Here is a 288,358-nt window from a genome sequence, read left to right as displayed (position 1 = left end):
GCAGGAATATAAACACAACATCACACCGAGAATGAATTAGCAGAATGAGCGAGGACGGAGGAAGCCAGGCGGGCAAGAGAGCGTTGGTATTTCAGGGGATGGAGGAAGTCAGGCGGGCAGGAGAGCGTTGGTATTTCAGGTTTTCATTAGAGAAAATATGCGATGAATTTATAAAATGAAATTGCAGAAGAAACCGTCAAAGTCCGGAAGCCACCGAGTAGAAACGGGTCGTTGAGATTGAAAAGTCGGGAAGGGTCGACCTCGCAAAATTGAACCCGACATGAATCGAACACGCAACCTTCCGATCTGAAGTCAGACGCGCTACCAATGCGCCAGGGGTCACTGTTTTGTTAATCTTTCGTTGTTTTGTTTATCTTTGGAAGTTCACGGAGCGGCGGCGCTGGGCGGAGCTCGAGGAGGGTGGCGGAGCTGGCGGAGGAATTGGCGGCGGCCGGAGCAGGAGGTTTTTCCGGGCGGCGCCGGAAACCGGGCCATTCCTCCGCCCAGGTAGACTACTCCGAAGTTAATGTCTTTTACATCCAATTTCCTCAACAAGTTTGGAGCATCTAGGGCTTCTTTCTTTTCTTTTCTTTTTGTCATTTCGAGTTTTCAATGAATGTAAACTAGATGAATATTAAGAGTATTCTAGATGAATATTAAGAGTGTTCAAGATTAATATTGACAGCAATGACAATACTATTCAACAAAATATTGTTTAATCAATTTTTTGTTTTTTTTATGATAATATTTATTCTTATATCACTAAAAAATAAATTTAAATCAAATTATTCATTTACAATTTACCTATCCTTAGAGAAATTGTCTAATATATTGATATAAAATAATTAAAAAATAAATAAAAAGAGGATCTCTACACTACTAAAATAAAACAAATAGAGGCAAAGGCAATGTTCATGATAAGCTAGTTATAGAATATTATAGTATCAAGAATTAACTCTTAAGATAAAGTTTCACTCCACATATTTCAGAATTTCCATCTCCTTCAAACTAAATTTTAAATATAATTAATGTTATTTTTTAACATGATTGCGAACAAAAACCAAAAAATATATATAATTCTTAATTTTCATAATTTTCATTAAAGTTTATAATAATTATTTTATATATTGTTTTAATGTTAAAGTTAAAAAATCTTAGTTGGTTTGGTGAATAATTTGTTTTCCTATTAGATCCATGTTTTTGGAGACATATTGTAACGAGCTTACTAATTACATTTATAAATAGTTGTATCAAAATTACCAATTCTCTAAATATTCTGGTTACTATTAAAAATATATATGTTATAATTTTAAACTCCACTAACTCATTAAAAAAGAAAAAAACACCTTTTTAACCATTATTTATATTTAACAAAAGTAAGTTTAGTCTCAAAATAAACCTCGTTATATATTTTAAAGTCCATTTTCAAAATATAACTATATGTTGCTTTGTAAAAGTGTAGTTGATTTATATCAAAGAAGTCCAATGACATTCTTGGTTAATAGGCACACATCAAGTTGGACCTCATACTAAAGTTTAATTTGATTAAACTAATAAGAAAAGTATGAGATGAATGTGGGTGTCAAACCAAACTGATCTCAAAGTTACTTAGTGATTGATTGCATTACTAAAATTGCCCATTAAAAAGCACAACTAAATTTTATGTGTGAAGTTAATTTGATGTGTAACATCTACATATATAAGTGTGAATTTAATTTGATGTGTACTATCTACATATATAAGTGTGAATTTGATTTGATTTGTAATATATATATATATATATATATATTGTTAGGGTCCTATAAATATAGTAGTCTAGTATGGTTATTTAGTTATTTATCCCAAAGGGATATTGTAAAAAGTTGTTTTCAGTTTAAATTGTTTAGCCTATAAAAAGAAAAATATAAAAGAAATAAAAATAGAAAAAGAAATAAACTAAAAATAGCAATAAAACCCCTAAGGGCACGCTAGTTCAATTGTCATTGATAATCAAGAGGTAATTAACATCAAGGTGAATAATCCTCCAACGATGAGGGATTCTTGGAGCTCTGCAACCCTAATGGTCACACGACCATGAGGTAGGCGGCACGGAAAACCTCGAAAACAAGCAGACAGGCACGAAAAATGAAGGAGACAAGCGGCACAGAAATGACAAAGGAAGTCAGGAGGGGAGAGATACCCTCCTACAAAGATGCAATGGCAGGTGAGGGAACAAGCAACAGCAACTGGAGGAAGAGAAGTGGACACCAGTACCAGTCCTAGGAGCAAGATGGCCAACAAGAAGCAAAGGAAAATGCTTACCATGTGCAACAGAAAAACCAAGATTTGTTATTCCTATGAACAAACTCGAGCGTTACAGAAGTTACATGAAGGACCATGCATTAATATGCAAGTTCATCGGTGTTTGGCCATCAAAGAAAGACCTGACAAGATGGATACAACAGAAACGGCAACCTCGTGGCCACATAGAGATGAAGCTAGGCACACATGACTTCTTTACGGTAATCTTCTCAAACCTGCAAGATAAAGAAAAAGTGTTTGAAAATGGTCCATATTTTCATAATAATGCAGGTTTATTTATGAGGTACTGGGAGGAATGCTATAACCCGGACAAAGAAAAATTCCTAGCAGCGCCCATGTGGGTAAGATTGTTTCGATTACCCAGGATTTTTGGGACCAAAAGATCCTGGAAGGAATAGGGAAGACCATAGGTAGCTTTGTAAAAATAGTTTAATCAACAAAGAAAGGAAGATATACATCCTATGCAAGAATCTGCGTATATATGAATATCGCGAACCCTATACCAAGAGTAGTAGAACTAGAATACCACGAAGAGGTGTGGCAGCAGGCACTAGACTACGAACACATCCCTTTTAGATGCAGAAAATGCCATGAATATGGGAACCTCTACAAGGAATGCCCCCTTAATGCCGAGGAGGAAGAACGAAAGACTAAGCAACAAAAGAAAAGCACAGAAGATAATGAAGGGTTCCAAGAGATAAAAAACAAGAAAAGACCTGCAAAGGAAACCCCTAAGGACGGAGGAAAAGAACAACCAATCAAAACAAATAAGGCAAATAGGTTTGAAATCCTATAGGTAGAAGAAGAAGAATCAGAAATCCGAGTAATGGATTATCAAGAGGAAAAAGAACAGGAAAGCAGACTAAATCAGGACACGAACAGCAATAAACAGAGAACCCAAAGAGAAACAAGGGAAAAGGTAGGAAAAGAAAAGGAAGATAAACAGGAAAATGAAGTAATGGAAATACATATCAGCAAAGGGGAAGACCCAACAACAGAAGAAGAAATTCTGAGGAAACTTCTGGACAAATGGAGACATTTGGATGAGAGGTTTATCCCAGAAGAGGATAAAAAATTATACAAGGAAATTTTCCAAAAATATAAAGAAAAATAGGAGAGCAAGGAAATACAGGCATGAATGAACAACTAGGAATACAACCTAAAAATAACCGAGAACAACAAAGTAAAGGGAAAGGAGGGAAAAAAAGAGGAATAAAGAATCTTCGGGAGTCAATACAAGTAATGGGAGAAATGCTAGTTAATACGGGAAGAGTAGTACCGCTCTCAGTGGTCTTCCACTAAATCACCCCACCTGCCCAATGATAATTACATCCAGGAATATTAGGGGTCTTAACAGCAAGGGTAAGCAGAGATACCTAGCAGAAAGGATTAAAAGAGAAAAACCCCAAATCATGATGCTTCAAGAAACAAAAATAACAAGGGAGGAAATGGAGGAGATTGTAAAAAAAGTAAAGCCTACTTATGAGTGCATGACATTGGATGCAAAAGGTAGCACAAGGGGAATCGCCATTTTGTGGAACCCTGCAGAAGTCATGGCAGATTACTGGATAGGAATGAACAGGATCCTCTCAGGGAGATTCAGACTGATAGGCCACAGAGACTGGTTCTTAGTCTCAATGGTTTACAGACTTCACATAACGATGGAAAGAGAGGCATTCCTCACACATCTGCAAAGGTTGGGAAACATGCACATAGAAAAACTATGGGTGATAGCAGGAGATTTTAATATAATCACTTCAAAAGAGGAAAAGAAGGGAGGGCTGCAACGAGAGGACACAGACATGGAAAGATTTAGGGAAACCCATGTATCCCTAAAAATGATTGATATAAACACAATTAATGGAAAATACATCTGGAATAACAGAAGAGGAGGCAGCAAGCAGATAGCCTTAAGATTGGATAGGTTCCTAGCAACAGAACACTTTCTTGGGAAAGACATATTTTATGAAGCAACTATCCTACCTTGCCAAGGATCAGACCACTGGCCTATCAAACTAGAAATCGCCATGAACAATAAAAACCAAAACAGACCGTTCAGGTTTGAAGCCTTCTGGCTACGAGACCCAACCTTCATAGAAAAATGGAGAACTGATGGCAGAGTAGTGAGGATGAAATAAAAGGAACGAACAAGATGCACACACTCCAATTGAGATTAAAGGAGTTAAAAGGCAAAATCAAGGAATGGAATAGAGAAGAATTTGGAAACATTCAAAAGGACCAAGAAAAGCTGCAAATAGACATGAAAAGGATACAACAGAAAATAATAGAAGGGAGAACAAAGGAACTAGCGCAGGAAGAAGGAGGGGTTTTAAAAAAATTGGAGGAAAGAAGAAAACAAGAGGAAATTTTAAGGAGACAAAAGTCAAGAGTACAATGGCTGAAAGAGGGGGAAAGAAACACAAAATTCTTCCATAGAGCCATGCAGCAACATAGGTAGCAGAATAGAATTTTTTCCCTAAGAGATATCCAAGGCAACAAGGTAACCCAGAAAGAGGAAATGGAAAGATTATTGATACAACATTTCAAAGGCATATTGACGGATACACAAAGCAATAGAGAAGAGGAGATAGCAAAAATAAGCCAATACATTCCTAAAAAGGTGAGCAGAGAGCAAAATATGGCCCTCCTAAGGGTAATCACTGAAAAAGAGGTAGAGGAGACAGTGAAGACAATGGCCAACAACAAAGCCCCAGGACCGGATGGATTTACAGAAAAATTCTTCCAAGCAACCTAGAGTTTCATGAAGCAAGACATTGTAAATGCAGTGGAAGAATCAAGATGCAATAAAAGAATGCACCCAGCATGGAATGCAACCTTCCTAACATTAATATCAAAGCTAGAAAAGGCAGATGAATCCCAAGGTTTCAGACTAATAGCATTATGCAATGTCATATAAAAAATTCTAGCCACCATAATGGTGAAAAGATTAAAATCAATACTCCCATATTTGATAGCAGAAGACAAAACAAGTTTTGTGAAAGGCAGACAGGTAGTGGATGGAATCATAGTCACACAAGAGGCGATTCACTCACTGAATAATTCGCGAAATAAAGGAATGATGATTAAACTCGACCTAGCAAAATCTTATGACAAACTCAGCTGGGAATACCTCCAGAGAATTCTAAAAGCTTATGGGTTCGATGATAGATGGATAGAATGGATAATGTCTATGATATCCACTCCAAGTATGTCTATACTGCTGAATGGAAGACCTATAGAAACCTTCAAGCCATCCCGAGGGCTCAGACAGGGGGACCCACTGTCACCGTTCATGTTCATTATAGCAGTTGATGGTTTGGGCAGATTAATAAAAGCAAGAGTAAGCAGTGGAAACCTTAAGGGCCTTAGATTATGTGGAGAAGAATTAACTATTACACATCAACAATTTGTAGATGATGTAATGATGTATAGTCAAGCTAATCTTAAGGAAGCAAAGAAACTATTGGAATTCCTTGAAGAGTTTACAAAAGCTTCAGGAATAGAGATCAACAAGAATAAAACATAGATATTCTTCTTCAATACCCCAATGGTGTCACAAGCATTCCTAGACAGAACAATGGGGTTCATAATTGGGAAGTTCCCGACAAAATATCTGGGAGTACAGCTCAGCGACAAGCAGAATAGAATAGCAAACTGGGGAAGCCTGATAGGGAAAATTCAAAAAAGAATGGATAATTGGACGTTCAGAACACTAAATATACTGATTCGACTCATCCTTCTAAATTCGGTCCTCCATGCTATGCCAATATACCAAATGGTTAGTCAAGCTATCCCAAAAACTATATGTCAAAAAATGATGGAAATTTTCAAAAAATTCCTATGGCAAGGAACAAGCAAAACTAAAAAGTGTGCGCTGCTTTCATGGAAATGGCTAAGCAAATCTTTAACAGAAGGGTGTTTAGGGTTGAGGGATCCTTACATATTAAACCAAGTTATGGGTGAAAAGCTATGGTGGAGGTGAATTCGAGGAGAATATCTTTGGAAAACGTTATGGGAAAAGAAATATGAGATGGCAAGGTCACCTAAAGGCAAATTGCAAAGCCAATTAGAAAAGAAAGGCCCAGCCATCTGGAACCTATCAAGGTTAAATTGGGACCTGATAAGAGAACACAGTTTTTGGGAAATTAGGGAGGGCGACAAAGAAAACTTCTGGCAGGAGGCGTGGTAGTAGCGAGAAACCCTCATTCAGCAAGCTCAACTCCAAGACATTCAACAGTTCACCACCCAAATGGAGGAAGATGCAGTCAAAAACTATTGGTTGCCTGAACAGGACGGTTACTAGAGAAAATGAAAAATGAAAAACAATTGGCAAGAAGCACCAGAAACATATCAATGGGCAAATTACCAAAAGGAAATGGAGACAAGGAAAATTGCAGCCAAAGACGGTTCCGACATGATAAGATGGGGAAAACGCATCAAAGGAATGTTTACGATTACAAAAGGATATCATATAAAGGCCGGAAGAATAAGCAACCTAGGCACCAAAAAATGGGATAGAATCTGACAATTAAAAACTTGGCCAAAAGTGGCGTTATTTACATGGATATTGCTTCATGAGCAAGCCTTAACCTGGGACCAGCTGCGAAGGAAGGGGACACATGGACCTTCGCGTTGTGCCCTTTGCCAGGAAAATGAAGAAACCATGGAGCACGTGGCAAACTCCTGCAATATCAGCAACAACATGTGGCAAAACCACCACCAACTCTTTGAGATTAGTGATAGGAAAACAGGCAGCATAACTAAAATAGTAGAGAAATGGAGGAGCAAGCCTTACCACAACATAATCTTGAACCAAGCCTGGAATCTCTCCATAGGATTCCTCCTATGGAACCTATGGAAGGCAAGAAATCAGGTGATATTTAAGGAAGACGAAAAATCTAAAGAGGAAATATGGAGTCAAACCATAAAGAACATAAGAGAAACAATAATCCTTGAAAAATGGAACGAGGAAGATTGGAAGACTGACTTAACAGAGACACGCAATATGAACCTGCGAATCAAAGGAAACACTACATGCATGATAGGAAGAGAACATAAGGTAGGTAATGAAAGAGATGAAGACTGCTATAGGAACCCGCCACAGGGATTCACCAAGCTAAATTTCGATGGCACGACAAAAGGCAACCCAGGGCAGGCCGGAATAGGAGGGATATTCAGAGATGATGGAGGGAAAATCCGTCGGGTCTATGTGATGGATTGTGGAAATGCCTCCAATAATGAGGTATAATTCCATGCGCTGCATAGGGGGTTACAAATAGCGATCAGGGAAGTGTACTAAAGCTTGCAGATAGAAGGCGACTCGTTGCTCGTGATAGAAACAATCAAACAACTACAGCAGGGAGCTCTAGCAGAAAAACTAAGTAAAAGTTGGCGGACAACATGGATAGTAACAAAAATAAGCCATTAATTGAGGAAGATAGTCTATACCATACCTTCCCATGTGAGGCGCAAAGGAAATTCTCCAGCAGATTACCTTGCGAATTGGGGATGCTAGAAAGGAGAGCAGCAATTGGACGTGAACGTGGAAGAGCTTCATTAGAAAGAGGAAATGGGACAATTGTTTTAGATAATAGAACAAGACAGGCGCCAAAGTGAGCATCTAGAGAATTCGCCCGGAATTGACGGGAGTGGAGAAGGACAAGGGCAGATGTAAGAGGGAGAAAACAGGACAGAAGCGGAATAGCACAGGACAGACGCAAGACCAGAGCCGGGTAGGATGACGGAGGGGGGCAAAGGAAGGACAAGCCACGAGGGCACAGGGGTAGAGATGGAAAGGAATTGAAGAGGAGAGGGCAGGACAACAAATCCGAGGATGGGCAGCGAATTAATGCCAAGTGGCAAAGCAGAGTCAGCGACCCGATGACAAGAGCAACCGGGAGAGGAAAGAAGTAAATGAAGGATGGCAGATAGGACTGGAGGCCTAAGGTAGGCGGGAAGGGAGGCATGCCAAGGCAGGCAGGAAGGGAGGCGTGCCAAGGCAGGAGGGAAGGGAGGACAACTGGCGGTAAATTCACGAAGGGGTAACGAAGAAGAAATAAAGCCTAAGGAAAAGGGAAAACAGGCATTTTGCATGCATATGAGCAAGGAGAAAGGTGGTGAGCACGAAAGAGAAGACAACAAGCGGGAGAAGAAGGTGGTAGCGAAGTGCAGAATGGTAAAAGGGTATGTGACTTTTCTCACCCCAATCTGTGAAAGAGTAATCAGTTTGAAACATAGAGTAGGAATGAAGAATGTTATGCAGATTTGGGTTGATAATAGCAATTGTCACAGAAATCTTAGAGACATGAAAGGAAATTATAGTGAAGAGCTTTTGGGTGCTAAGGATGGAGAGAAAGTCAAGTGTAAGGGTGATGAGTATGAGAGTAATGGCTTACAGGACCCAATTTCTCCCGACCCCCACCATAGAATAAAGGCTCTGGTAAATCATAAGCCAGGGAAAGGAAGAACGCATGCTGCGTTGAACAACGACGGAGGGGATAGGAAAACCAAAAACCCCAGGGGGATGGAGTTGCACCTCATGGTGAGGGGCGAAATTGTAGCTAGCCAAAACCTGGCTGGCCATGTTGAAAGACCCATAATAAAGCAAGGTGCCTGCTAACCAATTCGCATAAGGAGAGAACTTTCGAGAATGAAAAAACACTCGAACCAGGAATGGGCTTTGGGTATGAATTGGGCAAATCTAAGAAAACAAGGGTACCCCAAAACCAAAAAGACTATCACGACCACAACTACTCCAAACAGGGAAGGAAACCAGAGGTTAGAAACTCAGAGGGTGGGTAACCAAAGGTGTGGAAAGAAGAGGAAGGGGGCAGAAAACCCTGGCTAAAAATGCAAACTTAATTGATAGGACTAACAATTGTGTTTTGACTGCCTAACTACGCCGAGGTTACAAAGGGTTTTACAAGGTTGTTGAAACAGAACGCTCAATTCTCTTGGGATGAGATAGCTCAGAAATCTTTTGATGCACTCAAACACGCGTTGACCCATGCACCGTTGTTACATCCTCCCAACTACAACCAAGATTACTTATTGTATCTCGCCGCCTCCCATTCCACCATTGGAATGGTCTTAGTTCAAGATGATGAATTCGGAACGGAGCATGTGATATATTACCTTAGTCGGACGCTAAATCCAACTGAGCTAAAATACTCACATGTGGAGAAATTGGCATTGGCAGCCGTTCAAGCTGTCCAACGTTTTCGTCACTACATTTTACTCCGTAAAACTACAGTCATTTCGAATTGCAACCCTATGATCTACATTTTGACCAAACAATTGCTAGGGGGAAAGTACTCCAAATGGATTGTTATCCTGCAGGAGTTCGACTTGGAGTTTGAGAAATCTAAGTCTAAGAAATCTTTAGTTTTTGCAGAGTTAATGTGTGACTTCCCGCGTGCTGACACGGGAACTCTGGCAGAGGAGCCCATTGCGGACGAATCTTTGTTTCTAATCAGCACTTTAGATCCGTGGTATGGGGATATCATCATCTATCTCCAGACCCAATCCTTTCAGCCCGAAGCTTCAAAGTCGGAACGTCGGAAAATTCGATTCCAGTCCCAACAATACAAAATTATTGGAGATACTCTTTATCGCCATGGGGCGGACTCTATTTTTCGACGTTGCTTAACTCACGAAGAGGCTGAAAGGGTTCTAAATGACTGTCACTCTAGAGCGTGTGGCGGTCATATGTCTGGGTATGCCACAACCCAAAAGATATTGCGCGCTGGCTACTTCTGGCCGTCCTTGTTTAAAGATTGTATTACTGCGGTCCGAAAATGCCACAACTGTCAAGTGTTTGATCGAAAGATGCGCGCTCCACCTGCTCCTCTCCACCCTATAATTGCCGTTGGTCCTTTTTCCAAATGGGGTATCGATTTTATTACATGTAACCCTCACTCGGCCGGGGGGCATGCGTATATCATCCTTGCGGTAGATTATTTTACTAAGTGGGCCGAGGCGATGCCTACATTCGAGGCAGACGGCAAGACAGCTGCAATTTTCGTGTTCAATCATATAATTGCTAGGTTTGGTGTCCCACAAGCAATAATCACTGACCATGGGCGCCATTTTCGAAACGTTATGATGACAGAACTTACAGGCCAGCTTGGTTTGCGTCACGATAGTTCAACTCCTTATTATCCACAAGCAAATGGTCTGGTTGAGTCCATCAACAAAGTTTTAGTTATCATGATCCGACGAATCATTGGTATTCATCGGTCGAATTGGCACAACATGTTATTTTCCGTGCTTTGGGCGTACCAAACCTCAGTGAAAACATCAACAGGGTTCACTCCTTTCCAACTAGTTTATGGTTTGGAAGTTGTGCTACCCATTGAATGCGAAATCCCGTCACTGCAAATGGCCATCGAGTTACTTCCAGCTACTTCCGAAGAGGAGAAGCATTTATTATACTTAGCTCAATTAGATGAGAATCGACGTGATGCTGCATTGGCGATCGAGACTCACGCGAAATGTATGAAAGCTCAGTATGATCGAAATGTGACCCCTCGAAATTTTTCGGAAGGAGACCTAGTGTTATTATATGATCAAGCTAATGATAAATTAGGTGCTGGAAAATTCGTTCCTATGTGGCATGGGCCCTATATTGTCAAGCGAAAGCTAGCAAAAGGGGCCTATGAGCTGGTAGACTTTGACGGGGACTCTTTGGGTAAACCCATAAATGGACTTTACCTAAAGAGGTATTATGCTTAAAAGATGGGTATGGAGATTTTTAGTTAGGTTAGTTTTTCTTTCTAGCTGGTGTGTTTGTTAGTTTAGACAGTGTGCTTAGCTTAGAAAGTGTGTTTTCGTCGTTATTCTGGCTTATCTTGGTTTTACTCTTGATGATGCAGATGTCGATGCCTCTCCAAACATACATTGGTTTCGTTGATGGTGCTTGTCGTAGTACATGGAATATCTCTTCCACAGCTTGGGTTATCTATTCGCTCTCTGAAGAGTTAGTTTCTATGCATGGGGTGAGCCTCGGTCAAACAACAAAAAACATTGCAGAATACAGTGCAGTGATTGAGTTATTGTTTGAATCTATTTCATTTGGGATTCGGAGTTTGATAGTGAGGTTAGATTCTGAACTCGTTGTATTACAACTTAATAGAGTGTATGCCATTAGAAATCCAGTGTTATTAAGGTTATTTTTGAAAGTGCGTCTCTTGGAACGTGAGTTTGATTACATTGAATATCAACATATTCCAAGGTCTTTAAATACATTAGCAGATGCAATTGTTTCTCGAATGTTAAATAGACATTTGCAATAATCATACATGCAAATTTAGAACCATTCCATAACATGATTTACAAGATAGGCCGGTAATAATGATATATATAGATAGGAGTGTGTCAAAAAATACATCGTCTTCGATCATAGGTTGAAAAAACACCTTATGATCGGCAAAAATGATAAGTACAAAAAACCAAAATGTCACATGTGTCTACAAAAACGACCATCCAATCACTGGTGATGATCTCTATATGACACCACTGCACGGGCTACCTTACACAAGAACCTCCTAAAAGGTCCTGGGACCCCGACTACATAGCGCTGAAGCCTGATAGGAATATCATCTATGGTAGTCTCCGGTATATCTGCTGTAAGACGCTCTAGGTCATGTTCCAACTCAGCTAAAGTCTCTGTGGCCTCATCCTGTGGGGCCGGTGCCGCTGCAACTGGTAGTCTCCTCTCGAAAGGCCGGAGATTGGTTGGACGACGTGGGCCTACGTCTGCATTTTGAAAATTATTACTATCAGTTTTGAGACGATATAAAAACAAACAAAAAAATAGTTAGTTTAAAAACTTGTGGAAAATGAAGTTACTTGTATCATCCCATTGTTCTCCCGGTGGAAGAACCATGTCCGGATCTCCACGAAAATAAACTCCGGTATAAGGAAAATCCTGTATAGAAAAGACCTGGTCCTCTAACCAGTGAAAGTACTCCGGAGTAAATCGAACAACCTCCGTTCCCTCATCAAGATGACGGGCCATAACCGCAACCCATCGCATCAATTTGGGCTCTCGAGGAAGCCCAACACCAACAGTGAGCTGCTGTGGGATCAGCATCAGAACCCTCTCTAAGCCAAAACTCACAACTAAAGGCCCATAACCAAAAGTCTTTAGCTGTCCGTTTTTGGCTCTAGTTAGTTGGCATTTTACATTGGCCAACACAGCATCACACCAGTTGAAAATGGTACCTCGATAGCAATTAATCGCCATCCGCATCTGGGATCCAGTGGCAATGTGTAAAGCGGCAGCCCCGTAAAGTCTGGTAACTGTAAAGGCAATCACCATAAGTTCAGGTCGGGATATAGTTTTGATCTCTATCCCCTTCTCCTGAGTCTGAGTGTTACACCACTCTAGTCAGAGACTAGCGATGGACTGGCCACCCGGCCTAGTCCCGAACAGAGTCAAGTGTTCGCCTCTCTTGGGCAAACCAGTAAGAAAGTAAATATCTGTGGGCTCTATCTCGAGCTGGTGCCCTCCAATATAAAAATATTGGTCCTGAACGTTCCATCTTTCTACCAGCCACTCTAGAAATCTCACTTGGGCCCTCATGCCACGTATGGCCCAGTATTTATAAAGGTCGCATGCCTTCAAAGCATCAATTGACGGTTGATGATTAATGGCGGCCAAATCAACATCTTCGTGCTCTCTCTCGCACCAATCAAGCATGGTGAGCAATGTACATGCCAAAAAACATCCATTAGATTCCATAAAATCAAAAGTTTTTGGTCCATTTTGGAGAAATTGGGGTTTGAAAACTCGTTTTGCGGGGTACGCACCCCGCCTTTAGGAACAGAGCGTGGGTACGCTGGTTCCCTTAAGGCAAGATGCGTACGCCCAACATTTTCCCAACTGAGAAAATGTCGGGGTACGCGAGTCCCTAGTGTGGCACCTGCGTACCCCGAGAGGCGGTTCTTGAAACCCCAAAGTCTCCAAAAAATGAAATCCAGGGCCTAAAAAAGAATTCTAAATGGATGAAAATGAAGAGGAGGATGTTGTAGAATACCTGAAAGAGACGGCGTTCGATTTCGACGGTCGGATTCTCCGCAATGTCCACAGGAAGTTTCTTGCCAAAAGCCCTTTTTCTCTCCTCAACAATAAAATGGTAAAAATGAATTGGTAAAAGCCCTTTTTATAGGTTTTTTGGGTAAATAAATGGTAAATTTGTTTATTTTTCACCATGAAAAGGTATTTTTCAAAGTATTTTTATCTATCTTCAACAGGTATGAGTAATGTGTTGGTTTTTGTGCAGGATAAAGGATTTTCAGGGAAAATTGTCATTTTTTACAAACAAAAACATCAGAGTCATCTTTAAGCCCTTTTCTGACTCCTAAAATATGAAAATATTGCCGAGCGTTTCTTTTACACTCGTTAAAACGGAATTAAAAGACAGTCCTCTTATAGTCCTTTTTTGACCGTAAAAACATGAAAAGATTGCCGGATTTTTGTCGTTTCAAATTCGATATTGGAAATAAAACGACGTGTCCTTGGTCGCTTTTTACTTTTCAGATCAGAGACACTAATCATGAAAGTACTCCTTGGTCGTAAAGATCAAGCGGTTCTCTCAAGTATTATTTTATACTTTTTCCGGCTTGGGAGACACAAATTTACGAAAAAGGTCAACCTTGGAGTCTTCTTAAGTTTTTCAGACTCTCTAAAATTGAAAAACGCCGAGTTTCTCCTATACTGGACTCGTTAAAATTTCACAGTAAAGGACCTGTTCGATTACAAACAGGAACGGACCACTCCTTCTTAGGGTTCGAATCTAAACTAAGTTGGACTCATCCGAAGGATGAGCTTATAATCAAGCAAATGTTATCCTCCTCAAGCTTGTAAAAAAATAAAGAGGTACTTGCCAGAAATGGTGGGGGAAAAGAGAGAAAAATGAACCTATTTGTTATCCTTTGTCTCAGGAAAAACCTTATCACCACTCTTGAACACGACACTTTTCATTCACCTAGGTTGAGAAATCCTTTGCCTAACAGTTGATCAAACCACATTGAAAATCTTCAGCCGGTTTCTGGGTATTAACTTTGCGTCAATTGTCACCAAGCCATCTGTTGTGTCGTTATGTGTTCAAGAGGTCACTGCAAATAAACCATTCATCTGCAAAATACCTGTCATCCATCTTGACCATCCCTGAGTCAGTCCTTACAGCTACATTTCTTCAACTTGATCTATGGTTTCGTGTTGTGGGCTTGCCTATGACGGATCGCTTTCTATCGACATCAACATATTATCTAGAAAGATGATCTAGAAATCGTCAGTACCTTGAAATCTGCATGCATCAATGGCAGGTTTCTCGCCTTCGACGACAGTTTACATCATTGACTTTCGATCAAAGGATTCCGTGACTTGTTCAACACCAACACGTCTACTCACATCTCATGGATTGTACTGGGTACTTTGAGAACCATTGACATCACTGGTGGTCTCTCTCACACTTGTTAACAGTTTACATCATTGACTGGTAATCAAGTGGTTTCTACCATGTTCGACATCAACTCATTTATTCGCATGGATAGAATCGTACTATTTCGGGAAGTAGAAATGAATACCCTGGATCTAGTTTCCGCCATCCAGGCTGCGAGGAGTTTTGTATTCATTACATAGTAGACTAATTATAAACAGATGGTTGCGTCCATACTGTGTCTACATGAGTCTATGATTATGATGTACTGCGAAATCATTCCTGTATCAGAGCAGTAGTTAGTTTGTTAGTTAAGTTTTTGATCTGAGTATGGGAATGCCTACCTCAGCGATGATATGATCTCATATATGTATTTTGTGTTGAATATTTGCAGGTTTCGACTGGGCTCTCCACAAGATAATCCTTGAAATGATAAAGTGCTTCACCCTTCCTAGATGATATGAAACCCTAATCTACTATAGGCTTCGCACTTTAGGGGGCAATCTGTTACACTAAAATTTGTCACCATGACTATTTGCAGTCAGTATGGCCCCATCAATAGTCATACTGTCCTCCTTGGCAAGTCTTATACCTCTGCTCCTCATGTCAAACTCCAAAAAAGAGAGAAAGTCTTTAAAAGTCAATATAACTCTAGTTACGTAGTTTCTCTTACCCTTACCTATGTGTACGCACCTCAAGTTCATAATACCTGCGTACTTGTACGCTTTGTCTGTAAAGGGGTGGGTGCGTACTCCTGTAAAGGTCAAAAGGCACAAGTTTTACTTCAAAAAAGTTACTTGTGGTCGATTCTAGAGCATTCTAGAAGATGGTTTGACGTGGATTGAGCGCCTCCTGATGGTTCATGCATCCCAATGAAAGAGGAACTTCTCCCATCAAGAGGGGAGCTATCCCATTGAAAGAGGGGCTTATCCCATTGATGGTGGACCTGATTAACTTCCTCCAAAGCACTATAAATACAGGCATTGGGCCAGAGGGAGGGGAGGTTGAAAGCTGAACATTCCTAAGGGTAGATGCTGCTGAAATTAGGACTCCCTTATAGAGCTTGAGAGGAGAGATTCCAATCCTTTCTTAGCTTCATTTGGAAGTGGGTGAGCTGATCAAAGTAAAGGAGAACTCTTGCTGGACCCTGGGAGGGACCTGCACAACACCAAGGCACTGGTTGTAATGGTTTCTTTTGTTTCCAATTAATGCAATTAAGTTCATTTTTCTCAACAAGTTGTTATATATAATTTGTTTCATAAAATCCTTGGTCTTTATGATGAATATGTTTTATTATATGAGTTATTCAGGTGCTATGTAATCGTTTGCTTGTTAGTGAATGCAGGCTTCAAGGAGAAGGAGCTCATCTGGATCAGAGAGGCTGGACTGCTACAAACAGCGTTGGACTAGAGGTAAGCCTTAAACACCTGGTTGCTTTTATTTTAAATGCATATTTAGGGAAAGATAGTGCTTGATTGTTTTGTTTGTCACTAGAAAACCTTTGGTTTCTAGGGAGGTCGGTTTTGTTCGCAAAATTGACTCTTTTCGCATGACAAGGATCATTAAGGAAGACCACGATAGTATTTCAACTTGCATACTTATCCACAGTAACCCCTGAGGGGATTATTGAGGATGTGATGGTCTCCATTGATTCTTGGGAATACCCTTCGAACTTCTTATTTCTCTAGCCTAAGACTAAATCCAACGGTTATCCTCTCATCCTTGAGAAGCCTTGATTAGCCATTGTCGATACCTACTTAAGTTGTAGGGATGGAAATATGACTATCAAAAATGGGCATCTATCCAAGCAGTTGGTCTTTTACCCTCCTTCTCAACCATCTCTAGAATATGACTTACCTTTATGGCTAGAAGAGGAGGAATAAGATGAAGTCTACTCCTCCCAACTCTATACCCTAGAAATTGCCATAAGAGGAGGACAACCTGGTGAAGATGATTTGATTGAACACATCCTCTAAAATCAAACCCCCAAAACCATGTCAGTGGAGGTTGTAGTGAAGAAAACCAAGTACAACCATCGGATTAATCTATGCTTAGTTGACTCAAACCCTACTCATGTCAAGACAATAGAATTCGACCCTGAAAGAGCATTGAAAATCAACCCCTCTCTCTCTGTACACCAAGAAGAAGAGTTATGTAACATGCTAAGAGAGCATTTGGATGCCTTTGCTTGGAATTACAAATAAATTAAGGGAGTGCACCCCTCAGTGTGTACTCACCACATTTACATCAAGGAAGGTTGCAAACCAGTCCGACAACCCCAAAGGAGAATGAATCCAACTCTCAAGGATATAGTCAAAGAAGAGTTGCAGAAGTTGTTGGATGCAGGATTCATTTACCCTATCTCGAACAGTGAGTGGGTGTCTCCTCTGGTGTTGGTTCCAAAGAAAAATGGAAAGTGGAGGATTTGTGTTGATTACTGAGAGCTAAACAAAGCCACAAAGAAGGACCATTTTCCTCTACCTTTCATTGACCAAGTGTTAGATGGTCTGGCAGGAAAGAAGTTCTTCTCTTTCCTGGATGGATTCAGTAGGTACAATCAAATCCAGATCAGCCCAGAGGACCAAGATAAAACCACCTTCACCTGTCCTTGGGGTACTTTCACTTATAGGGTCCTTCCTTTTGGTCTATGCAATGCCCCTACCACTTTCCAGAGAGCGGTCCTAAGTATCTTTGCAGAGCTAGTCCATGATGCAATAGAAATTTATATGGATGATTTCACACCCTATGGGTGTGATTTCCATGAGGGTCTCTCTAACCTAGGAAAGGTGTTAAAAAAATGCATTGAAATGAACTTATCCCTTAGTCCCGAAAATTGTGAATTTTTTATGACTGCAGGGATTGTTCTTAGTCACTCAATATACTAGGAAGGACTGCAATTAGACCCAAAAAATATATCCATCATCAAAAGGGTCCTAATTCCATAGAAATAGAGGGATGTCAGAAGTTTCTTAGGGTTATCTGAATACTATAGGATATTTATAAAATATTTCAGCATGTTAGCTTCTCCCTTATCTGGATTATTGGCTAAAGACTCCGAATTTTTATGATCAGAAAGCTGTCAAGAAGCCCTAGACACCCTAAAGGACAAGTTGACTACTACACCTATTCTTCGATGCCCAAATTGGGCTCTTCCTTTTCATATTCATGCTGATGCCTCTCACAAAGCTATAGGAGCAGCTCTAGGCCAGATAGATGACAAGTTACCTTATGCCATTTACTTCATCAGTAAGAATCTATCAAAATTCAAGTTAAACTACACAGTAACTGAAAAAGAGCTCCTAGCTATTGTACATTCATTGAATAAATTTATACATTACATTACTGGTTACCAAACATTTGTACATACCGACCATGCTGCAATTAAATACTTGATGAAAAAACCTAATGTAAATGCCTGAATTATTAGATGGTTACTTTTATTGCAACAATTTGATTTAACTATTATTGATAAGCCTAGCAAGGAGAATGTAGTTGTAGATTTTGTATCCAGATTGAATTTGCCTGCATGGGAGGAAGGAATGGTTGATAATCAGCTACAAGATGAACATTTATTCGCCATTTCAGTTCTCTCTCTATGGTTTTGTTGATATATAAACTACTTGGTATCTGCACAGTTGCCTCCAAATTTGTCCTCCAAGGAAAAGAGCAGAATCATAATAAAAAACGCTCGATTCACTTGGATTGGGGGAACCGTCTTCAAGCTAGGGCCAGATCAAATTTTGAGAAGATGTGTCAAGGATGAGGAAGGCTTTGACATTCTTCTGGCATGTCATGATGGGCCTTGTGGAGATCACTTGATAGCCAAAAGAACAACATTCAAGGTACTACAAGCTGGATATTACTAGCCCACTCTTCACTAAGATGTAAAAAGGTATACCAGCCAGTATGATTGGTGCCAAAGGATGGGGAAGCCTACCCCCAAGGATGAAATGACTCTACAACCACAAGTGACTTTCGAGCCATTTGACAAGTGGGGCATGGATTTCATCGGTACCATTGAACCTCCATCTAGACAGAAGAAGTACATCATTGTGTGCACCGACTACTTACCAAAATGGGTTGAAGCCAAAGCCATCAAGGTAGCAACAGAAGAAAATGTGGTTTAATTCTTAAGGGAAAATGTATTTTATAAGTTTGTATACCCTCGAGAGTTGGTCACTGATCAAGGCAGTCAATTTACATCTCACATGATTGAAAATCTGTTAAGCCAGCATAAGATCAAGCACAGAAAATCCACCCCTTACCACCCACAGGCTAATGGGCAAGTGGAAGTAACCAACCGAGCATTAGAAGGTATTATGACCAAGGTGATTAGCAGCAGCAGAAAAGATTGGGCAGACAGACTGGTGGAGGCCACTTGGGCCTACAATACTACCTAGAAGACCACCACTGGCTTCACTCCTTATGAGTTGGCCTATGGGAAGAAAGCCTTGTTGTCCATTGAATTTGAATACAACACCTTAAGGATGGCAGCACAACTGGATCTAGATATCACAAGGGCACAACAAGAAAGATTGCTCCAGCTGAATGGGTTAGATGAATTTAGGATGCAGGCCCTCCTGCACACAGAAGTGACTCAAGTACAAAGGAAAATATGGCATGACAAAAATATCAAGGACAAATTGTTTCAAGAAGGTGATTGGGCCTTGATGTATGACTCCCAGCACAAATATTTCAAAGGCAAGTTAATGACCAGATGGTTGGGACCATATGTGATAGAAAATTTCCATGAAAATGGTGTTGTTCAGATAAGAACCATCGATGTAGAAGGTATCCCTTTGCTTGTCAATGGGTACAGGTTAAAGGTCTACAAGAATCCTTTATAAAAGAAGGAATTTATTAGTAGCATCGGCAAGGCAGTGATGGTGATTGGAGAAGTCTCAAATTCCACCTCACCAAGTTCTTATAAAAAAGAAAAGAAAAGAAAATAAAATAAAAATAAAGGGACCTAGGTGAAAACCTCCATGAGGCACCTGAGTCCAACTTTTGGGTTGAAAACCTCTTGAGGCAACCCAAGAGTATTAAAAAAAAAGATCTCTTGGTGAAAACCACTTTTGAGGCACCCAGGGTAGGAAACAAGGATGAAAACCTCTTTCGAGGTAGCCTAGTTGTCTTTCAAAAAAAAAAAGAGAAAAAACAAGAAGAAAAGAAAAAAATGAAAAAAGAGAAAAACATACAAAAGAATAACAATTTTGTTTTTGCAAGTTTGTAAGAGGATGGTGTGCACAGGCTACAGAGGACAGCAGGCCCTACCACAAGCCATGTTTTCCTTCATCCATCTCATCTCCTCCATACTCCCCATGTTCTTCCATCCATACTCCACTCCAGATGCCAATTCCAAGCAACTCTGTGTTTTCTACAGGATTCCCTGTAATACTACAGGAGTTTCCTATAGGATTTACAAGAGGCCTTGAAAAAGTTTAGGAAAGGAAGTCCAGTGGAAAAATGGGGACACAAGCCTATTTTGGGTTATAAAAAAATCCATTGACCTCACCATACCTCAGCCAACACCCTCCATGACCATGTCACCACTACATCCATCAAAGAAATCAAGTCACAAAATAAAAATCAAAAATAAAAATAAAAAAAGTAAAAAAGATACATGCCACAACAACATACCTCATCTTCCACTCATTAACACATCCTCCACTCATTCCAATGCCCATTCAACCTCATAAGTAGAGAAGAGATGCAAAATTTTAAGAAAAAGGCAGCTACAGGACATCCTGTAGACATCCTGTAGGAATTCTTGTAGCAGCCTATTCCAAAAAAAAAAAAAAAAAAGACTGCAACAACTCCAATCCACCTTCCGCACAAGGATCACAGTGATGAGGAAACTCCTCTAGAGATCAACAACAACAAAATCTAGCACCTGTACATCATCAAGGGAGCAACTCATCAATAAAATAAGAATGAAGAAAAAACACAATGAAGAATATGCAACAAGGTCAAAGAACAATGAATCAACACCATTCTCCAGCATGCATCAGTGAATCAAAGGACCAACGGGTATGTCATCTCACCAATACTCCCTCAAGAGTACGGATATGATTAAAATGCAGGAATGAGGCAGGAAGTTGATTTTATAAGTGAAGGTGGCCAGTTAACTTGGCCACCCTCAGCCAGATAACGAGAAGAAAAAGGGTTAGTCAACTCCACACGTGGCAAGGTCACATAAAAACAAGGGGAATTAATCAAAAAGTGGTTAACTTACAGAAAATGAAAGCGGGAGATGATTATGAGGAAAGGTGATATGATGAATCGGTAGTGGGACCAACAATCAGAAAGTAGGTATTTGTACTAGACAAGCCAACACATCACCCAATGATATCATCCACAAATAGAGATAACCATTGACTCCCATGCGAAGTGGTAGTATTTCGAAAAGATGAAGGCAAAGGCAACTTCGAGGACTCATTGAAAAAATTTGCTCTCGGCATCCCTACAGTGGCAACTTACAGGAAATTGTCAGCATCTACAGTAAACCAGAGCAACTATAGGAAGGCTACATGATACAGAGAGAATTACCACACAGAGTTGCAAGAGGACACCGAGGAGCATCGATTCAAGAGTTCTCATCACCAGAGCATAGGAAAGGGAGGTAGGTTCCATACCTTCTATGTTTTTCATCTAAAACAAAGAAATCCTCCTTTCTTCTAAGTATTTTCTATATGCATAAAGTTAGAGAGAATTTTGTGAAGGTTAGTGAAGGATAAAGTCTGAAACCTCATCACCTACCAGAGTTCTTAACCTATAGCCACACAAACCTCCCTCAAACAAGAATTGCCAAAAAATATGACAGGAGGTTTCAACAAAAGAGAGCCCACCAACACAGCCAGAATACACCAGCATCCTACTGTGGTAGAAATCTTTACAAGGCATCAATGGATGGGATTCTTTGAGCTACTAAGGGGATACGATGATGATGTGGCTAGAGAATTTGCAATGTCACTCATACCTCTCACTAGAGCCAGTGCCACTGTTGTAGTGAAGGGTTTGTCAGTAGAAATTACCCCTGAGAGTATTAGTAGGATAACTACACTCCCCCTAGGATTGCAATGGAGAAAAGAGGACAAAACCAGCATCACTCTTGCAAATAAAAGTTTTTTCTTGGAGGGAGAAGAACCAATTGAAGACAAAAATGGGGTTAGAAGGGAAAGCATTCCATATCCCTGGAATGAGGTGAGTTACCACATCATTAAGTATATTTCCTATGAAGGTAGATACAGTGTAGTGTATGGATACCACTTTAGACTCCTCCATGAGCTAAGATTTGGAGAAGAGACACCTCCTCATAACAGACTTAGTATACCTTATTTTCTGTTACAATCAATGATATACATGAGCATCAATGTACAAGAGGGAAAACATCAGCAACTAGAACATCATGGGTTGATCAAACTCATCCTCAAAGATGCTCTACACAATTTAAGAATCCCTATTGCATGGACAACATTTACAGACATGCAAGAAGAAGGAGAAATTTGAGCCATTGAGTATGACAGAAGCCCTACTGCTAGTGAGGGAGAAGAAGAAACAAAGGATGACAAGGAAGAAGAAAGCGAAGATGAAAAAGTGGAAGAAACAAAGAATGGAAAGGAAGAAGACAAAGAGGATGGAGAAGAAGATGAAAAAGAAGATGAAGTACAGAAGGATGAACAAAATTATGAAACACAGAGCAGGGAAGAAGAAGAATCACCAAGGGTGTCTCCAGAGCCTACAGAGAAGGAGGCAGCAGCTTCTCTAACTGCCCTAAGTACACCTGTCAAATCAAAGGGGAAGAGACAAAGGAAAACTCCACTTTACTTCAGGACAAGGAAGAGCACCAGGATTAGACAAGGGAGACCTCAAACCCCTACCAAAACTCCAATTGTCATAGAGGACTCACCAAAACAACAAGATAAAATAGTACCTCTAGGGAATACGGAAGGAGAAGGAACATCAAAAAAAACTTCTCCCAAGTCTCCAATCACCTATGTTAGGAGACCTGTCACCAAGTTAGACTCAACAAAAGGAAAAGGTATCCTACAGGAGTCACAGTCAAACCTACAAGAAGCATAAACAATCCTACAGGAAACCCTGTCAAACCTACAAGAAACACAGAAAAGAGATCATGAAAGGTTGCAAGGGCAAAGGGAAGGAAATATGAAGGAATTACTCTAGAAAAAATAGAGGAAGAGGCCCAAAAAATTAAGGAGCCTAGCCCACATCCAAATCTTAGCTCCTATTACAGATTCATTGAAGGAGGTAGGGTGATACCACAAAATTTTTCCATTCCTCTATTCTTTGAACTTGAAAAAGAGAGAGCAAGAACACATAGGTGGATGCAAATTGCTAAATCAAAAGGGGTAGAGGATGTAGGCCACATGGAAGAGAAGCTGCAAGAAATGTTCTCTAGATGTTCTCGTTACTATTAAAAATATATATGTTATAATTTTAAACTCCACTAACTCATTAAAAAAGAAAAAAACACATTTTAAACCATTATTTGTATTTAACAAAAGTAAGTTATCTAGTCTCAAAATAAACCTTGTTATATATTTTAAAGTCCATTTTCAAAATATAACTATATGTTGCTTTGTAAAAGTGAAGTAGTTGATTTATATCAAAGAAGTCCAATGACATTCTTGGTTACCCTGACTTTTAGTGATCTAGAAATTTTCAAAATATAACTATATGTTGCTTTGTAAAAGTGAAGTCGTTGATTTATATCAAAGAAGTCCAACAACATTCTTGGTTACCCTGACTTTTAATGATCTTAATGAGGAACTAAAGTTAAATATTATATTAATTTTTTAAAACCATAAATATCTACATTTGATAAAACAATCTATATTGTTAAATGCAATCTATATTATATATAGACTCATAAAACCCTTACAATGGTAATATCAATAAAATGAATTTTCACACCTATTAAAATATACAAACAAAAAACACTTGGAACCAAATATAATGTGTATATGATGATACAACACATACGCACACATCAAGTTGGACCTCATACTAAAGTTTAATTTGATTAAACTAATAAGAAAAGTATGAGATGAATGTGGGTGTCAAACCAAACTGATCTCAAAGTTACTTAGTAATTGATTGCATTACTAAAATTGCCCATTAAAAAGCATAGCTAAATTTTATGTGTGAAGTTAATTTGATGTGTAACATCTACATATATATGTGTGAATTTAATTTGATGTGTAATATCTACATATATAAGTGTGAATTTGATTTGATTTGTAACATATATATATTGTTAGGGTCCTATAAATATAGTACTCCAGTATGGTTATTTAGTAATTTATCCCAAAGGGATATTGTAAAAAGTTATTTTTCAGTTTAAATTGTTAGCCTATAAAAAGAAAAATAGAAAAGAAAGAAAATAGAAAAAGAAAGAAACTAAAAATAGCAATAAAACCCCTAAGGGCACGCTAGTTCAATTGTCGTTGATAATCAAGAGGTAATTAACATCAAGGTGAATAATCCTCCAACAATGAGGGATTCTTGGAGCTCTGCAACCCTAATGGTCATGTGACCATGAGGTAGGTGGCGTGGAAAACCTCGAAAACAAGCAGACAGACACGGAAAACGAAGCGGACAGGCGGCACATAAATGATAGAGGAAGCCAGGAGGGGAGAGATCCCCTCCTACAGAGATGCAACAACAGGCGAGGGAACAAGCAACAACAAACTAGAGGAAGAGAAGAGGACACCAGGACCAGTCCTAGGAGCAAGATGGCAGGCAAGAAGCAAAGGAAAATGCTTACCATGTGCAACAGAAAAACCGAGATTTGTTATTCCTATGAACAAACTCGAGGGTTACAGAAGTTACATGAAGGACCATGCATTAATATGCAAATTCATCGGTGTTTGGTCGTCAGAGAAAGACCTGACAAGATGGATACAACAAAAATGGAAACCTTGTGGCCACATAGAACTGAAGTTAGGCACACACAGCTTCTTTACGATAATCTTCTCAAACCTGCAAGATAAAGAAAAAGTGTTTGAAAATGGTCCATATTTTCATAATAATGCAGGTTTATTTATGAGGTATTGGGAGGAATGCTATAACCCGGACAAAGAAAAATTCCTAGCAGCACCCATGTGGGTAAGATTGTTTGGATTACCCATGGATTTTTGGGACCCAGAGATCTTGGAAGGAATAGGGAATTCCATAGGCTGCTTTGTTAAAATAGCTGAATCAACAAAAAAATAGCTGAAGATATACATCCTATGCAAGAATCTGCGTATATATGAATATTGCGAACCCTATACCAAGAGTAGTAGAACTAGAATACCACAAAGAGGTGTGGTAGCAGGCACTGGACTACAAACACATCCCTTTCAGATGCATAAATTGCCATTAATATGGGCACCTCTACAAGGAATTCCCCCTTAATGCGGAGGAGGAAGAATGAAAGACTAAGTAACAGAGGAAAAGCACAGAAGATAATGAAGGGTTCCAAGAGATAAAAAAAAGGAAAAGACCTACAAAGGAAACCCTAAGGACGGAAGAAAAGAACAACCAGTCAAAACAAATAAGGCAAATAGGTTTGAAATCCTACATGTAGAAGAAGAAGAATCAAAGATCTGAGTAATGGACTATCAAGAGGAAAAAGAACAGGAAAGTGGACTAAATCAAGACACGAACAGCCATAAATAGAGAACCCAAAGAGAAACAGGGGAAAAGGTAGGAAAAGAAAAGGAAGATATACAGGAAAATGAAGTAAAGGGGAAGACCCAACAACAAAAGAAGAAATTCTAAGGAAACTTCTGGACAAATGGAGACATTTGGATGAGAGGTTTATCCCAGAAAAGGATAAAAAATTATACAAGGAAATCTTCCAAAAATATAAAGAAAAACAGGAGCAAGGAAATACATGCATGAATGAAAAACTAGGAATAAAACTTGAAAATAACCAAGAACAACAAAGTAAAGGGAAAGGAGGGAAAAAAAAGAGGAAGAAAGAATCTTCAGGAGTCAATACAAGTAATGGGAGAAATGCTAGTTAATACGGGAAGAGTAGTACCGCTCTCAGCGGTCTTCCACCAAACCACCCCACCTGCCCAATGATAATTACATCCTGGAATATTAGGGGTCTTAATAGCAAGGGTAAGCAGAGATACCTAGCAGAAAGGATTAAAAGAGAAAAACCCCAAATCATGATGCTTCAAGAAACAAAAATAACAGGGGGGGAAATGGAGGAGATTCTAAAAAAAATAAAGCCTACTTATGAGTGCATGACATTGGATGCAAAAGGTAGCGCAGGGGGAATCACCATTTTGTGGAACCCTGTAGAAGTCATGGCAGACTACTGGATAGGAATGAACAAGATCCTCTCAGGGAGATTCAGACTGATAGGCCACAGAGACTGGTTCTTAGTCTCGGCGGTTTACGAACCTCACATAACTGTGGAAAGGGAGGCCTTTCTCACACATCTGCAAAGGTTGGGAAACATGCACACAGAACAACTATGGGTGATAGCGGGATATTTTAATAGGTATTTGTACTCGGCCAGCCAACACATCACCCAATGATATCATCCACAAATAGAGATAACCATTGACTCCCATGTGAAGTGGTAGTATTTTAAAAAGATGAAGGCAAAGGCAACTTCGAGGACTCATTGAAAAAAGTTGCTCTCGGCATCCCTACAGTGGCAACTTACAAGAAATTGTCAGCATCTACAGCAAACCAGAGCAACTATAGGAAGGCTACATGATACAGAGAGAATTACCACACAAAGTTGCAAGAGGACACCGAGGAGCATCGATTCAAGAGTTCTCATCACCAGAGCGTAGGAAAGGGAGGTAGGTTCCATACCTTCTATGTTTTTCATCTAAAACGAAGAAATCCTCCTTTCTTCTAAGTATTTTCTATATGCATAAAGGTAGAGAGAATTTTGTGAAGGTTAGTGAAGGATAAAGTCTGAAACCTCATCACCTACCAGAGTTCTTAACCTATATCCACACAAACCTCCCTCAAACAAGAATTGCCAAAAAATATGGCAGGAGGTTTCAACAAAAGAGAGCCCACCAACACAACCAAAATACACCAGCATCCTATTGTGGTAGAAATATTTATAAGGCATCAATGGATGGGATTCTTTGAGCTACTAAGGGGATACGATGATGATGTGGCTAGAGAATTTGCAATGTCACTCATACCTCTCACTAGAGCCAGTGCCACTGTTGTAGTGAAGGGTTTTTCAGTAGAAATTACCCCTGAGAGTATTAGTAGGATAACTACACTCCCCCTAGGATTGCAATTGTGAAAAGAGGACAAAACCAACGTCACTATTGCAAATAAAAGTTTTTCTTGGAGGGAGAAGAACCAATTGAAGACAGAAATGGGTTTAGAAGGGAAAGCATTCCATATCCCTGGAATGAGGTGAGTTACCACATCATTAAGTATATTTCCTATGAAGGTAGATACAGTGTAGTGTATGGATACCACTTTAGACTCCTCCATGGGCTAAGATTTGGAGAAGAGACACCTCCTCATAACAGACTTAGTATACCTTATTTTCTGTTACAATCAATGATAAACATGAGCATCAATGTACAAGAGGGAAAACATCAAAAACTAGAACATCATGGGTTGATCAAACTCATACTCGAAGATGCTCTACACAATTTAAGAATCCCTATTACATGGAAAACCTTTACAGACATGTAGGAAGAAGGATAAATTCAAGCCATTGAGTATGACAGAAGCCCTACAACTAGTGAGGGAGAAGAAGAAACCAAGGATGACAAAGAAGAAGAAACAAAGGATGACAAGGAAGAAGTAATTAGAGACGACAAAGAGGAAGAAACAAAGAATTGAAAGGAAGAAGACAAAGAGGATGGAGAAGAAGATGAAGTACAGAAGGATGAACAAAATTCTGAAACACAGAGCAGGGAAGAAGAAGAATCACCAAGGGTGTCTCCAAAGCCTACAAAGAAGGAGGCAACAGCTTCTCTAACTACCCTAAGTACACCTGTCAAATCAAATGGGAAGAGACAAAAGCAAACTCCACTTTACTTTGGACAAGGAAGAGCACCAGAATTAGACAAGGGAGACCTCAAATCCCTACCAAAACTCCAATTGTCATAAGGACTCACCAAAACAACAAGAGAAAGCAGTCCCTCTAGGGAAGAAGGAAGGAGAAGGAACATCAAAACAGGCTTCTCCCAAGTCTCCAATCACCTATGTTAGGAGACCTGTCACCAAGTTAGCCTCAACAAAAGGAAAAGGTCTCCTACAGGAGACACGGTCAGACCTATAGGAAGCAAAAAGAATCCTACAATAAACCCTGTCAAACCTAAAGGAAACATAGAAAAGAGATCATGAAAGGATGCAAGGCAAAGGGAAGGAAAAGATGAAGGAATTACTCAAGAAAAAATAGTGGAAGAGGCCCAAAAAATGAAGGAGCCTATCCCACATCCAAATCTCAGCTCCTACTACAAATTCATTGAAGGAGGTAGGGTGATACCACAAAAATTTTCCATTCCTCTATTCTTTGAACTTGAAAAAGAGAGAGCAAGAACACAGAGGTGGATGCAGATTGCTAAATCAAAAGGGGTAGAGGATGTAGGCCACATGGAAGAGAAGTTGCAGAGAATTAAGTAGCATAAGAGACATGGAAAGAATAATGAAATCTTAGTCAGAGGCTGAGAACACATGGCTAAGAAAGTAGCTACAGGAAAAGGAAGGCCAATTGGAAACTATGGCAAGTTTATCCATGAAGGCACTTCAATGCATAATTCCATCAAAGTCATATGCCTTATACCTCAAAGAACAATGGTTGTAGTTTTAGATAAAAACCCTAGCACAAAGAGGAACTATGCCTTTCCAAGACTACAGGAAATTCATTGACCTCTGTGATCAAAGCACCCTGGAGGATAGAGCAAAGATATCTAAGTTCTACCTACACAATTTAGCTCTAACATATTTAAATGTGTGGGACCCAAATCCAAAGCTAGGGGACTTACAACTAATGGCCTTGGCATCTTGGATGAGTCATGAGGAATCCAGAGCTACAGAAATGAAAAGGGTATTGGCAAGAGAAGAAGCAGAACCCCTTTTCATCAGAGCAGAACAGTCTAACCCAATGGTTGTCATCAACACTCACAACCTCATTACAAATGATCCAAAGATTGCACCAAGATACCTTGTTGTAAAAGAATAGGCAGTGACTCATTTTGAAGACATGCTAAGATTACTAGGAGATGACAACCAGAAAGCATGCCAAAGGAGATGGAACACCTTACACTATAACCTAAAGATCAAATAATATCATTCTCCTGATAGAATGAGGGATGAACTAGAGAGAGTCCCAATGTATAAGCAAACATTACAGAGACTCAAGGTCAACTAGATTGGATTGAAACTCAGCCCACCATTTCTTTTAGGTATGTTAGAGGGGAGAAAGGAATAAGAAGAAAGAAAGCAATGGGAAGAAGTAGAGAGGAATGCAGGGTTTTATCCATAAGAGAAGGAGACTACAGCAAAAGCCTAGAATGTCAGGGAGGCCACCAAAGCAATGAAATACATGGACATAGATTGATTTTCTCAAAGGATGAGCAACATTTTCAGTAGGGGGGTGGTGGTGAGGCTCCTCAATGGGTAAATTATATGGACCTTAATACACCTCCAGCTTAATAAAATCAACTTTTGTCATCATTCTTTGCATGTTTTAATTATGTTTTGCTCAATGAGGAGAGTAAAGATGAGATGTCATGTCTAGTGGTCTAATGTTCATTGATTGCAGGTTTTGGAGCAAAATTTGCCTAATTAAAGTGTAAGAATTTGAATGGAGACAAGCAAGAGGGATTCTAGGAGACAGAGTCTCCCTCCTTAACTCCTCACTCACTTGAAAATTCCTCAATCGAATCTCATCAGCTCAGAGTTTCAAGCAGCTAAGTCATGAAGTTCATTGGCAGCCAAGCCAGTGACAATTAAAGACCAGTTGATCTTGAGATTAGAGCCAAGCCTCCCTAAATTTAAGGAAGTTATTGGTAACTTCAGTTGTGTTCGATTTTTTTGTTCATGATAGCTAAGAAGTTTTCGAGTTGAAGCATTGTAACCAAGCACTCTTATATATTGCTTATTTCTTTAATGAAAATGAGAAGCATTCCCTTAATCCAGCACTGATTGAATCAAATGGTTGAAGCTCTTGGGTTAGGACCCAACCATAGCAGGAGAGGTTCATCTTATTGTATACACATGCTTAGGTTATCTCATAGTTATTTGTTAAACTGATTTTGGTATTGTTAATTTGCAAGTATTGGTAGATTTGATTAGTTTACTTCCATTTGTGAATAGTTCTGATAGTAGCATTGTAGTGATAAGAATATATTACAAAAATGCTGACAGTAAGTGAGTTTCACCTCATTTCTCCCTTTCAGGGATCATGGTTTGAGGAACACTTCTCATGCAACCCAAAAAGACAGAATTCCTTCTTTTTGTGTAATTTAGGGTTTTCTTGCTAATTAGGTCATTATCTTAGAGTTCCATAGATAAGTTGCAATTGGTATTTTTATGATCTCTTAAGTGTTGCACTAATCTCATCTTGTTTTCATATTGGTTCCAAGCATTTCCATGCATGAGCTTAGCAAGTAAATGGTGATAACCTTGTTTTCTTTTACTTGAATGCACCTTTCTTATTTTTGATGAGTTTATATGTGAATGCCAATCATGATGTTTGTTATTGCAGGAGTTTCTAAATTGCAGGGAGACCTCATCTCATTAGCCTTAGCCAAGCCATATCCACCCATGATTGCCAAGAGTCACTAAGATCTCAATTCAGATTCTTGTCTTATGAGGAAAACTTGTCATCTCCATTGAGCAAATCCAACCATCTTAAAGCTTTGGCTTGAGTTCTAAGTGCCTATCACTCCCATGCCTTATTGCCTCTTTATTCACCTTTTCCAAGCTCCACCCCACCTTCTAGACCACTCCCTAAGCTTTCGGCATGTTCCTGCATTAAAACAAGGGATATTGTAGGTGAACTAGTACTTCCTGTAGACATCATGTAAGAAAAATTGTAGTAGCCTGTTTTGAGCCCGAATTGAGAAAAAACATCACTAAAAGCCTGGATTAGGTCCCAAGTACTATGGCCCTTACAAGGTCTTGCAAAATATTGGTACTATGGCATACAAATTGGAGTTGTCTACATCTTCATAAGTACACACAGTTTTTCATGTTTCATTCTTAAAAAAAGTTATAGGTGACAAACTTCTAGTTCAAACTATATTTCTAGAACTTGACAAAGAAGGAAAAATCATGTTTGAGCTTGAAGCAATCACAAAAAAATGAAAATGGCAACTATAGAACAGATCAATTTCAGAGTATCTCATTAAGTGGAAGAACTTACTTGTTGAACACTCCACATGGGAGGATGAGTATTTTATTCAAAAACATCCAAAACTACTCAAGCATTGAGGATAACACCTTTTTGAAGGAAAGGGGCATGTTAGGTCCCAATGGTAATAGTTTAACCCTCATATTGCTATTATTGTGCCCCATAAAAGTCCACTATTGTTACTATGGTGCCCTTACATTATTATTGTTATGTAGGCCCTGATTATATTTTGACCCCTTAGGCTCCTATATATACCAAAGAGGTCTTTTCATTTGAATCATCCAAGAATTGTTCATTTATGTGATGTAAAAGGAGGTTGTCCCCTCAAAAATGTTTATTTTCAAGTCGGTGATCTATCTGTTTTTTGGTTTTGTGATATGGTTATATAAAACCTAGCAAGTCCAAGTTATATCATTCCTACTCATTTATGTACCCAAATTTTCATCATTAATAAAATGGCTCAAATGTTCTATTGGACTTTTTGGTGTTATGATTTGAACACATGATTTTTAATTTATCTTATTGTTCCTAGTTCATTGTTCTAGTATTTATTGTTATTTTGCATTTAAGAATATTACATTATCCTATAGTTACAAAATCAAAATCAATTATATTCATGCTAATAACACTGGCACAATACTACCAATCTACAAACTTTGTAATCATTTTCACTCATACCAAACCAATTCTCTATAATCACTTCAACAAAGTTTGTCTCTTAGTTCATATCTTAGTGCTTCTTCCGGTTTTCAATTTGGACTAAAAAAATCTCAAAATATTCAAACGAATATAGTACATTAAGAATTCTACAAATTGTGACTTCCCCGTGCATTCTACAAATTGGCAACTTGTTAGTACTGGTTATACAAAATGGACTCCCCTAGCCCTTTAATTATGAGAAAAATATAAACTTACAAAAGGTTAAGAGGAATTTTGACCTTAAAAGGCAATCGGGTTCGATCTAAGATTTAGCCTATCTCACATAAAATTTTAACCATATGAGCTATACGTTAGTGCAAACCAAATCTTCCTCACAAAACATTTTATCAGTGTAGAACTTGGCTAAAACGTGGGCACGAGATCCGATCAAGTTTCCAGCGGTCATCCAACGTAATTTATCATGTGTTGATAGATGGAAATCCTCTCTGTCAATATGGTTGGCAAAGTTCTTTCGCTTGGCAATATAAGTTTTGCATCAACTATTTAATTCAGTGACCAACGTTTCAACAGAAGCCTTCAACGTTTCAATGGTGGCTCGATGTGTGGGTGTGACCAGTGTGTCAATAGAAGCCTTCGTGGCTGGGAGTTTTCTGTTATACATACCCAAACTTCTGAAATATGCAATCTGAATGCACATCCATTCCCATAACAACGATGGGCTCATAATGATAAGTATAACCGGTGAGCTTAAGTCGATTGTAGATTTCTCGAATATTTGGGAATCCAATGGGCATGGGTGCTGTCAATTTTTTGACCCCAGACATGAGATTCTGCAATCGACTTAAAGATACCCGTATCAATCTCAAATGCTGAGAATTGATATCCATGCACGAGTTTATTCATGACCCATGGTGTTGAACCCATCAAACCACATTAATCTCCAAGTATTTGCACGTGGGTATTACCTGAGACCAGAACTATCAACGAACCAGATCAAGGCGGATCGATGAATTCAGTGCATAACAGAATAGCAGAACATGAGTTGAGAGATCACGAATTTTAGTTGTTGGACAACATCAATGATAGACTGTGAACAGAAGCACTGACTCGGACAGGTCTCGATCTTATTCAAACTTGCCTCAGTTCTTTGTTCCAATCTTTCGCAAATAATATAGAACCATATTTCTTGAAACCTATGCCAAACAATTTAGAATGAAGGAACAAAATCGCTTAGTCGATATATACCTGTGCAAACTCAGACTTTTGTGAGTCTGCACTGTTTTGTTTACTCGTATCAACAAACACCCCATGCCAAAACAGAGAGATAAAGAGAGATGCCTCTTAAAGTATTTTTAGTCCGTTTGTTTTATATCTGAGCAATCAATCCTTCAATCAAAAAAAGCAAAAACAAATAATCCCAAGATATCCCTAATGTAACATTATTTACTGACCTAAGATCAGCGTGAGAGAATGATATCTGATGGAGAGAATTCGAGCTTAATATATAGTGACTGAAGGGGCTTTCTAGAGGGGCCAACATGCCCAAATTATTATGAAGCCAACTCATATATATATATAATTGAATTTGAATTTTCAAAACAAATATTTTGTGCCAAAATTTGAATTTTATTTGAGGCCATCTTGAAATGCATTTTCCTTTTCCTTTCCAGAAAGGGGACAAACCTCATAAATATTTGTAATATTAATGCCATCTTTAATCGCAAATCTAACCAATCATTAAGTTGTTGTTAGCATTTTAATTTGGGGACTATAACTACACATTTCGGCACACTAATTCTGTTTGGGAATTTTTCCTCAATCGTGAGGAGTTGTGAGGCGTGCTACTTACTGTTCGAATCGTCACGACATGGAGAATTAATTGATGATGGTCTCACTATGGAAGTCAATGTCTTTTACATCCAATTTCCTAGGGCTTCTTTCTTTCTTTGTCATTTGGAGCTTCCAATCAATGTAAATTAGATGAATATTAAGAGTGTTCAAAATTGATGTTGACACCAATTACAACATTCAACAAAATATTGTTTAATCAATTTTTTTATATAATAATATTTATTTTTATATCACTAAAAAATAAATTTAAATAAAATTATTCATTTACACTTTACCTATCCTTAGAGAAATTGTCTAATGTATTGATACAAAATAATTAAAAAATAAATAAAAAGAGGATCTCTACCCTAAATAAGAACTACTAAAATAAAACAAATAGAGACAAAGGCAATGTTCATGATAAGCTAGTTATAGAATATTATAGTATCAAGAATTAACTCTTAAGATAAGGTTTCACTCCACATATTTCGGAATTTCCAGCTTCAAACTAAATTTTAAATATAATTAATGTTATTTTTTCAAAGACAAGCAACATAATTACGAACAAAAACCAAAAATATATATATAATTCTTAATTTTTATAATTTTCATTAAAGTTTATAATAATTATTTTATATATTGTTTTAATTTTAAAGTTAAAAAATCTTAGTTGGTTTGGTGAATAATTTGTTTTCCTATTAGATCCATGTTTTTGGAAACATGTTGTAACGAGCTTACTAATTACATTTATAAATAGTTGTATCAAAATTACCAATTCTCTAGATATTCTCGTTACTATTAAAAATATATATGTTATAATTTTAAACTCCACTAACTCATTAAAAAAGAAAAAAACACCTTTTGAACCATTATTTATATTTAACAAAAGTAAGTTTAGTCTCAAAATAAACCTCGTTATATATTTTAAAGTCCATTTTCAAAATATAACTATATGTTGCTTTGTAGAAGTGAAGTAGTTGATTTATATCAAAGAAGTCCAATGACATTCTTGGTTACCCTGACTTTTAGTGATCTAGAAATTTTCAAAACATAACTATATGTTGCTCTGTAAAAGTGAAGTCTTTTATTTATATCAAAGAAGTCCAACGACATTCTTGGTTACCCTGACTTTTAATGATCTTAATGAGGAACTAAAGTTAAATATTATATTAACTTTTTAAAACCATAAATATCTACATTTAATAAAAACAGTCTATATTGTTAGATGCAATCTATATTATATAGACTCATAAAACCCTTACAATGGTAATATCAATAAAATGAATTTTCACACCTATTAAAATATACAAACGGAAAACACTTGGAACCAATATAATATGTGTATATGATGATACAACACATAGGCACACATCAAGTTGGACCTTATACTAAAGTTTAATTTGATTAAACTAATAAGAAAAGTATGAGATGAATGTGGGTGTCAAACCAAACTGATCTCAAAGTTACTTAGTGATTGATTGCATTACTAAAATTGCCCATTAAAAAGCACAACTAAATTTTATGTGTGAAGTTAATTTGATGTGTAACATCTACATATATAAGTGTGAATTTAATTTGATGTGTATTATCTACATATATAAGTGTGAATTTGGTTTGATTTGTAACATATATATATTGTTAGGGTCCTATAAATATAGTAGTCTAGTATGGTTATTTAGCTATTTATCCCAAAGGGATATTGTAAAAAGTTATTTTTCAGTTTAAATTGTTTAGCCTATAAAAAGAAAAATATAAAAGAAATAAAAATAGAAAAAGAAATAAACTAAAAATAGCAATAAAACCCCTAAGGGCACGCTAGTTCAATTGTCGTTGATAATCAAGAGGTAATTAACATCAAGGTGAATAATCCTCCAACGATGAGGGATTCTTGGAGCTCTGCAACCCTAATGGTCACACGACCATGAGGTAGGCGGCACGGGAAACCTCGAAAACAAGCAGACAGGCACGAAAAACGAAGCAGACAGGCGGCACAGAAATGACAAAGGAAGTTAGGAGGGGAGAGATACCCTCCTACAAAGATGCATTGGCAGGTGAGGGAACAAGCAACAGCAACTGGAGGAAGAGAAGTGGACACCAGTACCAGTCCTAGGAGCAAGATGGCCAACAAGAAGCAAAGGAAAATGCTTACCATGTGCAACAGAAAAACCAAGATTTGTTATCCCTATGAACAAACTCGAGCGTTACAGAAGTTACATGAAGGACCATGCATTAATATGCAAGTTCATCGGTGTCTGGCCATCTAAGAAAGACCTGACAAGATGGATACAGTAGAAATGGCAACCCCGTGGCCACATAGAGATGAAGCTAGGCGCACACGGCTTCTTTACGGTAATATTCTCAAACCTGCAAGATAAAGAAAAAGTGTTTGAAAATGGTCCATATTTTCATAATAATGCAGGTTTATTTATGAGGTACTGGGAGGAATGCTATAACCCGGACAAAGAAAAATTCCTAGCAGCGCCCATGTGGGTAAGATTGTTTGGATTACCCATGGATTTTTGGGACCCAGAGATCCTGGAAGGAATAGGGAATATCATAGGTAGCTTTGTTAAAATAGTTGAATCAACAAAGAAAGGAAGATATACATCTTATGCAAGGATCTGCATATATATGAATATCGCGAACCCTATACCAGGAGTAGTAGAACTAGAATACCACGAAGAGGTGTGGCAGCAGGCACTAGACTACGAACACATCCCTTTTAGATGCAGAAAATGCCATGAATATGGGCACCTCTACAAGGAATGCCCCCTTAATGCCGAGGAGGAAGAACGAAAGACCAAGCAACAAAGGAAAAGCACAGAAGATAATGAAGGGTTCCAAGAGATAAAAAACAAGAAAAGACCTGCAAAGGAAACCCCTAAGGACGGAAGAAAAGAACAACCAATCAAAACAAATAAGGCAAATAGGTTTGAAATCCTACAGGTAGAAGAAGAAGATTCAGAGATCCGAGTAATGGACTATCAAGAGGAAAAAGAACAGGAAAGCAGACTAAATCAGGACACAAACAACAATAAACAGAGAACCCAAAGAGAAACAGGGGAAAAGGTAGGAAAAGAAAAGGAAGATAAACAGGAAAATGAAGTAATGGAAATACATATCAGCAAAGGGGAAGACCCAACAACAGAAGAAGAAATTCTGAGGAAACTTCTGGACAAATGGAGACATTTGGATGAGAGGTTTATCCCAGAAGAGGATAAAAAATTATACAAGGAAATATTCCAAAAATATAAAGAAAAATAGGAGCAAGGAAATACAGGCATGAATGAACAACTAGGAATACAACCTAAAAATAACCAAGAACAACAAAGTAAAGGGAAAGGAGGGAAAAAAAGAGGAAAAAAGAATCTTCGGGAGTCAATACAAGTAATGGAAGAAATGCTAGTTAATACGGGAAGAGTAGTACCGCTCTCAGCGGTCTTCCACTAAATCACCCCACCTGCCCAATGATAATTACATCCAGGAATATTAGGGGTCTTAACAGCAAGGGTAAGCAGAGATACCTAGCAGAAAGGATTAAAAGAGAAAAACCCCAAATCATGATGCTTCAAGAAACAAAAATAACAAGGGAGGAAATGGAGGAGATTGTAAAAAAAGTAAAGCCTACTTATGAGTGCATGACATTGGATGCAAAAGGTAGCACAAGGGGAATCGCCATTTTGTGGAACCCTGCAGAAGTCATGGCAGACTACTGGATAGGAATGAACAGGATCCTCTCAGGGAGATTCAGACTGATAGGCCACAGAGACTGGTTCTTAGTCTCAGCGGTTTACAGACCTCACATAACGATGGAAAGAGAGGCATTCCTCACACATCTGCAAAGGTTGGGAAACATGCACATAGAACAACTATGGGTGATAGCAGGAGATTTTAATATAATCACTTTAAAAGAGGAAAAGAAGGGAGGACTGCAACAAGAGGACACAGACATGGAAAGATTTAGGGAAACCCATGTATCCCTAAAAATGATTGATATAAACACAATTAATGGAAAATACATCTGGAATAACAGAAGAGGAGGCAGCAAGCAGATAGCATTAAGATTGGATAGGTTCCTAGCAACAGAACACTTTCTTGGGAAAGACATATTTTATGAAGCAACTATCCTACCTTGCCAAGGATCATACCACTGGCCTATCAAACTAGAAATCGCCATGAACAATAAAAACCAAAACAGACCGTTCAAGTTTGAAGCCTTCTGGCTACGAGACCCAACCTTCATAGAAAAAATGGAGAACTGATGGCAGAGTAGTGAGGATGAAATAAAAGGAACAAACAAGATGCACACACTCCAATTGAGATTAAACGAGTTAAAAGGCAAAATCAAGGAATGGAATAGAGAAGAATTTGGAAACATTCAAAAGGACCAAGAAAAGTTGCAAATAGACATGAAAAGGATACAACAGAAAATAATAGAAGGGAGAACAAAGGAACTAGCGTAGGAAGAAGGAGGGGTTTTAAACAAACTGGAGGAAAGAAGAAAACAGGAGGAAATTCTATGGAGACAAAAGTCAAGAGTACAATGGCTGAAAGAGGGGGAAAGAAACACAAAATTCTTCCACAGAGCCATGCAGCAACATAGGTAGCATAATAGAATTTTTTCCCTAAGAGATATCCAAGGCAACAAGGTAACCCAGAAAGAGGAAATGGAAAGATTATTGATACAGCATTTCAAAGGCATATTGACGGATACACAAAGCAATAGAGAAGAGGAGATAGAAAAAATAAGCCAATACATTCCTAAAAAGGTGAGCAGGGAGCAAAATATGGCCCTCCTAAGGGTAATCACTGAAAAAGAGGTAGAGGAGATAGTGAAGACAATGGCCAACAACAAAGCCCCAGGACCGGATGGATTTACAGCAAAATTCTTCCAAGCAACCTAGAGTTTCATGAAGCAAGACATTGTAAATGCAGTGGAAGAATCAAGATGCAATAAAAGAATGCACCCAGCATGGAACGCAACCTTCCTAACATTAATATCAAAGCTAGAAAAGGCAGATGAATCCCAAGGTTTCAGACCAATAGCATTATGCAATGTCATATACAAAATTCTAGCCACCATAATGGTGAAAAGATTAAAATCAATACTCCCAGATTTGATAGCAGAAGACAAAACAGGTTTTGTGAAAGGCAGACAGGTAGTGGATGGAATCATAGTCACACAAGAGGCGCTTCACTCACTGAATAATTCACAAAATAAAGGAATGATGATTAAACTCGACCTAGAAAAATCTTATGACAAACTCAGCTGGGAATACCTCCAGAGAATTCTAAAAGCTTATGGGTTCGATGATAGATGGATAGAATGGATAATGTCTATGATATCCACTCCAAGTATGTCTATACTGCTGAATGGAAGACCTATAGAAACCTTCAAGCCATCCTGAGGGCTCAGACAGGGGGACCCACTGTCACCGTTCATGTTCATTATAGCAGTTGATGGTTTGGGCAGATTAATAAAAGCAAGAGTAAGCAGTGGAAACCTTAAGGGCCTTAGATTATGTGGAGAAGAATTAACTATTACACATCAACAATTTGTAGATGATGTAATGATGTATAGTCAAGCTAATCTTAAGGAAGCGAAGAAACAACTGGAATTCCTTGAAGAGTTTACAAAAGCTTCAGGAATAGAGATCAACAAGAATAAAACATAGATCTTCTTCTTCAATACCCCAATGGTGTCACAAGCATTCCTGGACAGAACAATGGGGTTCATAATTGGGAAGTTCCCGACAAAATATCTGGGAGTACAGCTGAGCGACAAGCAGAATAGAATAGCAAATTGGGGAAGCCTGATAGGGAAAATTCAAAAAAGAATGGATAATTGGACATTCAGAACACTAAATATACCGATTCGACTCATCCTTCTAAAGTCGGTCCTCCATGCTATGCCAATATACCAAATGGTCAGTCAAGCTATCCCACAAACTATATGTCAGAAAATGGTGGAAATTTTCAAAAAATTCCTATGGCAAGGAACAAGCAAAACTAAAAAGTGTGCGCTGCTTTCATGGAAATGGCTAAGCAAATCTTTAACAAAAGGGTGTTTAGGGTTGAGGGATCCTTACATATTAAACCAAGTTATGGGTGAAAAGCTATGGTAGAGGTGAATTCAAGGAGGAGAAGATCTTTGGAAAACGTTATGGGAAAAGAAATATGAGATGGCAAGGTCACCTAAAGGAAAATTGCGAAGCCAATTAGAAAAGAAATGCCCAGCCATCTAGAACCTAGCAAGGCTAAATAGGGACCTGATAATAGAACACAGTTTTTGGGAAATTAGGGAGGGCGACAAAGAAAAATTCTGGCAGGAGGCGTGGTAGCAGCGAGAAACCCTCATTCAGCAACCTCAACTCCAAGATATTCAACAGTTCACCACCCAAATGGAGGAAGATGCAATCATAAACTATTGGTTGCCTGAACAGGACGGTTACTAGAGAAAATGAAAAATGAAAAACAATTGGCAAGAAGCACTAGAAACATATCAATGGGCAAATTACCAAAAGGAAATGGAGACAAGGAAAATTGCAGCCAAAGACGGTTCCGACATGATAAGATGGGGAAAACGCATCAAAGGAATGTTTACGATTACAAAAGGATATCATATAAAGGCCGGAAGAACAAGCAACCTAGGCACCAAAAAATGGGATAGAATCTGACAATTAAAAACTTGGCCAAAAGTGGCGTTATTTACCTGGATATTGCTTCATGAGTGAGCCTTAACCTGGGACCAGCTGCAAAGGAAGGGGACACATGGACCTTCGCGCTGTGCCCTTTGCCAGGAAAATGAAGAAACCATGGAGCACGTGGCAAACTCCTGCAATATCAGCAACAACCTGTGGCAAAACCACCACCAACTCTTTGAGATTAGTGATAGGAAAACAGGCAGCATAACTAAAACAATAGAGAAATGGAGGAGCAAGCCTTACCACAACATAATCTTGAACCGAGCCTGGAATCTCTCCATAGGATTCCTCCTATGGAACCTATGGAAGGCAAGAAATCGGGTGATATTTAAGGAAGACGAAAAATCTAAAGAGGAAATATGGAGTCAAACCATAAAGAACATAAGAGAAACAATAATCCTTGAAAAATGGAACGAGGAAGATTGGAAGACTGACTCAACAGAGACACGCATTATGAACCACCTGCAAATCAAAGTAAACACTACATGCATGATAGGAAGAGAACATAAGGTAGGTAATGCAAGAGCTGAAGACTGCTATAGGAACCCGCCACAGGGATTCACCAAGCTAAATTTCGATGGCACGACAAAAGGCAACCCAGGGCAGGCCAGAATAGGAGGGATATTTAGAGATGATGGAGGGAAAATCCATCGGGTCTATGCGATGGATTATGGAAATGCCTCCAATAATGAGGTATAATTCCATGCACTGCATAGGGGGTTAGAAATAGCGATCAGGGAAGGGTACCAAAGCTTGCAGATAGAAGGCGACTCGTTGCTCGTGATAGAAACAATCAAACAACTACAACAGGGAGCTCTAGCAGAAAAACTAAGTAAAAGTTGGCGGACAACATGGATAGTAACAGAAATAAGCCATTAATTGAGGAAGATAGCCTATACCATACCTTCCCATGTGAGGCGCAAAAGAAATTCTCTAGCAGATTACCTTGCGAATTGGGGATGCCAGAAAGGAGAGCAGCAATTGGACGTGAACGCGGAAGAGCTTCATCAGAAAGAGGAAATGGGACAATTGTTTTAGATAATAGAGCAAGACAAGCGCCAAAGTGAGCATCTAGAGAATTCGCCCAGAATTGACGGGAGTGGAGAAGGACAAGGGCAGATGCAAGAGGGACGAAACAGGACAGAAGCAGAATAGCACATGACAGACGCAAGACCAGAGCCGGGTGGGATGACGGAGGGGGGCAGAGGAAGGACAAGCCACGAGGGCACAGGGGTAGAGATGGAAAGGAATGGAAGAGGAGAGGGCAGGACAACAAATCCGAGGATGGGCAGCGAATTAATGCCAAGTGGCAGAGCAGAGTCAGCGACCCGACGGCAAGAGCAGCCGGGAGAGGAAAGAAGTAAATGAAGGATGGCAGATAGGACTGGAGGCCTAAGGCACGCGGGAAGGGAGGCGTGCCAAGGCAGGCGGGAAGGGAGGCGTGCCAAGGCAGGAGGGAAGGGAGGACAACTGGCGGTAAATTCACGAAGGGGTAACGAAGAAGAAATAAAGCCTAAGGAAAAGGGAAAATAGGCATTTTGCATGCAGATGAGCAAGGAGAAAGGTGGTGAGCACGAAAGAGAAGACAACAAGCGGGAGAAGAAGGTGGTAGCGAAGTGCAGAATGGTAAAAGGGTATGTGACATTTCTCACCCCAATCTGTGAAAGAGTAATTAGTCTGAAACATAGAGTAGGAATGAAGAATGTTATGCAGATCTGGGTTGATAATAGCAATTGTCACAGAAATCTTAGAGACATGAAAGGAAATTATAGTGAAGAGCTTCTGGGTGCTAGGGATGGAGAGAAAGTCAAGTGTAAGGGTGAGGAGTATGAGAGTAATGGCTTACAGGACCCGATTTCGCCCGACCCCCACCATAGAATAAAGGCTCTAGTAAATCATAAGCCAGGGAAAGGAAGAACGCATGCTGCGTTGAACAACGACGGAGGGGATAGGAAAACCAAAAACCCCAGGGGTATGGAGTTGCACCTCATGGTGAGGGGCGAAATTGTAGCTAACCAAAACCTGGCTGGCCATGTTAAAAGACCCATAATAAAGAAAGGTGCCTGCTAACCAATTTGCATAAGGAGCGAACTTTCGAGAATGAAAAAACACTCGAACCAGGAATGGGCTTTGGGTATGAATTGGGCAAATCTAAGAAAACAAGGGTACCCCAAAACCAAAAATACTATCACGACCACAACTACTCCAAACAGGGAAGGAAACCAGAGGTTAGAAACTCAGAGGGTGGGTAACCGAAGGTGTGGAAAGAAGAGGAAGGGGGCAGAAAACCCTGGCTAAAAATGCAAACTTAATTGATAGGACTAACAATTGTGTTTATTCTGTGATAGGTCTCGCCTCAGCACAGGGCAAGACTGTGAATTAGAATGAAAAGAAATAGGAAAAGAGAGCTAAGGGCCAAGAGGAAAGAAGAATGGCTCCTAGGAGAAGTAAGAGGACTATTAAAAAAGAAGAAGCAACCAACAGCAAAGGAAAGAAAAGGGGCAAGAAGCTTGACGAAGAGAAAATGAAGAAGATCATAGACTCCTACATGGAAGGAAACCCGAAGGAGGTCAGAGACCAAATTTGGAGCTAGGAGAGAGATTTAAGAAACAACCTCAGGTGCAGAGACTTACCCATGGAAGAATGGGAAGGAATGCTGCAAGACCCGAGGACATCAAACGGTAGGAAATCACTGTTCAAAAAGACCTTGCAGCAATACTGGATCATGAAACATGTCGTAGCACGAGCTATGACTCTTCACCAAGAACACATGGAAGGAAAAGTTCTAGACAAACAGGAAAGGAGTAAGGAGACAAACCCAGTCCGAGCAGAAATTCTTAAATATCTCGCGACTATACGGATCCAGACCTACAAGAATAATCTTGCACTGGGCCGGATTGAGCAGACTCTGTCAGAGATCAAATGGACACTGACAAAGGGATGCGTGCTGCCAAGCCCTGGAGTAAAGGCTTCAAGCGCTGGTACAAAGGATTCAGTTCAAATAGCATCCTCGGATGCAGAATAGTTTAGTCTTGAGTCTGAGTTTTGTCTTTGAACTTTGTTTTAGATGCATAAAATAAGTAATTATGTTATGATCTATAGAGACAATAGTAGAGACAAGCATTCTAGAATTCGATGGTTACTTATGAACTTATTCAAATTTTGGAATGGTTATAATGCTAACCGGTGGTCACTTGGTTTCCTTCGGGCAGGTAACCAATTGGAGGATATGGATGTAAAATACTTTTTCTAAAATAGTAAATACAGAGAGCTCTATAATGTTTACAAAAAAAAATTGTCTTTGATAATCATTTTATTAGAAATTGTTTTAAATATTTTAAATAAAGTTGATACAACAATTTGTCATTTTTTTATAAAGTAATTGCATTTATCAATGCATTTGATCGTCCCCGCCCAGATCAACGACAGGGGACAAGGTTCCCCCCCGCAACCCTTCGAGACTTAATGAGGGGGAGGTTTCGAAAAGTTGTGAGCATTAAACCGCTTGAGGCAATGTGGCGATTCCATGTTTGTGTCGGGGGGTCCCTTCCCTTTCCCGCTTACCACTCCTACCCCCCCGAAAAACCACCTTTCGACATTTCCTCCCCCCTATTGGCTCACGCTCCATCCTCGACACCTGTTATCCATTGATCTGTCCACGTCACCTATCCTCCATGACATGTAATTGTTGGTATTTAAATCTCCCTCCAATAGTTATATAGTCGTTTCCCGTTAAATTGCCTCTACCATCTCATTAATGTTACACTCCAATATGGTAATAATCTCATTGGTCGCCCTCCAATCCCTTTATATAATCTTGTATCCATATGTATTAATCCCTTTTTCTTGTCATTACATCCATGCTGGTTCATATTGAAAGATCTCCAAGCTCACCACTGCCTTCTGCAATTCTCAGTCAACTACAACCCGGTAACTTTGTTTCCCTAATATTCCCCATTAAAATTAAGATGTCTTCGCATAAAGGGAAAGAAAAGATGTCAAATGAAAATCCTTTGGTACCCCTTGTCCCTAATTTAGATAGGACTCCCTTGATTGATACTCAGTACAAGATAACTAGAACCCAGTGCGAATTTGATTTGTATGAGCTCCATAATTGGAAAAATAGAAATATTTAGACGAGAGTGATGATTTAAGTATCTGGGAATCATTTCTCTCCTAATTTACCTTTCCTCAAACTCACATTTTCCCTAAATTCGCTACCTAGTGTCATCTTAGGTACCTCCCCAGCCAGAAAGCAGTAATTGCCCAAAACAATGAAGTCATGTTTTCCATTTCCCCATAAAGTATTTGTCAAGATCTCCAGATAAATCCTCAGGCCTCTATGCACCCATTTTTCACTGATGCACTCACGGAGATATATAAAAAGTTTACCTTTCCCCAGCGAGCCCACATTTTCGAATGTTTTCTACTTGAGAATTCTGAATTAACCGAAACAAATCCCCCATACTCTACTTCTATTTTCCTTGAGATGTCAAGACAAGTCATCTCCATGGTTACTTGTATATCAAGTTATCACTCAGACCAATGGGTTGATGAGGTAGTGCTAGGATTTTTATCAGTATTTGAAGTTCATCATAAGCCTTCAATTCTTTTTAATTACAGTCATTTCTTATCATATGTCATACATGAGTAGTTTCTCAAGTTTAAAGTTGAAGGTGTGTTCAAACACCAATCCATTTTAGTATATATCATACTATTTGCCAAGTAGACAAGTTCAAGTTCCAATTACAGAAGATGGATGATCAGGGTATCCCATTATCAGTCATTCATTGGACTTCTTTAATCAGAAGAGATTCAAAGGATTATTCATTCACTGATTTTGTGGATAAGTTTCTACATACATCCTTGTGTCTACTCAGCAGTGATGCTATACCAAGGATTTCACCAGAGATCAAGAAGGTTTTGCATCTTTCAGAGCAGTCAAAAGTTGGAGACTGGTATTTATACCAGAATTATACAGAAATTAGAATCTATGGGTGTGAGCTTCCTCCCTATAAATTTCCAGTATTTGTGCTAATGAGAATCTTTGCCCTTGAATATTCTAGATATATGTTAAATGTCAATGAATTGCACCTTGTGTCAAATAAAAAGAAGGCACAATTTAAATTGAAGGCAAATGGTGGGCCATATATTGTAAATACTAGAGCAACAACAAAGGACATGGAAGAAATATTAAAACAGATGAAATTTAAACCAAGCTTCACTTGGTCTTATGATCCATTAGAGATAATTTCAAAGTTGAGAGTTGAGCAGAAGTCTACTCCATATGCACATACACCTAGGCCAGAGATAGAGCAGTATGCTAATCAGGAGGAGTAGACAGAGAACACATTACAAGAGGTTGAAAAGCATATAGTCAGTCAATCCTCTCTACAAACTCCTATTCCAAAAGACAAATTAATCAAGAGGTCGAGGGAGAGTATGTCCCCTACTAATTCAGAATCCCAGGTTGCAGACTTATGTTCCTACAAGAGGAGGAAGAAGGATTCAAAGACCACTAGTAAGATTGATCCTCAAGTAATAAATATTCAAGAATAATCCTTAGAAGAAAAGGATTCACAGGAGAAAAGTACAATGGTTTTGACAGGTACTCCTACCACTTCGTTTCCATATATAGAGGATAATACTCAGTCCCCTATCTCTTCTAGCTCTCAGATTCTAACACAACAGATCATTTTTGCAAGATACGAGGAAATCAAGTTAAAGGTTGAAGCTTTGAAGGCTTCAACATATTCAAACTTTTAGAAGTAAACTATCACCACCCAACATAAATTTCTATCTGCATTTGACTCAGAAAATGGACAGTTTCAAATGGCCTTTTTGTAACCTACAATGTTAGCTCCTAGAAGTGCAGAAGATTACAAGGCTTCCATATTTTCCGTTGATACCAAAAAGGTTCATGCAATCGATCAAATCAATTTGCATAAGCAAGCAGGTGAAATGATCTACTCAACACTGACCAGTTCAGCCATGGCTACCTCTAAGTTACAAACATCTCTGAATAATATGCACTCACAATTGAAGATTGAAATAATGTCTTCTCTGGCCAAAGACACCAGAATAAAAATTTTAGAATATTTAATTATCAAACTAGGATATGATACTAGTGATGTCAAGGAAGCCGGCGAAATTATTAAAAACAAAAATGCAGATTCAAGCCCTCATGAATCAACTTAAGCTTCAAACAATAGAGCACCCTCAAGCCAAATAAGTAACCAATCTGGAGATGGAAAAAGAAAAATTGTTCAAAATAGTAGTTGAACAGAATGTCCAAAATAGTAGTTGAACAGAATGTTCAAATCCAGAAGATGGAACAAGACATGGAAGCACTGTTGAAGGAAAAGTAACAACTGGAAGCAGTAAATACATCAACAGAACAGGAAATACAACAAATAGCACAAGCATCAACTTCAGATTCTTCTAAGAAGTTATCCCAAGATTTAGGAGAAATATATTTCACAAATAAGGAAAAGGAGAAGTTAACAGAAGCACCCATAAAGATGGAAGAAAGCAAGATCAGAGTAGACAATGCATACATTATATAGGTACGAAAGAATTTTAAATTAATTCAGCAAATTCAAAAATATGAAGATCAATCCCTTACAACTCAAATGTTAGCAGAAGCCAAGCGCAACATTTGGCACAATATTAATGCAAATATTACATAATTGTGGCCATCTATTCAGATCATTTTTGAACAAGAAGAGTTGGTGCAGAATGTTAAGGCAGTAATTGAGCAGACAAAAGTTGAAATTGAGCACAGACCAGCAGAAGCACACAGGATTATAAAAATGTTGAATTCCAAAACTAAAGATGATCTTGAAGAACTCAACATTCATGATAGAACAGATGCAGTGATGGAAGTCAAAAGAGTGTTGACAAAGAAAAATCTTATGGTGCAATTAGAAAATAAGTGCAAAGAATTAGAGTTATAGGTAAAAATATTCAACAGAAAATTCAATGTATTATAGGAGAAAGAGCTCCCAGCCTTAAGAGTTTATAATGGAAAATTGATTCCATTAGAAAAATATCAAGATCAATTGTGTAATATCGTTGAAGATGCATCTAAATTTGCTAAAGTCAGGGGAACTATAAGTGGATAATATTTCATGGAGGGCCTTGATCCGGATTTAAACAAGAATGCAACAAGTTACAAAGATAACCATAAACACGGAGATGCAGCGGAAATAATACTTCACTTCATTAATGTAAAATATTGAAATATGCTTACAAACAGAAATGGAAATAAACCAGCTAGGGCGGTGGTAACTTATCTCTGAGAAGAGATGTGGTGGCTACATGCCTCTGAACTGCCTTACAATGAGGCTCAAGGGCCTTTTTATTATTGAACAATAAGAGCAAACCCTAAATAACCAAAACCCTAACTCGAGGAGATTTAACACCAAAAGTTTATGGGCCCCATTTGGGTGAGTTGGACAGCCAACTTTCCGGGGTCGTGACTTGGTCATATTATCTCCATTTGACGCACATGATAACCTGTTGGAAAGATCTCTCCTTGGACTATGACAAAAAAGATGATTTTAGACAGAAAATCACTAGTAGTAGATTTCCCAAAAAATGTCATTTAGGGCCTCAAATCGGCTCCGGAAGTTTAGGACCCGAAAAACTACTAAAAATAGTAAATTGTGCTACAATTAAGGAAACTAAAAAACTGAAAGAAGCAATGGTGTGGGTCCAAGTGGAATTAGTAGGTGGCCACCAATATCCACCTAGATCATTCCTCCCCCCTTAGGAAGCAATGGTCCCCATTGCGTTGAGTTCCTCCATGAGATGAGGAAACTTCTGTTGAACTTGGTCCCTAATGAGCCACTTGCCTTGGTGAAGGAGTTGACCTACTTTGACAACTCGATACAGTTGGATATTCTGCTGGTGAGTGTGCTTGATCTATGTGTCTATGATCTGATCAATTGCAGCTTGTTCCATGCAATCTGGATTCAATTCTATGGGTGTGAGTTGTTCTGCAATGTCGGATGTGTCTAGTAATGGTGGAAAGTATGGCCGAAGGCGGTCCACATTGAACACTGGGTGCAGGCAAAGGAATGGGGGAATGTTGAGCTCAAATGTATTGTCTCCCACAACCTTGGTAATGGTGTGAGGACCATATCGGAGTGGTCTGAGTTTCCGATAGGCTCCGGTAAGGTGTTCCTTTTGCAAATGCAACTAGACTTTGTCACCCACCTGAAACTTGTGTGGCACCTGATGTTGATCATGTCGCTGCTTGTACTTGGCATTTGATTTATGCATAATTGCATGGACCTGTTGGCGAATATGTTGGATGTGCTCAATGAAGTTGTTTTCCTTATCTGTTTCAGATTAGACATGAGCCAAATCTACATGAGTAGCTGCAAATGGCATGGCCACATCAATGGGACATACTGGCTAGAATCCCAAGCCCACCTGAAAATGGATGTGGCTAGTCGAGCTGTGGAGAGCCCGATTGTAGTTGTGCTAAACATAGGGGAGGCTCTCATCCCATGTGCATGGATGATTTGAGTTGTACATGCGTAGAATGTGTACGATCATCCTGTTGACAACCTCTGTCTAGCCATCAGTTTGAGGATGGAAGGCTATGGACTTAGTGAGTTTTGTGTCCAGCATTGACCAAAGACTTGACCAAAATGTACTGAGGAACCTGCTGTCCCGATCTGAGATGATAGACTGTGGGATCCTAAAGTGTACCCACACTCATTCAAAGAAGAGTTTAGCAGTGGCTTCTGTTATGATATTCTTCTTGCAGGCCGCCATAATGGCCATCTTCGAGAACCTGTCAATGACCACAAAAACACAGTCGTTTCCATGCTTAGTGGAAGGAAGGCCTAACATGTAATCCCTAGAGATGGATTCCCAAGGCCGACTAGGGGTAGGTAGCAAGGTATAGAGGCCTTGCTTCTTGATGGTTAGTTTGGAAATGGTGCAGGCAGTGCATGATCTGATGTACTTCCCGACATCCTCTCGAAGATTTGGCCAATAGAAATACTTATGCAGTATTGCTACCTTTTTCTCGACCCCGAAATTCCCAGCAACTCGACTATAGTGTGCTTCCCAAATCATCTTGGCACGCTCACTTGAAGGAACACAAAGGTGACCCAGGTGGCATAACAGGGCATCCTGGAGGTGAAAATCTGGAACATGTTGACCCTCCAAGAGTGTCTGGTATGTGTGGCCGAATTCTAGGTCGCTTTTGTAGAGAAGTGGCCAATCAAAAGTCTTGTGCCCACAAGAGTTGAGCACGGTGGTTAACACCATGATCGGTGGTCGACTAAGGCAATCTACAACATTATTGGTGCTGCCCTTCTTATACTTGATATTCAAATGGAATTGTTGCAGGTATGTGGACCACTTCTGATGGCGATCATTCCACAATTTCCCTTGGTTCTGTATGAACTACAGGGGTAAGTGGTCTATGTGGATGACTATTTCCTTCCCCAAAATGTAATGCTTCCATTGTCGGCAGGCCTGCACAATGGAATACATCTCTTTGTCATAAGTGGGATACTTTCGGACTGTGTCTAAAAGTTATTTCACCATGATATGCCATTGGATGCCCGTGTTGAGTAAGGACTACCCCAATAGCATAGTTAGAGGCATCTGTCTTGACCTCAAATGGTTGTTGCAAGTCTGGTAGTGTGAGAACTCGTGCCGAGCAGAGGCAACCTTTCAACTCTATGAATGCCTTTTGTTGAGATTCAGACCAAAATAATTTTGCTTTCGCTCCTCCCTTGGTGACTTGACTCAAGGTCCAAGTGATATGAGAAAATCCCAACACGAACCTGTGGTAGAAGTTGGCAAGACCTAGAAAGCTGCGGAGCTCTGTCAGAGTGGTTGGAGATGGCCAATCCTGAATGACTTGGATCTTGGCTGGATCCACATGCACCCCCTATTCATCAATAATGTATCCCAGATACTGAACCTGGGTCATGCCAAAAGTGCATTTCTCCAAATTAGCACATAACTTGTGTTGCCGCAATGTTTGGAGAACCTATCAGATGTGGTGGAGGTGCTCTTCCCAACTCTGGCTGAAGATCAGGATGTCATCCAAGTATACCACTACAAATGAGTTGGTGAATGGCCATCAAGATGTCATCCATTAGCCTCATGAAGGTTGCAGGTGAATTCATCAATCCGAAAGGCATAACCAACCGTTCGAAAAGGCCCTCCTTGGCTTTGAAGGCAGTCTTCCACACATCGGAGGGTTCAATTGGTACCTGGTGATATCCTAACTTCAAATCGATCTTGCTGAAATATTTTTCCCCCTTCAGTTGGACCAAGAGATCATCAATCCGTGGGATCGGGTACCTATTACGGACAGTGATTTTGTTCAGCGCCCAATAGTCAATACAAAGTCTCCAAGTCCCATTCTTCTTCTGTACCAACACGATCAGGCTCCCACAGGGCGATGAACTCAGACAGATGTGACCTTTCTGCAACAACTCCTGAATCCACCTCTTGATTTCATCATTCTCCAAAACGAAGCGCCGATAGATTAGTCCATTGGGCAGCGACGCACCTGGGGTCAGATCGATGGAGTGCTTAACCTGACAGTGCAGAGGAACCCCTGCGGGGGAGGTGAAGATGTCCTCGTACTACTCCACGACCTTGTCCATCTATGCTTGTGGTGTGGAGGGTCCCTGTCTAGAGGTCATCGCCACCGTCTTCTTCTTTCCTTGAGGGCGTATCATCAGGAAAACAAATTTCCCAGTTTTGGAAATGAGCTTACTGCATTGTTTTTCAGTAACCAAACAGATGGTAATAGGCGGTGCTACCTCCGGTATCTTGTACAAATTATTTCCCAAAGTAACAATAATAGCACGGGGCCTTGATTCATACACAGCATGTCGCTTCCACAAGTATGGTTGTCCTAATAATACATCACAAACTTCAAGGGGAGCAATGCCACACAATACCTCATCCATGAAGGGCTTGACGTTGTATGGAAGGCGACACTGCTGGCTCACGCGAAGATCTCGTCCTTGGTGAAGCCACCCGATGGTGTACAATTGTGGATGTGTTGTGGTCGGTAAGCCCAGCCGCTTCACGACCTCTGTCGAAATGAGGTTCTTTTGGCTCCCGCTGTCAACAATGAACTGTAGCAGGGATCCCTTTACCCACGTCTGGGAGTGGAATAGATGCTCCTCCTCCACTGGATCGTCGGGTTCCTCCTTCTGGATCTTCGTGGTGGAAATGGTGGCGTTGGGCTCCACATTGATAATCTACTTCCCTTTGTCATTCCCCTTGTCAGGTTCTGACTCAGGGTTGGAACATGCGTCTGATTCTAAAACCTTTAGCTTGGCCACCAGTGACTGCTTGGCTTGACACTCACTTGTGTTGCGAGTGGAGCTCTTATGGAACTCACACCACTTTCCCGTGTCCTTTTTCAGCTTCACGGCATTGTTCTTTGCTTGCAGATTTGGCGGGTTTTCTTGGGCTGCCTCGCCTTGCCTTTGTCCTTTGTTCTGTGGTTTGGGGGCACCTTTCCCTTGTTTCAGATTTGCAAATCCAAAGTCTTGCTTCTTCTGTTTAAACTTTTTCTCGACCTTGACGGCATATCGGTATGTCGTGCCGAGCGAGGAGATGTTTAAGAATTCTATTTCTTCCTAGATGTACTTGTGCAAGCAGTTGTAGTATTTGAGTATCAAATGCTGCTCTGAATCCTTAATACCCAACTTTGTGCGAAGGGTATGGAAAATATTGGTAAACTCCGACACGTCTTGGTCCCTTCCCTGCCACAGCGTGGTCCACTTTATGTATTGATCCTCATAGCTTCCGACAGGGTAGTACTGATCCTTGATGGCATCCTAGAATGAATTCCAAGTGGGTACGGCTGAAAATAGTGAACATGTACTTTCATTCTTCTACTCGCAGTAGGTTTCCCACCAGTCCTTGACGTGGGGGGCTGCTTTGAGAAGAGCGAAAATAATATTTTCCCAATTGGAAAAATCATGAATAGAAAAATAACCCTCTAGTATATTTAACCATTTATCGACAACATATGCATCTATCTGACCCTCGAATATGGGGATTTCAAAATTAACTTGTACCTTAAACGGTGTGACGTTTCCAAAGTAGCTGTTGGAAGTCGATGCGTCACCCCTAGGTAGCTGTTGAAGGATATGGGCAAAGTTGTCCATTATCGCGTTCATTTGTCGCTCGAGGGCTTCTTCGAGCAAGATTTTGATAGGATCTCCTACCCCCTCGTTTTTCTTTTCATCCGCCATGGGAGGTCGTCGGGATTTGCGAGGCTGGTCTTGCAAAGGTTCGACCAGTTCAAGCACTAACTCCTTATATCCTGACCTCGTTGGAGACATGCAAAGAAAAACAAAGAAGAAAAGCAGACCACTCTAATACCACTGATTCGGATTTAAAGAGGAACACAACAAATTACAAAGATAACCATAAACACAGAGATGCAGCAGAAATAATACTTCACTTCATTAATGTAAAATACTGAAATATGCTTACAAACAGAAATGGAAATAAACCAGCTAGGGTGATGGTAGCTTATCTCTGAGAAGAGATGTGGTGGCTACATGCCTCTGAACTACCTTACAATGAGGCTTAAGGCCTTTTTATTATTGAACAATAAGAGCAAACCCTAAACAACCAAAACCCTAAACCGAGGAGATGTAACACCAAGAGTTTATGGGCCCCGTTGGGGTGAGTTGGACAGCGAACTTCCCGGGGTCGTGACTTGGTCATAATATCTTTGTTTGATGCACATGATAGCCCATTGGAAAGATCTCTCCTAGGACTACGACGGAAAAGATGATTTTAGATTAAAAAAAATCGTTGGCGGTAGATTTCCCAAAAAACGTCGTTTAGGGCCTCAAAATGGCTCCGGAAGTTTAGGACCCAAAAAACTGCTAAAAATAGTAAATTGTGCTACAATTAAGGAAACTGAAAAACTGAAATAAGCAATGGTGGGCGTCCAAGTGGAATTGGATGGTGGCCACCAATATCCACCTGGATCAAGCCTACAGCATGATCTCCTTATTCAAAATGAAATCTATCATATATTTCTGAACAAGCCAGATTTTGAGACATACACAAAAGTAGATGAGATTTAGGAACATGGTAAATTTTTCCATTCCAAGTGAAGAGTGATGGGATAAGTTACTAGAGCTAGTTGAATAAAGATAATAGAGATCCTACAGTTTTGATGATAGACAGACAGGAGAAGAGAAAAAATAGCTACAATCAACAACAGTTCACTTCAAAGTCTAAACAGAAAATCAAAAATAGTCTAGATTTTCTATTACTTAGTTCTATTTTGGAAATATCTACATGTTTTTAGTAGATATTATTTTGTAATAAGTTTTATTTGAAGTCCGAATTTATTCGAGATAAAGTATATAAATATTTTGTAAAAAGACTCAGGAGGGGTTGGATTATGCAAGAAGAAAATATTTTTTTGTGATTGTAAGCAGTCAAATACATTTTTTTGAAGTAATCAATTCATTAATACATAAGCAGTTTAGTTTCAGTATTCTTGTGTCAAGCAAATGGTGATGTTTCCCTCTTTGTAAATATGTTTCCTTTCAAGTTTCACATGAATGTTTTCCTTCCTAAATTGTTTACAAGAAGATTAAGGGCCAAATTTATTTTCAGTACTCTGCTCTAGCTTGTTAAACAATATAAATGTTTTCTTTCTGATATTAAGTATATAATTAATCTGTGTATGCTCTATATTTAATTGAACTTAATTCTCATTCATCTCATTTACACCACAACAGCGTTACGAGATCCAGGAGTTTGCCTACCTTGCCTTGTTTTCTGCTCCTCTGTTTATTTTAATTGATTACTAAAGATCTTATGTCTCCATGCCCAATGGACTTCTCTTCCATTTTACAACCAAAATTTAAAAAAAATCTATCTTGTCCTTTCATACCTAGCCTAAAATCTAAACATTAAAGTTAAAAATCATACAGAGAGTGCCCTCTTTGAAAATGGAAGGGCTAGATCCCAGATTTGAAAGTGGTTTGTGGTTATCTTTGTAATTTTACTCCTATGCCTAGGAAAAATACGGAGTGCTAACATTTTGGCGACCATCCTGAGGAACTTCTCCCCTGGTAGCTTTGATTACAAAAGCTCAAAACCTATCCCCTGTGGGTGACAGTGGGTTAGGAAATATTTAGGTTGAATTCTTCATCCATAAGTTGTATATACCCAATCGTAAATAATTTCTTTGAAGATATGGCTCCTAGAAAGATTTACACATGGTTCCATCTAGATCCTAATACTCCCAAAGTTGTAAATAATCTCGAGAGATTAATTGGGAAAAATAGCTTTATAGAGAGTCAATAAAGAAATAATCCTTTGTCGAGATCTAATTCACTCCCAGAAAGTTTTATAATAGTTAAGGATATTGAGTTTTATTTACCTTTGAGCATAATCTTTTCAGAAACAAATCAGAAATCTTTGTACCTGAGATTGTTTTTGATGAATCTATTTTGAAACCTCATATCACAGCACATAAGGCTGTCATTTCAGATTCTGATAAAGATATTGTAAAACTGTTTGAAAAGCTTGAAGATCTAGTAACCCAATTGAATCAGGCTACTCAGAAACCATTTATAGTTCAACAAACTACCATTTTTTCTTCTACCCCATCATTGACCTCCCTTCTGGTTTCCATTTTTTCCACTATCCCTATTTCATCTCTCATCCAGACCCCTTTTATACCAACTCAACAAGTCACGATTCCACCTCCTTTACTGCCCCTAACATCAAGCACAACTATTGTTTTATCCTCTTCTCATATTCCAATCATGGCAGCTTGTTATGCCCCTTTGGCTTTACAAGCACCATTGAATGTCATGCCACAGAATTATGGAAAATGCATACCCCAATTTGATGGCACTGGGCCTATCACAACAGAACATCACATAGAAAAAATCAATGGCTTCACAGACTTAGAAGAATTTGATGATGATGATGTGAAAATGAGGCTCTTTGCACAAATTTTGGCAGGGGAAGTTAGAAAATGGTACAGAGGGTTGCTAGCGAGCAATATAGAAAATCTACAACAATTTCGCCAAAACTTCCTTTCAAGATGGGAAATGAAAAATAATCCCCTTCAGTTCCTTGCAAAATATGAAAGTCTAAGAAGAGATCAAGGTGAAACAATTTAGGATTATTGCATTAGATTTAACAATATTTATAATTATATTCCAGCAACAATAAAAGCTCCATTGGGACTAGCTTTAATTCAATTTCCAAATAGATTTGATGTTGATCTGGCTTATCAATTGAGAGAAAGAAATCTAGATACCCTGAAAGAAATGAAAATAAATGTTGTTAGTGTAGAGGAACATTTGTTGGCCAAGAGAGAAAAGTTGAGAGTTGAAAGAATAGTAACCATTAAAGAATAACCTTCTTCTTCATCAAATGCAAAATTGGACACTTTATTGAAAACTATGGAAAGGAAGATGGAAAGAATGACTTTGACAGATAGAGCTCCACCAAGAGAACCACAAGGGGATCCTCAGATCAGGAATTCAAATTTTAGAAGGAACCGACCCTAAATTAAACAAAGAGAGCAAATAACCCCAACATATCAACAACCAATTTGACCTCCTTTTCAGGAAAATTATGCAGAGGAAGAAAATGAGACAACAAATGAGCTAGAAGAGAATCAAATTAATATTTTTGGTGAAGGAAAAATAGACAATGTTTTCTTAACCAAAGAGGAACAAGATCTGTTCTTGTTAGCACAAAAATATGTCATGGCTATAAAATCAGAGTATTATAAAAAGGGTTATCAAAATGCTATTATGGAAATGCACAAACAATATAATCTGTGAAATAAGAAAGCTGCAACAATTCCTCCTAAAAGATCCAAATTGATACACCTTATACAAGTAAAACAAAGGTTGATCCTCCAAGGAAACCCCTCAAAAACAAGATACATCTCAAAAAGAGGTAGAAAAGCCTCAACCTTCTTTCAACATTTAAAATGAGTTATCAAAAGTTAAAATTTATATTCCTCTAATTGAATTGTTGAAAAATGATATGTATAGAAGTCAAGTTATAAAAGCACTAAAAATAGAAGAGGGAACAGATAATGTGAACTTAAGTGATGACTAGTCTAAATTGTTATTTGGACATAAAGTTGAAGGAAAGTCACAAGATGGTAATGTGCCACCATTTTATGTTAGCCTTAACATTCATGACTTCATTTTGCATAATGCCATGTTGGATTCTGGTGCTTCACATAATCTCATGCCCAGAGTGATTATGGAGAAAATTGGATTAGATATAACTAGACCATATAAAGACCTTTTCTCTTTTGATTCAAGCAGAGTAATATGCTTAGGTTTGATCAAGGATTTATGTGTAACCCTTGCCCAAATCCCAACAAAAAGTGTAGTCATGGATATTGTTGTGGTCGATATGCCTCCTAAATATGGAATGCTCTTGTCAAGATCTTGGGGAGAAAAGTTGCAGGGTACCCTGCAGATGGACATGATATATGAAACTATTCATGTCTTTGGGAAACAAAGGAGGTTGTACAGGGAAACTATGATGAAATATATGGTAAGTAGCCAAGGAAAACCCATTAATTACCCACTTTATTTCGTACATTTAGACATTGATTCTTTCATTTTGTACAATGACATATGTTTAGAGGAAGAAGTGTCAGATATGGAAAGTCAATCAAGCAAAACAGAGGAGGTGAAATTAAATACTGAAATAGAAGATGATAAGGATGAAGGCCTTTGGCATATGGATTTTGATGGGGCAGTCAGTAAGGAAGGAGCAGGGGTTGGTGTGTGGATCTTAGACACAAACACAAGTATATCAAAGACATATTCCTACAATCTTAATTTCCAATGTACCAACAATGTAGTTGAGTATGATGCACTTATTTTGGGGTTGCAGTTACTGAAGATATCAAGAGCTAAAAGAATTTCAATCCATGGTGATTCAGAACTCATCATAAATCAAATCAAAGGTGAGTATTCAACTAAACATCCTAGGTTGAGGGAATACATAAATGTTGTCTTAGATTTTTTGCAGTGTTTTCCAGAGTATCAGTTGTCTTTGATTCCTAGAAGTCAAAATGTGTTTGTTGATGCATTGGCTACCTCAGCAAGTACATGTAAAATTCCTTTCCACCCAAATAAAAAATATGAGATTGAGGTAAAACATAGACCTGTTGTCCCAGATAACATAAGGTATTGGCAAGTGTTTGACAATGACAAACAGTTAGACAATTTTTTACAGCTAAAGGGAGAGTTTGAAAATTTGCATATTGATTTAGAAATATTGTTAAAAATTATGGAAAACAAATTGTTTGGATCAAACCAGTGAGAATGTTGATAAAGATGAATCATAACTTGAAGTGTTGTAGTTAAGAGATAATGTAATACCAAGAGGTTTGGTACCACTTGAAGAATTATTTGATTTCCATGATGTGGCTCAAAGCCCAAAATGCAACTTGTGGGAGACGAAGTTAAGGATTGTAACATAGGGACTGAAGATAATCCAAAGATTGTGAAGCTTTCTAAGTCTTTGCCCTAGGAAGAAAAACATAAATACATTGATTTATTGAAAGAATACTGTGACGTTTTTTCATGGGGATAAGAATATTTGAAGGCATATGATACTAGTATTATTCTGCATAATATTCCTATCAAAGAGGACTAGAAACCTTTCAAACAGAAATTAAGAAGGGTGAATCCTATTATGTTACCTTTAATTTAAAAAGAGGTAAGGAATATTTTTTATGCCAAGATTATTTTACCTTTGAGATTTTCTAAATGGCTATCAAATCTAGTACAAGTGAGGAAAAAGACTGGAGAAATAAGATTATGTTTGGATTTCTAAAACCTGAACATGGTTTCTCTCAAATATAATTACCCTTTACCAAATATGGATCATATTCTATAGACAGTAGTTGGTTCTAGCAAAATTTCGTTGCTTGATGGTTTTTTGGGTTACAACCAAATTTTAGTGCATCTAGATGATCAAGACAAAATAGCCTTCACAACACCATGGGAAACTTTCATGTATGTGAAAATGCCTTTTGAGCTTCTTAATACAAGAGCAACTTTTCAGAGAGGAATGGATATTTCTTTTGCAGATGAGAAGTACATATTTACTGTGATATATCTAGATAGCATCGTTGTGTTTTCTAAAACTGATGAAGATCAATTCATTTAAAATTTGTCTTTGAGAAATGTAGAAATTTGGTATTTCCTTAAATCCTAAAAAGTATTTGTTTGGTCTGGAAGAAGGTAAACTACTAGGTCATATAATTTCCAAAGATGGTATCCGAATCGACCCAAGTATAATTGAAGCTATCATGAAAATTGATCCTCCAAGAAACAAAAAGGAAGTATAGTCTTTCATTGGCATAATTAATTTTCTGAGGAGGTTTATCCCAATTCTAGCTGAGATCCTAAGAGTTATCACCAACATAAATAAAATGGAATGCAGAAGCAAAAATATCATTCAGTGAGGTCAAATCAAGTTTGACTCATGCTCCTGTTTTAGCTAGCCATGATTTCACTAAGGATTTCGTTATTCTTTTATTTTTCTTCAAAGCATATTATTGCAGTTATACTAATGTAGAAAAACAAGGAAGGATATGAGCAGCCCATAGCCTTTTTCAATAGGGTGTTAAGAGATTCTTCTTTAAAATATAATATTATGTAAAAGAAAGCTTTTTCCCTGGTAAAAGCTTTGAAATATTACAGAGTGTATATCTTTCATTCTCACATTATTGCTTTCGTTCCCAATGTAGTATTAAAGGACATCCTTACTCAAAATGATCCAGATGGAATAAGGGGTAAGTGGATAGTTGTTATTTTAGAATATGATATTGAGATTAAGCCTACAAAGCTTATTAAAGGTCGAGGCTTAGCCAAATTGATGGCTAATCAAATTTTCATGCATTGGACATAAATTTTATTATTGCTCTAGATGGTGAAGAGGACTCTATCCAACAGGTAGCAGAGATTTTTGTTACTTCCCCTTGGTACACAAGCATTATTTATGTTTTACAACATTTACAAGCTCCACCAGGTTTGACAAAGTCTAAAGCAAGATTTCTGAACTTAAAATTTGTTAAATTCTGCATTCTGGATCAAGCTTTATATTAGAAAGATGTTGGGGGGATTTTATTGAATTGTTTGGTAGAGGATGAAGTACATAAGATGATGGAAGAGTTTCATAAAGGTTACTGTGGATGACACCTTTTTTTGAAGACTACAGAAAACAAAATCTTGAGAGCTTTAATGGCCTACTTTATTTGTTGATGTGCATAAAAGGTTTTCTACTTGTCATCAGTGTCATATTTTTCAAGGGAAAAAGAAACTCTTATCTTTTCCTTTGAAACCTATTTCAGTTGAGGTACCTTTTCAACAGTGGGTTTTGGATTTTCTTGGGGATATTCATCCTACTTCTTCAGCCCAACACAAATGGATTCTCACATCTATAAATTACTTCACTAAATGGATAGAAGCAGTTCCAACTAGGCAAGGTACAGACTCTGTAATTATCCAATTCATGGAAGGTAATACTATTTCTAGGTTTGGTTGTCCTCATAAAATCATCACTGATAATGTTGTTGCTTTCAAATCTAAAAAGATGGTAGATTTCTACAATAAATATCATATATTTTTAGGACATTCTACTGCCTATTATCCTCAAGGAAATGGGTTAGCAGAATCTTCTAATAAGAGCTTGGTCAACATAATAAAGAAGTTGTTACAGGAAAACAAGAAGTCTTGGCACAAAAAGTTGATAAATTCTTTATGGGTTGATAGGGTGAGCACTAAGAAATCAATTGGAATGTCACCTTTCCAATTGGTTTATGGGATTGATGCAATTTTGCTAACTCCCTAGGAATTCCGATGTTGAAATTATTGTAGGAATTAGAAGTTGAATCAAATGATTTGCAGAGAAGGATAAATCAAATGGTGCAATTACAGCAGACTAGAGAAGAAGTCTACAACAACACATAGATAATTCAGGATAAGATTAAAAGGATACATGACAGAAGAGTGAAAGCAGATGATTTCCAGTTAAATGATCTTATTTTAAAATGGGATGCCAAGAATGAGGAAAAAGGAAAACATGGAAAGTTCGACAGTTTATGGAAAGGCCCTTACAAGATTGCAGCTTTTCGTGGAACCAATGCATTTCTATTACAAGACTTGACTAGAGAAACACTACCAGGAGGACCTATTAATGGCAGGTTTCTCAAGAACTACTCCACCTGAGTTCAGTTGGTTACAAGCACAACATTGTATATACCATTTTATGATTTCAAAATACTGTAGGTGTGGGTGGTTGACATCAGAAATTAGAGCCTGGAGTGAAGGTCCTAAGTTTCAAATGAATTTTCTACCATATGTATGATTTTTCAGTTAATCAGGTTAGTCTCATTTGTTTGTGTTGGAAAATGAAAAAGGCAGTAAATATTTTCTCGATCTTGATAATTACTTGTGATGTTTCTTATTATTACGATTCTTTATATCTTCTTACTTTAAATCATTAAGCAATTACCAAAAGTAGCGGCACATAAAACAATGAACACAAGATGTAGGCACATGCCAGGGAAAAACCCCCCTCGAGGGAAAGACCCAGTCAAAGTAACCTTTCAATAGTATTCTTTGATACTCTTCACCCTAGACCTTGACCATACCTCCCTCCACACCAAGTCAGCCTCTAAAACATTGACCTCTTACCAACAACTTCGAATCTGCAGAAACTTGCAGTAGCCAGCAGCTTCCAGCAGTAATTCAACTTGGAAGACTTCGTTCTCCCAATCCAAAGCATGAAACAGAGTGAGACCACCACCAAAATTTTGATTTTTCTCCTCCTTATACTCCCCCAAACTCGCATTCACTTCGACTTCCTAGCAACAGATTTTCCCAACTATCCACTTCGCACTTCTTCCCAGCAACAAGATTTTCATACTTCTGCCCAGTAGATGAGAAGGTGATAAGTGATACTCCAAATGAATTTGATGGCCTTCCTTTTATAGGCTTCTTGTGGGGTCGAATGGGTCCTTAGGCTGACTTGATCTTCTCTTAGGTCGACATGGTGTGAAGGTTACATAATTCATATTTGACTCAACACTTAACCTTTTTACATGATTCAAAAGCCCAAGAAGGGTCTCTTTAAATGTAAAATAATTCTGTAGACCCAAAATAAATCCTAGAAGTCATCAATGGGTACTTTGACCTAAAACATGGTGACCCAAGCATGAAACCTATGCTTTAATAAGTCACAATAATAATAATAATAATAATTTTCTTTATTTTTTTTACATGTACATTACATAATGACTCTAGTACATTATTGAAGACCGAATATAGTTACTTTTTCCAACACTCCCTCTTAACTAGAGAGGTATTCATAATGTACATATACAATGGAAGATCTCAAACTATATGAACCATGAAGAACTTTAGGCACCACAATGCCATGGACTAGATTCCTGACTAGGGAAATCTATCCAACCAATCACTCAACAATTTAGGAATCACAATACCATGGACTAGATTCCTGACCAGGGAAATATATCCAACTAGTCACTCAACAATTTAGGCACCGCAATGCCATGTACTAGATTCCTAACTAAGGAAATCTATCCAAGTGGAACTAAGATGGACTCAAGCTTTTAGGCCCTCTAGGTACCATCAAGCTTACTTTCTAACCATCAACCCAAAAAGCCGGTGTGTATCCAAACTAAATCTCTTATATCAACACCAACTTTACAACTTCGGGGACCCAGACATCAACACAAAGTGTCAGCCAGATGTCTCCCTAGGAAATTCTTTAGTCACAAAGAAACGACACCCCTTGATCCAGCAAATCAATAAATTCAAATCTCTCCCAATTAAACTGATTGATAACCAGCATGCCATTAAATCCTTCGAGAGAGTCACTTGTACAACCCCAGTCAATAATATACTTTCACATGTACATAATCAAATACAAAACACCAGGGTCTTACAGACAACATATGTAGCTTCTCAACTTTCAACCAGGAAGCACCTCTTTATTCGGACTCCTTCTTAATCTTAGGTAGATCTCTTCTATTCATGCTTCCTCCAGGAGACCAGCTTCTTCCTTTAGACATCGGAGAATATTTCATGGCTTCCAACCATTTCATCAGAGTTATCATCATCCTTGTCATGCTTATCAACGATCATCTTCACCAAGTGAAAGATTGTGTACTTGCACAACTTCAATAGAAAGTACAACCAAAACTATAGAAGCATGATGTTAGCAATATCAAAATCATGGAAGCATTTCATCTTTATACATATGAGATACCCAAACTCAATTACAAACAAGAGACATATATTCTTCAACATCTTGCTAGGGACTTTGTTATACACCCTAGACTATTTCGTAACAACATTCATTCCATCTAAGGTTTCAATATGTCGTCAAAGGTATGAAATACCTTACTAAAACATATAGAAAACCCTAGAGACCATCATAAAAATATGGATCCACAAACTATCTAAAAAACTTCCAAAATACATTTGATCTCACTAGGGATTCATACAAATCCTAGATTTCATACAAAAGAATCAATCAAAGTCAATCACATCTTAGTCATTAACCTGACTAGCTTCCACTAGGGTTAGTTCCAAACCCCTAATTTTCAAACAACTATCAATCAGCCACTAACATGACCAACTACTACTAATGTTAGTTGCAAACCCTAGATTTCCAAGAAATCATCATACTCAAGCAAAAAATCAAATTTCAACAATTTCTTCACAAATCTCAAATTTTCATATAGTCAACATTCATCAGATATTTCTACTTCGACTAAGGTTCGACTCCAAAACCATAGAATTCCATTTTTGCACTAGAAAATGTCACTACTAGGGTCTAAACCCTAGATTTTCAAATACCATCATCCTAGAATCTCAGACAAGGACTTCCATAAAATCCTAAAACTCATGACCATCAGTGACTAGGTCAACACACATATCTAGGAATTCATAACCATACATAAGCATATCATATGTTCATAAATGCATTTGATCTAGACCAACCTAGGACTTCAACCAAAAGGACATATCTATATATGCCTAGATTTTTTCATCATGCAAATATATCATATCATGTGTTAGTCAAACCCAACTTCACAACAATATCAAATAAGAGTTAGACACACAATCATTTGAATACACTAGGGTTTGATCAAACAAACACACACATACCCAAGAAAACATTTTTAAGACAATGTAAGGGTATTTCTCACACATTCCACCAAACCATAATGAGCTAGAGTCCAATGTAGAATCACAAATTCCACCAAACCCTAATGGGCTAGGGTTCTAATGTAGAAACATAGCAAACCCAACATTACCAAAACTTTAAAGGTTCGGGACTTTAGACCTCATCATTCAACCCTAACAAGTTAGGATTTCCAAATCACATCAAAATCCCAAACAAGACGTCATCACTAAAACTTCAACTAGCATTTCATAATCACCCTAAGTAGATTTAGGATTTTAGACATTCATATTAGCATACCCTTCAGCTAGGGTTTTCCAAAACCTATGTAGGGTTCTACATAGTCAATCAAGAATATGAGTAAGGTGGGTAGATTTATCAAGAGATGAATCACCCAAAAAAGAATCACTAGGATTCATTACATCTAATCATAACAAAGTTAGTAATAGATCATCAAATGAATAATCATTTCAATCAATGTATTCAAAGCATACATTGGTTTCTTGACTAACCTTGTCTTGAGAGATCCTCCTTCTTGCATATGTTTTCCCTAATCAAGACAACATAGGTAGAAATGTGATTAGTATTTAATATAATAAAAACTAAATGAGTACATGAACCCAAAACTGAAAATACATGAGATAATTGTCTTTGAGAGTTGTTGGGATCTCCCTCCAAAGTTTGAGGGAAACCTGCAAACTTAAAGCAATACAAAAATGTCTTTTCCAAAAGCATGTTAAATACCTATAAATTCTACAACATATAAAACAAGTTATGTAAATAAAATGACTTTAATAATGTAAGTCCCTAATGTCGGATTCTTTAGGCTTGACTTTCTTCTTCAGCAAAGTTGGCTTGATATCTTCCTCTCTTGTTATTCCTTGGATTCTCAAGGCAGTCACTCTTGCAGTGACCTTTCTTATGACATTGATAGCACTTTATCTGAGACATGTCAACTTTATTCCTTCATCCCTTCGATCTCTTTTCTTTATGATGAGAAACATAAGAATTTGATACTTCTTCAGGATTGGCAACCATTGAGATCCTTAATTCTTCTTGACTACATGCGGTCCATAATTCTTCAAAGGTGAGAGCTACCTTCCAATTGCTGAGACCTTAAGCAAAATCACTCCAAGAGGATGGAAATCCTAATATAGCAGTGATCAGTAACTCTTTTTCCAGAATAATTTCATTGATGGCTAAAAGATCATCCCTAAGTCTAGCTATCTTTACAAAGAAGGTTGCAATAGTATTTTCTTTAGTCATATTTGTGTTCCTAAATTCATTCTTTAAACTTGCTACTTGACCATTGTTCTTAATAGTCAACAGCTTCGACAAGGCTTCATACATCTCCTGAGAATGATCGATGTTAGCTATGAATGGGACAAGATTGTCTTTTATCCCTTCTACCATTAGATTCATAGCCATCAATTCTAGATCCATGAATTTCTCTTTTTCGGCATCACTGACTTCTTCAGTAGGATTCTTTACATTTCCTTCTACCAAATCTAATACCTTGTTCTTCTCGAGGATTAGATCAATCCCATTTTTCCAGGATCTGAAGTTAGATGCTCCTTCAAGATTTTTCTCACCCTTGAGAGAGTTAGACATCTTCCTTGAATATGATAGATTCTTTCCCTAAGATAGTGCCTCTGAATGGATCTTCCTTTTTCTTCTTTCTTCACCAAAGCTTTGATCCATGTTAGAAAATCAAAAAGCCAGTAAATATCTTCTCGATATTGATAATTAATTGTGATTTTTCTTATTATTACGATTCTTTATATCTTATTACTTTAAATCATCAAGCAAATACCAAAATAAATGGCACATAAAACAATGAACACAAGATTTAAGCACATGCCAGGGAAAAACCCCCCTTGAGGGGAAAACCTAGTCAAAGTAATTCTTCCTTTCAATAGTATTCTTTGAGACTCTTCACCCCAGACCTTGACCAGACCTTCCCTCCACACCAAGTCAACCTCCAGAAGATTGACCTCTTCCCAACAACTTCGACCATGCAGTAACTTGCAGTAGCGAGCAGCTTCCAGCACCAATTCAACTTGGAAGACTTCTTTCTCCCAATCCAAAGCATGAAACAAAGTGAGACCATCACCAAAATCTTGTATCCACATGTATTATTCCCTTTTTCTTTTCATTACATCCACACAGGTTCAGATTGAAATATCTCCAAGCTCACTAATGCCTTCTACAAAGATCTGCTTCTGCAATTCTCAATCAACGACAGCCAGGTAACTCTGTTTCCCTGATTTTCCCCATTAAAATTAAGATGTCTTCCCATAAAGGTAAATAAAATATTTCAAATTAAAATCCTTTGGTACCCCCTATCCTTGATTTAGATAGGACTCCCTTTATTGATACCCAATACAAGATAGTTGAAACCTAGTGCGAATTTGATCTGTATGAGCTCCATAATTGGGAAAAACAGAAATATTTATACTAGAGTGATGATTTAAGTATCTGGGAATCATTTCTCCCCCAATTTACCTTTCCTCAAACTCACATTTTCCCTGAATTAGATATCTGGTGTCATCTCAAGTACCTCCCCAGCCAAAAAGAGGTAATCGCCCAAAACAATGAAATCTTGTTTTCCATTTCCCCATAAAGAATTTGTAAATCTTTCTAGATAAATCATTACGCCTCTCTGCACCCATTTTTCACTAATGCACTCATGGAGATATATACAAATATTACCTTTCCCTAGCGAGCCCACATTTTCGAATATTTTCTACCTGAGAATTTTGAATTGCCCTGAACAAATCCCCCACACTCTACTTCTATTTTCCCTGAGATGTCAAGACAAGTCATTTCCATGGTTACTTGTCTATTAGGTTATCACTCAAACCAGTGGGTTGATGAGGTAGTGTTAGTATTTTTATCAGTATTTGCAGTTGGTCAGAAGCCTTCAATTCTTTTCAATTGCAGTCAATTCTTATCAGATGCCATACATGAGCAGTTTCTCAAGTTTAAAGTTGAAGGTGTGTTAAAACACCAATCAGTTTTAGTATATCTCATGTTATTTTACCAAGTAGACAGGTTCAAGTTCCAATTACAGAAGATGGATGATCAGGGTACCCCATTATCAGTCATTCATTGGACTTCTTTAGTCAAAAGAAACTCAGAGGATTATTCATTCACTAATTTTGTGGATAAGTTTCTACATACATCCTTGTGTCTAGTCATAAGTGATCTTATACCAAGGATTTCACCAAAGATCAAGAAGGTGTTGCATCTTTCAGAGCAGTCAAAATTTTGAGATTGATATTTATACCAGAATTATACAAAAATTAGAATCTATGGGTGTGAGCTTACTCCTTATAAATTGCCAGTATTGTTTCTAGTCAGAATCTTTGCCCTTGAATATGCTAGACAGATGTTAAATATCGATGAATTTCACTTTGTGTCAAATAAAAAGAAGGCACAATTTAAATTGAAGGAAAATGTTGGGCCATATATTGTAAATACCAGGGCAACAACAAAGGAAGTGGAAGAAATATGAAAATAGACGAAATTTAAATCAAGCTTCATTCGGTCTTATGATCCATTAGGGATAATTTCAAAGTTGAGAGTTAAGCAGAAGTCTACTCCATATGCACATACACCTAGGCGAGAGATAGAGCAGTATGTTAATCAGGAGAAGTGGATAGAGAACACATTACAAGAGTTTTGTAGCTCTTTTATTTTTGATAAGTTAGCCATTAGTTGAAAAATTCAAAATTCTATAGAAAAAAATGATAAGCTAGGATATGGACCAAAAAACAAAATCGAAAATAAAAAAATGTTAGGATTTATTATTATTTCAGGTCCATATCATAAAAAATGATAGGGTAGTTTCTATAGAAAAGGAAGGCAAATAAAAAATGTTACATAAGCAATAAAAGAAAATATTTTCATTAGAAAAATTAATTAAGGCTGCTAGTTCAAAAGCGCCTTTAAAATTGTTGATTAATTTAAAATAATGTTTAATTCCTTAATCAGGGTTTAAATTATTATAATAAACATGATCACTTTGTTAAATAGTTAATAAATATGATGTGGTCATAAAGTATGGTGGGCAGAAGTGACAAAAATGTAAAATCAATACCGAATAACTGTCGGACACCTTTCAACAACAAATTTCACTCCGCCTGGATCAACGGCGAAGGAAGATTTTCGGCCTCCCCTGGGTAATTTATCTTTAATGCAAGGGGAGGGGGTCCGAAAATAAGTTTTAATGGCTACCATTTTAAGCTACGTGGCATTCCCGTAGTAAAACCACCACAACACCCCCCCCTTGAAATCCCACTAGCAGTTTCTTCTGTTCCGACAGTTGATTTCTTGCCGCGTCATATCATCCACCTGTTACCTCTCACTCATTCATAACCCTCCACATCATTAACCCGTTATCTCTCATCCATTCACGAACCCCCACGTTATAATGTCATTGTTCCATATGCTCCAAAGTCGTTGCTATGCCTAAGTTAACCATTTACCCTCCCATTAGACATTAATCCCGCTCCTCTACAAATTAATTGCCCACAACTAGATTTAAGCGGCCAATTAAACCCATTTTACTTATAAATATCACGTGGCTCTACCCTTAACCACTTTTCTGCTACCATCCCCACTCTGTGTATATTTTCCCATGTCACTCGTCTTTCAGATAAAATCAATTTCGAAATCCCCCCTGCAGAAAGATGGCTCCCAAAGCTAAAGCACATAAAATTGTCGAAGAAGGAAATCCCTCTACAGCATCGCTTGATTTAGATCATCTTCCCCTGGTAGACTCCACGTTCAAAGCTACTGACTATTAATGCGAATTCGATTTCCATGAATTGCATTTATGGTTAAAGCATAAATATGTTGATAAAGAGGATCCCATTCGTTTCTGGGAGACCCTTTTTCCCTTGTACTCCTTTCCCAAGACTCATCACTTCCCTGATTTAATCACTTGGTGTCAAGCCATGTATGATCCTGTACAAAGAATAGTGATGACTTAGGATGGAAAAATCTTGATCACCATTACTGCTCAAAGCATAAACCAAATGTCAATGATACCTCCATCTGACTCCCTCAAACTTTTCTCACCAGCAACTCTCATTGACCTTTACAATAAACTCACTTTCCCATAGAGAGCCCTAATCTTTGAGCTTTTTCTACCCAAAGATGTTGAATTATCCAAGAGAAATCCACCTTATCCATCTTCTATGTTCCCTAAAGCCACTAGACATATTATCTCACTGCTATCATACCTCCTAGGCTATGAAAATGATCAATCTGTTAATGAATCCATCCTTGGATTCTTTTCAATTTATCCAAGGTTCTTTTGCTTGTAGATGTATGAAAAGAATCACATGTGAAAATTGCAGCTTAACACAGAAATCTAATGCGCACACAAGAAAATAAGAAGGAACACATAAAAGCATGAAAAAGAAGACAAAAAGACTTGATAACGGAGTTTGTCCAACTCGGACTATGTCTACGGGCCCTGCTCGATCAATGGGGAGGCCTTCATTCATTAAATGGCATGAAAAGAAGAGAATTACAATCCTCAGTTACATAAAAGGAGTGTTATACCTCCATTCTGGAGAATATCTGAGAAAAGGAGAACTCAGATGGAGAAATGGATAGCACCACTACGTCCGTGCCATCAAGAGGGGCAGAAACCATATAAAATTTGCCCAATTGAGAAAAAATGATCAATCGGTCCTCCTACAAGCTGCTGGCTCGAACTATATGCCAAAAAATCCTCTCCCTTCACTCTGTTGCGTGCATTGGGTTTTATAATAAAAAGCTGCTTAAAAATTGGGGGTTGTTTGTTTATAATGGAAGTTATTTCCTTGAAAGGATCAGCAGGCCGACCGTTCAACCTTTCTATGCAACAAACCCCTTAAAAATGGCCCTATTCTGTTTTAACAGATGATACACAGAAAACACTAAAAAAATCAAAGTCCCGAACTTTAACTTTCCTTAAATTGGGATTTTTTTCCTGTCGGGTTCGTGCTGATCGCAATCGCATATCCCTCATTCAATGGACCTTTATACCGGGGATCTACTGATCGCCGATATCGGCGTATCGCTATCGCTGTGGCCCGGGGTTCTTCGCTGATCGCCGATGCCGATCACTGATGCCAATTAGATTTGGACCGTTGGTCTGTTTTTCGATCTGATGGCTGAGATTTCCCGTCGCAGATCGCTATCGCTACGGCCCAGGGGTCCTGCCTTTGGCATCCGTCGACATCGATCGCAGGTCTTAAGTCCTGATATCGGCCATCGCTTGTCCCCGACTCCAATTTAATCAGAGATCATTGATTGGGGGTTCCACTGCTGCTCCTTAAGTCCACCCCTTTGGACCCTCTGATTGCGATTTTTCCTTTTAAAGGCTTAAAGCCATTTTTTAGGGAAAAAGCCTCATTTTCCAAAGGAACAAGGCAACCTTCTTTCTACCACAACTTTATCATATGGACTCGGATTGGAGTGTCATTCACACCGTTGGAATCAGAGTGACAAGTACTTCGATCTGATGATAGGATACTTGCTTTTCTGCCACTTTGAATTTTGATATTTTCCATGCCACTATGTCTAAAGATCCACCTGGATCAATCCTCCCCATTGAGGAGCTTTTGGACCGCCAAAAGCTTTCATTAGTCAATTGGCAAGTGAGGGAATTGTTCCCTCACCCTTTCCTTCTCCAGCCATTTGACCTTGCTGGGATGCATTCCCTTGAAACCAACTCGAAGGTATTCTGCATCTCCTCACCGTGAGATCCTGGTCCTTCTGTCAAGGATGATGTCTTCAGGTAACTCATCGAGATATTCTGGTGCAAAATCATCAACTGTAGGAACTGTGCCCACCTCATCAGTGTCCATGATCAATGGTGGTTCATACAACTTTAAGTTCTCCACATTCAGTACTAAATTCTCCATATATATCGGCAAATCAAGACGAAAGGCATTGTTTCCAATCTTCTCCAGAATGGTGAATGGACCATACCGGATTGGTCGCAACTTCTTCCCTTCTCCATTCATCATGTCCTTGATGATGTGGAACCACACTTTGTCGCCCACTTGGAATTGATGGTCGACTAGGTGTTTGTCATGTCGAGCCTTGTAACGAGCTTGACTTTTCTACTGCTCTTGTACTGTTTGGTGAATCAATTGGATTCACTTAATGAACTGCTGAGCTTTGTTCATGTCATTCCGTCCACTGGATCCATTTTCCCTTCCAAAAACCATATCAAAAGGGTCCTTTGGTAGGTAACCAAAACATGTCTCAAATGGTGAACGCTACGTAGATGAGTGCACTGCTCGGTTGTAGGAATGTTGTACGTATGGGAGATGCTTATCCCACAACTTGGAATGTTTCCCACAATAGCCTCGTAACAAGTGTACCATGGTACAGTTGACAACCTCTGTCTATTCGTCAGTCTATGGATGAAATGTCGTGCTTCTTTTCAATTTGGTGTCCATCATCTTCCACAAGCTGGTCCAAAACTCTTCGAGAAAGTGAGAGTCTTGATCTGACACAATCGATGTGGGTAATCCAAAATGGACCCAAACATGTTGAAAGAAAAGAGAAGCAGTTTGCTCTGCAGTGATCTGCTTTTTACAAGGCATAAGAATACACATCTTGCTAAAATGGTCAACGACGACATACAAATAGTCGTGACTCTTCCTAGACAAAGGCAAACCTCCTACAAAGTCCATTGACACACTTTCCCATGGATGACTCAAAATAGGGAGTGGTGTGTAGAGCCCAAGTTTTCTATTAGAGGGCTTTGAAACAGAACACATCACACAACCCTTTACATAGCGAGTCACAATGTTTTTCATATGAGGCCAAAAACAAAATCTTTGTACATGACATAAAGTCTTTTTGACACCAAAGTGTCCAGACACAAGAGAGGTGTGGGCCTCTCGAATTACATGTACTCTTTCCCCTGTGGGAATACACAATTTACCAAGGTGATACAACAGTTTCCCCTGCAAGTGATAGTTGTCCACCTATGAACCATGGGTTAGTTTTGCATAAATCTCCTTAAAGTCATCATCGTTAGCATATTGTTCAACATAACTCTCAAAAGACAATGAAGCATTATGCAAAATAACAAAAGCAAAAATACGAGGGTGAGATAGCATATTAGCCACTTTATTGCTAGTGCCCTTCTTATACTTTATTACCAGATGAAACTGTTGAAGAAAACCCATCCCCCTGAAATGATGAGATTGCTGCAACTTGGTTTGTGACTGAAGGTACTACAAGGGATGATGATCTATATGGATGATGGTCTCCTTGCCGATCAGGTAGTGTTTCCACTTTTTCACACTCTGCACCAAGGCATAAAGCTCCTTGTCATAAGTGGGATACTTTATCACAGTTTGAGAAAACTTCTCAAAATGGTAACAAATCAGCTTTCTTTCCTACATCAGTACAATTCCCATGGCATAACCAATGGTATCTATTTCGATCTCGAATGGCTGTTGGAGATCGAGTAAGGCTAATATTGGCGTGGTGCTGATCTTTTCCTTCAATGTTTCAAAGGACTTTTGTTGTCTTCCTCCCCATTGGAAGACCTGTTTCACACTTGTCAATGTGTGCAAAGGTGCTGCAATAATAGAGAAATTAGCAATAAATCTCCTCCAATACTGGACTGCACCTAAAAAGCTGCAGACCTCAGTTACACTAGTAGGCTTAGGCTGATTTACAATTGCTTCAACTTTAGAAGGAACAATCTTTAACTGACCAAGACCAACAATATGACCTAGGTAACCCAAAGAGGTTTTCCCAAACTCACACTTTGACAACCTTACATAGATTTTTTCTTTTTTCAATACATCAAGCACTTTCATTACAGACACACATGTTCAACCCAACTTTTACTAAAGACAAGTATATCGTCTAAATATACAAGAACAAATTCATCAATGAACGGCCAAAAGAGATCATTCATAACCCTCATAAAAGTGGCTAGAGCGTTGCAAAGTCTGAATGGCATCACCATCCATTCTAACAACCCCTGTTTGGTCTTGAAGGTGGTTTTCCACACGTCCTACTCTACGATTTGGACCTGGTGATAACCAATGCGCAAATCCAATTTGGTGAAATAGATAGCATTCTTTAACTGATCTAATAAATCATCTATGCGTGGAAGAGGGTAATGATTTTTCACCATGATCTTGTTTAGTGCGCGATAATCCACACACATCCTCCATGTGTCATCTTTCTTTGGGACTAAGACAATCAGTGAACCACATGGAGAAGTGCTCGGCCTGATGACCCCTTGGTCCAACAATTCCTGCACCTGTTTCTTGATTTCCTCCATCTCAATGGTCGACATCCTGTACATGCCAATATTTGGCAAAGAGAGTCATGCTGCAAATGGATCTCGTGTTGGATTTCCCTCTTCGGAGGTAATCCCTTCGGTTCCTAAAATAGCTCATCATAATTAGAAATTAATTCAGCTAATTCCTGTTTATGTTCCTGATCACAACCCTGGAAAACTAATTCTACCTCTTTTTCCCCTACCACCATCAGCATGCAACCCTTACTGGAATTCACCGGCCTTTTCATTTGTCCAACACTTATAAGGTTGTCATTGATTTTATTTTGATGAGCCCTTACTATATATTCTACCCCATCTTTTGTGATTTGGTATTTGTTTTCATGATGAAAGAAGACTGCCTTTCTATCATACAAATATGGGTTCCCTAACACCATGCCACAGATATCCAATGGAATCACATCCAGTTCTACTTCATCCACTAGCTTAGAAGCGATCACAAATTTGACTTTACATTGCTTGGTTACATTCAGTTTTTCTTTATCATGTATCCATCCAAGTGGGTAAGGTTTCGGGTGTGGTTTTGTTTCTAAGCCAAGTTTCTTAACCAAGGATTCTAAGATTAAGTTTTCTTGGGATCCCGTATCAAACAGAGTTTCTACTTTAGTATGATTTACAACAACTTTGATATGAAATAGTTCAATTCTCTTTCGATCATTAAGAAGGGACTCATTTACAGAACTAGTGCCTTCATGCGATTCAGAATTAACATGAGGTGTAAGAGTACCTTTTGTTCCCATGGCTATGATTAATGCTTCATCTCTAGAATTTGATCCAAGGTCTTGCTGCGCAGTTGCCACTGTCTTCTACTTCCCTTTTCCTCAATACTTCTTTGGACGCTTTTCTGGGTGTTGTTTCCAACAATGATCGTCATTGTGGCCTTCCTTTTTGCAGTGATTGCAATACGGCCTTTCTCCTTCTTTGGTTGTTTTCGTCTTCTTCTCCTTTCCTTTCCATTTCACTTTAGATTTGCCATTGGGAGGTTTGAACAGGGGTTTTCTGGAATGATCATCTCTTTCATTTTTGCCCCTGTTCTCAATATGAATTGCCTTTACGCTGGCTGTGTCAATAGTGGTTGGTTCAAACAACGACAATGAATGCCTAATGTAGCTATGCAATGAGACAATATACTTAGTTACAACTTCAAGTGTATCAAGTGCAATACCAAAATTCAGTGCTTTCTTTCTAAACTCCTCTGTAAAACTCTGAACATCCTGACCTTTGCCTTGTCTTAAACACTGCCAATTCATTACAGCTTTTTGCTTGTATCCCAAGGGATAAAACTATTCCTTTAACACAGAAATAAAATCAGGCCATGAAGAAAAGAGGTTATCCACATTCTTACTACGCTGAAATTTTCTCTCCCACCAAATGAGAGCGGTGCTGCTCAGCCGTAGAGAGGCTAGCTGAATCTTTGCCTCATCCTCCATGATCTATTGAATCCTGCAATAGACCTCAATTTGCATAATCCAATTAGTACGCTTCTCTCAGTTACTTTCACCATTAAACATAGGAAGATCAAATTTAACATCTAATTTAAAGAAAGGTTTCTTAGATGTATCCTTTGAATTTCTACGATTATGGTGGTGAGAGGAAGGAGACTCGCGGAAGGAGAATGAGGGGGTTCTTCTCCACCATTCCCATGTGTTGAACCTTGTTCTTTTGGGTTTCTCTCTTCTGCTTTCACCAGCCTTAACACCAACTGACTGATATTCTCTGCCATTGAATAGAAGGCCTTGCGGAAATTGCACTCCTCTTCAAGATGAGCTTCATCTTCTGCCATGTTTCTCCTTCGATGTGCACGCCCCACTTCGGGATCAAAAGGCTCTAGTTCCCCTTCACCTCTTCGGAGTCTGTTTCTTGTTAACATACAAACATGTAATTCACATCTAAAAATACCTGCTCTGATACCACTTGATCCAGGGTTCTTTTGCTTATAGATGTATGAAAAGAATCAACATGTGAAAATTGCAACTTAACACAGAAATCTAATGCGCACACAAGAAAACAAGAACACATAAAAGCACGAAAAAGAATACAACAAGACTTGATAACAGAGTTTTTCCAACTCGGACTACGTCTCCAGGCCCTGCTCAATCAATGGGGAGGCCTTCATTCATTAAACGGCATGAAAAGAAGAGAATTACAATCCTCTGTTACATAAAAGGAGTGTTATACCTCCATTCTAGAAAATATATGAGAAAATGAGAACTCAGATGGAGAAATGTATAGCACCGCTGCATCTGTGGCATTGAGAGGGGCAGAAACCATATAAAATTTGCCCAATTTAGACAAAATGATCAATCGGCCCTCCTACAAGTTGTTGCCTCGAACTATGTGCCAAAAAATCCTCTCCATGTGCTTTGTTGCGTGCATTGGGTTTTATAATACAAGGCCGCTTAAAAATCGGGGGTTGTTTGTTTATAATGGAAGTCGTTTCCTTGAAAGGATCGACAGGTCGACTGTCTGACCTTTCTATGCAACAAACCCCTTAAAAATGGCCCTTTTCTGTTTTAACAGATAATACATAGAAAAACACTAAAAAAACCGAAGTCCCAGACTTCAAATTTTCTTAAATCGGGCTTATTTTCCTGTCAGGTCCGCGCTAATCACAATCGCATATCACTCATTCAATGGCCCTTTATACCGAGGATCTGCTGATCGTTGATCGCAGATATCGACGTATCGCTATCACTGTGGCTCGGGGTTCTTCGCCAATCGCCGATGCCGATTAGATCTAGACCGTTGGTCTGTTTTATGATCTGATGGCTAAGATTTCCGTCACGGATCACTATCGATGTGGCCCAGGCGTCCTGCATTTGGCATCCGCTGACGTCGATCGCAGGTCTTAAGTCCCGATATCGGCCATCGCTTGTCCCCGACTCTGATTTAATCAGAGATCGTTGATCGTGGGTTCCGCTACTGCTCCTTAAGTCTGCCCCTTTAGACCCTCCGATTGAGATTTTTCCTTTTAAAGGCTTAAAGCCAATTTTTAGGGAAAAAGCCTCATTTTCCAAAGGAACAAGACAACCTTCTTTCTACCACAACTTTATCATCCAGACTTGGATTGGAGTGTTGTTCACATCATTAGAATCAGAGCGACGAGCACTTTGATCTGATGTCAGGATACTTGCTTTTCTGCCACTTTTAATTTTGAGATTTTCCATGCCACTGTGTCTGAAGATCCACCTGGCTCATCCATTTTCAGCAAAGAATATTAACCTACTTTCATGTATAATTATAGCCAATTCTTGGTTGATAATATACATGAACAATTTATGAATTTTACCACTCAAGGATTTTTCATATATAGCTCAGTCATAATCCATTTGATTTTGTTTCAGCAGAGAGATTCATTTCCCATTCATCTTAACAAACAACATGAGCATGGAGTGAATCAATCAGTGATTCACTGGACAAAGTTAAAGCAGAATCATCAAAGTTTTCTTTCTCTCAGTTTATAGATTATTTTGTACATCCAGTTCTTCAATTACTCAATAGCCAGGCAGAGCCCAGAATTGGGGAAGAGATTAAGAAGACATTACACTTATCAGAGCAGACCAAGACTAGTGACTAGTACCTCTACCTAAACTACACTGAGATGAGGATATATGGCAATGAGTTGGCTCCATACAAACTGCCTAAGTATGTGCCAATGAGGATATTCTCACTAGAATACATCAGGAAGATGATAAATATGTATGAAGTCCATTTTGTCTCAAGCAAGAAAAAGTCATAGTTCAAACGCAAAGCCAAGGTAGGGCCATTCATTTGTAATACTAGGTATGCAGGTGCAGAGGAAGACAAATTATTGAAGAGTATGAATCTCCAACCAAGCTTCACCTAGGCTTATGATCCTTTTGGGATCATTTTAGCCCTAAGAGTTCAGTTGAAGGCAACACCTTACAACCATACTCCCAGGCCAAAGTTGCAAAAGTTTATGAACCAGGAGCATTGGTCTAAAGGAACTCTCATAGAAGCAGATGAACAGGCTATATCCACTCCAGAGGTGAAGACTCCAGTCACTCAAAGTATTCAACACAAAAGAGCCAGAGAGGAAACTCAGTCAGTGACAAAATCGGTTAAAGATTACTATATACTACAAAAGAAATTAAATACCGAATTGTCACTATCAACAGGGAGAAAGCCACCAGAAATAATTGATCTTGGAGAATCGGAAGATGTTTCATCAGCAGGGACCACTGATCCCAAACCTCGTTCTACTTCTTCAACTGAACCTATGGAGATTATTCAGTCAAGTGAGACCAGCTCAGTAGAATATAATAATATCTTTGTTAACGCTTGAATTTGCCCCAGGCTGAGGAAGGCAAAACTCAAGGCAACATCAAACCACGCTCAGCCTCGTAGCTAGCCCTATGAGGACATGAGAGGGCTCTCTCCGGGTCAATATTGGAAAAATATAATCAATGAGGCTCGAGATGACTGAAATTGTAACTAATCTTAGGCTAGGTATTAAGTGCAGAGGTTTAAAGGTGATTTTTTGGGGTTTTTGTTGAATCAAAGGGAAAGGCAATTTTGGGTGCGGGGATGAGACACAGTTTATGCAGAGGTCTGATTGGAGAAAGGTAGGCAATTCTTTGATGCCTTAAAAGCTAATGAGGTGAGTAGATCAGACAGGTGAGGAGCTAAGGAGAGCAAGGAAACCTCAAGAATTCTCCTTAAACAGATGAAAATATAGGAGATCAAACAAACTCAAAGGCAGAGCATTACAGATTATGAATTCTACCTTAACACTTCATTTGTTCAATTGCAGAAGATGAGAGAAGGAAAATGATACACATAACAACTTACAAGTACTGAAAGAAGCACACCATCAAGACATAAAGCCACGTGAATTCCAAACAGTGCTGCAAAACCCTGGTCTTTCCTTTGCCAAAATGCTGAAGTAAAATGTACAATAGAGTCTCAAAACCTTTTCCCCAAGAGTCCAACCATGAAAATGACTAAGAAAATACATAATATAGGCAAGCCAACCCATTCCCTTGCCTCTAGGGGTCGAGCTCATCATCCTAGGAGCTGTTTCAACCAATTCTAAACAAAGCACTACAATCTAGGCAGTCAAAACAACTTGCCTCTATAAGGTAGGAAACTGATTCATTCATTTAATTTTCACCTATTAGTGAATGAATCTTCTAGAACAAGTAATAAAGTGCCAAAATTACATCATGTTTCATTAATTACATCAAGAGGAGTGAAAAAATCACATCACAAGTCAAAACTGGTCAAACTGGCTTCGTTTCCTGAGCTGAAGATGAAAATTGTGCCAAAAAAAACCCTGTGTGCCGCGCACTTGAGCCCTATGCGCCGCGCACCCCTGAAACTGCTCCAACTTCCTCACAAACTCACAATTTCGCTTTGGAATGATGTTCTTCACTCTTGGCATGCAAAATGAGTTGAAAATGTCATGAAATATATTTATAAAGGCTCCCTTTTGATTTTTGCTTGGTCCATGACCCATTTTGTAATGTTTTGTCGTTGACACTTTTTCAGGATTAATAGACTTCTGACCTTTTTGGTTTCCTCCTTAAATTTGGTTGAAATAATGATTTTCTTTGCAATTCTTTGCAGGGATAGCTATGATATGATCTGGCAAAGGAGACCAAGGCTGCGCTTGGACGATTCAAGAACTGAAATTTTTGAAAATTTTTACAAAAATGAGATGACGACTTATCTTCAAAACGGAGTTTTGAAGAGAAGTCATAATTTATCTGTATAATGATGAAAATTATTGAAGTAACCACCTATCAAGGACATCCCTCTGGCCTGCTGGTCTTCTTAGACTTTGCAAAACAAGACTGACTCAACCCAAGACCTAATGACCAAGAACCATTGTTATGACCCAGAAATTTGAAACAGGACTGTACATGACCTTTGAAGACTTGTTTTTATGAATAGACCTGAACCAGCAGTGCCAAGCACGAGGGGAATGAGTAACACAAACCATTCCGTCAAAGTTATGGCATGCCTAATGAAATGCAACTAATCGAAACTGATGGGACACCTAAACATGAAATGCAAAAAAGAGCTTTGATCTCTGACGGAGGGATAACTAGACCGACTCTAACATTGGCTCCAATGGGGATGGTAGCTCCTTGGAGATGCCAAGAACCGCAGATCTCTGCAAGAGTTAGATAGTGCATTCATCCATTGGGCGATGGAGTCATTATTTCGACAAACGACACAAGACTTTGACTCATTTATTGACTGAAACCTGACTCAAGCCTACACAATTATGAAACCAACATGACCGAAAACTGACTCACAAATGACTCATGACTGACTTAACTAAAACAAGAACTTACAAAGCTTATTGAAGGGCAGTAGTCCATCAAGATTTCAAATCATGATGACAACCACCTGCATACTAATGAAATATGTACAATCATGTGTAATGAGCTTTCCAATGTAACCAATCTAGCAGATGGCTACATACAAAATTTCTGCTCTCACTTTTCTCGAGCAGGCGGAACGATGAACCTGTAAGCAACTCAAAATAACCACTAAAACTAAAGCTTATGATAATGAACCAGGCAATATTTATCTTTTCTAATGCTTGCAGAAGAACGTCGAAGGGATCTTGAAAATCCTGAAGCACTGGCTTATCTTGAGATCCAGCTGCAAAAATACAAGTACTCTCTCCATTTTGATCTGAAAGAACAATTGATTTCCGAGGGATAGGAATGCACAGAGAGGTATGTGCTTCTGCCATCTGAGTGTTAGCTGTAGGTTCCTTGACCATGAGAAATCCTGGCATATTGTCTCTCTCAAACTCATATTCCTCAACTTCATAGTCTAGGTTATTCGTAAACAAAAAACAATCTTCAAGATTATCAAACATGACAACCTTATCATCTTTGTGAAAGAAAATATTATTTGTTTGCTGATCTATAAAACTAATTACAAGACTGTCATCATTTTCAAAAGAGGAAGAAGTTTCACCAACACTTTCTTGACCATGTGTGCACTGCAAATCTGCTTTAGCTTGGGCTGTAACATGACCTTTCAAGAGTTGATCTATCTCATCTTCAGTCAAAGGAGATAATGCTTTTTGTTTTCTTTTGCTCAAATAGTAATTGTCTTCATATGACATGGCCATCAAATTATCATTTATCACTGAATTATTGAAAGAATACTTATCACTTACTCGAACAAAGATCTCATTCTGTTTTTCATGAACTGACTGGATTACCTCCTCATGAAGGTTGTGTTCTAATGAACTGAGAACGATCTCAATGGCAGAGCTCTCCTTCATGGGATTCAGCACCAGGTATATTTGATCGCCACTATCTGAATCTAGATCTGAAGTAGCTGACTTGACTTTATCATCTTCTGAAATCGAAACTTGACTTTCCTGCATATCGTTTTCTTCTATGGACAGATCTGAAACAAAACCCTCACTTTCATTATTTTTCATTGTACTAAGATCTTGATCCTGCTGCAAAGTTTCCTGAGCATCTTGATGGGAATCCTCTAGGTTCTCTTCATGTTGCTGAAATGGATTCTCGTACAGAGCCTCCATGATTTCTTCGTCCATCAATTCATTATCCCCATAAAAATTCTCAAGATTTTCAATAAAACTATGAACATGGCTACAACAGTTCTGAACTAAAATCAAGGATGGATAAGATTCTTTATACTTTTCAAAGAACATGGTATGAAAATCCTTTAAACAGTAAATAGAAGCAGATGGCAAACTTTCATACCAAGATCGGGCTTCATCTTCCAGAGTAGCCATAAACATCTTCATCAAACAGTCTTCAGGAAAGTCGATATTTAATTTATGCACATGAATGTGAAATTTCACCAGATGAAGAGCAGCGTCATTACCATCCACATTTCTGAACATAGGCAAATTCTTTGACCAATCTACCTTGGGCATTTTATTTGGAAAACCTGGAATGTGATCTCGGCTCATGGGAGTGTATCTTCTTGCAACCCGATCCATCTTGAAAAGCTCAAAGCTACTAATCTTCCTGCAATGGAGTCACCATGAAGCATTGATCTCTGGATTTTTCAGTGAATGAAGTCGCCAAGTGAATGATTTCAGCCTTGCGGTGTCTGATCGTTGTCCACCATCAACAATCAGATCGGAACTTGATACAGGTACTGGGGAAATTAACAAGTTAGATGTCACGTTTACAAGCTAGACCGGAGATTGACTGAAGCAGCGTTTATCTACTTCCGCTAATGCAAAGCAAAAGCGTTTCGAAGGCTACCTGGCATAACTTCAGGCTCCGTCTGTAGCTTATGAAACAAATGACATCAACAAGCAAACCATTTCTCTCCCCAGTATGGTCGCCACTATGTTAACGCTTGAATTTTCCCCAGGCTGAGGAAGGCAACATCAAACCACGCTCAGCCTCGTAGCTAGCCCTATGAGGACATGAGAGGGCTCTCTCCGGGTCAATCTTGGAAAAATATAATCAATGAGGCTCGAGATGACTGAAATTGTAACTAATCTTAGGCTAGGTATTAAGTGCAGAGGTTTAAAGGTGATTTTTTGGGGTTTTTGTTGAATCAAAGGGAAAGGCAATTTTGGGTGCGGGGATGAGACACAGTTTATGCAGAGGTCTGATTGGAGCAAGGTAGGCAATTCTTTGATGCCTTAAAAGCTAATGAGGTGAGTAGATCAGACAGTTGAGGAGCTAAGGAGAGCAAGGAACCCTCAAGAATTCTCCTTAAACAGATGAAAACATAGGAGATCAAACAAACTTAAAGGCAGAGCATTACAGATTATGAATTCTACCTTAACACTTCATTTGTTCAATTGCAGAAGATGAGAGAAGGAAAATGATACACATAACAACTTACAAGTACTGAAAGAAGCACACCATCAAGACATAAAGCCACATGAATTCCAAACAGTGCTGCAAAACCCTGGTCTTTCCTTTGCCAAAATGCTGAAGTAAAATGTACAATAGAGTCTCAAAACCTTTTCCCCAAGAGTCCAACCATGAAAATGACTAAGAAAATACATAATATAGGCAAGCCAACCCATTCCCTTTCCTCTAGGGGTCGAGCTCATCATCCTAGGAGCTGTTTCAACCAATTCTAAACAAAGCACTACAATCTAGGCAGTCAAAACAACTTGCCTCTATAAGGTAGGAAACTGATTCATTCATTTAATTTTCACTTTTTAGTGAATGAATCTTCTAGAACAAGTAATAAAGTGCCAAAATTACATCATGTTTCATTAATTACATCGAGGAGTGAAAAAATCACATCACAAGTCAAAACTGGTCAAACTGGCTTCGTTTCCTGAGCTGAAGATGAAAATTGTGCCAAAAAAAACCCTGTGCGCCGCCCGCCTAAGCCCTATGCGCCGCGCACCCCTAAAATTGCTCCAACTTCCTCACAAACTCACAATTTCGCTTTGGAATGATGTTCTTCACTCTTGGCATGCAAAATGAGTTGAAAATGTCATGAAATATCTTTATAAAGACTCCCTTTTGATTTTTGCTTGGTCCATGACCCATTTTGTAATGTTTTGTCGTTGACACTTTTTCAGGATTAATAGACTTCTGACCTTTTTGGTTTCCTCCTTAAATTTGGTTGAAATAATTATTTTCTTTGCAATTCTTTGCAGGGATAGCTATGATATGATCTGGCAAAGGAGACCAAGGTTGCGCTTGGACGATTCAAGAACTGAAATTTTTGAAGATTTTTACAAAAATGAGATGACGACTTATCTTCAAAACAGAGTTTTGAAGAGAAGTCCTAATTTATCTGTATAATGATGAAAATTATTGAAGTAACCACCTATCGAGGACATCCCTCTGGCCTGCTGGTCTTCTTAGACTTTGCAAAACAAGACTGACTCAACCCAAGACCTAATGACCAAGAACCATTGTTATGACCCAGAAATTTGAAACAGGACTGTACATGACCTTTGAAGACTTGTTTTTATGAATAGACCTGAACCAGCAGTGCCAAGCATGAGGGGAATGAGTAACACAAACCATTCCGTCAGAGTTATGGCATGCCTAACGAAATGCAACTAATCAAAACTGATGGGACACCTAAACATGAAATGCAAAAAAGAGCTTTGATCTCTGACAGAGGGATAACTAGACTGACTCTAACAATCTTCTCAACATTTTTGGAAATCAAACAAAAGAATGAAAGTTTTTAATCACAAGTATATAGTCAGTTTTGGAAACAGACATCCACTTCTCATCACAGACTTCTCTCTTCCTTTGACAATGAAAGAGGAAGGATGCAAATGGAATTTTTGCAAGCTCAAATTCCATTTCCCAAATCCACAGCAGATTACAAGAAGACTATATTTTCATTTGATGTAAACCATATACATCCTATTGATCAGATGGATTTGCATAGGCAATCAGGGGAAATGTTATTTTCAACAATGACAGCAAATTCCATGTCTCTTTCCAAGCTTAGAACTACCTTGTCAAATGTGAAGTCACAGCTTAAGATTAAAAAACTCTCATCTTTATCTAAATATAACAAATTAAAATCTTTAGAAGATATTATTATTAAGATTGGATATGATCCCCAAGACTGTAAAGCAATTGAATAAATGCTAAAGAAGAAGAATACAAAGATAGCAACCTTGAAGAAACAGTTGAAACTGCCTTCAACCAAGGATCCACAAACCAAAGAGATGGCAGAGAATGAACAGCACAGGGAGGAGATGTTGAAGATCATTATTGAGAAAAACATATGGATCAAGAAAATGGAAGAGAAAATAGAACAACTTCTCAAGGAAAAATAGGCAAAACATCTTGTTGTGACCTTAGTGGCAGAAATTCCCATAACAGGTACATATTTAAGCTCATATCCTACTGACATTGCTTCATCTTCAGAAATAGTTGAAACAAGAAGGTTATCATGGGAGTTATAGGTACAAAAACAACAAAATGAAAAGTTACTCCAAAAGTTCCAAACCTTGGAGTCACATAAAGTAAAGAAAAGAATGATACCTTGTATGTAGAGGAAATGAAAAAGTCACACAGGTTGGAGCTCAGGGTTAAACAATTAGAGACTAAGACTCTAATGGCAGACACTTTGGCCCAAGCCAAAGAAGACATCTAGTTAGATATCAGCCACTCCATAACAGAAGTATGGCCATCCATACAAATCATTTTTGAGCAGCAAGAATTGATTGCTAGATGCAGGACATAGATAGATAATCAAAAGGCAGCATTGGGCACAAAACCCAAAGAAGAAGGAGGGATGATCAAGGTACTAAACTCTATGACTAGGAAACAGTTAGAAGAAATAAATATTCTAAATAGGATGGCTACTATTTTGGAGATTAAGAAAGTCCTAATGAAGAAAAATCTATTAACTCAGCTGAAAAAAAAAAAAAAAAATAATAAAAAATAAAAAAAAAAGAGAGCAAACAAACAAACAAACAAACAAACAAACAAAAACAAACAAACAAACAAACAAAAAAAGGTATGAAGCTTTGAACATTGCAATCAAAAGGTTTCATTCTAAATTCAGTATGTTGCGTAAGAAAGATTTACCAGATTTAGTGTCATCAAATTATTAGCTAAAACTTGGAGGATTACTGTGAAAAATTATATACTATTGCAGCAGACAGTAGTCAATTTGTAGGGATAAAAAGACAAATTACTGGCAAAGAGTTTTTGTAAGCTTTGAGCCCTGACCTCACAATTAAATATGAAGTTGGACATCCTTTTCTCACTAAACACAATTTTGAAAGATATACCGAAGTTGATGAGATATTTAGAAGGATGGTAAGTTTGGAGATACCAAGTGAGAAGAGGTGGGATCAATTGTGTGAAACAATTGATTAACTTTCCATTCCAACAAGAAGACAGCGCATCAGATTTTGAAGGAACAGTCATCAACAACCTCCTACAAGATAGGGACACATCATTCAACAGTTTTCTTTTCTTATTTTCTTTCAGCGTATTTTGTAATCAATTTAGGATATTTTGTTTACTATCCAAACTAGTATAAATAACTCTCTTCTACGAGTTATCAAAGAGTGGTACCTTTCCATAAGCAATTTTGTAAAGCATTGATGTACAAGCTTTCTCTAGATCACTAATAATAAAGCAAAGAATTCTAAATTTGGTATCATATGGTTTCGTTTTCTTCTATATTTTTTTCATGTGTTTCATTCATTCTATGAATTTTGCATATGCTTATGTTTTACAGAGATATCAGGTGAGAATAAATGTGTTATAGTTATTCTTAAAATTCCTTCTGAAGTTATTATCATAAAGAGATTGAGATATTGGACTGTCTATCTTAAAATCTCCCTCTAAATCATAAAATTGTCAGTATCTTATATAATTTTAAGCATGTTTTGTTTAACTTTTGAACATTGGAAAAATGTTTTCCCACTTATGATGATTTATCTTTCTATCTGAAATTTAAATCAATCATATCTCCTTACTATTCTTTCTGCACACCTTAAAATCTAAATCACTCTATGAAGTTAAATAGCAGCCCTTTGGTTATTTATTAGTATTATCTAAAAGAGTTAAATGCATCATTCTTACAGTTTGTTCTATGTATTGGTCCTCCATAAAAACCAAAACCAAACCCTAAAACAAATATCTTAGATGCTCTAGCATGATCAATTGACCATTATCATCTTAGAGGTACAACATCAATCTAGCGTCGTTGTCGGGGACTCGAATTTGATTAGTTTTCTTGGGACAATGATATAAATCTTATTCCTTTAAAGGTGACTAAAGGACTAGATAGGTCAAAATTCTTCACCTGGCGACTCCATTGTGCCAAACTGGCACCTTTTACGCACACTAGATCCCATTCTGAATCTGACACAAATAGTCCTCTGTCAGATCCAGAAAAACTTGTGAGAAGGGCCAATTCCAAAAGAAGAATTCAACCATCTTATTCTTCTTCATCCTTGCAGTCTGAAGATATATTACCATCAGATCCCTTTAGCACTATTCCATCCAATCCAAATTGGACACAATTATCACCTAGGGTTTCTGAACTTTTAGACAAGGGAGTTGATTTTAAATCAGCTTTCCTTATTCACTCACTTGAAACATGTCAAGAACCCCCACTACCATTAGGATCACCTAAATATGAGTCTGAATTGGGTGTTCATTTACCTAAATACAAACCTACAGATTTCATATCCCCCACTACTTATTCATTCCCTTCTACTTCTGAACAACCTGAAAGGGCCTTCTCTATATACTCAAATCCACTCTTTGAAACAAAAGAGAATATTTAGTCACAGGTCCAGAAGTTAGTTATTAGGACTCCCTTAAAGTCATTTAGGAGATCTCCTCCTCCTTCATCTCCTCCTTCTTCACCTCCACACAGATATACACCTTCCTTATCACCATCTTCTTCTTCTTCTTCATCATCATCTACACAAACATCTCATACACCATCTTCTACTATGGCATTCCAACCTATTGTACAGGCTAGATATGTAGCTTTAGTTTTGCCTCAAAACCTCGATGCATTCCCTCCTGGATATTTAAAACACCTTCCTAGGTATAATGGAGAAACTGGTTCCTCAGTTGAGGACCATCTTCAATCATTTCTAGATTTTGTAGATAATATGAACATAAAACAAGAAAATATTTATATGAGGTTGTTTGTCTAATCTCTTGAGGGAAATGTGAGAACCTGGTTTAGGCAGTTACCTGCAAATTCCATTAGGTCTTGGGAGGAGTTAACAAATATATTCAAAAACCAATGGGGTGTGAAGAAAGACCCTCTTTAATTTTTAACTGAGTTTGAAGAACTAAAACGAAATTTTGGTGAACTTGTAGCTAATTTTATTAAAAGGTTCAACAAACTTTACCATAAGATGCCTCCTGATTGCAAACCCCCTGTAGCAGCAGCCAAATATAGGTTTTCAAAAACCTTTGAAGTAGGACTCTTGAAGACATGTAGACTAATGCTATAAAGGTGGAAGCAAATAGAGCTTCCTCAGCCACCTTAAAAGCCAAAGAGGAAAAGGCCCAAAGAAAGCTTAGATCTAGTCAAGAGGCCTCTACTTCTTCAAAAATTAAAACTAAAGATTCCAAAATTGATGAGATCAATTCACTTCTTAGAAACCTATCAAATAGAATTTCCAAGATTGAAACTCAGCCCATAATAGTTCAACAAACGGTCTCTCAGCCTCAAAATCAGAATCAAGGTCAATACAAAAGAAATCCACAATTACAAATTCTTCAAAGACCTAGTAATGACCAACAAGTTCCAACTCCTTTATTAATCGATGATCAACAACCTAATGACAATACCATGACTATCACTGAAGACATTAACAATATGGATACCTCTTCTAGTCATACCACTATTGTTCCTCTTTCACAGAATAAACAAGTTCAAGAAGATCAAGAATCCTCACAGGTTTCCAAATACCATGCCTTCTCTGAATTCCTAATTTGAAAGCTAAACAAAAGATATGATCTCAAACCTAGACCTAGCCCTAGAAGACCTCCTAAGGAACCTCCAATAATTGAACCTCGTACCAAAGTTGTTGAAACTCAGACAACTAATATTCGACCATTAAATCAATCAACTAATACAGCACAAATTGATAAAACTGTATTAACTACATTTAATGTTGAAAAGGAGTTAGAGAGAGTTAAGATCCCTATACCACTTTCAGAACTTTCAAAAAACCCTGGATATAAAAATCAAGTTTCCAAATGGATACAAAACACCTCTGTTGATGCTGAAAGCGATGTCATTAGCCTTCAGGATGAAAAACCAACAGTTATCTTTGGTCCTAGCTCAGATATGATAGATGAAATAGTACCCCCTTTCTATGTCACACTAAAGGCAAATGATTCCATGTTATACAAATGTATGCTAGATTCTAGAGCATCACATAATCTCATGCCAAAAACCATCATGGATCATTTAAATCTTGACATAACTAGATCCTATCATGATTTATACACCTTTGATTCCAAGAGGGTACCTTGTCTAGGATTGATTAAGGATTTAGTAGTCACTCTTGCCCAAATCCCAGTAAAAAGCATAGTATTAGATATAGTTGTCACTGATATCCCTCTCAAATTTGGAATGCTCCTTTCAAGGTCTTGTTGTGTCAAATTAGGGGGAACTCTTCATATGGACATGTCTTATGCCACTATTCCAGTTTATGGGGGAGAACAACCTAGGTTGTATAAAGAAGTTAGATTTGTGCACACTATATGCAAAACAGATCAACCAAAGAACCAACCCATCTATGTTATTGATCAATATTTTCACTGCTTTCAACTCCCTTCAAATCAAATACATGAATCTAAAGTAAAAATTTAAGATGTAGTTGAAAACCCTATATCAAATAAAACTTATGTGTGGAAGTTATTCTTTGATGACTCTTGTACAAAGGATGGAGCAGGGGCTGGGGTAGTATTAATCTCACTAGAAAAAGAAAACATTACACAATCATGTAAACTTGATTTTGAAGTTACCAACAATGTAGCAGAATACGAGGCTTTCATTCTAGGACTACAGTTATCCAAGAGTTTAAAGGTACACAACCTAAGTGTTTTCACTAACTCCGAACTCATTGTAAGACAAGTTATAAATCTTTGTGAAACAAAGCATTCTAGGCTTAGGTATTATCGAAATGAGGTTTGCGATTCCATTGAAAATTTCTTTGATGCCTTCAACATAACTTATGTCCCTAGAAATGAAAACATACATGCAGATTCTTTAGCTGTCTCGACAAGCTCATTTAAGGTTCCTGATCAAACACAAGTGTTATACCAAATCCAGGTCAAATACAGGCCATCCATACCTGATAACAAAAAGCATTGGCAGGTGTTTGAGGACGATGAACAACTAAAATCTTTCCTTCAACTTGTAGGTGAATTTTCTCTTATAAATATCACATGGATCTACCCTTAACCACTTTTCTGCTACCATCCCCACTCTGTGTATATTTTCCCCTATCACCCATCTTTTAGATAAAATCAGTTTTGAAATTCCCCCCTACAGAAAGATGGCTCACGAAGCTAAAGCACATAAAACTATCGAAGAAGGAAATCCCTCTACAGCATCGCTTGATTTAGATCATCTTCCCCTGGTAGACTCCTTGTTCAAAGCTACTGACTGTGAATTCGAATTCGATTTCCACGAATTGCATTTATGGTTAAAGTAGAAATATGTTGATAAAGAGGATCCCATTTTTTTTTGGGAGGCACTTTTGCCCTTGTACTCCTTTCCCAAGACTCATCACTTCCCTGATTTAATCACTTGGTGTCAAGCCAGGTATGATCGTGTACAAAGAACAGTGATGAATCAGGATGGAAAAATCTTGATCACCATTACTGCTCAGAGCATAAACTAAATGTCAATGATACCTCCATTTGACTCCCTCAGCCTTTTCTCACCACCAGCTCTCATGGACCTTTACAATAAACTCACTTTCCCACAAAGATCCCTTATCTTTGAACTTTTTCTACCAAAAGATGTTGAATTACCCAAGAGATATCCACCTTATCCATTCTTCTAAGTTCCCTGAAGCCACTAGAGATATTATCTCCCTACTATCATACCTCCTAGGCTATGAAAATGATCAATCTATTGATGAATCCATCCTTGGATTCTTTTCCATTTTCAGCAAATAATATAAACCTGCTTTCATGTATAATTATAGGCAATTTTTGGCTGAAATATACATGAACAATTTATGAATTTTACCACTCAAGAAGTCTTCATATATAGCTCAATCATAATCCATTTGATTTTGTTTCAGCAAGGAGATTCATTCCCATTCAGCTTAATAAAAAAGATGAGCAGGGAGTGAATCAATCAGTGATTCACTAGACAGAGTTAGTGAAAGCAGCATCATCAAAGTTTATAGATTGTTTTGTACATATAGTTCTTCAATTACTCAATAGTCAGGCAGAGCCCAGAATTGGAGAAGATATTAAGAAGACATTGCACTTATCAGAGCAAACCAAGACAGTGACTCGTACCTCTACCAGAACTACACTGAGATTAGGATATATGGCAGTGAGTTGGCTCCATACAAACTGCCTAAGTATGTGCCAATGAGGATATTCTCACTGGAATACATCAAGAAGATGATAAATATGGATGAAGTCCATTTTGTCTTAAGCAAGAAAAAGTCACAGTTCAAACTCAAAGCCAAGGTAGGGACATTCATTTGTAATACTAGGTTTTTAGGTACTAAGATAGACAAACTATTGAAGATTGTGAATCTCCAGCCAAGCTTCACCTAGTCTTATGATCCTTTTCGGATCATTTCAGCCCTAAGAGTTCAGTTGAAGGTAACACCTTACAACCATACTCCCAGGCCAGAATTAGAAAATTTTATGAACCAAGAGCAGTGGTCTGAAGGAACTCTCACAGAAGCAGATGAATAGGTTATAACCACTCCATAGGTGAAGACTCTAGTCACTCAAAGTACTCAATACAAAAGAGCCAGAGAGGAAACTTAGTCAGCTACAGAATCGGCTAAAGAGTACTATATACTACAAAAGAAATTGAATACTAGATTGTCACTATCAACGGGGAGCAATCCACCAGAAATAATTGATCTTGGAGAATTGGAAGATGTTTCATCAGCAGGGACCACTGATCCCAAACCCCCTTCTACTTCTTCAACTCCTCCTTCAACTGAACCTATGGAGATTATTCAATCAAATGAGACCGGCTTAGCAGAAGATACTAATACCTTCTCAACATTTTTGGAAATCAAACAAAAGAATGAAAGTCTTAAATCACAAGTGTACAGTCAGTTTTGGAAACAGACTTCTTTGTGCCTTTGACAGTGAAAGAGGAAGGATACAAATGGCATTTTTGCAAGATCAAATTCAATTTCCTAAATCCACAGCAGATTACAAGAAGACTATATCTTCATTTGATGTAAACCAGATACATCCTATTGATCAAATGGATTTGCATAGACAATCAGGGGAAATGTTATTTTCAACAATGACAACAAATGCCATGTCTCTTTCCAAGTTTAGAATTGCCTTGTTAAATGTGCAGTCACAACTTAAGATTGAAAAACGTTCATCTTTATCTAAAGATAACAAATTAAAATCTTTAGAAGATATTATTATTAAGATTGGATATGATCCCCAAGACTGTAAAGAAATTGAAGAAATGCTCAAGAAGAAGAATACAAAGATAGCAGCCTTGAAGAAACAGTTGAAATTGCCTTCAACCGAGGATCCACAAACCAAAGAGATGGCAGAAAATGAACAGCACAAGGAGGAGATGTTGAAGCTCATTATTGAGAAAAACATACAAATCAAGAAAATGGAAGAGAAAATAGAACAATTTCTCAAGGGAAAAGAGGAAGCATAGCTTGTTGTGACCTCAGTGGTAGCAATTCCCATAACAAGTACAGATCTAAGCTCATCTCCTACTGAGATTTCTTCATCTTCAGCAACAATTGTAACCACAAGGTAAACAACAAAATGAAAAGTTACTCCAAAATTTCCAAACCCTGGATTCACATAAAGTAAAGAATGATACCTTGTATGTAGAGGAAATGCAAAAGTCACATAGGTTGGAGCTCAGGGTTAAACAATTAGAGAGTAAGACTCTAATAGTAGACACTTTGGCCCAAGCCAAAGAAGACATCTGGTTAGATATTAGCTACTCCATAACAGAAGTATGGCCATCCATACAAATCATTTTTGAGCAGCAAGAATTGATTGCTAGATGCAGGACAAAGATAGATAATCAGAAGGCAGCGTTGGGCACAAAACCCAAAGAAGCAACAGGGATGATCAAGGTACTAAACTATATGACTAGGCAACAATTAGAAGAGATAAATATTCCAGATAGGACAGCTACTATTTTGGAGATTAATAAAGTCCTAATGAAGAAAAATCTATTAACTCAACTGAAAACAAAGTGTGAAGCTTTGAACACTACAGTCAGAAGGTTTCATTCTAAATTCAATATGTTGCATAAGAAAGGTTTACCAGAGTTAGTGTCATCAAATGATCAGCTAGTAAAATTGGAGGATTACTGTGAAAATTATATACTATTGCAACAAACAGCAATCAATTTGTAGGGATAAAAAACATATTAGTGGAAAAGAGTTTTTGGAAGCTTTGAGCCCTGACATCACAATTAAATATGAAGTTGGACATCTTTTTCTCACTAAACACAATTTTGAAAGATATATCGAAGTTGATGAGATATTTAGAAGGATGGTAAATCTAGAGATACCAAGTGAGAAGAGGTGGGATCAATTGTGTGAAACAATTGATTAACTTTCCATTCCAACAAGAAGACAACACAGCATATTTTGAAGGAACAGTCATCAATAACCTCCTACAAGATAGGGACACATCATTTAGCAATTTTCTTTTCCTATTTTCTTTCAGCCTATATTGTAATCAGTTTAGGATATTTTGTTTACTATCCAAACTAGTATAAATAAATCCCTTATATGAGTTATTAAAGGGTGGTACCTTTCCATAAGCAATTTTGTAAAGCATTGATGTACAAGCTTTTTCTAGATCACTAATAATAAAGCAAAGGATTCTGAATTTGGTATCATACAGTTTCGTTTTCTTCTGTAAGTTTTTCATGTGTTTCATTCATTTTGTTAATTCTGCATATGCTTAAGTTTTACAGAGATATCAGGTGAGAATAAATGTGTTACAGTTATTCTTAAAATTACTTCTGAAGTTATTATCATAAAGAGATTGAGATATTGGACTGTTTGTCTGAAAAGCTCCCTCTAAATCATAAAATTGTCAGTATCTTATGTAATTTTAAGCATGTTTTTTTTTAACTTTTGAACATCGGACAAAGGCTTTCCCACTTATGATGATTTATCTTTCTATCTGAAATTTAGAGCAATCATATCTCCTTACTATTCTTTATGCACACCTTATAAATTTAAATCGTTGTGTGGAGTTAAATAGCAGCCCTTTGATTATTTATTAGTACTATCTAAAAGAGTTAAATACATCATTCTTACAGTTTGTTCTATGTATTGGTCCTCCAAAAAACTGAAACCAAATCCCCAAAACAAATATCTTAGATGCTATGGCATGATCAATTGACCATAATCATCTCAGAGGTACAACAAGGAGGATGAAGAGCAGATAGTCATTCAATCATTTGTGGAAACTCCTATTCCAAAAGACATAGAAATCAAGAGGGTGACGGAGAGTATGTACCCTACGTATTCAAAATCCCAGGCTCAAGACTTCTGTGTCTTCAAGAGGAGGAGGAAGGATCCAAGACCACTACTAAGATTAATCCTCAAGTAATAAATATTCAAGAAGAATCCTTAGAAGAAAAGGATTCACAGGAGAAAAATACAATGGTTTTGAAAGGTACTCCTACCACTTCTTTTCCATATATAGAGGAGACAACTTAGTCTCCTATCTTTTCTACATCTCAAATTCCAGCACAACAGATCATTTTTGCAAGATACAAGGAAATCAAGTTGAAGAATGAAGCTTTGAAGGCTTCCTCATAGTTTTGGAAGCAAACTTCCACCACCCAACACAGATTGATATCTGCATTTGACTCAGAAAAGGGTCAGTTCCAAATGGCCTTTTTGGAACATATAGTGTCAACTCCCAAAAGTGCAGAAGATTACAAGGCTTCCATATTTTTCGTTGATACCAAAAAGGTTCATGCAATCGATCAAATTGATTTTCATGAGCAGGTGAAATGATCTACTCAACACTAACCAATTCATCCATGGTTGCCTCTAAGTTACAAACATCTCTTAATAATATGCACTCATAATTTAAGATTGAAATAATGTCTTCTCTGGCCAAAGACACCAGAATCAAAACTTTAGAAGATTTAATTATCAAACTAAGATATGATCCTAGTGATGTCAAGGCAGCCGAGGAGATTATTAAGAACAAAAATGAAGATATTCAATCCCTCAAGAAACGTCTTAAGCTTCCAACAATAGAGCACCCTGAGGCCAAAGAAGTAACCAATCTGGGGATGGAAAAAGAAAAATTGTTCAAAATAGTAGTTAAACAGAATGTTCAAATCTAGAAGATGGAACAAGACATGGACGTATTGTTGAAGGAAAATGAACAACTGGAAGCAGCAGGTACATCAACAGCAAGTACATCAACACAACAGGGAAGAAAACAAACAACACAAGCATCAACTTCAGATTCTTCTAAGAAGCTAGCCCAAGCTTTAGGAGAATTATCTATAACAAATAAGGAAAAGGAGAAGTTAACAACAACACTCACAAAGATGGAAGAAAGTACTTTCAAAGTAGACAATGCGTACCTTGTAGAGGTACAAAAGAATTTTAAATTAATTCATCAAATTCAAAAATACGAAGATTAGTCCCTTACAACTCAAATGTTAGCAGCAGCCAAGCGCAACATTTGGCACAATATTAATGCAAATATTACATAATTGTGGCCATCTATTCAAATCATTTTTTAATGAGAAGAGTTGGTGTAGAATGTTAAGGCAGTGATTGAGTAGACAAAATTTGAAATTGAGCACAAACCAGTACGAGCACATGGGATTATAAAAATGTTGAATTCCAAAACTAAAGATGAGCTTGAAGAACTCAACATTCATGATAGAAAAGATGCAGTGATGGAAGTCAAAAGAATTTTGACAAAGAAAAATCGTATCATGCAATTAGAAAATAAGTTCCAAGAATTAGAGTTACAGGTAAAAATATTCAATAGAAAATTCAATGTATTATAGGAGAAAGAGCTCCCAACCTTAAGAGCTTATAATGGAAAATTGATTCCATTAGAAAAATATCAAGATCAATTGTGTAATATCGCTGAAGATGCATCTAAATTTTCTAAAGTCAGAGGAACTATAAGTGGAGAAGATTTCATGGAGGGCCTACAACATGATCTCTTTCTTCAGCATGAAATCTATCATCTATTTCTGAACAAGCCAACTTTTGAGACATACACAAAAGTAGTTGAGAGGTTCAGGAATATGGTAAATTTTTCATTCCAAGTGAAGAGCAATGGGATAAGTTACTAGAGTTGGTTGAATAAAGATAAATAGAGATCTTGCATTTTTGGCAACAGATAGATAGAAGAAGAGAAAAAGTAGCTACAGTCAACAACAGTTCACTTCAAAGTATGAATAGAAAATTAGAAATAGTCTAGATTTCTTATTACTTAGTTCTATTTTGGAAATATCTACATGTTTTTAGTAGATATTATTTTGTAATATGTTTATTTGAATTCCGAAATTATTCGAGACAAAATCTATAAATATTTTGTAAAAAGACTCAGGAAGGGTTGGGTTATGAAAGAAGAAAAGTTTTTTCTATGATTGTAAGTAGTCAAATACATTTTTTTAAGTAATCAAATCATTACTACAGAGGCAGCTTGGTTTCAGAATTATTGTGTCAAGCAAATGGTGATGTTTCCCTCTTTGTAAATATGTTTCCTTTCAAGTTTCACATGAATGTTTTCCTTCCTAAATTGTTTACAAGAAGATTAAGGGCCGAATTTACTTTCAGTACTCTGCTCTGGCTTGTTAAACAATATCAATGTTTTCTTTCTTATATTAAGTATAGAATTCATCTATGTATGCTCTATATTTAATTGAACTTAATTCTCATTCATCTCATTCACACCACAACAGCTCTACGAGATCTAGACTTTTGCCTACCTCACCCTATTTTCTACTCCTATGTTTATTTTAATTGATTACTAAAGATCTTATGTCTCCATCCCCAATGGACTTATCTTCCATTTTTCAACCAAAACTTAAAAAAAAAATTGTGTCCTTTCATACCCAGCCTAAAATCTAAACATTAAAATTAAAAACCATACAGAGAGAGCCCTCTCTGAAGCTAGAAGGGCTAGATCCCAACTTTGAAAGTGGATTTTGGTTACCTTTGTAATTTTATTCCTCAACCTAGGAAAAATACGGAGTGCTAACATATATGATACATTATTTATTTTTAAATCAATCTAATTTATAATTTAATTTATATATGTGTGAGGGAATGGGATGTTTCTTATTTTGTATGTATTATGATAAATATTAATTTAATAATAATTAATTAAGTATTAATGAATTTAATTGGATTTAATAAAGTGGATTGACTTACTTTAAAAAAAAATCTCTCACTATTTACAATTACAAAATACAAAGAGTTTTTTCAAGTTTTTTGGGTTTTTTATGTGCTCAATTTCCATAATATGATATCAAAGTTAATATAATCCACTAAGTATACTTTTCTCTTTGGTCATATAATGATATTGAGAATCAAAAAAGCATGATTAGAATGATTGAGTGTGTGAAAGTGTGAGGACGTAAATATTGTTACCTATAGATACAAATCAAGGGATGGCATACTAATATCAAAAAAGGAGATGGTGATGGCTTTCAAGCTATGTGATGCAGTTAGGGCTACTGATAGCTTAGGGTTAGACTAGGGTTTGTGGAATCTTATGTTGTGGATGTTTGGAGCACGTGGCAGGGAAAGCCACAGTTTGGTCAGGAAAGCGAAGGATGCAGTTAATATTCAGGGTTGTGACCTTGTTGGCAGGAAACAACAGCGCCCACATCGGAATTTTGCAACAAATGTTTCTAAAAACATCGTTGAAATGGAGGAAGTGCTCATTCACTACTCCACAGATTCGATGGATTCAGCACCAATCTGGATAGAAGATCCACCTCAGCAACCAACCATGCTCTCACTAGTGATCTCCCGGGAACCGGCTGACCAGGTCGATCCTCACCATGACAAGAGGATGGTTTGCCCTCATTTTCGCACACCCCGACCAGGTGAATTAGGCACTCTCCAAGTTCTAGCTCATTAAGATGATCCCGGTCTTGCTAAAACGTTGGCCGCCACTATTTGATCCAAACAAAGAGAAATTGAGGATGGGCCCAATTTGGGTTAGAATACCAGGATTACCCCTTCAATTATGGTCAAAGGATGTTTTCAAGTGTATTGGGGACAATTTGGGGGTTTAGCCTAGATCATGACAAATCATTCATAGAAAGGGGGAATGTGGCCATAGCCAAATTTTTGGTACATTTGGACACCAAAGAAAGACTTATGGAAAGTCTCCATTTACAATATCGTGGGCACATCAGATGGCAGATACTAGATTGTGAGGGTGTTCCATTCCATTGTAGAAGACACGATGAAGTTGGTCACTTATACAAGGATTGTCCGCTGATCTCATCTGCAAACAAAGAGGCTACAGAGAGGTAAGACACTACTGGTACACAAGGAAGGCTCCTCAGCAACCGATAGCTTGCCACCTTCAGCAAGGGTCACTACATCACACTCTTCTAGATCTGGTCTGATACTGGGTATTGCACTCTCATCCTCTCCTCCCATCTCATCTCATGTTTTTAATTTTGTATGTGCCAATTTATCTCTAGCTACATCTGGTTATGTTTTATCTTCTTGCAATTTAAGCCCTATCACTTGTCATGTTGCATCGACCCCCCTTGCAACCCTGCACCCAACCCGACCAGTACAGAGGGTGCCCTCTCCTCTCTTACTGTTAGGAATGAATCATCGAAAAATAGCTCCTACCATAGATATAACCTCGGATCCCTTGTACACCCCAAGCCTCACCCTACCTATTGCCTTTGTGACAATCCTCCCCCAAAACCTCAGAGAAACTCGAGCGGTAGACATTCCTTCATATCAAAAGTTATCAATCGGACTAGGATAGAGGTGGCATCTAGTAAACAATCCTCTATTGACTGGGTCCTTAGAGCACAAAGCAACCCTGATTTGGTTACCTCATGAAGTGCCTATCCTTCAACTGTAGGAATCTGGCTAGCCCTGACAAAAAATTGGCCCTCAAGCAACTCTTTGAAGTTGAAAGGTTAGATGTTATATACATTCAAGAGAGCTTGGGTGATGGGGCAACGATCAACACACTTTTGACATCTATATTACCTAGCTGGACCTTTCAAACCCTTGATGTGAGAGGACAGTTTGGAGGATGTGCAATTGGATTCAACAACAGAACTATCAATCTTGAAAATATATGGGGGTGTGAAGGAGTTTTGGGAGCTGACATCATATCTGTTGAACTTGATACCCTGCTTCGCTTGATCAATATATACGGGCCCTTTCATAACCGCGTAGGTTTATGGGATAAGCTGATGGCCTCAACATTCATGAATAGGGATAATATCATCATTTTTGGAGATTTGAATTTCTCACTGAGACACGCTGAATCGTGGGGATCTCATGCATAGACTAACCCCCTGACTGATTATTTTGAGCACATTTTAGACTCACATAGTCTCTTGAATATAGATATGCCCGAAATTAAGACTACTTGGTGTAATAGGAGGATTGGGGAAGATGCTCTTGCCCGAAGACTGGATCATTTTCTCATAAAAGCTCAGTTGGTGGAACAATTGGACAGAATTAGATAATGGGTGGGCTCTGGGGGTATATCTTATCACTCCCCTATATTCTTCGAAGTTATGAATTCCAACTGTAAGCCAAAAACCCCATTCAAATTCAATTCTGCCTGGCTTGAGGAGACTGAATTCCATAAAATTGTTAAGGAATCATGGATCCACTACTGCCAAGATACCAACTCCTCACTGGTCGTTGTCATATCAAACAATCTGTCTTAGATCAAACACGAGACCATTGAATGGGCAAAGGAAAAAAAGAAAAGAGATGAAGCTACACTATTGAAGATTGAAGCTGAACTTGTTGAGCTGGTGGACTCAGACAATTCCAGATTTCAATCCATTGAACGAAAAAATCAATTAATAAGATTGGAAGCAGAAAAGATTAAACTATTAAGACAGAGAGAGGAAGCATGGAGATTAAAAAGCAGAGCCATATGGCTTCAAGCAGGGGATGACAACACTAATTTCTTCCAGCACTGTGCCAGAGGGAGGAAATTAAACAATACTATTTGGAGATTAAGAGATCAAACTGGTAGGGAGGCCACCACATTTAGTCAACTAGCGGACATGGGCATCAGACACTTCACTCAATTGTTCAGAGCTCCTCAAGAAGAAACCATAACAGAAGTGCTACGCATTGTCGGGACAATGCCTCGATTTGTGATTGATGAAGATGTGGAGAACTTGAACAAACCAGTCACCTTGGGGGAAATTGAAGTTGTAACAATGTAAACTTTGAAACGGGAACTATAAACTCAAAATGGGAACTTTGGCCAAAAAAACCCCATAAAAACATCAAAAACAGTGCTAAAAATGAAAAGTGTTGATGTTGGAATAATACCTTTTTTTTCTAGGGTAAATTTTCAACATGTTTTAAAAATGGCGGTGAAAACCAATTTTTTGTGACATGGTCGTTGACGTTGGGCATCGATATCGGTATGCGGCGTTGGGATCGGGTCAGCATTGGTATTTGTTGCTCGGCTTTGGGCTTTAGCGTGTGTATCGGATTGATTGGAAATGGGTGAATCGGGAATTGGTACTGCGTGTGTTCGATCGACTTCGTGGTTTCGATGCTTTCGGTAATGGTATCTAATCTATTTGTGCTAAGCTGTGCTCGTTCGGTTGTTCTTCCCGATGTGATGGATGGATAATCTGCACCTGAGCTAGCTAGATTGAGGGGAAGAAATCGATCTCTCAAAATTGCATAATGACATATATAATATATGCATTGATAAGAAAGCGTAATTGCATATATAATGAATGACCAATATAAGTACGCCTATAAGAAAGCGTAATTACAGACATTAGTAATGACGCTCTCGAATCCAATCTGCTATTATATACGTAATTACGCAATCGAAGAATTGGTACATAAAAGAATGGAATTGAAAAGCCTTTGCATAGCGATTTGAGGGGATATAGGGCTTTCTCGGATCAACCCTTCCTTATAGCTCAGGCTTTTAGGAGAAGGCTCGTACAAAAATTCATGATGAAACACTTTGAATGGCAAAGAAATCTCGTGTTGCCAAGCTTTGCTGGTCAACCAACCTTTGCGCATCACACCATCGATCGGCGAGGAGCTATTCACACATGCCGTGTCCATCATGCTACCGGAGCCCAAGCACTACGATGCAATAAATATATAACGAGAATCTCCTATAATAACTCACCTTAATGCAGCGATACAAACAGATGAATCAGCTAGCACTAAAGCGTTAGGCCAAAGCAAGGGCAGGAAATGCGGGACGGAAAAGGCACAGCACCACATAAGCTATAGGACTGGGATATCACTAGAGCAGAGGGCAGGTGGGACAGGGGGTAAGGGGCAATAGAACAAGCTAACGAGCGCGCACGAGTAAGCTAGCAAGCGAGGCAAGCTTTCCAATGAATGGCTATGAATCTTACTCTTGAACCAAAAGGAATGCTTCGTGAGGTGCTACATCACATTCCGCATCGTAGCAATGCGTTAGGGCCCGGGGGCTTTTATTTGGACTCTACTGTCTCTCCCACCTCTGCTCCCACTATAGCTTCTATCTTTGCGGGATTATGTACTGATAAAAGGGAACCCAGTCCCCGGTCAACAGGTGTGGGATCTCAATCTTAAGGTTTGGCTCAGTAGTAGTTAAAGACCGGTACGAATCGACCCGTATGGAAGGGACGCTAGACAAGCTTACACTGGCATGGGAGCTTAGCGATACTACGGCAATGTGAAAACTTATATGTCACTCAAGGCTGCCCAGCGGTTAGGCAATTGACTTATTATACCTAAAGAAAAGTCAACTGGCTAATTCACTGCTTTTTGACTCTGTCTTTGCAACCTAAGGAATGCCTATGAAAGTCGTAATCCTGTCCTGGCTCTCAATCTATAACTACTGGTTGAGAATCAACGGGCTCCGCTCCTGCCTTTGCGGGATACAATTTCATTCAGTATATTGGCACGGGATCTATATCTCCAACTACTGGGACTGGCTCTCTCACTCGAACTGGGACCGGTGACTAAGCAACTGGATCAACGGATTCTGGGTCAACAACTGGTTCAACGGATGCAACTTTTAGAGAAACTTCAATAGGCGTTTCAACGGGTGCTACTTCAATTGCTTCTGGGATAACTGGGTCATTAGCATCATCAACCGGCACATTCACGGGTTTTCCCACTCGATCTGCTCGAACTGACTCAGATGCAGCTAGCATTGCCGTTGATGGTTATCGAAATGAAGTGGGCTCTGCTACTACTCCTCGAAGGGACGGATGCAGGGACTCCAACGGGGTATTTGTATTGAAGGACATAATAGTTTGTTATAAGACCGGTCCTTGCACTAGGAAGCGCAAGCCCTCCGGTCCTTGCTCCACTTCCTTCATAGAGCGGCTAAACCCCTTAGGGCGCAGTATGGGATTCACATTTCTTTGTTTCTACCTATAAGGCCTGGTGTTTTCTCTGAGGGGGATCTGATGCTAGAAGATGGTAGGATCATAAGTCTTTAGATCTTCATATTTCCATGAACACATACTCAAACTTTTTGAACAGCTGCATGCATTCTTCTTTTTCCTTTTGGGATAGAGTATGAGATAGTTCGATCATTTTTGGGTATACATTCAGGAAGGTAAGGCTAAGGTCCAATAAGTAAGTGAGGGCTAAGTGCGATAGGAACCCCGATAACTGTTATGAAATAAGAAGGCGGGCTACAGAAGGTTTAGATCCAATAGTGCAATGAGGGCTTAGTTCCTTTTTTAAGTTGTATCTTATGCTGGAAGATGGAGGTGTCATATGTTTTTCAATCTTCATAGGACCAGGCACAACATCCTTAAACTCTTTAAACAGATCCAAGTATTTATTGGTGTCTACCTCCTCTAAATATCTGGACAGATTTATACACTTTGGATCATCTGATGTACCAAGATTATGTGGATCTACATTGTTAGACTCAGGCTTGACTGTTGGCTTGATTGGCACATCATTCCTATCAAAGAGTTGTTCTAAAGGGACAAGACATTTAGGTATAAAGTTTGTCTTTAACTGAAAGACTTTGTGGCCTGCAATCTGATTCAATAACTTTGTTCTGGGATCATCTTCTTCATTAGTCAACTGCTAATTATCAGGTGCTTTATTCTCCTGGTCAATCTGTGTGGTAGATAACTCCTCTATTATTTAAAATAATCTGCTGATCATCTTCAAACACCTACCAGTGTCTTATATTATCTGGGATAGAGGGCCTGTATCTCATCTCTATTTAATGCTTCAGTTTAGGAATAGGAGGAGGTTTTAATGTGCTTGCAGCTATAGCTAAAGCATCAGCTTGCTCATTTTGCTCTCTGGGAATAACAACTATAGTATAGTAAAGGTATCAAATAAGTTTTCTACTATATCCCAGACATAATTTCTATATGACCTCATCCTGGGATGCTTTGTTTAATACACCTTGTTTATTTGTTGGGTTACCATCTCTGAATCTCCAAATACTGTGATATCTAATGCACCCATTTTTCTAGTAGCTTCAAGGCCTAATATCAATGCTTCATACTCGGTCACATTGTTGGTGGTGTAAAATGAAAGCTTATGCGACAAATTGATAGTGTTACCTTGAGGGGATGTAAAAACAATACCAACTCCTGCCCCTTTCTTCACGTATGCTTCGTCAAAGAACAATGTCCAAAGTCCTTTTTATTTCTTTGGTTCTTCTGATGTAAGTTGCTTATTTTCGGGACAGTCTGGATTCAGTGAAAGACTGCAGGCACATCAACTACCACTATGTCCATTAGAATACTCTTCATAGGGAGTTGTGTGAGAGTAACCACCATATCTTTGATTAGGCCAGGACATTTTACTTTCTAGGAATCAAAGGAGTATAGATCACGATAGGGTTTGGTGATTTCCAATCCAAGCTTTTACATAACATATTTGGGCATGAGATTGTGGGATGCTCCTGAATCAAGCATGCAATTATGCAGGAGCTTATCATGCACATTAAAGGTTATATAAAAGGGTGGAATGAAATAATATCTCTATTCTACATGAGGTCCAAAAATGATAGTAGGTCTTTCCTCTTGGATATTAAAAGAGTCTAAGTGGGAAATGGAGTCTGGAACTTTCATAAGTTTTTTTATTTGGGGTTTTCAAGAAGGTGTGTCTAGCGAGTTTGGGAGGTGTTTGTCTTTGGGAGTTGTATAGAGGAATCAGGCGAAGAATGGCATTCCACGATCTTACCACCCGTGGAGTGGAGACAGAGACATTTGGTTCGGGATCCAGTTCGTGCTCGTGATCCAACAAGTCCTACTAGTCTGTATACAGAGTAAGCCCTATGAAAACTTACTTTAGTCTTAAGTGAGTTCAAGCCTTACCCCTAAGGCCTACTTGAACTGAATCTCTTCTTATTGGCTAATCTTTGGAGAGTAAGATCTAATTGGAGAATCAGATTTGTACCTACTCTTAGTCCATGCACTTAGTTCTGTGGAGTGAAGATCATCAGCTGTTGCCGTTCAAGCCCGAACTGGACCTAGCTTAAGTCTTTAGCCTATTGGTGGACTACTGGACTTACCCCTATGTGGATGGGAAACAAGCCTAAATATACAAAGATTATTAGTCTAAGTCCCGCCCGGAGATGGAACTCACTTTTTGATTCTTGTTGGTCCAGCAGTAGAGAAACAAGCCCTAAATACAACCCTACTAGTCTGTACAGAATCAGAAGCCGTATTAACTAGAATAGCTAAAGTCGCCTATTTGGACCTGCTGGACTAGTACCCCCATTGGGTGGAAGGCCTTAATAAGCCCCAGTGCCAGAGAAACAAGCCTTTCAATAGAGTTTCCATAGTGAATATCATCAGCTGTAAAGCTCCCTATTGTGGACTAGCTGACCGAAGTATTTCCGTTTGGACCTGACTAGTACCCCCTATTTGGATGGAATGCAAGCCCTAGAGTCTTTATTGATACAACAAACTATATTTAGCCTCACTTAACCCACTTAGGAATGAATGGATGCCACCTCTTGCTTGAATAATGAATGCTTAGTCAGTTAGTGGTAAGTAGGTAGGTATAGATATCAATGCAGCACTATCGCTATTTCACCTTGTCAGCCTACTTGATGAATGGAAGTGGATGGGTTGCACAGGAAAGGAGGAACAACCCGGCGTGGGTGGATCCTCGGAACTGCCCTATTCATGAATTACTGCCCCAGAACTGATGAGATCAGATCAGATTATGGAGTGGGGTCGGCACTTAACTCAACAACACTTGCCTTCCGCCAGGAAGAGGAGGGTAGGCATGGCATGATGCTATGAACCCCCTACCTTGGTTCCACACAACCTCTTTACCCACCTTAATACCTAGACCTGGTAGCCCTCACTTGGATGAATTAATCGAGTGGGGACATTTACCCTTCTCTTATCAGGACCGAATCAACCAACCTTCTTTAACCGCCGAATAGAAGCAACAAATGGATCGGGCCATAAACCACTAGCCTATCTTCATTACTGGATCAGCCATAATTCCCTAGAATCCTCGTGCCCAAACTGGGAGGATTCAAGTCCTTATGACATATAGAATTCCTCTCCTTTTAGTCGAGCCTGCTTGCGCATCATTACGGAATTACCTATCTAATTCTTTGATCAATTCTTCGAGAGAACGTAGTGATTCCAGTCATTCATTATATACGTAATTACGCTTTAGCAGATCATGCATATATGGGCATATGTCATTATGCATTCAGGAATTAGAAAAGCTTGTGTTATTATATATATAAAGTAAAGAATGACCATAAGATCGGGTTAACGTCGAAGGTTCGTTTCAATCTTTCCCTCATAAGAAAGGAGAATGACGTGTCTTGTTTAGTTCAAACGCTCTCTCCCTCCCTACAAGGATACAGATATCGAAGTGTCCCGGATGGCAACAGCAGCTCCCAGATAGGTACTAATATACTGCAGACATCATATCATATCTCCATCACAGAAAATACAATCTACACACCGCTCGCTGCTGCCTTCTCCTAACTCAGATATACCTCCACTCTATTCCTTCCTCTCTTACCCATTTGATCTCAGCAAGCACTTATCTCTATCCTGCTTCCAGATGGCACCCTTACCTCTGTATTCCTTCGTACATGACTTGTCCGCGTTTCTCTCGGCTGACATTCTTTAGAGCCTCTCATGCCCCTATCACGCCCCTGATTCTCCCACTCACGCTTACACTTCACTTAAGGGGATCACTTCACCCCATAGATGAAATGATAACTATAGCCTTAGATATTCTATGAATCCTAACCTAAAGAGCTTTCTCCTGGCCTAATATATTTGATTAGACTGAGGAAAAGCAGGTGCAGTACGGATCTTGGGAAGGTTATGTATCTTGGAAAAGGAAGGTGCAGTACGCATCTTGGGAAAGGACAATTCCTCGCATGTTCCCCTTAATACTGGGGGTGGATTTGTGGATTGACAAGGAAAGGAAAGGATCGAGTGGAAGGCATCCATCGTTAGTGACTCTAGCCGTTAGTGACTATAGCTAGCGGAAGCGGTACACATCGGAAGTACACACCGGAATCTGTCGATGGAAGTGAGCGGTATGACTGCATCTGACTAGTACGAATAGCTACGATAGCACACCTTACTAGTACGAGAGTGACTGGTACGAGAGGAAGAGCGACTAGTACGATAGCTAGTACGAGAGCTCATACGATATTGGTAGGGAACCTTGCTCTCCTTTTCTCGAGCAAGCGCTTCGCACCTTCCTTTTATAGTTATTATGGTGTGCTCGTCTTGACAAAAACGAATTGACTCAGCCGGGGATTAGATTGACTATTACCTCAGTGCCCCTATTGAGGTTCAATACGAATCTTTGGGAACACGAAATCAACATTATCGAATAAGAAAAGGGTAGAATGGGAGAAATCCTCACCATCGGAATGGTGAGCCCCTACCGGTCCTCTCCTTATCAGTCGAGCCCCTACCGGTCCTTAATATGGAAAACGTCGTACTCGTTTCAATCGATAAATAGAAGAAGCCATACAAGTCAGTATGTTTTTCCCGGGCTTCTGAACACCCAAATAAATAACTACCAGTTATCCGTTCTGAATCTTATGATCTTTTCATTCGTGGATAGAGATCGAGGTTTCAATAACCGGCTTGAACCCAAGGCTGAATCCTGCTCATGATAATGCAGAGCTTATGACGGAACGAGCCAAATTGTTTATAATAAAGTGATTGATGGAAAGTCATGAAACTGCTATTAATATATCACTTTGGAAGAAAATATACATCACATCTCATTCAAGACTTCAGGTTTGAAAAAAGACAGCTATTGAATGGTCAAAATACCGGAGGATATCTTGCTTGCTTGAATCAAAAGCTTGAGGAAAGACTTCAAGTGATGTCCCACCGCCCAGCCCCCTTATTCTATTGGTTTGGTTTTCTTGCCCTTCCGTCTGCCACCCCGGGTTTGTGTGTGAATAGGTAGCTTTTCTTTTTTCTGCCGCCATTATCATAATGTGAAAACGCCTTTATACTTCATTGGTGTTCAGGGATGTTCACTTGAATTCGATATGATTAGTCAACAAATTAAGTCATGCTTTTCTAAAGACGCTAAGGGAGCTATTAGGGTGTTGAAACGCAGAGGGTGGAATGCGCTCTGCGCCGATCTTTCCAGGGTTTATTATACTCCTCTCACATGGGGAATCTCCCTCGAGGAGCTCCAGGCGCGAAGCTTTGCTAGTACTAAAAGAATTGCCCTAGAAGTAGCCAAAGCACGAATATAAATCGTAACTTTGTCAAATAGAAAGAAGCCTGCCTGTCTTTCCTGAAGAGCACTTAGCGCGGTGGGTGAGGTTAGTAGGTTTTCCTTGCTCTCCTTTTCTCGAGCAAGCGCTTCGCACCTTGAAAGGTTCCACGGTTGAGGGAGCGGTAGTAAGACAGAGGGCATTGAGTGTGGGCGGTAACCTAACTACTTAGCGGGTTCGGGAGGGTATGGATCCCACCCAGTAAAGAAAATATGTCCGGCCAGCACTCAGCCACCCCACGATCCAGCTAGCACTATGAATTCAATCAAGTAATAGCGGTACGATCCCATCCATCTAGTTAGCTCTCAATAAAAGTAAGTAGCGGTGTAAGGCTTCCTGGAAGACTGTCCAACTAGGGATATCACCACCCACTCTCCGCGTAAAAGAATTCATCAGTGTATTAGTTCATGCACGTATATAAAGCGTTAAGTAACTTGGTTTCATAGAGGACGAAAGAAGCACTTGGCCTCCTTCCTGTCTTTCCCTCAGGGCACCTAGCTACCTACGGCAACTGACTTCGATCTCTGAGAAGCCGAGCTATCAATTAGGTACGTTAGTGACTTTTTTAGTTACTTATTTGATAGGGGGCCCCACCCATTTGATAGGGGGCCACCCAATAAGTAAATTGAACTTGAATCCAATTCATTTGCTGCCGTAATGACATATATAATGATAGTGATTTCCTAGCTAGAGAGAGAAGAAAGACCAGTCATTGTTATATATGAGCATGTGGTAGTTGCGGCTTCATAAAATAGAGATTCAGATGCTGCCGTAATGGCATATAATTCAATGTAGACTTACTCGATCTATCTCTCTTTAGCTAGCCTATGTTGCGGTAGTTTTCCAGAGGCATGCATCGAGAGTGGAATCTCGTCTGAAAGGATGCGTAAGCAGGCTCGACCATAGCCCCCCCACCCAATAAGTAAATTGAACCTTTAGGTGCTCGACCAAGAGGACCTTTAGGTGCTCGACCATAAGGGAGAGGGAGAGGATGCGTAAGCAGGCTCGACTGTTAAGGAGAGGACCCTTTAGGGGGCTCGACTGTTAAGGAGAGGAGAGGAAGAGGTATGGAGGACTAGACTGAAAGAACGAGCAAGGACCCAGAGTGGTTCCGCGCCCTAATCTTGAAAACCTCTCCCTTATGGTCGAGCCTGCTTACGCATCCTCCGCCAAACTAAAATGGCAAGAATGGGAGGGGAATCTTGAAAAACCTCCGCCAAGCTTGGCCTAACTAAAACACCCATACCCTTGAACCTTTGGATCCTAATCTCATTGGAAAGCTAGGAAAGCAAGGACCGGCAACGAGGCCCTTTTTTTTACTTATTTGAGAGGGGCCACCCAATAAGTAAATTGAAACTTTAGTTGCTCTTTGGTTACTTATTTGAGAGGGGCCACCCAATAAGTAAATTGAGGGAAAGATGTTCAAACCTCCGCCAAGCTAAAATGGCCAAATTAGTAGAATGCTCGACTGGTTGGGGATGCGCAAGCAGGCTCGACTGTAACCTCCGCCAAACTAAAATGGCAAGAATGGGAGGGGAATCTTGAAAAACCTCCGCCAAACTAAAATAAATTAGTAGGGACGTAGTCGCTTGTCCGCATCAGGCAAGGACCCGACAGGGGGCTTGACTGATAAGGAGAGGAATTTATTGCTTGCTTGACGTTAGGAAAGCAAGGACCAGTAGGGGCTTGCTTGACGTTAGGAGAGCAAGGGAGAATGTCCAAAACCTCCGCCACTTTTTTACTTATTTTCCCCTCTCCTTAACAGTCGAGCCTGCTTATGCATCCTCAAAGTAAGTAAAAAATAAGTAAATTCAATCAATTTTTAGGGATATATATGGGAGCTAGAGGTCCACGATATAGGTCCACGATATGGAAGGCTTCATGGGGAATGACATATATAATATATGCATTCACGCTCTCTCGATCGAATAGGGTGAGGTACGTGGGAGGTCCGTCAGGGGCTCGACTGATAAGGAGAGGAAACGAGCAACTCTCTTTTGGGGTAGGGGCCCCAAAAGGGAGGTCCGTCAGGGGCTCGACTGGTAAGGACCTTTAGGTGCTCGACCATAAGCCCCCCACCCAATAAGTAAACCCAAGAGGAACGAGAAGAATTGTTAAGGCCGCCATCGGCTCGACTGGCCACCATCGGTCGCTCACTCATTCCGACCTTAGTGACTTATTTGAGAGGGAAGCATCAAGGAAGAAAACCCTCCTCTCCTTATCAGTCGAGCCCCCTAAAGGGTCCTCGTGGGGCCTAATTATTAGGATGCGCAAGCCCCTCCGGGACCTTTCATTGCCTGAAATGACATATATAATTGGGATCTCAGTCATCAGAGTGAGATCTGATCATTGCCTGAAATGACATATATAATTGGGATCTCAGTCATCAGAGTTATATGGGTAATGCAGTAAATCTATTTATGAATTGACGGAGTCGCCCACCTCCGGACTAGGTGGGTTGAAGAAATGCGGGTCGTTGCTGGTAGGTCCAACCCTAAGCTTATTTTTCTTTCCCTGCCAATGAAGGCAGGGCCATTATTTAGTTCAGTTGCTCTAATTGTCTAGTTTGGAGTCATATGCCCACTAACCGCGTAACCGCAACCCCCCGCCGCAGCAGCACCTCGATATGTAACAAGAAACCGTTGTACCTATTCATTATAGCACCCATGCGGACATACATCTCCCCACAGGGAATGATCGAGATGATCCAAGGATTCTATTGGGGTGTTGAAAGCATCCTAGTTTCGGAATCCAAGGATCCGAAGGTCAGTATCCCAGATTGCCCGGCCCTCTTGACCTACATTATTGGTCTAAAAAATCCCGTATACACCTTTCAGGATCTAAAGATACTGCTCTTAAAAGAGTTCAGGTCCGTGGTCATTGGGGGGAAACTGCACTTTATGAAAGTCAAGGGTTGGGGAAAGGTTTGTTCAATGTTTCCCGACCCGGATGTATATCCTGATTCAGATATCTGCCTTAAGAAATACCTGAAAATGTGTTAGGATAATCACTGGTTTATGTGATGTGAATCCCTAAAGGGTGGTACCAGCAGCTATTCGGTTGTTGCTAGAGTAATCTGCTTCCCCAATAATAAGAAGAATAAGCTAGACCGAGTCACATCATTTGATCGACCCTACCTGCCTGCGTGCGGAAAACTTCAATGAGTTATAAAGCAGGGTCAATGTTACTTCTCCCATTCATTATCCCATGGTCCCTACCTTTCTCTACAACTGGAGATAAGCGTAAGGAGAATTTGACATGTGACATGGTAGGAAGGACATAGGACAAGATACACATACCCGAGACAAAACTCAAACACATACTTGACTCCGTTCAAGGTTACCCTCACCAGATAGCTAGGTAGGCTTATATTCATTGTCAGGCCACATCACTACTGGCCCAACTTAACATCCAAAGTGACATTTTATTAAAAAAAAGGCATTGGAATTTCACACTTTTGATGGTACAACCGTGTTTGCTTGCTCAGACTTACCTGGGATGAATTAGCAGATTTATGGTTAGTTTGACCGAGGAACTCACGGGTAAGATAGCTTTAGAAGGGGTCGTAATTGTCCTTGGAACCTGGTAATTTCAATTACCGACTACTTTCCATATGCCACCCTTTAGTAGGAATATACCACTTCAAGGAAGGTCAGAGTCAGGACATAGACATTATTGGCTACTTCCCATACGCGCCACCTTTTCACGAGCTAATTGACCAGGCCGCTACCCCTCGGTACATCTCTTTTATTAAGCTTGGCAGGCTGATTATTCAAGCTTGACAGGTACGGATTACTTTAAGCTATCCCTTTATACTTAAGTAGGCAGCCGGCAACCGAACGCAGAAGGAGGCGAAGCGCATCTATATATTAGTTCAAAAGTGCTCCAACCTAATTATTGCAGTAATTCAAGTATCCCTCCCTACAGAGTGAAACCCTGCCCTGTACACCTAATCACTTTATACACCCGCTAAGCCAACCGATGCAGATAGAGACCGCTCCGCTACCCACTCGAACAGCCAGCTGCGCCCACGTATCAATCACTCGAACAGCCAGCATTGGCATTTACCAGTGTGAGAGGAAGGAAGGTAGGACAAAGGAAAGTATTAGTTTAGAAACGCACACTTTATGTAGGTCTGCATCCGAAGCCAAAGTACGTTTGTATTCGAACGGTACCGAGGAGGGAGGGTCCTTTCGGAATTTACACACAAGTATCGAACAGTAGACACTGGTTTTCATTTCTTCAAAGGATTCTGTGTGTGTGTTTGGGCATATAATATACTTGTGGTCGCAACCTGCTCTTGCCATCCGGGAGAAACTTCAGGGAGCTCAGAGCGCTGTACTTCGCCTTTTATGACAAAAGAAAGGTCAGCTTTCAGAGAGCCAAAGCTTTTCTGCAGAGGAAAAAAGACGCAAAGGACCACTATGTGCAGAAGTGGAACGAGCATTAGCAATTTGAACCGGACCACAAGAAAGAGCAAGTGGGCTTCGCAGAAGTAGAATATGCATAAAACTTCGTCCTCCCGTATGGGTATTAATGTAATAAACCTTCAGGATGTAAGCACTGAACGTATCCGGAACACGTTAAGCAAGCTGTCATCGTAATAAAGAATATCCATAAAAAGGTTAGGCTTCCTTCGTGAGAAGATTCCCATATTAAGGCACCAGGTGGAGGGGCTGTCACAAAATTAGTAAAGGTGGTTGGTGTAAAAAGACTATCCATAATAAATAAGGTGGAAATCCAAAGTAGTCCCGTCCATTGCATATTCCACAAAATGTTCAGTGGAGGGACTTGTCTGAAGAGAAACACAAAAGTCGAGGTGCTTCAGAAGATACAACTAAAGGCACCGAAGGCGGGTTGCCCAAGAAGGGGTTCTGGTGGATCACTCCAATCAAATGCATTTTCTAAATCAAGATTTGTGTGTGTTTTTTTCAGCTTGCATTATAGATGTTATTATAAAACAATTGGCTCAGCGACTTCTAAAAACAGGTGGCATCGTAGGTAAGATCGTGCATCAGTTCCAAAACATCCAAGAAGACGTCCTCCATCGGTTCCCAGACAAGAAGACATCTCCGAAACATCCAAGAATACATCGGCCCCACCTTACATTGAATGCATCAACACTTGGAGCAACACCTGGCATTGCCTCCTCCTGGGGTCAAGTACCGGATGGAGTACCGGCATCTCGTGAAACTAGGGTAGAAATAGTTAGAAGGAATACAATAATAAGACTGCAAAGTCCAAGAAACAAGGGATGGAGTCACTCACTATTCATATGGTGAGGGAATAAATCAAAATCATTTCAAATCTGATTGACGAATTTCATTATAACACTTCTTTCATGGGCATGCCTGTGTATGGTGAATGTCTTACATCGAGCATGTGCTATCTGAGATGTAATTCTTCAATTCAAGAAAGAGAATGTAACATGTATTTATGTAAGTTGTGAAATGAAAAAGATGCATTGCTGCAGTATAGAGCTAGCGTAAATAGCTATAGCCGGTGAGAGAAGCCGTAGTGAGCGAGACTAGCTAGCGATAGAAGCAGTAGTAAGTAGTTCCGAGTGATAGCATTAGTTAGCTGCGATGCCAGGCAATAGGTTCGGGTAGACCAGGTTCAGCTTCGGTATTGATGGTTTGGTGGGGTTGGTTCGCGAGGGATGGGATTGATTGTGAGTGATTGATGAGATTGATTGAGAACTTAGTTGGAGCTGGAGCGGTACAACGGACGGACTACAGATCACATAGTTTGGGGTAGGGCGGCCCATCGGACGGACGATAACAGCCTCACCCACCAGACAAGAATAGAGGTTCAGACCAAACGACTGAGACGACTCACCTTCACCACGTCACACATCCATCCAACACGCTAAGAAGTGACCGGGGGACGGATAGAAATACCGCACCGGGAAGAAGGTACCGCAACCGCTAGGGAGGGCACACCCAACATTGCCAACTCACCTTCACCACGCCACATCCACCCGGCAATAAATACGGCACCGGCAAGGGACAGAGCCGCCCGACAGAGCCGACTGAAGCGACGATCAGACCCACCCGATCAGACCCGCCAATCATAGCTGAACTCATCGAGCCCGCCGATAGAACCTCATTACCCACCCGTCAATGCCAGCCGAGAGCCGATCCACAGGATGGAGGTTAGGTACCCATTACCCTCCGATTCACCATTGACGATGAGGGAGCACATACCCACTGAAACATGCATGCAGGCCGAGAATCGTTCAATTTGAGCGGCAAGGAGAGGAGGTAGGCACTTACTGCTTTGTATTGACCTGCTACCCGCTTAGATTACTTTATGTGCGACAGCAACCAACTCATGTTGTCTTAAAAAACCTTGATAGACCGGTTCACTGACCTTAACTTTGAGCATTGTACGAGCTTGGGTCAGAGCACTTACTAAACTTACCAGCCTACACCAATACTGATGTTCGGACCTATACCAACAACCTAGCGTCTTGACCTTATATACCAGTTGGTTTTCAATTACCTGAACTTAGAGCATTCATTGCACGGGCCTTTGATTGAATACACTTGCTTGAGGCAAGAATTGGGGGTACGGCACTATCATGCCTCTTGTCGGGCCGAACTGAACCCCCATATACGATTGATGAATGAAGACAGACAGCCAGCATTGCCAGGATATGGATGGGATGATGCTTGCTCATTCTTAGACTTACTGCATCGGACGGATGGAAGGGTAACTCACATAGAGTAGAGAGAGCATCAGTGTACGGGCTTCATACAGCATAGCATTCACCAGCGTTCCATAACACCGCTTACTGAATGAATCGGGTACCACGTATTACCCTATTGGTATGGCTGAGCTTTGCTGATACTTGGAATCAATTAGAACACACTGCAAGGAATAGACCTACCTGTCAGTTAATGCCTGCTACAATTGTGTTTTTGAAAGACCCAGAATATTGGGCATTGAGGAGGGAATGAGTCAAAGCAGGGTGTATTATCACCGTTATTATATATGTCATTACGCTATCTCGCCCCAAGTTGAATAAGCATCTGATGGTTCCTATCTCGAATGACGTAATTACGTATATAATGAATGAATGCATCGATATGTTTCATTACGCTCCTACCTACAAGCCCTCTCACCTGCCAAGCAATCTCACCTGCCAAGCTGAGCCATGCCTTCCTCTCCTCTCCTCTCCCTCTCCTTATCAGTCGAGCACCTAAAGGTCCTCTCCTTAACAGTCGAGCCTGCTTACGCATCCTCTCCCTATGGTCGAGCACCTAAAGGTCCTTATGGTCGAGCACCCTAAAGGGACGGAGTCACTCACTATTCATATGGCGAGGGTCCTCTCCTCTCCTCTCCCTTATGGTCGAGCACCTAAAGGTCCTTATCAGTCGAGCCCCCTAAAGGGTCCTCTCCCTTTTGGTCGAGCCTGCTTACGCATCCTTAACAGTCGAGCACCTAAAGGTCCTTGGGGTCGAGTACCTAAAGGTCCTCTCCCTATGGTCGAGCCTGCTTACGCATCCTTATCAGTCGAGCCCCCTAAAGGGTGCGTAAGCACACTCGACTGTTAAGGAGAGGCCCGGTAGGGACTCATACATTCATATGTGTGAGGGATTTATCGCTCATCCATCCGATGGGTGAAGGACGGAGTCACTCACTATTCATATGGTGAGGGTGCGTAAGCACACTCGACTGTCCAGGAGAGGGTTTTAACGCTCACTCATCATATGGGTGAGGGATGGAGTCACTCACTATTCATATGGTGAGGGTCCTCTCCTCTCCCTCTCCTCTCCTTATCAGTCGAGCCCCCTAAAGGGTGTGTAATCACACTCGACTGTTAAGGAGAGGCCCGGTAGGGACTCATACATTCATATGGTGAGGGATTTATCGCTCATCCATCCGATGGGTGAGGGACGGAGTCACTCACTATTCATATGGTGAGGGTCCTCTCCCTTATGGTCGTGCCACCATGGGCGGTCAGGCGACAACCGAGCAGCGATTCCAGGAATCGCCTCCGCCCGGCCGCCCATGGTGGCACGGCCTTGGGCAGAGGGGTTGTCGGAATCACCCTGCCGCCCCCCAGCCGCTCGTGGTGGCGCAACCCTGAGTAGAGGGTGTAGAATCAATTATATATATATATATATATTAATAAAAAAAAATTGTTGAAATTTTTTTTTGTAAGTTTATTGAAAAAAATGTGTATAAATTAATTATACACAAAAGCCTCAATTCAACAAATTAATTATAGTTTAAATTTTTTGTTTTAAATAATTTTTTTTTTTCTTTTTAAGTTTTAAGTGTTTAAATTAAAAAAAATTATTTAAAGAAACAAAAATTAAATGTTTGTTATTAAAAAATAATAATAATATGCGCATATTTTTTTCTTTTTTTTTATTTTAAATAAAAAACATTTATCTGTTAAAAAAATTTAAATTTATTTTTTTTTTTAATCAAACATATATATGTTTTTTTTTTTTAAATAAAAAATATAGGACTTAATAAAAAAATTTAAAAAAAAAATATAATTTAAATCAAAAAAAACATATTTCTTTTTAAACTTTAAATGTTTTTTTATTTTTATTTTTTTTTATTTGAATATATATATATATATATATATATATATATATATATATATATATAATTTTCATATTTTTTTGTTTTTTCCTTATAATTTGAGTTTATTTTTGTTTTTTTTAAACGTTTTTAATCTTAATTTTACTAGTTTTTTATTTTTTTTTGTTAATTTTTTCTTTTTCTTTTTTTTTAATCTAGTTTGTTTTTAATTTATTTTTTCTAGTTTTTGTTAATGTTTTTTAAAAATTTTATATTTTTACTTAATTTTATATTTTTTTTTTATTTTGTTTTTTTTCCAAATTCTTTTATGGTTTATGAGATAAAAATAAAAAATAAAAAAAATTAACATTTTTTATGTTTTTTTTGTCTTTTTTATATATTTTTTTATATTTATTTTTTAAGTAATTAACATTTAAAAAAAAAACCAACAACAACTTGAAAATTTGTTAAGTAATCATGATTTCAAAAAAAATTGGACATAATAAATTTTAAAGTGTGAAAAATAAGTCCTCTACAAAAAAAGGTATGCTGCATCAACACGTTTCAAAATCAGCATGAAAATCACTAACATTTAGAAACAAATATTTATATTTGATACATAAGAAAATTTAAAGCGTCAAAAATATGCTTTGAAAAAAAGAAGTGTATTTTGCATCACCACTTTTCAAAATCGGGTCACTTTTTTGCTACCTCTACGAAACGGGTAATCGTATCAGTTATTTAAAGTGCAAAAAACTATGCTCTAAAAAAAATGTGTGTGTTCTGCATTGCCCCTTTTCAAAATTGGGTCACTTTTTTGCTATCTCTACGAAACGGGTAACAGTATCAGTTCTCGTTTCAAAGTTTACGTTGTTTTGTCCTAAAGTGGTTCAAAAAAGACAAAATCCCTGGACCAGATGGCTAGCCTATTGAATTTTATCTTACCTTCTTTGACTCAATAGGTAAGGATCTCCTACTGGCAATTGAAGATTACAGACTGTCCAAGAAGATGTATGAAGGATTCAACTCTACATTTATAGCCCTCATCCCCAAATCTGACAATCCCATGTCTTTTGATTACTATAGACCTATCTCCTTATGCAACTGTATCTACAAAATCATATCCAAAATCATTGCCAACCGCATTAAGCCTATCTTATCCCTGCACATATCCAAGGAACAATTTTCTTTCTTCAACCATAGATAGATCCATGAAGCCATTGGTACTACTCAAGAAGGCCTTCACTCCATTAAACTCAAGAGTCTTAAAATCATCATTCTTAAAATTGACCTAACACAAGCCTTTGACAAAGCCTGTTGGACATACATTCAACTCATTCTAATGCACATTGGATTTCCTCACTCTTTCATTAACTAGATCATGTGTTGCTTCACATCTACATCCTATAGCATTCTCATCAATGGGGTTGCATCCAATTTTTTCCATGCTAAGAGGGGCCTTAGACAAGGTTGCCCATTATCACCCCTTCTCTTCCTCCTGATCATGGAAGGATTAAGTAGGCTCATATCCTTAGCTCGATCATACAGGACATTTCTTGGGGTCAAATTGACTGATGTAACCTATCTTACGCATCTTTTATTTGTTGATGATGTACTAATATTCTTAGATGGATCCATTCGGGATACAACAAGCTTCAAGCATATTCTGTCCCTGTTTTGTAAAGCTACAGGAATGATGCCCAACCTTATCAAATCTACCATTATGTCTGTAAGTTCTCTCAATGAACAAAGGTATGCACTACATCATTTTCAATATAGACAACTTGACATTGAGGAGGGCCTCAAGTATCTAGGTTTCAGACTCAAGCCAAACGATTATCGTATTGCGGATTGGACTTGGCTCATTGCAAAAATTGAAGGTTGCATCAACATTTGGCAGTAGAAATGGTTAGTTAGAGCAAGCAGATTGGAGCTAATCAAATTAGTGCTAGAAGCTATACCTATATACTTGATGGCTCTGGTCTGGATCCCTAAAGGTATTATCTCCAGAGTACAACAAATTTGCCACAGATTCTTGTGGAGAGGAAATCAAGATGGCATGACTTTTGCCTGGGTAAAATGGGAGAGAATAACAAAGCCCAAAAAATGGGGTGGCTGGGGTTTAAAGGATTTAAATAATTTTGCAAAGGCTCTTGCGGCTAAAATGGGTTGGCAGCTATTAACATCAAATAGCTTATGGAAAGAAGTGGTATATCACCAATACATTTTCCCTCTATCAACTCTTGAATGGATCTACAGTCCGATCAGAAGCAGCCTGGTTCGTCCACCATCTGGAGAGCAATCACACAATCCATCTCTGTCATAAAAAGAGGCTTGGCATGGTTTATTGGAACTGGTGAAAAAGTATGTATAGGCAACCCCTATGGAAAATAAAGGCATCTCCTAAGTCTCGATTGTTCATGTGGTGCCAATTATCAAATAAAAGAACCCACTAATGATAATCTCAACAACCGATCTATACATGGCCCCTCTTGATCCAGTCTTTGTAAGGCCCAAGCTGAAGATATAGACCACCTCTTCTTATTATGCCCTTCAACCAAACAGGTATGGAAACAGATTTATATCTGAACATCTTACTAATACTTGGCAATCTTGGTGGAACTCTGCACCATCACAGAAAATCTGAAATTTTCCCCTCCTAGTCTGTTGGGGCATATGCCTGGCAAAGGAACAGAATTATATTCTAGGACCCCCTCATCCAGTGGGACACCATATGCAACAACATTGAATCCCTTTACCAGTTGAGCCCTAAGGAGGAGCCCAAGAATTAGACCCAAATCATAACACTTGAAGAAATAGACAAATCCTACCCATAGGCATATTTTGATGGATCCGTCCAAGAAGCTGGATTTGGAGGAGGTGCAATTCTATACCTCTCAGACAGACATTATTTCAAGCTCAAAATGGGATTCGGTTGTGGCACAAACAACTATGCATAATTAAATAGCCCCAGACTCCTCTCATATTTGCACTTGAGAAAAATTGCACCAGGTTTCAGATTTTTGGAGACTCGAACATTTTCATCAATTGGATCAACATTATTTCTCAATGTCTCGTGCACACACTCATAGGTTTACTGGATGAAGTTATAACTCTAAAATCACATTTTGATTTTATTGTCTGCTCACACATTTACAAGGAAAGGAACCAGATTTCTGACAGCCTTTCCAAGGAAGTCGCGCAGCAGCCCAGCGGTCAATGGTTAATACAGGAACATCAAGATCAGGTACAGTACCAGTACTACCACGGGCCTTTTATAGAGCATACAGGAGAAGATGAGTCGAATGATCAACCTTCATGATCTTTTGGCAGAATTTGCTAGTTTTATATGACTGATACTACGCATCACATGTTTTTATATTTTAGCACATTTACATATTTATGGTCACTTTTTGTATGAACTATGAACTGAAATATTGGATATATGCCTCAGCCCATCTCTGATACACGCATAACACTTTATGCAATTGATACAACATGTAATTTTCAATATTTTTTATAATGGAAATTACATTTTTTTCCTTGAAAAAAAAAATCAAGGGATCGTTGGCATAACACATTGAAGATCCAAAAGTGTTTGATTAAACAATATATTGTTTCTTGTTTTACCAGCGAAGTCATTTTTTTAATTTCTACCACCATACAACGTTTTCCAACCATTGCTTTCAGCCATCATTTCCAATGGTCGTACAAAATCCTTGTATGATACAATAGCATAGTGGTACAAAATTCGTAGTCGTAGGGAACCCACATAAAAATGCAGGAAATTTTTATTTATAGCTCATAATATCTTATTTCTCAATTTCCTTGACAAGTGTAAATGAATTAAAAATAGATTGACAATGTTTTTTTCCTATCTTGGTGACCAAATTTGCAAATCTTGCAATTTTAGCTATACTGATTTATTATTTTTCAGTAGATCCAAGGAGAAATTCACAATTTTGATGTTGGTTATTAGGAAATATGATTATTTTTTAGTTGTTTGAGGTAGATCTATCTAGATTTATTATGTATTGTTTATTGGTATGTAAGTATGAATAATTTAGAGTTGATTTGGGAAAGAGTTCTGAAAAATCTGAGTTTCTTAGAAGTGCGTTGCTACTACAATTATTCAAAACCACCCATTCTTTTGTACTTTTGATTTGTATCTATGGCATTTTTGTCCAACATCATGCTAAAAGGAAACCATAAGTTCTCTAGGAAGAACTACAATACATGAAAGCAACATATGTTAGCTAGTTTTGAGTACAAGTGTTTATTAGACATAACCTGACCCGCTATTGCACATAAAGACCAAGACAAGTTTGATGGACAAGAAAAAGAAGTAGTGATGTTACTCAAATTTTCCATGATAGATGAGATTTTTCCTTAGATTCAAATGGAGAATACTTCCACAATGATTTGGAATCATTTGAAAGATTTGCATCAAAATTCAGACAAGAGAAAAGTCGTCTTCTTGAAGAACATATCATTTTCGATCTCGATGAGTGAGGGTGCATCATTATAGAAGCACTTCATAAAGACCAAAAGATGGATGTTATCACCCCATGTTTTCAAATGATGGTCATAATCACAATGTAAAGCTTATCAACACTTCATAGTGACACTGAACATCACCGCTATAGTCTTTCACCTAAAGTTGGAGATTTTTGCAATAAGGTCTTACAATAGGGAAGATGGAAGAAACAACTTGGTAGCAGCAATGAGATCGAGGGTTCAAAATAAACTCTATAACCAATGTTAAGAAAAATGGAAAATGGGCAAATAAGAATGATTATGGAAATGGTGAAGATGCAACCAAGAGCCCATAGACCATTGCCTATTGCTACTATGGTAAGGTAGGACATATGAAAGGATTGAAAAAACAGGTCGGTTTACTATAAGACCAACCAGGGAAGCCTTAAGCTTAGGCTCATGTCATAGAGCAAATAGAGGAGTAAACCTTCAATACATTCATGGCCACAACACAAGCAACTCAACCCAAGTCACCCACTTGATTCATCGATTCAATTGCATCATCCCATTTCACCAACAAGAAGAACTAGTTCACATAACACAAGCCGTGTTCATCCAAGAATTCAATGATCTTCAATGGTGGGGAAGAGTATATGGTAGATGGTAGAGAAAAAGTATAGATTCCCTTTCGACAGACTATGTTGATGTTCCTTAATATCTATTATATGCTAAGCATGGAGATTAATATGCTTTTAGTCAATGATATTTTGAGGCATTCTCCCCATCTAGATGTCAACTTTAGTAATCACAAATGCTACATAGCTAACAAGTAGACCAAGAAGAATATGGCTCTTAGTGTGTAGAACCATGGTTTACTCAAATTAGTGGATATTGGATAGGTCAAAGAGCATGCACTAGAAGCTAAGAGTGCATCAGATATCAGTGTATTGTGGCATCAGAGGTATGGGCACCTCAACTTGACCTACCTCTCTCAATTGACATGAGAGAAATTGGTATATCGACTTCTAGATATTCAAAACTAGATCTAGGGAGTTTGTGGAACTTGTTAGGCAGGGAATCAACTATTGATTTTTGAGTAGCTTGGGAGGTACTAAAAGCCCTAGGGTTTGGGGATTGAAGGCAAAGCGCCACAAGAGTCACTTGTGAGTTTGGAACCCAAGCATGGGATTTTGCACTCATTGGGATTTGGGCCAAAATCATGGAGCACTTTAGACAAGTGATGGAATGAGATGATAGAGGGCAGAAAGGAGAATTCAATGCTTCGAGAATCATCGAATTTCAAGTTATCCTTAGCGAGATATGAATTTTTTAAGTCATGGAGTCGGTTTACACCATAAGTGTCGAGGTCGGCTTGATGATAATAAGCCAAATGATAGTTGGATAGCTCATGGAGGACGTTGGAAGAAGCCCTTTCTATGTGTATAAATAGAGAGGTGAAACGAGTCATTTGAACTCATCTAAAAGTGCAATACAATACAAGAGAAAAGCTCGTTGGAGGAGGGAACATTTCTATTCTAGGGCCGCAACAAGGAGGTAGATCAGCGTGGGCGAAAGAGTGTTGTTTGAGGTCTATTTCAGGGTGACAGAGTGTTGGAAGGAGCGTTGAGTTGTATTGCTAAAGGGTCATAAGCTTGAGGATTGTTTTGAGGGCCAATTAAGGGTGGGAAAACCCTTGTAAGTTTGTCGGAAGCCTGGAGGAGACCAGTTGTAGCATGATGTAGGGATTTGAGGGCAGGCCGAGCATTAGTTGAGGGCTGGGACATCCCAGAATTGAAGCAGTGCTCCTCGCCCCCTCAAGGAAGGGAAGCCACATTTCTTGGAAGAAATTTTGGATAAGTTTTGGATCGATTTTTCTAGCAGCCTATGGGAGCCAACTTGAAGGCTTGATTTGGTGATCGAGAACCTTCATAGGAGTAGATCTTGTAGTTATTGAATTGGGTGCCATTGGTCTAGTGGAGGGAGGCGTGTTGGCTACGCAAAGTAGCCCTAGACTAGCAGTGTTGAAGAGACAAAGATAGTTGAAGATTAGGTGAAATTTGGAGCTTTATGAGTAGCTCTTTGATGGACGAAAGAGACTTCTAGAAGACAGGTTGGAGCTCAAGTATTGGCCAGCCTGGAGAGCAAATTGGATCAACCCGTGTACATCCAACAGAAGTGACTTGCCGCAGTGTTAGGTGGAAACCCTCTTGGAGTCTCTATGTTTTGTCCTTTGAAGGACTAAGGGGTAGCTAGAGAGCAGTATGGAAGCGAAGGACCGACAAGACAAGATACCACACAAAAGTTGCAGCGAAGATTGTCACTATATCTTGTATACTGTAGATTGTTGTAGTATTCAAAATTGGTTTAATATAACGAAGATTGGGTTGTACATTATCGTACAATTTTGTTAAAAATTGTGTATACTTGTGCATATATGATTTACTGCTTTATATTTTCCATTGTGCAAAGTAGTTCTTGTTGAGATTCTTGGTTTGATAACGTCAGAGATTTTAAGATTCTAACCTAGACCCAAGATTGTAGAAATTCAACATGGTTTCACAACATGTTTGAGCTACTTTGAAAGTACAGCGAAGTACAACTCAAGAGAGAGTTGGTCACATTGTAAGTGACAATATCGAAGTTGCAAGCTGATATCCGGTATGAAGATAGGTTGGAGGGGTTATCCAGCTATAGTCCATGGAAGAAAGGATCAAGTTGGTCTTACAAGTCAACAGGATCTGGGAGTTCACCGAGAAAGCAATCAAGAATCCAACTGACCCAAAGGAGTTGGAAGTGTATGAGGATTTGGATACAAGGCCGAGATTGATCATCCTTGATGGTATGAAGGATTCCCTAATAACTCATTTGTCTGGAAAGCACAACACACATGAGATGTGGATGGCTCTTCAGGATTTGTTCTACAACAAGAACAAGAACCGGGTATTGGTATTGGAGGATAAGTTGAAGTCCACCAAGATGATAAAGCGTGAAGGAGTGACTTCGTATCTGACAAGATTGTCTAAGATCAGAGATGAGCTTGCTACCATTGGTGTGACTATTTCAGATTTTGATATGGTGAGGATTACTTTGAAAGGGTTCACCGAGGAATGGAAGCCCTTCATCAAAGTGATTGTTGCCAGAGAGAAGCTGTCAAACTAGAATAAGTTGTGGGACGACTTCATTCAGGAAGAGTTGCGAGACAAGGATCTTCATCGGAAGAATAGGGCTTCAGAGGATGACTTGGCACTTGCAACGCAAATGAAGGGTAAGCAAAAGAAGGACTTGAGTAAAGTCAAGTGTTTCAACCATGGAGAGATGGGTCATTTTTCATCAAGATGTCTAATGAAGAAGGGAGAGGACAAGAAGAAGAAAGGAAAGCAGATCATCGATGTTGCCACTTTTGCTGAGATAGATGATCTCACCAGGACATTGAAGGAGGAGGACCTTACCATGATCTCTTATTTCTTGTAGGGTACTATCGATGAGGATGGATAGTACATGGATAGTGGTGCGACGAAACATATGACAGGGTCACGTGAGGTTTTTGAGACTCTAGCTAAATGGGACTCGAAGTTGCACAATGTGTTGGGCGGCAAGAGTCAGAAGGAGATTCAAGGATCAGGAGTTATGCCATTCATAATGGGGACACGACAAGTGATGTGGGTCCAAGATGTATTGTTTGTACCAGGGCTCAGATATAGCATGATTTTTGTTTCTATGATCAAGAAGAAGGGGTTTGAGGTCTTGTTCCAAGATGGGAAGGCAAGACTCAGGGCTAGAGGCTCTAGCTCCATTGGTATCGTGCTTCGAGTTAGAGATCATGGTATGTATACGCTGACGGGAAAACCTATGGATCATGAGAAGCAGCTGGAGCAGGTACAGGTTCCAGAGAAGTAGGTGCAGGTGCAAGATTCAAAGGGGCTGGTACAAGTTCCTGAGAAGGTCCAGATTCCAGAGACTCAAAGGGAGTCGAGTTCTAGCGGGAGCTTGCAGATTCAGAGGAAGACTTTGTAGCCCAAGAAGAGCGTGTGGTCAGTAGGGAGCAAGGGTGCTTGCAGATTCAGAGGGAAACTTTGTAGCCCAAGAAGAGCGCATGGTCAATAGGGAGCAAGGGTGTTTCCACATCTAGCAAGAAGGAATCAAGGAGGGATTGGAAAGTGATACAAGAGAAGAAGAAGACGCAGGATGCTTTCAGTAGTGACAGTGACACTTCTGAGAAAGGCATAGTTCATAGAACAAGGATTGTTGCAATTGTGAGTGCCAAGAGTTGGGCAAGTGTTGCAAGTAGTGATGATGATGATGAGTTACTTCCTAGTCTTGGAAGTACCTCCCTCGCTAAGAGGGAGTGTTGATTTTTTAGTAGCTTGGGAGGTACTCCAAGCCCTAGGGTTTGGGGATTGGAGGGCAAAGCACCACAAGAGTCACTTGTGGGCTTGGAACCCAAGCATGGGGTTTTGCACCCATCGGGATTTGGGCCCAAATCGTGGATCATTTTGGACAAGTGATGGAATGAGATGATAGAGGGCGGAAATAAGAATCCAATGCTTTGAGAACTGTCAAATTCCAAGTTGTCCTTAGCGAGATATGAATTTTTGAAGTCATGGAGTGGGTTTGCACCATAAGTGTTAAGGCTGACTTGATGATAATAAGCCAAATGACAGTTGTAAAGCCCATAGAGGACGTTGGAAGAAGCCCTTTCTATGTGTATAAATAGAGAGGTGAGATGAGTCATTTGAACTCATCCAAAAGTGCAACACAACACAAGAAAAAAGCTCGCCGGAGGAGAGAACATTTTTGTTCTAGGGCCACAGCGAGGCACACCAACGTGGGAGAGAGAGGGTTTTTTGAGGCCTATTTCAAGGTGACCGAGTATTGGAAGGAGGGTTGAGTTGTCTTGCTGGAGGGCAAGTTGTCTCGCTAGAGGGTTGCAGCCTTGAGGACTATTTTGAGGGCCATTTAAGGGTGGGCAGACCCTTGTAAGGCTACCGCAAGCCTGGAGGAGGCCAGTTGTAGCATGCCGCAGGGGTTTGAGGGCAAGCCAAGGGTTAGTTGAAGGCTGGGACATCCCAGAATTGGAGAAACACTCCTCGACCCCTCAAGGAAGGGCAGCCACATTTCTTGGGAGCAATTTTGGGTGCAAAGGAAGGTTGGTTAAGGGACTATGGTGTGCCCTAACCAGACCTAGGTTGTTGCAACCAAATCAAACCTCAAAACAGTGAGTTGGAGTATGTTTTTGAAGACATTCTTGTAGGTGTTGGATCCAAGTTTTGGATCGGTTTTTCTAGCAGCCTGTGGGAGCCAAGTTGAAGGCTTGATTTGGTGATCGAGAGCCTTCATAGGAGCAAATCTTACAGTGATTGGATTGGGTTCCACTGCTCTGGTGGAGGGCAACATGTTGGCTACCCAAAGTAGCCTTAGACTAATAGTCTTGAAGTGATGATATTGAAGATTAGGTGAAGTTTGGAGCCTTATGAGTAGCTCTTTGATGGACGAAAGAGACTACTAGAAGGCAGATTGGAGCTCAGGTATTGCCCAGCCTAGAGAGCAGATTGGATCAGCCTGTGTACATGCAACAGAAGCGACTTGCAACAGTGTTAAGTGGTAGCCCTTTTGGAGTCTCTATGTGTTGTCCTTTGAAGGACTAAGGGGTAGCTAGAGAGCATTATGGAAGCGAAAGACTGACAAGACAAGATACGACATAGAAGTTGCAGTGAAGATTGTCATTGTATCTTGTATAACATAGGTTGTTGTATTATTCAGAATTAGTTTAATATAATGAAGATTGGGTTGTATATTAATGTACAATTTTCTTAAGAATTGTGTTACTTGTATATATATGATTCACTGCTTCATATTTTCCGCTGTGGAAAGTAGTTCTTGTTGAGATTCTTGGTTTGGTAGCATCAAAGGTTTTTAGATTCTAACCTAGACCCAAGATCGTGGAAATTCAATATCAACATTGCATGCCATTTGATGAAGGACAAGTTTAGAGAGCACACAAAGTCTTTCAATTGATTCATGCATTTTTTGTGAATCAATGAACACGATATGAATCATTGGTGCCAGGTATTTCCTTTTGTTTGTTGACGACTTCAATAGAAAAATGGGGATTTACTTTCTGAGCTTAAAATCTTAAAGTGTTTAATGAATTTCAAAAGCTCAAAGCATTAGTAGACAAAGAATTAGGTTGCCATATTGCCTCTTATATTTAATAATGGTGGGGAATTATGCTCAAAATAATTCAATAAACTTTGTGTTAGACATGTGATCCAAAGATAATATACTACACCCTACACTCCACAACAAAATGGAGTGGTTTAGAGGCAAAATATTAATATCACAGAGGTGGCCATGTTATATTGCATAACATGTTCATTCCAAATAGGTTTTGTGTTGACACAATGTTCACAATACTATACCTATTGAATAGATCCCCCACAATGGTGGTGAAGCAAAAGGCCCCTAAGGAAGCATGGTCTAGAAGAAATCCCAAAGTCATCTTAAACTCAAATTTTTGGGTTCTACTACCTAGACTTGTATACCAACTAACAAGAGAACCAAGTTAGATCCAAAGCACAAGAAGTTGATGAGTACAAGGTACAACAACACTCATAAGGCTTATATGTTGGTTGATACTAACACTAGTAAGGTAAGCTTCAACATAGATGTGTTGATGAGGATGTTGAAACTTTCCAAACTTCTCCCGAAGTTCAGAATTACTAAGAAGCTGAAAGTGCCTTGAGGATTCAGATGTCCAACTTCAAGTAGCTCCACCAGAAAGGGGTGGAGGAGATTCTGAGCATGAGTCATCTCCTCGACTAGTAATTTCTAATCCAGATACAAGTGGCCCCAATAATGGTAGAAATTCCGACTTGTATGAGAAAGATACCAAGAAGAGACATAATGTTGGAAATAATACTGAGAGGGGGGGTGAATCAGTATTATCTCAATCTTTTAATAAATCTTTCTTATTTGTTCTTTGAATTATTTTGCATGTCAGTACCATAAAATAATGAACATGAACAAAGAAAACAGATAGTCACACCAAAAAACACAAGATGTAAGGTGGAAACCCAATGTGGGTGAAAACCACCTGCTGCAATATGTCTCTATCTTCTTTCAAATTAGAAACTCCTTTTACAATGATTTTGTACTGGTGCAGTCCTTTACCAGTACGCAGGCTGCAACCTGCAGAGAGCTACAACTCTCTCTCGTTTTCCAGTCTCTCCTGGAAGGGAGCTACAACCCCCTACTTCTTTTCTTACAATGACCACTTTTCATAAATTTTCAAACTGGATCCATAAGCATCAAATGTTCATCAAGTATAGGAGAATCACCCAATCAACTGTAGTAACCAAATCAGCAATAATAGAACCAAACCCAGAACACAACAATGATAAACAAAGATTTTAAGAGAAGTAAGCACCCTGCTCAACTGCTGGCCTGCTTACGTAAGCACCCTGCTCAACTGCTTGCCTGCTTACAGTAAGCACCCTGCTCAACTGCTTGCCTGCTTACAGTACGCACCCTGCTCAACTGCTCGCCTGCTTACGTACGCACCCTGCTCAACTGCTCACCTGCGTACCTCTCTCTGAGTACGCACCTGCAACCCTTCTGTGCCTACATACCTCGCACCTGAAACCCTTATGTGCCTGCTTATGTACGCACCTGCAACCCTTCTGTGCCTGCGTACCTCGCACCTGAAACGCTTCGTTCCTGCGTATGTACGCACTTTTCTCTCACTGTACCTACGTACCTTAGGGCATAGATGATTTCAAGACTTCAGAAATAACCCAGACAGTCAGATCTACGGATCTGAACATGCGCCGAAGAGATCTAAGTCCATCAGTAGATTCGCCTTATTAGATCTAGACCAGATCTAGCCCTCATAAGATATTCAACCCAAAAACATGCTCAAGCCAAATGATCTCCTTTGCCTTATATAGGAAAGCTCTTCCTTAAATCATGGATCAATACCACGAGCCGACACCATAATAACAAAATACCGTCGGCTAAATACCAAGAGTAAAACATAAGAAACCCCACGTGTGCTTTTCTTTGCCTTGAAATGTGTGCACTGGGGGTACGCACCTCCTGAACGGCTGACCTGCGGGTATGTACGCACTTTATGTAACACCGACCTGCGTGTACGCACCTTATGTAAGGTGTACCTGCGTACCCCTTAATTTCTTCAATATTTGATAGCTGATCATCAATTTCTGCTGCTGACTTGAAGTACTGTGATCTATCACCTGAATGGGTTGCCATCAAGGACAACACTTTAGCCATAATGCCAACAATCTCCCCCTTTGGACTTGATGGCAACCTCAAACTTCAGCTTCATTATCCCCCTTTGACATCAAGGGCAAAGGGTTATGCTCCCCCTAAGAACATGCTCCCCCTGAATATGAACCAGATCTGCAGCGACGAACCATAATCCACCATGAAAGAGATAGAGACATATTGCAGCTACTTCCAAGATCTCCTTCTGCACATCCTCCATAATGCCAACAATGCATTATTTGCTCCCCCTGAACCTGTACCATCAATAAGAAGAGGTTCAGCAATAAGATGATGCATCAACAACCCCCAGCTTTTGCCTGAGGTATTCAAAAACGTCCCTGGGCAATCGTTTGGTGAGAATATCAGCCACTTGTTCCTTAGAAGGAACATACTCCAACTTGACCTTCTGTTCAAGCACTTGTTCCCGGAGAAAATGATACTTGATTGGTATGTGCTTGGTTTTTGAATGCATAACAGGATTCTTTGAGATGCTGATTGCACTTGTGTTATCACATAAGATGGGGATAGGTGGTGTACAAGTGATTTGAAAATCCTGCAAAGTCTGCATCATCCAAAGAAGTTGGGTGCAACAAGATGCAGCAGCAACATATTCCGCTTCAGCTGTAGACAAGGCAATCGAACTCTATTTCTTGCTGAACCAAGATACCAGTCTGGAACCCATAAAGAACGCACCACCACTTGTGCTTTTCCTGTCATCCACGCTTCCAGCCCAATCTGCATCTGTATAAACATGAAGTGTAAGATCTGTATCTCTAGGATACCATAAGCCATAATTTTGAGTCCCTTGAAGATATTTGAAAATTCTCTTTACTGCTTGAAGATGAGTCTCCTTCGGATTTGCCTGAAATCTTCCAACTATTCCAACTGCATGCATGATGTCCGGTCGGGTACCTGTCAAATAAAGTAAACTTCCAATCATAGATCTGTAGGTTGGTTGATGTACTGCTGCAGATTCATCATTTGCACTGAGGCTACATCCTGTGACCATGGGTGTACATACTGGTTTTGCATCTTCCATGCCATATTTCTTCAAAATCTGTTTGAGATACTTGGTTTGAGATAAAAAGATTCCTCCTTCCTTTTGTTGGATTTGCAAACCAAGGAAATATGTCAGTTCTCCTAGCAGGGACATTTCAAATTCTTTCTGCATGACCAAGGCAAAGCTTTGACTCATAGCTTCTTCATTGCTGCCAAAAATAATGTCATCTACATACACAACAAGTATTAGCAATTTGTCATTTTCAATTTTTATATAAAGATTGCTATTTGCTGATCCTTTTGAAAAACCTTGTTGATGAAGATATTTGTCCAAGCGGTAGTACCAAGCCCTTGGAGCTTGTTTGAGACCATAGAGAGCCTTTTTCAATCTGCATACAAGGTTTGGATCATTTCCAAGAATGAACCCATCTGGCTGTTCAATGTATACTTCTTCTTCCAAGTCTCCATTCAGAAAGGCTGATTTCACGTCCATTTGAAATACTTTGAAGTTTTGAAAACTTGAGAGAGCAAGAAACATTCGGATGGCCTCAAGTCTTGCAACAGGAGCAAATGTTTCTTCAAAATCTATTCCTTCTTGCTGCGCATACCCTTTACAAACAAGTCTGGCTTTGTTTCTAATTACTTCTCCATTTTCATTCAATTTATTTTTGAAGACCCATTTTGTTCCGATAACATTCTTATCCTTTGGTCTAGGAACCAGCTCCCAAGTGTTGTTCTTTTCGATCTGCTCAAGTTCTTCATCCATTGCTTTCACCCAACATTCATCTTTGCATGCCTCTTTCACATTTTGTGGTTCAGTAGAGGAGAGTAATGCCAAATAGCTTGAAGCTTCTGCAACTTTTCTTCTTGTTTGAACACCTGCTTCTTTCTGCCCCATAATCTGAGATTCTGGATGATTCTTCTGAACATATCTGGATGGAGTCTTTTCTTCTATTCTTGTTTGCTCCTCTGGTTCTTCTTGAGGTTCTTCTTGAGGTTCTTCTTCTTCATCATTCTGTCGTTCGGGGTAGCCTTCATCTTCTCCGATGTCTTCATGATGTACTTGCCTAGGAATGTATCCCTTCTCATCAACCACTACATCAATGCTGTCAACAATTCTGCCAAGTCTTTTATTGTAGCATTTGTATGCTTTGCTATATGGAGAGTAACCAAGAAGAATGCCTTCATCTGCTCTAGGTTCAAGTTTTCCAAGCTGCTCATCAGTATTCTTGATATAGCATTTGCTCCCAAAGATTTTGAAGTGCTTTACCGAAGGAGTCTTACCACTCCAAAGCTCATGAGGAGTTTGAGTGCTGTTCACCCGGACATTTGTTTTGTTGAGAATAACAACCGCAGCATGTGCAGCTTCACCCCAGAAAGTTACGGGAGTTCCTGACTCATCAAGCATAGCACGAGCCATTTGTTGGACTGTTCTGTTCATTCTTTCCACAACTCCATTTTGCTGAGGAGTTCTTGCTGTAGAGAATTCTCTTCTTATCCCATGTTCTTCACAGAAATCGAAAAATTCATTTGAAGTAAATTCCCCACCTCTGTCGGATCTGAGGCACTTAATTTTGTGACCTGATTCATTTTCAACCAAGGCTTTGAAGGATTTGAATTTTTCGAATGCTTCATCTTTGTGCTTCATCAGTCCTAACCAGACAAACCTGGAGAAATCGTCAATGAATAATATCAAGTATTCTTCTCCTCGAGGTGTTCTTTTCCTGAAGGGACCGCATGTATCTGTATGTACTAGCTCAAGAGGCATGCTAGCTGATCCTTCTTTCTCTGGAAAGTTAGTTCTGGTTTGTTTTCCAAACTGACATGATTTGCATATGGTGTTGTCAGGAATTTTGATATCTGGAAGATCGCGAACTGCCTGATATTTGCATGCTTTCCTTATTTGTGAAAAGCTTAGATGTCCCAACCTCCGATGCCATAACCAGTGCTCATCATCCTTGCTCAGATAGCATTATTGTTGTCCTTCTTCAAATATGTACAGATTATTTGGAGTTCTTTTGCCTTTGATCACTGTTTTACCTGTATCAAGATCACGAACAAGACATCCATTTGATCTGAATATAACCTCGGTTCTTTGATCACACATTTGGCTGACACTTAGAAGATTATGCTTCAATCCATCAACATACAAAACATTTCCAGCCTTGACCTTTTCTTTTAACTGAGCAATGCCTTTTCCTTTTATAGTTGCAGGAGTATCATTTCCAAAAGAGACTTTCTTTCCCTTTTCTAGATCAGAATATGACTCAAGTTTTTCTTTATCACCTGTCATATGCTTCGAACATCCACTGTCAATGTACCATAGATTTTCCTGTCCTTCTGCATAAAATGCTATCCCACATCTTTCTGTTTGTGGTTCCTTTATTCTCCATGTTTTGGTGCTTGAGGCTTGTTCATTTTTCTGCTGAAACCTGCTCCTGCATTCAGAGTCTTCATGACCAAAGTTATTGCAAATAGAACATTCAACTTCATTTTCAAGAACCAAAAAGTTGTTATAGGTCATTTTTGTAATCCCGGTCATATTTCTTTGTTTTTGAGCTTCCCTAGTCATGATCGTTTTATATGCAACACATTGAGCTGCTTTGTGACCAAAGTTATGGCAAGAAAAGCATTGTCCATTGAAGAAACTTCTGCGGTTATCGAATCTACCAGCCAATTGATTGTAATTTCTATTGTCATCTATTCTTGAACCAAATTGAGAAGATTTTACCTGTGGCTGGTTGTAGCTTTTGTTCACCCTTAAGATGGATTGCCCCTGATAGTTTCTGTTTGCAATGCGTCCCTGCTTTACCTAATGGTCTTCATTGTGCTTTTGCTCATTTCTTTTTGCTGCATCAAGATAACTTTTTGAGGTGGATGCTTGAGAAGTTTCTCCATTATAGCCCAGACCTGTCTTGTTTAGTGGAGACCGCTGCACATTGATAATCTCATCCAAAGTTTCAGATCCTTTGACAAACTTAAGATTAATAGATTTTGTTTTCTCAATCTCTTTTCTAAGACCAACAATTTCACCTTCTAGTTTTTCAAGATGTTTTTCCTTTTCATCAATTTGAAATTGTAGAGTATCAATGATCACATTCTTTTCTTCTATACATCTCTTGAGTCTAGTAATTTCATCATAAAGGTTATCCACATCTATAGCATCCATATAATCATCATCTTCAAATGCCATTAACAACTTATATTCATTACCTCGTTCATCTTCATCACTGTTTGATAGACCATCACTATCTTCATGAGTGTAGTAGCTTTTCTTATTTGCACTCTGTTTCTTGTTCCATCTAGCAGGTTCCTTTCCTTTATCCTTATAAGGACATTTTGCAGCATAATGACCTACTCTTTCACAAGCAAAGCATTTAAAAGGTAACTTACCTCTGAACCTTCCAGAACCCCTTTGAAGATTTCTGACAAAATTTGATTCTTCTTCCTCTTCTTCTAGGACGTGGCTTGCTTCATAATAATCTTCTTTGCCTGATGCCTTGAAAGCAGCTTCTCTTCTGTCTGATGGACCTCCCTTTCTCATTTCATAAGCAGTTAGAATTCCATGTAGCTGAGACATAGTAAGAATTCATAGATTTTCCTTTTCTTCTATTGCAGATACTTTAGATTCAAACTTGGGGGACAATGATCTTAGAACCTTTTCAACCACTATAGCTTCTTTTATTTCTTCACCCAAATTTTTCATACAATTAACAATCTCATCTACCCGAAGAAAATAGTTAGCCACACTTTCATCATTATACATCTTGAGAGTCTCATACTGAATCCTGAGAGTTTGAAGTTTAGCACGCTTTACCTGTTCATCTCCTTCATAGCTCGTGACAATTTTGTCCCATATCTCTTTTGCGGATTTGTAGTGCATTACCTTCATGAATTCTGTTTGGGATATACATCCTAACAAGGTACTGACTGCTTTGGCATTTGTTTCATACTTCTTTTTCTCAGATGAATCTGTAGGAGTAGCTGAAGGAAAAGCGTAGCCTGTCTCTACGATGTCCCAAACTTCTGTACCAAGAGATTGAAGATAGGCAGTAACTCTTACCTTCCAATAATTGAAGTTTGTCCCATCAAAAACCGGTGGCCTGATTGATGCTTCTCTCTCGTAGTTGCTCATGATGAATGATCTACCTTCAAGCGATCAAGCTTCTCTGAAGGACCTGCTCTGATACCAATTGTTGGAAATAATACTGAGAGGGGGGGTGAATCAGTATTATCTCAATCTTTTAATAAATCTTTCTTATTTGTTCTTTGAATTATTTTGCATGTCAGTACCATAAAATAATGAACATGAACAAAGAAAACAAATAGTCACACCAAAGAACACAAGATGTAAGGTGGAAACCCAATGTGGGTGAAAACCACCTGCTGCAATATGTCTCTATCTTCTTTCAAATTAGAAACTCCTTTTACAATGATTTTGTACTAGTGCAGTCCTTTACCAGTACGCAGGCTGCAACCTGCAGAGAGCTACAACTCTCTCGTTTTCCAGTCTCTCCTGGAAGGGAGCTACAACCCCCTACTTCTTTTCTTACAAGGACCACTTTTCATAAATTTTCAAACTGGATCCATAAGCATCAAATGTTCATCAAGTATAGGAGAATCACCCAATCAACTGTAGTAACCAAATCAGCAATAATAGAACCAAACCCAGAACACAGCAATGATAAACAAAGATTTTAAGAGAAGTAAGCACCCTGCTCAACTGCTGGCCTGCTTACGTAAGCACCCTGCTCAACTGCTGGCCTGCTTACAGTAAGCACCCTGCTCAACTGCTTGCCTGCTTACAGTACGCACCCTGCTCAACTGCTCGCCTGCTTACGTACGCACCCTGCTCAACTGCTCGCCTGCGTACCTCTCTCTGAGTACGCACCTGCAACCCTTCTGTGCCTGCGTACCTCGCACCTGAAACCCTTCTGTGCCTGCGTATGTACGCACCTGCAACCCTTCTGTGCCTGCGTACCTCGCACCTGAAACGCTTCGTTCCTGCGTATGTACGCACTTTTCTCTCACTGTACCTGCGTACCTTCGGGCATAGATGATTTCAAGACTTCAGAAATAACCCAGACAGTCAGATCTACGGATCTGAACATGCGCCAAAGAGATCTAAGTCCATCAGTAGATTCGCCTTATTAGATCTAGACCAGATCTAGCCCTCATAAGATATTCAACCCAAAAACATGCTCAAGCCAAATGATCTCCTTTGCCTTATATAGGAAAGCTCTTCCTTAAATCATGGATCAATACCACGAGCCGACACCATAATAACAAAATACCGTCGGCTAAATACCAAGAGTAAAACATAAGAAACCCCACGTGTGCTTTTCTTTGCCTTGAAATGTGTGCACTGGGGGTACGCACCTCCTGAACGGCTGACCTGCGGGTATGTACGCACTTTATGTAACACCGACCTGCGTGTACGCACCTTATGTAAGGTGTACCTGCGTACCCCTTAATTTCTTCAATATTTGATAGCTGATCATCAATTTCTGCTGCTGACTTGAAGTACTGTGATCTATCACCTGAATGGGTTGCCATCAAGGACAACACTTTAGCCATAATGCCAACACACAAGTGGTGGCACAACACCATTGGAGATTTTCAAATATGAAAAATGATCAAGGGAGGATCATCGACAGGAAAGAGAAAACATGCAACAAAACTAGTCAACTTTCTTTTATGGCCAATATTCAGGAAATTTATGAGCCATAAATGTTCAAGGAAACACAAGGAAGACATGAATGGGAAAAGGTAATGGTAGCAAAACATGATATTTTGACAAAAAACCAGACTTGGGATCTCACACTACTTCCATTAAAAAAGAAACCCATTGGCTACTCATGGGTTATATAAGATCAAGTCCAAGGAAAATGGTACAATAGAGAAGTACAAAGCACGATTGGTTGTAGAAGGGTTCTATCAAAGAGAGGGTATTCACTACAAGGAGACCTTTGCTCCTACAATAAAGATGAGCATCATTCTACTTGTTCTAGCCATAGAAACATGATATGTCTAAAAGATCTATCAGATGGACATGAAAAGTGCCTTTCTCAATGGATATTTGCAAGAAGAAGTCTACATGTATCAATCGCAAAGTTTTCATCTTTTAGGGAAGAAGGATTTGGTTTGGTAAACTCTATATGGTTTGAAATGGGAAACTGGGGAAGGATACATTAAGATTGACAAGTATTTGGATGAACAAGGGTTCAAATAGAGTCCTTCGGATTTCCAACATGTATGATAAATAATTGGTAATGATATCACCCTTCTAGGCATATATATGTAGAAATTATCATTATTATAGGTAGTGAGACAAGTGCAATAACACATATTCCATTCAATATAAGAAAAGCTTTTAACATGAAAAATATAGGCCTCTTACACTACTATCTTGGTGTAGAAGTTCAGCGAATAGGTAAAACCATTCTTGTCTCACAAACAAAACATGCCTTGGGTTTGTTGGACAAAGTTCAAAATAAATATTCCAAAATTTTATCTACACCTACAAAGAAATGGTTGAAACTTTCAGCCAAAACTAACTCTAAGGAAGTTAATGAGTTAATATAAAGGCAACTAGTGGGTAGCTTGATGTACCTTACAACGACTAGACTTGATTTGAGTTTCGTTGTGAGCTTCATTTCCATATTCATGACAATGCAAAAAGTAAAACAGGAGTTCTAAGATATGAGAAAGGTACACTTGACTTTAGGATTTTGAAAAACAGAAGCAAAGACCCTCAACTATGTCGGTATACAGATTTAAATTGGGCAAGTTTTGTTAATGATGAAAAATCCACTTCTTGATATGTCTTCGGTCTTGGCAGAAGAGTGAGCACATGGACCATCAAGACGCAACATGTAGTAGCCCTTTCATCAACAAAAGAAAATATCTAGGAACAATAAAGGGAAGTGCGAGGCAGGTGGGCTCAAAGGTATGCTTTCAAATGTGCAAATGCAACAAACAGAGGCAACACCCTTGTTATGTGACGATCAAGGGGTGATGAAACTTGCCAAAATCCAATTTTCCAAGAGCATACCAAACATGTTGATTTTCACTACCAATTCATCAAACAGCTTGTGGAGGATAGATTTATTGAGCTACAATATTATCCCACAGGATCAAACTACAAACATTCTTACCAAGCCTTTGGATCATGAAAACTATGTAAAATTCCAATATAAGCATGGTGTAATTAGTGGATTGATCGTTAAGGGAAGGTATTAAAGTACATATTAATTTAATAATAGTCAATTAGGTACTATACTTCAGCATTAATAAAGTCAATTGGACTATAATGCATGATGAAACTTGAAAAAAATCCAATTTTCCACAAGCATAACAAACATGTTGGTTTTCACTACCACTTCATTAGACAACTTGTAAAGTTTAAATCTATCGAGTTGCACTAAGTCCCTAAGTTGCAGGAAACGTGGCCCTAGGGGTCGTTTTCTCCCGGGAAACGAAACGAAACGCGTTTCCGCGTACCGTACGGCCTGGAAACGCGTTTCCGGCCGTACGGCCACGTTTCCCGAATCGGAAACATGGCCGTACGGCCGGAAACGCGTTTCCAAGCCATACAGCCCGCGTTTCCCAATTGAATTGTGTTTTTTTTTTAATTTTTTGTTTTTTTCAAATTTGTTTTTTAATTTTCTATATGTGTGTCTAAAGTTATAAAAGTGAATTTTTGCCCTAGTGTTGACATGCAGTTCATGGTAATGTTAAATTCTTAAAGTAAAAGTGATATTCTCCTTTATTTTTCATTTTCATCCTTTTACTTAAATTTTTAACATTACCATGAAATGACTCAGGATGTTTGAGAGTGGTTTCGCCCTCATTGGATTTCATATGGAGAAAGTAGAATTTTAGATCTCACTCAAAATCCAGCAGACTTATTTGTTTTTCAGGATTTCAGGATTGAGAGGGTTGCAATGTTTCCATTGGATTTTATCATGTACCCTATGGAACTTCTATTTAATCAAGAGAACCAAGCCCTCTATGCAGGGGAAACTCCCAATAATCAAAATCATGTAGGGTACTAGGGTATGAAATGTGTATTTAATCAAAAGCACTAAGGTCGTTCAACTATGTAAGAGGAGACTCCCAATACAACAGTGGTCCTTCTAAAGAATGGGATGTGGATGCAGAAAATCCTGATTTGGATCTCTCTCTTGCAGCCTTATAGTCTTTATTGTACTTGCAACCTCATATATTAATATAAATAAAGGCTGATTTTGAAATTTGGATATCTAATAAAGGTTGCTTTTGGATATTCCGATATTTTTATTTTCATTATGTGATCATTCATGAGTAAATGTGATGTAAATTAAATCTTAATGTTTAAGTGTAATAAATTATAATGTATCATTTATGCTTTATGATTGCACACACACACACCCACACACACACACAGATATATATATATATATATATATATATATATATATATATATATATATATATATATTCGCGTTTCCCCGTTTCCAAAATTTGGGGAGGTCGCGTTTCGTATCGCTTCCCGTTTCGGAAACTCATACCCGTTTCCCCGTTTCGTGCAACTTAGCTAAGTCCCATAGTAGGTAAACTACATTCTTACCAAGCCTTTGGATCCCAAAAAATACTTAAAATTCCAAGATAAGCTTGATGTAATTAGTAAATTGACAATTAAGGGAGGGATTAAAGTAAATATTAGTTTAATAATGGTAAATTAGGTGCTAGACTTGGGCATTAATATAGTCCATTGGACTTTAACTTATTTTATGTCTTTTATGTCTTATTTCACTTTAGTGTGTATTTTGATCTATCCCATATTCATAACATAGGTTGACATGACTTCATTGTAACCTAAATATGAGATACTAAGAACTCTTTGACATTTCTTGGTTTCTTTATGTGCTCAATTTCCTTAATTGAAACTTCCTCATTTTGTATTTCATTGTTTTCGACTTTATTTTATGTTTCTCATTGGTGTTTTCCTTAGGTGCCGGAATTTGTAAAATATAGAAATAATTGAGATGTTATTTCAAAAATTAATATAATTTATCAGTTTATCAGAACTTAGTAGCACTAGGCAATTATGTTAGTATCATATTAAACAAAATTGTTTTCAAGATTTTGTGATGGATATATAGACATTATACTTGAATCACATTTCATGTAGAGATGCAGCAAAGCCAAACATGTAAAAATGTTGTAACAACTTTCCACCTTTTTTTTAAGCAAATGCTTGACACATCTTGGAATCCAAACAACCACAAGCATTCAAGATCTGCCTAAATGTAACAGCCCCAATTCAATCCATCTATCTTATCTAACACTCACTTTAGACAGATTTCACACAGCTTTCACAATTTCTTCCTCTGTCAATTTTGTGCAAGAAGACACTGCACACAACAGCTGGAAAACTGAGGTTAAGCCACCCAACCTCTTTTTACTTTTCGATGTCCCTAGAAATTATTGATCTCTTTACCACTAGGTTGATGCTTCAATGCAACAAATATTATTACTTTTTCTAGCACTGAAAATCAAATGGTAAACTCTCACAATAGAATGTAACAAATTGCATTAAACCTGTACACATTGATCATTATAAGAAGATGAACATTTGAACTTTGTACCAAAGCATGAAAAGCGTATTGTAATCCTGTTCACATTGATCATTCTCCAAAGATTGTCATTTGCTTGTACCAAAAAAGAACAATTTGTTTTTCTGAATTGTAGTGCTTTAAAACTAATTATTTCAGTTCGCGTGTAAACAAACACTATTAAAAACCCAAAAGGAAGAAAAACAAAGGATGATGACATAAATCAATTTCTATCGTTCCCAATCATTTCATTTTTATAGTGCAAAAGTTAGTAAAGTGAATATCGCATGAATTAGAGCTTTTTAAATCAATGGGAAATCATTTGACTAAGCATTGGGTAATTACTAGCTGATTTGCCTGCAAACAGAGACTCGCGGACTTGATTTCAATTATGAGCATACTAGGTATAAAAATGAGAAACATGTACACAAGCTAACAGTTCCGTAGGGAGATGTATTAGGTATTTATTGATATGGTCTTATTACGCAGACAAATTATTGATATGGTCTTATTACGCAGACAAACTAGAAGAATATGTAAAAGGGATCATTTCAGAAGGGAAAGGTACTGTGCATTTTCGAATATGATCTTTCAGATGTGTAATATCTTTCTGTATGCTCCTGCATCGGTGGCAACTCAGTGGAGAGTTGAGAAGCCTAGTTTCTTCTTCCTTGCTGCATGTGGTCACCTTTCCATGTGATTCCAGCTCTGTCAAGACCTTTTTTGAATCCCGAAAAAATGAAGAAGTGAAAGAATTCCAATGCTTTGCATTCTTCAAACAAGGAGAATCAAAATCTTGACTGATAACGTGCAGGTGTAATTGCCTCATTGAAGGAACCTGAACCATAAATTCACGGAGTCATTACAACAATTTAGTTTTTAGTTGCCACCTAAATGCACAGTTGAGGATTCAAATGACAGGACGGATAGTTAGTCGCTCACAATCAACTCAGTCCATCTGCAAAACTCAAAAGAATTAAGATCAATTATGATAAATTAAAATCTACAAAACCTTTCTAACCATATTTACTTCAAAATTTAAAAAAAAAAGGCACAAAACTGACAATCCTATCCTCTTCGAAATAAAAGTAAAGTGTTTCAGAAAAAAAAATATAAAGAAAAATGAAAATGAAGGATGCAAGTGACTTTGCCGATTTAAAAGTAATGACATAGAACAACATCCATTTTTTCCCTTGGAAATATTTTTGGACTTCTATAACTGGCAGAAAAACTGTTGACTGCAATCAATTATAACCCACAGCATTACACTTGAACCAAGTTAAATTGTATGTTAGACCAAGTTTCCGGGACATGGGTAGTCTGGAGACCACACCCCACCACCACGCACCCAGCCACCCCCCGCACCCCCCAAAACAAATTTCAGGGGACAGCAGGGTACAGGTAGGCCACAAAGGACAAGGTAGGGGAGACATTCGAATGTATTCAATATAGAAAAGATATGGACACATTACACTTAACAAGGCCCCCAATAGTACCCCTCTCCCCAAGAGTGGCAACACTTGACTAGAATACATATGATGGTCACCAAGGTGAAAGAAGGAAACAAGTATAATTTCCAAGCATCATGATTCATTATGTAATTTCAACCCGTGATCCTTACTTAAATGCCAAAGACATTACACTTAAACACTTCATATGAAACATTGAATTGGATCACCACCATCATCAATGACTGAGCTGATCAAACAGATGAGCTAAGCATGACATATGAAACATTGAATTGGATCACCACCGTCATCAATGAGTGAACTGATCAAACAGATGAGCTAAGCATGACATGTATCAGGCATCTGTTGGCTGTTACATATGGAGATGGTCGGCCATCATCATTGGGATCACTATCTACAATGTGGATCATTGAAGGATATATATATAAAGAGAGAGAGAGATGGCTGGCCATCATCATTGGGATCACTATCTACAATGTGGATCATTGAAGGATATATAGGCCACAGAGGACAAGGTAAGGGAGACATTCGAATGTATTAAATATAAAAAGGATATGGACACATTACACTTATCAAGGCCCCCAATACTACCCCTCTCCCCAAGAGTGGCAACACTTGACTAGAATACATATGATGATCACCAAGGTGAAACAAGGAAACAAGTATAATTTCCAAGCATCATGATTCATTATGTAATTTCAACCCGTGATCCTTACTTAAATGCCAAAGACATTACACTTAAACACCTCATATGAAACATTGAATTGGATCACCACCATCATCAATGAGTGAGCTGATCAAACAGATGAGCTAAGCATGACACTTAAACACTTCATATGAAACACTGAATTGGATCACCACCATCATCAATGAGTGAACTGATCAAACCGATGAGCTAAGCATGACATGTATGAGGCATCTGTTCGCTGTTATATATGGAGATGGTTGGCCATCATCATTGGGATCACTATCTACAATGTATTGAAGGATATATCATATATATACATATATATATAGATGGCTGGCCATCATCATTGGGATCACTATCTACAATGTGGATCATTGAAGGATATATATATATATATATATATCCTTAGGCCACAGAGGACAAGGTAGGGGAGACATTCGAATGTATTAAATATAGAAAAGATATGGACACATTACACTTATCAAGGCCCCAATAGTACCCCTCACCCCAAGAGTGGCAACACTCGACTAGAATACATATGATGATCACCAAGGTGAAACAAGAAAACAAGTATAATTTCCAAGCATCGTGATTCATTATGTAATTTCAACCCATGATCCTTACTTAAATGCCAAAGACATTACACTTAAACACTTCATATGAAACATTGAATTGGATCACCACCATCATCAATGAGTGAGCTGATCAAACAGATGAGCTAAGCATGACACTTAAACACTTCATATGAAACATTGAATTGGATCACCACCATCCTCAATGAGTGAACTGATCAAACATATGAGCTAAGCATGACATGTATGAGGCATCTGTTGGCTGTTATATATGGAGATGGTTGGCCATCATCATTGGGACCACTATCTACAACGTGGATCATTGAAGGATATATATATATATATATATATATATATCCTTCAATGATCCACGTTGTAGATAGTGATCCCAATGATGACGGCCATATATATATCCTCTAGTTATCCCAATGATAGACCACTATCTACAACGTGGATCATTGAAGGATATATATATATATATATATATATATCCTTCAATGATCCACGTTGTAGATAGTGATCCCAATGATGACGGCCATATATATATCCTCTAGTTACCCCTAGATGTGAGGGGGTAACAGTAAACATTATGATGATGCCCATATGGGAAGTTCAAGATGAAGAGGCAGTACCTTAGGTTGGTAGAGAACATGTTCCTTGCACCTGCTGATTGATGGGTCAACCTAGGAATTGTTCCTCCCCTTGGGGTTGGAAGCACTTAATAGGGCCTTATAATAATCCTCCCATGTCTAAGCATGATAACTTGTTAACAAATCATAAGCTAGGAAGACATTTGAAGATGGAACAAAGTGACAAGTGCAAGATGGAACAAGTTGTGTTAGTTTTTGAGTTTGGTAGCAGTGGACAGGTGTTCTAGTCTCAGATTAAGTCTAAGAGGCTAATGAACACGAGATCTACAAAAACTAGGAAAGGTTTTGCAAGATAAGACTCAGAAACACCTTAATTAAATAAATTTGACACAACAAAATTATTTCCTAAGTCTAACTTAAGAAAAGTGGTAAATTAAAATGAATTAATTAAGGTAGATCAATTTTGCTTTAGAGGCTTCTATTGATGAAGTCAAATTGATCTCAACCATCGGTTGAGAGCTAATAGTGGTCGTTGAGACTACAACTAAAGATTATATGAGCAGGTCGAAGGGATTGGAGAGGACACAATATATGAGTTGAGCAACTCGACTACCCAATTGCAAGTATTCAAAAAGGGCACAGTTAAAGCTAGGGAAAGCATCGGAGCAAGGGTTGCAGTAGAGATTTTGGAGGAAGATTTCCTCAATATTTCCAGTGTCTGAGAAACAGGAAAGAGGGAGGCTGAATTATCTGCAAAGGACGTCGTACACAATAGTGTGAATAGCCAGAAACCCTAGTACAAGTTGTCGGAATGGACTCATTTCCGCTGCCAACTGCCGAATTAGGGTCCTAGAGGTAGAGCAAGTTGGTTTCAAACGCAGAGGGAGGTGTTACCCACCACCAATGGGTGACCCCTATCGGAGAATTTTTCTCCTAGATTTGTCTTCAGTCGCAGCCAACATCCCCTTGCAACCACCAAATAGAGCTCAATATGCCACCGTTCTCTGCCACCTGAGCCAGTCATTATGTGTCTTTCCCATCTGTTATGATCGTATGTTTGAAGGTAGGCCTTCCAACCTCGAAGGTATGGCTTTTCATTACGTAATTGGGTGTTTATGCTTGCTTTTCTTGGACATATTTGGGCATGGATTAGTGGGGGGATTCGACGGAAAGAATGGGTTTGGATTGTACTCTTGTTCCATTGTCACAACTTGGTGGTTAATCTTGTATCCTAGTCTCATGGGATCTCCTTTATTGGCTACTAGCTTTAGGAATGGCACTACATAGGAAACCCTAATTTTGGTTGTGTGGTCTCGCTTCCCAATACCGTATATCTCACTCTCCTCTGCTCATTATAACTCCTTTGCACACTTTTCCCATCTGGGTCCACATTTGTCCATTGGATCCATAGGGTGTTCGCCTCCGCCTCCCCTTGTCCACACTTTGGGACGGGCCTAGAACAATGACCCGAAGGTTGATGCAGCTAAAAAGAAAGTTAAAAGCACAATTTGGCCACTTACAATAGGAAATGTACCATAAAACGCAAAAGATGGTCAAGACATAAAAATTTAGTGCGTGGGCAAAAGCCAAACATGAGCTCTACCCCTTATCATTATGGCCATCACCCTGGTTCCTAAGGCCCCTATGAATGCCCCCTGCATCATTTAGGAACCCCTGATTGTCCCAACCTAGTGGTCGATGAACTGCCCAACCATAAGGGGATAATCAATGATCATTGCTTCATCATACACATCATGCTCTCATACCCTGGAGCCCTGAGCAGTTAAAAAAAGAAAAATCAAGAAAAGTAAAAAGACATATGAAGAAGGGTGGAAAAACAAAGGTCGAGGTAACTCATGCACCATGATTGCTCCCTCTTATATCCATACACCCAATGTGGGCTTCCCTCATTATAGCTACCCTTGTACCATGGCATGTGGCTTGGAGCCTTCCCTGTTGCCCCACTCCATTCCACCATCATTTCACATGCCACCTGCCATTTGACGGATGTGCCATGGACTTGTCACTCCCTTAGAGGTCGAAACCACCTAATAGGGTCCTTTATTAACCTCTCTTGTTGAGCAAGGAAACACTTGTACATTCTAAAGCCTATTTGGAAGAGCATGCCACTATGAAGTGTCCACTTTTGCCCCTAGTTTGCAAACTTATTTACTCAATTGCACTAATGAATTGTTGTACTAGAAGGTGAGGAGATGCATTGGATCTGATACAAGATTAGAGGTGGGTCTCCATTTGGACTTAGTCTCCCTATACGAGGCCTAGGCCCTCCAGAGTGCCATAACGGCACTTGTAGGGTGAGTGTTGAGAGTTATAGGCCCTCCACCACAAGAAGCATTGATTCCCATGCCATGGGCTTCTTCAGCACCACATATTGCTTGCTCGTGCCCTATCTATATAGAGATGATGATGCACTTGGACCACGATGCCCAGCCGGCCACATACTTGCACTGGACACTTGCCAGTTGATCCAAAGCCCACATGGGGTTTTGTCTCATTCGAAGAGACATGGGAGGGCCCGTATCATCATTCTAGCCCTTATTGATGGAGCATCAACATGTTTGATCTAGTTGGAGACCCATGAGACCATTCATTGTTCCCCACAGCCACTTGGGAGCACCATAGATGTTTTGCCTGGAAACCAAGGGGCCACCACCTTAGTCATCATTTTGAGAGCCCTCCTCTTCATCTTGGTGCATGGAGGACTTAGGACTTATCTTGGCCTTCCAACAGCCCTTTTGCACCATTATTTTACATTTCAGCCTCATTAGGAAGGCTTGTTGTATACTTTTGAGCTATTTGGTGGGCTTGTGGTAGGGTTGTTATTTTGCATATTAAAGTCATTTTAGGGGCTGACTAGGCTAATTAGACCAAATCGAACTCGTAAAGGCTCATATAAATAGATGAAAAGCCTCATTTGTAACTCATCATCATTTGGATTGGGATTTTCTATTGTAAAAGAATTCGGACCTACAATTCACAGACGAAATTGGCAATGCTTGATGCATTTTGATGTTTGGGATTTTCACTATCTTACCTTAGAGCTTCTAATTGCAATTGTGATGGATGGATATATTCGCATTTCGTTGTGTGTTTTTGATGTTATATCTTTATATTATTACATGTCTAATGTATGGAATGTCTTTTCATAATCTTGTTTGTGCCATAATTTATGTGAATTATTGAAAGCACTGGGTTATTGAAGTATTGGATGCATTACTCATTAGGGAATGTGATCGAATGTTCTTAGAGGCTTGTCTTATCTTGCACCCTTGAAACTCCATCATCTCTTGCTAAGCAAAGTATAAATTCCTTTTGTATTCGAGTTGTTGCCTCCAAGGGTTAGTGAAGGCTACATAAGACTCCTTGATAGAGTGAAGTCTTTTCATCAAATGAAATCTAGACTCCATTTCTCCCAATTGAAAAGGCATTGGTCCTAATCCTTGTTGGTCAACCTTAAACTTCTTCCTCTCACCTTTTTCCAAATTTCTGCCCTAACCTTAGACGACTAGCTAGGGCCTTGTGCGAAATTTGTTAGAGAGATGATGTTGAGAAACTAAGTGGATAGTCAACTGCATTGTTGTCTTCTCTAGCGTTCCTCAAAATAAGAGGCATTTTCCACTGCTAGTTTGAGAGAAAACTCAAACCCTAGCTCGAGCTTCAAATTTAATCTTTCACATCTCTAGTTAGTGACTTTTAAAGGCCATTTTCCCATTGAAATTGATCTCCTTTGGCCTTCTTTGCCCTACCTTGAACTAGTGTCCTATCGGGTCTCTTGCTTGTGATCAATCCTAAAACCCTAGGTCTTGTATGGACCCAACCTAGTCCTCTCAACTTTAGCATCATCCACCTTGAAAGCAATTACATATTTCAAAGAGTTGGTTGAGTGGTCCTTCACCATCTTGGAAATCTTAGTTCTAGGACACCTAATGTTGTTGTACTATCTCAAATGTATAGATCCTCATTTCCATCTTTAAGCCTTTCTTGGAGAGCCATTATCTTACCTTAGAAGTAATCAAGCCATTATCTAAGTTTCTCCTTTGAATGGGCTTTGGAAGTCACCTTATACCTCGCCACTAATCCTATCATTTGAGTGATTTCCCTTATATCGGGACTCCTCCCATTGGTGAAAGTCTATAAAGAGTAGGGGACACGCCTGAGGTAACAGTGGGTCTTTGTCCCATTATTGTCATTTGGTCTAGTAGTTGTCCCTTAGGTACCCCTACTAGATTGTGTAGCAACAGAGGGCTAGACGTCTCACGTAGAGGTAGATTCAAGGTCGCAACAAGGCTCAGAGATGAATACAGGTTAGTTGGATCCTCCAACTTTGACATCTGGAAGGCCAAGATGTTATTCCTTTTGCATGAGCATGATCTAAAGGAGTTTGTTACAACAGTAGTAGTTGTACCAGCAAATCCTATCCAGTTACTAGATTACAAGAAGGACATGGCCAAATCAAAGAGGTTGATCTTAGACGGGGTTCAAGATCATATTGTCCCACATATTGTAGAAAAGGGAACTGCAAAGGAAATATGGGATGCCATATTAAAACTGTACCAGGATCCTTCTGAGAGTCAGAAGATGATTCTCAAGGAGAAGCTGAGAATGGTCAAAATGCAAAAAGCTGAGAACGTTACATCCTATCTCACCAAAATTCAGGGTGCTCGCAATGAACTTGTCGTTGTTGGAGAGAAGTCAACAGAAGATGACCAAGTGCGCACAGCTGTAAACGGGTTTCCCAAGGAATGGTGAACCTTCGTTCAGGTGACTACTAGACAATATGAGCTACTAGATTGGGAATGCCTGTGGAGTGACTTCACTCAAGAGGAGCTAAGGCTCAATCTCGTCGAGCGTACTACTAACAGCAATAACAAGGGAACAAAGGTATAGAAGGAAGAAGAAAACGTCGCTCTTGCACGGGTAAAGCGAAGAAAGGTCCTAGCCAAGGACAAAACTCTCAAGGAGAGAAGAAGAAGGACCTATCGAAGGTCAAGTGCTTCAGATGTGGTGAGGTTGGTCACTACATTAGCAAGTGTTTGAAGAGGAAGAAGGACAAGGAGAAGCAAACATCAGCGTCGACAGAGATTGATGACTTGTCCACCAAATTGGAAGATGAGTTTGCTATGTTTGCAGCATTATCATCAGATGGAGGTGTATGATACTCTAGTATGCCAGATCGAGCAGGGTCCTTGGGAAGAGCAGCAAGAGGTCTAGATCTAGTCATGGAGGGCTCGATCAGTAGATCAGATCTAGTTGTTGTGTAGTCTTCACATGGATCAGTACCTTTGTTGAGCCCATAGTAGTAGAGTAGCAAGAGGATCAAAGTGTCAACAAAGGGCAGTCATATTCTCGAGAGACAATGCAAAGCCAGTTAGGCCAGTCAGACACTCGAGGAAAGTTGCAAAGACACAATAGATAAGGAGAGGTTGAGACTCAGAGGGAGCATCCCTATGGAAGCTTAGATCTTCAGGTTCTAAGAGATCAATACACACAGGTGTGGTGATGACAGTAGTGTAGAGACAAGGCGGAGGTATTGCAAATCACCTAGTTGCAGAAAGCAAGGCGTGGTTCCAGCCAAAGGCACTCTAGCACAGAGACATCAACAGTGTGAGATCAGAGTATGAGCAGCAGCATGGTGCACAATGACTACTAGAATGTTCTCTTCATGATGATTTCCAGTGACAAGGAGTCAAATTAGCTTGATGGTCTGAAGAGATGGGGTATCACAAATGTCAGACACTAACAATGTGGATCAATTTAGGTACAGCATGTTCCCACAGACCAGCAAGTGGCTGATATACTCACAAAGGCTCTAGGTAGGGCCAAGTTCATTGATTCAAAAGAACAATTGGGTATAGTGGAGAACACCTTCCTCACTAAGGAGTGTTAGTTTTTGAGTTTGGTAGTAGCAGAGAGGCGTTTTAGTCTCAAATTGTGTCTAAGAGGCTAAAGAACACGAGATCTCCAAAACCCAGAAAAGGCTTACTGACTTTATATGGTACCTATTACCGCTCAAACTAGCAGGGGTCCTAGGAGGGGATCCGAAAGGGGCCACTACTAAGTGAAGGGAAATAATGGAGCAATAGCCCATTGTCACCTCAGCTAAAGCTCCCTGCTCTTTACGGAATTTCACCGAAGGGAGGAGACCCAGTAAAAAGGGAATCACTAGATGAATGAGTCAATGTAGAGATAAGGAGTGATTCCTAAGGCTTATTCACAAGAGAGACTCAAATGTATGGTTTACTTGCTTGAGAAGCAAGGTCTAAGGCTCTCGAAGAAGGGCCAAGGGGATTTCAAGGGATAGGGTTTGTAAAAAACCCTTGTGAAAACCCTTGTGAAAACTTGGTTTCCAAATGGTCCTTGTGAGGTAATCTTCAAAAGAGTTGTGGGACCAAGTGGAGCCAAATTAGGTCAAGTGGGCAGAGTAGACCAATTAAGAATGTCCTTGACCTAATTGAGGAGGGGAAAGGGATCAAAGGAAAAAATTTCAGTGAATTTGATGCAATGATCCCTGTGAGGTCACTAGCCAAGGGAAACCAAGGGCAAGAATTGATCTCAGAGCTAGGGCTTGGAATATCTCGAGATCCCATTGTCGAAATTGCCTCAAATTTGGAGGGCTCCTAGGAGACACACCAGCGCAGTGGAGGGAAAGAGATTGAATTTTTTTGATGGGTGAATTATGAGAAAAATGATGCCCTAGGTCACCTTTTGGGGCTAGGCCTAGAAGGAGAGAAGGTGAGAAAGATATGCTTTAAAGTGATCAACAGTGGAGGATTAGTGCCTAATCCTTTGGGGAAAAAAGAGTCAAGGAGTTTCCAATGCTTAGGATGGATTCACTTAGTCAAGGAGGCCTCTAGAACAATTTCGCATGGCAATTATGGCATGGGACAATTGCTTCAAGGTCTTTATACTTTGATATGCAATATATGATGACTTATCAAGATAAAATTTCAACAAAATATCTCAAGGAATATTCACTTATTCAAACATGGCCCATGACATGATGCAACGCTATTAAAAGACAAATTTCCACCATTTCACACAAGAAAAGTGGCAAATTTCAGCCTAGTATGGCGAAAATCCCCAGCAACATGTATGTGACATAAGAAAATGACAAAGTAGCATTAAAAGAGCACTTACATGTGAGAACAAGTATATCCAATCATCATTATATGCCAATATAGAAGCTCCAAGACTAGAATGAAGAGATCAAAACATCAAAACTCATCCATCCATTCAATTTCGTCCTCCAAAAAGAATAGTGAAAATTTCACAAGAGAGAATGATCCAATCCAAGTAATGATGATCAAATGATTCCATCACACTTCTATTTATACACTTCCTAATGAATTTGATTTAGCTAATTAGGCCTAATTTAGCCCCTAAAATAAAATAATGTGCACAATAACAAAACTTTTGGTGACAAGCCCACCAAATAGCTCAATAATGTAAAGATAAGCCTCTCAATAGAGTCAACTGATCAACAAAGTGAGTCGTTGGGCCTTTGAGGAGGCCTGATGAAGTCCAAGGGGTGCCATGATGAAGAAATGGACTCCAAACATAGTGGACAAGGGGTTGGCCCCTTGTTATCCAATCAAGAACCTGTGGTGCTCCCAAGTGGGTGTGGGGACACAAGGACATCCTCATGGGTCTTCAAATGGATCAAATACACTTGTAGGTCATCTATAAGGGTTGGAGTGATGACATAAACCCTCCATATGCAACGGGAGGCATCTTGGGACATCTGCCAAGTGTATGGTGCAACTGTGGATCCGGTTGTGCATGGTGGACTAGGTGAGTCATCCTCATCCAAAAGGTGGAACACGAGCAATCAATGAACGTTGTCGGGAATCCATGATGTAATATCTGTTATGGTGGAGGTCCATGGCTCTCAACGCTCACCCTACAAGTGTCAATGTGGCCCTCTGGAGGGCTAAGACCCTGTATAGGGAGACCAAGCCCTAAATGAAGACCCACCTACAATCTTGCATAAGATCTAATGCATCCCATTTCCCTCCAATACAAAAAATCATTAGAATAATCAAGTAATAATGCTTACAGGTCATGGGATAAATGGGGCACTTCATGGTAGCATGACCTTCCATAATGGGCTTTGGCAAGTACAAGTGTCTCCAATCTCAAAAGGGGGTTAACCAGGGACCCTATTAGGTGGTTTCAACCTCTGAAGGGGATGGCATGTCCATAGTACATCCTTTAAGAGGTAGGTGGCAAATGATATAATGATGGAATGGAGTGGAGATCAGGGGAATCATCCAGACCACATGTCAAGGTGGATTGGGTAGGTATAACAAGGGAAGCCCACCCCTGGGTATATGAGTGTAGGAGGGAGAAAATCGTGGTACATGAATTACCCCAGCCTTTTGTTTTTCCACCCTTTTTCATATGCCTTTTTCCTTTGATTAATTTTTCTTCATCACTGCTCGAGGCTCCAAGGGATGGAGAGCATGATGTGTAATATGTAGCAGTTGATACCCCTTGAGGTGGGGCAGTTCATCGCCCACCAGGGGTTGGGACAATCATGGGTTCCTTGATTTTGTAGCGGGCTCATCTAGGGCCCATAGGAACCAAGGCGATGGCTATGAATAAGGGGTAGAGCTCATGTTCGGCTTTTGCACACGTGCTAAATTTGTATGTCCCAACCATCTTTTGCATTTTGTGGTACATTTCCTGTTGAAATTGGCCAAATTTTGCTTTTTATTTTCTTTTTAGCTGCATAAACCTCTGGGGCATCATTCTAGGCCCAACCCAAGGTGTGGACAAGCCTACAAGGGGAGGGGGGGCTAACCCTATGTGGACATAGTGGACACATATGGACCCGAACAGGAAAAGAGATGAATGGGGCTCAAATGAGTGGAAAGGGAGTAATGTAGGTGGTGTCAAGAAGCGGGACAATGCAATTAAAATCGGGATTTCCCATGTAGTGGCAACCCTAAAGCTAATGGCCAATAAAGGAGATCCCACGGGACTAGGATACAAGGGTAACCACGAAATCGGGCAATGGAGACAAGAATACAAACCTAACCCACTCTTTCCACCGAATCCCCCCACCAATTCATGCCCAAAAGTGCCCATGAAAAGTAAGGAAAACTACTCAACTATACCAATGAAAAGCCATACCTTTGGGGTTGGGAGGCCCACCTTCAAACATACATTCATAACAGATGGGCAAGGGACCACATGGTTGGCTCAGGTGGCGGAGAAAAATGGCACATCGAGCTATCTGGGGGCTGCAAGGGGTTGTTGGCTGCCAGTTGAGGATCATCTAGGAAAAAAAAAATCTCTTATATATACTACCCACAGGTGGTGGGTAACAATACCCATAAACTAGCCTCAGCCCCTCTGGCCCTGCCCTCTGCCAAAGGTCCCTCGTGAATGAGTCTAGTTCCCATAACCAACCGGAGATACCACTAAAGCTACACTAGAAACTCGAGAGGGTGTTGACTGCCTTTGGTTGGTTCTAAAACTCCTACCTCCAACACTATTAATATTTACCTTGGAAGTTCCACAGAAGGAAACTTTGTTTATTTCGAATGGATAAGACTCATAAACACCTTAATTGAATTAATTTGACACAACTAAATTATATCCTAAGTCTAACTTAGGAAAAGTGGTAAATTAAAGTGAATTAATTAAGGTAGATCGATTTTGCTCTAGAGGCTTCTATTGATGAAGTCAAAATGATCTCAACTATCAATTGAGAGCTAATCGTGATCATTGAGACTCCAATGAGAAATTATAAGAGCAGGTCAAAGGGATTGGAGAAGACACAATATATGAGTTGAGCAATTTGACTACCCAGTCGCAAGTATTTAGCAAGGGCACAATTGAATCTAAGGAAAGCATCAAAGCAAGGGTTGTAGCAGAGATTTGGGAGTAGAGATTCTGGAGGAAGATTTCCTCAATATTTCTAGTGTCCGGGATACAAGAAAGAGGGAGGTTGAATTATCTGCAAAAGAGGTCGTACACAACAATGCGTATGTCAGGAACCCTAGTGCAAGTTTTCAGAAGAGACTTGTTTCAATTGTCAGTTGTTGAATCAAGGTCTCGAAGGCAGAGTGAGTTGGTTTCATAGGAAAAGGGAGGATAGATGTCTCACCTGGAGGTAGATTCAGGGTTATACGAATTTATCTGCACAGGCAGTGCGCATTTCTGGACTGCAGAGCAAGCTGTATAAGGAAATGTGAGTTTTCCATAACGGGCTAGATCAGTTGCAAAGGAGGACAAGGGTGTCTTCCAGAGATTTTGCCAGTAGGTTGTCGGAGGTTTGCCAGTTAGGAAACCAGTTGTCATATCTCTCAAATTGTTGCATAATAATAAAACCGTCATTTGTTGCATTGGTTTTCCCTTCAGGGTTTTTCCAAGAACAAGTATCGATTTCTTGTGTGTGTGCATCTATTTCTCAATTTTGTATTTTATATTTCTGCAGTGTTTTTATTGTGAAGAATGCAATTGTGAATTTATCATTATTTGTCAAATAATAATTTAGAAGACAAATAAACTGCAAATGGTTAGAAGATAAATCTCCAAGGAATTTTCACATGGTGTCAGAGCGTTAAAGATCGGATTAGAGGTTCTACAGGAGAAGGAATCGAGATCGCGCAATTTTAGAGGGGGATCTGAAGCACAAATTCCAAATTTTGTGCAAGCCAATTAGGCAGTGCGAATTGCAACGAGGCAGAAATTCGATTTCTAGTCCAGGTCGGAGGAAAAGTTCGATTTGCCTTAGAGAGCACTAGCAACAGGCAATAGAGTTGCCTGAGAGGGTTTCCAGTGAGCAGATCAATTAATTCGTAGAGTAGGTCTAGTGTAGTCATTTTGCAGTAACGGTTTTCCAACAATAGAACAACGTAAGGCAAGGAAGAGAAAAGCACACAGAGAGGGAATTTCCAGAAATTCCCAAAGGGTTTCCAGATTTCTAGTTGTAGGAAAGGAGGTTGTAATTTCCAATAGAAGTAGGCTGCAACAAGGAAAGAGATTTGCTAGTGCGAGCTTTCCAATTGAGCCAGAGTAAGCTTCAAGGTCAGCAATGCATGTGCCAATACCATAATAGGTTCTGGAGATAGAGCGAGTTCCCAGAGTAGGAGTAGCAGGGAATGCGAATTCTGGGAGGAGACTGGAGGCAAGTGAGAATTTCCCAAGAGTAGATCTGTGCATTCTAGAAAGGAGTGCAAGTAACAGGAGAAGGTAAAGTTAATTAACCAAAATGAGGAGATTTCCCAAGTTATTTCTCTAGTTTTTGAGTTTCGCAAAGATGGCCGCAACAGCACCTAGAGATTGTATAGGTTAGATGGAGCCTCCAACTTTAACATCTGGAAGGCCATGATGCTATTCCTTTTGGATGAGCATCGTCAAAGGGAGTTTGTTACATTAGTAGTATCTGTACCAACAGATCCTATCCAATACTAGATTACAAGAAGGACATGGCCAAATCAAAGAGGTTGAACTTAGACAGAGTTTGGGATCATATTGACTCGCATATTACAGAGAAGGGAACTACAAAGGAGATGTGGGATGCCATAGTCAAATTGTACCAAGATCCTTCCGAGAGTCGGAAGATGATTCTCAAGGAGAAGCTGAGAACGGTCAAAATGCAGAAGGGCAACAACATTACATCCTATCTCACTAAGATTCAAGGTGTTTGTGATGAACTTGCAGTTGTTGGAGATAAGTCAACAAAAGATGAACTAGTGCACACAGCTCTAAATGGGTTTACCTGTTAGGATATTCCGACACATAGGATATAGTTAAGATCAACTTGGTCTAGTTTAGAGTTAGGTATAGAGTTAGGTAAAGTGTCTTTCTTTACCGTTGTACATATTGTAACTTACAATCCGACGGTCACGATATGTAGTGATCCGACGGTTCACTCTCACCTCGGTATTATCGACACTTGATCCGTGGCTTGACACCCGATTGGTCCATGAGTTCTATTTAAAGCGCATGGAGGGTCATTGTTCGGGTAATCCGTGCATGAGAGAAGCTTATGTAAATTTTCATTCTTTGATTAATAAATTGTCTGTACCCACGTTGGGACAGGCCGTGGACTGTTTCCCTCCTTGCACTCTGAGGGTTTTAACCACGTCAAAAATACTGGTGTATTGATTTGAGATCTGGTTGTGAGCGGTGTCCTTTTGGTATTCTTTCTGAGGAACTTTCCCTTGCTGCCTCTTTAAAATGGGAAGTCCATCAAATGGATGTTAAATCTGCCTTCTTGCATGGGGACTTGCAGGAAGAAATCTATATGGAACAACCCATTGGCTTCATACAAACAGACTCAAGCCTTGTGTGTCGACTTAAGAAATCCCTTTATGGTCTCAAGCAGGCTCCTCGGGCTTGGTATGCCAAAATGGATAGCTTTCTTTTAGAATCTGGCTTTTCTAGGTGTCATTCTGACAATACTGTCTACACCAAGAAAGTGGGTGACTCTCTTATCATCCTTGTTCTTTATGTTGATGATCTTATCCTTACTGGTAGTGATCCCAACCTTATAAACCATGTGAAGTCTATCCTTAAAAAGAAATTTGAAATGACAGACTTAGGACACTTACACTATTTTCTCGGTCTTCAAGTCTTGCAATCCAAGGAGGGTATTTCCCTTTCCCAGTCCAAGTATGCTTGTGATATTCTTCGTCATTTTCACATGGAAGACTGTAAGCCAGCCCCTTCTCCCTTTCAGTCTGGAGTCAAACTTTCAGTCTCTTGTTCTTCTCCTGAAGTTGATGCTACCTTATACCGTCAACTTGTAGGAAAACTCTTGTACTTAACCCATACTCGTCCTGATCTTTCCTTTGCTGTTGGCCTTGTTGCTCGTTTTATGCAAAACCCCCGTGAAAGTCACTGGAAAGCAGCCAAAAGAATACTTCGTTATGTTCGAGGTACAGTACAGTTTGGGATTCATTACAGTGCCAAAGCAGCTCCTCTGTTAGTTGGTTTCACTGATTCTGATTGGGCTGGTGACCCTGATGATCGGAAGTCTACTGCCGGTTATGTCTTCACTCTTGGTTCAGGACCTATTACATGGGCTTGTAAGAAACAGGCTGCCATTTCTCTTTCGTCAGCAGAAGCAGAGTATCGTGGTGCCGTGGAAGCTAGTAAGGAAGCCTTGTGGCTTCGTCAGATCCTATCAGAGTTTGGCTTTGAGCAGCAGCATCCAACCTCCCTTTGGTGTGATAATCAAAGTGCCATTCAGCTATGCAAAGATCCAGTCCAGCATCAGCGCAGCAAACACATCGAACTACACATGCACTTCATCAGAAAACTCATTCATGACCATGCTCTTGAAGTACAATATTGTCCAACAGATGATCAGATTGCAGACATCTTCACAAAGGCTCTCACAGAGGCGAAGTTCACTAAACTTCGATATATGCTTAGAGTTCAGGAAGTTGTCACTAAGGGGGGATAGGCTCTAGTGCCTCCTTCCTTCTCCTATTGTGTCATATTTGTAAATCCTTCAATCCTATCCCAAGTTGTTCTTAAGGGGGGATGTTAGGATATTCCGACACATAGGATATAGTTAAGATCAACTTGGTCTAGTTTAGAGTTAGGTATAGAGTTAGGTAAAGTGTCTTTCTTTACCGTTGTACATATTGTAACTTACAATCCGACGGTCACGATATGTAGTGATCCGACGGTTCACTCTCACCTCGGTATTATCGACACTTGATCCGTGGCTTGACACCCGATTGGTCCATGAGTTCTATTTAAAGCGCATGGAGGGTCATTGTTCGGGTAATCCGTGCATGAGAGAAGCTTATGTAAATTTTCATTCTTTGATTAATAAATTGTCTGTACCCACGTTGGGACAGGCCGTGGACTGTTTCCCTCCTTGCACTCTGAGGGTTTTAACCACGTCAAAAATACTGGTGTATTGATTTGAGATCTGGTTGTGAGCGGTGTCCTTTTGGTATTCTTTCTGAGGAACTTACCCTGTAAATTCCTACATTACCAAGGAATGGCGAACCTTCGTTCAGGTGATTACTGGAGAGAATAAGCTACTAGATTAGAAACGCATGCGGAGTGACTTCACTCAAGAGGAGCTAAGGCTCAGTCTTGTTGAGGGTACTACTAGCAGCAGCGGCAAGGGACTAAAAGGAGAGAAGGAAGAAGAAAATAGTTCTTTTGCAGGGAAAGGCATGGAAAATTTTAGGGGTGAATTTTCGCCCTTGGGCTAAATTAAAGGGTTTTATATTTTTATTGGGCGAATATTTTGTATCATAGTACATTGTTACAAATCACCTCAAATTTATTTAAAAAAAAAATTAGGTATGGAGGTTAGCCCACCTTATTTTAAGGGAGAGGGTAAAAAAAGTAAATTTAGCCCTTGAAATTAGGAGTTACAATCTTCCATTCGCCCTCATTTTCAAGAAAATGTATTTATGATAGTTATAAATATAAATATAAATACAGTGGAGGTATGGTAAATAAATAAAAGCTCTTTTTATACTTACTCCAAAGGTATGGTAAATAAATAAAAATACAAATAAACTAGAGGTATGGTAAATAAATAAAACCTCCTTTTATATTTAGTCCATAACCTTCTTTCTATTTAAGAAGGCTCAAAAACGAGGTTTCATTTAAGTGAATCCTATGGGCCAAATACCATATTTATAAAAGAGGTATGGTAAATTAATAAAAATGTAAATAAACGAGAGGTATGGTAAATAAATAAAACATTTTTTTATATTTACTCCATATGTCACCTTATATTTATGAACACGCAAGCGTGTAAATAAATAAAAATATAAATAAAGTGGAGGTATGGTAAATAAATAAAAGCTCTTTTTATACTTCAAAGGTATGGTAAATAAATAAACTATAGGTATGGTAAATAAATAAAACCTCTTTCTATTTATAGTCCATAACCCTCTTTTTATTTAAGAAGGCTCAAAAAAGAGGTTTTATTTAATTGAATCCTATGGGCCAAATACCATATTTATAAAAGAGGTATCGTAAATTAATAAAAATATAAATAAACGAGAGGTATGGTAAATAAATAAAACATTGTTTATATTTACTCCATAAGCCACATAATATTTACGAACACTCAAAAAAATGTGTTATATTTAGGTGAAGCCTATGGGCCAAATACCATGGGCCAAATTATTACTAATACCATACAAAAAAACATTATTAACCCTAATATTAGTATTAATAAAGATAAAGATGGCACACGGTATTGACCCATGGTATTCACATGGAATGTAGCCTATTTAAAAGGGGGAATTAAACTAGCATAGATCCATCTTTACTCTGGATCAAATATCATGATATGCAAACTAACAGAGTGAAAAAATATTTGATCCCTCTCGGGGCTTGGTAGATCGAGAGTAAAAATGGATCCTGTAATTTGATATCACTTAAACATTTTAACTTGGTTAAAATACAAAAAATAAAATAAAAATCAATTATTAATTTTGTTAATTTTTATAAATTACTGATAGTAGTTTTTAAGCTCCAGGTTTATGATAACCCATGGTAATACCATGGTATTCATGTGAGCATAGACTATTTAAAGGGGAAATTCTATCAGCTTAGATCCATTTTAATTCCGGGTCTACCAAGTGCTGGGAGGGGTAAATAGATTTCATCCCTCTGAGAGTGGTAGATGTGGAGTTAAGATGGATATAGGTTGGTTTTTATGATAATGAAGATATTAAATAGACTTAGGAAATTTTATTGTAAAAAAACTCTTAAGGTGAATGGTTAAAGCTACAGTTAGTCACTTCACAAAATTTAGTAAAAAATACCGATATCTCCATTAATATTGGTTTTTCTGATTTAACAAAAAAATCCAAAACAATGAAATCTTAACTCTTTCCGCATCACCCTCGCAGAAGAGAGTTAGTCACTGCCAGATTTCCCACCATTTTTCAAACATTCTTAATATGATATCTTCATGAAAAATTTAAGGTACTGATCTTGGATTAGTTGTTTGAAAAATATGCTGGTTTGTACAACCTTTCATCTTCTCTACTATTCTTAGTTTGTTGTAATGATTTGTAGGGGTTGGGTCACTGCACCATATTGTCCTAAAAGGCGAAGATTGTGCACCAAAAAGGAAATTAATCCACATGTTACAACGCTGTTAAAAATGGTATGAAGGTAGTGAATTATGCTAATAAGAAATTTAGATTGGGAGAGACATAATTAAATTTTATTATTTAATTGAAGATTTCCAATTAAAATAATAATAAATCTACATTTATATATTTATATATTGATTGGAAGGCTTCTAACAACGGTCACTTCTTTCCATTAGATCCCCTTCAGGCCTTTGGGATACCTACTACTTCATTATATTATATAGTTGGGGCTTGCTACTTGTTGGCGTGTTGGGGTAAACAAACTTGATGTGTTTTTTTTTATCTCGTAGTTGGAGTCTATGGAATAAGAAAGAAATTTGATAGCTTGGCAAAAGTGGTAGCTTGACAAAAGTGGTAGAGAAAACATTAATCTCTCCTACCATGACAAACATGGCCACTAAAACTTGCAACATTGTTTGTAGGAAGTGAAAATTATGTTTCTTTTTTCCAAACATGTATGTTAGTATATTACAATTTAATGAATATGTTTTATTATTATCATATATAGTTTCCTACTTTAACAAAACATTCGCCGAGACTTCACAATGTTTTATTATTCAGTGAAAGATTTTCCAAGATCTTACAAGATTTTATAATTCAATAAAAGGTTCGCCATGACTTTACAAGATAATATAGTCTGGTGAGAGATTCGCCAAAAAATATATATATATACATATTATATTACTGATAAAATCGCCTCCCATTTTTCTTATGTATCATGGGGATTCGCCCATTTATTATACATATAAATTTAGGGTGGTTCTTCAAATTTTCCCTGGGGAAGGGTAAAGTGAAGAAAGGTCCTAGCCAACGACAAAACTCTCAAGGAGAGAAGAAGAAGAAAGACCTATCGAAGGTCAAGTGCTTTGGATGTGGTGAGCTTGGTCACTACGTCAGCCATGTTCGAAGAGGAAGAAGGACAAGAAGGAGAAGCAAACATCAACTTCGGAAAAGATTGATGACGTGTCCGCCAAATTGGAAGAAGAGTTCGCTACGTTTGCAGCATTATCCTCAGATGGAGGAGTATGATACTCTAGTATGCCAGATCAGGCAAGGTCCATGGGAAGAGCAGCAAGAGGTCTAGATATAGTCATGGAGGGCTTGATCAGTAGATCAAATCCAATTGTTGTGTATTCTTCACATTGATCGGTACCTTTGCTATGGGAACCCACAGTAGTAGAGTAGCGAGAGGATTGAAGTGTCAACATAGCGCTGTCAGATTCTCAAGAGAGAGTGCAGAGCCAATTAGGTGCAGTCAGACACTCAAGGGAAAGTTGCGAAGACACAGTAGATGAGGAGAGTTTGAGACTCAGAGGGAGTCTACCTTCGACACAAGTAGCTCTATGGAAACTTGGATCTTTAGGTTCTAAGAGATTAGTGTACAAAGGCAACAATGTGAAGGCAGGGTGGAGGCAACGCAAATTGCCTAGTTGTAGAAAGCAAGGCATAACTCCAGCCAGAGACACTCTAGCACAGAGGCATTAATAGTGTGAGATCAAAGTATGAGCAACAGCATGGTGGACAGTGACGGCAAGATTGTCCTCCTCACAGTGATTTCCAATCAAGGGAGTCAGATCCGCTAGATGGTGTGAAGAGATGAGGTATCACAGATGTCAAACACTAGCAGTGTGGATCAGTTCATCTATAGCATGTTCCCATAGACCAACAGGTGGCTGATATACTCATGAAGGCTCTAGGAAGGGCCAAGTTTGTCTATTTCAAAGAATAGATGGGTATAGTGGAGAACAACTTCCTCGCTAAGAGGGAGTGTTAGTTTTTGAGTTTGGTAGCAACAGACAGGTGTTCTAGTCTCAGATTGCGTCTAAGACGCTAAGGAACACGAGATCTCCAAAACCCAGAAAACGTTTCACGAGATAACACTCAAAAACAACTTAATTAAATTAATTTGTCATAATTAAATTATTTCCCAAGTCAAAAAGTCTAACTTAGGAAAAGTGGTAAATTAAAGTGAATTAATTAAGGTAGATCGACTTTGCCCTAGAGGCTTCTATTGATGAAGTCAAATTGATCTCAACCATCGATTGAGAGCTAATCGTGGCCGTTGCGACTCCAACGAGAGATTATAAGAGCAAGTCGAAGGAATTGGAGAAGACACAATATATGAGTTGAGTAATTCGGCTACCCAATTCAGCAAGGGTGCAATTGAAGCTAGGTAAAGCATCAAAGCAAGGGTTCCAATAGAGATTTGGTAGCGGAGATTCCGAAGGAAGATTTCCTCAGTATTTCCAGTGTACAGGAGATAGGAAAGAGAGAGGTTGAATTATCTGCAGAGGTCGTACACAACAGTGCAAATAACCAGAAACCCTAGTGCAAGTTGTCGAAAGGGACTCATTTCAGTTGCTAGCCGTCAGACCAGAGTCCTGGAGGCAGAGCGAGTTGGTTTCAGAGGCAGAGGGACGCTAGACGTCTCACTTGGAGGCAGATTTAGGGTTGTATGAATTTATCTACGAAGGCAGTGCGCATTTCTAGACTACAAAACAAGCAGCAAAAGGAAGTGTGTGTTTACTAGAGAGGACCAAATTAGTTACAAAGGAGGACAGTGGTGTCTTCCATATATTTTTCAAGTAGTTTGCCAAAGGTGTACCAGTTAGGCAACCAGTTGTAATATTTTTCTCAAATTGTTGCATAATAATAAAACCCTCATCTGTTGTCCCGAGGGGGCAGCTCAATTGGTTAATCTGAGAAATGTGAAATCAATGAAATTCGAAAGACCCAAGTTCAAATCCCCATTGTTGTGAGTCGAGCTATAGGGAGGAGGAAATATTGTAGCCCCCCAGAGGTTTACTAGTAGTTACATGTCAAGCGGGTTATTAGGTTCCTCTGGGATACCAAAAAAAAAAAAAAACCGTCATTTGCTGCATTGATTTTCCCTTTGGGGGTTTTCCAAGGACAATTGTCCAAAAACAACGGTGTCAATTTTTTGTGTGTATGCATATATTTCTCAGTTCCTTATTTTATATTTCCACAATGTTTTTATTGTGAAGAATGCAATTGTGAGTTTATTGTTATTTGCTAAATAATAATTCAGAAAACAAATAAACTACAAACAGTTAGAAGATAAATCTCCATTGCATTCAAGGAATTTTCACAGTGTCAACTCACACACTCTACATAATTTCATGCAATATGAATGCCCTCTACTTTTCCTGCTTGTAGATATTATGTAGATGCTCTTGGCCACCTAATGTTGACGAAGCAAGAGTTGAATATGATTACTAGAGAGGACATCTATAGGGAGTACATTCAGGTTACATTGGTTCCCCTCCGAACAGTTTGACACCTAAGATGGTGTTGTATGTAGAGCATTTCATGGAGCTAAGGGATGGTCTTCTTGACAGACCTCTTTACACACTGTCATTGGATGCATGCTCGTAGGATCGCTCTAGTCCATTTCTGAGTTGGCCTGCATCAACGTTGGGTCCAAGTTGAGCATCATATTTTATGGATGGACAAGGTTTGTCAGCTTTCCCATGTTCGAGAGATTAAGATGGAGGAGCATTTCATCTTTCAGTGCCTTAGTTATTATGAGATTAGGGTCATTTTATTGCCTTTCTAAGGAGTCTCAAAATTCCCTCTTTGCTTTCTCCATATACTTGGACCAATGGGTCATAGAATTGTTCGTGAGGGGGGGCCTCAAACTCTACCTTCAATCACTATGATCACCTTCAACTAGACTAGACATTCCTACGCTGATTACTTATTTCTTTCAAGTTTCCTGGAAAACAGGGGCACCAAGAGAGAGGTAGATAGCAGCATCATCCCTGCCACCAGATTTGTGATATTTTGAGACCTTGGGTGATCATGAATGCTTAGCCAAGGAGACCTATCTAGAAATGTTGTCTTAGATCTAGAGATAGCTCACACAACAACAGCAGATAAATGGACTTTTTAGATCTTGGTGACAAGTGACATCTTCTAGACAACAGGTCATGCTGCAAACCAGCTCTTCCAAGTCATTACACATAATATTACTTGGGACAAGTACAAGATGGAACAACTCTAATCATCAAAAAGATTAGAAAGGAAGCTTGTATGATAGCTCCTCTAGGTCTAAATGACGTCCAACTTAGATCTGGTCAAGTTTTGCAAAAGAAAATACCACCAGTTGCCATCCAAGAATATGAGGATAAAATTCATGAAAATGAGACATCTCTTGATCAAGAAAAGACCCCTCCAAGGGAAGATATTCCTACACAATTAGATGACAACCAAATAAAATCAACTCCTACAATTCCTATAGCTGAACAACCTTTTGTTTCCTTACAAAATCCTCCCTTTCCTGAGAGACTTCAAATTGATAAAGGAATAGAAAGGAAAATAATTTTACCTGATTATAACATGCTAGATGAATTGAAAAATATTTGCATTAAGATTCCATTACTTCAAGCTATAAAGGAAATACCTATCTTTTCAAAGAAAATAAAAGAGTTTTTTCCCAAGGAAAAATCGCAACTTCCATTAATGGATTGAAAATTACATGTTGTAGATGCTTCTAAGAAGCATATGCAAAATTGGTGGCCTTGCCACATTACTGATATGACTGTCTGTTACATAACTATAACTGATATACTGATAATAAATACAATATATAACATGTCTGGAAAAATAACAAAAACTGACGACTGCTGAAAAGATCTGTCAAAGAAGTGTCATCAAAAGATCAAGGCAGATTTGCCCCCAGAAACTGTTGATCATCAAATGGTCAATGGAAGTATTGGTAGAAATCATGCCCGGACTGCTCATGAATCAACCAATGACCCCATGGCTGGAGCGCAGCCTCCTTGGATAGATGATCGAAAAGCTGGTTCCTTTCCCTGTAAATATGTTGACAAGAAATGGAGTCAAACTGAGATTTCAATAATAATACATCATCCAAAAGGTTCCTGAGTGTGTGCACATGACAAACAGATTGTTGATTGAACCAATTAATGACAAGTTTTGAATCGCCAAATATCTGAAGTTGTCTGCAACCTTTCTCTAATGCAAAATGAAGGAGGTGTTTGAGCATAATAAGTTCTGAAAAATTGTTTGTGCCACCTCCTAATCCCATCTGAAGTTTGAAATAATGTTCGTCATTGAGATATAAAATAGCACCCCCACCACATCCTGTCTGTTGTGCAAATCCATCAAAATAAGCCCATGGGTGAGATTTGTCAATGTGTTCAGCCGTGATGTTTCTGTGGGGTTGTTTGTGATCATCATCCGGTAATGAGTCGTAGAGTGTAGTGATGTGAGCAACAGCAAGTGGCCAGTGAGGGGATATGCCTTGAAAAATAAGTTTGTTTTTGTTCAGCCATATGCACCAGCAAACCAGAAGCAGTAGATTCCTGAGTTTGGTGGGGTGTGCCTGAGCCCACCATGATTCCCATGTCGATGTAATAGTCAGAGTCGCCCATCTGATATTCGAATTCAAGGATAGTTGTATTTGATTCCATAATGCAAATATAGAAGGACAATGGAGGAATAGGTGGTCAATGTTTTCTTCAGCATTTCGACAAAGTACACACCACGAGGGTCCCTGGAAAGACCAATGCTGTAGATTGTCCCCAGTTGGTGCTTTGTTGTGCAGGATGCACCACATGAGTAGTTTGGATCTGGGGGGGCTGTAACTTCCAAAGAGGACACCACCACCATACATTGGCAGGGGGCTTATGCTCAGCATAAATAATGGGATAGCCATCCTTTGGAGAGTATGATCCATGTTGTGAGAGTACCCAAATGAGCTCGTCTTCCCTGTCCAGAATCTGGACATGTGATTCAGCAAGTGCATTTGTGTAATTGATCCAATCATGATGCCAAACCTCTGGGATGCCTAGATGCGTCGTTGATTTCCAAGCCTGAGTGAAGATAGTGGTATTATTCAGATCGGCAATGTGGTCTACAGTGGATATACCGGTGTCTGTCAGGTGTTGGATAAGTTCGGGAGGAAGGGAGAAAGCATTCCCGCAACCTGACCAGGGATCCAGACCAATACGAACCTGACTGCTAGAGCCTATTCTCCAGGCCAGCCCATCTCGGATGTGAGCAATAGAATTTAGTACTGCTCGCCAAATCGAAGATATATTTGTTTTGTTCCAGTGTGGTCATCGGACCCAATCGATAGTGTGGAGTGGACTGATGTACTTCTGATAAACTACCTTAGTCCACAAATTTTTCGTTGTAAGTACCTGCCAACCCATTTTTGCTGCAAGAGCTTTTGAAAAAGCGACAAGGTTTTTCATACCCCAGCCTCCCCATTTCTTTGGCAAGGCAATATGATCCCATTTAACCCATGCATATGTATAGCCTTCCTTGTTGCCCTTCCAAAGGAATCTGCAGCAAAGTTGTTGAATTCTAGAGAGTATGCCTCTAGGGATCCAGGCCAATGACATCCAATACACAGGTATAGCTTCTAACACAGATTTGATAAGGACAAGGCGGATAGCTCTAGAGATCCATCTGTGATGCCAAATATTCAACCTTCTTTCAATTTTTGCCACCAGCCATGTCCAATCAACAATTTTATATCTGTTAGGCTTGAGCCGAAAACCTAGGTATTTAAGACCATCTTCAAAAGCGAGAAGAGAGAAGGGGAATCTCTGATGTGCATAATGAATTTCATACTGCGAGCACCCTACAACAGTTAGAGTGGATTTCAAGTGATTATATTCCATGTCAGTGGCTTTACAGAAAAGCTTAAGGGAAGTGTTGAAGGCAGAGGAATCACTGATAGATCCATTCAAAAAGATGAGTACGTCATCCACGAATAGGTGTGAAAGGACACAGTTGTCTGCAATTTTGATTCCCTTTAATCTCCCATTCTTCTTTTCCTCAGCAATTAATCGACTCAAGCCTTCCATAACCAATAGAAAAAGTAGGGGAGAAAGGGGACAACCTTGCCTGAGACCACGCTCAGCATGAAAGAAAGAGGAGGTTGATCCATTAATGAGAACGTTGTATGACACATTAGAAATGCAACACATAATCCAATTAATGACAGATATAGGGAAGCCCAGATGTGTCAATAGCATCCGCAAGTATAACCAGCTAGTTTTGTCAAAGGCCTTAGATAGGTCAATCTTGAGAATCATACCCTTCAAGTTCTTAATTTTAATAGAATGAATGCCCTCCTGAGCAATGCCAATGGCTTCATGAATCTGACGATGGTTCAGGAAAGCAAATTGTTCTGGGGAGATATGGCTGGATAGAATAGGTTTAAGACGATTAGCAATAATTTTGGCAATAATCTTATAAATGCAGTTGCAAAGAGAGATAGGTCTGAAATCGTTGAAAGTCTGAGGTGAGTCGAACTTAGGGATAAGGGCAATGAAAGTCGAGTTAAATGCATCATACATCCAACCACTGGTTCTGCATTCTTCAATAACACGAAGAAGATCATGTCCTAGTAATTCATAAAAAGAGAGATAAAATTCCACCGACCAACCATCCGATCCCGAGCTCTTATCCTTCTTGAACCATTTGAGAATACCCTCCAGTTCCCCCATCGACACAGGCTTGGAGAGGTCTTCAGCTATATCAGGATCTACAAATCTCGGAAATAGACTGGCAACTTTGATCACTTCTGCCAATGTAGCTTCCTGTGAGGCTTTGAATAGTTGACCAAAGTGGGAGGTTCCGAGTGCAGCAAGTTGATTAAAAGAATGCACCTTTTGACCAACCTCATTTTCCAGGTTCCAAATGGTGTTGATGGCCTTGCGACATAGGCTTGGAGAGGTCTTCAACTATATCAGGATCTACAAATCTCGAAAATAAACTAGCAACTTCAATCACTTCTGCCAATGTAGCTTCCTGAGAGGCTTTGAAAAGTTGACCAAAGTTGGAGATTCCGAGAGCGGCAAGTTGATTGAAAGAATGCACCTTTTGACCAACCTCATTTTCCAGGTTCCATATGGTGTTGATGGCCTTGCGTCCTCTAGCAAATTGTTGGTAAAACTTGGTATTGTCGTCTCCAGCTTGTAACCAAATGGCTCAGCTCTTGAGCCGCCAATCTCTTCTCTATCTTTGAGAATTTTGAGTCTATCAGCTTCAAGTTTAATGACACGATCTTTGGATTCAGTGGTGTCAAATCCTCCTCCACCTGCTTCTTCCAGTTTGGCTAATTCCTCCTCAATCAATCTGAGGTTGTTGTCATCCTTCTTCCTCTTGTCCTTGGCCCATTCAATCGTTTTCCTTTTAAGACAAGTGAGTTTTGATGCAAAGCATTGTGTCGCTGATTGCCCAAGAACCGGAGGCTGAGATTGCCACAATTCTGTAACCAATTGTAAATATGCCTCATCTTTAAGCCAGGTCGAATTGAACTTGAAAGGGGCCTTTAGCTTGCGAGATACACCAGCAATCTCTAAATATATCGGGGAATGATCCGATATGCCACCCAATCCAACCCATTGAATAGGGAGAGATTGTCAAGTAGAACATCTTTGATAAGGAATCGATCCAGTCACCTAGCAAGCATGGCATCCCCAATTCTCCTATTGTGCCAGGTAGGTTGTGGGCGAGCCACGAGAATGTCAATAAGGTGGTGATTGTCCAGCAGGTAGCCGATAGAATCTGATAGTGGATCAATCTGTGCATGATTCCCCCAAGATTCCGCATGTCCAATCGAGAAATTAAGATCACCCCCCAATATGATATTGTCGGCTTGCATATATGAAGAGTTCAGGATCTTTTCCCAGAAAGCCTCTCGATTGTGACAGGGGCCATATATATTAATCAACCTGAAACCCATCCCAATCTCTTCAGAGAAAACATCGGCCCCTAATACGCCTTCCCCCCAGATGTTAGTGAGTTTAATGACCCTAGGATTATAACCAATCGCAATGCCCCCCTAGCAGCCACGAGCATCTAGGGCATGAAAGTGCCATCCAGGCACCAATGCTTCCAAAGCGGGGATAATATAATCATAGACACCAAGAGTCTCCTGTAAATAAATGACATCCACCTCCTCTATTCCTAGGAGCCTCTGAAGTGCTAGTTTTTTAGCGGGACTAGCCAACCTACGACAATTGAAGGAGAGGCACTTCATGGGGGAACCGAGTGCGGGGCATATCTTGCTCTAAGGACCCCATCAATGGATAGTTGCCTACCTTCAACAACATCCAGCCCAGCCTTGTGTATAGCTTTGGACATATTAGAATGTCTGCCCCGAGAGGGTTTGATAGTCTTCGGGGGAGGTATAATGCCAAGTCCACAACCATCCACAGTTGTAGATTTTGCCAGGGAGCGAAAATTGTATCTGTGACTAGTGTGAGAGTTAGAGGAATCCTCGATTGAAGGGGCAGATTGAGGAATATCAAGGATTGAGGGGGGAGGAACAGAGAATACGGGAGAGGAGGAAGTGGATGGACAGGTGAGTGGATTAAGATCCCCAACAAATATATGATCCCCTAATAGTGATAGACCAGAAACAGAAGGCTCAAACAAATTAAAAGGAGAAGTGAAAGGGGGAGAGGTGACAGTACCCAAAGGCGAAGGGGGGCGAGCCAGAGCACCTTGTTTCCCTTTATCCAGATCCTTTGATTTTGTCGAGCGAGACACCACTTTCTAAGTCTGATGTTCCTAAGAGGTAGGAGTCGTTTCCATACCAGCATTGTGATCCAAAGACTCTGACGGGGGAGTGGTTGATGAGAGCAATGGACAATCCTTATAAAGATGGCCAACTTTGTGGCATCGTCGACACCTGAAGGGTACCCCTTCGTAATCAAGCATCTGCAGACGAGTAGTGCTTCTCCACTGTATTTTCAGATGTTCCTCCAATCCTTCGCGGGTATCAAGATGGACCAAGATGCGAGCAAAGGCCATTTTTCCAGTGTCAATGAAAGATTTGTCGTAATCAAGAAAAATCCCAAGTGCATTACCTATGCGTTTGAAAATGTCCTTAGACCAAAGATGGAGAGGCAGGCCAGGAAGTCTGACCCATATAGGTCCAGCCCCCCAACTATTCCTGGTCCGGATCAAATAGTGGACTCCATCTTTTAAGCAACACAGGAGCCATCTCAATATGCCAGAACTTCGTAAGAACCCAAGTAGCATGTTCTGGCCTGTGAAAACTAAGAGTGAACCATCCCCGGGACATTGTTACCACCGATGGCATGACCTCCATGATCTGGCCCCAAGTCTCCGTGACCTATTTCCTTAAACGAGCAGTGGTGTAATTGCGACCCCGAACCCGACCAACCAAAACCTTATCAGTTGCATTGAGGACCTCATCCATCTGCAGCCCATCCCTAAGAATCAAAGAAATCCCCTTATTACCAACCTTGATGCACTTGGACTTCTTCACACTGCGCTTGGAGTTGCCCTCTTTAGGGTTGACAACAACATTAGGAGGGGAGTCCGGAGCGTCGTTATCCCTAGCTTCACCACCCTGACCTTCTGGTAAGGGGGAGGGTGCCCCTTCAAAAAAAACTTGATGATGGAGGCGGAGAGGCCCGAGGAGCGAGGGAAGGGGTTACATAGGGCGAAAGGAAACCGTTCGGTGCCGAGGAAAAAACCCTAGATGGCCCAGGAGTAGAGAAATAAGCAAACAGTCCAACTGAGGAAAGGCGGTCTACCGAATCGAGAGCCGAGACAGATGGGAGGGGAGGATCAAGGCAAGATTCCAAGAATTGCAAGGATGCAGGGGAGGGTGAGTGATAGAAAGATGCATCAAGTGATCCAGTGCACAGAATATCAAAGGAGGTACTGGAGGCCAGAAGAGACTTGAAGTCCGAAGGGTTAGGGTTTTCTAGGACAAGTTTTGGCGAAACCCTAGAGATAATGACTAGGGGGACCAGTGGAGCCATAACAGTCTGGCGATGTGGAGGTTCTATCCAGATGGGTACCGATTCGTAGGGGTCTTTAGAGTAATCCACCAACTCCTCATCCATCTAAGCCGACCGAATGTGATGGATGACCTACAACTTGATTTGAATCTACCGGCAGTTGCCTCAACGAGCGCAAAAGATGTCCACCCGATCTCTCAGGTGTAGTCGTGGATTTGTGTGTAGGCGAGTAGGTTCTATAGTTGCTCACTAGGCTATACACAGGCAAGTGGTAGACCATAACCATAACCACGTAGAGGACGCAGGCTCGATTCCTGTCGCAACTTCAAAGCCATTTTTCCTCCCCACTCAACTCATAACACTAGCATGTTATTACAAAAAGGAAGAAATTGCATTGGACAATAAAAGAGTTGTGTATCAAGAAACTAGGAAGAAAAACAAAAGACATTAAAAAGATTCAATTGGTGGGAAAATTTGTCGATATTATGATGGGGAAACCAATTATTGAAAAATATTTAAATCAAGGTAGCCCCATTGTAAAAATCCACATCAATGGCATTGAAATTCCAAACACTTTGATTGATTTAGGTGCAACAATTAATATCATGAGTAAGAATACTATGGATCAATTAAGGTTACCTAATCTTCAATCACGAGTAAGAATACTATGGATCAATTAAGTTTACCTAATCTGCCATATACTTATTGCAATTAACAGATAGATCTGTTATTAACCCTAATGGCATATTAGATGTATCAATATCTTAAGATTCATGGGAGTATCTTGTTAACTTTATGATATTAACTCCCAAAAATAATCTAGGAGGACACCCATTGATCCTTGGTAGACCATGGTTAGCTACAACTGATGCATTCATAAGTTGTAGATCTAGTGATATGTTCATTTCTGATGGCAATTCTACTAAGAAATTCACATTATATCCACCTACAAAAACAATAACTGAAGTAGAAAATGAAGTTTGGATTGAAGATGATGATGATGAAGACTTTGAAAACATTCAACTAGTATTGACTATTTCACAAAATGATGAAGAAGATCAATTAGTAAATTTAATGAACAATCATGATTTTTCTTCATATTGTGAGCAAAATTACTATGTACACATGCTAGATCAAAGTTTTCAGGAAGATTGTGGAATTGAATATTTTTCATCTAGACAATCCAAAATATCATTAAACTCTATGGAGAAGTTTGGTAATTCTTTAGTATAAATTTATCTAGGTAAAACATTAAACATTAATAATAACTTGGAAGAATTTCAAAAGAAACAATTGATAAAGATGCTACAAAAACATTCCTCTACATTTGCATGGGAATATACTAACATGAAAGGTATTGATCCAAATACATGTATGCATCATATTTATATTCAAGAAAATGCCAAACTAGTGAGACAACCTCAGAGAAGGATGAATCCCAATCTGAGAGAAATTGTTAAAGAGGAATTACAAAAATTGCTTAATGTGAATTTCATTTATCCAATATTAGATAGCCAATGGGTTTCACCCTTGGTGATTGTGCCTAAGAAGAATGGAAAGTGGAGAGTATGCATAGATTATCGAGAATTAAACAAAGCTACTCTAAAATATCATTTCCCACTACCTTTTATTGATCAAGTATTAGATACTTTAGCAGGGAAGAAATATTTTTCATTTCTTGATGGTTTCAGTGGATATAATCAAATTCAATTGGCACCTGAAGATCAAGATAAAACAACTTTTACATGTCCATGGGGTACATATGCTTACAAGGTACTTCCTTTTGGTTTATGTAATGCACCTACTGTTAGAAAATCAGAAAGCCAGGAAGATTTTCTTATCTTGATAGTTAATTGTGATTTCTTTCAATTCTTATTATCTTCTTTTATCTTATCATCAAGCAACTACCAAAAACATATGAAGATCAACACAATAAGGACACAGGGTATAGGGTCTCAACCAGGGCCAAAAACCCCTCTTCTAGTGGAAAACCCAAAAAATTTCCTCTTCCTTCAGAACCAAATCAAATGAGATAACCATGACCTTTTGACCAAGACAAATACCTCCTCCAATCCACCAAGTCAGCTTACCAAGATGATTACTCAAACTTCAATAGTCAAACTGCTTCAACCCTGCAACAACTCAGATTTCGACCCTCCTGCTTCACAATTTTGGCCTTACTACAGACCTGCAACTTCGGCCCTCTTGCTTCAGAATTTCGGCCCTACTGCAGACCTACAACTTCAGTCCTCCTGCAGCAACCCAAAAACTCGCACGTGTGATAGAAAATGAGAAAATTTGTCTTCAAATCCTTTGCTAGGGTTCCTTCTTCTTTGATTTAGGGTTTTCTCCTTTCCTTGGTATTTCGCACTCCTTTCTTGCTCCTACAACTTTAGATTGAAACATGCTTGATGGATGTCCAAATGAGGTCGAGTAGCACTGCTTTTATAGACATTCTGTGAGGTCAAATTCCTTCAATGAGGCCGACTTACCTAGAGGGCAGGCTAACTTGTGGAGGAGGCATAAAATACACTTTTGACTCAAAAATAAATTTATTTCTTAACATACAAAGCCCAAGAAGGGTCTAGATCATAATGACAAGGACTATGACTCTTGACATAAACTCTAGAAGCACTCAATGGGTACTTTGACCTAGAATTAAAATAAATAAAGCATGAAACCCATGCTTGTAAACAATTTTATTTTAGAATTAAATTTTTATTTTCTTTCTTCTTGACAAATACATTACATCATGACTTAAATACAATTATGAACACTGATATTAGTTACATTTCTCAACACTCCCTCTTAACTAGGAAGGTATTCATAATTGTTCAGCTAGTACAAGGTTGACCTCAATTTGAAATGTTCTTAAGAAAAGTAGAACAACATACGCAATGTTAGGGATACCCTAACTGCCAAGGTATTCTCCCAACAAGGACTAAGGTGTCATCTAGGCAATTGCCACTATAGGTACCATCAAGCTATAGCCTTGGTATCCATCCAACAAGATATAGATACCATTTAGGCCTCCAAGCCCTGACACCAACCCTTACAGGGATCCAAGTATCAACACTAAATCGGAGCTCCACATAATACCCTCCCTCTAGGATCTAGACATCTATTAAGATTTCAAAACTAATCGGGCCAAGATGTCCTCTCAATCTGAGCATGCTCCTAAAATAAACTAGCTTCTTGTTGGGAAGAGAATTCCTCAATACATTAGCTATGTGTTCATCTATTAGCATGTACTGTAGCTTTACAGCCCCAATTAGTATCAAACTTCCAATGTATAAGTTCTTGTATGCTAGCACAAAACTTCAAGGTCTTCAAATATTCTAAGGTTTCTTATGTCATCACAATATCCAAATATATCTCGACAGGAACTTCCTTCTTCGACTTCTTCAACAACACCAAACTCATCCTCAGCGCTTTCCAAAACATCCAATTATGGTTCACAACTTCATCAATCACGAACACAATTTGAATAACTATCTGTAGTGCTTTAGCCATTCTCCAATCTTCATTCTTTCTTTATGGTCTTCACTATAGCTGTCACAATATGCCCTCCCTCTTAACTGGGGAGTTATGCACTTTCTTTATCCAAGATTCTTTTCTACTAGTGAAAAACTCCATCAACAACTCAACCACACAGGTTCTTTTTTTTTATCATCACATCGTCGGAGAAATTCAACCTCTAAGAACATCATTCCTTTTATGGCAACAAGGTCATCCATTAATCAGCGATATACACTTCAATTACATCCAGGATTCTTACAATTCTCTCTTTCCATCATGCTCATCATCATTACGTTATCATCAACTATGAGGCATCTTCCTTATCTCGAAGACTATGTGCCTACAAATCTTTATCAACAAGTACAACCAAACACAACTATATATACAGGAGCATGAAATCAATTTTATCAAACTAGGATTAGCATGTGTCAAAAAAAGAACATCTAGGGTTATCAGAACTTTGAATAGGAAATCAATCTTTAGATATCCAAAACCTAAACCTAGTTAGGTTTACAATCAACAAGGGTTACACTTTTCATGCCCTAGACTTTCACAACTATTTTTGTTAGAGTTTTGTCACAAACCCTAGATACCATTATCAAAACTAAACTTTAGATATCAACTAATCACAATTATAGTGAAAGCATTTTACATATAGGGTTTCTAGAATCTTATTAACCTTTATTAGGGTTTTGTCATCAACCCTAGATATAATCATCAAAACTTTAAAATTAGATAAACAACAACTTGACCAAGTTAGAGTTTCAATTATGTGGAAGCATATACACCTAGCATTTCATTCTTAGGTTTTTACATTAACTATATTTTGTCATAAACCTTAATTCATCAAACCCTAAAAAGCTAGGGTTTTATCATATGTTCTAAAAATCAACAAAACCCTAAAAGACTAGGGTTTTTATGGTGAAATCTAAAGGTTAGGGATTTACCAAAATGAAGAAAAGATAAATAGTACAATAGGGGTTGGTTCAATCTAAAGATTACTTTCCCTAACAAATAAGAATCTTTATGATTCAAAACCCTAGATATGAGAGAGTTAGTAATATAAAGCAAATTTTAAAATGATCGTACCTTCTTATATGAAGAAGACCAGTTACAAATCTTGATACATTCCTTGAGTTGCTTCTTCTACAAACCTTGTAGGATTTCTTATTGAAGGGATCCCTTTGCAACAGAGCTTCTTCCTTCGATTTAAAGTCTCTCTCTGAATCTAGCCATAATCCTTATTGCAAGCAACTTTTAGAGTATCCCTGCAAACTTTCCTTCCAAGGAAAAAACAATAGAAAGAATTATAAACAAGCACAAATGGAATTTAGACAGATAGAGGAAATCAATAATGAAAAGGAAATAAAGAACAAGAAACTTATCTTTTGTGAAAAATGTGGGGAAGCTCCCTCTTGATCTTACATCAACCTAGACTTGTGAGGGATTCCTTTATTTCATCAAAACAACTCAAGAACAAAACATAGTAAATCCCAGAAATCAAAAGATTGATCCTAGAGACAAACATAAGAGAAATTCTACAAGAATCAAAACAATAGCATATACTATAAGTAAAGGATATATGAGACTTAATAGAATAAGTCTTTGACTTCAGGATCCTCATTTTTAGACTTCTTTTGAGGATTATCATCAGTAGCAACATTAGCTTGGTCCCTTTCTCTCTTATTGTTCTTAGGATTATCGAGACATTGATTCTTATAATGTCCCGTCTTGTGACAAGGATAGCATTCTATTTTGGAGAGATCAACTTTCTTCTTTGGCCCCTTAAACTTTTATTTACTCCTTTCTTCTTGACATGAGCAGAGTAGGCATTTAAGGCATTTTCTTCATTTTCTTGCTTACCTTCTACCAAGGAAATATGAGCTTCTTCTTGTACACAAGCAAACCACATTAATTCGAAGGATGGAGAATTCTTCCAACTACTAATACCAACTGCAAAAGCATTCCAAAACTTTGGTAGTCCTAGAAGGGATGCAATCACAAGTTCCTTTTCCCGGACAATTTCATCAATTGCTTGTAGCTCATCTTTTATACGGGCAATTCTTACAAAATAGGAAGACATTGTATCATCCTTTGTCATCTTAACTATTCAAAGTTCATTCTTTAGACTTGCCACTTGCCCAATATTTTTTATTGTAAACAACTTTGAGAGAGCATCATACATTTTTATTGAAGAGTTTAGTATGGATATGTAAGGAATCAAGTTGTCTTTGACTCCATCCACAATTAAGTTCATGGCAAGAATATTAGTTTCCTTGTATTTCTCCTTTTCAGCATCATCTGAGGGTTCCTTGACTTTTCGTAGTACAAAATAAAATACTTTATTCTTTGCAAGGATGAGGTCCATTCTTGTCTTCCAATCTCTATAGTTAGAGGCTCCTTGAAGCTTGTTCTTAGATTTCATCGATGAGGCCATAGGTGTACTTAACAGATATCTTCAATTACCTTTCAAGACTTCCTTTTATCAAATGGGCTTCTCTTCTTCTTATGATCTACCTTGAAAAAAAATCTTGAATTTTTCCTTAAGTTGATGAGAGCTTGTTGATTTACCAAATGCCTTTTTCCTTCGTCTTCACTTAGTTCTGATACCATGTTAGAAAATCAGAAAGGAAAAAATATTTTTGTATCTTGATAGTTACTTGTGATTTCTTTCAATTCTTATTATCTTCTCTTATATCTTCTTTTATATTATCATCAAGCAACTACCAAAAACATATGAAGATCAACCCCAAGAAGGACACATGATATAGGCTCTCAGCTAGGGCTAAAACCACTCTTCTAGGGGAAAACCCAAAAACTCTCTTTTCTTCCTTTAGAACCAAATCAAATGAGATAACCATGACCTTTCGACCAAGACAAATACCTCCTCCAATCCACCAAGTCAGCCTCCCAGGATGATTAGTCAAACTTCAATAGTCAACTTTAGTCAAACTACTTCAACCCTGCAACAACTCACATTTCGGCCCTCCTGCTTCAGAATTCCAGCCCTACTACAGACCTACAACTTCAGCCCTCCTGCAACAACCCAAAAAATTGCACGTGTGATAGAAAAAGAGAAAAATTGTCTTCAAAACAGTCACTAGGGTTCCTCCTTTGATTTAGGGTTTTCTCCTTCTTTCCTTTGTATTTCACACTCCTTTCTTGCTCCTACAACTTTAGGTCGAAACTGGATATCCAAATGAGGTCGAGTAACACTGCTTTTATAGACAATATATGAGGTCGAATTCCTTCAATGACGCTGACTTGACTGGAGGGTAGGCAACTTGGCGGAGAAGTCATAAAATACACTTTTCACTCAAAAATAAATTCTTTCTTGACATACAAAGTCGAAGAAGGGTCTAGATAATAATGACAAGGACTATGACTCTTAACGGAGCTTTGACCTGGAAATAAAATAAATAAAGCATGAAACCCATGCTTATAAATAAATTTCTTTTACAATTAACTTTTTATTTTCTTTCTTTTTGACAAATACATTACATCATGACTTAAATACAATTATGAAGACCAATACTAGTTAAATTTCTCAACACCTGCTATATTCCAAAGAGCAGTATTAGGTATCTTTTCTGACTTGATCCATGAATGTGTATATGGACAACTTTGTTGTTTACAAGAATGCTTTTGAGGAAACTATGGAAAAAATAGAAAAAGTTCTCATTAGATGCAAAATATTTCATGAAAAATGTTTTCTGATGTTTGATGAAGGAATTGTTTTGTGCCATCATATTTCAGGTGTTGGAATCAAGGTGGATACATCGAAGGTTGAGGTTATTTCCAAAATTCTAGTACCAACATGCAAAGAGATATTAGGAGTTTTCTCAGTTTATAGAAAACTTCACAAAAATAGCTTCACCACTTTTTAAACTTGTTACAAAAGATTGTGAATTTGTTTCGAATTTTGATTGCCAAAAAGCTTTTGAAACATTAAAACAGAAAATTTTTGAAGCACCAATTTTAATAGGACCAAATTGGTCTCTCCCATTTCATATTTTAACTAATGCTTCAAATACAACTTTGGGAGTTGTACTAGGACAAAAAGACTTGACTCCTTGAGCTATTTATTATACAAGTAAAAATTTGACTCCTGCCGAGTTGTTGGCTTGAGGGGGCTTGGACCCAAGTTTAGAATTAGCTACGCTAACCAACAAAACCCCACAATACCAACCCTTTCGGCAACAACCTGCTTAGCGCAGGCTACAGTCTCATCCGAGGCAGTATTGGGGGATGCTAGAACTAGGCTTCTGCATCCAGAAGGCTATGTGATGTGGGGTTAAAGCATTTCTTCAGTTTTAGGCCAGATCTGACCTTCGCGAACCCTTATCCTTGAAATCCTCAAACATAAAGTGATTTTCAGTTGAACAAAGTTATAAACTTTGCGTAAACATCGAATCATGCACAAAATAACATATAACAGTAGATCTAGATCTTCACGGAGCAATTAAGACAAAAATACAAATAACTAGCATTCAGTTGCGTGTAAATACAGAAAACACATAAGTATATAAACTGGACACATAATTGCTTCAAATATTCTTTATTACTTTAGATCTTCCATATACAGATTTTCTAGATCCCGCGCACTCAGCTACGGACTTACCAAGGTCTCCACGCACTCAGCTACAGCAGCCTTCCCCTTCGCCAAAAATACAGAAATATCGTACCTTTACAGACTCAAAACATATCAAATCCCATTCTACTAATTGATTGCCTTAGACTCGCTAAGACACCCTTTTATATACTTTTTTCCCATTACAATACCATGGTCCGCAAACCATGGGCAGAGCTCAAAACAATATAAAAACTAAGGGGCTTTGACCTTCCTAAAGCCCCTTGACTCCTAGTGACCTATGCTACTCACGCTCCGCTCCTCAAAATGCGGAGACTTTACAATATCTTATCAAAACTTGACCCACGGGACCCCATCCCAACACGAGTTAAATTACACAATTACTGAAAAGGAGCTTTTAGTTGTTGTTCATCCCATTAATAAGTTTAGACATTATATCACTAGTTATGAGACTTCCATTGATACAGATCATTCTATTATTAGTAATTAATCAACAAACCAGTTACTAATGGCAGGATCACTAGATGGCTTTTATTGTTACAAGAATTCAATATTACCATTTTAAATAGGCTAGAAAAAGAAAACACAGTGGCTGATTTTCTTTCCAAGAAGCCAAATGATAATAATGATACTCCTGTAATAGATAATTTTCCTAACGAATATCTTTTTGCAGATCTACTACAACTCCTTGGTTTGCAGATATTGCTAACTATTTAGCCACAGGGAAATTTCCTCCTCAATTAACAGCGAAAAAAAAGAAAAATGCCATTAAAGCCAATGCACCTTATTCTTGAATAGAAGGGGAATTGTACCGAACTAGATCTAATTTGATCATCCGAAGATGTGTTTGAGAAGATGAGGTGCCTAAGATATTAAAAGAATGTGACAATGAACCATGTGGAGAACACTTTGCAAATAGAAGCACTGCATATAAAGTGATTCTTTTGGGATATTATTGGCCTTCCCTTTTCAAGGATGCCAAGGAATATGACAAAAAATGTGATAGCTGCCAAAGAATGGGAAGACCTAATCAATCAGATGAGATGCCTCTACATCCACGGGTACTAATAGAGCATTCTGAGCAAAGTCTCCGAAGGGCTTGAGCTTTTCTGCAGGGCAGAAACCTCTTCTTTGACTGATGCAAGGGGTTTTCTCACTGATTTCTGGCTAGGGCTTTGCGTTTTGGGGTTTCATCTTGATACATAAAATTCCAAGGGAGACGCGGGCTTCTATCACTGTTTTTCTTGGCTGCAGGAGTTTTAAGGTTGATTTCTATTGCAAACCTTTATGCGCTATAACCTTTTGTGTTTCTACAAAGATTTAAATTCGAAATTTGAAGGGTTTTCTCATTTGGATTTTTGGCGTATTGGTGACTGTAGTATTGTGCGTATCGGTGGTTGTAGTATTCAAACAGCAAGCACAATGGATAGAGCAGCAGAGAAGACAGGACAGTGGACAGTGCGGCAATTGTCAAGAAGTCAGATCAACATACTTTGAAGGGTTAAGCGTCAAACAGAGTAAACAGCAACAACGAGAGACCAGTGTTGCTCAGAGGCGCAAACCAGAAAAGGAAGAGAGGATGCACGCTAAGTGTTTGACGAATCAATTGTATAACAACTGAAGTTACAGTCCTGTTTGTGCAGTATTTTTACAGGACTTCTGATGGACCTATACATGGACGTTAACCAATTCCTTGAAATCTTGTCAGAGCCTCCAACTTCGCTTGAAGTAACAATGGTTGAAGGTCAAGGGGTACAGCTTGAAACTGGGGTCCATGAAAAAACCATGGAGTCGAATTTTTCATTTTGGACAACCCAAGTAAAACAAATTTTGCAGAAAATGGAATTTCTGGAAACTGAAAACAACAAGCTCCGTTATGAAATACACACCCTCTCTACCAGAGTTTCGGAGGTGGAAGGGGATAATTTATCCCTTAAGAAGATATTACATGAAAGCAAAGAGCAAGAAAATCTCCATCCTCCAAATGATACGTTACATGCAGAAATTCTCGACCTTAAAAGAAAGCAGGAAGAAGTTCAATCCCAACAGGCCACCTTCAAACAAGAAACTGACACACATCAATTCTTGGGCACAAGTGGTTCGAGCAAAGGATAGACTCCTACCCCTCTTGCAGCAGTTGAGGAGGTGGTGCAAGAAAAACTTGTGGAAGAACACACCAGACGAGCGAGAGAATTGAATCTCAAGGTGAGAGGTCTCCCCTGTTAGAGAATCTAGGGCAAAGTATTGTTGTGATGATTCTCTGTTACTTGATAACAATTTGTGAAGTCTTTTTACTTTTCTTATTAGCATATATATGTGTGTGCTTCATCAAACTGCTACCAAAACAAAATAACAAGAACACAGAATTTGGCTCTCTACCAGGGACAAACCCTCTCCACTCTTGAGAGGAAAACCCTTTGTAAGATTTCTCTTGTTGAAGCTTCTATTGATCAATGCCAAACCCTAGACCCCTGACTAAGAGTTCCTCCAAGCACAAGTCAAGTCTTTACTCCTTTTTGTACCATGTACCCTGGAACTGCTTCTGGCACTTTATTCTCTGGCACTTCATCCTCCTTCTGACACTTCTTCTTCTTGATATGATTCTTGTCTAGAGTTAGACCTTCCTTGAATGAGTCTCCTAAATGAAGTGTTATTCTTCTATTCCTTGCTCAAGTATATATTTGACCAACTGAGATCCTTCCTTGAGTGTATGATTGTTCTGCTATACTGTTGTTCTGTTGCCTTAATCTTTTGCACATGTGGAGGGTATTGCTAGATATTGTATGCCTTTCTTCTTCGCTTGAGTGTCTTCCTTCCACGCTAGAGGAGGAGGCCTAGTAGGCCTAGTTTCATCCCAAACGAAGGTAGATAAGTGTTTTTGTATTGGTGTTGTCCTAGCCAAAGGAATAGCCTTCAGATCTCTTTGCACGTGTCACTATGGCAGCCCTAAAACAAACTTCTAGCCCTTAATAGTGTACCCTTTCTCTTCGCTTCCTTTTAAGACACTTTTTCTTCGTATCTTTCATGCCTTTTTTTCACAGATTGTAGAGCACAAGTTGATGCGTTGTCTTTGGAGTGGACAACCTCTATAAATAGAGGATTGTCCCTCCATTTAAGCCGACTTGACTGGCTATATGTAGGCCGACTTAGAGGGCTGCTTGTAGGCCGACTTAGAAGGTTGCTTGGTGACTGTTTTGTTGAGCAAACTTCACACTTCTTCCATGTTGTTGTAGCTTGCTTGGAGGAGGTTCTTGAAGGTGCCTTTGCCTAGGTTCTTGAATCCCATGAATGGGATTCCTAATGAGACATCTACCTTGGTTCGCGAACCTTCTTTTGAAGATCCCATCATAGGATCTTAAAGATCCTTGCCTTGCAAATGTTTCCTTCCTTTGATGATTTAGGTCTTCTAAGATTCTTATTATGATCAAGTTTTCTTTCATCATGTATGAGGTCCTATACTAGGTATGCTCCTTCTACATGAATATCTTGAGCTATATTTGCCATGCTCCTATATTCTAGAAGATATTTCTACTTATGCATTTTTGTTCTTCTCATAAATGCTACATCTACATGAGTGTCTAGAACTCTATGTACATCATGTTGCTAGATTCTAGAGGGTGATTCTAGCCATGCAATTTAATTTATTCCTACATGCTCCTATTCTACTCAAAACTTTGAAAGAAGTCTAGAAGTGAAGAGTTTGACCTAGTCATAGTAGAGATCTGGAGGATCTTCCTTCTTTTGCTTCTTTCCTTCTTCTTTCATCTCTTGAGTTATGTGAGCTTCTTCCCTCTTCCTTTTGTTATTGTTGTCCTTCTTAATCTTAGGACAATTCCTTTTGTAGTGTCCATATTCTTGGAATCCAAAACATTGGATCTTGGACATGTCCTTGTTGTTTGTTCTTCGTGGACCAAACTTGCCAAATTTACCCTTTCTTTTGGCCATGGTAGCAAATGCTTGCTCCTTTGATCCCACATCTTCTTTTGCCTCAAGTCTGGTTTCCTCTATTCTGCATAGAGACCACATTTCACCGAGACTAGCTGCTTCCTTCTTGGCATATATGCTTCATGTGAAGTTTCCCCACTCCTCAGGTAGAGCATTGAGTACAACAGTCGTCATTTCTATATCAGACATGACTTCCCCAAGCTCTTGAAGTTGATCTCTCATTTCAGAGATTTTCATGAAGTAGGGAGCTATTCCTTCCTTTGTTATTTTCATATTGTATAATTCATTCCTCAGAGATATTACTTCTCCGGTTGTGGATACCGAGAATAGCTCTACTAGCTTATCATAAATTTCTTTTGATGTCTCAAACTTGGAGACATAGGGAATGAGAGTCTTTTATCGATTCTATCAAAATCCTTTGCGCTCTTGTCTCATCCTTATTGTACTTGTCTAAGGCTTGAGTCTGTTCCTTAGCAAGGATAGTGATATTCCCTTTGACATGCTCTAGGAGTTCATTCTCCTTGAGTAGTAGATCAATCCTCTTCTTCCATGCAAGAAAGTTATTGGTACCTACCAATTTATTGCTTTCCTTGCAAAAAGACATTGATGTATATTCAGAAGGGGACATGTACTTACTTGATAGATTTTGAGATGTAATGGAATTGCTTCCTCCTTGAAGGCTTGGTGGCTTGTCTTCCCTGGATCTTGATGCTCTTCAAGTTGCCTTCTTCAAGTGGACTTGCTTGATGATGAGATTTGCTTGATGACTTGTAGCTTGATGTAGGTCCTACTCCAATCTGCTCTTCTTTGTAGGTGCCTTTATGTAAGGCTCTTCTTCTAGGTTTGTAGACCTCCTTGGTGAATGATGGATTGTAGACCCTTCTTGTCCTTGAAGTGATTTGAGACTTCTAGGCTTGATGCTTCAACTTTGTAAATGTTTCTCCTTGATGAGTGTTCTTGAGTTTCCCTTTCCTTGATGTGTCACCTTAGCTCTGAAACCATGTTAGAGAATCTAGGGCAAAGTAGTGTTATGATGATTCTCTGTTACTTGATAACAATTTGTGAAGTCTTTTTCCTTTTCTTATTAGCTTATACTTCTTCTTCTTCTTATTAGTGCATATGTGTGTGCTTCATCAAACTGCTACCAAAACAAAATAACAAGAACACAGAATTTGGCTCCCTGTCAGGGACAAACCCTCTCCACTCTTGAGAGCAAGGTTACTTGGGAGAGGGAGCGAAAACGGGAGCGGGAGCGACATTTTCAGAAGCTCCCAGTTTATATATATATAGATATTCCAAAGCGTTTTATATATATATATATTATATTTTGATGCATATATGTCAACAAAAACATGTAAAATGATGAATTAGATATAAAAAACATAGATTGAACCATATAACAACAATCATCTAGAAGTTATAATCTTCATCAACCACGTCCACAAGTTAGTAACATACAACATATTGAGTCTCATGATTCATCAATCTTAAAGTTTCAAGCTTTCAAAATTCAATATATAACATTTATCATCATTGATCACCAAAGTTGTACTTGTAAGCTAAGTGTAACCATTACAACAAATAATATCTAACATGAAATGAAATGAAATGACTTTCAACTTTCATGAAGCATCATATTCATAATTCATTACTAATGAGTTATAATTGCCAACTTCAAACTTAAATTGTCATATATTGTTTACAAAAAATATCATAATAAATATGAAAGAGTCAATAATTATAAAAACTACTAGAAACTAGAAAATACAAGTAAATCTAATATCTATTGCTAATGCTTGGGCCTCTTGCCACCACGAGAAATGTCTAATTTTTAGTCTTGTTGGAAAATCAAGATCTTTGTCATTAATATCACCCTCTAAGCATTAATATCCAGAGGTATCTTTGTCATTACCTCTGGATCTGTATAGGGATGTTTGTCATTAATATCACCCTCTAAGCATTAACATAAGATAGAAAAAATATAGCATGTTAAGTCAAGATTTTGTTTGAGTGATGCGGGTCATGATAGAGGAGTTCGACAACCAATGTCACTAACATCAAGGTACATAGAGGGATTGGTGTTCTTGATTAAATACGAGTTCCATACCCTAATACATGACAAAATCCAATGGAAACATTGAAATCCCCCCAATCCTGAAATACTGATAAGTCTGTTGGATTTTGAATGAAATCTAAAATTCTAGTTTTCTCCATATGAAATCTAATGAGGTCAGAACCACTCTCAAACATCCCGAGTCATTTCATGGTAATGTTAAAAATTTAAGTAAGAGGATGAAAATGAAGATCAAGGAGAATGTCACTTTTACTTTAAGAATTTAACATTACCATGAATCACATATCAATACTAGGGCCATAGGCTTGATCATTAGACTGCCCCACTCAAAACTTATTTGTTTCTCTGAAAAAAATTGCATTTGGAATATCACTGCAAAAAAAATTGCAAAAAAGACTAAATGCTACCGAAAACGCTCCCTAAAAGGCAGGGAGCGTTTTTTTTTTTTTAAGGAGCGCGCTCCAAAGCCACTCCCGCTCGGAGCGCGAATTGGAAGCAGGACTGAGAAGGGGGAGCGCTCCCACGCAACCCTACTTGAGAGGAAAACCCTTTGTAAGATTTCTCTTATTGAAGCTTCTATTGATCATTCCAAACCCTAGAACCCTAACTAAAAGTTCCTCCAAGCACAAGTCAAGTCTTTACTCCTTTCTGCACCATGTATTCCGACACTTCTTCCAACACTTTATTCTCCAACACTTCGTCCTCCTCCTTCCAACACTTCTTCTTCTTCATGTGATTCTTGTCTAGAGTTAGACCTTCCTTGAATGAGTCTCCTAAATGAAGTGTTACTCTTCTATTCCTGGCTCAAGTATATCTTTCGCCAACTGAGATCCTTCCTTGAGTGTATGATTGTTCTGCTATATTGTTGTTCCGTTGCCTTAATCGTTTGTACGCGTGGAGAGTATTGCTAGATATTGTATGCCTTTCTTCTTCACTTGAGTGTCTTCCTTCCACGATAGAGGAGGAGGCCTAGTAGGCCTAGTTTCATCCCAAACGAAGGTAGATAAGTGTTTATATATTGTTGTTGTCCTAGCCGCAGGAACAACCTTCAGATCTCTTTGCAAGTGTCACTATGGCAGCCCTAAAACAGACTTCTAGCCCTCGGTGGTGTACCCTTTCTCTTCGCTGCCTTTTAAGACCCTTTTTCTTCGTATCTTTCTTGCCTTTTCTTCGCAGATTTCAGAGCACAAGTTGATGCATTGTCTTTGGAGTGGACAACCTCTATAAATAGAGGATTGTCCCTCCATTTAAGCCGACTTGGCTGGTTGTATGTAGGCTGACTTAAAGGGTTGCTTGTAGGCCGACTTAGAGGGTTGCTTGGTGACTGTTTTGCTGAGAAGACTTCACACTTTCTTCCATGGTGTTGTAGCTTGCTTGGAGGAGTTTCTTGAAGGTGCCTTTGCCTAGGAGTAGACTTGACTTTCCTTAGAGGTTTCCCTTTGACTTTAATATATATTTATACAGTATAACATGCCCTTAAGGCCTTCAATATTTTCTCTTGACTATTTGACTCACCTATAGCACTTTGACATGTGCTAGACCTACTACAATGAGCAAGAAACTCATTGTCATATATTATAAAAATAATATTTCTTTTCTTGGATAAGTACAAATATCAAAAATACATTTATGAAGACCAAACCTAGTTACACTTCCTTCAACATCCCCTTACCTCACTCCTCTCCGGATCCCATGGAAGTGGGGGCGAGGTTCCTTCAAAATACCCTTAGCCTCCCTAATATAGCTCTGGACAGAGCCTGGTTGGGCTACGACTCCACTATCTTCCTCAGGTTTCGGACTGCATCTGATCAACTCCGCACCCTCAGGGCTAAGCGGAAGTTGCTTTCTCTCCCCAGCAAGATTTTCTTGGATGAGGACCTCACTCAAGCACAAGTTGCAAAACTTAAACAATCCAGAGAACAGGTTATGGCAGCACGGCAGGCAGGGAAATGGGCAGTTATCAGGAATCTTCGGGCAGTCATTCGAGACTCCTTCCCACCTGGGTGGGAACCCCGAACTAGAGGTTCCAAATGACGGGCCCGCTTGGGGAGACGATAGGGTACAAGCATATCTATCTGTTGTTGGAATGGCAATGGATCTTTCTGGTCATCACCGGGACTTTTGTATGATGCTCTCGAATCAGCGAACATCCTCTTCATGACCGAGACTCATGCAAGCCCTGTTCGACCTCTCCCAGAGATCACAGGTTACCACTGGTTCTCAATTTGCAGGCAAGAGACGAGGAGCTTGGGAGGGGTTAGAGGATCAGGTGGAGTTGCTTGTTTGGCTAGTGACTCACTTCGGAACAGGGTATCTGTGGTAGTCGAAGACGAGTTTGCCAGGTTTATGTGGATTCGGATTAGCGTCGAAGTCTCTCGTCCTAGGGACATCTACATTGTAGTTTGTTACTTTCCCCCAGCCTCTTCACCATTTTCCATCCATAATGGCTCAAATGGGGACCCCTTTATAGACTTGTACACTGGCATCACCCAATACTCTGTTGTTGGGGAAGTCATCCTCCTAGGTGACTTCAATGCTCGTACTAGAGATCTCCATATCTCTCTCCACGATCGATCAAAGGACATGTTTTGTACCCAGGGGATAGATCCAGATTCAGTTGGGCTTCACCAGATGTCAAATGATGCTTTGGGGCCTACAACAGTTTATGGTAAGCATCTATTGCAGTTGGGGGAATCACAGGAGTTGTTAATTCTAAATGGTCTTCCATGTTTCCGAGATTCTCGCTTTTTCACATGTCGTCCATATGGTGGGGTGCGAGTGTGTTGATTATGTCCTCACTAGCCAGAACTTGCTCCCTTTTATTCGCCATCTCTCATCCTCCCCCATCCCCCTTGTTGTTCATGCACGTCTTTCCTTCTCTCTCCGGTTTGACCCTCCCCTTCCACCCCATCCTTCCCCTCCGGGCCCACCCCGAACCACCTTTCAATTTGACGAAAGCGACCCTGACATCTTCTCCTCTGCTCTACGCAAGATGCTCCCATCAGAAAGCCAGTTCTCCTTGCTTGATTTTGCTTCCACTAAATACACCCGTCTTAAACCTACCATTTGGGAAGCAACACTCAAATCCTTCCCTCACTCCACTCGTCCCACTTTCACCTCCCGAAAAGTTGGATCTTGCCCCATGAACAAATGGTACGATGACGAATGCAAGACTCTACATCGAGAACTTCGATATGCTTTCACCCACTCTCAACCCTTCTACCCTGACATCAAAGCTTCTTACCATCATCTCCTTCGTTGCAAGAAACAACTCTTTGTCTCTCATAGAAGACGGGAACTTTCTGCTCTCCTTTCCCACTCCCCTAAACAATTTTGGCATACCATCCTTCCCCGACACTCCCCTCTTCCATCTGACCTCGACCCTACATCCATGTTCTCTCACACTTCCAACCTTTATGATATTTCGGGGCAGGGCCAAGTTCGTGTTACCTCCCCACGCCCTTCCTGTTACCTATTCTCAAACAAAGATATTGAAGAGGCCATTTGGGTGATGAACAGCAACAAAGTAGCTGATGAGGAAGGCTACCAAGCAGAGTTCATTAAACACGGTTTCTATGCTTTGATTAGTTACTTGGTTGATCTCTTCAACGATGTAGTCCGTGAAGGTTTTCCATCGGCATGGTCACACCACATCATCCATCCGATCCACAAATCAAGCTCCAACTCAAATCTAATAACTACATAACGACCATGGTGGGCCACACGTTCTCAAAGTTGTATGCTATTGTTCTACATAGGAAGCTCTCCAGTGACCTTGAGCAGAGACAACTAAGAGCTAGGGGACAAGCAGGTTTTCGACCAACTCATCAGACCATTGACCACATCTTCACCCTTCGCGTCATGATTGAGGAGGCATGACATCGCTCTTCGAAAGTCTATTGTTGTTTCGTAGATTTTCGGAAAGCTTTTGACTATGTTCCAAGGGAAGCCTTACTCCAAATACTCAGAGATATTGGCATCTCGGCGACCCTATTGACAGCTATTACGCGCCTATATGAGTCTGTCCTTGGTCATCTTCGCATGGTTCATGGGATGTCCGATTTCTTCCAAAGCACTATTGGGGTTAAGCAGGGTTGTCCATTGTCCCCTACTCTGTTTGGGATCTATATTGATGAGTTGGAGGCTTTTCTACACGAGCATATCCAGGACACTAATGGTTTCTTTTTTCACGAGGTCATGATATCTATTCTACTCTTTGCTGACGACGCGGTCCTCCTCTCCTCATCTCCAGAAGGATTACATAGGCAATTGAATGCCTTAGCTTTGTTTTGCGATCTTCGACAGTTGACGGTCAACCTGGATAAAACCAAGGTTATGATCTTCAATGGGGTGAAGAAAACTTTGAACCTTCACTTCCTATTCAGAGGGGAGGAGGTTGAGATCACCAACACGTATATGTACTTGGGGGTGCAATTCTCAGGTCCCCTCTTCAATTTGCGACTAGCTCTTCAGCCTCAGATCAACAAAGGAAGTGATACTTAGCCCTTCTCGAGAGAGTGCTTTCGACATCACTTCCAAGACATCTCATCCAAGATGAGCCTCATGGACACCATGATTCGTCCCACTGTTCTATATGGCTCAGAGATTTGGGGACTGTCTTTACTTGAGTTGGATTGGGCTTCAGTTAAGAGAGTCCGGACTTTTCTTCTCCACCGCATCATTAGATGCAAACAAACAATGCCTCAGCACATCATCCTTGCAAAGTTTGGAGCTCAACCCTTTTGGCTTGAGACAATCTTCAGTTTGGTCTCATTCTTTCATCGTGTCCGGGGATTTGCGGGCTAGATAAAGAGTAGGGACCGTTACCCTTACTTGGCATATTTCTCTTCTTAGACTATTGCTCATTCTACTCCCTCGGGTCGGGCTAGATATTGGTTTACAAGAATTTCAGATCTCTTAAGAGTCAGTGGGCATTCAGTTGGATCGTCTCCCTCCTTTCCGATATTCCTTGGATGCTCCTAGTCACCTTCTACCTACTAGACAAGAGTTGAACAAGATCATCAAGGAGGACATCTATAGGCAGTTCGTCCAGATCACCTGGGTCAATCCCCTAGATGGTTGCGTCCAAAGATGGCCTTCTACGTTGAGCACTTCTTGGAGTTGAGAGACAAGCTCATTATTCGACCCCCGTATACGTTTCACCACTGGATGCATGCTCTTCGCATTCCTCTAGGCCAGTTCAAAGTTGGTTCTCATAGAGTTCGGGTAGAGACAGACCACCAGATTGATAGACCAAACAGAATTTGTCAGGTATGTTATTTACAGGAAGTAGAGACTGAGGTGCACTTCATTTTTGGATGCCCTATCTATTATGAGATCAGAGGAAGGTTCCATTGCTTGTTCAGAGACTCTCAGACCCTCACAGAGTTTTTCAGGTATCCCGACCAGAGATGTTTGGCCCTATATATGCAGGGGGCTCTTAGGTTCCGAGAGCATATTCTTCAACCTCCCGTCAGACCAAACCCCACACAAAAGATCACGACATTTTTTTAGGGTACTCAGACAGGGGCACAAAGAGAACGATTGATACCGTTTCATATCCAGACTCTAGACCAATGAGGATCTGTGGGACCTCACCCCGCCACACGAGAAACCAGCAGCTAAACCGTCTCAGATCCGTCCCTGGGAGACGGACTAAGTACTCCAGCCCTCAGCGGTGCACAAACTCCCCCAGACAATGAGTTAGTGGACAATTTGTACCTCCCACTGACCCTTCATCAGGCTAGCAAACTTTGTGGAATTTTTTTCAATGCTCTTCAGTCAATCTCGATGTTAGGAGAGATGGGTCTAATCGTCTTCGTCAAGGCATTCCATACATTGTATCTTTTATGTTCCTGCATTGTACCTTTTATATTCATGCATTGTATTTTTTATAAAAGACCGTTTGGTTCTCCCGCATTTTATGGACATCATTGTACTCAACAGTGCCTTTGACCTACTTTGTGGTCATTAGTTGGACATAAATACAATTATCTTATCTTATCTTATCTAGATTTTGTTGGACCCATCAATCCTCCAGCCAAACAAAATAGGTACATTCTTGTTTGCACAAATTATGTTACAAAATCGGTAGATTATGTTACAACACTCTTTGATTCAGGTAAACAAATCTGGTTTTGGGAACAACAATTAAGTGATCCAATTTACTAGCATAGATATCACCCTAGACCCTTAGTGAGTCATAACAAAGTAGACCATAAAAATAATGCATAATCAAGTTTTCCATCTTAAAGAACTTTGAAATGGAGAAAATCATATTTGTAAGGGGCTCACTAAATCATCCCTAACATCCAAGGCCATAGAGAAGACTCCTGGTACATGACTAACCAGAGGACATAGAAGAGCTGGCTTGCAGCATGCCTCACTGTCTAGAAGATGTAACTTGTCACCAAGATCCAAAAAGCCCATCTATCTGCTGGTGTTGTGTGATCTATCTCTAGATCTACATAGTGAAAAGCATGCAAATGCCACACGTGCCAACTCACCCACTCTACATATTTTCATGCAATATGTATGCCCTCCAAGCCAAGGATGTCCAAGTAAGTGCACTCTACTTGTCCATGTCTCAAAAGTAGATGAAAATGGGCAATGAGACAAAACAATGCATAATCAAGTTTACCATCTCTAAGAACTTTGAAATGGAGAAAACCATATTTGTAGCCCATATTTATGGGATAGGGATGCAGAGTTCAGTAGGAAACCTGACAATAATTTATAAAAATTGGTTATAGAATCAAGCCTATGTTATCAAATCCAAAGACTATTGATTTTGGGTAGCATTGGATGTACTCTAGCTCCAAAATTTTGTGTAAGGGCTATAATACATGAGATCTCCAAGACCTAGAAATTGTTTGGAGAAATTCCACCAGAATGAGGAGTTATTAAAATAATTAATATTTTTAATGGGTTCCTAAGTCTAAACTTAGGAAAAGAAAAATATTAATGGGTATTAATAAAGGTAAGGGTGAGAAGCTTCTAAGAGACAAGGATCAAGTCTCTTTTAATCTTAGTCGTTGATTAGAGACTTAATCTCAGTCGTTGATTCATCAATAGGAAAAGTATAAGAGAAGGCTTGAGGATCATTTGGAGACACACCGGCAGATACTCAGTATCCCAAGGAAAATCGATTCTCAAAGAGAAAGAGATCGATTTCAGAGAGAGAGTTGCAGGGTGGAGGAAGAGGAGGGCATTAGCAACAGACAGTGACTAAGGAGGAGGTGACGCAAGGATATCAAGAGACAGCGCAAAGTGAAGACCCAGTCCAAGAGACGCAGTCCTCACGCAAGCTGACACAAAGGGACGCAGAGTGACACAGAGTGATGCAGAGGTGACGCAAAAGTGGGAGAAGGGTCTCCAGGGTGTCAGAAAGTTTCCAGGAGAGGGAAGAACTTTACCTCAGGTGTTTTCTCTCAATAGTGTCTCAGTTTCTCTGTAAAATCATTCCTTGTATAGCGATTGTTGCTGAAAATTAATAAAACCCTCATTTGCTGCACCAGTTTTCCCACATTGGGTTTTTCCGGGGACAATTGTCCAAAAACTACTGTGTTGATGTGATTGGTTCTTGTGCTTGTATATCACTATTATTTTCTCTATGTAATTATGTGATAACTGCAGCAGAATTTATTTCAATATTTATTGAAGGGATTTCATAAATAGCTTATTGGGATAAATAAGTAGATGAAATAAATCAGTTGTTATAGTAGCATTTCGTATTTGGAAATTTTCACATGGGATCAGAGCAAAGATCGAACAATAGGAGAGAAGAATCTGTTATGGTTCAGGAGCATGATGCTGAGGCATCAACTCAGAGGGACTCACGCAGATATCCAAAGAAAAAAGAAAGCATGAAGAACATGGATCATGATTATTCTATGTTAGCTTGCAGACTGGAAGAAGAAGTCACTTGCCTAGCAAGTTCTGACTCCTCTGTGGTTTGGTATATAGATAGTGGAGCTTCCTGGCATATGAGATTAGTATGAGAATGTTTTTCAAATTATCAGGAAGAAATAATGAATTTTCAAATCACCATGGGAAATAAGGCAAAACGTACCCCCGTAGGAAGAGGTATTGTAGTCTTTCAAACAGAAGCAAGAGATCGGCTTCGAGCAACCAATGTGTTGCATGTGCCAAGATTGGGGATGAACTTACTCTCTGTATCTCAACTTCAAAACAAGGGCTATGACGTTCTCTTCATTAAGGAGAAAGTATATGTCTAACACCCGAGTTGGAGAAAGGTCCAAATTGGAATTAGAAGTAATAGGCTATATAGATTACAGCTAGAATCTCCAATGGCACTGATAGGCAACAGTGGGGATAAAGATTTGAATGAACTATGGCACAGAAGGATGGGACACTTACACCATGGGGCCCTGAGAATTCTTGAGAAAACAGTATCAAGAGTTCCGGAATTAAGTATTGAACGAGATGATGTATGCAGAGGGTGCGCTCTAGGCAAGTATGCCAATGCAGCTTTTTCCAGAAGTAATAATAAGGCTCAGACTGTTCTGGGATTGATACACTCAGATATTTGCGGACCTATGTCCACAAAAGCTCTTAGTGGTGTTGAATACTTCATCACCTTCATCGATGACCATTCCAGGAAGACTTGGATCTACTTTCTGAAAACCAAGGATGAGGTCTTTGGTCATTTCAAAGAGTTCAAGGCTCTAGTAGAGAATCTGACAGGAAAGAAGATAAAAGTGTTGCGCTCAAACGATGGTGGAGAGTACGTCGATTTTTGCGCTAGGGAAGGCATCAGAAGAGAGTGGACAGCGCCCTACAATTCGGAGTAGAATGGAGTAGCAGAAAAGAAAAAGAGGACTATTGTGGAAGCAGCTAGGGTGACGCTGTATGATCAGGATATGCGCAAATGCCTGTGGGCAAAAGCATGCAACACGACAATTTATGTCCAAAACAGGACTCTACACAGGGAATTGAGCAAGATCACTTCGGAAAGTGTCTTCACTGGGAAGACACCTGAAGTCAGTCATTTCAGGGTATTTGGGGGTTTGGCATATTGTCGTATACCCGAAGAAATGAGAAAGAAATTAGATCAAACTGCTAAGAAAGGATATCTTGTAAGTTGTAGGACATAGCGAGAACGCTAAGGCATATAGAGTCTATCTTCCAGGGAATAGGAAGGTAGTAGTTCGGCGGGATGTAACGTTCATGGAAGACAAAGCTTTCTCGAAATCCCGAGAAATGCCTTCCAAAGAGAAGTCAAAAGACAATCAGTTGGTCCAACCACTTTGACCAGCAGAAACTAGTACCAGCAATTCTCCTAAAGGAAAGCTTTAGAACATGAGGAATCTCAAGAAGAGGAAGAATTGATAGATGTACCCACAATCAGTGGAAGGACGAGCCGGGAACTCCGACAGATTCTACGGGATGCAGAGGACTTCATTGGTGCACCCAGTTATGATAAAAGGGAGCGAAAACAACCAGACAGATACCAGGCCTTAGTAGCTCAGGTTGGGGAACCTTCTAGTTTTTAGGAGGTCGTTCAGCATCAAGTATGGGTAGATGTTATGGTGGAGGAATACAGTTCTATAATGGTCAATGGGAAGTGGTACATAGGCCTCAGGACAGGTCAGTGGTAGGTTCAAGATGGATCTACGAAGTCAAATATGTTGCAGACAGCAGTGTGGAGAAATGCAAAGCTAGGTTTGTAGCTAAGGGGTATGCTCAAAAGGAAGGGATAGACTACGAAGAAACCTTCACCCCAGTAGCCAGGTATACTTCTATTAGAACCATGATATCCCTTGCAGCGCAGTTGGGTGGGAGATTCACCAGATGGATGTCAAGATGGCGTTCTTAAACAGGGTGATAGAAGAAGAAGTATACATTGAACAGCCAGATGATTTTGAGACACATGAGAAGGAATCTCATGTATGCAGGTTGAAGAAAGCCTTGTATGGGCTTAAACAGGCACCTAGAGCATGGTACGGTCGAATTGATGACTACTTGCAGAAGATGGGATTCGTCAAGAGTGACGCAGATCCTAATCTCTACTATCTTGTCATAGAGAATGAGCCTCTAATCCTAGTATTATATGTAGATGATATTTTCCTAATAGGGTCATCTAGGCTCATCAAAGACTGCAAGGAGAACCTAGCCACAGAATTCGACATGAAGGATTTGGGACAGATGCATTATTTTCTAGGGTTGGAAGTTTGGCAGCAAAAGGGTGAAATCTTCCTTGGACAAGGGAGATATGCTACAGAGATCTTGAAAAGATTCAGGATGCAGGACTGTAGACCTATGGCTACTCCAATGATCACCAACTGGAAGAAGATTGATGCATCAAAAGATAAAGGCGTCGATCCCACCTTGTACAAGCAGCTTATAGGGTCCCTGATGTATTTGGTCAATACCAGGCCAGACATTTGTTACGCTGTCAACACCCTCATTCAGTTCATGGTGGAACCCAAGAGGGCGCACTGGGCAGCAACCAAACATGTTCTCAGGTATATACAAGGAACAGTTAAGCATGGATTATTGTACACCCAAGGCAATGACATCAGGCTAAGTGGGTTCACTGACGTAGATTGGGCTAAAAGTTCAGTAGATCGGAAAAGTACAACTCGGTACTATTTTAACATTGGATCAGGAATGACCTCCTGGTGTAGTACAAAACAGAAATCCATGGCTCTGAGCTCAGCTGAAGCAGAATATATGGCAGCTAGCACAGCTTCGTGCGAAGCCATATGGCTTAGGAAATTGCTTGTGAATCTATTCAGGAGAAGGATGGAAGCGACCAGGATTTTGTGTGATAATCAGAGTTGCATCAAGCTCTTTGAAAATCTAGTATTTCATGATCGGTCGAAACACATTGATATCAGGTGTCACTTTGTCAGAGACTGTGTCCAACGAGGGGCACTACAGTTGAAGTACACTACAACAGGAGAATGTTAGGATATTCCGACACATAGGAAATAGTTAAGTACAACTTGGTCTAGTGTAGAGTTAGGTAAAGTGTGTTTCTTTACCGTTGTACATTTTGTAACTTACAATCCGACGGTCACGATATGTAGTGATCTGACGGTTCATTCTCTCCTCGGTATTACCGACACTTGATCCGTGGCTTGACACCCGATTGGTCCATGAATTCTATTTAAAGCGCATGGAGGGTCATTTGTAGGGTAATCCATGCATGAGAGAAACATATGTAAATTTTCTTTCTTTTATTAATAAATTGCCTGAAGTGGCCGCGTTGGCTCAGGCCGTGGACTGTTTCCCTATTTGAGGGTTTTAACCACGTCAAAAATACTGGTGTATTGATCTGCGATCTGGTTGTGAGCGGTGTCCCTTGGTGTTCTTTCTGAGGAACTTACCCTATAAATTCCTACATGTTATCAGAGCTATTTGAGGGCCGCGTCCGTTGGTGATCCAAATCTGAAGCCGGTAGAACTGCATTCGACTGCCGTTTCCTAGCTCTGTTGTTTCTGACTGCTTTCGGGCCGAGAGGACTGCTCTGTTGTGTTGGGAGCATCTGTTCCAGTGAGGAACCCCTTTCGTTTCACGCGAAAAGGTTTCCGGTAGCCCTAGCTGCGTCATTTTTAAGATCTGGAGGTATACAGTGTTTATTTGCAGTTTACTGTTATTTTCTCTCTGTTTATTTCGGTTTCGGTTTATTTAGCCTTTTTTATTACCGGATCTATACCTTTCATTTCTGCGTATGCTCTTTGCCCTGCGACTCTGTGCGATTTGGGCAAATCAGAAACAGAAAGGAAGGATTTTTCTCATGCGTATGCTCTTTTCCCTGCGCCTTAGGGTGATCTCGGAAAATCAGAAACATTGAGAAAAATATTTAGTTTCTGGCCAAAGCTAACTTTGAGCCGTTCATTTTTGAAAATATTTAGTTTTTCGACTAAAGCTAACTTCGAGCCATAAGGTTCGTTTTCTTTGCATGTCCGTGTTGGGTTTTGTGTTTTGTGTTTTGTAGGGAAAAAGAGCTTTCTCAAGGCAAGCACGCAACCCAAAGCACCCCCCCCCCTCTCTCTCTCTCTCAAATTTTTTGTATAAATCAATTGGTTCAAAGCTATTTTAAGAGAGTAGAGGTCTTGGGTTCAAGTCTCCATTTTGTGGGGGCGGACTTTTTTCATTTCCGCACATTCCCGCACTTCGTCGACAACTTCAACAACTTTTTTTCAAAAAGCCATAACTTCTTCATTCGGAAGCCGTTTTCAGAGCCGTTTTTTTTAAACCAGCCTAATTTTTCGAGATCTATCCATTGAAACACTTATTTTCAGCATCTTTAGCTTCAGTTTCCATTGAAATGGAAAGTCAATACCAAGTTACCCTTGACAGCACCAACTATTTCCAATGGTTGGCTTACATTGAGGATTTACTTAGAAGTAAAGGTCTCTTCAGAATAGCCTCAGGCCAAGAAAAGAAACCGAAGGATGAAGATAAGGCTGCTAAATGGGAAAATAGGCAAGATCAAGCACGTGGATTGATAGGGATGTCTATTTCTCCAGATATTAGATTCCATATTGCAGAAATTGATTCTCCTAATGAAGCAATGAAACAAATCAATAAAGTTTTTGGCATTAAAAATGAAATTAGAGCCCATCAACTTGAAAATGAGTTGCTTACATTGGACCCTAATAATTTTTCTTGCATTGAAGATTTCTTGTCCAAATTCAAGACCCTTAGATATCTTTTGGAAGGTGTTAAAGTTAAGAAAGAAGATAGTAATCTTATCTACTCCATTCTTACAAAGTTGGGACCAGCCTACTCTGTGTTTGTTTCCACCTTCCATTCTACAAGAGAAGCCTTCATTTCTCAAGGAACAGACTACAAGTCCCCTTCCTTTGACTCTTTTTGTGATTCTTTAATAAGAGAACAAGAAAAACTCTTACACCTTGGTCTTCTTAATCTTGGAAACTCTTCCAAGAAAGCATTAGCCGCCCAGCAGCAACCAAATTCAAAGAATCCTAAGAAGTCATATCCTAAAAAGAATGGTCCTAAACCAAACAAGGGTCCTAAGCAATTTCAGCCCCAAAATGAAAAATCATTTCAACAAAATGATAAGACAAATAAAAACAAAGGGAAGAAGACTGATAGACATTGCAATTTTTGTAATCGAGATGGCCACTTAGAATCAAAATGCTTTAAGAAGATGGAAGCCTTGGAAGCAGCAATGAAGAAGCATAACATCCATTTGGGACAATCTTCAACTTCAACTTCATCTTCAGGAATGGCACTTTCTGCATGTGGTTGTCAAGCATCTCGGTCTGGCTATGCATTAAATGTATCTTCTTCTTCTTATTCTCATGAGTGGCTCATTGATTCTGGAGCTTCTTATCACATGGCCAAAAACAAAGCCATGTTTTCTTCTTTAAATGATTGTAACACCAAAAATATATATGTTGGTGATGATAGATCTCTTAATGTTGTAGGGACTAGAACTGTTCATCTAGACAATGGTCAATTTAATGATGTATTATGTGTTCCAACCTTATCCTGCAACCTTCTATCTGTATATCAGATAACTCATTCAGGTGAAGGTAAAATCGTTGAATTTTCACCTCATGATGTTGTAATCAAGGACTTAAGAGATCCTAAACAGATTTTGGCTACTGGCATTGCTGATGATTCCACAAGGTTGTATAAGTTTCACAACTTTGGGTCATCAAATCTTCCCTCAGTATTTGTTGCTCATAACGATGAAGTGAGCAAACTTTGGCATGAGCAATTTGGTCACTTAAACTATCGCTCCCTTCAGCATCTATGTAAAGAAAATATGGTGACAGGTCTTCCTATGGTATCTTGCAGAGATGGTGTTTGTTCCGGATGTGTACTCGGAAAACATCATCGGGACAGTTTTGAAAAACGTGCCTCTTGGCACGCCTCAGCCCCTTTACAGCTTGTGCATAGTGATTTATGTGGTCCACTTCCAGTTGTGTCATTCTCTGACTGCAAGTATTTCTTAACTTTCATTGATGATTTCTCCAGACGCACTTGGGTATACTTCTTAAAACTCAAGAGTGAAGTATTTAACACTTTTTTGGCCTTCAAGGCCTTTGTTGAAAAACAATCTGGACATCAAATTCTTAAGTTAAGATCTGATAATGGCGGAGAATATGTTAAAAACACATTCATCAACTATTGCACTGAGAATGGAATTCAAATGCAACATACTGTTCCATATACTCCACAACAAAATGGTGTAGCTGAAAGGAAGAATCGCACCTTAAAGGAAATGGCTAATTGTATGCTACAATCTAAAGGACTTGGTCTTAGTTTTTGGGCAGAAGCAATTAACTGTGCAAATTACATAATAAATCGCACTCCTACTAAGGCTTTAAAGAATATCACTCCAGAAGAAGCATGGAGCTCAATCAAACCAGATGTAAGTCACTTTCGTGTTTTTGGAAGTGAAGCGTGGGCCCATATTCCAGATGAAAAGCATAAAGCTTTAGAACCTAAGAGTGAAAAATGTACTTTTGTTGGATATTCTGAAGATGTCAAAGGCTATAGACTTATTCCATTTAAGTCCAAAAATGTTATCATTAGAAGAGATGTAAAATTTGATGAAAATATATCGGCCTGCGAGCCTAGTCCGGCGATTGTGCCACCTCTCCCTATCTCTTCTACTTTTGAAAACATTTCTTCTTCAGATGATGAAAGTGAGGATGACAATCCTCCCCCACCATCTCAGGATCCTCCTTCAGCTCCTGAGCTTCCAAAATGGGTTCGTGCTACTCGAGATGCAGCAGGTGATCTTGTCGGTGATCCTACAGATCAGCGACGTACACGTTCTCAGTTCGAGAGAGCCTCTTCTTTACTGGCTCAAGCTCCAGTAAATTATGATCCTGACACCTTTGCAGAGGCTTCAGGCCATCCAGATTGGGAAGCAGCTATGAATGAAGAATATCATTCATTATTGGCAAATGATACATGGGATCTTGTTCCTCTACCAAAGGGACGAAAACTTGTCAGATGCAAATAGGTTTACAGAACCAAGTATGGACCAGATGGGAAAGTTGATAAACATAAAGTTCGTCTTGTTGCTAAAGGTTTTTCACAGGTTGAAGGCATTGACTACACCGAAACCTTCTCCCCTGTTGCCAAAATGAACTCTATCCGCCTTGTTCTTTCCCTTGCTGCCTCTTTCAAATGGGAAGTCCATCAGATGTATGCTAAATCTGCCTTCTTGCATGGGGACTTGCATGAAGAAATCTATATGGAACAACCCATTGGCTTCATACAAACAGACTCCAGCCTTGTATGTCGATTTAAGAAATCCCTTTATGGTCTCAAGCAAGCTCCTCGGGCTTGGTATGCCAAAATGGATAGCTTTCTTTTAGAATCTAGCTTTTCTAGGTGTCATTCTGACAATACTGTCTACACCAAGAAAGTGGGCAACTCTCTTATCATCCTTGTTCTTTATGTTGATGATCTTATCCTTACTGGTAGTGATCCCAACCTTATAAACCATGTGAAGTCTAGCCTTAAAAGGAAATTTGAAATGACAGACTTAGGACACTTACACTATTTTCTCGGTCTTCAAGTCTTGCAATCCAAGGAGGGTATTTCCCTTTCCCAGTCAAAGTATGCTTGTGATATTTTACGTCATTTTCACATGGAAGACTGTAAGCTAGCCCCTTCTCCCTTTCAGTCTGGAGTCAAACTTTCAGTCACTTGTACTTCTCCTGAAGTTGATGCTACATTATACCGTCAACTTGTAGGAAAACTCTTGTATCTAACTCATACTCGTCCTGACCTTTCCTTTGCTATTGGCCTTGTTGCTCGGTTCATGCAAAACCCCCGTGAAAGTCATTGGAAAGCAGCTAAAAGAATACTTCGTTATGTTCGAGGTACAGTTCAATTTGGGATTCATTACAGTGCCGAAGCATCTCCTCTATTGGTTGGTTTCACTGATTCCGATTGGGCTGGTGACCCTGATGATCGGAAATCTACTGCCGGTTATGTGTTCACTCTTGGTTCAGGACCTATTACATGGGCTTGTAAGAAACAAGCTGCCATTTCTCTTTCATCAGCAGAAGCAGAGTATCGTGGTGCCGTAGAAGCTAGTAAGGAAGCCTTGTGGCTTCGTCAGATCCTGTCAGAGTTTGGCTTTCAGCAGCAGCATCCGACTACACTTTGGTGTGATAATCAAAGTGCCATTCAGCTATGCAAAGATCCAGTCCAACATCAGCGCAGCAAACACATTGAACTGCACATGCACTTCATCAGAAAGCTCATTCACGACCATGTTCTTGAAGTGCAATATTGTTCAACAGATGATCAAGTTGCAGACATCTTCACAAAGGCTCTCACAGAGGCGAAGTTCACTAAACTTCGATTTATGGTTGGAGTTCAGGAAGTTGTCACTAAGGGGGGATAGGCTCTAGTGCCTCCTTCCTTCTCCTATTCTGTCATATTTGTAAATCCTTCAATCCTATCCCAAGTTGTTCTTAAGGGGGAATGTTAGGATATTCCGACACATAGGAAATAGTTAAGTACAACTTGGTCTAGTGTAGAGTTAGGTATAGAGTTAGGTAAAGTGTGTTTCTTTACCGTTGTGCATTTTGTAACTTACAATCCGACGGTCACGATATGTAGTGATCCGACGGTTCATTCTCTCCTCGGTATTACCGACACTTGATCCGTGGCTTGACACCCGATTGGTCCATGAATTCTATTTAAAGCGCATGGAGGGTCATTTGTAGGGTAATCCGTGCATGAGAGAAACATATGTAAATTTTCTTTCTTTTATTAATAAATTGCCTGAAGCGGTCGCGTTGGCTCAGGCTGTGGACTGTTTCCCTATTTGAGGGTTTTAACCACGTCAAAAATACTGGTGTATTGATCTGCGATCTGGTTGTGAGCGGTGTCCCTTGGTGTTCTTTCTAAGGAACTTACCCTGTAAATTCCTACAGAGAACAGGTGGCAGACATCCTCACCAAGGCTCTAAGAAGAATAAAGTTTGTTTATTTCAGGGAGAAGATGGGGATGGTGAAGAATCCATTTCAGTAGCAGAAAGGGATAATATCGGGAGTTGCAATGCAGCAGTTAGCAATTGCAGTGCTATGGGCAGCATGATGCAACATACTCCGAGGAAGTTGCAATACAGATGTAGCAATGATGTAGCAGTGACAGTTGCAGTGTCATGGGTAGCAGTACAGGTTGCAATAGCGCAGTGGATGTGGGGCAAAGGATCGATGCCATGGATCAGTGTGGTGCTTCTATTGGGAAGCACTGCGAGAACACATTCCTCGCTAAGAGGGAGTGCTGATTTTGGGTAGCATCAGATGTGTTGTAGCGCCACAATTTTGTGGAGGGGCTAGAATACATGAGATCTCCAAGACCCAGAAATCGTTTGGAGAAATTCCACCCAAATGAAGCGTTATTAAAATAATTTAATGGGTTCCTAAGTCTAAACTTAGGAAAATAAAAATATTAATGGGTATTAATAAAGATAAAGGTGAGAAGCTTCTAAGAGACGAGGATCAAGTCTCTTTTAATCTTAGCCATTGATTAGAGACTTAATCTCGGTTGTTGATTCATCAACAGGAAAAGTATAAGAGAATACTTTAGGATCATTTGGAGACACACCGGCAGATACTCAGTATCCAAAGGAAAATCGATTCTCAAAGAGAAGGAGATCGATTTCAAAGGGAGAGTTGCAGGGTGGAGGAAAAGGAGGGCATCAGTAGCAATCAGTGACTAAGGAGGAGGTGACGCAGGGATATCAAGAGAGCGCAGAGGGAAGCCGCAGTCCTCATGCAAGTTGACGCAAAGGGACGCAGAGTGATGCAAAGGTGACGCAAAAGTGGGAGAAGGGTCTCCAGGGTGTCAGAAAGTTTCCAGGAGAGGGATGAACTTTGCCTCAAGTGTTTTCTCTCAGTAGTGTCTCAGTTTCTCTGTAAAATCATTCCTTGTATAGCGATTGTTGCTGAAGATTAATAAAACCCTCATCTGTTGCACCAATTTTCCCACGTTGGGTTTTTTCCTAGAACAATTGTCCAAAAACTACTGTGTTGATGTGATTGGTTCTTGTGCTTGTATATCATTGTTATTTTCTCTATGTAATTATGTGATAACTGCAGTAGAATTTATTTTAATATTTACTGAAGGGATTTCGTAAATAACTTATTGTGAGAAATAAGTAGGTGAAATAAATCAGTGGCTGCAGTAGAATTTCGTATTTGGAAATTTTCACAAAGACCAAAAGCACCAATTTCTTTAGTAACCACAGCTCAACACAAGGCTTATTAATGCTTCTAGGATGTTCGTCTTCCAGCTTTGATGCATGCTGAGATTCCATCAGTAAATGATGATAGTGAATACTATGTTGTCCAAAATGCAAAACCAAAATGAGTATCTTCATATCCTCCATCATACATGTGGCTTAGTGGTTAGGACGGTGCAACCCCATGCAAACAACCCAAGTTCAAACCATGGTGAGTGAAGAGCCCTTGTATATGTGTGAGGGAAGGCATTTGATCTGCCAAGGTTGGTTTCCCTCTGTCATCAAAGAGACTTAACACATCTAACTGGTCTTAGACAATGGACATTAATAGGATATTTTATATATTTTTATCAACATCTTTAATGTCTCCTATGAGATCCCCCATATACTAGATATCATTCCAGTACAGTTAGATGCATCATCACAAGATATATCATATTATGTTACAAATTTATCTAATAAATGTGTGACAGGATCAAGCATCCTTTTGAGCATTTAATGATAATTTTCACCATAGAACATTCAGACACATCCAGACTCATTAGCACCATCTCTACATGAAGATTAAGCACAGAATAAATTTATAAAATAGACAAAAAATTTCAGCCACAAAGGCTATTACCGAGTGATAACCAAGCCGGAAGATCAATGAAGGGTCCTTATTTAGAAAATATGTGATCCAATCTTCTCCAAGCTTGTGCATGTGCTGTAACAATGGTATATGTTTTATACCAACATCTGCCAATCTGTCAAGACCATCCCATCTTGATATTACTAGCACATGTTTCTTCCCCTGCAAGGATGACCAAACAGCATTGTAGTTCGTCTAATTTTGTTCGATGATAAAATGACATACGATGCATTTAAAACCACTGTTTTTACAATAACAGAAAACTACAGCTCAGCAAAAAAGGTTTAAATTATATAAACCATGCATGCATATCAAATGAAGCAAACCTTAGGGTACAAGTCTGGAAAGACCACAGCTTCATCTGTAACCTGTAGTACTTTATCCTCGTATTTCTCTGGATGAATAGCTACATTTCGCAAAGCTTGAGCCCATTGTGGCCACTTCTTTGAACTCCCAGTCTGGTCTGTATTCTCTGTACTCCCCTTTGTAGAATCTGTTTGCATGATTTTCAACTTACTACTGGAGTATGTGAATCTACGTATCCAATGCCACAATTGAATGAAGAAATCATAAACTCTTGCAAGGCTCTTCCTTCCCTGCTGTTTAAAGTGATAAATGAGCTACCTATAACAAAATAAAACATTTGCACAGTTAAACAGTCAAAACCTTTTTTCAGCTTCAAGAAAATTCAACATAATCACTGGCTGTCAAAGAAGGAAAGAATGTAAAATGACATAAAAATGAAAATCACCTTTATCTGTAAGAAAGAAAATACAACTTACTTTTGAGTTTTACCCACATCTTCAGAGAATTAAGTTCCCAGGTTGATAAGCTGTCAAAAGAGGCACCAGGAAAAAACTCTCCTGGGGCAGAAGTTCAAAAACAAAGTGCTGATCTCATAATCCTTGAAAACTATCATTTAAATTTCTGCTGGTTCTGATTGGTCTCGGGTCATAGGCTATTATAGCCTTGGTTGGTCGTATGTAATTTCTGAGGTTTGTTTTTACAGTTTTAAGGACCTTTTGGGTTGTGATACCACTTTATCCAGCACCCTTTGTGCAAAGTCTTCACTAGCTGACTACACAAAAGAACTTGGAAGAGTTATCATTGTCACCACAGTACTCTCTTCCCTCTCTTTAGGATGATCTATGATCACCACTAGGAGGGCATCCCTATACTTCCCCCTTTTGCTATGACTTTATGACCTATTGAAACCACGTGATGAAAGGATTATCACTCTATTAATGTATTTCTGTTTGAAGGGGATAATACTCTGTTTTAATGAAGCTGAGATTATCACGAAAGGAGAACACAGTAATCAGTGTTTCATTGGCAGCTTGGAAAACATTCTTTTGTCAACACATAGAACCACTCATGCAGGTATATTTTTAAAGGTCAAAGTGGGTTGGTTTCAGGCTCACTTTAAGCTCAAACTTCAAGTCCGTAAACAAGATTCTATGCAGCATACAACCAAGTGAATTTCCAAAATTGGTAAACAAATTGTTAAGAATTTTAATCACAACTCTTTACAGGCTTTAGGACCACCATGAGGACAGAGTATTAATGTTGTCATAGAGATTAAAAATCAGTTCAGTATCACTTTCAAACTGTCAGAGTATATTTCACATATCTGATTGCACCTTGAATCAAATGATCCTTTCAGTATGCATAGATCTCAAACAGCCCGATCTAGAAAATGTACTACAGCTGATGGATGATGGACTTCTACAGAGGTATTTCCAGCATGCAGTACACTGTTACAATGCATAAATCTGCCTCCAAGATATTATGTTGCAACAGCTTGTCTATCAGATTTATGCAAAGACTAAGCCAGCCTTTTCAAATTTATAATAAAAATATAACTAGGCTTAGCAATGACAGAACTAAGGTATAAATATCAATGAGGATTCCAGATTAGTTAACGAATCAATAAGAGTCTAAATAAAAAAAATTGGTAGTTGCAAAAAGTGATATCAGTGCCTCTTAGACTTAGGTTTATGGGGTCGAATGTCAACTGAAATGAAAGTTCTTTCATAAGATAAACCTCAAAATATAGGTTTGAATCAATACATTTCTTAGCCACCTTACACTTCAGAAAATAAACAGGAGATCACAAGAGAAGATGACATCCAAGTAAATATGGGTCCTGTTACCCACCATATTGTGGGTAACATCCCTAGGAGAAAAAATTTCTCCAATATGGTCCTCAGCCGACAACTAGCAGCTCCTTGCAGCCATCAGCTAGCTCATTGTGCCATTTCTCCGCCACCTGAGCCAGCCATGTGGTCCCTCGCCCACCTGCCATGATCGTATGTTTGAAGGTGGGCCTCCCGAATCTAAAGGTATGCCTTGTCATTTTGAAATTGAGTATTGTAGTTTGTTTATCATGGGCACTTCTGGGCATGGATTAATGGGGGGATTCGACGGAAAGGATGGGCTAGGTTTGTGCTTCTGTCCCCTAGACACCTTTTAGGAATTAACCTTGGATTCTAGTCCCGTGAGATCACTTTTACTGACCGTTTGGTTTCAAAGATGGTATTTCACGGGAAACCCTACTTTTGGTTGCGTGGTCCCGCTCCCTTATCCGCTTATATTACCCTCTTTCCATTCATTATTACCCCATCCATCATTTCTCCTACCTGGGTCCACATTCTTCCATTGGGTCGACATAGGTTTAGCTTGCCCCTTCCCCTTGCCCACACCTTGGGTCATGGCCTGGAATGAAGCCCGGAGGTTGATGCAGCTGAAAAGAAAGTTAAAAGCATATATGGCCACATTCAACAGGAAAAGTACCACAAAATGCAAAAGATGGTCGGGACAAAAACATTTTAGCACGTGGGAAAAAGCCAACACATGAGCTCTACCCCATCATCATGGCCATCACCCTAGTTCCTACAGATTCTATGAGCCTTCTTCATCATATAGGAACCCATGTTTGTCCCAAGCCCTGGTGGGCAATGAACCGCCCCACCTTCATCGTCCCACCTTAAAAGGGGGATTCCACTGCTATATCTTACACATCATGCTCTAACCCCTTGAGCCCCGAGCAGTTAATCAAAGAAAATCATAAAAGGCAAAAGGCATATAAAGAAGGGTGGAAAAACCAAGGCCGGGGCACCTCATGTACCATGATTGCTCCCTCCTACACATTATAAACCCAAAGTGTAGGCTTCCCTCTTATTAGCTACCCTTGTACCCCATCATGTGACCTAGGGTTGCCCCTTCTCATCCCCTACTTCATTCACCTATCTGTCACATGCCACCACCTTTTGACGGATGTACCTTGACTATATTGTCCCCTTTAGAGGTAGAAACCACCTAATAAGGTGCTTGGTTAACCCATTTGGAGTTCAAGAGACATTGGCACATCCTGAAACCCATTATGGAAGGGCAAGTTATTATGAAGTCCCTACCTGTGGTTCATGATTAGGTAAGCTCATTTACTCGATTTCTCTAATGACTTGTTGTATTGGAAAGCTAGGGGACACATTGGATCTTATGCAGATTGCAGATGGTTTCCATTTAGGGTTTGGTCTCCCTATATGGGGTCCTAATCCTCCAGAGGGCTACATTGGCACATGTGGGGTGAGTGTTGAGAACCATAGGCCTTCACAGCAGCAAATTGCACTTCATGGATCCCCACAACCATTTAGAGATTGCTTGTGGTTCACTTATTGGACGAGGAGGATGCACTTGATCCATCATGCCCAGTCAGCCCCATATCTACACCATACACTTGGCAGATGATCCAAGACTTCCACGATGATGTGGCATCACCTACACCATCATCCTAGCCATTGAGGGCAGCCTACAGGCATCTTCGATTTGTTTGGAGACCCATGAGGACACTTGTGTGCCCCTAGATGTCATTTGGAGCACCACAAGTTAATACAAGGGGCCACCCCCTTGCCCACTGCTTTTGAGGGTCCTTCTCTTCATTACGGCACCCATGGACCTCAATAGGCCTCTTGAGAAGCTTACTTTTTCATTTATGAGCTAGTTTGGTGGGCTTGTCACCAAAATTTGTATTATTAGCACATTATTTTATTTTTGGGGCTTATGTGGGCCAAGGAGGCTAATTCGAACTCCTAAGATGTGTGTATAAATACAAGTGAGGTGAGATCATTTCTCATCATCACTTTGGATTGGATATCTTTCTCTTTAGAGAATTTCACACTTTTTCTGGAGGATGAATTGAAGCTTTTATGGATGAATTTTGATGTATGGTTATTGGTCTATCTTCTCTTTGGAGCTTCTCTACTGTCATTTGTGAATGGTTGGATATACTCTATTGCATGTAAGTACGAAATTTTGATGTTATTCTTGTTACTTTTATCACATATGTTGGATTGGGATTTCCGTTGTTTTAGGCTAATTGTTGCATGCAGTTATTGCTTAATATTGTGGAATTGTCTCTATTATAACGTTCTCTCCATGTATGGGCCATGTAGTGTGAGCGAAATCTCCTAGGGGTAAAATTTGACCTTGATAAGCCATTCCTCTTGTGCATTTGAAGTATAAAAGTTGCAAGATTGCTTTCACTTGACCTAGAGGGTTTGTGAAGTAATTTTGAGGCCTCCTTGACTGGGAACCAAGAAATCTTACACAAAATCAACATAGACTCCATTCTCCCAAGGATTAAGGCACTGATCTACCAAGGGTGGTCACCAAAACTCTTATTCTTTCACCTTCTCCCAAGTCTAGCCACATTGGGGTGCCTAGGGCATCAATTTCCCGACAAGTTAGCCACTAAAAAAATTCGATCTCCTAGGGTCTCCTGTGTTGGCCTTTCCTCTAGCCCTCCTCCAAATTTGAAGACATTTTGACGGTGGAGTTGGGAGAAAAGCCAAGCCCTAGATCTAGGACCAAAACTTGCCCTGCCATCCCCAAGGCTAGCACTTCCCAGGGTCAAAACAACATCTTTGACTAATTATATTTTCTTTGATCCTCTCCCCACCTTCTCCAGGGTAAGGATATCATTGGTTGCTACATTCCTTCCTCGTACCCTTGACTGGGTCCACTTGGCCCCGTGTGGTCCCACTCTGTTGAAAGACCATTCTTCAAGAACCATCTGGGATACCAATTCTAACAAGGATTTTAGGGATTGGGAAACTCCTTCACAAGTCTTATCCCATAAACCTAACCCTCAAATTCTCTCTTCCTTTCCCTAGAACACATAGTACCTTGCTTAGAAAGCAAGCAAGTTCAATCCTTCCACCTCTTCTGGGAAAGGGATTCATTTGGGTCACTTATATCCATTGATTTATCCTTCATTAGTGACTCTATTCATACGGGGTCTCCTCCCATCAGTGAAAGTTTGTAAATAGAAGGGAGCCTTAGCTGAGGTGACAGTGGGCTAAGCCTCCATTTGTTGCCTTTGGCCTAGCATTTGCCCTTTATGGAACCCCCCCCCCTTAGGTCCCCTGCTAGTTCAAGGGTAACAGGTCGAAGATATTTTTATCATGCATGAAACCTATTATAGAGCAACATACATTGATACTATATTTCTAATGACAAATACAACATTAAAGAAGTTATAGTATCGTTTAACATTCCATAGTAGCCATCACAACAATTCCATCAACATAAGTAAGGAGGAGCTTGTAGAAGAATCCTCCAAGTATAGTGCTTCATTCAACCATCCACAAGATCCCAAAGCAAGTAGAACAATAACAACATAAGTTCACTCCTTATTTCTTCAACAATTATTACAATAGGAGGAGCTCATCTTATATATGAAGAGCTCAAAACTTCCTCCAATAAAATAATAATATCCATGAAAAAAACACTAAATCTGTTTTTAGGGTGTGTCACTATAAACCTAAGTCACCTGACACAGGGATTCGGGATTCGTAGGATAAGGGGATTCGAGTGTTGGATTCGGACACGTTGACCCCCCGGAACAAGACACGTAGGATTCGTTATATATTATTTTATTAAAAATATATATATATATTAAAAAATAGATATTTCTTACACAAATTCTCATTAATGATACAAATTCATCGATTTCAAACATAGATCTTCATCTAGATGTTAGTTTTACTGTTTCCAAAGTAAGTTAGTAACATTATAGCATGCATAGTACATACAAAATTCAAATACATGTCACATAAATCATGATTCATAAATATAATACAACATACAAGATAGTAGGATAAAGACACTGACAACTGAAGTTTTCTCATTAAGTCATCAAATCAAAATGTGTTACATAGGTAGTGCAATGCCAATGGCAAATAGAAATAGAAAATAATAATTACATACAACTATATTTATGAGAGGGCGTACTGTACATTCATATCTCTGTGCACTGTAATATTTATATGTTTAAACCTGTAGAGACTACAGTAACATATGATGTTCTGCCCAGCAAGAGATTAATTTCCAGAATTGCACACAGGGTGAACTATTTGTACTTCACATGGTATCATTTGTATTATTTGGGTTTCAAATAGGTGTTCAAGAACAGTTAATAAAATAGCTGGGTATATATACATCTATGCTCTTGCAGCCCAGGATTAGACATAGTAATTACAATCAGCCACTCAATGACTGTGATGCATTCTTGTGGCACGTATAGCTAAAGTTAATTCATGATTATGATCACCATTCTTTCGGCAGTGTAGACACAACATGTAGGATTTCACACAAGTGTATACTTATTTAATAAAGATCTAGGCTATGAACTGTAGCATTCCTTTTACCACACAGGAATCTATTAATGCAAGCATCATAAACTTGAATAGTGTCCATAACCACCCTTAATGTTGAGATTAATTAGACTCGAGAGTCCATGCATATAGAGTACTGGAATTTTCACTTCTTGGGATTCGAATCCCAAAATGGGACACGTTGTGTCCTAACGGGACACGACCGGGATTCGATCGTGTCTCGTTAGGACACGTCGTGTCCCATTTTGGGATTCAAATCTCCAACGAATCGTGTCCAATTCGTGGGATTCAGACACGTCACCTAGTTTGAGCAAATCCGGTTTCATAGCTATAAACAAATAGTTTGTATCTAACTAAACTACATGAGAAACTCAAAGAAATAATATAAAATAGTGGCCATGCAAAAATGTACAAATCTCCATCAATGACGAGGCACAAAAGAAAAACTCTCCATGCAAATGAAAAGGAACTCCAATGCCCCTTTCTTTCTCTGTCTCTACAAGGAGGTTGACCCATAAAAAAGTGTGCAAGATAACTCCTCTAGTGGCAAAGGCATAATACAAAGTGGAAAGAGCCTCCATGAAGTGGATCAAACCCCCAACATGAGTAAGGAAGAGTGCCAAGTGAAACCGATGCCATAAATAGTACATCATGTTAGACTATCAGTGCCTAAACAATCATAAAATTGGAGACCACATTCTTATGAGTTGTCATCCTTATCTAGATGACAACTCATAAGAATGTCATTATCCACTAATGAGTTGTCAATGAGATCCAGTTTAGAAGTGGTCAAATAGTTGTATTATGAATTGATACCATGAGAACCCATCAAGTGTAGATCAGTTGGTTTGTGTGGGGTTTAGTCCCTATTACCCACCAAAAAATGAGTAACCCCTGGGACAAAAAAATTCTCCCACTTGGTCAACTAGCCAGCCAGTGGTCCTATGATGATCCACAAATAGCTTTACTTCAAAGCTCTCCACCTATGCTCCGCTCAGTGGACTCTCCTATCTAGCATGCTTCTTCAAGGAAGGTGGGTCATCTATCAAAAGTACACAAACCATTTCTGTAATCATGTGTTTTCATTTAAAGTTTGGGGCATACTACTATGGATCACAAGTCAAGCCAAATGATTGACCACTCTTGATTGTAGCCTTGCTCCCATACTTGGGAGATTATCCTTTGACCCTAGTTCAATGTGACCTCCCTTGAGGCCCTTTTTTTCCATTATTTAAGAGGGACACTTATAGGAGTCACACTAATAAGAGGAATTGATTAATATAGTATGCCCAAAGTAATCCATACTCACCACCTTCCATCTCTCCCTTATATTCACTTTCATTCTTTGGGTTGATTTTCATTAGTTATTCGAACTTGCACCCAATATCCTCATCTTTGAGTCAAGGCCTGAAAATTTGCCCAAAGGGGTTAATGCAACTAAAAGAAAGATAAAAGGATGTGAAGCCACAAATGGCAAAAAATAAAATAGAAAATAGAAAAGATGGTTGGGACATATAATAAGCCCGTCGGAAAAATCTTTTAATGAGCTCTACCCCACTCATTAGCCATCACCCAGTTCATAAGTATTTCATGCTCTATCTAGATAAAGGAACTTTTGAACACCCCAACCCCGATGAGCAATAAATTGCTACATCTTTAAAGGGTATTGGAAAAGCATAAAGCAAGCTAGGTCATCCATGCTATGCAAGAAAGAAAGACAAAACATTAAAGTAGAAGGTGCACCAAAGGGGTGGAAAAAGCAAGCCAAGGAAAGGGATAACTCATGCCTCCACGATTGCTCCCTCTTATCATCATTACACTTAAGATGTTGGACCCCTTTTAGTTGGTACCATGGCTATGGCCATCTTTCTTGAAGTATTTCCTATTCCATGACCATATTTATCATATCCATCTATGAATTGATGGGCCTACCTAGGAAATAGCCCCTCCCCTTAAGGGATGAACACACCTTATATGGCTAATTACATAATCATCCCCAACATAATTGTGGTAGCTTGCTTACAAATCAATAACTAGAAAGACATTTGAAGGAAAGGTTTGTGTAAGTATTTTTGCACCCCTAGAATTGGATATGGTCCATTATGATATTTTGATGGTTTTTGTCCCTAATGATGTTGATCTCACTTGACCTTGAGAGCATGTTTCAAGAGGTTTCACACAAATACGTTGGATGACCCTTGAGAGATGGCTTCTCACCTTTCCATCACATTGAGAAGGACATCTAGCCCAAATGTGACGACACTTAAGACCTTGCAACACGAGTGTTGCCCTTCTAGAGATCAACATTGGGCCTTCAGGAGCCCCACATGGATGTATGGCCCCTTTTCACCTCTAAATGTTGAAACGTTGAGCCAAGAAGCTAGGAAATTAGCTTGATTTATCATGCACCGATAAGATCCAAGAGACCCCCCAGTTGGCCTTATACTTAATGGGCATTGCCTTGTTCTTGAGCCCAAATGATAATGGAGATCACTTGAAATTATTTGGGAGGGCTACCACATCTCCCATGACCGAATTTTGCCCTAGGGCTACCACATCTCCCATGCATGCCCTAGGAGGATGACGCGATCCTTCCCAATGATGATATATTGGTGGAGGTGGTGCTACTTGGAGATGCACCCATGCATTTTGATGATGTCCTTTGCAATGAATAGCACTATTGGACCCACTTTGTCACTTGCTTAATGGAGATGCTCATTTATGGAGGATGACATCATGTTGGAGAGCTTTTCCTCCCACACATGTGGGGGTTTTATGACATTCTATTATGATTTATCCATTTGTAAAGCTATCTTTAGGTCAGCTTGTGACCTATTAGCCTTGTTGAGCACTTTAAGCAAACTTTTTAAGGCTTTTCATTGTAAATTAAGGAAAAGTGACTTGGTTGCCCTCATATAAATAGAGGGAAGTCACTTTCCTTTGAATCATCATCACACACTCATTTCTCTTCTCTTGAGAAAGTGCGCATTAGTGTTTTCTCTTGTTCTCTTGGACGCAATGGTTAAGTAGAGTGTGAATTGTCATGGGGAGGATATTTATTGCATGGAGAAACTATCTTGTGGATTGATGAAGTGATTCTTGCTATAATGGTGTAAGTTTAATGCTAATTTTTTCATTTTGCATGTAAATTTTGAAATTAAAGTTTATCTTGCGCCATATTAAAATGTGCAATATCTTTTATGAACTCTTGTTTCTACATATTTATGCCAATTTGTCATTCAAGAATCCATCAAAGGAACTTGTTTCATGCATCCTTTGATCTTAATCTCCATAGAAGAAGTTGTTAGGGTTTCCAAGGGAAGTGAATTGTCTTCAACCCTTCTTCATCCAAGATCCTCCTACCTTGACCTCAACTTATTTGACTCCATTGCCCAATTGAACAAATGCACTAGTCTAGTTGTGTTGACCACCCTAAATTTCTCTCTTTCCTCCTATTCATGGTAGCTAGGGTTAGGCTTTGGTCAAAATCTGCATTTAATAACATTTTAATTTTTTATACCTATATGTTATTGTCCTTTAGGTAGGAATTGCATTTCTTAATGATTTAAAAGAAAAATTATCATTTATTGCATGTTTTACCATCAAATTTAGGGTTGATAGCATAGGTTTATGTTGTCGTTTTATGCATTTCCAAACATTAAGAACTTATTGTTGACTTATCCCTTTCCTACCTTCCTTGTAGCCTCCAAAGTCTTTGTTGACCTTGTTGCACTCAAATTGTCAAAGTTCCAAAAAAACGGAAGTCCAACGTTTTCAACAAGGGTCAGATCATAGACCAGCAGTCCATGTGACATGGTCATCCCATTCTGCAAGTTATATATTGTAAATTATCTTAGTAAAACCTTGAGTCTATGTAACAACCTATGTGAGCCTATAATTTGATGATGAATTCCATCCTAGGAGGTTTTGTAATCTTGTTAATTACTTGCGTTTATAGACACAGCTAATCAGAAGAGTTTTTTCCTTCCAACTTTAAACCCCAAAGCTAGGGTGAAATTTATTAGGTGAGTCCTAGTGTTTTAATCGAGTCTAATGTAAAAGTGGTTTGGGAAAAATTTAAGCTAATTGGCTAGATTATTTTATTACAAATAACTTGGTTTACTAGATCATATTGTGTCGCAGACGGGTTATGTATTTTGAGGGTCTAAGCCAAATGTGTATTCCCTCTTTGAGTCTTGTAAATCAAAAATATTATGTATTAGAAAGTTGGAAAAATAATTAAATCCCCTCATGTGTAAATTAATTAGTCTTAGGAAAATAAATGCTCCAAATGGAAAAATTTGTGGGTCTTAAAAGAGTCAAATTGTAAAGGTCCTCCACCAAGGGAATATTGTATATTTCAAGAAAATTTGGACCCTTGGACCTTGGTGGTTAAGTCAAAGTCAAATTTTTGAGGAAATTAATTTTGAGCTAATTAAAATGGAATTAAATGATAAATTCGAAAATTCCTCAAAAAATAAAAATAAAAAAATCAAGGGTCAAGATTAAAAGATCTTGAAGTATTTATCAACAGCCAAGATTATTTTGACAAGTATCAAAGAAACTACCCGTTTTTTATTCCATTTGAAGGACTTATCTATAAATTAGAGAGTCAATTGAGTCTCTAGTCATCTTGATCTCTGGCTAGAATTGTTGCTAAAACATTTTGTAAACTATTGTCCAGCTGAGAACTATTTTTTCTACTATAATAAAAAAATTTGGGGTGCAACTCGAGGTGTTCTTGTTCGTTGATCTGTGATATTTATGGAATACGGGCTTCCTATGTGGTGTTTTATATTATTATTTTGAGATAATACATAGTGTTTGCAGGTACTCAATCCTTGGTCTCCAAGTTCACAGACAGTGGGCAAGGGTTACTTTGCTTGTATCCTTAGTTTTTATATGGTGGATTGAATCTTCACTAGGGCTATAGTGAGCATGAATTTTTTTGAAGCGTTTTCGTCGTTATTTCAAGGAAAAATTATCATAAAAAGTTATTTTCTCAAATTCTATTTTAAAAAACCCATGTATATTTTGTAAAATACTTTGGTAATATTAATTGTAAATTATTTTTCTATCTTGGGATGGGGTTTTTTAGATTTATTTTGTATATATTTGGGGTTTGGAAGTTTAGATCTTCATTTTTGCAGGTTGGATCAAGAAATCAAGTGGGAGAAGAGTTAAATCTAAGCCCTTGAGGGTAAGATCTTGTCTCTTGGAAGTTTTTGCAGGATTTCCCATGGACAAATTTTCTCCCTCCTAAGCCTCAGCGTCCCTCCTTCTGCCCTCTGACTCTTGGTTTAGGGCCATTTTTTGGCCTTGTCGTGGGGTTTTGAGGCCTCGACCTCCTTCCTCCTCTCCTTCTCGACCCTCCATCCCCTCGGCCTCGCTTCATCCAGCGCCCCTCGGCCTCCTCCCCCTCCGTCCTTGGCCACAGCCATCTAAGGGCTTGCGGCTCCCCTTTGTGGCTTTTAGGCCCTAGGCCATAGGCTTTAGGGCTTTTCCCTAGGCCTCCCTATCCCTAACGTTAACCTCATTAGGCATAGTGTTGGCTCTTTGTGGCCCTTTTCCTTCATCCTTGAGCCCCGGTCTATCATTCTAGCCTTTTATCCCCGTAAATTGATTTTCCTTGGCCTTGTTTCCTCTCCTCTTGGCCTATCTTGCCCTAGCTTAACCTGAAACCCTAACCTGAATTTTAAAGGCTAAATACTTGGTGGTTTTGCAGGTTTAAGATCTCAAAATTCATATCTTTCAAGCAGCAACTTGGTCCCCAAGTTTCAACAAATTTCAACCACAAGATCTTCAAGGCCTTGGGCCTAGGGTTTGACCTCTAAACCCGTGTTCTATTTCAGTTTTATTACAACAATTAAATCATTAACAATTCAGTCCTAAAATCACATATTAAATTGTCAAAATCATTTAGGATTGTAAAATCTAAATTTTCACAAGTTTTGGCCACTTAAGCATCTTGAATTTGGCCCAAATCTAACTTTTAAGCTTGTTGGAGTTTGCTGCACAATTGAAAAAATTCAGATCTAAATATTTCTTAAGCATACACTTAAATTGGATCAAAAACTTGAAAATTTTCAGTTTCAATGAATTTTTGCTATTTTTGGATATTTTGGGCAGTGTTTTAGACATTGCTAGTTCGCTGATCTATCATTGTTTTACTGTTATAATAAACATATCATATTTGAATTTTTCTAAATTATACCCTCTAGAAGCCTTAAAATTTAAATTTTTCAAGTTTGGTGAATTTTTACTATTTTTGCGCATTTTGGGTATTGGTGTTGATATCATTAGCTTGTTGATCTGTCATTTACTTGCTGCTGTAATAAATGTTTCAGATCTGAAATATCACTGAATACATCATCACAAAGTGGGCTAAACAAGTTAAGTTACATTTGTTGGTCATTGGAAATTTTTATATTTCATGTGTTGAGCAAATTTCATGGTTTGAGGTAGTTTCTCATTGTTGTCATAACATTGATAAAGTCTGAAATTTATGAATTACTATTGCTAATGTAAATTATGATAAATCTGAATTTGAGTTATCTCATCTTGGTTGTATAGGTTTGCACTCTTTCATAAGTTCTAAATCTTTGATCTTATGGCTTCTAATTGGATAACTGTTATAATCTCAAGCATTTGACATCTTAAGTTCATTGGTTATTTGGCATCCTGTGGAATATTGTTGAAATTTACACTTGTATCTCTAAGCATCTGTCTCGTCTAAGGATTGTCATTTTAATATTGTTAAGTACTCTTGCTATAAGAAGATTCTCATTAAGTACTTAAATAACTCAAGAAAAATATCACGCATAATCTCTTGCATAAGCATACTAGATCTAGATTGCATTAATAACTTACCCTCTAGCATAAGCTAGGTTGATAGAAATATAGGGCAACCCTTCTCACTTAGCTTGAAGGGCCTCAGCAACTCTTTAGTGGTTAACACGGTGACCTTGCAGTCGTCAAAGCCACAGTCTCTGTAGTGCTGGAGGCATCGGGTGATAAGAGACAACAGAAGGTATCATTAATCAGACCCTAACCTGCTTCCTGTTGGCCTCCTTCCCACAACCTACCTTGGAGCCCAACTTCAAAATAGTTAAGGGAAGGTTACATTTAGATTAGGCATATAACTAAAAATAACCAAGATCACTGCATCACACATAGGTCATAGGATTTGCATATCATTTAGGTTAGTCAATCATCTCAAGCAGCGGGTGTCCATCCGGTCATTTGGTTCCAATTTACTATAAGCAAGAATTTGTGACTCCATTAAGGCACTAGTCTCATACTTTAAAATCTAATCGAATTAATAACCTTGCTTAAATTCAACCAAGTGGCTAGGCCACTCATCTGTGTCTCCCAAACAAGTTGGTTTCCAACTTGTTTTCCTTCATCTCATTCCATAGGGACTACCCCCCATAGCCTGTTGTTGGGAGACAACTAAAACGGAGTGGGCGGGGATCAGAGTGACAACCCTCATCCTGAGCGTTGTTGTCGTGCCTATACAATCCAAGCAAGAACAGACCTTATCCTTTGTAGGCCATTTGTTGGCAATTATATGGTTTTGCATGTTGTAAAGTTGCCCATCGTTGAAACCCCAACTTATAATAGTTTTTTTCTTAGTTTATTGGGGTTGGTTGAAAGTGTTCTTGAACACTTGTCAATCTTATCCTAGCCTCCAAGGCTTTTCCAATACATTCTTCCATAACCATTAAGCTCTTGTCACCCTAGAGCATTCCTTTACTAAAGATTTTTCTTAGTGATATTGTTAGCAAGATCCTTAGAAAATCAGTTATCTTAGTAATCCTAGGTCATCTATCCTCTAAACCTTGCCAAGGAAGCCTCCCTTATGGGCATAACATCCAACCACAAAACAACAAGAGAGAGGCCATTGCGGTAACAATGGTGTCTCATCCCTTTGTTGCCCTAAGACCTAGGTTGCCTAGTGAGGCTTTGCACTAGGCTGCTAGATTTTGTAGTAATAGTCTCCATCAAGTCTCAAGTTCAAACATCATGGGGAGGGGTTGAGGGTCAGAGCCAACTATGGATGATAAAAAACATCCCAAGGTGTATCCAGGCTCGACCGAACCTCATACAACCTGGTGACAGCATCCTACAATGGGGCAAATCATTCTTCCATTGAACATGTGGGTTGGCCCTGGCTTAAACTCGGCGTAGATCTCTTAAAAATGATATCATGAGATGAATACTAATGTTGAGAATGGCTTGAAGCCTTTTCCCCCAAGTTTTTCTTTTGTGTCTTGTGTCTTGTATTTCTTGAAATGGTATTAGAGTGTGGTCATCGCAAAAAGGATAGTCATGATAAAATCAATTTTTTTGTTGGTCTTAGACTTCTCCTAATATCAAAATAAGGGGACCTAAGGACATTTCTACTCATGTATGTCTGATGACTTATTAGATTACCAAATGGTGTCTTATGTCTAGTTTTGACACATTGTATTCACACATGAAACTTGTTATTTAAACATCTACATCAACCATTCACATATTGGAGTAAAAGGCATAAGAACTTGATAATTCAGCAAAGCATACTCAAACAATCAAGTTGCCAATCACATCAGTGTTCAATGACAAATCTACACTAGTATTAATTCAACATTTGGTACTTGCAATTGTTCATGTTGTGCTCTATTTGAAAAAGTTGAATTGCATTGTAATTGTCGCGTGCATTCTTGGTTGAACTCAACACCCTTCAATTTATGCGTCGAAGTTAAAATTGTTGGGTCTTATTGTCAAAGGGTAGATTTTCCAACAGCCCTCTTTTCGTTTAGCCAAACAAACTTTTTTTAAACTAAGCATATTGTCCCAAGACCTACCTACAAAAGGAGACCTTATTCACTCTTTCAAATGGCTCAAATCCAAGAATTATTAGTTACTAAACACTATAATACTCACTATTGAAGACAACAAAATCAAAGTCCACAAAGGAATTCTTCAATTTGTTCTAACTTGTTTGCAAGTTTCACAAGCCAAAGTTGAACTTCTTCAAACTCTACGACAATTCTAGCATGATGAAATACAACTCAAAAAATAAACAACTTCTAACATTTTGAACTATTCTTTGTTTAGAACAATTTTTTATTTGAATTTGATGTCCATCAATTCCAAATTCCAATTAGCAATCAACTCAGGATCAACATAGTAATGCAACTACAAACAAAGATTCAAATGAAGTTGAAGTTTTACATGAACCTAAATATCAAGAGTCACTAATGAACACTTTTCAATGGTGCAGCAACATATAGTAAATCACTTTCCATGGCTTTTCATTCAGCAGGTTCAAAATGCTCTTTCCAAGCCTATCGTCAAACCTTGGGAAGAAATTCACAACAACAAACACAACGAAGGGCTAGGATATGATGTGTTACCTTTGTATATCCAAGTATTCTAGACCAATCCACTTCCAAAGCGCAGGATTCCATCAAAGAGATTATATTTCACTTGTAGTTCAACATCGAAATGCTAAGTGCCAACATTGTTATCAAGTCGGTACCATGGAAAATATGTGTTTTGATCTCCATCTCTATCTTCATTGTGGGAATATTTTTAATATTCCTACTTAGGAAATACAGTGATAAACAAAGAAAAAATGAACATGCATACACAAAAATCAAACACGAGTAAACACCCAAAATTTCTCCAAAAATTGCAACCAGCGGAGCCATTTAATTATTATGCAATAGAAGTACAATGGGGTGTGGTGTGAGTGCACCTGGGCTTGCCAAAGGCAAGCTAGACAAGTCTCAGATGGTAAAATGCAATGCCCAGGTGCTAGAATGTGTCGCCTCCACTATGCCCTGCGCTACCTTCCAAAAAATTGCATTGTCTGTTGAAATGAAGTTGTTGTTTGACCCCCCTCCAGTGATTAGAAAATTCCAGGAAATTAACCCCAGACTCCTCTCAAATAACCCACCAAAACCCAAAAAGGATTTAGCCTAGTTCTGACCACCGAAATTGACCCCAATTTCTATGTGCTCCTCAATTGGCTGGGTATTTCGGCCCTCCTGGAAAAATCACTGCTCTGACCCTCCAAAATGATGCACAATGTTGATGATTCTCTCCTCCGTATAACTCCCCAAATTCTCAGCTCAAACCAGCTCCAAAAGGCCACCCCCTTAGCTCCCACGTGCAATCTAGAAAACATAGGTAGTCCCTAATCATGCAACATGGCCTTGGCTACTCCAACAATGTTGTTGTTCCTCTCAGCCACCCCATTTTGCTGAGGGTTATGGGGTGTTATCAACTCTCTCCTAATGGCCTCCTTCGCACACAATCCCTTGAAGGCATTGGAGGCATATTCACCACCATTGTCACTCGTCGCAGCCTTGATCTTCTTGTCGATTTGGTTTTCTACCAAGGCCTTAAACTCCATGAACTTGGTTAAGACCTCATCTTTCTTCATAAAAAATATCCAAGTTTTTCGAGAATAATCATCAATGAAAGTTACATAATACTTGTGTCTCATAAGAGACAGAGAAGAGAAGGGTCCACATATATCTTAATGCACCAGCTCCAAAATACCTTTGACTCTATTGTCTTAGCCCTGAAAATAAGTCTTGGCATACTTGCCCAGTGTGCATCCCTTGCACACTCCATTCTTCTCATGGTAATCTTGTGGATATCTGCTGAAGAATCTTTAGCGCCCCATGATGCAAGTGTCCCATGCGCCTGTGCCAAAGTTCTCCAACATCTCTACTATGCTCACCGCTTGCCTTGCTACTCAAGGTTGCGCAAGTCTCTACCTACAACTTGTGGAGGTTCTTCATCCTCACGCATATCTGCTTCACTAATCCAGAAGCTAAGTGCTCGAGGTATGCCTTACCTCTGCTGCAGATGCCATCATATCCCTTGTCCTCAAGGGTTGCTACTGAAACAGGGTTTTTCTTTAAGCCTGGAACATAGAGGACGTCTCTGAGATGGAGAGAACTTCCAACATCTCTGAGATGGAGAGAGCTTCCAAACTCCCTCTCAGTTTTCAAAGATCATAGTACCAACTCCCTTGGTCTCGTACTTGCCATTATCTCCTAGGTCAATATGAACATGCATGTCCTCCTTCTCCAACTGGCTAAAATACTCCCTCTTCCCAGTCATATGGAAGGATGCTCCAGAATCAATATACCACGTGTTGCTCCCTACTGAGCTTGGCATGCAAGCAATCAATGAGAAATCTTTCTCAAACTGAGAAGCAGACCCATCTACCACAACTAATGAAGCCACATGATCCTTGCTCAACCCCTTCTTTCGATCAGGATACTTAGTAGCATAATGCCGAAACTCATGGCAATGGAAGCACTTGATCTTACTCAAACCCTTCTTCTTCTTCTCGCCCTTCTAACTAGACTTGACCTTCCCTCTGCCTTTCTTGCCCTTGGCTTTGCCTGCAAGAGCAAAATTTTCCTCACCCTCTATATTTGCCAATCTACCATCTCAAGTCCCTCTCTGGTTCTCTTCCTGAACATAGTTAGACCATAATATTTCCCAATTGAGAAAATTCTCTTACATTAACTGGATCTTAGAAACCATACCAAGGCTTATGAAGTCCTAGTAGTGCAAGGCCCACAAGATCACTCTCCAATACAGTCATACCCACAACACTTAGCTCATCTCAAAGATGAGTGAACTTTGGAAGATATGTCACGATGGACTCACCTTGTTTCTTCAACATACTCCTTAGCTTCTCCTTGAGAGCTAGCTTCCTGGCATCACTGGTACCCTGGAAAAAGTCTAAGATGGCTTTGAACATCTCATATGTTGTCTTGTTCTCATGGAGATGAGGAATGATATGATCTTTGACCCCTTCTAGAATAATCCTCTTTACCTTGATATCATTCTTAGTATGTTGGGCCAACTGTTGGGAATCTTGAGGTGGCGGTATTTGATTCTTGACAAACTCTCCCACCCCATTATCATCCAACAATATAGTGATCCTTTCCTTCCATGCACAGAAATTTGACGTTCCCTCTAAACAATGGTCAACTCTCAATCCTCGATACGCCATCCTCGTTGTCGAAGGAACTTCTCTTCACAAATGTTGGACACCTAATCCTTAATGGGTTAGTGTGGAAGCCAAATAGACCAAAGCAGTCCAAGAGACCTTGGGATGTGAAACCCAATGGTCACAACAATGTACTATAAATGTATATCTCCTGTTAATAAAAAATGTACTTTCATGTTTTATCATTAATATTTCTCTTGCTGCCCATGTGTGTTTAACATGGTATCAAAGCGGGCGATTGCTGCTCCTGCTCCAATTTGAGCCACTTGTTTTGTGGTCTCTATATACATGTCAGTTCTGTCTTTCTCCTAATCATAGTTGATCAGAATTGCCAACAGTCTTCTTGACAGCGTTAATTAATGCCCTATCTGCATGTCAGAATTGAGCGTTTTATTCCTCATTCTGCCCCATATTCCTTGCTGCGCTCTGTGGGCTCTCTGCTAAAACCGTTGTTTGCCATTGTCTGCCATATTCCATATATTCTCTGGTCTGACCTGCGGGATACGAACCAGAAATTCAATATTGTTCAAGCTAAACTCAAACTCCTGTAAAATGCGATTCAAATGCTTTACTGCTAATGTTGAAGCCATCTCATAATCCTGAGTGCGTGATAATTCGACCATCAGCTTTCCGATTTGATTTTCCACATCCATTTGCTTTAACGCTGCTCCCGCACTACAAAATCATGTTCAGGCTATTTGTGGAAAATCCTCTCAACCGACCGAGACATGTCAAATCCGTTTATTTCTAAAGCAATCCTGCCTTTCTTTTACTACTAAAGGGATTCGAACCGTCCATCGTTATTTCCGGCCATTTCCAGCTAAATCTGACTGTGAATTGGTGGAAGAACTCGGCCTTGTGTGAAATGCTGTAAAGTCAAGCTCAGAATTGCCCGTTTCGGTCTAAGATGCATCAGGTGCCCTGAAAGTGCCAATGTGGCTCCGTCTCACTTGAAGGACCTCAGTCCCGCAGCCGTCGAAGTCTTTTGAACGCTGGAGGAAAGAGTACACTGCCTTTTGATCGTCGAGATTTTCCTGCTTGTATTTGCCGAAGGTGAGATTGTCTCGGCTAAGATCCTCACCGAATTTATGAATAAATCGTTGTTTGGTCATATTAATTTCTGTTTAGGCAACATCGTAACCGCGGTCCTGAGCATTTGCATTAAAGTGATATGGATTCTGTAGAGTTTCTTCTGCTCTGGAGGGTTGTCCCATATTTATTTAACGCTGCCATCGAATTTAAATATTTAACGCCAACCATATTACATTGAACGCTGGCTTATCTTTAAGCGCTGCTCCCATTTACGCAAGTCCACCCATTTACGCTGCCCATATATTGATACATCTGAAGATTCACATGAGGTGTCATCTCTATTTTCTCCACACATCAATGGACCCTTTTCATCATCCTTGATTTTAAAGGCTTTTCTAGTTACCAATGTCTGAGATGCCAAATTAAGATCTGTAGACATCGATTCACAAAGACGAAAATCCGGTCCAAAATTTAGAATGGAACCTCCTGCAGATTCTACCTCCAACGGAAGAAGCTGGATTTGAGAACCCTTCAATACCCTTGACGAAGAAGAATGTGCATTCGGCATGACCTGGTGGCGAGCAGCAGCATCGGGAGCATCAGCTCTAGCTGTCGCAAGGCCTAGGTTGGTTCTGGTATCAAAGACTATGCCAAGGACTATACTTGTTACAACTGATTTGTGGTGTGTGAAAGCTGTGATATATGTATGTGGAAGATTGTGCATGGTTCTGGTATCAAAGCAAAGCAGAGATCATTGAATCTGCGTTGAATGCGTTGAAGGGGCTCTGCGATTTTATTTTGGTATACACCGCCTTGGTATATGCGTTGAACCATACAGCGCTCTGCGGTTTTTTTAAAAATCATTTGAATGGTAAGCTTTGGCGGTTTTCAGGCGCTCATTGGTATTCTTTTGATTTGGCTTAGAAGAGTTTTGGTGAATACAAAAGTGGTGTATGCGTTGAAACACCTTTATACATATACCTGTGTTGATTGCATCTACATTAGTTCGTGCTCTTGAACAGTGAAATTCACATGTATTGGTTTATGTTATATGTTGATCCAAAATCTGTATATGCGTTGAAGCATGTTGAAGTATATATGTGATGGTCATACGCTGGTTGTGAAAGTTGTGGAAAATTGTTGACAATTGCGTGAAGTTGAAGCCAATAGAATATACAGCAGCTCTGCGGTTTTATTTTTGTGAACGAGGTCTCGGTTCGCCAGAGAAGAGTCCACAACAGCCGCATAGTCACAAGTTATGTGGAGTCCAACAAAGGGTTGAAGAAGGTGAATAGTATCAATGCGTAGTTTTTTTGCTTGGGATATTAGACTGTTATAGAAACATATTATTGGTTTAGGCATGCATAAGTTGCGGTTTATGATAGTTGGACATTTTCCTGTACTCCTGTTGATACTTTTGATGAGGGATGAGCTCATGGAGCCATGCCACTCACACGTCGGCTGCTGAGAACATAATTGTTAAGGCACAGGTGCGAGCTTGAGGACCCAAATCGCTAAGGCCCCAACAAATCTAAGGATTTTCTATTGTACTATGGTTATATACTTGGTTTGAGCCAGAGTTGTTTAAATTATATTTGATGTAAATTTTAACGTGCTTGATGGAGCCGCTTTTTTAAAAAAAAAGGAAGCAGTCAGACACTGAGTGTTGACAAAACCTATGGAATAATGAACACAAAATGCAAGATAACATACAATATTGAAAGATTTCAAACTCCTGGGAGATTCATTTCTCAACAAATAAGTCACCTTTAAGGTGATAATTGATTATTTGAAGGATTTGCATGTCACCGGAAGCTGTTGGACAGAAGACTTTGAAGAGTATAGAGTTCCTTTCGAGCCGCGTTTATTTTCTTCATTTCTTGCAAGAGGTTTTCAGGAAAGGCAATGCAAGCAATGAGCCGTGCTGTAAGTGGTTTTCATCATCTAAAAGATTTGCATTATGAGGGGAAGCTGTTGGAATAGAGAATGCTATTTGAAGAGTTTGGATTTGCTTTGATTTGCAGTGTTATATATGATGAAGTTTTTATGACAGTGGTAGCATAGTTATGGTATATGAATTGCGTAACTGAATTCTATTCGTGCTCCGGTTTTGGATGGTTTTAATACACTGTTGCTTCCATACATACGCTGGTATTATTAATATGATGTATGCTCGCTGGGTCTAAAGTTGATATCAAATTAAAATTTTGAAGTTCTTCCACAAGTATTTGTCCAGCATATTATATATTTACATGAACCAACAACAAGGAATGCACCACCTCTGCTGAACGTAGCTGTGATACCCTTCAGCGTGGAGTTTATTCTGACATTGTGGGCGCCACGAAACACTGTACTGTTGACTAATATAAGCCAGAGGACCAGCACTATACAGTTTGCTAAGTATTTGGACATGTAAGGAGGTCTATCACTGCTGTTTCAGCATGCTAGAGATTCATTCCAATACCCATGACATGGTGTTATAATTATTGAAGTTTTGATAGCCATCATTTCTGATTTGAAAGTGAAGGAGTACTTGAAGGATCCAAGCAAGTTTGCAATTGCTGCTGCCCCAATTGTGGCATTGTATTTAAAACCCATTATAGTTTCTGTCTACATATATATATGCATTGATTCCCTGATTCATTTGCTGCACATTTATACAAGATATTGCTGTGTACTGTGAGTGGATATTACTTTTCTGCATTAAGTAATAATTGTGATCAGTTTTTAAGGTGTAAATCTGACATTGAAGAAAAATGGCCAGAATCAATGAAGTATTAGAGTTCATGAAAACTCTTATACAATCTATTGTTGATGACACATTACAAATTAGCGTAGGATCTCTCTCAGAAATTCAGACATGTCTACAAAATGCACAGGAAAAGATTGATTTTTTGCAACTTGAATCACAGATACAGCAAGAAGAGCTACATCAAAATAGACATCATTTTGAACCTTTTTTTGTTCAGAACATTGAGACAACCACCCATCAGCAGCAAGTCAATAATGTTACAGTTCATTCAAATAAAGCAGCAGTTGTACATGTAGATGCAGAAACTCAGTTTGCACTTCCCAAGCCCATCATCAGACCTTGGGAACAGCTTGTCCACAACAAGCACAGAACCGGTCTTGGATATGACAAGGACTTGTCCTTTCATATTCCAGACTACTCAAAGCCCATTCAGTTTCAAAGTGCTGGATTTATTCATGACAGTTCACCTGCTCCTCATGACAGTTTGCCTCCAGCTATTCCAGATTCTATCCTTCTTCCACAGCAACAACAACAACAGATTGTGAAATGCCAACACTGTGACCGAGTTGGCCATTTGAAAGATCACTGTTTTGATCTTCATCCATGTAAGCACTGTCAAAAAACCAGTCATTCTTCACACAGATGCTTCAGAAACAAACGTCCTGCAAGAACAAAGATTCATCTTGGATGGATCGCTTCTTGGCAATGGGCATCAACAGCCAAGAAGATATTCCAAACACATGTCAGAATTTGTTCCAGAGTATTGAACAAGCTTGCAGTTGAGTTTTCTCCATCATCTCACCTTGTATCTGACAGGGGGGGAAATGATGGTCATCTACAAGCTTCAAATCCACATCAAGCGAACCTGAGCCACAACCTGCCATACCAGTTTCAGAGTTGTAGCCAGAAACAAAGATGCCCATGAACATGCCTTCAGTTGGCAATCTGGGACACTTCCTCTAGCAGAAGATTTCAGCTTCTTGCCAGTCTTGGAAGAATTCCAGGAACACAATTGAGAACACTTCCTCTAGTAGAAGACACCAGCTTCTTGCCAAATTTGGAAGAGTTTCAGGAATTGCATTAAGCATTCCAGAGTTGTTGGTCATCCTTAAACCATCACAGGTTGAGACTTCCCTTTTCAGGTTGAAGTTCTCCTTTTTATGCGGGGTGAGACCTCCCTTTATTGGTTGAAGGTTTCCCTTTTCAAAACAATAGGAGCACTTCCTCTAGCAGAAGACTTCAGTTTCTTGCCAGTTTTGGAAGAGTTCCGGGAATTGCACTAAGCATTCCAGTGTTGGTGGTCATCCTTAAACCACCGCCCTTTATACCAACATTTCAGAGAGCACATTCAGCCTAGTGCTGCCATGCATTTTTGCACATTTTGTATTACAGCTCTCTTCTTGGACTCATACATAACCCTTCGGATTAAGGGGGGAATGTTGGACACCTAATCCTTAATGGGTTAGTATGGAAGCCGAATAGACCAAAGCAGTCCAAGAGACCTTGGGATGTGAAACCCAATGGTCACAACAATGTACTATAAATGTATATCTCTTGTTAATAAAAAATGTACTTTCATGTTTTATCATTAATATTTCTCTTGCTGCCCATGTGTGTTTAACAACAAATCTAATCTTTGTTCTTCACAACCTAATCTTTGTGTGCTAGTCTTTATGTTGTTCCTTGCTCTGATACCATGTAGGATTTCCTTGAAATTCTGGAACTGCTTGAATGACCTAACTGAAGCTAGGTTCGATTCACCAAGACCCAAAATTTCTCTACTTTAAAAATGCAGCGGAATAGAAACATAATTAAAAACATGGTCACACGATAACAATAACACAATATTTTTCTAGGGAACCCAACTAGGTAAACCCTCTTCTTAATGTAGATTTTTATTGACATAAATTGAGCAAATATAATTCTTTACGAGGAAAATTGTTTCAACAAAAAACAACATTGCTCTCTCTACTAATACCTAGCTCGAAACCTCCCTGCAAGAACTCGACCCAACCCCAATTTCCTTGCGCAACTTCTACTCCTACATTCTAGCATTGGAAATCTCGTATTTCCTAGCGCAAATATGAGCCCCTATTATTTAGGAATTTCTCCCTAAATCCTAGCACACATCAGGAAGGAAATTGTCTCTCTCTCAAACTGTGTATAGGCTTCTCCTTACACAGTCTCCTAGCAAGATCTCTTTCTCAAACAAACTCGTACTCAAAAATTATGATACAATGATGTACCTTCGTCCTCCTTTTAAGCCTTTCGACTCATGCTATAACTGGCAAGTTTATTTTTAGAACACGGACTTCTAATTGATTTGTAAACTAAGTCAATTTGACTCTTCTAACTTGTCCTTACCTCAATTAGACATTGAGGCTCTCACTCGTCTATTTCCAAAATATAAACTCGCGCTTGGAGAACAACAAAACTAAGCCTCCAATTTCTTCACATGAGTTAACTACTCCATGAACTCATCCTCGAACACGTGCATGCTAAAGAAGGATTGGTCAAGGTCTTTCTTGACTAAGGAACAATTCAAGAAGACCTTTCTCACTAGTTTTCAACAGAGGGTCCCGTTACCCACCATTTTGTGGGTTTTATCCCTAGGAGATAAAATTTTCTCCGAGATGGTCCTCACCCGGCAACGAGCAGCCCCTTGCAACCACTAGCTAGGTCATTGTGCCATTTCTCTGCCATCTAAGCCAGCCATGTGTTCCCTCGCCCATCTGCGATGATTGTATGTTTGAAGGTGGGCCTCTCGAACCTAAAGGTATGCCTTGTCATCTGGTAATTGAGTATTGTAGTTTGCTCATCATGGACACTTTTGGGCATGGATTAATGGGGGGATTCGGCGGAAAGAATGGGTTAGGCCTATGCTCTTGTCCCTTATACCCCTTTTGGATATTAACCTTGGATTCTAGTCCCATGGGATCTCTTTTACTGACCACTTGGCTTTAGAGATGGCATTTTACGGAAAACCCCGATTTTGGTTGCGTGGTCCTGCTCCCTTATCCGTTTATATTACCCCCTTTCCACTCATTATTACCCCATTCATCATTTCTCCCACCTGGGTCCACATTCCTCCTCTAGGTCCACATAGAGTTAGTCGCCCCTTCTCCTTGCCCACACCTTCGGTCAGGCTTGGAATGATGCCCCGGAGGTTGATGCAGCTAAAAAGAAAGACAAAATCATATTTGGCCACATTCAATAGGAAGATGTACCACAAAATGCAAAAGATGGCAGAGATAAACACATTTAGCACGTGGGAAAAAGCCAAGTCATGAGCTCTACCCCATCATCATGGCCATCACCCTAGTTCCTACAGGTTCTATGAGCCTACTTCATCATATAGGAACCCATGATTGTCCCAACCCCTGGTGGGAAATGAACCGCCCTACCTTAAAAGGGGGTATTCACTGCTATATCTTATGCATCATGCTCCTACCCCTTGAGCCTCGAGCAATTAATCAAAGAAAATCATAGAAACGCAAAAGGCATATAAAGAAGGGTGGAAAAATCAAAGTTGGGGCACCTCATGTACCACAATTGCTCCCCCCTATACAGTATAAAACCAAGTGAGGGCTTCCCTTTTATTAGTTACCCTTGTACCCCAATATGTGGCCTAGGGTTGCCCCTTCTCATCACCTACTTCATTCACCTATCTGTCACATGCCACCACCTTTTGAAGAATGTACCTTAAACATATCATCCCCTTTAGAAGTAGACACCACCTAATAGGTCACTTGGTTAACCCCATTAGAAGTTAGGAGACATTGGCACATCCTGAAGCCCATTATGGAAGGGCATGCCATTATGAAGTCCCCACCTGTGGTCCATAATTGGTAAACCGTAAGCTCATTTACTCGATTTCTCTAATGACTTGTTGTATTGGAAGGCTAGGGGACTCATTGGATCTTATGCAAGATTGCAGATGGTCTCCATCTTGGGTTTGGTCTCCCTATACAGAGTCCTCAACCTCCAAAGAGCTATATTGGCACATATAGGGTGTGTGTTGTGAGCCATGGGCCTCCACAAAAGTAAACAACACTCCATGGATCCCGAAAGATTGTCAGAGATGCTTGAGATACTCCCATTAGACGAGGAAGATGCACCTGGTTCATCTTTGCCTAGCTAGCCCCATAGATGTATCATGCACTTGGCAGCCGACCCGGGACTTGTAGGACGATGTGACATCCCCTACACCATCATCAGATCTCTTGTAGACGATCTACAAGTATCTTTGATTCATTTGGAGACCATAAGGTTATTGTTGTGCCCCCACACCCATGGAGAGCACCACAAGGTTATTGTTTGGAGAAGGGGCCAAACCCTTGTCCATCACTTTTGAGGGTCCTACTCTCCATTATGGCGCCCATGAACCTCATCGGGCCTCTTAGAGGGCCCTACAACATGCATAGATAATTATTTAACCTCTTGGGAGGATTGTTCTCTCATTTATGATCTACTTTGGTGGGCTTGTCACCAAAAGTTAGATTATTAGAATATTATTTTATTTTTGGGACTTATGTAGGCCAAGGAGGCTAATTCGAACTCCTCGTTAGTGTATAAATACAAGCGAGATAAGTTCATTTGCTCATCATCACTTTGGATTATTGATTTTTGGGTAGCTTGGGAGGTACTCCAAGCCCTAGGGTTTGGGGTTTAGATGGCAAAGCACCACAAGAGTCACTTGTGGCCTTGGAACCCAAGGTTGGGGTTTTGCACCATCAAGATTTGGGCCAAAACCATGAAGAAATTGAGCATGAAAAAATTTGAGGTGATAGAGCTTGGTGTGGCGATTCCAACACTTCAAAAATCACTCAAATCGAAGCTCTAGAAATGAAGTTATGAATTTTTTAAGGTTATGTGTGGGTTTCAACTTTCCACAAGAAGTGTCAAGGTTAGCTTAATGTTATTTAGCCTTGTGACAGCTTGTCAAGCCCTAGAGTGACGTTTTGAGGAGCCCTCTCTATGTGTATATATAGGAGGTGAGATTGAGGCATTTCCTCATCCATTTGTGCAACACTTACATCACAAACAACTCGTTGGAGGAGATACTAAGTCTCTGTTTTGGGTCGTAGCAAAGGAGGTCATAACAATGCAACAGTTAGGGATTGTTTCAAAGTTATTTTAGGGTGACCGAATTGTTGGAGGAGGGTCGAGGATCCTTGCTAGAGGGTCAAGGCAAGGAAGGCTTGTTTAAGGGTTGTTTGAGGGTGGATATCCCTAGTTGGGTGAATCCGCAGGCTCTATGGTTACATTAGAGCCACCGCATGCCTATTATGGGCAAGACAGGAGGGTTGTAAGGCCCCTATAAAGGGTGTTGGAGCATTGGAACAAGCAACGTGGGGCCAAGGGCTTAAAGCAGAAGGGAATCCGCAACATAAAAGTATTATTGCATGGTATTGTGAGGGTTGTTAGACACTGTGTTTTGTGCCCTAACCAAACCCAGATTGCAGCAGTCAAGAAGACCTTAATCAATTAGGTGAAGGTATGTATTTTGGTACATGTTTGTAGGCGTTGGATCCAAGTTTTGTATCAGTTTTGGATCCGTTTCGTTTAACAGCCTGTGGGTGCCATTTGGAGGAATTTTGGTGGAGGTAAAAAGTCCATCCTAGGAGCAAAACTTGCAGTGAAGTATTGGGTGTCATTGATCTGGTGGAGGGTGTTGGGGTCCTATAATATAGGTAATCAAACCCTAACTATCTAGTTATTTATCGTGGGAATCTGCTAGTAAAATTTAGCCTATGAATCACTAGGTGTCGTAGCCTACAGGTTTGCTTGTCCAAGGAGCCAATTAGTTTTTGGGAGATTTTTTGCATATAAGGTCTGGGTCAGATCATGTTGCAGGTGTTTTCATGGTAAAGTGCTCAAATGCAACTTTCCAACAGTATATTTGGTGCTTCAAACAGAATTTCTAATCAAAAGATAGAGAAAGTTGAAATTTGCTCTTCAAAACCAGAAAACAAAGAAAAATGCCTAAGTGTGAAATTATTTATTTAAAATATTAAACTTAATTTAAAAATAATAAATAAATCCAATCTATAAACTATAGGAACCACATTTATTTATCATGCGTCAACCAAAGTCAAAATCAAAAAAGTCCAATCAAATTTATGACCCCACCCCGCACTTCATACACTAAACTTCATGCCTCGAGATGTTGTAGGAATTTACACGGTAAGTTCCTTAGATAGAAAACCAAGGGACACCGCTCACAAACAGATCACAGATCAGTACACCAGTATTCTTGACGTGGTTAAAACCCTCAAAGAGGGAAACAGTCCATATCTTGAGCCAACGCAGCCACTTCAGGCAATTTATTAATGTAAAAGAAAGAAAATTTACATAATCTTCTCTCATGAACGGTCACCTTACAAATGACCCTCCATGCTCTTTAAATAGAGATCATGGACCAATTGGGTGTTAAGCCACAGATCAAGTGTCAGTAATACCGAGGAGAGAATGAACTGTCGGATCACTTCATGTCTAAAACATATCGTGACCGTCGAATTGTAAGTTACAAGAGTACATAGTAAAGAAACACACTTTACCTAACTCTACACTAGACCAAGTTATACTTAACTATTTCCTATGTGCCGGAATATCCTAATATCCCCCCTTAAGAACAATTTGGGATAGGATTGAAGGATGTACAAATATGACACAAAAGGAGAAGGAAGAAGGCATTAGAGCCTATCCCCCCATAGTGACAACTTCTTGAACTCCAACCATAAATCGAAGTTTTGTAAACTTTGCCTCTGTGAGATCCTTTGTAAAGATGTCTGCAACTTGATCATCATTTGAACAATATTGCACTTCAAGAACATGGTCATGAATGAGCTTTCTGATGAAGTGCATGTGTAGTTCAATGTGTTTGTTGCATTGATGTTGGACTGGCTCTTTGCATAGTTGAATGGCACTTTGATTATCACACCAAAGTGTAGTCGAACATTGCTGCTGAAAGCCAAACTCTGACAGGATCTTGACAAAGCCACAGGGCTTCCTTACTAGCTTCTACAACGCCACGATACTCTGCTTCTGCTGAAGAAAGAGAAATGGCACTTTGTTTCTTGCAAGCCCATGTAATAGGTCCAGAACCAAGAGTGAAGACATAACCTGCAGTAGACTTCCGATCATCAAGGTCACCAACCCAATGTTGCATGAAATGGGGACGAAACAGGGGCATTTTTTGGAAGCGGGGACACGAAAATGTCATTTTCCAAAAATCTAAGAAGCGAAGCTTCTCGGAAGCGTCTACTATATATATATATATATATATATATATATATATATATATATTATTTTGCATTTATATTAAAAAAACATCCAAAATACCAAATTAGTTGTAGAAGACATGAAAACATGCATATTTTTACATAAATCAAGATAGATATGGCATCTATTGTACATCAATGATTAATCATTCCAAGATCAACCATCTACAATCTAGATTCCTCTTCTCTTGTCTAGCCTTTGCCTCTACTTCAATTCTATAGGGATTTTTGTCAACATTGCCTAATTTTGATCAAACAGCTTAATCCAAGCCTTATAATATGGTAAAGAAAGCTTAACATGCCTGATCAATGATTTTAACTTTAGTGAAGGGTACATAATAAGGCCATGACAAAGGAGTTCAACAATCAATAACACCAACACTAGGGGGGTACATATAAGGCTTGTTGCTCTTGATTAAATGCCAATCACATGCCCTCATACATGATATAATCCAATGAAACGCCACAATCCCATTGATCCTAAAAACTGTTAAGTCTGCTGAATTTTGAATGGGATATGAAATTCTATTTTCTCCATATGAAGTCCAATGAGGTTGGAACCACTCTCAAACATCCTGAGTCATTTCATGGTAATGTTAAAAATTTAAGTAAAATGATGGAAATGAAAGATAAAGGAGAATGTCACTTTTACTTTAAGAATATAACATTACCATTAGGGAGCGCCTTGGGAGTATTCGGAAAGTGTAGTTCCTCACAGAACAGTTCGAAATTTCCAAAAACAAAAAAATCCCCGCGGAACCGTCCACCTTCTCTCAGATCCGCTCGCAATCCGCAGTGGATACACGCCCGAACCTCCACAGATCCGCACCCGATCCTTTCTGGATCTGCGGATCAGGAAATAGGAACCGTGGATCGGGCAGTAGGAGTCGCGGATCGAGGCCCCACGAATCCATTTTTGCAAGAACCACCAAAAAAAAGACAATCCGCGGATCCGATTTTCCGATCCGCAGTTCCGCCGAAGGATCGATGGCGGATCCGTACAGGACACGGATCTGCCTTTGGATCCTTGGGGGGGGGACGGTTCCTGCAACACTGCACCAATCCAATCGGAATCAGTGAAACCAACCAATAGAGGAGATGCTTTTTCACTATAATGAATCCCAAACTGAACTATACCTCGAAAATAACGAAGTATTCTTTTAACTGCTTTCCAATGACTTTCATGTGGGTTTTGCATAAATCGAGCAATAAGGCCAACAGCAAAGGAAAGGTTAGGACGGGTATGGTTCAGATACAAAAGTTTTCCTACAAGTTGATGGTATAAGGTAGCATCAACTTCAGGGGAAGTACAAGTGACTGAAAGTTTGGCTCCAGACTAAAAGGGAGAACGGTTTGGCTTACAATCTTCCATGTGAAAGTGGCGTAGAAGATCACAAGCATACTTGGACTGGGAAAGGGAAATACCTTCTTTGGATTGCAAGACTTGAAGACCAAGAAAATAATGCAAGTGTCCTAAGTCTGCCATTTCAAACTTCTTTTTAAGGCTGGACTTCACATGGTTTATAAGGTTGGGATCCCTACCATTAAGGATAAGATCATCAACACAAAGAACAAGAATGATAAGAGACTTACCCACTTTCTTGGTGTAGACAGTATTGTCAAAATGACACCTAGAAAAGCCAGTATCTAAAAGAAATCTATCCATTTTGGCATACCAAGCCCGAGGGGCTCGCTTGAGACCATAAAGGGATTTCTTAAGTCGACATAGAAGGTTGGAGTTTGTTTGTATAAATCCAGGAGGTTGTTCCATATAGATTTCTTCATGCAAGTCCCCATGCAAGAAGGCGGATTTAACATCCATCTGATAGACTTCCCATTTGAAAGAGGCAGCAAGGGAAAGAACAAGGCAGATAGAGTTCATTTTGGCAACACGGGAGAAGGTTTCAGTATAGTCAATGCCTTCAACTTGTGAAAAACCCTTAGCAACAAGACGAGCTTTATGTTTATCAACTTTTCCATCTTGTCCAAACTTGGTTAAGTAAACCCATTTGCATCTAACAAACTTGTGAAAAAACCTTAGCAACAAGACGATCTTTATGTTTATCAACTTTTCCATCTTGTCCAAACTAGGTTATGTAAACCCATTTTCATCTAACAAATTTTCATCCCTTTGGAAGAGGAACAAGGTCCCATGTATCATTTGCCAATAGTAAATGATATTCTTCATTCACAGTTGCGTCCCAATCTGGATGGCCTAAAGCTTCTGCAAAGGTGTCAGGATCATAATTCGTTGAAACTTGAGCCAATAAAGAAGAGGCTCTATCAAACTGAGAATGTGTGCGATGTTGATTTGTAGGATCACCTGCAAGAGCACATGTTGCATCCTGAGTAGCGCGAAGCCATTTTGGAAGTTGAGGAGCTAAAGGAGGATCCCGAGAAGGTTGGGGTCTATTTGTATAAATCCAGGAGGTTGTTCCATATAGATTTCTTCATGCAAGTCCCCATGCAAGAAGGCGGATTTAACATCCATTTGATAGACTTCCCTTTTGAAAGAGGCAGCAAGGGAAAGAACAAGGCGGATAGAGTTCATTTTGGCAACAGGGGAGAAAGTTTCAGTATAGTCAATGCCTTCAACTTGTGAAAAACCCTTAGCAACAAGACGAGCTTTATGTTTATCAACTTTTCCATCTTGTCCAAACTTGGTTATGTAAACCCATTTGCATCTAACAAACTTGTGAAAAAACCTTAGCAACAAGACGATCTTTATGTTTATCAATTTTTCCATCTTGTCCAAACTAGGTTATGTAAACCCATCTACATCTAACAAATTTTCATCCCTTTGGAAGAGGAACAAGGTCCCATGTATCATTTGCCAATAGTAAATGATATTCTTCATTCATAGTTGCGTCCCAATCTGGATGGCCTAAAGCTTCTACAAAGGTGTCAAGATCATAATTCGTTGAAACTTGAACCAGTAAAGAAGAGGCTCTATCAAACTGAGAATGTGTGCGACGTTGATTTGTAGGATCACCTGCAAGAGTACATGTTGCATCCCAAGTAGCGCGAAGCCATTTTGGAAGTTGAGGAGCTGAAGGAGGATCCCGAGAAGGTTGGGGAGGATTGTCATCTTCGTTGTCATCATCTGAACAAGAAATATTTTCAGAAGTAGAAGGGATAGAGAGAGGTGACACATCCGTCGAACTAGGCTTGTGAGCCAATATATTTTCAGCAAACTTTACATCTCTTCTAATGATAACATTTTTGGATTTAGGTGGAAGAAGTCTATATTCTTTGACATCTTCAGAATATCCAATAAAAATACATTTTTCACTCTTAGGTTCTAAGGCCTTATGTTTCTCATCTGGAATATGGACCCATGCTTCACTTCCAAAAACACGAAAGTGACTTACATCTAGTTTAATTGAGCACCATGCTTCTTCTAGAGTGATATTCTATAAAACCTTAGTAGGGGTGCAATTTATTATGTAATTTGCACAGTTAATTGCTTATGCCCAAAAATTAAGACCAAGTCTTTTAGATTGAAGCATAAAATTAGCCATTTCCTTTAAGGTGTGATTCTTCCTTTTAGCTACACCATTTTGCTGTGGAGTATATGGAACAATATGTTGCAATTGAATTCCATGCTCGATGCAAAAGTTGATGAAATTGTTGTTAACATATTCTCTGCCATTATCAGATCTTAGCTTAAGAATTTGATGTCCATATTGTTTCTCAACAAAGGCCAAGAACATGTTAAAGACTTCACTCTTGAGTTTTAAGAAGTATAACCAAGTGCGTCTGGAGAAATCATCAATGAAAGTTAAGAAATACTTGTAGCCAGAGAATGAAACCACTGGAAGTGGACCACATAAATCACTATGCACAAGTTGTAAAGGGGCTAAGGCGTGCTAAGAGGCACGTTTTTCAAAACTATCCCGATGATGTTTTCCAAGTACACATCCGGAACAAACACCATCTCTACAAGATACCATAAGAAGACCTGTCACCATATTTTCTTTACATAGATTTTGAAAGGAGTGATAGTTTAAGTGACCAAATCGCTCATGCCAAAGTTTGCTCACTTCATCATTATGAGCAACAAATACCAACGGAAGAGTTGATGACCCAAAGTTGTTAAACTTATACAACTTTGTAGAATCATCAGCAATGCTAGTAGCTAAAATTTGTCTAGGATCTCTTAGGTCCTTTATTACAACATCATGAGGTGAAAATTCAATGATTTTCCCTTCACCTGAATGAGTCATCTGATATACAAATAGAAGGTTGCGGGATAAGGTAGGAACACATAATACATCATTAAATTGACCATTGTCTAGATGAATAGTTCCAGTCCCTACAACACTAAGATATCTATCATCACCAACATATATAATTTTGGTGTTACAATCATTTAAAGAATAAAACATGGCTTTGTTTTTGGCCATGTGATAAGAAGCTCTAGAATCAATGAGCCACTCATGAGAATAAGAAGAAAAAGATACATTTAGTGCGAAACCAGACCGAAATGCTTGACAACGACATGCAGAAAGTGTTATTCTTGAAGATGAAGTTGAAGTTGAAAAGTGCTCCAAGTGGATGTTATGCTTCTTCATTGCTGCTTCCAAGGCTTCTATCTTCTTAAAGCATTTGGATTCTAAGTTGCCATCACGATTACAGAAGTTGCAATGCCTATCAGTCTTCTTCCCTTCATTTTTATTTGCCTTATCATTTTGTTGAATTGATTTTTCATTTTGAGACCGAAATGGCTTAGGACCCTTGTTTGGTTTAGGACCGTTCTTTTTAGGATATTGTTTCTTAGGATTCTTTGAATTTGGTTGTTGCTATGCTGCTAAGGCTTTCTTAGAAGAGTTTCCAGTATTAAGAAGACCAAGATGTAAGAGTTTTTATTGTTCTCTTATTAAAGAATCACAAAAGGCATCAAAAGAGGGGGACTTGTAGGCTTGTCCTTGAAAAATAAAGGCTATTTTTAGTAGAATGGAAGGTGGAAACAAACACAGAGTAGGTTGGTCCCAACTTAGTGAGAATGGAATAGATAAAGCTATGTTCTTTTTTTTTTAACCTTAACACCTTCCATGAAGGGTCTTGAACTTGGACAAAAAATCTTCAATGGAAGAAAAATTATTGGGGTCCAATGTAAGCAACTCATTTTTGAGTTGATGGGCTCTAATTTCATTTTTAATTCCAATAACTTTATTAAGTTGTTTCATTGCTTCATCAGGGATATCAATTTCTGCGATATGAAATCTAAGGTCTAGAGAAATAGACATCCCTATCAACCCACGTGCTTGATCTTGCTTATTTTCCCATTTGGTTTTCTTATCTTCATCTTTAGATTTAGACTCTTGGCCTAAGGCTATTCTATAAAAACCTTTACTTCTAAGTAAATCCACAATGTAGGACAACCATTGGAAGTTGTTGGTGCTGTCAAGAATAACTTGGCATGGGCTTTCCATTTTAACAGAAATTGAAGTTGTAGATGTTGAAACTAAGTGTTCCAATGGAAAGATCTCAAAAAATTAAGACGATTCAAAAAAAAAGGTCTCTGAAAACAGCTTCCAGATGAAAAATTTATGACTTTTTGAAGAAAAGTTGTTGAAGATGCCCGAGATACGTGAATGTTCGGAAGTGAATAATAATGTTATATTTTTTTTTTAAATTCTCCCCTTTCCAAACTTAATTTAATTAGCTCACTTTAAAAAAAGATTACTCTATGTGACCCACTTTTATAAATAAGTAAAAGTCACTTTTACAATGGTACTTTATGAGCTACCTGCTAAATTGTAACTTAAATAAAAGATAAAGTGACTTTATAATTATAAGTGACTCACTTTTTATAATGGGTGAGAACACTTTTACATAAAGTAACTTTAAAACATAAGTTGCATGTGCTTTTTGAAAAAGTAACTCAACAAAAAGAAAGACTTACCCAAGACCTCTATTCTCATAAAGTAACTTTGGACCAAGTGAGCTAGTTTAAAAGGTTAGTAAATTTTGGGAAAGAAGAAGGGGTTTTTTTTTTTTTACTCGGTGAAGCTTTGGGGTGCGTGCTTTTGAAAAATCCCTTTTTGCCTACAAAAAAAAAAAAACCACACAACCCAAGACGAACGTGCAAAAAAACAAGCTTTACGACTTAAAGTTAGATTTCGCCAGAAACTAAATATTTTCCTCAATGTTTCTGATTTTCCAAGATCACACTAAGGCGCGGCGGAAAAGAACATACGCATGAGAAAAATCCTTCCTCTCTGTTTCTTATTTGCCCAGATCGCACAGAGTCGCGGGGCAAAGAGCATATGCAGAAATGGAAGGTATAAATCTGGTAATAAAAACAGAGAGATAAATAAACCGAAATAAATAGAGAAATAAATAACTAAAACTACAAATAAAGGCTATATACCCCCAGATCTTAAAAATGACGTAGCTAGGGCTACCGGAAACCTTTTCGCGTGAAACAAAAGGGGTTCCTCACTCAAACAGATGCTCCTAACACAATAGAGCAGTCCACTCGGCCCGAAAGCGATCAAAACCAGTAGATCTAGGAAACGAAAGTCAAATGTAGTTGTACCAGCTTCGGATTTGGATCACCAACGGATGCGGCCCTCAAATAGCTCTGATACCATGTAGGAATTTACAGGGTAAGTTCCTTAAATAGAACACCAAGGGACACCGCTCACAAACGGATCATGGATCATTACATCAGTACTATTGACGTGGTTAAAACTTTCAAAGAGGGAAATAGTCAAGAATACATTAATATGTTCTAGACATGAAGTGATATGTTCTAAACATGAAGTGATCTGAGGATTCATTCTCTCCTCGGTATTACCGACACTTGATCTGTGGCTTAACACCCGATTGGTCTATGATCTTTATTTAAAGAGCATGGAAGGTCATTTGTAAGGTGATCGTTCATGAGAGAAGCTTATGTCAATTTTCTTTCTTCTCAGGCCACTTCAGACAATTTATTAATTTAAAAAAAAAAAAAAAAATACATAAATTTCTCTCATGAACGGTCACCTTAAAATACAAGGAAGTCAGTCCACAATAGAAATGTCTATTGGACGAAATACCAGACCAAGGCCTTCTAAGGGAGGCTCCAACCCCCCCTCAAGTAAATAATGAAACTCGTCTCTTGGAACTGCAGAGGACTAGGGAATCCCTCTAAAATTGAAGCAGTTAAGGACCTCTTGAAAACAGATCCCTCAGACATTCTCATGCTCCAAGAGACTAAGATAGAAGGGCGAGCCCTTCTAGATATCAGCAAGTCAAAATGGAAGAAAAGTTCAGGTAAAGCAGTCAGCTCAAGGGGCTCTTCTGGAGGGCTGGCAACTCTCTGGACCGAAGATTTATTCCAGCTGAATAAATCCCATGAAACCCAACACTGGATCTTCACGGAGCTGACGCACTGCGCAAGTAAGTTGACCATCTCTCTCTTCAATCTTTACGTACCTGTCATTTACTCTGAAAAACGAGAATGCTGGAATTCTCTCTCTGCTTTTTTAGAGCAGCATTCCCCCAGCAACATCATCATAGCCGGGGATCTTAATATAGTTCTGAAAGCAAAAGAGAAGAGGGGTGGTTCCAGTAGCAGAGATCCCATGTTGGCCACAGTGGAAGAGCTCACACAGCTTTGGGATCTCTTAGATTTCAATCCCGTCCAAGGTCTTTTCACTTGGTCCAATAACAGAGTTGGGTTGGACCACATTTCTGCCCGCCTGGATCGATTTCTGGTGCAAAGCTCCCTAATGATGAACAAAAAGATAATCATCTCTAAAATTCTTCCCAAACTGACCTCAGATCACAAGCCTGTCCAACTTCTTTTGGAAGATGAAGAAAATTTGGACCCTATACCATTTCGATTCAGCCCACTTTGGATCGAGAGAGAAGGCTTCACAGAAACAGTGAAAGCAGCTTGGGCCAAATCCTTCTCAGGATCCTCAAGTTATGTTTGGGAGCAAAAACTTAAGGCCACAAAACAAGCATTGAAGGAATGGATAAAGAAACCAGTCCCTACTCCAACCAGCCAAAGAAAAGAAGCAGTGCAGACTCTGCAGTCCCTGCAAACAGATATGGAAAGCAAAGATATCACAGTAGATTTGTTGGAAAAAGAAATAAAAGCCCAACGCTCCACATACCGATCCTTTCGAATGGAAGAAGAATACTGGAGACTCAAATCCAGAAGTTTGTGGCTTAAGGCAGGGGATCGGAACACCTCCTTCTTCCACCGACAATATAGAGCACGTCTGTCCAGGAATCATATAGCAGAAATCAAAACAGCGGAGGGCCAAGTCTGCAAAGGTTTCAATCAGGTCAAAGCTGCTGCTGAAATCCACTTCAGGAATCTATATAGTGAGGGAACTCATGGCAATGAGGAGGAAGCTGCCGATTTCCTCTCTAACATCCCTTTACTCATCAGCCCTGAAGATAATACAGCCCTCTCTAGACCCACAACTGAGGAGGAAATCATCAAAGTTATTTGGTCCATGGAAGCAGATAAGGCCCCTGGGCCAGATGGATTCACAATACATTTCTACAAATCTTGCTAGGATATCATCAAATTTGACCTTCAAAAAATGATAAGAGGGTTTATGAAAAAAGCCAAGATAGGTGGAGGAACCAATTCCACCTACCTAGCCTTAATTCCCAAGGACTCCAATCCTGAATCATTTGCAAGATTCAGGCCCATATCGCTTTGTAATGCTTCTTACAAAATCCTGGCCAAACTATTAGCAAATAGGATCAAGCCTCTGCTCAAAAGACTGATCTCCAGCTCTCAAGGTGGATTCGTGGAAGGCAGGCACATTCTGGACAACGTTATCCAAGTTCAGGAGACAATCCACTCAAGCAAACAGCGGAAAGAGAAAGGTATGTTGATAAAACTAGATATGGCGAATGCATTCGATAGAGTTAATCGCTCTTTCCTCATCAATGTTCTCCTCTCCTTTGGCTTCTCGCCTCATTTTGTTCACCTTATAAAAGCCTGCATTGACAACCCGTGGATTGCCCCTCTAGTCAATGGTCGTCCTACCAATTTTTTCCAAGCTCGGAGAGGCATCAGGCAGGGATGCCCTCTCTCCCCCTTTCTGTACATTTTAATGGCTGACTCCCTCAGTCGAAAACTCTCAGCTGAAAGAATTGTTGGTACCCTTCCGGGTCTCAAACCTTCCATTGGCGCAGACCCTCTGAACCATGCTCTCTTTGCAGATGATTCCCTACTCCTTGGAGGTGCCTCCACCAGAATTGCCAAAGCTTTCGACACTGTCCTTAGAAGTTATTGCAGAGTTTCGGGAGCATTAGTCAATGAGAGCAAAAGTGAAGTCTTCAGCTGGAACATAGACCAACAAGATCTCATAAGCATTTCGAATCTCCTTGGGTTCAAAGGTCATGCTCAATGGGACAGGATCAAGTACCTTGGCCTCCCCATCACAAATGGAGTTAATAAGAGATCGCTCTGGAGCGAAATCATCAGTAAAATCAAATCAAAAATCTCAAGTTGGGGAGGCTTCTGGTTAACAAAAGGTGGTAAAGTCATCCTAATCAAGTCTCTGTTGTCTGCACTTCCAATCTATCAAGCAGCATTTCTATTAGCTCCAAGAAATGTGATGGACCAGATCTCTAAACTCCTCTGAGATTTCTTATGGCAAGGTGGGAAGGGCAAAGAAAAAAATGCACTTAGTAAACTGGGATTTGGTTAAAAAATCGACTGCAGAGGGCGGTTTGCAAATTCGAGATCCCTCTCTTGTCAACATAGCACTTGGAGGTAAGATTCTGTGGAAGATGGTCCACGAGCCCACTCATCTAGTCAGCGTCATTCTGCGGACAAAATACGTACACAACAATTCTCTCATAAATCTGCAATGTGACAACTCTGTTAACTGCACGCAGGTTTGGAGACTATGCTGCAAAAGCAGTAATTTCTTCAAAAAATTTGTATACAGAATTCCTGGCAATGGAAAGCGCACAAACCTGTGGCTCGATCGTATCATGGGTCGTGATCCCTTGGCTGAAAATGAGGAAATCACAGAACTTAGAGAATGGCTGGAAAGCGCGGGTATTAACAGTATTTATGACCTTTCGAAATGGGATCATCGTGGTGACTGGGCCGGCTGGGATTTTCATGGTGTCCCTGTCTGGTTAATCCCTCAACAATACTTACTTGCTGAACTGCTGGAGGAGTCAGTCCCTGTAAATCGATTCATGAAAGACAGCTGGGGCTGGGGCCAGACAGGAGCATATTCTACAGCAGCAGGATACAGAGTTCTACAGGCCTCAAGGAACAACAGCCAATCTCCGGCCTTTTGGAAACATGTCTGGGAACCATTAGCCTTACCAAAAGTGAACTTCTTTTTCTGGACCCTGGTTCATAATAAACTTCTAACTGGTGATAATCTAGCGAAAAGGAACATAGCAGGGCCACATAGATGTGTGCTATGCAGAAGCAATCTCGAAACAGCCCAGCATTTATTCATGGATTGTATATTCGCCAAAGAGGTTTGGGGACTTATCCTTCAGGACTTCCAGATTTCTGTCCCTCCACAGACTTCTGTCTCGGAACTTTTCGCCTCTTGGAGTCTTTTCTACCCTCATAGAATTCCTATCAAATCATTTTGGCGCAAAGTCTAGACAACTTTGCCCAAATACGTTTGCTGGCCCGCAATGAGCTGATTTTCAAAGACTTGCAACACTCCCCGTTGCATGTAGCAGCTAAAGCCAAATCCTTCCTCTTGGAAGCTGCCCAGCAGCAGTATTATAAAGAAGACTCTTTGCTCCTGCCCGAGGAAAAGAGGTGGCTTGGCCCCCTTGAGCCATATCCTCGAAAGTATCTCCTTACCCCTCAAACAGCAAATCTCTTGAAGGCCCAAAGGAAACCTCGGTGTTGCCGGTGTAGGTGGGGTCATTTACTCCCCGGATGGGCCTTCAAGAGATTGCTTCTGCTGGGGTTTAGGCCAGAAAACCAACAATCAAGCTGAGATCCTCGGTCTTCTAAAAGCATGCCTCATAGCAAGAGACAAAGGTGTCAAAGACCTCCAAGTCTTCGGAGATTCAGAGATATTAATAAAAAAATTAAACTCGGAGGAACTATTCAGCAATGCTAGTCTCAACAAAATTTTGGGCAGATTGAAGAGAGTCCTTCTAGACTTTGCTTCCTTCAAGTTTTATCATATACTCAGAAATTCAAACAGTGAAGCAGATCAGATGGCGAACAAAGGTTGCTCTCTCATGAAAGGGCAGCTAATCCTAAATGATGAAAGTACCTTTCAAATTCCTTGAAAATGTTGTAGCTCAAAAGCAGTATTTGATGGACAACTGCATTGTAATTGGGGTCGCCTTGGCAAAGACCCATTCTCTCTTCTACAATTAAATAAAATACATACTCGTTTCAGTTAAAAAAAAAAAAAAAAAAAACCTTTACCAACCATGGCAAAACAAGACATTTTTTTAGAATCCATGGGAATGGCAAAACATGACATGGTGTTTAAAATCCATGGGAAGGAAAAACAAGACATGGATTTCAAAACAAGAGGATGGTTTATTAAATCATTCAAAAAAATATTTTGAAATTTTATTTTTTGAAATTCATTTACAAGTTTAAGCAAAATATTTGGAAATATTATTCAAAATATTTTATTCCCAAATATTTTGCGACAATGATGAACAATTTAATGATGAAGAAAGGTAAAGACTATGGAAAAAAAGGTTCGACACAAATTTTATTTAACTCCAAAATACAAATAATTTATTGCAACTAGGTGGAAAACATCAACAAATAGGCAATTATTTTCAAATTTTTTGGCTCAGAAATAGCAGTCAAAGGGACAGCTAGTTGATACAGGTGGCAGAGTTAATCAGATTTGAGAGGGCAGCTAGCAGGTTTTGTGAAGACAACTTCAACCTTTCTAGATTCCAAGGCAAAGAATCAACATTTAAAAACCAATTTCCAGATTTGAAGGCTGAATATTTTCCAGCAGTTCCAGATTTCTTGCAATTTTCCACGATTGATTATATCTTTAGTTTATTATTCAATTTTTTCCAGAAACTGTGAGATATTATTTTGTAATCAGTTCCTTGTTGGAATCTGAAAGTTAGTTTAGCATAAATTCTATAAATATGTTATAATAAGACTTAGAATAGGTTGGAACTTGTATGAAGAAAGAAGACATTTTGATGTAAATTGTGCATGTACTGAAGTGATCAATTTCAATAATACAGAGAGTTTGTTCCAGGATTCCTGTGTCAAGCAATTGGTGATGTTCCTTCTCATGTGAAATTGTTATTTCCTCAGTTTTCCATATGTTTTTCTGTCTCTATTGTTTCAAGAAGATAAAGGGTCGAATTTGTTTAAGTACACTTTGTTCTAGCTTGTAAACAATATTTATGTTTTCACTCTGATATTAAATATAGAATTCATCCTAGCATGCTCTATATTTAATTGAAGCTAAATCATTTCATCCTATTCACTCCACAAATGCTCTAAAAATCCAAAAGATTTCCTACCCTGCCCTGTTACTGTTGCTCTGCCATTTTTGTGTTTGATCACCCAAAGGCTCGTGACTCCATGCCCAATGGGCTTTCCCTGCAGTTTTCAACCAAATCTTTGAAACACCAAACTCAGAACTCAATAACTAGCCTAATATCTCAAAATAGAAATCTAAATCAAAAAGAGAGATCCCTCTATGAAGCTGGAAGGAATAGATCCCAGCTTCGCAAGTGGTTTTGTGGTTACCTCTTGGATTCCTCTCCACAACCTTGGGAAATTACGGAGTGATAACATTTTGGCGACCATACTGGAGAATAAAGGATTCATCTTCCCCGGGAAAGACTATCAAGTTTCAGATTTGACTGTTGATGGTGGACAACAGTTAGACACATATGAAGGCTAAAACATTCACCTGGCGACTCCACACAGTTTCAAGCTGATCTAAAAACTCCACTGGTAGCAAGATCTAGAAATCAAGATGAGTTCTCAATCTAGAAGGTATGCTCCTATGCATCACATTCATATTCTAGGCTTTCCAAATCGCATGCCTGGAGTAAGTTGGCAAACTTATTTGCCTATATTCAAAGATCAAAAAGGAGATGATGTTGCTTTGCATCTAATTAGGTTTCATAAGCACATCCGTAGGTTTAAAGTTGAATTTCATAAAGATTGTCTTATGCAAATGTTCATGGTGTCCTTGGAGGGAAATGCACAATCATGGTATGAAAGTTTGCCAAGTAATTAGTTATATTCTCCTAGAGATTTTCATACAATATTTTATGAGAGAAATAAGAGCATCATCCTTCTTTGTTGTTGGTCAAAGATTGTTGCACACATGTTGACAATTTATTGAGGATTTGGAAAGTTTTTATGAAGATGATCAATTTATGGATGATGAGATTATAGAGGCTATTCATGAGAGACCTTTCAACCATGAAGAAGATGAAGAAGCTGGTTGTTATGACACTCAAGAAAATTTTCGGCAAGTAGTTATTTCTCCCGTGATTGAAAATGAAACAAATCTGCGTTTCAATGACCTACTTTCACATGAACTTGTTGATGACATTTCACAGCCTTCATATATTTCAGAAGAACAAAAGAACACACAGCCCAGTTGTAATGAAGAAACAGAGCTTACAGATGATAGTTTGCAACAATCCTCTTAGATTTTCAGAAATAAAAATGATCATTCTAGTTGCCTTGCATTCCCTTCTTCTACTGAGTTTTTAATTCAGGAAAAAATTCTGAAAATCAGAATTCTGATTTTGCAAGCATAGAAACTCAGGAAAGCCATAATGCATCCATTATTTTCAGCAATAATATGCAGCAAGTTTGTTCCTTTAAGCTTAATGCAGAAATTTTTGAAGAGCAGATTTATGAAATTACATGCACAAAGATTCTCAGCAATGAAATTATTTAGAATAATTATGAAGTAGAGCAGATTGTTCTAGACCCCGTGGGTGTAGACCTTTTTGTTATTCAAGATGTGGCTACCTCAATTGAAGATCTGCCTCCAGATTCAAATAATGAAGAGTTTGATGAAGTAGAGCAAGTTGTTTTGGTTCCCATGGATGTGGATGTTATTGTTGTAGATGAATTGGTTGTTTCAAATGAAGATGGCAAGATTGATGAACAAATTACTCCCTTTTCTTTAGAAAGCTGTGCTTTTGCAGATCATCAAAATGTAACTTCTTATGTTTTTCAAAATCCGTTGGCTAATCTGTTGTAGTCCTTGAGGAAAATGGTTGTTCTTATGTGTGTGGATCATGGTCAACAGCTTTAGTGGGAGTTTGGGTTGCCAATCTCATATCTTTCCTGCCTGCTCATGAAAAGTATTAGCAGAACTCAGTCAAGTAGTCATTTGATTGATTGGATACATTGGAGAGAAGAGATCACCTAGTGTATATACTTTCAGCAAGTGTGGACAACCATCATCGAAGTTTGAAGCCCAAGTAGAAGGCCCTAAGACTTTGGGGATGTGTTGTCAAATTTCTGATTTATTTTAATGTTTGCAACAGAGTTCTTAGTTTGCAATGTATAGTTCACATTCCAGTTTGAAGAATGGATTTGGTTCGATATGAGAATTGGAACAAATTACCAATGGGTTTCAGTTGCAGTGTTTTCATGGCAGAACATGTTGCAAGTTTGGGATCAGCCCAATGGATCAGGCTACTAGTCTACGATGTTCTTGGCACCTCACAGGGAGAATGCCATCCCCATTAGAGCTAATGTTAAGGTACTATAATATAGGTAATCAGACTCTAACTTGTCCAAGGAGCCAATTAATTCTTGAAGTCCTGTGGCCAAGACAAGTCTGAATATTTGGGAGATTTTTTGCATATAAAGTCTAGGTCAAATCATGTTGCAGGTGTTTTCATGGTAAAGTGCTCAGAAGCAACTTTCCAACAGTATATTTGGTGCTTCAAACCGACTTTTCAGATCAAAAGATAGAGCAAGTTGAAAATTGCTCTTCAAAACCAAAAAAAAAAAGAAAAATGCCTAAGTGTGAAATTATTTATTTAAAATATTAAACTCAATTTAAAAATAGTAAATAAATCCAATCTATAAACTATAGGAACCACATTTATTTATCATGCGTCAGCGAAAGTCAAAATCAAAAAAGTCAAATCAAATTTATGACCCCACCCTGCACTTCATACACTAAACTTCATGCCTCGAGATGTGTGAATATTTAATCCACGGTTATTAATGAATTTCAGGGGGGGTTGCCTATTCTACCTTTAACCTACCCCCCCCCCCCCCCCGAAAAGCTATTTTCACTTTTACCAGGTTTTACAGTTGTTAGCTTTCCCTTCATTTCAGACCCCCCCTCCTAAAACCATTTACTACCTACCCCCCCCCCCAAACCCGAAAAACCATTATTTGCAATGATTTAAATATCATGATATATGGTAGGAAGGATATTTGTGCCATTTGATTAATTGAATTTCTTTGAAGCTGGAGCTTGGGTTTCTCTGAAGCTTGGATATATTTATTAAATTAATTTACAAGTGAAAGTAAAAGGAGACTTTTACGGTTATATATTTATGAAATGAGGCCACAAGTGAAAGCGGGAGGTTAAGAATTTTGGTGCACGAATAGAGGGAGGTAAAAGATTGAAGATTCGGTTAGGGAACTCCAGGGGAGGCGATATTGAGAGCTAGAGTTTGCAGCAGAAGAGCAGGGTTGGGCACCATGGAGAGACGAGAGGGGGGGAGTTCCACTCCCTCCTACAGTCAGGCAGTATCTAATAGATTCAAGAAACCTCTGGAGGCGGAAACAGGGGTTTCAGAAGAAGGGAAACAGGAAAACAGAGGCACACAGGGGCAGGAAAATACGCAGGAAGAAGCCAGTAGAGAAAAACGAATAGAAGGAGAGAATCAGAAAGCTGACACCAGAAAGCGGACTGGACCTTGTAAGCCTAGGGCAACCATCATACCCCGAGTGGTGTTAAGTGATCCAACGCTACAGGCACATCGGGAACACATGGCGACTTATGCAGTCATTTGTAAATTCATGGGGTTATGGCCTACGGAGAAGGCTTTACAGGCATGGATGAAGAATCATTGGAAACCCAAGGGGGATATAGATCTACACCTTGGATCCAAGGGTTTCTTCACTGTAGTTTTTGCAAACATTGAGGATAAAGACAGGGTGTTTGAAGGAGGGCCCTACTTCTATGCAGCTGCAGGCCTCTATATGCGGCCTTGGGTAATGAACTTTGTCCCGGAGCGTGAGACATTCACATCAGTCCTGGTGTGGGTAAGGCTCTACTCCCTACCTCTGGATTATTGGCAACCAAAATCATTGAAAGCAATAGGAAATAAACTAGGGCATTTTGTTAAAATATCAGAGGCCACTATGCGGGGGAAGTACACCTCCTTTGCCCATATATGCATAGAAATTGACCTCTCTGGGGCTCTACCGGATGAAATTATTCTGGAAGTCTTTGATGAAGAATGGGTGCAAGTGGTGGACTATAAGCATGTCCCTTTCAGATGTCGCAAATGCCATGAACATGGGCATCTATTCAGAGATTGCCCCTTAAACAAAATGGAAAATAGGACTAAAGCTACCTCAGGGAAAGAAACTGAAAGCTTTAACAAAGTGGGGAATAAAGGCAAAGGAGTGAGAAGGTATCAAAAAAAATCAACGAGGAAAAGCAGCGGAATCAGAATAGGTACAAGGTATTAGAAGAAGAAGAGGAGCGAGATAAAGCAAACCAGGCTCTGGTGGATAGCCCTGTAGAGAAGGAAAAGGAAGATAGCATGGAGGAAACACAGGAAAACAACCAGCAAAAGGAAGATCTGTTGAACACTATGGAACTGGACAGGGACCAAGAGATGACCCCTAGCGAGGTGGGTACAGAGGATCATGAATTGCAAGATATTCTTGAAAGGGAGCATCTAGATCTGGAAAAGTTTCTGGAGCAAGGAACTACCAAAGGAATGGATTCGCTACCACAAGAGGAGTTCAATAGAGTACAACAACTATTCGTATGGAGAACCCAGTCGAAAGGTTCGGGAGTCAAAAGAAACCAGGATAGTCAAAACAATGAAGGCAACATCGAGACTAGCTCCTAGAAACCTAGGCAAGAAAAGAGGCAGGAAAAAACAGAATGAGTCACTGCTAGAGTGTGGAAAACTCATGATTGATTCAGGTAAGATGAAAGACCTATCTAGTTACTCATTTACAAATCTTTCTTAATGAAGCTCACAACTTGGAATATCCGGGGTCTAGGAAGTAGAAAGAAGCAAAGAAATCTCAACAATAGAATGAAAGAGGAAAATCTAGATATGATTTTCATCCAGGAAACAAAATGTTCAGTTGGAAAAATAGAGAAAAACACAGAAAATGGTTGATTAAATATGAATATCTAGAAGTTAAAGCAGATAAAACAGCAATAGGAATTCTTACACTTTGGAACCCTCTGAAACTAGGAATCATTGATGCTGAAGCATCCAGAAACTACCTTTCAATGGTTATTCAACCTTTGGGGGACAAGGAAGTTTATTTGACCATAAATGTTTATGGTCCTCAGAAGCCTGAAGACAAACTCAGACTTCTCACCTCACTTGAGGATCTAAGAAATAGACATTCGGACATCCCCTGGATTTTGGGAGGAGACTTTAATATGATCAGATCACTTTCGGAAAAAAAAGGTGGAACTAGATCACTAGGCAGAGATTCCATAGAATTTCAGAATTTTATAAACAATATGAGGCTAGTAGACACAGAGACAAGTAATGGAATCTTTACCTGGAATAATAAAAGGGGAGGAGAGTCTCAGGTGGCTTCAAAACTCGACAAATTTATCATCTCAGAGGACCTTATCCTTACAGGCCTTGACCTATCAGCAAGGATACTCCCTTTTGGTGGCTCGGATCATTGGCCTATTCAACTTGAAGCATCCTTTATAGGAACTCCAAGAAACAGACATTTCAGGTTTGAAAATATTTGGCTCATCCATCCGGACTTTATCAACAATATTGAAAAATGGTGGACAGAGGATATGCATATTCAAGGCACTAAAATGTTCCTCCTGCATAAAAGATTAAAACATATCAAACTTGGGCTTAAAGATTGGAATAAGAATGAATTTGGCAACATTTTTGAAGCCAAAAAAGTTGTTGAACGAAGGCTACATGAGATTAACCAGATCCTCATCACAGATGGCTTCAACGAGGGAAGCAAGAAACAAGCTGAACACCATCAACAGGAATGGGAGGAATTATGCAAGCAAGAGGAGATATTCTAGGAACAAAAATCAAGGGTACAATGGTTAAAAGAAGGAGACAAGAACACAAGGTTTTTTCACAAATCCACCATGGATCACAGGTCTCATAACAGGATCTCAGTCATTAAAGATGCTCAAGGAATGCAACTCAATACCCACAAAGAAATAGAAGCAGCACTGGTTCAACACTTCCAAGGCATTGCCGAGGAACCTCTATTAGATAGATCACAATTCATCAATGACTTTACAAAGCACATTCCTAAGCTTGTGACAAAAGAAGACAATTACAATCTAAACAGGCCTGTGAATGAAGAGGAGGTCAGCGAAGTCATCAAAGAGATGCAAAATGGGAAGGCGCCTGGTCCAAATGGTTTCAATGTTGACTTCTTCAAAGCATGTTGGGGAATTGTCAAGTGGGATATCCTTGATGTGGTGGAGGACTCAAGGAAAAACAGAACTGTTTTGAAGGCCCTCAATACCTCTTTCATATCCTTGATCCCTAAGCAGGATAATGCTATGACACCAGACAGATTCAGACCAATAGCATTATGCAATGTGGTGTACAAAATTATTTCCAAAATAATAGCCAATAGGCTTAAGCCCCTGCTTCCTACTCTCATTTCGGCAGAACAAACTGGGTATGTGGAAGGCAGGCAAATTCTCAACAACATCATTCAAGCTCACGAGGTGGTTCACTCACTTAAGAGCAAGAGGCAGGCAGGTATGATTATGCAACTTGACCTAGAAAAGGCTTATGATAAGCTAATTTGGACCTACATCAAGAAAGTTCTGATAGCTTATGGCTTTGACCATAATTGGGTAAGATGGGTAATGGCCCTTGTAACTACCTCGAGTTTTTCAATCCTGTTAAATGGCTCACCATCCAAACCCTTTAACCCTACGAGAGGTCTCAGACAAGGAGATCCACTCTCACCCTTCCTCTTTATTCTCATGATGGAAGGGCTTGGAAAAGCTATTAATTCGGCCAAAGCAGAAGGAAAAATCCAGGGTCTCAAGCTTACCATGAATGGAGATGCTTTGACCCATCAACAATTTGTGGACGATACCATGCTGCAGGGTATACCTACGGTCAGAGAAGCTCTAGCCTATAAACAAATCCTAAAAGACTTTGCAATGGCTGCAGGCATAGAGGTAAGCCTTACCAAATCAAAGATTTTCTTTTTTAACACTGACATTGCTATTCAGAGAAATATATCTAGAATTTTTGGCTTTCAAAGAGATATGTTACCCTCCAAATATTTGGGAGATCCGCTAACAGACAAACCCCTGAGCAAGACAATTTGGGAACCGGTGACTAATAAGCTACAGGACAAAATTCGAAAATGGACATATAGGTCTTTGAACTTAGCAGGTCAGCTAGTGCTCTCAAAAGCTGTCCTACAAACTATCCCCATTTTTATGTTTTCAGCCCTTCCAGCTCCTAAAAGAGTCATGCAACAATGCAGAAACATCCAAAGAGCTTTTCTGTGGGGTAAAGGGGAAGAGAAAAGAAAATGGGCCTTGGTGGCTTGGGAGAAGCTCTGTAAACCCAAGATACATGGAGGTTTGGGACTGGATGATCCTGAAATGCTAAACAAAATTTTGGGGGCTAAACTATGGTGGATATGGCTAAAAAATTCAACTTCCCCTTGGGCCCAAATTTGGAAACAGAAATATGCAATCAATTGGCAAGACAAGGACCACATTAGAATGTCTGGGCTCATTAAAGGCTCCCACATATGGAACAAAGCTTGGGAGAATAGAGCCATTGTACAGAAACACAGTTTCTGGGAAATAACAGATGGTAACCTTGCTTGGTTCTGGGAAGATAACTGGCAACAAGAACCTAAATTGTTAAGAGAAGAATTCTTCAATCTCAAGAACGACACTGACAACAAAGGGTTACACAGGGTAAAGGACTTCTGGGATCAGGAACGAAGAGAAGAGAAATGGAGATTATGGAAGAACCTGGTTTACAGTGATGACTCCCTGTTAAAGGCACAGACAGAAGCTTTAATGGACATCTTGGAACAAAGAAATATTTTGACATCAGCAGAATCAGACCAGCTGAGATGGGGAAATAACAATGAAGGTAACTTTAACCTCAAAGAGGCCAAGCGCATAGCTTGCGGACTTGACTACCCTAACCCTGATGGGGTATGGAAGGACCTATGGCAGAACCAAAGTTGGATGAAAATCAAACTGTTCATGTGGTCAGTGCAACATAAAAGTATTCTGACCTGGGAAAATCTTAGGAAAAGAGGGGTACACGGTCCATCTAGATGCCAGCTATGTGAATTACAGGAAGAAACCATAGATCATCTACTCAACCTCTTCCCATTCACTTCCACCTTGTGGTACAGGGTAGCCTCAATATTTAGACAAACAGATAGGGACTTGAGCAGCATCACCAGTACTCTGAAGAATTGGAGGAAAAATTTCTCTGACAATGAAATAATCAACAGAGCTTTCGCATTAGTTCCAGGCTTTCTAATATGGGATGTCTAGAAAGAATGCAACAACAGAATTTTCAAGAACAGAAAAGGCTCTCCCTAGAACATCATGGCTCAGATTTTAAGACAGCTCAAGGAGACAATAGGGACCCTCATTAAAAACCCCCCAGAGGACCAACCTAAAGAGAAGGACGTACAGATTCTACGGCACTTGGGTCTTCAGGGGCTTGCCCCACAGGGCAAAAACAAGAATGTAAGTCATATAATTACTGATAAGGATTTCTGGCAACCACCCCCTCAGGGATTTATAAAATGCAACATAGATGGGGCCTCCAAAGGTAACCTGGGAATGGCGGGGTATGGAGGAGTAATAAGAGATGAAAATGGTTACATAAAAACCATCTTTCATAGCCATTTGGGTAAAGCCACTAACAATATGGCAGAGCTTATGGCCCTTGAGCAAAGTCTAGAAATCTTGAAGGACTTAAATCTTCATAATGCCATAATTGAAGCTGATTCCGAATTGATTATTAATTCGGTTAGGAAAATATGCTATGGCTCTACTCCAAATAACGTCTCGAGACACTAGCGGCTTCTGCAAATTTATCAACGGATTCAATCTCACCTGCGAAACATGAGAACCCTTAATTTTACTCATGTGCATCGTATTGCCAGCAAAGTAGCAGACATTCTAGCTAATGAAAGCTTGCGCTGGGCCAAGAGTAATAAAATTTATGATTGGATAGAGACACCCCAAGGCAGATTGAGGGAAGAATGTCTCAGATAGGCTAGCGCGAACAGGGAGCTCTATCAAAACAGGGGAAACTAAGAGGATTTGACTAAAGGAAACAGGAGAACTCTGATTTTTTATGGTGAAGTAGTGCATGGATAACAGGTCTTCGGGAGGGAATTTGCATCCTGAATTCTTCATCCCCAAAGTTATCGGGTGGTAGTCCTTTCGAACCCAAAACTCTTCTTGAATACTAAATTCCCTAAAAGAAGAATTAGCTTTGCCGGGCGTTGGTCTAACGTGCTCGCAGTTAAACAGATTTGCTGCAATCCCAAGGATTTCGCAAGGCAACTTGCAAGGTGGTTACCGTGCCTGTGTGACACGATCTTTTATTAAATGATGGCTTTATTTGACTTCGGGTCCGGGTGAGGTGTTATCTTCCACGCTTGTTACGCTTCAAGGTGGGAATCGGTGGATTTCGGGCAGACTACATGCTCGAGGGTTATCCCCCCATTTGGACCCGAAATCCTTTTAGAGCGATCCCTATTTCCTCATCGGGTCCGATTCTAGTTTTAAAGTGTTTGCATGTTTTGGCCCCGATATGAGCCTCGTCCGTCAGATCTCTGAGGGCGGATCGAACGGTCTCGGCTTTTGTTTGTATTTCGAGGGTATGGTAGTTATGTTTGTGGGCCCTTGGCTCGGTTTTTAAGCCTTTGGCTCAGTGCCCTAGGCTTTAAGCAGATAATTATTTCTATGGCCCACAGTTCCTTTGGAACTGTTGTAATTTATGTAAATTTTTTATCCGATTCAATTCAATAGAAGGTACGACTCTTGCTTCAGCATAAAAAAGAAAGCAGGAGGTTGAGCAAAAACGAAATTTTGACAAAGAAGAAAGAAATGTTTTTGCTATGGTATAAAGAAGAGAAATGCAGGGGAAATGAAATGTGGATAAATACTTATCCAAAAAAAAATTTACAAGAGTAAAAGGGTAAAGTAAAAATACTTTACCAACCATGGCAAAACAAGACATGGTTTTTAGAATCCATGGGAATGGCAAAACATGACATGGTTTTTAAAATCCATGGGAAGGAAAAACAAGACATGGATTTCAAAACAAGCGGATGGTTTATTAAATCATTCAAAGAAATATTTTGTAATTCATTTACAGGTTTAAGCAAAATATTTAGAAATATTATTCAAATATTTTCTTCCCAAATATTTTGCAACAATGATGAACTATTTAATGATGAAGAAAGGTAAAGACTATGGAAAAAAAGGTTCGACACATAAATTTTATTTAACTCCAAAATACAAATAATTTATTGCAACTAGGTGGAAAACATCAAAAAAAGGCAATTATTTTCAGATTTTTTGGCTCAGAAATAGTAGTCAAAGGAACACCTAATTGATACAGGTGGCAGAGTTAATCAGATTTGAGAGGCCAGCTAGTAGGTTTTGTGAAGACAGCTTCAACCTTTCCAGATTCCAAGGCAGAGAATCAGCATTTAAAAACCAATTTCCAAATTTGAGGGCTGAAGATTTTCCAGCAGTTTCAGATTTCCTGCAATTTTCCTGTGATTGATTTTATCTTTAGTTTATTATTCAAATTTTTCCAGAAATTGTGAGATATTATTTTGTAATCAGTTCCTTTTTAGAATCTGAAAGTTAGTTTAGCATAAATTCTATAAATATGTTGTAATAAGACTTAGAATAGGTTGGAACTTGTATGAAGAAAGCAGACATTTTGGTGTAAATTGTGCATGTACTGAAGTGATCAATTTCAATAATACGAGTTTGTTCCAAGATTCCCGTGTCAAGCAATTGGTAGCGTTTCTTCTCATGTGAAATTGTTATTTTCTCAGTTTTCCATATGCTTTTCTGTCTCTATTGTTTCAAGAAGGTAAAGGGTCGAATTTGTTTAAGTACACTTTGCTCTGGCTTGTAAACAATATTTATGTTTTCACTCTAATATTAAATCTCAGCTTTGCAAGTGGTTTTGTGGTTACCTCTGGGTTTCTCTCCGCAGCCTTGGGAAATAACGGAGTGATAACATAGGGCAGTGTGTTGGCTACCAAAAGTAGCCCTAGACTAGAAGTCTTGAAGTGACGAAGATAGTTGAAGATTGGGTCAAGTTTTGAGCCTTATGAGTAGCTCTTTGATGGACGAAAGAGGCTACTAGAAGGCAATTTGGAGCTCAGGTATTGGCCAGCCTAGAGAGCAGATTGGATCAGCCCATGTACATGCAGTAGAAGTGACTTGCAGCAGTGTCAGGTGGCAACCCTCCTAGAGTCTCTATGTGTTGTCCTTTGAAGGACTAAAGGGCAGCTAGAGAGTAGTACAGAAGCGAAGGTCCGAAAGGACAAGATACGACATAGAAGCTGCAGTGAAGTTTGTCATTGTATCCTGTATACCATAGACTATTGTATTATTCAGATTGGTTTAATATAACAAAGATTGGGTTGTACATTATTGTACAATATTTGTTAAAAATTGTGTATACTTGTGCATATGTGATTTACTGCTTTATATTTTCTGTTGTGCAAAGTAGTTCTTGTTGAGATTCTTGGTTTGGTAGCGTCAAAGATTTTAAAATTCTAACCTAGACCCAAGATCGTGGAAATTCAACATGGTATCAGAGTGTGTTTGAGCTACTTTGGAAGTCAATGAATCAGAGTTGTGCACAGTGAAGTACAGCTTAAGAGGGAGTTAGTCACATTGTAGGTGACAATGTCGAAGTTGCAGGCTAGTATACAGTATGAGGGCAAGTTGGAGGGGTTGTCCAAATATAGTCCATGGAAGGAAAGGATCAAGTTGGTCTTGCAGGGCAACAAGATCTGGGAGTTCGACGAGAAAGCCATCAAGAAGCCAACTAACCCAAAGGAGATGGAAGTGTACAAGGATTTGGATACCAGGATGAGATTGATCATGCTAGATGGTGTGAAGGATCCCTAATACCTCATTTGTCCGGGAAGAACACCACACATGAGATGTGGATGGCTCTTCAGAATTTGTTCCAGAATAAGAACAAGAACTAGGCATTGGTATTGGAGGATAAGTAGAAGTCCACCAAGTTTAAAAAGGGTGAAGGAGTGACTTCATATCTAATGAGATTGTCTCAGGTCAGGGAGAAGCTTGATGTCGTCAATTTGACTATTTCAGATTCAGATATGGTGAGGATTGCTTCGAAAGGGTTCACCAAGGAATGGAAGCCCTTCATCAAAGGGATTGTTGCCAGAGAAAAATTGCCAGACTAGAATAAGCTATGGGACGACTTCATTCAAGAAGAGTTGCCAGACAAGGATCTTTATCCAAAGAAGAAGACTTTTGATGATGTGGCACTTGCAGCGCAAATGAAGGGTAAGCAGAAGAAGGACTTGAGTAAGGTCAAGTGTTCCAATTGTGGCGAGATGGATCGTTTTACATCAAGATGTCCAATGAAGAAGAAGGGAGATGACGAGAAGAGGAAAGGGAAGCAAGTCGTCGGTGTTGCAACTTCTGCTTGATAGATGACCTCACCAGCAGATTGGAGGAGGACTTTGCTATGATCTCTCATTTCTCGCAGGGTACTATTAAGAGGATGGATGGTACGTGGACAGTGGCATGACGAAATATATGACAAGGTCATAGGAAGTTTTTGAAACTCTAGTTGAATGGGACTCGAAGTTGCACATGGTGTTGGGCAACAAGAGTCAAAAGGAGATCTGAGGATTGGGAGTTGTGTCATTCAGAATGGAGACAGGACGAGCGATGCAGGTCCAATATGTACTGTTTGTTCCAGGGCTCAAATATAGCGTGATTTATGTCTCGATGATCGAGAAGAAGGGGTTTGAGGTCTTGTTCCAGGATGGGAAGGCAAGACTCAGGCCTAGAGGCTCTAGCTCCGTTGGTATCGTGCTTCGAGTTAAAGAGCATGATCTATATAGACTAACGGGCAAGGCTATGGATCATGGGAAGAAGCAGGTGGAGCAAGTGTAGGTTCCAGAGAAGCAAGTGGAGCAGGTACAGGTTCCCGAGAAGAAGGTCCAGGTTCCAAAGACTCAGAGGGAGTCGAGTTCGAGAGGGAGCTTGCAGGTTCAGAGGGAGACTTTGCAGCCCAAGAAGAGCACGTGGTCAATGGGGAACAAGAGTGCTCCTACAACTGCCAAGAAGGAATCATGGAAGGATTGGAAAGCGATACAGGAAAAGAAGAAGAAGACAGTGACACTTCCGAGAGAGGCGTAGTTCACAGAACAAGGATTGTTGCAATTGTGAGCGCCAAGAGTTGGGCAAGTGTTGCAAGTAGTGATGATGACGATGAGTTATTTCCTAGTCTTGGAAGTACCTCCCTCGCTAAGAGGGAGTGTTGATTTCTGAGTAGCTTGGGAGGTACTCCAAGCCCTAGGGTTCGGGGTTTGGAGGGTAGAGTACCACAAGAGTCACTTGTGGGCTTGGTGTTGATTTCTATAGCATCGAATGTGCTCTAGCCTTGAGATTTTGCAGAGAGGCTAAGACACATGCATTCTCCAATACCCAGAAATTGTTTAGGAAATTCCACCTAGAGATGATTTAATTAAAATAATTAACTTTTTTTAAATGGTTCCCTAAGTCTAAACTTAGGAAATCTAGTTAACTAAAGGGTATTGTTACGAGTGATAGAATGAGGTATGGGATCCATAGATTGATCTATTGCGTAATTGTTTGATCCCGATCAAAAAAATATACTCGGGAAAAAAGTAAAAAGTTTGTTCAAAATGGGTGAGACGGAGCATAAGGAGATCATTCCAAATCATTTATATATGGACCAATTATCTATTCATTTTTTTCATCTTCTCCTTTTTTAGAAGAATAACTTGAAGTAACATAAATCTTATTCATTGCCAAGATCTTTTGAATCCTGATCACTAGATCCTTTACGAATAGAAGAAGACGAGGATCAATCCCAGTTAATCTTAGCCTTTGATTATGATTTAATCTTGGTCGTTGGAGCTAAAACGAGAGATTATAAGGAGCTTGATGGGCACTTGGAGAACACATCAAGTGAGAGAGATCAAGAAATCAAATTTCTCAAGAGTAGCAGCGTTGAGTTGAGTTGTCAGAGAGAGATCAAGTGATCTTCTTGCAGTGAGGGGCAGGGATAGTAGTCCGGAGGAGAGTTTTCCAGATCCAGAGAGTGCAAGGCAGAGAAGGCATAGAGAGATTCAGAGAGGCAGCGCAGTTCCACACAGAGGCAGCGCAGAGCTTCAGAGGGAGTTCGAAATTCATCTAGGAGAGTCGAGATCTAGTGCCAGAAGTCGGGGTGTGAGACTGGAGGGCCAAAGGGTCGAATTTCTAGACAACAGGAGATCAGAGGAGGAGGTGACATAGAGCCCAGAGATTGTGACGCAAATCTGCATAGGTTGACATAGAGGTTGCGTGGGGCTAGCCTTCTAAACCCTGATCAGTGTCGGATCTCCAGAAATAGTGTGAGATTTTTCTCACTAACTCTTTGCCTTTTTATTCTCTGTATCAGATTGCCAGTTTGGGCATCTAACGATTTGTACTCAAAAACTATTGCATAATAATAAAACCCTCCGCTGCTACACCGGTTTTCCCAAGTTGGGTTTTTCCGGGGACATTGTCAAAAAACAACTGTGTAAATGTGTGTATGTTTATTTCTCTGTTGTGGAGTATTTATTTTGTGTAGAATACAGAGTATGTATTTCGATATTTGTTGTAGAACAATTGCAAGTAATTTGTTTAAAGGAATTTAACAAATAGGAGAAATACTATTAGTTTGTTGCAGTAGGAATCGGGTCACCGATTTTTCACATGGTATCAAAGCACAAATCATAAGCCGGAGAACTCAAAGTAGAAAGGAAGAAGCAGGTTCAAATTTCTGCCTTGGCAACAATTCGAAACCCCAGAGGCAGTGCAGTCCTTGGGCCAAGGAAGTCAAGTTTTGAGGAAAGATCGATTTCTCTGTGAAAATTCCTCCACTCGAAGGAACCCTTACTGCAGCAAATCTGAATCTACTTCACCTGCTTGATTTTTAAATTACATTCATCAAGTTATTCTTCTGAATACTGAAGCAAATTACTTATGCAACCTACACTAATTAAATATTTGATCTCATGAAACGGAACACAGAGCAAAGAACAAGATACATAGGACACTTATTTTTGGACACAATAGTCCCCGGAAAACCGGTACTGCAACGCTGAGGGTTTTATTATTATGCAGGAGAAATATCTGAATACAAATCTAAGATGCCCATCTAGCAATCCTTTACACAGAAAATATTGGCCGAAAATCTAAGTGAGTTTTACCTCAATTCACCCCGTAGAATTCCGGCTGATTCAGCACAAGACTGGCTAACCCAGGCTATTTCAGCATCACCTCTTCTGCCCTTTGTGTCAGCTTTCACAACTGTTCCTGCAATTCCCGACAGTTCCAGTTGTTCCCAACAGTTCCGACTTCTACCCTCTGTCTTAGCTTTCCCGGTTGTTCCAGCAATTCCCTGCATTTTCGGCTTTTGCCTGTTACATCAGCTTTCCCGGTTGTTCCAACAGTTCCCAGCAGTTTCGGTTGTTCCTAGCAGTGTTGGCTTCTGCGTCACAAGCAGCATTTCTACTCTGTTGGCTCTCTCCGCCTCTTTGTCTGTATTCTCCAGAAAGTCCTCCCGAATTCTCACTGCCCCTCTACTGCAAAATGATCACTTAATTCAAAATCCTTAGCAAACCCTACCCTAGGAATCAAAACCCTACCCTAAGAATCGAATTCTTGATCAATTTGTTCTCTCCATGTGTATTCCCAAATGAACTCCAAGCCTCCATTTTATACTTTTCCTGTTGAGTCTTCAACGGCCGAGATTAAGTCTCGAACCAACGGCTATGATTAAAACATGACTTGATCTGCCTTCTAGATCATTCTCACCCATATTTTGATTAATACCCATTAATATTTTAATTTCCCTAAGTTTAGACTTAAGAAACCCATTAAAAATATTAATTATTTTAATGAATACAATCCGGGAGTAATTTCACCAAATGGTTTTTGAGTTCTTTAGAACTCATGTGTCTTAGCCTCTCCACCAAATTTCAAGGCTAGAGCACTTCCTATGCTACCAAAAACTAACACTCCCTCTTAGCGAGGAAAGTGCTCTAGCAACAATGTCCATTGCATGTTGCTCTGTTTATGAAGCACCTCCTTTCTGCACTGTTGCTGCCACCAACATTGTGCTGCTACTGCTGCCCATGACACTGCCACTGCCACCGCTGCATCTGTACTACAGCTCCCTCTCAAACGCTGCATTTGTTATGCTGCTAGCACTGCCACTGCCAACATTACATCCGTGCTGCAACTCAGTTGCTGAGAGAAACACCTGAAAACATCCAAAATTACTTGAACTTAATTGTGTTCAACATAATATAATGAATGTTGGAATTTGATTGTTGCTGATTCTGACCCTCTAAATCTTCTGCTGCTAACTCCTGCACTGTGCCAACTGCACTACTGTCAACCTTGCTCTACGCTGATCAGTCTTTGGTCCCCAGCTACTAACACTCCACTGCATCATCTGACACTAAGTCCATCTCACTACTGCTGAATCTTGGGCTCCCTAGCAAGGAATTGATCCAAGAAGTGGACTCCTCAAGGATCCTGCCCACATGTAGTCCTCCCGACTACAGCTCAATATCGCCCCATCTCCCTCCTCGAGATGCATGGGCACTCATGGCATACTCTTCCTTGTCAATCTTCGTTGAAGCAACCATAGGGTCATGTTTCTCATCCTTATCCTTTTTCTTCAAAGAACATTGGAATGCATAGTGGCCCATCACGACACAACTGAAACATTTCACCTTCGAAATGTCCTTTTGCTTCGGCTTCTATTGTCCCTTCGATGCTAGAGTTGCGTTCTTCCCCTCTTCCTTTGTCTTTGTGCCACTCCCACTGCTTCCACTGAGGTTGACCTTCACTAGGTCCCCCTCCTCAACTCCTCCTGTTGAAGAGCCGCCCACATCTCCTCCCATGAAGGTAGTTTTTCTCTGCCCAATATGCTTTGGACAAAACTAGCCATTCATCAAAGACTCCATTCAAGGTTATCCTCACAATCACGGTTGGCTGACAAGTGGACCCCACTGCAACAAGTTGGTCTCTAGTGTCCTGAAGACATTGAAGATAGAGGTTCACCCCTTCTCCCTTCTGCATCAAAGTCCGCTGCAACTTCTGCTCCAAACACATCTTTCGTTGTTCGGAAGAGACTTCATACAAAGAAGACAAGGCTTCCCACATCTCTCGGGCTGTATCCTTGCCCTACAAGTGCGAGACCACATGATCTCTTACTCCATTGAGAATCAGCCAGTTTGCCTTCCCCTTCTCAGCCTTCTATTTTTTGTTCTGATCGTTGTCAGCAGGAATAGCCACAACACTTTTGGCATAAGCCTCGAGATCGTATTCCTCCAAAATAGCTAAGATTCTAGTCTTCCATATGACATAGTTGGAGGCTCCAACCAACCTGTCCTGATCTTTGAGCCCATGCGATGCCATCTCACCCAACTGTCGAACTGACTCCTCTAGTCACTACTTAGCACAACTGCCCAGCAAGTGAGAAATTCGAACTTTCTAGCAGAAAGTTCTCTGAGGAGAAAATTCCCCTACTATGTGTCTTCGTTCTTTTCCAACGGATTTCTGCCCCGAAAGAAACTGCGCCCTTCTAGCACTGTGTTGAGGCTCTGTGTCACTCCCTCTACCTCTGCAAGCTCACAATTCGGAAATCGTACCTCTTTGTTGACTCACTCAAAGAGGGATTTCCTCAGATCAGCTTCCCGACAAGGACTGCGCAATCCCTCCAAGGGGATTCAAACTACTACCAAGTGCAGCTTTCCGCCTCACTGTCAACACTGCATCTGCTCTTCTTGTTTCAAAATCAATGCTCTGATACCATGTGAAAATTCCTACACTTGAAGGAACCCCTATTGCAACAAATCTGAATCTACTTCACCTACTTGATTTTTAAATTACATTCATCAAGTTATTCCTCTGAATACTGAAGCAAATTACTTCTGTAACCTACACTAACTAAAATATTTGATCTCATGAAACAGAAAACAGAGCAAAGAACAAGATACATAGGACACTTATTTTTGGACACAATAGTCCCCGAAAAAACCCACAGCGGGAAAATCGGTGCAACAGCTCTGAGGGTTTTATTATTATGCAGGAGAAATATCTGAATACAAATCTAGGATGTTCATCTAGCAATCCCTTACAGAGAAAATATTGGTGGAAAATCTGAGTGAGTTTTACCTCTGTTGTCGCACAAAGTGTCTAGGCACTGCAACAATGCTCAGAGTAAGGGTTGTCACTCTAATCCTTACTCTGTTTAGACTCTCTCCTAGACAATTCAAGGGGGGTGGTCCCTAATGTGAATGAAAGAGAATAGTTTGTGAAACACAAGCTCTAAGACTTAAAGATGGACAACTTGACGAGAGTAAACAAGTCCTGGTTAACTGAAATGGATAGCTCTAATAAAATAAGACACAACCACAAGATATAAATGATTTTAGACCAGTGCCTTATATGTTCAATTAACCAAATACTAGATAAAAACAAGTTACCTAGAGCAGTTTATAATGTGGCAAAGCGACGATCATGAACAATTAAATGTAAAAGGCTAAAAACTTTAGCATGCAGGATAATCTAGCAAAATTTATCTTTCTCCAACAGTGATTATGAATTTTTAAAACATTTATCACTCTTGACAATAGAGAAATCACAAAATTTATCTTTCTCCAACAGTCAATATAATTTTTTTAAACATTCATCACTCTTGACAATAGAGAAATCACAAAAATTAAAATTTTACACTTAACACCAAAGACACCAAGGAACTTTAAATTAGAATTTTAATTATTCCTTAGGCAATTACTTTAATGTGGTAAATGAAGAAATCAAATTTTTAATGTGACAAAAGTAAAACAAATCAAAGGGTTAATAAATTAAATTTTTAATGGGCCATAGGCCACATTAAAAAAAATTAATGTGAAAGCGCAAATCCTCCTTTAATTTATTTCATTCTCAATTCTAAAGTCACCAAAATTTATATTTAAAAAAAATAAATAAATAAATAAATAAATTTAATTTTTAAATTTTTTAAATTTTAGAATTTTTTATGTTTTTGAATGAAAATCAAAATAAAAATAAAAGAAAGGAAATCGAAACAAAAATCAAAAAAATCATAAGTTAAAATAAATAAATAAAATTGAGAAACTAAAACAAAAAATGAAAATCAAATAAAAATAAAACAATTTGAGAAACAAAAAAAAATCACATTAAAATGAATTTAACGTAATCAAAGTTAAAAAAGAAAATGAAATAAAAATGAAACCCGATTTTATTCAAAAAATAAACTAAAGAACTAACCCTAATGCATAAAGTAATAAAAAAGAAAAAAGGGAAATTGAAGTGTATTTGGTTTTGCAGGGCTCGATGGCAGCATATGGAGAGGAGCTCGAAGAGGCAGTGAGCAGGGTTCAACGGAGGGGCAATGGAGATGCAGCGAGAGAAGTATCCAAAGGGAAGGAAAGTTTGCAGCTCGATGGAGGGAAAGGCAACACACAGATGGCAAAAGAGGAGCGACGGGCAACGTGGACGAAGAGTTTGCAGCTTGATGGAGAGGGGATTTGCAGCGGGCAGTGATGAGGGAGCTGAGAGAGGGAGAGGGGCACGTGGGTTAGTGAGGAAGAGCTACATAGCAGAGGGAAGGAGGAAATCACAGGGAAAAGGGAGCCGCAGAGAAGTATGATGGCAACAATGGGAGGATCTGCGAGGAAGGAGCACGCGGATGGCAGCGAGCTAAAAGGACGCAGGTCAATGGAGACAGTAAGGGAAGCCCGCAGATGGTGAAAGAGCTGTGGGTTATGAAAATAACGCAAGGAAGGGAGAGATGGCAACTTGGAGGTTCGATTTGGAGAGGGTTTTCAGAGTAAATGACTTGTGATGAGGAGGAAGAGCTGGGGCAAGGTTTAGAGCTTCGAAAGAACTCAAGGAACGCAGAGACATCGAAAATGGCAGCAAGGAAAAATGCAAAAATGAGGAAAAACCCTAGGCAGCAGATAAATTCGAAATTCTAAGTAGGAGGAGGAACTGAAAAACGATTTTGAATTCTTTTAAAGGAAAAACTAAAGCAAACAAAAAGGAAAATGGTAGCCCCATAAACCCTTAAAAATTTCCCAGAAATTTCTGATTAAAATGATATATTCTTCTGCTTAAACTTTCCTTTCACAAAACTTATAAATTCCCCAAAAAATTTAAAACCCTTCAAGCTGTAAAATCTTTTGAAAAATATCCCTACAAAATGGTATTGAAGCCAAATCTTACCCTCCAGGGCCTAAATCTGGTTTCAAATCAAACTTCTCTTTCAGATCTGCAATTTGTACCTGAAAACAAAAACACCCAAAACCCAGATATACAAAAAATAAATAAAACCCCAAAAACCCAAGTCAAAAAACCAAAAAAATTTACATATCTATGCACAAGAATGGTAGATCTATTAGATCTGAGGAGTATGAGTCCAACTCCGCTCCCAGATTTGATAATTTAAGGCTCTCAACAGGCAGATCTATCAATTTTCCACACAAGAATAAAAAACAAAACAAAACAAACAAACAAACAAACAAAAACAATTTGAAAGAGGTGCTAATTCACAACCCTTTGTGTATCACCAATAACATCTTATGATAAAACCGGAGCTAATTCAGCTAAGCTCTTCAGAAAACACAGATCGGAAGTTGGCTAGTCCAACTGAAAACTTCCCCTAACGCCCAAGGATTTAAAAATCAAGATTTTCCTGCAAAACTCAATCCAACCATCAAAATAAAGCGAGAAAATGATAATAAAATTCAGACAAATAAAGATACCTACTATTACATTCAAAATTTGAATTATCATTTAAATCCCAGCGACTGAGCAAGATACCTGTACTCAAATCACTCTTCAGAAGCTATCATCAATGGCTTTAAAAAAATTATGCATGAAAACAACATATCTTACAATATTCCCATGAAGAGTAACACACGGGGGAAATTAACCCCAAAGTCTTTCTTTATTATCCGAAAAATTATTACACGAGCTTTTCGCTTAGCACGCGACTCAAAGGTCGGATAGATGGATTGACAAATGGCTTCCTATTTAAAGATAAATCCTCCAACGGCTAGTTCGAGTGATCCTCATCAAAGCAATCTCGGTCGTTGATGAGGATCAAAATTTCTTTTAATCTCATCCGTCGAAATTTTAAATTCTTGAGGAAATTCGGATTTTTCAATTAAATGCATTTTAATTAACTCAAAAATAAAAATTTTGAGTTAATTTCCTCAATAATTTGACTTTGACTTAACCCGCAGGGACCAAAGGCTTCAAAATTAGCAAACTAATTAATTTACCTTTGTCCCGGGACCTTTTAAATTTTGATTTTTAAGGACTGACGAATTTTGCCTTTGTAGAATTTAAATTTCCCTATGAACTAGAATTAATTAAATTTCTGGCTTAGGATTTTAATTAATTTTTTGCCAGAAAATTTAATTAATTAACCTATGAGGGGATCAATTATTTTTCCAACCCTCAAAACACTTTACATCATGATTTTGATATTTTTTTACATCATAAGGGGGAAACCCATTTGTAATAGACTCTCACAAACTCCCCATTTCTATGACACAAATATAATCCAGCAAACCAAGCAATTTGTAATAAAATAATCTAATCAAATAGTTAGGATTATTCTCAAATTACTTTTACATAGACTCGATCTAGAATACTAGGAATCGCCTAAGATCCTAGTGACAAAATCCATTCCAACTTTGGGGTAAGACTGAAGGAAAACTCTGCCGACCATCCAAGAATGAATCGGTGAGACAAAAAAACCTCCTATATGGAGATCGTCACTAGAAAGGTAGGTTTACCTAGGTCGTTACATACATGACACGGTGTTGCTGAGATTATTCGCATCATATACATGCAAAATGGGTTTACATAACATCTTGGAAATCAGGCTAATGATGATAGTTGGACGACACGGACACATCGATCAGGCGCTATCCCTTTTGCGAAAAAAGGGGTACTGCTATGGGTCGTTGACGCGTAGTAGTCAACAACCTCACTTCACCCGGCAGAATTCTGGCTGATTTGGCACAAGACTAGCTAACCCCGGTTATTTATGCGTCAGCTATTCTGCCCTCTGTGTCAGCGTTCCCGGCTATTCCGGCAGTTTCTGACAGTTCCGGCTTCTGCCTTCTGCGTCACCTTTCCCGGTTGTTCCAGCAGTTACAGTTGTTCCTGGCAGTTCCGGCTTCTGCGTGACAGACAGCTTTTCTGCTCTACTGGCTCTCTCTACCTCTCTATCTGTATTCTCTGGAAAGTCCTTCTCCCGGATTCTCACTGCCCCTCTGTTGCAGAATGATCACTTAATTCGAAATCCTTAGTAAACCCTGCCATAGGAATCAAATTCTTGATCAATTTGTTCTCTCCGTGTGTATTTCCAAATGAACCCCAAGCCTCCATTTTATATTTTTCCTATTGAGTCTTCAACGGCCGAGATTAAGTCTCCAATCAACGACTAAGATTAAAACATGACTTGATCCGCCTTCTAGATCATTCTAACCCATATTTTTATTAATACCCATTAATATTTTAATTTCCCTAAGTTTAAACTTAAGAACTCCATTAAAAATATTAATTATTTTAATAAAATACAATCCGGGTGGAATTTCACCAAACGGTTTCTGGGTTCTTTAGAACTCATGTGCCTTAGCCTCTCCACCAAATTTCAAGGCTAGAGCACTTCCGATGCTACCAAAAACTAACATTCTCTGAGTGAATCGACCGAGGAATTTGATTTTCCAGATCAAATCTTTCCAAAGGCAGAAGGGAGCAACGTACTTTCCCTTGCAGAGCAGATCTTCAACTGGGACGCAGTTATTTTGCAGCAGTTGCTGGTAGAATAGCGTTAGAAGGAGAAAAGAGCACATACAAAGGGAATTCCTTCCTCAGAGGACTTCTAGCCAAAAAGTTTGAATTTTCCTAGCAAAGCAGCAGTAGTTGTGTGCAGAGTTTCTCACTCAAGAAGGGAGTGCGAATAGTTGGGCAACAATTTCGCAGAGGAGAAGAGGAGTAGTTCAACATTTTCAGAGAGATGGCATCAACAGGGTTGAGAGATCAAGATCGGTTGGATGGAGCCTCCAACTATGTGATCTAGAAGGCCAGGATTTCCTGCCTTCTATATGAGCATGATCTCAAAACTTATGTTGATAGTGTGGTAGTTGTACCCGCAAATGCAAATCCGCTCAAGAAGTACAAGGAGATGGCGAGAGCTAAGAGATTCATTCTTGATGGGGTTCGAGATCACGTGGTATCTCAAATAGCTGGCAAGGACACTGCCCAGCAGATGTAGGAGGCATTAACTAAGCTATACGAAGGATCTTCCGAGCAGCGGAAGATGTACTTGGAGGAGAAGCTGAGATGCACTAGGATGCAGAAAAGGGAGTGTGTAGACCCCTTCCTTACTAGACTTCAAGATGTCCGAGATCAACTGGCTTCAATAGGATCAATGCCCCAACCTACAAAGTTTGTTCAATTAGCGTTGAATAGAGTTTCTAAAGATTGGCAAGTTTTCATCCAGAGTATCCTGGGCAAAGAAAAATTGTCAAATTGGGAACGTGTGTGGGTTGATCTGCAACAAGAGGAGATGAGGTGTGATCTGGTGAAAGCCACCATCAGTTGCAATAGCAACATTCGAACGAAGCAAGTGAAGGAAGAGGACGACATGGCCCTTGCATCAAAGGGGCAGCAAGAGCAACGCAGAAGAAAAGATATTTTGAAGATCAAGTGCTTCAGGTGTGGTGAGTTGGGCCACTACAACACTCAGTGTCCTCTTAAAAATAAGGACAAAGAGGAGAAGCAAGATCAGTAAGTTGCATCTGCTGATATCAACAGGTTGTCCTCTAGATTGGAGGAAGAGTTTGCCATGATCATTGAGATGCCTCCAGGGGTGAGGTGGGGTGATCTGAGTTGTAGCCCTAGAGAGCTACAGGATGGGCAAGATTCTTAAGGAGGTCCACCTCATGAATCAGTACCTTGCTACAGGGCCCAAGTAGTAGCATGGATCAGTGGCAGTTGGTGCAGTCAGGTGCCAAAGTGACAGATGCAGTAGCTAGTAGCAACTCAGAGACTGAGCAGTGCAAAGCAGAGTTGACAACAGTGCAGCTGGCACAGTGCCGAGCCAATAGCAACGTAGAGGCTTTAGTGACGACGCAGAGGCTAGCAGCAGTCAAAACTCGAACAACAGATGCATCATACTGACCACGGTTGGTTCAGTGTTTTGGATGTTTTTCCGTTGTAGTTGTTGCAATTGTAGCAGCAGCAGATGGAGAAGCTTGCAGTGTTGGCAGCAGTTCAGCAGGGCCAGCAACAACACGAATGCAGCAATTAGAGTTGCATAGTGGTTGGTGGGCAGCAGCAGCCAAACATCAGCAGTGCAACAGGAGATGGGGCAAAGATAGAGTGATGCTTCAGTGGGTTGCAACACTAGAGCACATTCCTCGCTAAGAGGGAGTGTTGACTTCTGCAGCATCGGATGTGCTCTAGCCTCAAGATTTTGCAGGGAGGCTAAGACACATGCATTCTCCAATACCCAGAAATCGTTTGGGAAAATTCCCTCTAGAGATGATTTAATTAGAATAATTGACTTTTTTTAAATGGTTGCCTAAGTCTAAACTTTTTAAATCTGGTTAATTAAAGGGTGTTAATTAAATCTGGCGTGAATCTTCTAGAAGAAGACGAGGATCAACTCCCAGTTAATCTTAGCCTTTGATTATGATTTAATCTTGGTCGTTGGAGCTCCAACGAGAGATTATAAGAAGGAGCTTGATGGGCACTTAGAAAACACATCGAGTGAGAGAGATCAAAAGATCAAATTTCTCAAGAGTAGCAGTGTTGAGTTGCCAGAGAGAGATTAAGTGATCTTCTTGCAGTGAGGGGCAAGGATAGTAGTCCGGAGTAGAGTTTTCCAGATCCAGAAAGTGCAAGGCAAAGAAGGCATAGAGAGATTCCAAGAGGCAGTGCAGTGCCACACAGAGGCAGCGCAGAGCTTCAGAGGGAGTTCGAAATTTAGCTGGAACAGTCGAGATCTAGTGCCAGAAGCCGAAGTGTGAGACCGGAGGGCCAGAGGGTTGAATTTCCAGACAGCAAAAGATCAAAAGAGGAGGTGACGCAGAGCCCAGAGATTGTGATGCAGATCTGCGTAGGTTGACGCAGAGGCAACATGGGGTTAGCCTTCCAGAACCTGATCAGTGTTGGATCTCCAGAAACAGTGTAAGATTTTTCTCACTAACTCTTTGCCTGTTTATTCTCTATATCAGATTGCCAGTTTGTCTAACGATTTGGACTCATAAACTATTGCATAATAATAAAACACTCAGCTGTTGCACCGGTTTTCCCAAGTTGGGTTTTTCTGGGGACATTGTCCAAAAACAATTGTGTAAATGTGTGTGTGTTGATTTCTCTTCTGCGCAGTATTTATTTTGTGTAGGCTGCAGTGTATGTATTTCGATATTTGCGGTAGAAAATTGCAAGTAATTTGTTTAAAGGAATTTAACAAATAGGAGAAATATCATCAGTTTGTTGTAGTAGGAATTCGGTCACCAATTTTTCACACTTGGAACCCAAGGTTGGGGTTTTGCACCCATCGGAATTTGAGCCAAAAACATGAAAAAATTGAGCATGAGAAAATTTGAGGTGATAGAGCTTGGCGTGGTGATTTCAATGCTTCGAAGATCACTCAAATCAGAGCTGCTCTAAAAATGAAGCTATGAATTTTTAAAGGTTGTGTGTGGGTTTGCACAAGAAGTGTCAAGGTCCGCTTAATGTTATTTAGCCTTGTGATAGCTTGTCAAGCCCTAGAATGACGTTTTGAGGAGCCCTCTCTATGTGTATATATATGAGGTGAGATCGAGGCATTTCCTCATCAATTTGTGCAACACTTACATCACAAATAGCTCGTTGGAGGAGTAACTAAGTCTCTGTTTTGGGCCGCAGCAAAGGAGGGCATAACAGCGCAGCAATTAGGGATTTTTCCTAGGTTATTTTAGGGTGACCGAATCGCTGGAGGAGGGCCAAGTAGCCTTGTTAGAGGGTCGAGGCAAGGAAGGCTTGTTTAAGGGTTGTTTGAGGGAGGATATCCCTAGTTGGGTGAAGTCGCACGCTCTGTGGTTACATTAGAGCCACCGCAGGCCTATTCTGGGCAAGATAAGATGGTCGTAAGGCCTATTCAAGGGTGTTGGAGCATTGGAACAGGCAACGTGGGACCAAGGGCTTAAAGTAGAAGGGAATCCACATCATAAAAGGACTATTGCATGGTTTTGTGAGGGTTGTTAGAGATTGTGTTTTGTTCCCTAACCAAACCCAAATTGCAATAGTCAAGAAGACCCTTAACAGTGAGGTGAAGGTATGTATTTTGGTACATGTTTGTAGGTGTTGGATCCAAGTTTTGGATCAATTTTGGATCGGTTTCATGTAGCAGCCTATGGGTGCCAATTGGAGGACTTTTAGTGGAGGTCAAAGTCCATCCTAGAAGCAGAACTTGCAATGAAGTATTGGGTGTCATTGATCTAGTGGAAGGCAGTGTGTTGGCTACCCAAAGTAGCCCTAGACTAACAGTGTTGAAGTGACGAAGCTAGTTGAAGATTGGGTGAAGTTTGGAGCCTTATGAGTAGCTCTTTGATGGACGAACGAAGCTACTAGAAGGCAGTTTGGAGCCTAGGTATTGGCCAACCTAGAGAGCAGATTGGATCAGCGCGTGTACATGCAGCAAAAGTGACTTGCTGCAGTGTTAGGTGGCAGTCTTCTTGGAGTCTCTATGTGTTGTCCTTTGAAGGAGTAAGGGGTAGCTAGAGAGTAGTACAAAAGCAAAGGACCGACAGAACAAGATATGACATAGAAGCTACAATGAAGTTTGTCATTGTATCTTGTATACCATAGACTGTTGTATTATTCAAATTGGTTTAATATAACGAAGATTGGGTTGTACATTATTGTACAATATTTGTTAAAAAATGTGTATACTTGTGCATATGTGATTTACTACTTTATATTTTCCGTTGTGCAAAGTAGTTCTTGTTGAGATTCTTGGTTTGGTAGTGTCAGAGATTTTAAGATTCTAACCTAGACCCAAGATCGTGGAAATTCAACATGGATTGGATATCTTCTCTCTCTTGAGAATTTCGCACTTTTTCTTAGAGGATGAATTGGAGCTTTATGGATGAATTTTGATGTGTGGATTTGCTCTATCTTATCTTGGGGCATCTCTCTTGTCAAATTGTGGATGGTTGTATATGTTCTATTACATGTACGTACATGCTTTTAATGTTATTCTTGTTTATTTTGTCATATACATTGGACTAGGATTTTCACTATTTTTAGGGTTAATTGTTACATGCGTTAACTGCTTAAATTGTGGAATTTTGTCTCTATATAGCATCTCTCAATGTATGAGCCATGTAATGTGAATGAAATCTCCTAGGGGTAATTTTATCAACAAATTTATCTTGATAAGCCATCACCTTTTGCACATCGAAGTATAAAAGACGCAAGATTACTTCTCTCTGACCTAGAAGGCTAACGAAGTGGTCTTGAGGCCTCCTTGACCAAGAACCAAAGGTCCTCACACATATTCATCAAAGACTCCATTCTCCCAAAGACTAAGGCACTAATCTACCAAGAGGTGGTCACCTAAAATCAACTTTCACCATTTCGTAGGTCTAGCCAAGTTGGGTCACCTAGGGCATCATTTTCTCGGTGAACTAGCCCCCTCCAAAAAGTTATATCTCCTAGCTTCTCCGTGCTAGTGTTTCCTCAAGGCCTCCTCCAAATTTGAGGGCATTCCAACTGTGGAGTTGTGAGAAAAGCCAAGCCCTAGCTCCGAGATCAAACTTTGCCCTAGCATCCCCAAGGCTAGTACCTTATTGAATCAATTCAACACCTTTAATTGAATATTCTTTCTTTGATCCTTTCCCCTAGCTTGTCTAGGCTAAGGGCATCATTGGTCGCTAAACGCCTTCCTCCTGACCTAGACTAGGTCCACTTGGTTTCGCATGGTCCCGTTCCTTTGAAAAGGAAATTCTTCAAGAACCATCTAGGGTACCACTTTCAATAAGGACTTTAGGGATTGGGAAACTCCATCACAAGTCATATCCCATAAACCTAACCTTCAAATTCCCCCTACCTTCTCCTAGAAGACATTGTACCTTGCTTAGAAAGCAAGCAATCTCTATCTTTCAACCTCTTCTGGAAAAGGATTATTTGGGTCACTCCACATCCATTCATTGATTTATCCTTCATCAATGACTCCATAATATATTAGGTCTCCTCCCATCGGTGAAACTTTGTAAATAGAAGGGAGCCTTAGCTGAGGTGACAGTGGGCTAAGTCTCCATTGGTTACCCTTGGTCTAGCATTTGCCCTTTAGGGAGCCCCTTTAGGTCCCCTGCTAGTTTGAGGGGTAACGGGTCCAAAGTTTAAATTATCGACAATATCGAGGAAAATATAGGAATTACCAAAAATTATTGGGAAATATTAAAAATACAAAAATAATCATCTTTTCCCAATCAAGGTGTCACTTGTCATAAACAAGCGAGGAGAGCAAACAAACCAACAGCTTAGGTCCCGTGGTGGTTCTGTTTTGATTGTTATTTTGTGTTTGGTGGGTGACACTATTCCCATTGGCACACTAGTGCTCTAGGATGTCTTTTTGTTTATCATGCAAACTACGCTACTAAGAAACTCTATTTCCGTCATTAGTTTAGTTTCCCAAGTGGCAGACCACAATAGGAATTGCTTATGATGTGTACGATTTTCCCAGATAATCAATAGAATTATAAGCTTACCAAAAAAAACAATCATTTTTTCAAATTTGTAACTTCTAAAGCAACATCAACATCAAACAAACACATTGCTACATAAATATGAAAATAAAATCGATATATAAGATGTCATGTGGTACATCAATATCGATACTGAAATATGATATTTGTCTTGAGTCATAAGGTATAATAGAATGATACAAAATCATATCAAAGCAAACATAAATGAATCTCATGAGATGAATCATGGCAATGAAAACAACAAATTTCCCCTTGTTTGCTTGATGGAAAATGGTCACATCATCCTTAACAATGTTATTAGAACTCAACCAAAAGACTAGCCGACCAAAAAATCCATAAAATATTCAAATTTTGAAAAAAACATATAATTCATGTGCATCCATATGAATCCAAATTATTTAACACAAATATGCTTATTTTGTCTTGTATATAGCAAGGGTGCCAATAACCAAAATAGCACCAAGTCCAATCCATCTTTGATTCAAAATAGATTAACAGATAAGCTCTAAATAGCCTCCAAAAAAAAATCATACCACAACAAATACCTACATAACATCAAAATTCATTTCCTATATTGGGATCCTCCTCATCAAATTTTCCCTCCAAGCATTAAAATAAGAGAGAAAAAGCTTAACATGCCCAATTAATCATTTTTCTTGAGTGAAGTATACATTTTTACTAGGGTTGGGATGGATGAGTTCAACAGTCAGTGCCACCAACATCGAGGTACAATGAGGACTCAATGTTGTTGATTAAATGTTAGTCACATACCCTCATACATCACAAAATCTAGTAGAAACGGTGTAATCCTGCCAATTTGAAATCCTAAAGACTATTAAGTCCATTGTATTTTGAATGGAATCTAAAATTCTACTTTCTCCATATGAAATCCAATGAGGTTGGAACCACTCTCAAACATCCTGAAACAATTAATGGTGATTTTAAAATTAAGTAAAAGGATGAAAATGAAAGATAAAGAAAAATTTCATTTTACTTTAAGAATTTAATATTATCATTAACTACTAGGGTATGTATCTCATGAGATGAAACATGGAAATGAAAATAACAAATTTCCCCTTGGTTGCTTGATGGAAAATAGTCAGAGTATCCTCACAGCTTAATCCCCTAACTCACTTGTAAAAAATGAGGGTGAAAAGAACAAAATTTTGGTTATAAGTTAAAACTGACATAAATAGGGCAATAATTTCCAGTAACTTCAAAAGGGAGAATTATCACAATTATTATTGTTGATATTATCACCAATGTTGGTTTTGGCAATATTATCATGATAAGTACAACATTGGTGTAATGCTTGCAACAAAAAAGACAAGAAAGCCATTTTTGTTGAGAGGGGAGATAAAACCATGAGAAATAATGGTATAACGCCAACAATAAAGAAAACAATAATAGAGAAGGGCACAATTCCATTAAAAAATAATTGTGATAGGAGGATAAAGGAATATTATTTCATGGTCCAATACTTTGGTGTAGGAAGAAGAGTTAAAACAAGGACTGCAAGGAAGCTTAAACCAATAACTAATGACCATAAAAGTCCAAAACACAACAACAAAAAATTGTGAATGTTGACAAGTACACAACATAAATAAAGTCAGACAAAGAAGCCATAGTATAAGATCCAATGACAAAAAAGGCTCAAGTAAAGGAGCCCGGGGAAATTACAAAAAATTTACAAGAGAAGGATAATGGGACACAACATACATAAAGATATAATTGAAGAAGTAGAAAAAGAAAAAGACAAAAAGGGAAACAATTAGGCTAGTTCATTAAGTTTTACAAATGGAAACCTCAATGAACATGACACATTGATCATGCACAACAGACCATACATAGCACAAACTTGGACAAAAAATGCAAAGGAACCAATGCATGAAGTGTCAATAAAGTTGCACTTAGTAGAGACAATCAATGTTGAATGCAGAGAAATAGGAAACCAATTGTGGGAGACAGTAAACGAGAATTTGCCATAATTGGAGAAGATATCAACAAAGCGACAAACAAAGATGTCCATGCCACAATTATCACTACATAATGAAACATACTATAATTGTTGGCAAATTAAGGTTATTCCCTGGTAATAATACATTGGATCAAAAGAAGAAATTGGGCATCACATACCAGGTAAAACCAAAAGTAATGCTAATGTCATAAGAATTCATTATAGTAAGGCAAAGATCTCTCCTTTATTTCGGGAGAATTTCCATAGACCCAAAGGCTTCAACCTATTTGGCTTTGTTAGCACAACTATGGCTAAGCAAAATTTGGTTTGTTCCTAACTAGGGCAAATACACATTAGACCTAAAGCAACATGGGAAAGCATTATCAACTAATCTAAACAAACAAAGATTCCTTGAAGAAGCTTCATCGAGTACAAGTATGAAAGATCCAAATAGGTTGGAGTAATTCTAGTCAAAATATTTGAGGAAAATCTTAAACTAAACTTAAATAAATTGGGTGTCAAGATTGTTCTAAAGACAAAACAAACTATGACAATGGCCCTCTGCAATAGAAAGTGACGATTACTTAATGTTATGCCCAATGTGTTTCCATGCCTCTATGGAGGGCCGCCGCTGGCAATGAAGACAAGAATAAAGAATAAAGGTGCATAGGAAAAGTGTAATCATAATGATTGTGAGGACCAACTTGCAAAGACATCTAAAATGACAAGAACAAAGGAAATCTTGCAAGGACACCTTACAAAAGAGATGAACGTTCAAGATTTCCGTGAATCACACGTTAAATTTTAAACACACATTATGATATACATATGAATAAAACAAGCAAAAATGAGCTAACTTGATGTTATTTGGAGCAAGGTAAAAGTGCATTACCTACCTACCAAGGTAGATTTGAGATTCAAATTTTTCATGCTCAGAAGACTCATGAATTAGGACGAATTTATATTGGTGTAGGACGAATTTATATTGGTGTATGTGTGTGTACCAACATAGATTCATTTTAACTTCAGATCTATTAAACATCAAGCGGGGTCAAAAAGAAATTAAGATTCAGATTTTTTCATGCTTAGAAGAGTCATGAATTAAGATGTCTTTATATTGATGTATCTGTGTATCAACATAGATTCATTTTAACTTTGGATGTAGTAAGCACTAAGAGGGATAAAAAAGAAATTGAGATTCAAATTTCCTTCACTTAAAAGACTAATGAGTTGGGATCAAAAAGAAATTGTGGTTACCATACTAGACTGGACTGTTATTTTTTATTATGTACACACATTACTCATCTCCCTCATACTGTGCCATAAAATGCACCTCTACTTATCTCAATGTAATGAATAAGAACCTTGCCAATTACTTCATCATTTCTTTAAGGCTGTTAATAGGCATGTTGACTGTCAAGACCCTGTGACGTTTTCAGAGGGTAATGGTCAGGGGCTAATGCCCTTACTGCTTTTTTTAATCTCTTTTAACATCCTCCAACTTCAGTCGAAAATTTTATTAAAACAAAGTTCCGTGCAATTCCATACCAAAACTGAACTGCTGCTTTCAGTTACTGCGAATTATTTGCTCCTATATCTAACCGAGGTATTACTACTCTCCTTGTGTAACTGTTAACCAGTGTTTGAGTATGAATCTAAACCTAACCACACTAGGAAAGGAGATCGAGAACATGGAAACTAGAAAGTTTAAAGGCATTCATTCATCCATCAGCTAAAACTTAAACCCTAAACCCATTGAGAATGGAAACAGTGGATTGCAAAAGGTGGAAAGTTATAACGCTAAAGTAAAATGCACGAAACCAATATACCAAGATTAACAACCCTAATCTACAGCATAATACTTGCAATTCAATCCAGACAGAAACTATTGATCGGGGCTTTACGGGCATGAAAATGATATCAGAGTTTACTATGAATGAGGGATCCTAAAGCCACCTGTTTCAAATTCAGTGAGTATATGTCATAATCCAAATGTAATGCTGTAACGAATCGAAAGAATTATGACGTTGCAGAGTATTCACCTTGCAGAAAACATAGCATGCCTCATTGGAAGAAATGCAATTATTAGCATCGATCCAGCGGACCTTTATCTAGACAAATAGAATTTACTAGAATCAACCCAGTAGACCCGTCTGAGATTACAAAACCGTTAAATTAAGTGTGTCCCCCAAATTGGTTGTCTTTGTAACCTCTCATAACTAGCATACTCACGGAAGGAGGGAATGGGAAAAGAATAAAAGGCGGTTAAGTGTGTTTGGATGGTTTAATATTTCATAGAATATATGTTTAATTTGTGTGTGTTTGTTACTTATTTTTATACGAAGAGTGGTAATGCTTTAGTGTTAATTCAATGGAGTTTTCTTGAAATAAAATGAAATGTTAATGTTTACCAAATTAGAAATACTTTTTGTTATCATCAGTTTTTTTTTTTCGTTATTTTATTATTCAAATTAATGATGAATTGACTCAACTTTCTAACATTCCTCTCATTGAAAAGACAATGCCAAGGAATCGATGTTAACACACTGTTGTAACTATCTCTGATGTCTTTGAAAGCATCACATTCCAAAATTAAATGTTTTTTTGATTCCACTGCCTCAGAAGTGCAAAAAGTACACACCCATTCTTCCCAAGCTTCTTTAGGTCTTTTCCACCGACCCGTTTTGCACCGTAGTTGATGCGAGTTAGTTCTTAATTGAGCAATAAGAATCTTTGCTCTCCATAGAATGCTAGCTCCAATGTACTCTTTTTATTGGAGATCACAAGTGGGGTTGAATTCTTGAACATAGTACTTCTTCTTTCTACTCAACTCTTTTCCCCATATACACTTACAAAACTTCTCCATAACAAATTCTTTATCTCCTTACTATTTGTGGGACATGCATTGAGGTAAATATTTCATTTTTGCATCTATTTGTTGTTTTGTCTCATCCATGATTTTTTTCTTTCACTCATTCCTTCATTGAAGATAACTTTAAGCCATCTACCTTCTCTCATTTATTCAATTCTTTGTAGGTACCTTATGAGACGCACCATAGCAATTGCTTCGATGGGAGTTGCTCCTGTTTCACTCAACATTATCTCATAAGGAACCGAACTTTTTATTTTAAACTTGCTCATGATCAAGCGTTTTTGGATTTTCTCAATTTGCTTCCATTTTGAGACAGGGATGTTGCTAGCCCATAGTTCACACCCATATAATATCACTGGACAAACGATAAGCCCAAAAAGCACTTTAATCGTTTTCCAATCCCATAACTATGCCTCTCTACCTCTGTTTTGAAGAGCATATAATGCTTTCCACCCTCCTAAAATTCTCTTATTTTTACAGTCCTCTCAATTAAGCTTGTTGTTGAAATCAATCTTGAGGTACTTGTATTCATTTACTTCAAGAATGTTGCCTTCAAAGAAGAACGTATGCTAGTTTTGCTTCTTTTTATTTGAGAAAATCATTATTTTGGTCTTGCTGCTATTGACTTGCATCCCCACTGCTTTACAAAAATGCTCAAGGGCATATAGGTGCATATGCAATCCCTGGGTCGATTTAGCAATCAATACAAGGTCATCAGCATATAAAAGAAGCTTTATCGCAAACTTCCCCAACCGAACACCATCCCCACCTTGAAGATTTAGCCACTCTTCCAATTTATCAATATATAAACCAAAAAGAGTAGGGGTTAAAGGGCAGCCTTGCTTGACTCCAGTGTCACTTCTAAATATTTCTGAAATGTCTGCTGAAGTTCTAGTTTTGACTTTCACCTCTTCATAAAGCCTATGGACATTGGCTCTATGTGTTATAATAAATTAAATTGGAAGGATGACTTGTTATTATTTTATTTTTTAAGATATTTATAGTATTGGTGAAAAAAGTTTAAATTAAAATAAAAAGATTTTGTAGTAAAAAAAAATAAAATAAAATATATATATATAATTTCAAAATTTATAATCAATTGAAATTTTTTTTTGAAAATAATGTGCTTAGAATTTTATCTCATTCTACTTATGGAATTGTAATTAAAATTATAATAAAAAAGAATTTTAATCTGCAAAAGTTGTACTAGCTGTCTTTCTTCGTTTTCACAAAGGTATTTTATTGGGAAAGTAATGGCAAAGCATGGAAAGAGATTATTGAGGGAGAGTTTGCATTAATGTGACATGGAATGATTGAAAGTTAGAAGGAGAATGGACATGTAAAAGGAGAATGATATCATGTAGGATATGTTTCAAATAGGTAGTGACATTACATGGTTGCAACATATTGTTTAAATCTTGTGTTTCTCTTGGTTACTAAAAGCCTTGACTTTATTTTAAGTAGGTTGTGCATAATTCAAGATGTGTAATTCTTCGGCGTGCAACAATAGTAGAGGTTTATGGGTGCACCTTAGAAGAATGGATTACAGCGTACCACAACAGATCCCTTAATGAACATCGCTCAAAGGGAAATGTTGAATGTTATAAATAACATGTGCTTCTTCCTTCCCTTCTTACAATGGAATAATAATACTTGTTAATCATCCCCACTCACAAAGGACAACTAAAGGTTTGACATGAGCTTCGTTAAGTTCTTTCAAACTTTGCATTTAGTTATAACATTAATAGCAAGCAATAGAGGTAGGGTGACAACTAATGGGCCTCGAAAATGCCCATGTTTTCATCATGTAATATCACCATTCATACCCTAAAACTCTAGGTCTTTAACCTATTTCGTACCGTAATTCCATCAACTTGTCGCCAAATCACATTTTATGTTTTGTGGTTGAATATCATTAGATTTCTTAGATTTTCTATAATTAAAGATGATTATGCCATGATTTACTAATGATGATTTGGCTAAGCTCATTTTCACAGGGTTCTATTGCCAAGTTTCTGCACAAGCCAGTAGAGTATGGAAATGGCCAATTTGGGGCTTTTGACACTTTCGGCATGCTTCCGAAGAAACTGAGAGAGTTTATTGTCAAAAATGATATTGTAATACCTTTCCATAACTTGGATTGCACCCAGGTCACTCATGTGGGTCTCTAGAAAGAAATTCATAAATTTGCCCACATTTGCAATAATTTTCAAACTACCAACTTCAGCATCGATTTCTGTGTAGATGAAAGTGAATGAAGAAAATATGGCACATGAGTTTTGGTCCAATTTACAAACCCTAAAATAGTTTTCTAAAATTCCTTACGGTTTGGGAGATATCTGGAGTTCTTTGAGGCCAATTTATATGAAATGTCAAGATTTGTACTTAACAGTGAAATTCAGATTTGCCTATTTTTATGCCACAGTTACGGTTTGATAAGTTCTTGTCCTCCATCCCTACATTGATCAACATCAACCATTAGCTATTTGAAGGCCATCTAGAGAATTCAAACATGGCATGAATTTGTTTGATTTAGAATGTAATTAATCTATAGCATGTATAAAAGCAGAGCAGCAAGCATAGGAAAGGAGGCAGCAAACCGGAGTTAAAGATTGTTACCGTGTATCTCTTGAATTATTATTTTTGAATCAAATATGTTTCCAATGGTCATGCATTGAGTTCGAGTTAACTGTTCGATGGTTTCGCTGTGAATGACGAGTTAATTGTGATCAACATATTACGCTTGTTGTAAGTTAACCAGCTCCCAGGGGTGGTCGGGCCCACCCATCTGGGTTTAAGCTTAGTAACATTGTGTAGATACCTCTGTGTGATAGATATTCCTTCAATTATCTGTGATTTCTTATTAGTTTACGTGCTGCGTGAAGAATTTCCGAGTTTCAATTGATTGCATTGTGATGATGTTATGATGTTTAAAAACCATTTACTTTAGCAATCCAAATCTAAATCTCTGGTGATCATCGTTATTACTTTCTGAATAGAGACCTACTCTGTTCATAGACACTGCACATTGTATTGGACTGTGATTGTCATAGATGTATCCGAAGTTCGTTGAATCACATTGACATTTAATGCTTATGATGAGCCAGTTCCTTCATTGAAAATGTAGAAGCTATTCTCAAATGCTTAAGTTGAATAACGTATTTAGAAAATCAGAGTTGAATAAAACCTGAGTTTAATTTGGATTATGAGCAGTCGATTTCAAAATCGTTTCTCTTGTTTCTTCTGGTAATTGAATTGATCGACTCTCTTCTGGATTATTTTTGCAGATGTGTGCGACATGAGAAGTATTTGTTTCAGGATTGATTATTTGAATAATGTGATTGGCATAAGCTTGGTTTGGTTAAGTCGACTAGTGTTAAGTTAGGTTATTTACATAAATACAACAGAAGCATTGCTTCCAGAGTGATTGATTTGAATGATTTATTATAGCTTCAGCTAAATTCATTTGTCAAATAGATTTCTCGGTTGTTAAGTAAGACTGCGTGGAATAGCTTCAGAGTGCAAAAAGGGTGATTTAGTGTTAGCAATCTCCTTTGGTTCATTTGGACTGCTTGATTCCCCGGTTTCATTTGAATGCTTGATCATATTTTCTATAGCTTAGGTGCCTAATTTGATTTCAAAATCAGAGTATTGGTTTGTTAAGGTTTCAAATAGGGTTGTTTACATTTTGATTAATGCAACTGTAGGGTAGTTTTGAGTACAGTTTCTCATAATTGTTTCGGTTGATTGCCATGTTTGAGTAGAGTGAGTGCTTGAATTTGTGCTTGTGGTCATGATCAATTAGGGACTTGGATACAGCTTAGTTGAGAGTAAAACAGAGTATCTAGATTAAGTGCTCAGCACCAAGATTTTTTATTGTTGATAAGCCAGTAGGGTTAATGAGTTTTGAGTACAGTTTGGTTGATAAATTAGAATTGGATTATCATTACAAGTAGTGAATCTTCAATTCTTTCGAGTGTTGATTGTAAGAATTAGAACTTGAGTGTTTTGATAGATTAAGTTTTGTATGCAGTCTGTTTGACTAGGTATTCATTCTCATCACCTAGAATCTGTGGTAAAGAGTTAAGTCACCTGTTAAGTCCAAATTTCAATTCTAGTTCCAAATAGGTTAAGTTCGTAGAGATTTTGAAAGTATTTAAACTAAATTTGATTATGCATGTGCTAGCTAGATGTTTGATTTCTTCTGAGTTTGCAAGCATTGGTGTGTTTATTAACCAACTAATTATTATAAGGAAATGTTAAAACTTTAATCTAGCCCTGAACAAAGAAAGCGCAAGGCAACTCGTGCTTACGAACCCCAGGTTGACAATTAATATTAAGAGATTTAATTTGACGATTTAATTTGACAATTTAATCTCTCAACAACAACAATTGTAATGACTACACTTGTATTATTTTCTTCCTTCACATGGGTATTACAAAAGGTAAGATATCACAACTTGCCTCTAGAACCTTATCCATGGCTAATAATTAAAAATCTCCACCAAATGAGAATACTTACTCATTGCACACTTAAATCTCTTGCTAACAAATATGGTCTTGTGTTTTTTTGGCTTTGTCCCTCCCTTTAATGATTTTTCTAATGAGACTCTCAAACATGTTAACTCATGATTTTTTATTTGTTAGTCAACCTACAACCATTTAATTCATGATCAAGGTTAGTGCCTAACCCTATGCTCAAATTGAATTGAGAACAATATCAAAAATTCATTTCAAAACCACTAAAATGCAATTGTATGTAGATTTGAAATAATGAATTAGTTGGAGGACATTTATACATAAGCATTTTTTCAAACTTTTTATTTTTATTTTAGAGGTTATTATAGGTAGACAAAGATGAGATTGACAATTTTTGTAATACAACTTCTTATGACACCAAAAATAACACAAGCTCATTCTTCAGTGTCTCGTGTGCACAACCCATAATTCATAACTAAATTTTTAATATATTTCACAAATAAATTAAAGCATAATTAGGCCATCTACTTTGTCAATGTATGTTGCATGTGAAAGCCTATGAATGAACATATGAGTGAAATCAAAATAACTTTTAAGTACAAGTACAAGGCACTTCTTTTTAAACTAGGTCACTTGGATGAGTGCAAGAGGGAATTTAAATGTCCATGCAAACAGTTACTAAAAAATAAACATGTTATTTTTTTAAAATAAATAACTAAATATATAAAAGTAAGTAAGTAAGTGTATCAATTGAGTTTAGCTTGGGTGGTTGGGCAGGCTCATCATGATCCTCCCCACCCAGGTTAATGTCTCGCAATTTGACGTGTTGTAGGTCTATAATAGAGTGAATATGTTGCACTCTTAAGTAAGTCTATTCTGATAGTAACCTCTCTCTTGGGAGGCCAATTTCTTTCCTCGGGTAGACACCAATGCCCAAAATCAAAATATGTGTATGTGTGTGATTTAGCACCTCAAACATAATTAGTTATAAAAGAAGTTGAGTTATTAATCTAACTATAAGATGAAACATAAGCATAGGAGTTTGTGGATTATATTGGGAGAATTTCCAATGCCTAATTTGGTATTGTTGCATGAGATTCTTAACAAGATTTGATGTAAATTGAGCACCTTGATCTGTTACAATTTATCTAAGCACACCAAAATGAGTAAATATCTCTTCAAATAAAAGATCTAAATTGATTGTTCAATAGCTAAAATAAGAGGTTTAGCTTCTACCTACTTAGAAATGTAGTATGTACATATCAGAATATACCTTTTCATTATTGATGTAATAGTGATAGGTCCCACAAAGTCTAAAGCCCATTTTTCAAAAGGCTCTATGAGTACTTGAGGTAATAGGGGCATTTCGTTGGCTTTTACAAGTTGACCCATGCACTAAAAACTATCACAACTCCTGGCTTATTTATTGGCATATCTAAAGAGATAAGGCCAATATACACCAATTGTACAACTTTACAGGCTATTCTCCTATCATCAAAGTGTCCTCCTCAAAGTTCATCATGGTATGCTTTCAATATATCATACACTTCATCTCCTTATGTACATTCTTATATAATCAAATTAGGTCATGTAGGAAAGAGAGCTCCTCCATTCTAAGAATATGTGGCACTTAGTCTCATGATCAATGTTGCAAACATCCCAATTTTATCCCAAGAAATCCTGAAATCGCATTTTTTTGGCCTAGTTATTGCTTGCCGATTTTTATAGATATTCTGATGGTATCTTAATTTTGTCGATTTTATCGATATTTTCTTGATTTTTACAATTTTTTGGTTTTCCAAACCCTTGTTGATTTTATCCCAATGTCGATGTTTGCAACATTTCTCATGATCTTCTGCTTTTCTCTAAGTGAAAGATGGCAAGGTAATTTTCCTATAGCCAAATTAGCAATATCTATAAACCACAAAAATTTAATAAAAATTGCAAATAAATGTTCGTCGGGAAAGTTATCATCTACAGGAATTGTTCACCTTCATTATGAATCCTACAAATAAAATTTGCAACTATATTTTCCTTTCCAGGTTTATCCAAAATAATGGTATTGAATTCTTGTACTAAAAGAAGCCATGTAGTTACCCTATCATTGGTGATTATTTTCTTTATTAAATATCAGATAACAAAGTGATAAAAACGAATAAAATTTTTATAACCAGTAATGTGGTGCCTAACTTTATTTACAGCATGTACTACTATAAGAATTATTTTTTTTGTTACTGTATAATTTAATTCAACATGTGTTGGGTTCTTACTTATTGTTACCTCAAAATCTAGCAGGTCTTGTGAGGGGAGCTCACAAGGAAAGAACTAGACTAAGGACAACAATGTGAGGTGTGGCCCATTGTCACCACGACCACTACCTCTTGCTCTTTAGTGGACATTCACCACAAGGGAGGCATCCCAATGGGTCACCTAAAGGATAGATCCAGTCCAAGGAGTTAGAGGTTACAAAAATAGACCTAGGAAGGATTTTCTTCTTAGGAACAAGGCTTAGCTAGCACAATTAGGGCAATGTGCATTCTCGAAGAGACCTGGTTAGGGCACAATGTGACCTAGTGTTAAAGAACAATCAATATCAACAGGTTTATCTAAGATCACAATGCCAAGAAAAGGATTACAATAAATGTATAAATTCAATTTATGGCACAAGAAAGCCTTCAAAAAGCCTCAAGTTGAAGCTTAGGACAAACTAGGGATTTTCTAAGGCACAATTTACTTAGGGAAAAGGACATTAGGCCAAAAATGGAGAAATTAGTCACGGGAAAAGGTTGATTATGAGGAAAATACCTCACAACCAAGTGTTGAATCCCTACACAAGGCAACATTCTCTACCATAGTTGAAATTTATGTAGTAACCCTAGCTAACGACTTTCCTTAAGAGGCTGAAATTTTAGGCTTTGGGAAAAAGAATGTGTTTTGAGGTTGAATCTAGGAGTGATCAATAATGAGACCAGTGTCAGTGCCTTGACCTTGGGTGGTGAAGTCTATGGGATTTCTAACTTAGGAGAAAAAAACTAAACCCTGACAAGGAGTAAGGGGAATATGAAATCCCAGGTTTCAAACCTTAGCAATAATTTTTGTGAGGAAGCAAAGTCAATGAGGAGAGTCAGTTGAAAGATTCAGTCGTCGGATTGTCATACAAATTCTATAGTGGATAATTCATGCAATAATATTGCTAAGTTTCCATAGAATTATTTTCAATAATAATGAGCACATAGAAACCCTAAACAACTAACCATACCATACAATAGCCACAAAATATAAAGAATTATAAAATACAAGGAAAATTTACAAGATACAATGCATGAATCAATCCTTTATTGCTCCAAAATGACATCTCCAACACCAAAGAATAGCTCCATAAGCAATAATCCTCAATAGATCACATTTCCACAAGATACAAGGTGAATTTAGCCAGGTTGAAATCTCTAAGAGGGTTGAAATTGATCCCAAGTGGATAAAAATGAAATGTCAGTAACCTCTATTTATATGAGGTTTATCTCACCTAATTTAGCCTAATGAAGCACTTAAAAACAATTTTTGCATTAAATGACCTTGGGTTACAAGTCAACCCATTAGCTAATGGTAAAATAAACCAAACTAGCCCACATATGTGAGTCATAACCCCTCTAAATGATGATGTCATGCCCAATTAGGGCTCAAAATGCCATGCCAAAGTGTGTTGAGGAGTCAAAACATGTGCAAATTCCTGTATGATCCAAGATTTTAGGGATGGCCCTCATATCCACCTCAAAATATACTATAGGGTCCCAAGTGTAGTTGGGGTGCCATCAAGTGGTCTCTATGGGCACCCAACTATCAAATAAGGCCTCCTTATCTCTAGCATTAGGGCTTCCTCTAATGCAACAAGACTTCCTATTCCCTCAATTGGAGACCATCCTCATATGGGCTTTGAAGCAACTCCTTCCCATCAAGTTGTGTCAAGGCTAGTCTGGGGGCATACTGGGTCTAGTGATGTCATCATGAAGAATCCTCAAAGCTAGGTCAAATTTGACCAACATCCTAGGTCCTAGAGGTATTATGGGACATGTGTCATCTGCTAGTGTTGTCAGGAGGCTCCAACCTCTCAATGTTGCACCTGCTTAAGCCATGTACTTCTTTGAAAGGATTGGGTACCTTTGGAGAGGGTGCCCTTAAGGCCTAGGCTACTATAATTCGCTTGAAAAAAACAACATGGATTATGGTGAAAGCAACCATCCATCAAAGACTAAGATCAATAATGCATCTAAGTGGACCAAACTTGAATGTTAAGGGCATATTAATACTTCAAACAAACGTCGGCTTCCAAAATCAAGACCAAGTCATTATAAAGGTGTTTTCTCCCTTGGTAGGGGTGGCTAATGGTCAACCCTATTAGGTGCTTCCATCCTTAAGGGGAAGTGACATTTTTATGGTCCACCCTTCATTTGATAGGTGTCAATGTGTAATAATGTGGTAATGAAGGGGAGAAGACTTCATGGTTAAGTGTTATGGTCGAAGGGACCAGCTAATGGGGTGTCCACATCCTGAATGTATGGATGTGAGGAGGGAGCATTCATGGATCATGAGTTACTAGCTTGACCTAATTTTTCCACCCCTCTTGTGTGCCCGTTACTTCTTCTTGATTATTCTTTGTATTACTGCTTGTAGCTCATGGGCTAGAGCTTGCTTTTTATGATGTAGTAGTTTTATTACCCCTTAGGATGAGTTTGTTTATCTCTCATCGAGGTTTGGGACATGCAAGGGTTCCTTTTTGATGTAATGGAGCATCACGTGCTCAGGAATTAGGTGATGGCCATATGAGGGAGGTAGAGCTCATGTTAGGCTTTGTCCATGTGCTAATATTTATGTCCCAACCATCTTTTGATTTTTTATTATTTTTCTTTTGTTTAATTGTGGCAATGATATGCATTTTCAATTTTTTAGTTGCATCAACCTCCTAAGGAAAATTTTTCGGGTCCTACTCAAGGTATGTGAGAATATGGGTGCCAAATCCCCAAGAACCAATGACAAGTTGTACCTGAAGAATGGAAGTGAGATATGGGGCTTGCAATGTGGCATGGAAGGTATTAAATATGGTATAGGGAAAATGGAACACATTATCTCAATCATTATTTTCCAAGTAGTGCCCCTCTTATAAGCCAAAGGGACTTGAGGGAGGTCACATTGGAATAGGACCAAATATTAACCTCCCTAGTAAGGTGAGAGAGAAAAATTACAATGAAGGTCTATCAATCTTCCATATCGCCCCATTATCCTTACGAAATGCCCAAAACAAACAAGTATAAGCACATGATTGCAAAATGATCAAAGTACCTTTTGAATAGCAACCCATCTTCATCCAAGTGTAAATTTTGGATGGTGAGAGGAACATGGCTGGTGCAAATGGTGGAGGCACATGGAAAGCCATTGTCTAATGGTGGTTGTTAGGGGTTGCTAGCTATCTGGCTGACTGAATGGATGTCAAATATAGGAGAGAAATTTCCTCCTATGGGGTTACCTATTTTCGTGTGTAACATCTAGCTTCAACTCGAGGACATGAGCTCATCAAAGAGTACATGATCCATATGCTCGAATGAGGAGTTCATTAGAGCTCTAAAAATCCTTGGGCTCACAGACATGTAACCTACACATGATCAAAGTCAACTTGTTTGAGAGCATGTGCACTAGGTGTATCACACATGTTTTATATGATAAAAAACCATGTACATAAAATAAAATTTATTCTAAATGCAATCTAATCTCCGATGAAACATAATATGATACTTCAGTATTTTTAAAATGCTCAAATAACATGCAATGCAACTAAATATTATGCATGATTAAGTTAGTTTCCATCAAACAGAGTAAGGTGGCTTGCTTTCACCGATAAGGGTCAATGTTCACCATCAATTTTAGCAATATAGAAACAACCCATACCTACTTTGTTATGGATCCTAGCAAGGATGGGATTCTTATCTATCAAACTGAAGTTACCTACCTAGTACTCTCTTTTTTACCTTTGAACCCATCGATTCTTGGTGATTGTAAGCCCTTTGTTGGAACTTTTGATGTGATAGACGTCTTTTGGAAGGGGAGGCTTGCTCAACTTTAGGGCCCCTTTGGGATGGTCTTGACTCACAATTCTTTGATTCATATTGACTATGGCCTTTTCGATGGATCTAGGGAACATGTAAGGTTCAATATCCTCAACATGATCAAGCATTTGTGGTTCCCTATATAAGACAAATTGTGTCTCATCACAAGTGGGAATAGTGGCATATGATAAATCCATATGGAATCGACCACCTATTGAGGCACACCACTTTCTTGATAATAACATACCCCAGGTGTCAGGCACATTAATGACTACAATATCCATTAACATAGTTACATCCTTGTTGGTTA

At 39.2% G+C, this 288,358-nt stretch overlaps 1 protein-coding gene across 4 annotated transcripts; it reads right to left on the bottom strand.

Annotated features, from left to right (window-relative positions):
- Positions 1-138,596: 138,596 nt before the first annotated feature.
- LOC149183946 (transcription factor bHLH140-like) lies at positions 138,597-276,846 on the bottom strand. Of its 4 annotated transcripts, none has more exons than XM_089417337.1 (4): positions 276,559-276,845; positions 201,937-202,234; positions 201,602-201,772; positions 138,597-139,241 (listed from the first exon to the last, which is right to left on the bottom strand). In XM_089417337.1, exons 2-4 carry the CDS (start codon positions 202,111-202,113, stop codon positions 138,915-138,917), a joined length of 675 nt encoding a protein of 224 aa, XP_089273463.1. In that variant the 5' UTR covers positions 202,114-202,234; positions 276,559-276,845; the 3' UTR covers positions 138,597-138,914. The 4 variants fall into 4 exon arrangements, with proteins under 4 accessions (XP_089273463.1, XP_089273462.1, XP_089273465.1 ...); XM_089417336.1 differs by having other exon boundaries at positions 276,645-276,845; XM_089417339.1 differs by having other exon boundaries at positions 138,597-139,361; positions 276,645-276,844.
- Positions 276,847-288,358: the final 11,512 nt, after the last annotated feature.

The sequence above is a fragment of the Pinus tabuliformis genome, chromosome 3_2 (genome assembly GCF_031772625.1).
Source record: "Pinus tabuliformis cultivar Carrire ecotype Pingquan chromosome 3_2, CPIR1, whole genome shotgun sequence".
NCBI lineage: Eukaryota > Viridiplantae > Streptophyta > Pinopsida > Pinales > Pinaceae > Pinus > Pinus tabuliformis.
Note: the sequence above shows the minus strand (reverse complement) of the source record. Positions and strands in the feature narration are given on the sequence as shown.

Bases quoted from the DNA above. Each gene is read 5' to 3' on its own strand.
- LOC149183946 (XM_089417337.1), bottom strand. From the start codon at position 202,113: ATGCAAACAGATTCTACAAAGGGGAGTACAGAGAATACAGACCAGACT. The intron at 201,773-201,936 runs GTTTGCTTCATT...TCATCCTTGCAG, and splicing joins TTCCAGACTTGTACCCTAAG to GGGAAGAAACATGTGCTAGT. The intron at 139,242-201,601 runs GTAATAGCCTTT...TTTATGGTTCAG, and splicing joins TCCGGCTTGGTTATCACTCG to GTTCCTTCAATGAGGCAATT.